At 33.8% G+C, this 245,131-nt stretch overlaps 28 protein-coding genes, 1 long non-coding RNA gene and 1 other non-coding gene across 43 annotated transcripts; 13 read left to right on the top strand and 17 right to left on the bottom strand.

Moving 5' to 3' along the window:
- Positions 1–1,816: 1,816 nt before the first annotated feature.
- Positions 1,817–3,167, bottom strand: LOC110631164 (probable carboxylesterase 6). Its single transcript, XM_021778898.2, has one exon. The coding sequence runs from the start codon at positions 3,047–3,049 to the stop codon at positions 2,021–2,023; it is 1,029 nt and encodes a 342-aa protein (XP_021634590.1). The 5' UTR covers positions 3,050–3,167; the 3' UTR covers positions 1,817–2,020.
- Positions 3,168–10,277: 7,110 nt separating this feature from the next.
- LOC110631213 (protein PLANT CADMIUM RESISTANCE 9) lies at positions 10,278–11,358 on the top strand. Its single transcript, XM_021778959.2, has 4 exons — positions 10,278–10,464; positions 10,559–10,630; positions 10,711–10,920; positions 11,109–11,358. Exons 1-4 carry the CDS (start codon positions 10,347–10,349, stop codon positions 11,183–11,185), a joined length of 477 nt encoding a protein of 158 aa, XP_021634651.1. The 5' UTR covers positions 10,278–10,346; the 3' UTR covers positions 11,186–11,358.
- A 149-nt stretch (positions 11,359–11,507) lies between these two features.
- On the top strand, positions 11,508–13,798 carry LOC110630898. The gene is made up of 2 exons (XM_021778539.2): positions 11,508–13,488; positions 13,611–13,798. The coding sequence occupies exons 1-2, from the start codon at positions 13,032–13,034 to the stop codon at positions 13,664–13,666; spliced, it is 513 nt and encodes a 170-aa protein (XP_021634231.1). The 5' UTR covers positions 11,508–13,031; the 3' UTR covers positions 13,667–13,798.
- Positions 13,799–15,803: 2,005 nt separating this feature from the next.
- Positions 15,804–16,521, top strand: LOC110631122. Its single transcript, XM_021778841.2, has 2 exons — positions 15,804–16,305; positions 16,387–16,521. Exons 1-2 carry the CDS (start codon positions 15,978–15,980, stop codon positions 16,422–16,424), a joined length of 366 nt encoding a protein of 121 aa, XP_021634533.1. The 5' UTR covers positions 15,804–15,977; the 3' UTR covers positions 16,425–16,521.
- LOC110631121 (transcription factor TGA2.3) lies at positions 16,444–21,659 on the bottom strand. Of its 2 annotated transcripts, XM_021778840.2 has the most exons (11): positions 21,038–21,659; positions 20,728–20,831; positions 20,523–20,599; positions 20,185–20,382; positions 19,678–19,755; positions 19,523–19,582; positions 19,020–19,097; positions 18,845–18,893; positions 17,621–17,892; positions 17,245–17,490; positions 16,444–17,130 (listed from the first exon to the last, which is right to left on the bottom strand). In XM_021778840.2, the coding sequence occupies exons 1-11, from the start codon at positions 21,097–21,099 to the stop codon at positions 16,984–16,986; spliced, it is 1,371 nt and encodes a 456-aa protein (XP_021634532.1). In that variant the 5' UTR covers positions 21,100–21,659; the 3' UTR covers positions 16,444–16,983. The 2 variants fall into 2 exon arrangements, with proteins under 2 accessions (XP_021634532.1, XP_043806059.1); XM_043950124.1 differs by lacking the exon at positions 21,038–21,659 and having other exon boundaries at positions 20,694–20,730.
- Positions 21,660–23,489: 1,830 nt separating this feature from the next.
- Positions 23,490–28,773, bottom strand: LOC110599968 (CTL-like protein DDB_G0274487). 3 transcript variants are annotated; one of them, XM_021736618.2, is made up of 8 exons: positions 28,654–28,773; positions 28,328–28,500; positions 27,349–27,809; positions 26,719–26,902; positions 26,353–26,577; positions 26,126–26,242; positions 24,399–24,635; positions 23,490–23,818 (listed from the first exon to the last, which is right to left on the bottom strand). In XM_021736618.2, the coding sequence occupies exons 2-8, from the start codon at positions 28,388–28,390 to the stop codon at positions 23,603–23,605; spliced, it is 1,503 nt and encodes a 500-aa protein (XP_021592310.1). In that variant the 5' UTR covers positions 28,391–28,500; positions 28,654–28,773; the 3' UTR covers positions 23,490–23,602. The 3 variants fall into 3 exon arrangements, with proteins under 3 accessions (XP_021592310.1, XP_021592309.1, XP_021592311.1); XM_021736617.2 differs by having other exon boundaries at positions 28,328–28,744; XM_021736619.2 differs by lacking the exon at positions 26,126–26,242 and having other exon boundaries at positions 28,328–28,743.
- Positions 28,774–36,457: 7,684 nt separating this feature from the next.
- LOC110600184 (GDT1-like protein 4) lies at positions 36,458–41,937 on the top strand. Of its 2 annotated transcripts, none has more exons than XR_002485657.2 (13): positions 36,458–36,782; positions 36,863–36,931; positions 38,596–38,655; positions 38,740–38,787; positions 39,631–39,719; positions 39,832–39,868; positions 39,943–39,990; positions 40,306–40,374; positions 40,447–40,491; positions 40,588–40,649; positions 40,760–40,832; positions 41,111–41,257; positions 41,371–41,654. XR_002485657.2 is itself a non-coding variant. In XM_021736971.2 (13 exons), exons 1-12 carry the CDS (start codon positions 36,765–36,767, stop codon positions 41,180–41,182), a joined length of 690 nt encoding a protein of 229 aa, XP_021592663.1. In that variant the 5' UTR covers positions 36,459–36,764; the 3' UTR covers positions 41,183–41,202; positions 41,631–41,937. The 2 variants fall into 2 exon arrangements, 1 of the variants encoding a protein (XP_021592663.1); XM_021736971.2 differs by having other exon boundaries at positions 36,459–36,782; positions 41,111–41,202; positions 41,631–41,937.
- Positions 41,938–42,894: 957 nt separating this feature from the next.
- LOC110630853 (ATP-dependent Clp protease adapter protein CLPS1, chloroplastic) lies at positions 42,895–45,168 on the bottom strand. Its single transcript, XM_021778479.2, has 3 exons — positions 44,958–45,168; positions 43,982–44,132; positions 42,895–43,368 (listed from the first exon to the last, which is right to left on the bottom strand). The coding sequence occupies exons 1-3, from the start codon at positions 45,019–45,021 to the stop codon at positions 43,107–43,109; spliced, it is 477 nt and encodes a 158-aa protein (XP_021634171.1). The 5' UTR covers positions 45,022–45,168; the 3' UTR covers positions 42,895–43,106.
- A 1,057-nt stretch (positions 45,169–46,225) lies between these two features.
- On the bottom strand, positions 46,226–49,121 carry LOC110600418 (lysine histidine transporter-like 6). Its single transcript, XM_021737278.2, has 8 exons — positions 48,927–49,121; positions 48,673–48,812; positions 48,178–48,561; positions 47,588–47,981; positions 47,251–47,356; positions 47,065–47,156; positions 46,902–46,970; positions 46,226–46,783 (listed from the first exon to the last, which is right to left on the bottom strand). Exons 1-8 carry the CDS (start codon positions 48,954–48,956, stop codon positions 46,685–46,687), a joined length of 1,314 nt encoding a protein of 437 aa, XP_021592970.1. The 5' UTR covers positions 48,957–49,121; the 3' UTR covers positions 46,226–46,684.
- Positions 49,122–50,855: 1,734 nt separating this feature from the next.
- Positions 50,856–73,699, bottom strand: LOC110600417 (mediator of RNA polymerase II transcription subunit 25). 2 transcript variants are annotated; one of them, XM_021737275.2, is made up of 15 exons: positions 73,308–73,695; positions 70,932–70,962; positions 70,118–70,181; positions 69,392–69,522; positions 68,708–68,917; positions 68,548–68,613; positions 61,754–61,964; positions 61,073–61,140; positions 60,132–60,965; positions 59,344–59,397; positions 58,859–58,887; positions 52,987–53,055; positions 52,798–52,882; positions 51,799–51,885; positions 50,856–51,612 (listed from the first exon to the last, which is right to left on the bottom strand). In XM_021737275.2, exons 1-15 carry the CDS (start codon positions 73,403–73,405, stop codon positions 51,139–51,141), a joined length of 2,511 nt encoding a protein of 836 aa, XP_021592967.1. In that variant the 5' UTR covers positions 73,406–73,695; the 3' UTR covers positions 50,856–51,138. The 2 variants fall into 2 exon arrangements, with proteins under 2 accessions (XP_021592967.1, XP_021592969.1); XM_021737277.2 differs by having other exon boundaries at positions 51,230–51,612; positions 51,799–51,878; positions 73,308–73,699.
- Positions 73,700–75,520: 1,821 nt separating this feature from the next.
- Positions 75,521–85,171, top strand: LOC110600350. The gene is made up of 8 exons (XM_021737189.2): positions 75,521–75,742; positions 75,825–75,918; positions 76,020–76,145; positions 76,390–76,548; positions 83,235–83,353; positions 83,459–83,650; positions 83,745–83,835; positions 84,892–85,171. Exons 1-8 carry the CDS (start codon positions 75,594–75,596, stop codon positions 84,970–84,972), a joined length of 1,011 nt encoding a protein of 336 aa, XP_021592881.1. The 5' UTR covers positions 75,521–75,593; the 3' UTR covers positions 84,973–85,171.
- A 4,108-nt stretch (positions 85,172–89,279) lies between these two features.
- On the bottom strand, positions 89,280–91,599 carry LOC110631001 (transcription factor HHO3). Its single transcript, XM_021778686.2, has 5 exons — positions 90,985–91,599; positions 90,594–90,889; positions 90,195–90,489; positions 90,042–90,118; positions 89,280–89,724 (listed from the first exon to the last, which is right to left on the bottom strand). The coding sequence occupies exons 1-5, from the start codon at positions 91,103–91,105 to the stop codon at positions 89,362–89,364; spliced, it is 1,152 nt and encodes a 383-aa protein (XP_021634378.1). The 5' UTR covers positions 91,106–91,599; the 3' UTR covers positions 89,280–89,361.
- A 6,494-nt stretch (positions 91,600–98,093) lies between these two features.
- Positions 98,094–99,689, top strand: LOC110631002 (zinc finger protein WIP6). Its single transcript, XM_021778687.2, has 2 exons — positions 98,094–98,542; positions 98,654–99,689. Exons 1-2 carry the CDS (start codon positions 98,165–98,167, stop codon positions 99,152–99,154), a joined length of 879 nt encoding a protein of 292 aa, XP_021634379.1. The 5' UTR covers positions 98,094–98,164; the 3' UTR covers positions 99,155–99,689.
- Positions 99,690–102,283: 2,594 nt separating this feature from the next.
- On the bottom strand, positions 102,284–103,686 carry LOC110600311 (allene oxide cyclase 3, chloroplastic). Its single transcript, XM_021737131.2, has 2 exons — positions 103,208–103,686; positions 102,284–103,124 (listed from the first exon to the last, which is right to left on the bottom strand). Exons 1-2 carry the CDS (start codon positions 103,548–103,550, stop codon positions 102,601–102,603), a joined length of 867 nt encoding a protein of 288 aa, XP_021592823.2. The 5' UTR covers positions 103,551–103,686; the 3' UTR covers positions 102,284–102,600.
- Positions 103,687–105,011: 1,325 nt separating this feature from the next.
- LOC110630643 (methionine aminopeptidase 1B, chloroplastic) lies at positions 105,012–114,024 on the bottom strand. The gene is made up of 10 exons (XM_021778155.2): positions 113,829–114,024; positions 113,678–113,759; positions 113,358–113,595; positions 112,808–112,969; positions 112,702–112,743; positions 111,758–111,829; positions 107,258–107,337; positions 106,534–106,631; positions 105,822–105,869; positions 105,012–105,245 (listed from the first exon to the last, which is right to left on the bottom strand). Exons 1-10 carry the CDS (start codon positions 113,968–113,970, stop codon positions 105,100–105,102), a joined length of 1,110 nt encoding a protein of 369 aa, XP_021633847.1. The 5' UTR covers positions 113,971–114,024; the 3' UTR covers positions 105,012–105,099.
- Positions 114,025–118,106: 4,082 nt separating this feature from the next.
- On the bottom strand, positions 118,107–119,531 carry LOC110600122 (AP2/ERF and B3 domain-containing transcription factor RAV1). The gene has a single exon (XM_021736871.2). The coding sequence runs from the start codon at positions 119,411–119,413 to the stop codon at positions 118,313–118,315; it is 1,101 nt and encodes a 366-aa protein (XP_021592563.1). The 5' UTR covers positions 119,414–119,531; the 3' UTR covers positions 118,107–118,312.
- Positions 119,532–128,653: 9,122 nt separating this feature from the next.
- LOC110600011 (receptor-like protein 4) lies at positions 128,654–137,927 on the bottom strand. 3 transcript variants are annotated; one of them, XM_021736679.2, is made up of 9 exons: positions 137,698–137,923; positions 136,572–137,615; positions 136,095–136,245; positions 135,812–135,883; positions 135,076–135,144; positions 134,593–134,661; positions 132,397–132,474; positions 130,997–131,202; positions 128,654–129,189 (listed from the first exon to the last, which is right to left on the bottom strand). In XM_021736679.2, exons 1-9 carry the CDS (start codon positions 137,759–137,761, stop codon positions 129,083–129,085), a joined length of 1,860 nt encoding a protein of 619 aa, XP_021592371.1. In that variant the 5' UTR covers positions 137,762–137,923; the 3' UTR covers positions 128,654–129,082. The 3 variants fall into 3 exon arrangements, with proteins under 3 accessions (XP_021592371.1, XP_043806387.1, XP_043806388.1); XM_043950452.1 differs by having other exon boundaries at positions 136,572–137,924; XM_043950453.1 differs by lacking the exons at positions 130,997–131,202; positions 132,397–132,474 and having other exon boundaries at positions 136,572–137,927.
- Positions 137,928–141,611: 3,684 nt separating this feature from the next.
- On the top strand, positions 141,612–143,772 carry LOC110600135 (probable galacturonosyltransferase-like 3). The gene has a single exon (XM_021736889.2). It carries the CDS (start codon positions 142,050–142,052, stop codon positions 143,115–143,117), a length of 1,068 nt encoding a protein of 355 aa, XP_021592581.1. The 5' UTR covers positions 141,612–142,049; the 3' UTR covers positions 143,118–143,772.
- A 1,166-nt stretch (positions 143,773–144,938) lies between these two features.
- LOC110600170 (serine/threonine-protein kinase STN7, chloroplastic) lies at positions 144,939–150,161 on the top strand. Its single transcript, XM_021736939.2, has 10 exons — positions 144,939–145,500; positions 145,576–145,662; positions 146,142–146,264; positions 146,421–146,519; positions 147,289–147,457; positions 147,549–147,642; positions 148,591–148,684; positions 148,778–148,834; positions 149,279–149,692; positions 149,783–150,161. The coding sequence occupies exons 1-10, from the start codon at positions 145,081–145,083 to the stop codon at positions 149,945–149,947; spliced, it is 1,722 nt and encodes a 573-aa protein (XP_021592631.1). The 5' UTR covers positions 144,939–145,080; the 3' UTR covers positions 149,948–150,161.
- Positions 150,162–153,548: 3,387 nt separating this feature from the next.
- LOC110631201 (small polypeptide DEVIL 4) lies at positions 153,549–154,019 on the top strand. The gene has a single exon (XM_021778943.2). It carries the CDS (start codon positions 153,678–153,680, stop codon positions 153,816–153,818), a length of 141 nt encoding a protein of 46 aa, XP_021634635.1. The 5' UTR covers positions 153,549–153,677; the 3' UTR covers positions 153,819–154,019.
- Positions 154,020–158,719: 4,700 nt separating this feature from the next.
- LOC110630749 (SUPPRESSOR OF GAMMA RESPONSE 1) lies at positions 158,720–164,132 on the bottom strand. Of its 3 annotated transcripts, none has more exons than XM_021778312.2 (6): positions 163,922–164,132; positions 162,159–162,291; positions 160,362–160,548; positions 159,774–160,279; positions 159,238–159,570; positions 158,720–159,134 (listed from the first exon to the last, which is right to left on the bottom strand). In XM_021778312.2, exons 1-6 carry the CDS (start codon positions 163,927–163,929, stop codon positions 159,078–159,080), a joined length of 1,224 nt encoding a protein of 407 aa, XP_021634004.1. In that variant the 5' UTR covers positions 163,930–164,132; the 3' UTR covers positions 158,720–159,077. The 3 variants fall into 3 exon arrangements, with proteins under 3 accessions (XP_021634004.1, XP_021634002.1, XP_021634003.1); XM_021778310.2 differs by having other exon boundaries at positions 159,238–159,645; positions 163,922–164,129; XM_021778311.2 differs by having other exon boundaries at positions 159,238–159,636; positions 163,922–164,127.
- Positions 164,133–169,058: 4,926 nt separating this feature from the next.
- LOC110630746 (leucoanthocyanidin reductase) lies at positions 169,059–171,145 on the top strand. Its single transcript, XM_021778305.2, has 5 exons — positions 169,059–169,462; positions 169,555–169,695; positions 169,800–170,037; positions 170,260–170,463; positions 170,542–171,145. The coding sequence occupies exons 1-5, from the start codon at positions 169,262–169,264 to the stop codon at positions 170,799–170,801; spliced, it is 1,044 nt and encodes a 347-aa protein (XP_021633997.1). The 5' UTR covers positions 169,059–169,261; the 3' UTR covers positions 170,802–171,145.
- Positions 171,146–171,755: 610 nt separating this feature from the next.
- LOC110631043 lies at positions 171,756–178,881 on the bottom strand. 5 transcript variants are annotated; one of them, XR_006348516.1, is made up of 14 exons: positions 178,534–178,881; positions 177,608–177,698; positions 177,388–177,472; positions 177,097–177,166; positions 175,591–175,660; positions 174,800–174,869; positions 174,079–174,124; positions 173,745–173,994; positions 173,425–173,630; positions 173,223–173,297; positions 172,714–172,774; positions 172,520–172,600; positions 172,343–172,405; positions 171,756–172,085 (listed from the first exon to the last, which is right to left on the bottom strand). XR_006348516.1 is itself a non-coding variant. In XM_021778746.2 (14 exons), exons 1-14 carry the CDS (start codon positions 178,671–178,673, stop codon positions 172,007–172,009), a joined length of 1,404 nt encoding a protein of 467 aa, XP_021634438.1. In that variant the 5' UTR covers positions 178,674–178,880; the 3' UTR covers positions 171,756–172,006. The 5 variants fall into 5 exon arrangements, 4 of the variants coding, with proteins under 4 accessions (XP_021634438.1, XP_043806444.1, XP_043806443.1 ...); XM_021778746.2 differs by having other exon boundaries at positions 172,343–172,422; positions 178,534–178,880; XM_043950509.1 differs by lacking the exon at positions 178,534–178,881 and adding an exon at positions 177,962–178,485 and having other exon boundaries at positions 172,343–172,422.
- Positions 178,882–188,173: 9,292 nt separating this feature from the next.
- TRNAI-AAU lies at positions 188,174–188,247 on the top strand. The gene has a single exon. It is a non-coding gene; the product is annotated as a tRNA-Ile (tRNA).
- A 727-nt stretch (positions 188,248–188,974) lies between these two features.
- LOC110631025 (transcription factor bHLH30) lies at positions 188,975–193,796 on the bottom strand. The gene is made up of 3 exons (XM_021778723.2): positions 192,638–193,796; positions 191,320–191,789; positions 188,975–189,161 (listed from the first exon to the last, which is right to left on the bottom strand). Exons 1-3 carry the CDS (start codon positions 193,220–193,222, stop codon positions 189,116–189,118), a joined length of 1,101 nt encoding a protein of 366 aa, XP_021634415.1. The 5' UTR covers positions 193,223–193,796; the 3' UTR covers positions 188,975–189,115.
- Positions 193,797–208,026: 14,230 nt separating this feature from the next.
- Positions 208,027–210,077, top strand: LOC110631234 (transcription factor TCP12). Its single transcript, XM_021778988.2, has one exon. The coding sequence runs from the start codon at positions 208,232–208,234 to the stop codon at positions 209,747–209,749; it is 1,518 nt and encodes a 505-aa protein (XP_021634680.1). The 5' UTR covers positions 208,027–208,231; the 3' UTR covers positions 209,750–210,077.
- A 7,781-nt stretch (positions 210,078–217,858) lies between these two features.
- LOC110631235 lies at positions 217,859–220,803 on the bottom strand. The gene is made up of 4 exons (XR_006348415.1): positions 220,437–220,803; positions 220,223–220,285; positions 219,668–220,023; positions 217,859–218,642 (listed from the first exon to the last, which is right to left on the bottom strand). It is a non-coding gene; the product is annotated as an uncharacterized LOC110631235 (long non-coding RNA).
- Positions 220,804–223,493: 2,690 nt separating this feature from the next.
- Positions 223,494–227,857, bottom strand: LOC110600395 (coiled-coil domain-containing protein 130). The gene is made up of 6 exons (XM_021737242.2): positions 227,722–227,857; positions 226,324–226,386; positions 226,144–226,223; positions 225,020–225,128; positions 224,358–224,517; positions 223,494–224,245 (listed from the first exon to the last, which is right to left on the bottom strand). The coding sequence occupies exons 1-6, from the start codon at positions 227,722–227,724 to the stop codon at positions 223,755–223,757; spliced, it is 906 nt and encodes a 301-aa protein (XP_021592934.1). The 5' UTR covers positions 227,725–227,857; the 3' UTR covers positions 223,494–223,754.
- Positions 227,858–230,785: 2,928 nt separating this feature from the next.
- Positions 230,786–231,347, top strand: LOC110600420 (CLAVATA3/ESR (CLE)-related protein 12). Its single transcript, XM_021737280.2, has one exon. The coding sequence runs from the start codon at positions 230,806–230,808 to the stop codon at positions 231,148–231,150; it is 345 nt and encodes a 114-aa protein (XP_021592972.1). The 5' UTR covers positions 230,786–230,805; the 3' UTR covers positions 231,151–231,347.
- A 3,518-nt stretch (positions 231,348–234,865) lies between these two features.
- Positions 234,866–241,011, bottom strand: LOC110600049. Its single transcript, XM_021736743.2, has 11 exons — positions 240,587–241,011; positions 240,409–240,492; positions 240,121–240,303; positions 239,766–239,854; positions 239,185–239,273; positions 238,974–239,077; positions 238,787–238,886; positions 238,583–238,658; positions 238,341–238,455; positions 236,813–237,344; positions 234,866–235,554 (listed from the first exon to the last, which is right to left on the bottom strand). Exons 1-11 carry the CDS (start codon positions 240,855–240,857, stop codon positions 235,461–235,463), a joined length of 1,737 nt encoding a protein of 578 aa, XP_021592435.1. The 5' UTR covers positions 240,858–241,011; the 3' UTR covers positions 234,866–235,460.
- Between the last annotated feature and the right edge of the window lie 4,120 nt (positions 241,012–245,131).

Genomic DNA, 245,131 nt, shown 5'->3' with positions numbered 1-245,131 from the left:
CATGCCATAACTCATAATTCTCTTTATAATAAATTTTCTTACTTGTAAATATAAATGATTATGCAAGAAATTGTGTAATTTGAATAACCTCATCCTCGGACCTTAATGGAGAAGTCTGATCCAATTGTTTTATTGCATTGCCTTGATATGGGAAGCATGCATAAATATGGACCTCCTTTTCTTTTCTTTTCTTTTTCGTTTATTATTATTTTTATTGTTATTATTAGTCATTGTAAATGTAAATATCGCACTTTTTTTTTTTTAAGAAGATGAAGCCTAAATTTATATGGGATTTACTAATAGTTGGATTTCGAACACTCTAGTATTTACTGAGCTTATGAGAGAAAATTATACTAGGTCTCATGACAACCCAGTACATCGGTCCACTTTTCCAGACGCAGTCAGGGTGGTAGGTTAACAGGTTTGACCTACCGCAATCAGGGTTCGAGAAGTCAAAATTCAGATTACTCGATTTGATGGATGAATAGCGCTATAGATTTTATGCATTCAAAACTAGGCCTATAAAGGCCCATTGAAAAAATTAAATAATCGTCTGATAATGAAAAAAAGGGCATCCATACGTACGGTTCTACATAACAATGACACGTCGTTAGAAAACAAAATGAAAGAGATATAAGAAAGAAAGGGTGAATTATAGGACTAAACTTACAAATTAATTATTAAAATAATTCTTATTATTTAATAAAATTTGATGTATAAGTATAATTATAAAGTTAGTAAAATATTACTTTTATTAATATATGTCAAAAAATAAAATAAAGAATAAAAAATTGATAATTATTAACTTTTAAATTTGGCTGTTTAAGACTTATATAAAAAATTTAGAATGATTACATGATCTCATTTTTATTTTAAAAAAAATTAATAATTGATTAAAATATTTTTTAGCACCTTGGCATAATCATTTTCTCTTTTTTTTTTTTTAATTTTTATAAGAGATAAACACTAATAATTGACTGAGAGTTAAATGTAGTGAAAATAACTGTAGAGAACGATAATTCTTCCTAAATTTTCTAAAATGAAAATTAAAGGGAAAAAAAAATTCTAAACCAATGTTTGAAATGAGACAAAGGGAGTAACACTGAGGTGTCTTTCATCTAATGTAAAAAATTAACACATTTTCACCCAAAAAAAACATTTCTTTAAATAAAATAAATAATTGCTAAAGTTGAAAAGCATGGAAGTGGAGGCATGCAATTGATGCAGTCAAGCACAGACTGTTTCTAGGAGTGCCATAAAAGTGGTTTTATAAGAAACAAGAAGACATGCAAAAAGGATGTTGCAGGCCAGGAGTGCCATGACATAGTTTTATAAGGGTGAGATTCTATAACCGTACAAAATAAATTCTTACAAAATTATGTAAGATTTTTAATTTTTTTAAAAATAAAAAATAATTAAATCGAATTCATGCAAAATTATAGATTTCAAATAAAGAGATAATGAGAAAGGTATTCTATTTGATTTGTTTACTAAATTAGGATACAAACCTTGTTTTTATTCCTTTTGTCCCAATAGATTTGATTGCTCTGTAGTTTTGGTATATAGTGTCATGGGTGTGCTTTTCCTTTGCCCCTGTTTTTCTTCTATCACTAATATTATTTGCTTATAAAATAAAATTAAAAAAAAAACACACATACAAAATTTTCCTTTAAGTCCAAATTAAACTAAAAACTTACATGTTCAATTAGTAACTACTTATCTGAAATTTAAATTTTGTCCTGTTTTATTCCCAATGGCAAAGTTCTTCTGTATTCATTCTACTTTCATGTTCCATTTCCTTACCAATTGAACTAAATAAATAAATAAAAGCTTTGCAAGAATATCTTTGTTATATGTGCACAGAAAAGAAAAATCATGAGCTGCTTTGAACATGCACTCACAATGGCCTGCACTGTGTACTTGAGGAATCTGTAAGCAGCCCTGCTTATAACTAGCTAGTTCTTTTAGTAATATACACAAATTAATAATTCCTGTGCGCGTGCGTGAGAGAGACAAGGAATCATCCACTAATAAAGGCCTGGATTTGAGCCAGCATTTCAAGTGTTCGAGTCTGCGAGACCTGAGACTTGCTCAGAACCTGAAATCCATGCCCTACATCTCTGTGAATCACTTGCTTTACTCTCTTTCTTCCTTTAGCCAAAGCTGCGGCAAACTCCATGCTCCTGTCTTTCAATATATCCATCTCTGCTATGCACACCATCGCCGGCAATTTCATCAGATCATCCATTTTCACAGACGACCCTTTTCCTAGAGGATTGCACCAGGGATGCTCACGATTAGCTCCACTTGGCAAAGCTAGTCTCCAATATGTATCCGAGGTTGCCAGGCTCAGTGCTGATCTAGATGACTGTAATGAATACTTCTCTGAGTTGGTTCGTGTCTCTCCCCCGAAAAATGGTTGGATCAAGATCATGCCTTTAAGATCTATTGGCTTTATCGCCGCCGCTCCTTTAGAACCCAGTCTAGCAATAACGTTGTAGGCTATGTTGGCACCAGCACTATCGCCGGCTACGAATACGTTGGAAAAATTACACTGGCTAGACAACCAGTCATTAGCTGAACTCAAAGCTTGTTGTTTTAACCATATCAGAGCCTTAATCCCATCATCAAAAGCTGCCGGCAGAGGATTTTCCGGGGCTAAACGATAGTTTACAGACATGATCAGGCAACCTGCGTTGACAGATAGCCTTGCTAGGAACTCATGATAGCAACTCCAAGCAGCTGAACCGACACAAAACCCGCCTCCATGGAAGTAAACAATTAATGGGAGCTTACCATCACATGTGGTCGGAACATAAAAACGTGCCCAAATGTTTGTGAACTTGTCGATGATTAGATCTTGTGAGATCACACCATACTCAGGAGCCAATGAGCTTGCAACAAATGGAACGATCTGAGGCCTTTCTGTATGCCCATCTTTGTACACTTTAATTAGCCCTTCGATTTCCTCTGTAATTACAGCTCCTCGATGGTGACAATCTTTGCCAATTTGCATGCTTAAACTCGGATCTAGTGAAATTGCCACCATTCTTCTCCTCCTCGTAGAACAGACAATGAAAATTAAGGAACCAAATGCTTGAAAACCTTTTGTGTTTGCTATTTGCTGGCTACTGCTTTGTCCAGCGATCACCTTGGCTTGAATATATATAGGCGAGGACTAGAAGATAATGCTAGCTTTTCTATCCTCAATTCTTGCCAAATGGGCAATTGGGAACTGGCCACATGTCTTCACGTGATGCAAGTGTGTGCTGGTGACCGGCTAGGTTCTCATTTCCCAAGCTCCTCGTTTTCAATTGAATTGACCAGTCATACTAAGAGATATAAAATTTAGAATCAAACGAATATAAATGGTTTAAATTTTTTTTCATTTATATATTTTTTTACCTACTAAAAATTTTAAATTTTATTTTTTTTATTTTTAATTTTTATTTTAAAAAAAATTACAGGGCACAACCGCATAAAAATTACAACAAAATCTATAATTTCGCTAAAGGATTTAACTATAGATCCACGAACAATATTCTTGAAATTTAATTTTATCACCAAATTTTGGCCAATCTTTTTCTTTAAAAAAAATTTAGTTAAAATTTAATAACACCTGAAACTTTCTAATGAAAAATTATTATTTTACTTTAAATTTTATTATTGTAAATATTTTCATCTTTGGATGTTTACCAGTATATTAACTGCTAACCAAAAAAAAAAAAAAAACTGCTTTGGTTAAGAATTTCACATCAGGAGTGAAATTATTGTCCGGTGGCTTTTCACATTGGTGGGTTGTTTCCAACATTTGGCCGGAGGAATGAATTGATATGTCTTAAAAAAAAACTATAGTTGACAAAAGCATGTTTCAACACAAAGAGAACATGATTATTTTAAGTAAGCCGACAACTTTTGACTTTGAATTAATATAATCAAATAAAAGAAAAAGCTGTAGGTACGCGGCAAGAATTAAGTATTCAAACCATAATTAACCCAAGCAATTAATGGTCATTACTATACCCACTATGCCAGTTTTTCACTCCAACACCATAAATTGTGAATTTACACAAACTCATCATGGTTGACTTTTATTTATTTATTTATTTATTAAAAAAGCAAAAAATCATCTCACCAATAAATTGAAAGTCAAAGATATCATTAATCTATATGGTTAGCATTATAAAAAAATCTCTTTACTTTTGTTAGTTGAAATTCGATCTGGGGTCATACTCACGACACCAGCCCATCATCTAGAGACCCTCAAGTCTCATCACATGCATCAAGTCCGGTCCACTCAGCCTGAAGATCGGACTCCCATCAATCTCCTCAGTCAGGCCGGCCCAGCCCTTTGGGCTCGATGAATAAGATCCTCTCTGGATTCAGCCCATATCATATCTTTCGGCCCAGCTCGAAACCAGAAAAAAATTCAGCTCGTTCGCCTTGTGGGACCATCCGCATGCGCGCCCAGGGAGAATCAGGGGCCGCTACGCATGGGGCAGCGATCTGATTTCCTCGTACGTCCATATCAACATGACAGGGACATGTGGCCAAATGACATGCATTCTGTTACACGTCACTAGCGGATAAAAGGAAATATATAAAAGGAGAAATACTCTCCTCCAAATTTAGACTTTTTTCAGTTTTACATAATTCTTGTAAAATCCTATTTTTTAGATTTCAGATCATCAAGTGCTTTTTTATTTAGCTAATAGTTTGACTTTAAACATTAGCAATAGAGTGAATTTAGAAATTAATAATGGAATATTTTTAAAAATCGAATGAAAGTGTTTTATTTTTTTAATAGATTTGATCGATGTAAATTTAAATGGGTTAGCGAAATAATTTTAGAAAAAGAAAAAAAAATCGGCTTTAAAAGCTTTGGCATGAGATTGTTGACGTTTTGAGGGACAAAGGCAGTGTAGTGGGGTCAAACCCATCTTATTCTTACATCTTCTCGGCACCTAACTTTAGGTTGCCTCCCAATAACATCTTTTCAAACCCACTTCTGTAGGACAAACTACCGAAACAAACACGAAAGTGGAGCATTCTGGTCTTCTCTTCCCACTAAAGAGAGAGGGGATCGATGTTGTCATTTGTGGACTTGGATTGGGCAACTCCATTGATAGCTTCTTTTTTTCAAGTTAAAAGCTTTTTGGGTATGGAGAGCTTCCCCTTCCCTGTTTTGAGGACTGCCATTGAATGTGCTAGCTAGCTTTTCTTCATTCCTCAATGGGACATCATGTTATCCTCTCGAAACCCATACATATGAATTACACTTTGTCTGGTCGTCTAAGTGTTTTGCTTGTCAAGTTTTTTAATCATTTACATTCATGCATGTAGTTTCATTTATATAGCTAAGTTCATGGCATGGATTATTCGACCCACTCACACTTAGCTAAACACTGATAAAAGATTGTATAATCAAATTAAAGGAATATGAATTTATATTTTTTTTATAAAAAAATATGTTATCCTCCACTTACACAATATATATTAATATGACTTGATACTTACCCTTAATTTTATCGGTTGATTATCCTTTATTGATTCTCGATAGTAATGTATTCCTGACATATTATCACCGTTTAAATAGATATTTGGTGGTGTAGCTCATTATTTTTCATATAATCAATATTTAGATAACTGAGTCAATAGATATTTAGTGGTATAAATCATTATTTTTCAGATAATCAGTATCTAAATAACTGAATTAATAGATATTTAGTGATATAAATCATCATTTTTCATATAACCAGTATCTAAACTATTCAATCGTGCCCATGTCTAGCCAAATCTGACCATCATCACTTAACTGGCCTCTGTTACTTCACGATTTCTAAAATGCTATTAAATACGAGATTTTTTACTTACTAATTAATATTTTTAAATTTTGATTCTTTAATAATATAAAAATAAATAAAGATAGATTCTATAATATTTAATTATAAACAACTAAAGACAGATTTTATAATATATAATTATAAACACTCAAAATATATTATCAATTTATTAATTTAAGTATTGAAGTTATTGTAATAAAATAGTAACATTTTAGGTAAAGTTAAAAAATCAGTTTATTAATTTAAGCGTTTAAAATTATTGACAATAAAATACTTTAGATAAAGTTAAAAAACATAATTCAAGACAATATCATAGAACCATGGCATAAATTAATAATGTTTTTTGCAAGACCAGGATTCTATTCCATGGACATGCATATATATTAAAAAAAAAAACTTATGATTAATTATTCTTAATTTTATCTTATATTTACATGTCTTACCCCATTGGATATGGTTTAGCCAATTGTTTGGGAAGTGCATGTTGTTGTTGTTGTTGGAGCTCGCAATGCCGGCATGGGTTTTGATATCATCTAAATATAAATGTAAAATAAGTTAATAGTAATGCTATTTTATTAGTTATTAAACTAATATGCATGTAGTATAAAAATCATGATTTGAAATTTTATCATTTTTATAATTAATAAAAAAGTAAAAAAAAAAAAAAAACTATTACAGAGTAATTACTTTGCTTTGATTTGCATATATAAAAGAATGGTATTAGGTGTGACTTTATTATTTCCTTCGTTTTATAAAATAAATTTATTTTTTTATTTACAATAGGCTATTTTTTATTTTTTGAGTTAATAATTTAAATATTTTATTAGTAGCTTCATATGTATTAAAAATAAAATACTTTAGTTTCACAAATAATTCAATAATAAATATTATAACGGAGCATATATTAAAAAATATACAGTATAAGTTTTATTATATCAATTAAATTAATTAAATTGTTCATGTGGAAAAATGGTGGTAGATATTGTTATAAAGCTTCCAAGTAGTAAACGCCCTTTATTCCTTCGAGCACTGTCGTATTCCAGATGACCAACACAACACGGAAGGAAAAAAAAAAATCAAATAGTAGATTGTAAGCATAACGTCATAAAATTAATGGACCACTTGGCATAAGATCAATGGAATAACATATCAAAATATAGAATAAAACATTCACTAGTTGTCCATGAAAATCCTTTCAATATTGTCCAATAAGGTTTTAATTAACAAGACAGCTCAAACAATACCTGACCGACTTGTAAATGAGATAAGCAGTTGGGGAGTGTTTTGGGAAGGCGTTGAGTTTGGAAAAAGTTTTCTTGGATCAACAAAATAGGTCGAGCTGGCTGGCCGAGATTGTGCTTTAGTCTGCTTTCCTTGCCCAATTTCTTTTTAGTTTTGTTTGTTGGGTTTGATTCCACCTGCGTTAGATTCTCTCTCCTCGTCTGATTGATGGTTTTGGGTTTCTTTTTTGTAGATGTTGGTCCTTTCAAGATGAAAGACTTGTGTTGATATATGATAAAAATTTCTTAGAGTGGGTTCAACGCCTTTACTCAATGGAAATTTTATTGCATGTATTGGTAGTGGTACTTATATAATAATGATAAGAAAGTTAAAAGAGTTCTCAATGCTGCATGTGGGACTTATTCCATTATCCAGATGAAAACTGATGTGATCTAATTTGAAGGGAATCAAATGAACTAATTCCTAGGGCAAATGTTTTCTGATGAAAACTGAAAAGGGCCATAGCTAACGGAGAATCAAATCAAGTGGTAAAACGGAGCGTGCGAAACTCTTTCCTTTTTCCAAAAAGAGCCCATGGAGACAAGATCACACACTATGGGCCTAAAATAAAAGAGCAGGCAGAATTAAATCGATCCAAATCAAAATTAATCCTTACAATTCAAACCCGACCGCTAAAAAACTCTCAGCCATGTCAAGCAACTCATCCTGCAAGCATGATGTCCTCAACTTTGTCTTACTCGAGCACGCTGCCAAAGCATGAATTTCATTTCTTCCTTCTCATATTATTCTTGAGCCTTTTTTAACAATGCAAAGTCCATTGCATTTTGCTAGGTCTACCGGACAAAAGAGAACAACAGGAAATGAGAACAAAGCAAAGTCCAACTAAAATAAGATATAATACCGCCTAAATCCATGCAAACTCAATCAATAAAAGACATCATATCAAAAGTCATGTATCCAATTCAGCACAAGTAATCGACTGAACTAAATGAAAAATCATAAAAAAATTATGCACCACTGTCCACAACGCTGGAGACTGGATATAAGCATACATCAAAATTAAGACGCCGTGAACGAACCAGCAACAAAGTACCAAATATTCACCAACATCCAAATTCCTAAGTCGAGCATAGCACAAGAAAAAGCAACACCCGAAGAAGACGGGAAAGAGCCCACGGCAACACTGGTTTGAGAGAGTTGAATCACCGGGTGTGACAATGACTTCTTGGAATTATGTCATCAATAACATGCAGATCCCATGGTTCTTACAATTCCAACAAACCCATCATCATTGGATCGAAAAAGAAATTCTCTCCCTTGCACAATCATCAATATGGAGACAAAGCTAAGTAAAAATAAAGCAAATTACCGGAACTCGACAACGAGAGACGAGGATAGAAACCATCTACAAGAAGCCAATCAAAATTATACAAGCAAAACTCTCTTTCTCGGCTCAAAGGCAGGGGAAGATACCAACAATATTACAAAACCACTAAAATACCAACAATATTACAAAACCACTAACGAAAAGGGGAAATTAAAACTAGCTAGAGACTAATCTCGTTTCCGATCCTTCCTTTCTTCACGCGATCACTTTGCTTTTCTCTCTTTCTTGTTATTATTGTTGAGCTTGGATTAATATGAAAATCAAATATAGTATTTTTGACGAAAAATAGAAGGAAAACAAAAATTTTGTGTCATTTTGGGAACTTTTTAGAAGCTTAAAGTAGTATGGAGATTGAAATAATATAGAATCCATTATAGCATACGAGGAATATTAATGTTTAAAACTGCTAATGCTTTGTGCAAATTGGCTTAAGTTATAGGAAATGCTACAAGGTATTTAGCTTCCATTTATTTGTGTGGAAGATATTTTTTGTGAATTTTTTAAAAAACAATTTATTTTTTTATTATTTAGTTATAATGTTAAAAGGTAAAGGCTATTAGCACTCCGAGACTTAGTCTGGTGGAAAGTGCATTTTTGTAATCTTGTGAGGTCTAAGATTCTATTCTCCAACCCCTATTTCAAAAAAAAAAAAAATAAAGGCTATTAATAAATTTATATATATTGAAATGAAGAAATTGAATTCTTTCTTTCGGAAAAGAAAGTGAATTTTATTAAAAATAACTTAATTATTTTTCTTAGGAAACTATATATTTTTATTGACCAATTTTTCTCAAAGTTTTAATTCTTTGAATTATTTAGTTGGTTCCTCTGAGATAGGATTTATATGTTTTAGTGATGGTTCATTTTCTAAAAAAAAAAAAATCAAATTCAAAATTTTGCCGTTGTTCTTTCTCTTTAATTAAGAAATTATAATGAAAAAAATGTTTTAAGAAACCTAACTGCTTAAGATAGTTAAATAATCTTATAATATTTAATGGTAATTTAAAAAAATTCAAAAATGAATTTCATTCCAACAACTAAATTAATATAAATTATGTAAAAGTATTTTTTTCAGATGCAAGGAAAATTTTGTTTTCTTACTTACTAATTGTAATTTGAAGTATGAAGTTTGAATAAAAAGATATATTTTAATGTCTTGTTTGATCGGTGTAATTCAATTAAAGAATTTAAAATTTTACGAAAAATTGATATTTTTTTTAAATTTTCCAAACAGTTAAAGAGTTTTTTTTTAATAAAGAAAAAAAAACTTATTTACGTAATTTCTAGCAAAATAATTTTTTAAAAAATAATATATTTAAATTAAATAAGACCTGAATTCTTCCAAAGTATAAAAATAATAAATAAAAGAATTGAGCATCTTCCTTTACTTGCATCTCATATTAATTAATTTTGGTTCAACTTGGACACGTCATGATTTGGAGCATATGAATTTTCCAAGTAGTTTCACATATACTATATATATAGAGAGATAACTTTGTAATAATTACAATTAAAGATGCAATTAGGATCCTTCATGTGTCATAGAATGAAAAAGCGAGGAAGTATCCGAGAAATTAAATATAAGATTCTGAAAGGATCATTTCAACCGTTTGAAAACCCATTTGGCTGCCAAGACAAAACAAACCATATATAGTTCATCAGCCATATCCTACATTTATCTAATTTTAGCCTTATCCAATATTTAATTAATTTTATGTGGTGAACCTTCCATGCAAGTTACATCATAGCTAATCCCATCCTTCACCGCTGTATTTTAGGATATCGCTTTAAGTCTGTGATTGTAGTAGTGCCTATAAGAACCCACATGCCATAACACCAAATTGTATCTTTAATCCATCAAGCAAGCAAGAATAATGAATCCAAGCAATACTCTTTCACAGCCTAAGACCGTCTCACCTCCCCTGGAGAAGAAGTTCCCTGAAGGGCAATGGACCTCTGGCCTATGTGATTGTTTTGACGATCCATCCAATTGTAATTGTTGCCGGAAAAACTTCAGCTCGTCTTTTTTTCTTTTTCTTGTTGCTTTTGATCACTTAGGCTTGATTAACTTTTGTTCTTTTTGAAGGTGTCATAACCTGCTGTTGTCCTTGTATCACCTTTGGGCAAACAGCCGAGATTATTGATAGAGGAAACACATGTATGCTTTGCTTATCTGATAAACTTTTCTGTGAATTAATACCCTGTACTGTACTCATTCTAAGTTGATTGCTTGAGCAGCATGTGGGATTGCGGGACTCCTGTACTATGTTACGGCTTCAGTTGGTTGCGGATGGCTATATGCATGTACTTACCGATCTAAACTGCGGGGACACTTTTCATTACCAGAAGCTCCTTGTGCCGATTGGTTGGTGCACTGTTGCTGTTGTGCTTGCTCTCTGTGTCAGGAGTATAGGGAACTCAAGACTCGGGGTGCTGATCCCTCCATCGGTAAGTATCACAATACACGTATAAACGGATTCAGACCTTGCCTAATTAGTTGCTTTTAATCATGATGCCTAGAAAATATATGATTAAGCCCAGGAGGCCAAGATGAAACCATCTTAGACTCTTAGTTTTATGATTCCTGCAAGTGTATCTAAGAACTCCTGACATGAATATCCGATGGTTCTTTGAAGGTTGGCAAGCAAACGTTGACAAGTGGAGCCAGGACAAACTCCAGCCCCCATTTGTTGCAGCAGGCATGGGACGTTAAAAGTTATGGTCTACGCTCAGAAATTCAAAAACCAACACTTTCTTAAATATTTTTAATATATGTTAAAAAAAAAAAAATCATTCATGTGTCTGTATGTTTATAATTGTGAGGATGCATATATGTAAATTAATTATTATGAAATCTTGTAATTCTTTCTTTTCGGGTTGGATTCATTTTGGTGTACCGTAAACCTCTTGCATGTATTAATATATACGTAGGTATAATATAAAAATGGTTAATCTAAACTTGGTTCATATATACAGTAAAAATTTTGAGCCTAACCAAATAATTCATATATGTAACAAAATAAAATAAAATATATAATTAGTTTATAATTATGATCACATTAAACAAATTAATGGTTTTCTTTACAAAATCCCAAGTGCTATAATTAGTTCTGCCATCCATCCATCCCAGCTACCTCTCACAATTTCGGATCCAGATGTATTTTATGTTATAGAAAAGAAAGGAGTTCACTCTAAAAAATTTTAGTCTAGACAAATTTAAAGAAAATTGATGAGACAAATGTGAAATTCATTTGTATGATTTGTGGAATTTCCAGCAGTATCTCGACTCTTTGACCGATAAGAATAAGCTGTAAAACAAAGAGAATACGTATCTTAAAAGTGTTTCTAATTATTGTTTATACATTATAAGGAGTTTGGTATCTGAGTTCCAGATAATCCATATCATATTAGCTAATAAATCCTGTGTTTTTAGAAATTTAAAAAGGCTCATTTCTCCTACCAAAATTAAACTCCACTAAGCTGATAGTAGCTCATAACACTAGAATTCAAAAGGCGCAATTGGATCCCTTCCTTTTAGTGCTACAACAATCTGAGTTGACCTCCTCGTGGTCATGATCCCTTCCTTTCTGTTGCAAAATGCTTTTTCTCTAGGTCAACCTTTTCTAGCTTTTTCATCTGGTTTTCACTCTAGGTAAGAGTTTGGAGACTACTTCTCCAATTGGATCTAAAAACTCAGCAACAATGTGAGCGGCCCTTGGTTACCATCAAATTAGAGTTTGATGATTGTGGGTCTCGGGCTCTTCTTTGGTTTTAGATAGATCGTAGGGCTAGATGTTCAGGACCACAGGCCTGTATGTTATTATTACTTAACTATCATGTAATGGGCTTTAGGCCTTTTTTTAAAAAATGTTTAATAATTTCCGCTCTGTTTTTGAGAAAGTAAAATCATGCTCTCTTATTCACGAGAGAGAATTAGTAGAAAGGAAGAATTGAACCTCAATACGATTCTGATACAGTTATTTCTAACTAAAACCTGTGATACCTTGTCTTGCACTCTTGCTCACATTAAGGAGACCAACTAACTGAGTAAATTATCTTTTTTGTATCAATTATCTATATCTGGTCAGACTATAAATGTGAATTTACGATTACCCATGAGCAAAAAAAAAGAGATATAATAGTTAATTAATAAAAACAACTGTCCAATGTAAATAAAGAAAAATCCAAATATTAATACAGTTAGGTGTTGCTAGATGGTCTGCAATTTTGACCCATCCAAATAGTGGCATAGTTTTATGATTTCAAGGTCCAACTACATAACTATTCTCTTCTCATAACTCAATAAGGCATCTGTTAGGTAGTCCAGCAGCTATTGATTCTGTTCGTTGAAGTTTACCCATTTTCACATCTGTTCGATCAAACTGAAAGCTACGTATTAGAGATGTTCATATCTGAGCTTCAAGCCACTCCAAAATAAAGTCCATTGGTTGGAACTGGGAAACCAACGATTAAAATTGTACTAAGTTACAAAAATTATAAGACTTGGACTCATAGTCAACAGAACATTCACCTACCCAGATGCGAAGAAGCTCTTTCTGATGACATTCTCCTTTATATATACATGCAACTTCCCATTTTTCATCAGATCAAATCAAGACATAACCAAGTTTCCGTTTGAAGATTTTCTCATGGAGTTCATCAACAATCAAGATCTTGAATACGATGGCCATGATGATGATGATGTATATTACATGGAAATCAGAAGACAGATTCTGCTTTTAACAGCAGACGAGGATGAAGAAGAGTTTCCCCACGCCAAGGTTTCAAACCCCGTTGCTGCTGCTGCCTCCAAACGAGTCTCGAGCAGATTAGAAAGATGTTCCTCTTGTGGAGTGAAACATGGAAGTAGTAATTCCTTCCCCTGGTGGGAGGTCCAGAATACTAATTCAGCACCTGCTTGGCTGGTAAACTTGTGGAGAAGAACTGGCAACGGAACTGGAGTGTTCATCCCTCAAAATCAAGCAGTACAATCCAGAAGAAGATATAGAACTTCAGGTACTTTCTTTAGCATTTTCTTTTATTTATTTAACTCGAATTCCATATCTCATAGATCTGAAAGCAAAACTGGTTAACATATTTTTTAGCGACTAATTAAAGATAATACTGGTAATTTGCAGGAAGGATGATGAACAATGAGAAGAGCAGGATGTACAGGGCCAGAAATCGATTATGAAAATAATGGATTGGTGGATAGTATATGCCAAACAAATTCTTGATATTAGTTGTATTGTTCTAGCTTAATTACATGGCTCTGTTCAGCTGAACATGATAAATGTTAGTATTGAAAAATGAAATTTATTATTAACCTAGCTTCCCATTTTAAATAATATTACTTTTATTAATTATAATGAGCATAAAAAATTAATATAACATTAATATGTTAAATAAAGTAATGGGTTGGTTAAATTATATATTTGCTTTTATTAAAAAATCTCATAATTATTTTGATGATATTATTATTCAAATAATAATAATTTTTAATCATGTAGTTCCAATATATCTCAAAGTTGAGAGAAGAGAATCCTTTTAACTCCCATACTGATAGTACCTATTTTACAGACTTGAGTACCATTCATGACATTTGACGAAATTTGGTGAGGCTAATACTTTAACAAATTAATACCCAGTGGCTGCTAATAGAGTGTTAAGCTCATTTCAAAATACTTCAATTGGTACACCTAGAATATAGATCAATTCCATTATTTTTTACTTAATTTTCCGTTCAGTTAAATTTTCAGCACTACCCTATAAATTCTATATTTATCTATACGAAAAAAAATCATGTAAGGAAGGAAATTTTTATTTATACAAATGGTATTTTAAATTTAGAACGAGTATCAAAATATTAATGATTTTTTTTATCAGAAATAAAACACATACTAAATTCAGAGACACAGTATTAGATTATTGTTAAAACTATGATAATTTTATTAAAAATACAATAGAATATAAAACACATTATAAAAAAATTAAACAATATAGAAATAAATAATTTTAATTCCAAATCTTAGTCAGCATTTAAATTAGAGATTTGGAGAAATAACAGTTTTATATCTGATGAATGTGAGATCCGAGAATGATTAGGATTTAGATACATGGAGGGTAATTTCTTAGAGTTCTAAGAGAAATGCTTGGGGTATTAAATGAGGGAAATATATAATAAAAAAAATGAGAGAAATAATGGAGTTGGATTATATCTTTCGGAAAGATTAAGATTTAATTTTGGAGTTGCCGTAAAATAAGTGATAATCTCAAAAGTTAGAAAACGATGCCCTTCTCGAGAGTGGCAGAGGGTACACATACTCACGCCTGTACACCTGCAAGATGTACTTTCAAGTGAAACAATCGTATTTTTGACAGATTTTTTGAACAACTTATTTAAAATAGATATTAAACTTATTTAATACTTAACCGATTAAAATCATATTTTTTCTAACACATACGCTACGGTAAAATTATTATAACATATACATTTAAAATTTTATATAAAAAAATAAAATTAGATATATCTTCGTGAACTTCAAATCAGAAAAGAGATTAGATTAATAAAGACTAAATTAACTTTAATTGAATGAATCACCTTTAATTTATTATAATTAATAGAATTTAAACTGAAAGTTTCCACGAATCAAACAGAACATATATGCTATCAACATTTGTTACTTTATATACCATGCTAAGTTGATAGGCCTATTAAATTGTTGCATTTGAAAATTTTAATGCGAAAAAAGTTATAATTATTGGGATTTGAATTTATTTACCAATGAATTAAGGTATTACTTAGTTGAAATATTTAATTCAATAAAATTCTAATAAATTATTATTTGATTATTTTAATAGAATCTTATATTAAGTTATTCACAATGGATTATTGATAAAGAGACAACAAAATAAGGATCATATTACATGCATAACACGAAATATATATAATAATAAAAGAAACGCCGTTAGGAGCATAGTTTGACGTATAATTTTGACCCAGATAATAACACGTGTCTGACGATTTAAGGCTTAACCATATGATTAAAGATTAATTAGTGGTTGATTGTGATGGTCAATCTCAATTATCACTCTGATTGAAGTTTTCATTATACCAAGCGATAGCAAACAAAAACAAAACAGGTTCTGTGAATTAAGAGGCCGTATACATAACTCAGCCAGCTGAATCCACATCCATTGGATTTAGATCTCCCGAATCCTAATTAAAGTCATTTTCATCCACTTGGTCTTGTGTTGAAAGCAATCGAGAACTAGACATTTGGTAACGTACAAAATCAGAGACATTTCCTGAAACTTCCGTATCCATTTGGAGACTTTTCACAGATGCAGGATTTGATTTTCTTCTGCAACCACCTGATGCTTTGACCTTTAAGTAAACATGCTTCTTTTTCTAGAGATCCATTCTCTATAAATCCTGCTTTATTTTCTCTTCTTAAACCACAAATTTTCAAATAAAGCCTCTTCTGGAATCTCCAACTCAAGCCATGAGCTTAGACCATTGTCTGGAATTTGAGGCTAATGACGACCAAGATGATTATTTCTATGCAGAACTAAGACAGCAGGTTTTGCTTCTGATTTCTGATGATAACGATGATCTAGCAGAAACCAGGTCTTCAAACTTCCCTGCAGATTGCAAACCAGGTTCAAACAGATTAACCGGAAGTTTTCCAGTAAAACTACGGCCTGAAAGCTACTTCGACTGGTGGGGGACGAGGGATGCCGATTCGGTACCGACTTGGCTTGTGAACTTGTGGAGAAATGGCAATGGAACCGGGGTGTTCATCCCTCAGTCTAGAAGAAGATGCGTGCGTGGTATGTTCTTTCATATGTTAAACAGAGAGCTTGTGTCTGTTTTTCTTGTTCATTCACTAATCATTTAAATGTAATTTGCAGGCAGAATGAACAAGGGTAGGAGACGAGCATACAAATAACTGGAGCTTCAGTAATTACAGACAGAAACCTTGAGAATATGTAAATATGCTCAGAGTTATACATCTGATGCAACTGTTTCAAATTACTCTTGCACTACATCGCAAGAAAGACTTGTAAATAATAAAACGGCAATGGAGATAAATGTACTTCAGGGACATTTGCACATTAACAGAAATGCTTTAACAATGATGCCTTGTCATAACAGAACTCCAGATTTTGAGAACAGCCAATAGCTTGGTCCCTGATAATAGACTGTAACACGTCAGATATATAGCTACTGCTAGGACATGAGATGCCTTTGATTAATTACATGTGTAAAGATTACTATCCCCAACTATCCTCAAGCTGCTGCTTAGCATAGTACTCCTCAAAGCAGTCATTTCTCATTTCTATCAGATGCCAAATTTCACCTTTGACAACTGGCAAATTAGAAGTAAAATGGGGCAATCTGAGAAGAGTTCTAATAAATCAAACTCATCTCCCGGATCTTGAATGCTTTCTCCGTACTTTCGGAGATTAAATAGCTTAATCTTTAACAAACCGGTGGCAATTAGCTTGTCAATCTCTAGGGCGTGCCAGCCATAAAGAGCTGAGTGCCCGGAGTCTCGAAGTGTAATCACTGATAACAAGAAGGGCTCGAGCAGCCTGACGTGTTGTCAAAATTCTATTCATTTGTTGCAGAGTTTGCTGCCTTAAAAGATCAGCCTAACAAGTGATGCAATACGAGTTGCGACATTACTAATCAATTCGTGATCATAAATGATGATGCCAATGACAATAATCTAAAGGAAAGAAAAAGAATGGTGATTGCTGTATTACTTGGTGAATGAAGTTCTCTAGTGTTGCAAGCTTGCCCATTGCAATTGCCATTTGTCCCATGTAATCAGCAACTTTTCCAGAACCAGCAGGGCCCAGAGAGGTAGATGAAACTGTTTCTACAAGTGATTGTTGCAGAGCCTCCATTCCTTGAGATAATGCATCTTCAGCTTGTTGGGAGGACTGCTGCAGATTGCATATGCCCATTAATTGTTGATCTGTCAAGGGTTCGAGGTGGTTCCCGAGTATCTAAATTATAACAAAGGAAATACTTTAAGCCAAGTCTGTTCATACAAAGCCAAGTCTGTTCAAACAAAATTAAACCGCTGCTAAATAAGTGTCGTAAACTCATAACAAAAACCTCAACCGGTCAAATTACCTTGAGAAGCTCGGAAGATCTGAATCCACCCAACCACATGAAACATCTCTCAGCAGGTGTCTTCCACATGCCTGAAAGCATGTGAAACACATCGGCCTTTGTGCCAATGCTCTTTAACCGGAATATTTCATCATAATGTGACATTACAGCATCAACAAGGACGTGTAATTCATTATCACCCATATGAGAATTGACAGCTGATCTTAGATCACTGATCAATCGTTGATGTTCCTCAAGCCAACGTGCATAGTCCATGTTAAATGCTACAGCCCCTAAGACATGATCAATCATAAAATCCAACATGATCATTATCTGTAATATGCTACAATATAATCTCCACAAACAAAACTATCTAAACTGCAAAATGGATTCGCAAATAATATAGGGCTGACAACAAAACCAATCTTAACCCCAACACAGACCAGCTAATATACAGAACATACAAGAATCACAATAGATGTTTGTATGGTCTAGAAATGATATTCACATAGTGAAGCCATTGCCTTGTTCACAAGGGCAGTTGGATTCCCATTGATTTATGTCCTTGATAAAGATTTTTCACCATTTCAGATAAACACATTATTTGATTAAGAGCCACATCCTGTCTTTCAGTAGCCTTCAACAGTCCTTGTGAAGTAATAAATAGTCTCTTGCCAAAGCATTTCGCATTAACCAACTTCAGGAATATTTTTGTCACAAAAGTTGATTCCCCCTCCCGCAACTATCAACCAGTCATGTGCATATAACTACCTTTAAGCTACAAGTGTTTACACTGTGCAATCTGATAATTCACTGCTTTAATGGGAGTTAAGAGATCAAGGTCATGAACCAAAGCCTAGTTCTTCAAAATCCTTCATCAGTTCCATCAAACCTACCTAAAAGAAATCTCACATCTCCCATAAACATTGCTTCTATCAAATATTATCCAAATGACTCACTGCTTTGCTCAGAAGCAGCAATATCAAATGCTATTAAAGCAAGAGAGAGAGAATCACATACAAACACCAGGTTATCACATTTTTACATGAATAATAACAAGAAAAAAAAAATCAGGCATAGGAAACATGAATTTTTATCAATTAATTTCCTACAACTAATTTCTGTCCAGCTAGCTAAGAACCTAAAGAATGAAAAATAGTGAAATCGACTCCTGCACAAGCCTTAGTCATGTTAAACACGGAACTGAAGCTAGTATTGTCTATAAAAACTCCAAAAATCCCTTACCATTGCCAGCCCCATGATCTCCTGAAAGTCCAGAGGCAACAAAAATTCCCTGCAACAATTGTGAAAGCCAGGGATAGAGGAGATTTTAGTCCACTATGCATTGAAGATAACTAGGCCACTTTCAACATATTTCACTAACATTTCTATTTCGCAAAAAGAGGGTTATTTCTTACACCTGCTGCCGAGCTCGTTGAAGCTCTTGCTCTAATTGTGCAAGCCTGTGTCGACTACTCTCAAGTTGCTGGACATAAGCCTATCCAAAACCAAAACCTATAAATAGTCCAATATTCTTCATTCATTAACTTAAGACATTAGGAAGATGATGATGCCAGTTAATTTAGGTGTAACAAATTATTTAGGCCATGCAGACAGCTTTATAAGTATTTCCCTAATCATGTCAAGCAACAACAAAATAACACATGCTAAAGGCTAAATGTTTCACACCGGCATGCATTGCAGATTATGAATATGTGCGAAAGGCTAGTTGATGAGCCAAACTGAGAATTACATCGCCTCATCATGTTTCAATGCTCCAAAGGTACCTCTAGGCTAGTCTAGTTGGATGATAGATGGCAAAATAAATAAAACTATATGGAAAATAGTACATCAAGACTTATAAACATTTGAAATTTTCAATTATCCATGTAAATAGACATGTAGCTAAAGGAGACAGAATACTTTCTTCCGAAGTCGACTCTTCCTTGCAGCCTCACGATTCTGAGCCAGCCTTCGGAGAGTCTGCACAAAGCAAACATGAATCAAACTTAAACTTGACTTTCAAGAACAAAACAATTCTGCTACAACTACTACTGAAGAAGCATCATATCAATAACCTTTTGATCACCAGCTTTTGCCTTGGATTTTTCCATGGAATCCACAACCATAACAGTACCATGCTGGACTCCGTGAAGCTACATATTCAATAAAAATCTTCAATCAGAAACTAGTATCAATATCTTAACCTTTTGGGGTTGGCGGTCAGCAAGCACTTGCAGTTGTTTAATAAGTAGAATAAGCCAAAAGTGTTAAACTTCGGTAGGATTTGGAATTTCAGCTTAACAGGCATCAGGCTTAAGCTAAATGGAATAGTTAATTTGCTGTCAATACTTTTAGCTTGGGTCCTCTTAAGTCAGGCTAAAAGCATATTATTCTACAAAATCTAGAACAAGTTTAAAATAAACTAGGACTCGAATAAGCAAATTTACAGTTTCTCAATTTCAAAGGTGACCCACCACCATTAAGCCAAAAAATATTCCCATACAAGAAAACAAACAAAAAAAAATAAAGCATATAAAAAAGAAACACAGCATATTTGCAGAGAAAGAGACGCCAAAAAATACCTGGTTTCTATCATCAGTATCAACATCTGTTGAAGTGTCAGTCTGTTGGCTGTTATCTGCCATCCCTGAGTCTCCCCAATTCTCAATACAATGCGCGTTTCCTAACGAAGAAGCTATCGTTGTCCCCTTGTGGTACATATATTGCCCTGTGTCCAAACACCCTGTTCCTGTCGTCGCTATCTCTGCAGACCCAATGCTCTACGGACAACAAAACAAACAGACGTAGCATTGACTAATCAACACCCACAAGTATGTTATGGTCACTCATCGTCGACGTAGAAGTATGAACAGAGAGAAACATAAACAAAGAAAAAGAAAAGGTTGGTGAGAATAGGTACCGTGTTCAGGACAGCATCGTATTGCAAGTTACTGGACAAAACAGCGACATTGCCCGATTTTAAACTGAACATGGAGCCTACAGAAACCATTCGAATACCATAAGTAGTTAGAGAAACTAAACTTCCCAGTAGTAAAAGGTTCCTAAACATAAATATATTAAAAACATATACATTTACACATCAAGAGAGAGAAAAGGACGAATACTTGGGCTTAAATCAACAGCATCATCGTGATGAAAAGCAGGAGCTGGTTGTTCAAGCTCACCAAGATCCGCAAAACGCGTCTGGTTTCGGCTACCATCTTCTCCTCTGTTCCCAAGCACCCAAAGAAAAATAGAGACAGGGAAATGAATTAAAAACTTCATTTTATCACTGAAAACGAAACTACTCATCACTTCCATAGCAACCACCGAGCACCAACAACAAGAACACGAAGCAGCGAGAGAGAGAGAGAGAGAGAGAGAGAGAGAAGCTCAGAAAGAGAAAGAAAAATCGCAAGAAAGGAAGAAACATACCGGAGAAAAAAGGAAGAGTGGCAGTACATTTCAGGGAGAGGAAAATGTTTGAAGCTTTGCATTTCAGTGATTAATGTTAGTTTGCTGAGGGCTAAAAAAGAGAGAGCGGGGTTTTTTGTAATGGGTAAGTGTGACGTTGGAGATGAAAGGAAGGAAGAGAAAAATCTTGTTGTGATCCTAGAGAAGAGGATAGCGTATCAGTACGGCTCCCTTATATTCATAGTTAAAAAAACAAGAAAAGCTTATCAGACTTTTCATTGTTGCGTTCTGAGTTGGGATTTTAGTTTCCCAACACTCCCACACTTTCCTAAATCCTCTTTCACTCTCTCGTCTCAATCGTCCCTGCCACTCTCCTCCTGGGATTTTTGATGTTCGGCAACCATTTTAAGGCAGTTGTTAACACGGAGTGTGGGGGCGAGTGGAGGTGTTGAGTTCAGTCCCCCAAGACATGAAGCTCTCTCTGTTGTATTTCTGTAGCAGCTCTTACTCCAGCTTTGGATGAATTGATTCTTTGTTTGTACATTCATATTCTGGTGTCTGAAGCTAAAGGCTAAAAGTGCTGATGCTTTCTCTCTCTAGAATTGTGTATTTTACACGTATTATCTCATTGCAGGAAAAAATAAAATTACCTGCAAAACAGCGTCCTGCTTCTTACTGATGTGATTGTGATGAGATACTGGTGAAATTTGTTCTTTTAAAAATATTTATTTATTTGCTATTCAATTTTAATATTATTATTATTTAATGGGTTATTATTTATTTTAAAAACTAATTAATTAACCTTTTATAAGGTATCCTGATTTATTTATTCGTATTTTATCAATTTTATCATTAACAATTATTAAAAAATCATTAAATTTATTGAAAATTAAAAAAAATAAAGTTAAATTGTTGTATTTTTCTTTCTCCATAAACTTTTTAATATTCCATTTTCTTTTATAAGTAATTTGAATTTCACATCTAATCAGTTATATCAAACATTTGTAACCTATAGACTATAAATTAAGAACTCAAGTTTACTATAGTTATATAATAAAAATATTAATTATATCAAATAAATAACAATAAATTATAAATTATAACTTGCAATAAATAAAAATTAACTATAAATTGAAATAAATTAAATTACAAATAACAAAATTAAACTAGAAACAGTCACTTCCTTGACAACAATTACAAATATGAAAAATTTTATCTTATAAAATCATATTTTAAATATTTTATTTTATTTTATTTTATCTCATCTCAAATAGAGTAATAATTTCATCAAATCCAACTTTTATCACTTTCCCTCCATACTAGAGTAGAGGGTATTAGAAATTCAAGGTAACTTATCAAACTTATCTTTAAAACCTCAAGTCCCATAGATCATAAATTCAATCGTAAGCTCAAACCTACTGAACATTATAATCTCAAGCCGTTGACCTTGGCCCTTCTATAGTTGGTAGAGAAGGTCAGAAGGATCATTGAAGAGTGAAAAATATAGGATTACAACCACAAGTTTATCTTAAGGAGATGTTTAATTTAATCCAATTGTAACATTTTATCCAAATTAGCACGTAGATTTTAATTTAAGATTAATTTAGATTAAAAATTAAAATTTAAAGTTAAATTTCTTCATTTATTTCAAAAATTAAAAAGCTAATTTTTTTTCTTATTTCTGACTAAATTGAACTTTTATGGAAGTTTTAGATTAATTTAAATTAAAAATAAAATACACTCAATTGAAATTTATAAGCAGGTGCAATACTGAAATTTAGTACGAGGCCGAATCACAATATATACGAAATATATATGAAAGGTGTTTTTCCAAGAAGAAAAAGCGGTTCTTTTTTTTTTCTCCTGTAAGAAGTTAAGCTTTTGTTATTGGCTGCTGTATTTAATAATATAAAAATATTTAGAAAGGGTACTTTTTTTATTGTTTTAACAGTTGTTTCTTTTTATGGTTGAGGGTGTGGGTTAAATAAAATAAGGGTAATGCTTAAAAGGAACTACTTAAGATCTTGTAGCTAAGCTAAGCTGCCCAAATATTAGGCTTTTGCTTTCGATTTTGGATTTGGAGCGGCGTGTCGCAGCAGCCTTACATTTATTTGTTTATTATTTTTTATATACCTGCCAAATAATTAATTTTAAATTGCTTTTCTGTTACGCATCTTATGTGGCAATCGTACAATTCAGTTGATGATGTGGCACATCTGCTTGGTCACCTCTACAGCCTGGAGTTAATTATCTAGGGGATGGGGAATGGGGGAGTTTTAATTTCTTCTGCATTTGGGCGGGGATGCTGATGTCACGTGCCCTTGTGGTTTACAATTGAGGCCTATCTTTCCCATCTGCGCATTTCTTTAAATTCACTCAACGAGAGTCCTAGTTTATTATCATCAGAGTTTGTATTGGATTTTAGTTGACGAGGGCATGCGAATTGAAACCAGTATGGAATAAATAGAGATAGTTGGATGAAGAATCATTTCTTGATCAATAAAATGCTTGAACAGTAAGTCTACATAACTCCAACATAAATACAAGATTGACTTACTTGGATCAATAAATCGAGTACAGTAAATATCAGACACTGACAGTTTCTTGTACGTGATTATCAAATCGACTGTGGGTCAATACTTCCCTCGCTCGGTCACTCCTATATTGTAGACGCTGGTGCAGAGTCTCAGACAACTGGTTGAAGAATTCAGCATCCCATCTGTGAATCAACAACGGGTCTTCCGCATAGCAGATATATATGGATGTAACAGCACTCTCAACCACAACCATGGCTACTCCAACCTGGAGCATATCCCTCATGTTAATTATCAATGTCCACATAGGTGCAAACAAGAAATAGAATCATGCCAGGGTGCAAGTCACATTCAAACCAATTATATGTTAATAAATGGCTGGCTACAGCAATGGAAGGATCATCAAAAACCTCTATCAAGCATCAACATGGAATAAGATGCAACTTATCCTTGAAAGAGAGTCTGATGAAGTGTGTTTGAAACGCAGGGTCTCTCATTCTGCTAAAATGTTCATGCAACTGAATGACAAACATTTGCTGTATAAACAAGATGCATGCTTCATTTTCCTTCCAGGATGAGTACTTCATAAAAAACATGGCTACCATCAGTTGCAAACGCAGGTTGGAGGTGATACTTGCTGTTTATATAAAACTGAAAAATGCAACTTGCTAGTTGCTACATTGAAACACAATTCCAGAAATTCAACATGTAAACAACCTAGAAAAGGAAACTGCATATCCTTTAAATTACGCCAGCAACAGATATATGGAATAGACCCTTCCAATTCACTATGGGATAACAGAGCAGTTAGCAAAAAAGATGAACAGCAGGCAAGAAATAGAACTTACCAAGACCATTCCCATCAACATTGCAGTGGATCCTATCATGGTTACACTGTCACTACTCCACTTGATATGAGTCCACACGCCTGAGCATGTTCCTGTGATTAGCCCACTCAGAAGTGTTCCCATCAGCAAAACAGCACCTGAACAATCGTATGCCACAATTGCTTCAACTCCAGTTGATTGAAATAATTCCCAGGCATCCCTTGCTGAATGGTTAAAACTTTTGCCATAAACAGCTATCTGAAGAAACAAATCGATTAAGCTATTGCCATTAATGTTGCAATAATTACCAGTTATTAATGTGAATTCAACTATTTATTAGCAAATAATAATAACAATAATCAAATTCCAAAATGAAAACACTTCTACTGAACTCTATCTTACCTACAATCCAAGGTGGAAACATAGTCAGCAGTTAAGGACAAGGAAATGGGATATAAATGAAGGAAACAGGATAGGATGTAAATTCCAATAGTCAGATGCCCCAGAAGGACTGGAGTACCATAAGTAAATGGAGAAATGTATCATGAGGCAAATCCATTGGAAACTCCAAAAAGTGATGTGTCCTACATCTCCAACTGGAATCCCCAATGGCACAACCCCAGCCTGCTTATTATCCTTCAGCACCTCAGCGAGTAGAAAGACCACTATTTTTGCAGTTTCTAGATTTTTTTTTTTTAATTTTTGTTTTTCTTGTTGCAAAACTTGGAAACTGGAACCATATCTGAAATCAGGACAATTTATATTAGCCATCCTTCAAGTTTGGAGGTTGTTACACTTCAGTCTTTCATCTTTAATTTGTTACCACAAAATCCCTCATCTTTAAAAATGTTACATAAAAATCCCTCAGGCAGTTTATTGTTCATTTCTGTAGCATAACTGATACAGGATGCCCCAATGTTAAAAAAAAAAATTAGAAAATAAAAAAGCCACATAAGATATTCATAATATTATCTCTCACACACCTTAGCACAAAGAGAGAAAGAGTGTAAGGAGAGAGAATGAATTACTATTTTATACAGTACTTTTGATTTTTTAAGTTATTATTTTTACACCATGACACTGCCTCTAAGGAATTTTTATGTAACACTTCTAAAGATGAGGGTTTTTATGTAACATTTTTAAATTAGAGGGACTTTTATGTAATATTTTTAAAGAAGAGGGTTTTTGTATAAAGAGATTTTATGGTAAGAACTTGAAGATAGAGGACTGACGTACAACAATCTCCAAAATTGAGAGATGCTACCAGGTTGCTTTTATGTTCTGCCCCAGAAGTCATTCTTGTACTATCTCCTCAATTAAGTTACTTTTCCTTTGCTCAGGTCAAAGAGTTTATCACTTTCCTAGAATATAAATTGGGCAGAGGAATAAACGTCAGAGATTTCATTGTGACAAAATCTTCAACCCCTGGAGCAGATAAAAGGCATTTCTCATATGAAAAACTATCACAACTTTTTAAAAGCCCTAAGATGATGAGTATTAAACAACACAAGTGCAATATATGTCAAAAAAAAATAGCATCTTAAGACAAATAGGAGCTTAATATTGTCTATTTGTGGAATAAGCTTATTAAAAAAAGGAGAATGTTTTAAGTTCTTGCAAGAATTTCTCTGTCCTGAAATTTTTTTCATTCTAGGGCTACACGGTAGTCATAGATGGCATCTTACCAAAATCTTATAGACTTTCATATTAAAAGTTTTTACAAGAGATAAAACTTTGACAGAGAATACCTGGACAAAGGCATATTTGTTAAAAAACCGGACAAGTGTCTCCACGAGATGAAACATAAAATCAACACAACAAAGCAAGCACTCGTTCCTGCCTATCTTTGACCGCAATCCCCTGATCTAAAATATACTTTGAGTTAAGAAGACGGACAGGGCAGGAAAAAAAGGGTAACAATAAGATACAAGCTAATAAACCAGTTAAATCAAAAGCAAACACAGGCAAAACCTACCTCCCACCGCAATGTCCTAATTGCAGCTGTGAACAATGATCCATAGCAAATGCTGCCAAAAGATGTTGTCACAGCATACCTTAGAGACTTCACCAATGGATTAGGAGGCATTGATGCTGCTTCTCGACCACCGTGAATAAGAACAAGGAACACCATCCCAGACACTATAACATGTACAGTGTTACAGAGAACAGCACCCGTCCAGAATAAGCTTACTGAGAGAACCTGCATATGCAATTAACAGCATAAAAAGTGTATCTAGCATCTACAAATTAGACTGTAGTTAAGGGATGTTCCAATAGAACTCAGTTGCAGTTCTCATCCAGGGACAGAAGATGGAATAAAGAGCAAAACTTGCCAGCTCACCACAAGAAGCCACCAGCGTCCACCTTCCTCCATGCTTGCTGCCACAACACCAGCTGCTCCAAAAGACCATATTCCCATCCATAAAAGCATAACTAGCATGAATGCATATGCAACTCTCATAACTTCAGGAAGACTCCATACCATCTTCACAGCTTTTTGCAGCACCAACATGGTAAATGGAAGTCTATGAAAGAACAGCAACTATCAGAGATGGAACTTACTATCCAAATTTCCAATTTGCAATTTATCTATGGCTTTGATTTGAGTGTAAAAAGGAGACTAGGGGAGGGAGAGATACATTAGGGTCAACAGTTGAACAAATAATCCTTGCAAGCAAGTAATAAATTACTTCAACTGTATAGAGAAAGGCTTCACTTTTTGACTCAAGACATAAGATATAACCTTTGAGAGTACAATAAATTGTGAAAGGTCACTTTCTCAATCAGATTTGGATAGAAAACTGAAATTAACATTGTACATTAGCACATTCCACAAACTACATTAAGGGGAATAAATAATAGTGACTTCATTAAGGAAAATAAATGTTAGTTTCCCCAAAGAAAGGGGGGGAAACCAACTTCAAATCCAGACCTAATACAGGAGATGTGATTTTCAAAAGAGTACTCGTACCTGTCTATGACAGATATGACATACAAAAACTGTAATGCAGCACCAATTGCAAATGCAACACCCCAGAAAAACTGCTCACACCAGAAACACAAAACACTGAGCACAGCAAGATAAGTCGTCAAAATATGAACTGAGATCTTCATCATCTGATTTGCACGAGAACCCAGCAGCAACAACCAAGTCCACCCCAGTACAGTTCCAACTCCACCAGCAAGAGCATACATTGGCCAATAATCCTCCGTCAAACCTCTATTATTTCCCGAAGAGCCAGTGGTGAACCTATCAATGTTAAACCTATCTGATTTCTCAAACCTATTGAGTCCAAGAACCGCAAGAGCAAGTCCTAATCCAATCAAATGAATCAAGAAGATCCCCAACCAGAAGACATCATGCCACCGCCGTGGTAAGTCAGGAGCCAATGTTTGACCACCGCTGCCACTTCTTTGATTCCGCCTTACATTCTAGTAGCGAGAAGAAAGAAAGATAGAAATCAGATAAGAGGATATCATCATCAAGAAAAGGAGGGAAAGTAATAAAGGCTTAACATCCAATTAAGTACAAATTCAAAAATTTGAATGTAAGCATGTGTTTCCTAGTTTGTGAAAATACATGTTTAGGGGCTCAGCCACGCCTCCTTTTTTTTTTTTCCTTTATTTTTTTAAGTCAACTATAATTCGATATTTTGGAAAATTAAGTGTGTTTAATTAAACTCTGAACCAGCACTAATCAAAAGATTACGAAATTAATTAATACAGGACTAGAAAGAACAATAAGATCGTAAACTTAATTAAACGATAAGTGAAATCACAGAACTCAACTCGTTGACTCGTGAATTTAGGAAGTGAACACAAACCATAAACTATCACAATCAATGAATTAACAAAAGCAACAGAAAGAAGAATAAGGAATTAATGTAACTAAACTGAGTAGAAAACGCCTTATACCAATCGAAACAAAATGAAATTAGATAAAAGAGGACCTGATCGATGGCGGCAACGGATGCGGAGTCAGAGTCGGAGGAGGAGGTCTGAGAATCGCTCATAGCGATAGCTTACTAGTGAAGGATTGGCGGATTGGCGGATTGATGGATCAAAGCATTCTTGATGGTGGTAAATTTAGCGCCACAGTTGAGCATATGAACTTCAACATCAACTATCGAGGGAGAATTTGTCAAAGTAAACAGAAAGAGAGAGAGGTAATGGTCAATGAAAGCTGTTAGGGTTTTTCTTCCAGAGAAACAATAATAAAATATTATGAGGAACGTTGCGAGAAAAGGAGGGGAAACTAAAAGTCTGAAAACTTAACTGCCAGAGAGAGAGAGACGTCTTGGAGTAAACTGAGATACGACGGTGTCTCGATTCACCAATGCTGTCGTGGGATGGGATGGGATGGGACGGGAGGAGAGATTTAATACTTTTGTTTTTCCTTTTCCCTTTAAAATTTAGTTTTATTCACGTGAGTTTGGCTTTTTTTAGAAAGTAAAAATAAAAATATAACGTGATTTTATTAACTTTTAATTTATAATTTATAATTTAATTTATATTAAAATATTATCTCATAATATAATTTTTACATAAAATTTTTATTTATATTTAAAAATTATAACGATTTATTAATAATATAATATTAATATAAATTAAATTATATATTTTTAAATAAAAAACTAATAAATCACACTATATTTTTTATATTTTAATTTTTTATATGATAATAATTATTTATGTAGCAGTAAACTCTACAAAATTATATCAATATTAATTGTGTCCTATACTTTGTGATGGAAAAACGAAGGCTTTGTGATAGTTCTCAAACCGAATTGTTGATTTAAGTGAACTATTTTCAAACTAAAGTCCTAGAAATTTAAAAATTAAGCTAATTATATTTTAAAATTATATTAATTTTAATTTAATTAATAATATTATGACAATTTTATTCAAGTTAGTCAGAGAAAGTAATGACATGGTTTTTTACATTTTTTTCGTTTGATATTGCTACCGTAATTTAAGATGGGAACTCATAAGCTATTACCATATGCAACTTATGGGAAAATAAATAGTAAAGCCGGCTGAGGAACAAGTGCATCACAGAGATTAGATTCTTGTGCTAAGCATTTTCTTAATTATTCTTCATCATTATCCACGTGGTCGTGATTAGCATGTTCAAAAAAAAAAAAAAAGCTTTCATGCAACCAATTGAAATGAAAATAAATCATTCGAAACGCCTGCCTTAAAATAATAGAGCCACCAGGCTGCAGAAATTTGGCTAGTGTGTCGGGAATAAATATTAAATTATTTAATTACAATATTTTAAATAAAATTAAGGATTTGTATAGCTAAGGTGAATATTCTTGTTCGATTACGTGGAATCACTGGGGGATGTTCCCCTGCAACTTGTTCTATTGCTTGTCCTTTCATAGAATTCCAATTGCGTTTGTTTAATTGTTTGGACGGGCGTGACGTGATCCTCTATGTCTCTGCTTTTAGATTTTGGTTGGGTGTTTTTTTTTTTTCTTTATCCAAGATTCGTTGGTTTGGACTAAATAAATCGTTCAAGCCCAACGAATATTCCCAAACTTTTTTTTTTCTTTTTCTCATTTGTAAAATAAAATAAAATGAAATGAAGATTTTGAATTATATTCTGTTTAATGTTGAGATTTGAAAAAATTAAAAAGTATTTATTTTAAATTTTTATTTTGCCTTTCATTTTGAGCCTAAATTTGGCTGGGTTAAACATGTGCGAAGTCAAAGGTCAGAGCAGAATTCCAAAGTTGGGTTTGGGATGCAAAGCCTAGATGGAATACACACTCCAATAGAACAAGCCCAATAAAGAAACCCCAATTTCATGTAAAACCAAAAGCATCCGAATCCAGGTCCAATACCCCAGTTTCCGACGAAAAAAAATAAGGTATCCAGCCACAACGCCTTAGCTTTTGTTCCCTGCCGAAGTAAAAATTGTCAAGGTCAAAATTCCCTTCGTCCGAGGCATATAAAGCTTGAATCTACTTGGTTAGGCATGATTCCTGGTGTTCTATCAAAATTCCTTGTGTTCGAAGCATAAAACTTGAATCATAACATAGGCATATGACCTTTGTCGCAAAACCCGTTTAGTGCACTGATATGACAATATTTATCAATCCCAAAATTGGACGGTCAATCCCTACTCCACATAGTTTATCATTTATAGCACGTCTTATGGTCATGTTAGTTCTATAATTATCCCTCTTATTGTCAATAATGAATTAAAAGTAACTCGCTATCAATACACAGTATTATTATACCAAAATAATAAAATATTTTTAAATTTGTGTTTATGAATTAATGAAGCAATAAGAGCACTAAAACTAGATCAGTAGGGTTGAAATTGTGTCGGAGTCGTATTCATAAAAAGAGAAACTCATATCATTAGCATGCGAGTAAGCTGAATCGCAATGCCAACAAGTTGGCAGCTCTAACAAGTAAACTCTCGTTATTATGTCTATAAATGAGTGCTACATTTTCAAACTGAGCCAAATTGAGGGTGATGGTTTTGGTGATAGAAATCACCCACAGTATGAGCCGTCTCCATATAATATTTTATAGAAATATGTACAATTCCACACTTAAATATGTCGAGAAACCATTATTGAGTTTCAATCAGATTAAACGGTTTTTTTATTGATATAGATACATTTAAACGAAAAAAGTAATAATATTAGAGAGATGAAATAAATACTTTTTATTTTGTTACAGTAAAAATATAAGACCGTTCATCTCGATTAAATTATCGCAAACTACACAAATCATCTAATTGTTTGGTCCCTGACAATATCCATACAGAATATCGATTGAAAAACCTTAAAATCGTTTCAAGAGTTTGACAAGGAAAGATGTTTTAAGTGATAGCTCTCTATCTTTTCAGTAAATTCTAAAGGCTCTCAAAATGATTTTTATCAAAAAACGCATACTCTCATAAAATGTCATTTTATATTAAAACTCTAAGATTTCGGTATAATAGTATTTATTTATTTATTTAACTAATTAAATAAATAAATTATAACTATTTAAAACTTTAATAAACAGGCCATATAAATTTAAAATAATTTTAATTAAGTCTCTACTTAATTAATTAGATCAAAATTATTATAATTTTATTCTAATTTCAATTTATATGCAATCAAGTCTTGATTTAACTTCTTATTTTATTTTTTTCATAAAATTCTTTATGTGTGTAATCTATTAGCTTTCAAATATATTGGTAACAAATATAATTAACTAATTAATTAATTTAAAAGTTAAGAATATTATCTAGAACATGTTAATACTATTCAAATATTTGGAATGTCAAAAGTGGTTTGACTTAACCTTTCAGTACATTATTTCTCAGAGCAATTAATATTTTTTCATCACAAATGTCCCGATTTAACATTTAATATATGAAACATGTCTATAATATTAAATCATATTACTTTTCATTTATTAGCCATTAACCTATTGAATGAAATTTCAAATCTTATTTGTTAATTTTATTCCACCTCGGACAAAAATTTTATGATCAATACTAGTAAAAAATAAATGAGATATTTTCTAATTTTACTTAGGGTGATAAATTATATTTCAATCATATAAATACTTTCATATTGTTTTTAATATATCTAATTCATCCCCACTTGTTACTCATAAATTAAGTAACGTGTAAGATAGATCAAAATATAAAAGTCCTATATAAGATTATTTATTGATTTCAAGTCAAAAAATTTATTATACAACCATCACTTGAGTAATCTATAAATATATATTATTTTTTATATGAATTTATCAGACAAGTCAGTTCAGTGCATTTATTTATAAAATAAGTAACTACATATTAGTTTTAAATATCTCACATCTCAACCTGTGAGATTAATTATTTCCTTTAAAATAAAATAATATAATATATATCAGTTTCAACGGTTTTAATCATTGTTAAATTATAATAAAAACATCAAATATGAACTTTTGGAGATATTACTTAAATGCAATAAGAACCTTACAATTATAAACACATCCTTACAATTATAAACACATTATAATTTAATTTATAATGTAATATAATCTTATGAACTTTGTATTTATTCGATATTCAATTAAATTAGCATTAAAGATAATTAACAACATTTACATAATGTATTTAAATATTTAAAATTCATAAAAATAATATTTAATTAGAACTAACACATTAATTATTGGGTATATTATTAGCAATAATTACATGGTGTTATAAGTAAGAAGCGGGTAGGAAGTAGAGGAAGCGGGCTCAAAGAACAAGTCCTGTGCCTTGTTGGTAGTAATCGGTGTAAGGTGCTCATAGATCCTACTTAACGTCACTGCCAGTGTCAATCACCATATAAACTGAAAATGGTGTTTTGCGGATTCTAACTCAAGAGAAATACTCACTACTTCCTCAACTAGTGCCAGATGTAATGGCTCTGAAGATCCTCAGCTTTGAACTCCATGTTATTATTAAAGGGTTCACAACCTGACATGGAAATACCACTGATGGCTAGATGTAAACAAATGGTGAGTGACCTAACTCGAGTTGAATCGGCTTGGGTCAAGCTCAAGGCCTGTGATTTGTAAACTTGTGAATCAAAGTTTTGGGATGCAACTCCATTGATAGCCAAGAGGAGGAAAAAGAGGACTTCTCTTAGTGGTGAAAACACGTTGGATTTGCTAAGACTGAAAAGGAAAAGGAAAAGGCACGAGCTTTAGGTGAGCATGGACCTCAAAAGGAAAATCTAAGAATTGAGATGGTTTTTTTCTTCTGACCTCTTTAGGCCATCTCCAACCTATGCACCATTTTTTGTACTATTTTGGTGCTTTATATTAAAATGGTGCAATATTTTCTCCAATCTTCTGCACCAATTTTAACACCAAAAAAAATATTCTATTTATATTCTTCTCTCCTTAATATTATATTATTTATTTTACTTTAATTTTATTTATATATTTCATTCAAAAAATTCATATAATTTTATATATTCACTCTAAATATTTATATATTTTATATTTCCATTCAATATTCAAATATTTAATTATTTTATAAATAAACAAAAAAATTTTCAATAATTATGAATATATTAATTTAAATTAAATTTTAATAATTATAAAAATATAAAATAAATTAAAAATATAATAAATTATGGGAGCAAAAAAAATTAAACTTAATTAAAAATATATATAAATTTTAAATTATATTATAATTTAAAAAAATAAAAAAAGATATAAATTTTAAATTATATTATAAATTAAAAAAAAAAAAGAATGGCGCTGCTACAGTGTCACGCCATATTTAGCATGACACTGTAGCGGTGCATCAAAATGGCCTTAGGTGGTCTATTTTTTAATTTAAATAAGTTTATAATCTTTATATCTTATCAATTTAAAATAACAACATTTTTTAAAGTGCAAAGTATATAATTAATGTGAATCAAACATAAGCAATCAAGCTTAGCATTTAAAAAAAAAAATACACACAAGCAATCAAGATTCGGGTCTGGATGCGGATATTTCCCAGGGAAAGCGTCAAGATGAAAAAAATTTGCAGAGGCATAAACGTTTTGAGAGTTGACAACTTGACATGTTATAAAAGGACAAGATAATAAAAGAATTCTGTGCAAGTGTGACGAAGACCTTCCTTCAAACGTAAGCACTCTTGCAACGGAAACTTTCAAACTCTTGCATTGGAAACTTTCAAACTTCCTGCATACGCAAATGCCTAATTTATTGTTGCTTGGTGAGATGTGTATTTCCAATGTCAATTTTCAAACAGTAATTAATTTAATCGTTCATTGCCTGTTGTCTTAGGGAAATGTTTATTTTGAATTATTATAATATATTATTATAATTAAAGGTTATTTTGATTATTCATTCCAAATAAAATTAAAATATTATTTATATTATATTTGCGGCCACAAAATAAAAATCATATAATAAGAATTAAATAAATGGAGAACACGATCCGTCACATAAAAAGAAAATTCGAACACATTTCATACTCAGACTGTCATTAATACTCTTCTTCTCTGGATAGTTCAAACCTTAACGCAGAGCTACCATTGTCAGACAAATTTCTATTTTGCCAGAAATCACAGAATCACCCTTTAATTAGTTGGCGATGTTCATTATTGAGCAGTTAATCATATCATCGCTAGATTTTTAATAATCTTACAATATAAAATGAAAACTAACCCAAAAATAAAGTTACGTTGTTTCTAATACTAATCAAACTCTAAAACATTCATTACATTTTTCTTTTTCAAAATACTAATTTGAATAGAGTGGCTGCTACTATCCTCTCTCATGTTTATTCTCACAAATTTTATTCAATTATAATATAATTTTATTTCAGTCATGTCATCAATTTAATTTAATTTCAGTAACATCAATTATTATCATTTAAACAAATATTTTATATGAATTCTAAAATTAATTTTAACTGAGGTAATTTTAACTAAGAATTTCAAATTGATGCAACTCTAAATTTAATTAGCTGGAAGTTAAATACAAGTCTAGTTAAGAATTTAAATTTACATGGATTCTAAGATTAATTTTTAGCTAAGGAGTTTCAATTTCACTGAATTCTAAATTTAATTTAACAATTAAAATATTATTATAAATAATATAAAAATTTAAGAGTAATTTAAGTAATTCCATTATTTTCACATTTATATATTTTGGATTTTAGGTAATTTTCTTTATATTTTTTTCTCATTTTGTTGTTAACTTGTCAATTTCTCATACTCAAGCATTTTCTAATCTATTATGGATTTGACAAAAAAATTATAATAGATTATCTTTCATTTTATATTTAATGTGTGTGCATACACTTCCTACAGATGTGATCATTTTTTTAATTTACTCATTATCATAAAGCTAAATGTTTATTTTGACATTCATATTTTTTACACTTGTTTTTTATAGGCATGTTGTACGTACTTTAAATATTTAATGTCTAAAAAAATAATCATAAACGTCACCTTTTTGAAAAAAAAAATATCCTTTTTTTTAATTTGATCAATTTTAACCTAAATTATTATTTTATAATATTTTTTCCAAGTAATTTTATAATAACTTTAACATATTTGATTACTTAAAATTAAAATATCCATATACAATCTGTAAACTATTTTAATATAAAAGCTAATATAAATTTTAGTATTTATTAATAATACAAGAAAAAATATCATGTGATATTATACTATAATAGACTAAAAAAAACTCATATGTTGGTACGTGAATAAATGATCATATGATAAAAATTTGATTAAATAATGTTAAGTATTATGGAAGGAAAAGAAGATCTAAACACTTAAGTCGATTTCAAATCGATTCATCAAGACTTGTCCTCTCGTTGATAAGAAATCTTGCCGATTAATTGATTAAAAATCTCGTGATTATAAATGTAAAAGAATATGTTAAATTGTAGTCATAAATGATATATTCTTATAGAATTTCGCTCTGTGTTGGAAATATGAGTCTTGACAAGCTGACATGAAATTACCCTGAAACATTCATAACTCATTTTCCTTTAATGAAATCGAATATCATCTTATCAAAATTTTAAAATGTCGTCATCTCATTGAATACTAACACATGATCTTTTTTAAATAATTATTATATAATAGCAATATCTAAAACATTCACCACCATTTATCATAGTGGAAATTAATGATATAATAGAGTAATTTAATAAAAATTAAAATTAAAAATTTATTTATTTATAATAATCTAAATTAGATATATATTAAAATAATACGAAACCTAAATGAATTATTTGTGACCCAACTTGAGGCCTCCTTGCCTCTCAAATTTGAAGATATATTATCCTGAAAAAATAACATATACTAATCTGAAAACGAATATTACCAATCAATAATAAATCAATTTTATGCATTATACATTAATTAAATATCAACTTTAATTATTTAAATAAAAAATATACGTAAATTCTATTCGAGAATAGTAATTAATGTAATAGCAATTAATTATTTTAATAAATAATTTTAAAATAATAATTAATAAAAGATTAAAATGAATAATTTTTTATAATCTATTTTCTCGCTCAGTGTTTAAATTTTTGCGGAACTGAGCCACAGACATATTAGTGGTTGCTGGGTGCGTGTTCCTATTCTCTCGGGGAATTGCGGCTCTCAAAAGCAGCTGGTTAGCGGAAACGCAAAGGCGCAAATCCAACTCCTAACCTTCGCCCGTTTTTAGCCTCAAATAATAATAATGATCCAAAAATTTGTGCGTGTTTCTTGTTAAGATTCGGAAACTTTAACGACTAGCCTCTTGTATTTGCTCTTTGAGGGGTCAATTCTCTGACACCCCTCTCTCCGCAAAATACAGCTTTCTTCTCTTTTCTCCGCCGTCAGCTCTGGTTTTCTTCCCTCGCCAAACATGAGTTCACTTGTGCAGGTAAATTGAGATTCTAGTCTGGATTTTAATTGCTTATTTACGATTTTGCACTTTCTCACTCTCCTTCTCTGGTGATTAAGGGGTTCACAAAGTCTCTTGCCATGACTGTGCTATCCGAGATCGGCGACAAGACCTTTTTTGCCGCAGCGGTTCGTATAAGAGTTCTTTTTTTTGTGCTTAAACTCATTGATTTGAAGTTGGATTTTTAGTTGATTGAATACTTGCTTCTCCATTTCCTTTTTTCGTTTGGAAAAAAAATCTCTTTTTTTTTTTTATTGCATTGGTTATCGGCAGAGCAATGGGGGAATCATGAATTGAGCTTTCAGAAAAAAGAAAACTATGTTAGATTTCATACTTATGCACATGATGCCAGCTTTATTTTCTAGTTAGCAGTGAATTAAGTGTCCAAGTTGAGTTTTCATGTGCTTATTACCATATGAAATTTCTTTTTTTGATGTCAATTCAATCAGTAAATTTGTTGCTTTTTTAAAATCACTTGATCCAGATGAGACGTGTTGGGCTTTCTGGATCTGTATTATAATATGAAAAGTGCAGTTTACACAAAAAGATTTAAATTTCCTAAGTTCCCTTTTTCACAGATTAGGACAGGGATCAATTCTTGTTTTATAGTTCAATAAATCCCTATGCTTTTCTCCAGTGTTGTGATTCTGTTCTCATACCACCAATACTCTTTATACTGGGTGTTGCCTTCTCCAGTTAGTACCTGCCTGTGTGCTATGGTCATGTTGAAAGGTTTTGTATAGTATAACTGCTATATCGTCAGCCTCTTTTTTGTTGTTGTCAATTTGGGCTTTTACCTTCCTCCGTGGGCTTTATGTCAAACAAGCATTAGAAGTAATTAACGTTCCACGCTTCTCCATTGCTCTTTCGCTCCCTTTCATCAATTAAACTCGTCAAACTCTAGCTTGTCAACTACTTTTTATTTTATTTTTGGCAGTTGTATTTATGCATTCAAGGTGGGTAAACCTCTTTTCTTGGCAATGATTTTAGACTGAGCTAACATGTCTCTCTATAAGCATCATTGTTGGGAGTTGCCTTTTGTTCTTCATATTATAGTCTCAAAATGCTAAATCTTTTTTTTATGGTAAATTATCCTGTATTATTGGGCACTCCAAAGATAATATCTTGGAATGATATAGTCCACTGGAAGGTAGGAAAGAAAAGTTAAAGGACTGGAGGTCAATTATCATGTATGTGGTCTTCACAATTCACATATAGTTAAACAACATGAGAAGAAAACTAAAAAGTACAATTGTATAATAGAAAAGGATATTTGATATTCATTTGAATGGTTCCAGTGCACCTTTTTTTTGGTAAGTAGGAATAATTAGTTGTTCACTAAGGTTTTACGATTCCTTTAGATGTCTATTTGGCATTATTGTTGTAATTGCTGTTGAGAAAAGAACCTACTTAATATGGCAGTTAAAGGATATTAAAAAATGTTTAAAGTTAAATTTGATATATTTTAGTAATGATAATCTTAAAACCACTAAACAATTTTCTTTCATTGGCATCTATAATTGTGTTTTTCCAACAAAAGCCATTTTAGACTTCTAACCTTAACCCCAAAGAGGGCCTTCATAGTTTCTATTTGCTGTTTAACCACTCTCTGTATTTATTTGCATGGTCATCTGAAAAGTTACAATTTGTAGCCAGATATTTTCACCCAATTTCTCATTAATAGGTTTTTCTGAAGTGTAAGAACTTGTACTACAGTTTTATTCTAAATGAGTAGTGTAACAATTATATCCTTTTTACATGTGCTTGTCTAACTTATGTTGCTTGTTTCAAGATCTTGGCAATGCGTCATCCGAGAAGACTTGTTTTGTCAGGTTGCCTAGCTGCCTTGATTGTAAGTTTTTTTGGGCATTTGTTTGAATTGAATCCCACATCTCTAACTGCCAAAATTTTAATGCAAGTCCTTTCTGTTCTACAGGTGATGACTATTCTTTCTGCTGTTGTTGGCTGGGCTGCTCCAAATCTGGTAAGCTGTCTCATCATGCTGACTTAAATTTGTTTATGCATGTATATTAATTTGGTGGTGCTTTTAGAGCAACCAAATATGGTAATTTGTGGATTAAGTACATCTCTGTTATGTGTTCTACAACTTGTTGTCATCTATTGCTTTAGGATTTAATTTCTTGAAATAATGAAAGATGAGATGATGTACAGCATTGGTATACAACTTTGCCCTTTCTGTGCTTCGGCATTCTAGGCTGCATGGCGATGCTAATTGCTAGTCCATATGCTGCCATCAATATTACTAGTGTACAACGATCTCTCCTTTCCTGCTTTCATCTGTTTCTCTGTACCAGTTAGTAGGTAATTATCAAGATAATGTGATCTACATAGAACCTTAGTTGTTCACTTAGTATTTAGATATTTGTACTGGTTAACTATATATATTAGGATCCTAAATCACTGGGTTATGATAGTCTGCTGAAATGTTGCTGAATGACATTTCTTAAAAGCTATTATGAAATGGAGCAAGGTTGGGAAAAGCCTGATTGAAGGCTGAAAGATTGTAGTTTTAGCGTTTTATTTGGATTTGCTTAAACTATATATTTATGTTATTTGTGAAATCAGAGATTATATGGTTATCCCATGATGAGATATTTTAAATACAGGTGGCCAAAGCCTAGGACTATGGCTTCTTTGCCCTTTACCCTTCATCTCTCGTGGTTATTAATCTTATAAATTGTTTATCCAGTTTCATGCTCGTACATAACCTTATGAATTTTGTGGTTCATTGAGTTTGGATTCCTAGGTCATTGTTACTTTCTTTTACATTTGTTAACTTAATTTGTGATAATGTTAAATGATGCAGCTCTCTCGCACATGGACTCATCACATAACAACTGTATTGTTTTTTGGATTTGGGTTATGGTCCTTGTGGGATGGATTTACTGACAAAGGGTATTGATTTCTTTTTTCCACTGTCATTATTTTTGGTTTACTATAATTTTGTACTCATCTTCGTACTTAAGAATATGTTTCTTTTAGATGTTAATTGTATTTTGCCCAACAGGGAGGCTGAAGAATTGGCTGAAGTTGAAGCAAAATTGGTTTGTTTATCCCTTGTAATGACTTGTAAATTTACGTGGAATCCTATCTTACTTTGCCTTTGTTTTGTCATTAGGATGCTGATTGGAAAGCTAATACTGGAATAACCAAAGAGGATGTTAAGGTAAAACAACAATGTTAACAATGCCTCCTTGCTTGTCTGATTCTGAAGAAATTTGTTTTTCCAATAAGAACTTTGTTTTGTTTTATTCCTTTATATTTCTGTTTTGGTCGTTGTGCTTGCAAAATATCTTTAATAGTAGATAAATTATTTTCAAAATTCAAGAAGATGTCTAGGTAATACATATGCATTTTTCTTTTGTAGGCAAGTTATCATCCATTTCATCCTAAAAAGTTGTTAAATTTTATGCCAGTAATTACACTGAACAAAGAGAATATGCATGCTTCTCATTTATAAAGTTACAAACTTTTCTTCCAGGCTGATGATGAATTGAAGAAGCAGAGACAACCATTTCTTGCACAATTCTTCTCACCTATATTCTTGAAGGTAAATATTATCTGCCAACTGTAAGATTAAATTCTGTAAAGGTGACAAATTTCATCTTGCCCCCTTATGCAGGCGTTTTCCATCACATTCTTTGGTGAATGGGGCGACAAGAGCCAGGTAAGGAGCCTGCACTGAACCATACCTATGAATATATATAACCACATTCTCTTTTATTTAATTCTTATCTTGCACAATGCATGACTGCAATTTCAGATAGCTACCATTGGTTTGGCTGCAGATGAGAACCCATTTGGTGTTGTTCTTGGTGGAATTGTGTAAGTTATAGTGTCAATTTCCCCCTTGTTTATTTAATTCATGCTATTTGCTTGGTGGTTTAGGTGACTTTCTGTGTTTATATTTATTGTGTTCCCTTGTGTTCTTTCAGAGGCCAAGCACTCTGTACCACTGCTGCTGTTGTTGGAGGAAAAAGCTTGGCATCTCAGATATCTGAGAAAATAGTAATTATAAATGCTTATCTTCTGTTTCTTTGACATTTTAAGATTGTGCTTTATATGTGAATATCTATGGGGCAGGGTGGTTTTGTTGCTCCATCCTTGTGCTTTTGAGAAATCAGGATGGTTGTAAGGTGTGGAAAACAAGTATGGGAAGGGGAGAGGGAGTGCTATATGCATGTTACTTGGGGAACAAAGAATAATGTTGAGTTGCCATCATTAGGTTGATATATTATTTTGTGGAGTATTTTATAACATCTAAAGACATTCTTTTTGTGCTGCAGGTAGCGCTGTCAGGTGGCATTCTTTTTATCATTTTTGGGATGCAGTCCTTACTTTTGACAGCGGAGTCATGAGGCTCCTGATATTGCTAATGGTTAGTAGTTCCAGAACATTCAAATACCACATCTTAGAAGTCACTGGCTATTAAGGTGGGAAGAAATGATAAAATACAGTATTTCTACTAATTTATGTATGATTACAAAACGAAAGTCCAATTGGATGTTCATAATCGGTCGAGGGTGAATGTCTTTTCATGATGCAGAATAGCACCTAAAGTTTCCATGCACAAGTACAATGCAATGGAAATCGCCAATATGGTTCTCCATTTGCATATTGGAGCAGAATATCTAAGAATTGATTTAGCAAACTGATACCATTGTTATTAAACTGGGAAGGGTTTCCTTGTTCATCATATAAGAGAACTCACTTGCCGCACACACATGGTCATGATGGTGGATGCTGGCTAGCATACTTTGTGCTCACCAAAACTGATGATTACGATTTGTGGTTGCATCTTTTCAGGGTTGAAAGCTGGTTAGGTGGATTGAAAAGATTTAGGGAACATTGAGAATACTGCCATTAGCCAAGTCTACAGCATTATATGATTATTTGAGAGCAATCGTACTATCAGAAACAAAACTGGTTCAAATAGCAAAGTAACATGTTTGATTGACAAGATCAAGCAGGGTGTTGTACTATTTGCATTTTTGGCAATGGCTATCCATTTGTTGTTTTCACAATCACATATACTCTATTTTATGTAAGCCATGTTTGATACTGAAATTTCTTACTCTGTGATACAATTTGAGGCAGTTAATTTGCTTCACAATGCCTTTCTCTCTTCCTTTCTTTCTTTCATTTTTTTTTCCTTAAAGCCTCCCTTCATACATTTTGTAGAAAAAAATTTAAATAAATTTTTGTAAGATCATAAAAAATTTTAACTTCTTTTGAAACAAAATTTTTTTAAGAATTGATTTCTTTTATATTAAATAAAAGAATTATTAAAAAAAATCAATTGAATTAAATTTTTATAAAAATTTTAATTTTAAATATAGGGTAATAATTTTTTTTTTTTAAAGAGTTTAACTTGTCACATAAACTAGTGTTGTTGCATATATGTACACATGAAGGGAAGGAATTTTATTTACCCTAAAACTTTAATTTGATATTCAAATAAATTTAAAATTAAATTTTTAGTTTACTTAATCTAAATCTTTTGATTTAAGAACATTTTAATTATTTTTTCCAAAATGAAATAAAATAATAATTATTTAATATAAAATATTAATTTTATATTATGATTTCAATTACAATAAGAATATGGAATAATTAATATTTATTATTGAATAATTTTATAATATTATTAAGCGCAAAACTATATAAAATACAATAAAATAAATTTTAATTTTCCAAATAAAAATTTATTAACAAATAGTTTTTTTAGTATGTAACAAATATGAATTAATATTTTATTATACAATTTAAAGTCATTATGTTTTTTCATTTAAATTTAGTTCGGTCTTAAATCAAAAGGCGAAGAAAGTGGGCTGAGATGCAAATAAATTTTTTTTGCACAAAATTCTATCGTATAAAAAGCAAAAAATATGTGTATATACTATGTAAAAGCAATATATATATATATATACACGAGACTGCTCCGTTAAATATTAGAAAAAACTCTGCTGAATATTAGACAAAGGTTGAAAAGAAAAATGGCGTAAATCCTTATAAAAGCAGCAGGAAATCCGACGCATAAATGTGTCTTGTAGAAAGAGAGAAAAAGAGAGACAACAATAAAGTATCACATTGTAATTTACTTAATGTGAGTTGAAGTCTCTTTTATTCAAAATGACGAACATCCCCTGGTTTACATTTGCTCATGGATGACCAAAGATTCATAGAAATACTGACACTGCTACCTTATATACACTATCTAATACTCTGATGACGACAATTTTTACCACGAACAATGAGGAGACTTCCATATTAGATCCACCTTCAGCACCCACCACTCGCAGGTTCTATTGAACTCAAAAGCCCATTACCCCTCAGTTGCATGCAATGCTCTTCAGCATCCGCCTGAGAACAAATAATCACCACTGACAAGCCATTGTAATGTGCTTCTTGCATTATGTTAACTGCATTATCAAGAGTCATTCCAGGGATAACCTTCATCAGCACTTGGACGACATATTCCCTTTTATTGTAGTTGTCGTTGTGCAGTATCACACGATAAGGTGGAGATGTTTTCCTTGATTTCCTTAAGGAAAGAATGAAGAACAATAATATTAATTAAACTTCCATATGTCATTTGCCATTGCATTTCGTACTATGAAGAAAGAAAATCAAATAGCTACAAAACAAGAAATAAACTATATGGTATCAGTGAGTTCAGTAGGTAAGTTTACTTCATGTCATCTCAAGTGGAAGAGTGAATTTTACTTGCACTTATAAGGGGGAGAGAACGTTATTTCACTAACCCAGTCATAAACTTGGTGGGGAGGGAAGACTTGAATATCATCATGAAGAAATAACAAGAAGTTAAGGGTGGCTATGGCTTTGCTTAATTGTTTTAACTTGAGATGACTGAAGACACAAATCACATGCAATGTAAACTTCCCAAATTAATTTTTTATCCTAAAGTTGACTTTCAAAACATAATTGCATGTCTCATTTTGGGTCATCAGATACCTAACTATTGTCACATCATATGTTCATTAGAGAATGCTAGCTCCTTAAAGCAGATCAGAGAGGATGGTTAGATTTATAACAATGTGAAGTACCTTTACAAAAGAGAGACACCTAGAGATGTTCTAATAATTGAAAACATATGTTAATCGTTAAGATAAGCCACAAAAATGTTGTGCTAATACCTCAAATCAAATTCAGATTCACGGCCAGGAGTGGTTTTCTCTATAACTGGCCTCTCCAATAATCCACCTCCTTTACCTGATCCTGTAGCTGATAAAGCCATGAGAATCCCTCGGTTGATCCATGGTCCTCTAGAAAGAAAATGTCTGTCTCCTGTGGCAAAAAAAGTAAGAAATTATAAACACAAACAAAATCATCCCAAAGTATATGTATGCTAGAATCTCCAGAGAATTGCTAACTAGTCTCTACAGATAATCATACAAAGTTGCAAACTAGGAACCAATCCAATGTACCCTCAAATCAGATACATTATCTAAAACATAAAGTGCCAAAAAAAGAAAAAAGAAAAAAAAATTCATTCAAAGTATAAGTTAAACAAGAAAAGAAAAAGAAAAAGAGATTCCATTCCATTAATATTGTACACAGGACAATTTGGAGAATATCACAACCAGTACAAAGGAAAGCCCACACATTTATTTATAATGGAATAAACCTTTGTTTGCAGCTTCAGCTTAAGATGTACATGGCTATTCTCCTAGATGTGTTGAAGCCAATATTCAACAGAGTAGTGGAGAAACGCATCAGTTGTCTCCTTTGTATCCCTAGAAAGCTAGATTAAGCTTCCTGCTTACAAATTATCAAATTTTTCCATAAACCCACCAATATCTTGAGAAATAAGAGAATCGAAAATGTCAAACAACTAATTAAGGATAGTAAATTACAGCAAAAAGTTCAACATCATCACTACAGCAAAAAGAAATAACAAATTACACCAATCAAAGCATTGAATCGGAAAATCTAGCAAAGGTGCTAAAACTGATTCATAAATCCAAGTCCAAGATTGGCGGTTATTAAGGATTAAAAACAATAGAAATCGAATTAGAGAGACATAGCAAACTAATTCAAGTAAAAGAAAGAAATAAAGAAGAAATTAAAGGGAAGAGGAGAATAATTAAATAAAAAAAAAAGAAAGAAAACCTGATTTAGGGCTAAAGACTTGATTAGGTGAGAGAGCTATTCTCCCACAAATCGCAGTCTCCATGACTCCCTCTGTTTCTCCTTCTCTGTCTCAAAATTGAGAAATCAATTCTATTATTTTTTTTTTTTAAATTTTAAATGCTTGTTTAATATTTCTTTTTCTTTTTCTTTTTCTGAAGTACAGAAAAAACTGGTGGTTGAGTGGGGGACTGGTGGTGATGGTGAAGACTGAAGTGAGTGAGCCTCAAAAAGACGTCGTTTTCAACTCCGCAAAAAAATATCTTAAACGGCGCGCTTCACTGGGTGGTGGTCTTCGAAACCTTCTTCCATGCCATTTTTTTCGAATTGCAAGTGCATTGCAAGGCTTAAAGTGAAAAAAAACAAAAAAAACACACACACAGGAAAGGGCCATGGATATAGTTTGTGCTGATAGGGCTCGTTTGCAAGGTTAAAGTGAGAAAAAAAAAAAAAGAATATACCGCCTTCTTATTATTCTTACGCGCTGATTTAATTTTTATCCGGCAGCGTTTGTACGGATAAAATTATGATATAACTGAATTTGTTCTCTATTGATCCATCACGTCCTTTTTTAATGAGGCCGAATCCTGATCTACCTGGTCTATCCACATATAATCTAGGTTGTGCAATAATAAATCAGTTTACACGGTAGATTCTAATAAGTTTTGAGTTAAATTTTTTTATAAAAATTTGATAATGATTCGAGTATTAAAAATTCAACAGTCATAAACAAACACTTTTCCACGTGGCAATCTCCTAATAAAAATAACATTCAACATGTAGAGAATCTGATCCTATTCTTCAATTCATCTTTAATTCATAAAATAATTTCACTAATTAGCATCCAAGTTATTAAATATTAATTTTATTCTCCACTAGTTAGCATTCAAGCTATTAAATATTTTCTTCTACTTCCTTCTTCACCCATTATGCATACTGGTCATCCCATGTGTCCATATTCATTTTTGAGCACCAATCTTTCTTTTTCATTTTTCCTCTTTTTTTGATGCTATACATTTAAAAATCTTTTTTAGTGGTTTTGATTGATTTAAACCTAATGCTAAGAGCATAATTAAGAAGCCTCCATTGCAACATTTGACCCTAATAAAGATAAGAATCTCTCAAAAAGTTGTCAATTATATATTTTGTCATTTCATAAAAATATTAATATAAGAATTTATAAACAGATAAAATATAATAAAAATCATATATTAATTTAAAATTTTAACTTTTTATTAATTAAACGTAACTTGTACAAACGAGAACTTTTTTCTCCAAGTTCTCCACAATCCAACAATTTTTTTTATTTTTATTTTTTCCCTATGTTAGTCACAACAAAAGATTTACAGCCTTTCACTTCCTTCCAAGTTTCAATACCTTTGCCATCTTTGCATCTTTTCTTTTCTTTTACAAAGGTAGACAGAGATGTGTACATGAACTAGAGACATGACATACAGCTTAATAAAACCATAGCACTATCTTTGCATCTATCTTTCTGTCTGGTGGGATTTGCACGTGATAAAACATCCTATAAATGGAGAACTGGGCTTAATTAAAGCAAGACGTTTCCTAGGTTGTAGAGGAAGAGATCAAAGAGTTTGCATTGAAATGGTTGATTAATTGCTTGCTTAATATAACAAAAGCATGACATAAGGATCATTAAGAAAATATAAAGAGTCTGGTAACTCGTTGACATCTTTTGTCATCATTTATGTGTAGAATCTATATGTGGAGGCGTCGATGACAATATTGCGGAACCCACCAATTGTTGATGCTAGCATTATGAACACCCCAATGAGTATGGAAGCCTGAATTTTTTTTCACAAAAAAAAAAAAAGAAAGAAAGAAAACAACAGTCAACATAAAAAAGGGGCAAATTAAATTTTTAATCGAAATGCATTATATTTGGTTAGCTTTTCAGATTACCCAGTTGATAAACCATTTGGCGCTGAACCTCTTAGGTTTCTTGATTGTCAGCCACATTATGCTAGGAAGCTGAATGTAATATTAATAGTCATCAACATAGTTTCACAATTAATTCATCCAACAATCTGATTAATACAAGGGTCAGAAGACAGCAGATGCTTACAAAATATGCAGTGGGAGCAAAACCAAATCCACCAAAGAAGCCAAGAAGATCTCCAAAAAATGGGAAGGAGACTCCAATGAGCAACGTAAATGCTGCAAAATTTGAAAGTTAAGAAATTATCTAGAAATAGCAACAGTCATTTAAGGGGTGCTTGCATGAATTTTTTGGAAAGCTTGGTAAACTCACCTACATAAGCAGATCGAGCTACAAGTCTAAGTGCAATTCCTGGTGGGAAGTTCAATTTTTTACTCATCATCCTCTCCAGCATTGCAAAAACAGGCATAGCATAGACCTAAAAGTTCTTTCAGTTGTTAAGCGCAGTAAAGGTGTAATTACGACTTAAAACCTGAAAATTCTTAAGTGAATCCGGTTCACTATAAATCCAAGTGATATTGAAATGGATTTCATTTGATTTCTCATGAATGATCCACTTATTTGTGCCTTGGAAATTGCTTGTTCCATGGTGGACCAAACCTAAGTGGAAACCCAATGAGTAAAGAAAAGGGTGATGATGTATATATACCTGGTAGCTGCCAATGACATGAACCACCACCATTAAATTAGCAGAGGCAATGAGCCAGGCAGGTCTTCTGAGTGCCATGAGCACATTATCCTCAACGTCTTGTCCAAAAGCCCAGTAGCCGATGAGGGCTACAGGGAAATAGCAAATTGCGTTGATGAAATAAGCACCCATTGCACCTTTCCACATGGGTATTCTTGAAGGCTTCTCAGGAGTTGATGGAATTGTAGCCTGGATTTCTAGCACAACTGCGTGCCCAGCAAATGCAAAAGAAATTTGACCCAAAGCATTGAACACACGAAAGATGGTGTCAGCTGCGGTGGTCTGTTTGTATGCATAGCTCACGTTATCAATCCGACCATGTCCCAAGCAACCTACCCAGGCTATGGTTGAATAGCTGCATTTCAAAAGGCCAGCGCAATAAGAACCTGTAGAGACTAATTATATATATATATATATTATGAATTTGATTTTTATAGTCCTCCTGTTTTCTTAAGTAAATGGTGAAGTACTGAAACAAATAGCCAGTCATGCTTTCACTCTGTGGGCAGAGACACACTATAGTCCAGTTCTTGTAGGTCAAGAACAAGTACCTAAGGGACATAATTGCTGCTGCTAATGAAACACCAGCCACAGAATTGAAATTAGGAAGCTGAGACAAGAAGAATTGGAGACCACCAAATATCAAAATCCAGTAAGATTGCCTGATTGGTGTGCAAGTGGCGCAGGCCATCTCCATGAACTTCTTTAGACATTTCCCTCCAGTGACCATGTACACAATATCACACCCAACTTCAACAATCAACTGCTGAGGCAGTACAATCCATGGCCCCAGTTTTGGCCCAAAAGCATATCTACCAAGGTCGATATAGCGATCAAAGCGAGTCCCAGGAACACATTCATGGAGCTGTATCATTTGCCACATTGTGTTCACGGTCATGCACCATGATAACGCTAGAATCATCGTTCCTGGACCCCTGAGAAAGGGAAAAAAAAAAAAAACATTTATAGTTTTTTTAAGTAGTGTCTTGTTTGGCGTATGCAGATATTCTTGGTTGAGTTGAGTTGCAGCTGCGGTAGATATTTACCAGCCTAAGTACGCCATCGCATACGGCAGACTGAGAACACCTGCACCTATCATAGCTGTGACAGTGTGGAAAGTTGAGTACCACCAGGTGGCTCGGCGGTCGGCATCGCCTTCCATCCATTTCTCGACGGATTGCTCTTCCTGTTTGAGTAGAGTTCAAAAATAGAGCAGAAGATGGCTTTACAAAATGTTGTAAGACAATATAATCTTGTGAATATCAATTAGGGAAACCCAGAATGCTGGTCATATTCTCACCTTGGTAGTAGAAGGAGAAGTTGAAACCATTTTGGGAAGCAAAGATAATGCAGTATTGACGAAGTTGAAGACCTCCCTCAATGTGGGAGTTCAATGATCAAAATGATGTATATGTAGTGGTCTTTGATGGCTCAAATTTTTCTGGAATAAAATATGAGAAATGGGAAATCTTTCACTACTTAAAAGAAATACAAAGAAAAATGGAGAATCTTTTCTCATATGTTTAAGTGACATTAGAGCCCACCACCTACAGCTAGCCAATTGGATCGTGCCGTTTAAAAATATTACACATTTAACTTCATAAGCTAGTAAAGCATGAAGAGATAAACTTACAACCAAATTGCATGAACGGTTGTGAATATGGCCTATGATTTAGAGAGTATTCATACCAATCCTACTTTAGCTTCCCTCTTATGAATAAAATCATACCTTCACAGGATTGCGGAATTTCCAATGAGGGGAAGTTTTGTTGGTAGGTGGCGATTTGGATCAAATCCTAAAATCATTATACTGATCGCATTTGCTTTATGAAGAGGCCATAGCTTCAAGTACAATGATTAAAGGAAGAGTGGCTAGCTAAGTGTCATTTTAATATTGGTGTTGGTGCGATCGTATTCTTCTCCTGTGATGAAGGGTTCCATAAGCTTTACTTCGGAGGCCGAAAGTTTACTTGAATACCCCCTTTAATTTTTCCTTCTCTAAGATTATAAAAATTCACACTAATCATCACTACTCATGCATCATTGTGACAATGTTGTTACAATTTACAACTGCAACTGGTGTGCAACCGGACAGAACCTCATGTGAAATCAGCGTCAATCTTTGTGGTCCAATCCTTCAAAAAATTCAGCTCTCATGTTTTCTGTTGGGTTGTGGAGGAGGAGAGAGTATGACCCAAGTGTTTACATGCTAAGTGAATAATCTAAAAAAACCTTAATACAAAAGACAGACATAAATAAAAATACAAAAATTCAACAGCACAAACTAAACCAGAAAATCAAATAACAGCAGCAAGGATGCAACAAAACCTCCAAAAAACCAGCTAGAGGACTACACCAAAGTTTCCTCAACACAAAGGATAAAACCAAACCAAAAAGGAACAACAAACTACTAAAATCGGAACTAAATCCAAGCATTCAAATTGCAGCAGCAAAAACAAGTTTAAGAAACAAAGATTTCATAACTAATCGGAGATGATTACAACCATGGAACATAGGCTCTTTTTTTCTCTTTTCTTTTCTTCCTCATTTTGCTAGAGCTCTCCAACTCTTTTCTCTTAGCTCTTTGCACTCTTTAAATTTCAGTATCAACTTTGCCCTTTTTTTGTAGGAAAAGGTTGCTTCCTTTTGTCAAGATAGCCCATAATTGCAATATGCACAGGCATAGCTACTTTCTTTTTTATACACAGTTTCACTAAAAATCTTGTTGGGTTATGCATATTTTACTGTTAAAAAAATATATATTACTAATCAATAGATTTAAGGCTTGGAAGAAAAAAAAAGCGGGAAGAAAACTTGTCAACAGGCAGCTATGAAAATTTCCTTAATTTTGCAGAAAGAGGACAGAGAGTGGAGTAATCAGTTTAATATCCACTTGCAAATTTAGTTCAAATGCTAAGCGTAGGAAATCAAATTTTAAGTTCAACTCCACCCAATCGAATTTTGAAGGTCACAGGTTCAACTCCTCCCAATCTTATTTCCCTCTTGATCGTGTCAACATTGCTAATGTACGATGGGAGGCTTGGAAGCCACCATGGGTTTTGCAGCTTTTGCCTCCCAAGTTTCCAAATTCATCAGTTCTTACAGCATAGCATAGCTAACTTTAAACATCCATCTCGGTAAAGAACATAGGTATAAAACCTTTCACGAGAAGCCCTTTGATTCAAGAAAAGTCCCATCTTTTAATCCCAATGATTACTGAGTCGCAATGTTAAATAAAAATGTTATAGACCATTTTATTTATGGTAAGCTAGAGACCACACAGCTCAACAATAGACGGACGCTGATCATGCACTGGGTGTCTGCTGGTATAAGTAGTGAGGCCAGATTCGATAATATCATTATTTTACATATTAATCATAAATAGATTTTAAACCCTGTTGATAAAATTACTAGTCCAAGTGACTCAACAGGTCAATATAATTGCTCCTTGTAGTTTTTCTTTTTCTTTAGTTGTTGCACTGATGCATTATATTCCTAATTAATTGTTCTTTTCAACTCATAAAGCCACCTCCAGGCATGTTTGTCGGCCCTTGTGATGAAACTGGTCCCTGAGAGACTAATTGTGACCGGCCCGGACCCTGAACATATGCTTGACCCATTCCTGTCCCAACCATTTGTTGCTGCTGTGGAAGTTGCTGCTGCAACTGCTGTTGCTGCTGCTGCAACTGGGGAAGCTGCTGTGGCTGTTGCTGTTGAAGCTGTTGTTGTTGCTGAAGCTGTGAGAGTTGTTGTTGTTGCTGCAACTGGGGATGCTGTTGCTGATGTTGCATCTGTGGGAGTTGCTGCTGCTGTTGCAGCTGTGGGAGTTGTTGCTGCTGTTGCAGCTGTGGAAGTTGTTGCTGTTGAAGCTGTGGAAGTTGTTGCTGTTGTAACTGTGGATGCTGCTGTGGTTGCATCTGCTGGTGATGCTGCTGTTGCATTTGTTGCTGCTGACTGGATATTTGAGGCTTAAAAACAACCATATCCTGCTTCCACATAAGATGTATGTAAATTAAAATGTCTTATTCACGACTACATATTCTGAAAGTTAATAAAGATGAAGCACACTAAAAAAATAATGCTGCCAATATAGGCTGCAAACTTCTGTAACTTGTGATTTTAAGAGATTTAAGCAATCCTGCAGATATGAAAGAAGGCACAGAAAATCTTACCCCAGGAAAGAGCATCCCTATCAAGCGGCAGGCTTTGTCCGAAACAGAAAGCAGTAACGTCTGTGATGGCAATTGGATGACTGCACACTTGGGAAATTAAGATTGACATTTAACATCAGAAAAGTCCATTAAATATAAAGTCCATGTATTCACACAAACTAGGAAACAAGGTTGAAACAACCAAAATTAAATAAAAGAGTCAAACTAATCAAGGGAACTAATTTCAGGAGGTTTTCTTTCTTATAACCTGGGCGGTTTCAAAAAGATCCTGGCCTTTGATTTATGTGCAACTTTGGAAGAAAGTTCGAAGAACAAATATATGCCATGACTTCAAGGGTGAGTTGCAAACTTGGAATTATTACTACAAATCGAAACAAGCCTCAAGGGAATTGATTGTGATAGGAAGGCAGCTGAACCTCAGGGCTGGGGAACATTAAATTCCAGAAGGGCCGCAACAGAAAGGAGGTTGATGGGATGGAGGGATGAAACAAGCATGCCCAGAGGGAGAGGAAAAGAGTATAAAGAGAGAAAAAGAGTGCAGGTTACTCTTTGTATGTTGAGCTAATTCTCTGTTTTAGAAGGGCAGGTTACTCTTTGTATGTTGAGCTATTCCCGAGGGCAATTTAGTTATCAGCACTGTTATTGGTTTCTGTTCATTTAATTAGTTCTCAGAGAGAAAGGAGGTTGTAATTCCATATTCATTCTATTGATACAAGATCATTTTCTATAATTCTTGTTACAGATCTATTTGATTTGATTCCTAGCATGTTGTTTAGAATCACTTTACCAGATTGCAATTCATAAAGGAAGTTGTGGCAACAGTTTATTTCTGAGGCTTGGCCAAAATTGCAAAGAGCATTGAAGTTTAGGATTTATGTGACTATTAACCTCAATTATTCCAATAATGAAAATAATAGCAGAAGTATAAGCAATAGTGTATTACAAATGCATGCTGATTCATAGCAGAGGTAAAAGGATCTAAGCATTCGGGCAACTCACAAGCTTCTTTTCTTGCAGTTGTCCAAGAAATCCATGCTGATTCATTGCCCGGAATACTAGAAAATCAGCCTTCCCAACATACTGCCTATATCAAATAAACGAACACAAGAAAGGATCAGACACATAGCAAATCTAGACAAATACAATTGAATACAAAAAATGCAGGACAGACAGCAATACAGCTATTACTTGTTATTCATGTGGTCCTGAGATATAAGCCGAACTATTTGCATTGTTGGTGGCCAGTTTGCTGCAAGCCTGAGAAGGGACCAGAGAACTTATCAACAGTTGAATATTTATTTCTTCCATATATACATGAGTTTGCATATTGTGCTGGCTTGCCACAAAGGAACTCAAAAAAAGTTAAACGAGCAATATACATGAGTTTGCATATTGTGCTGGCTTGCCACAAAGGAACTCAAAAAAAGTTAAACGAGCAATATACATGAGTTTGCATATTGTGCTGGCTTGCCACAAAGGAACTCAAAAAAAGTTAAACGAGTATGCAGGTGAAGGGATACAAAAACATAACCCAATAAGGAACGAACCTTGCTACTGTTTTCATTACTCGTTTAGAAGGAAGAAGAAAGGTAAGTTTGAAAGGATTCTGCACTTGAAACTTATGATTAAGATCATCCAAAATAAGTCAAGTGTTGCAGTTCTTTAGTTGGAATCATGTTTGCTAACAATTATTATTATAAAATGTGATGCGGAACCTAGGATCAACATGTGATCAAAAATCCCGTCACACAACTTGACAAATAACAAAGCATAGATATCTTCCAGAAGGATGTTTTACTACACCTCTCACCAACCAATGTGATTAGAAACATAGATAATTAAGCAAAAGTTGCTTTACCACACCCCTAACCAACTAATGTGATTAGAAATATAGATAATCAAGTGATTTTAGTTTCGAGAATGCCACACGAAATTCTTGATAAGTTATCTAGACATGGAGGAGATCCATATTAGAACGCCACAAGGTTAAACCTTAATAAGTTGCTAAATAATGGAGAAGAACCAAAATATGGTTCATAACATATCTTTATTCCTTGGCTAATTGTGGCGGCCACCTTAAGAGTGTTTTTATAGCCTTTCAAACCTTAATTCTATTGTAGGAAGGTATAATTACAATATAGGAAGGGTATCTAGTTAAATAGTCAAACCTGGATTACATTAAAAATCATTTTTCTAAATTATCTTGGAGAAATCTCCTTTCTAAATGAGCTGCACGAATTTGGTTTCTAATATAGGACAAATTAATTTAAAACAAATCCCACAAAATACTAAAATACCAAAATAACAAAATTGGCCTAAATGCAATTTAACCATATATGCATTATGCGATCTGAAATTGTATTGCGTGTTCACATGTATTGAAAAGAGTGTGGCTTGTTTCCTTATTCTCCCATACTTTCCAAATATAGTTCTCATCTCGTAAACCTTGAATTGAGGATAGTAACTTGATTTGTCATGATTTAGAGTTTCTCATTTTAAATCTTTGAAGCATCGTATTATTTCTTTACTCGTATCATTATCTCCTTATTCGAAAATATTCGTCCTCGAATCTTCAACCATAATGACAAGAAAAGAATTGACATATATAGAATCGACATACATAGAATCCTTTTTAAATTCAGTATGACATTTTGTGAATAAAACACTAAACTTTGACATATCTCTTCTTTTTTTTTTTCTTCTTTTTTTTGAAATCAGACAATTGAAATGATTTTTTTTCTTTACTCTTCTTTTTTTTTTATCTATCACTTTTTTTAAAAAATCTCACGCAACTGAAATAAAAAAAATTTTCTCTGTTTTTTTTTTTCTTTTTTTTAAGAGAAACTATAATATAAACCGAAATAAAAAATTAATAAGATAGAAAAAAATAAAAAAAAACTTACGAAATAAACAAATATAGATAAATAGGAATCTATCACCATGCTCTGATATCAACTGATGCGGAATCCAGGATCAACATGTAATAAAAAACCCCGTCACACAACTTGACAAAAAACAAGACAAGATATCTTTCAGAAGATTGCTCTTTTGTACCCCTAACCAACCAATGTGATTAGAAACATAATAATGGAGCGAAGGTTGCTCTACCACACCCCTAACCAACCAATATGATTAGAAACATAGATAATCAAGCGAAGATTGCTCTACCACACCCCTAACCAACCAATGTAATTAGAAACATAGATAATCAAGCGAATCCAGTTTCGAGAACGCCACAAAAAATTCTTGATAGGTTAACTAGGCATGGAGGAGATCCATATTAGAATGCTACAAGGTTAAACCTTAATAAGTTGCTAAATAATAGAAAAGAACCAAAATATTGTTCATAACATCATCTTTATTCCTTGGCTAATTGTGGCTGCCACCTTAAGGGTGTTTTTATAGCCTTCAAACTCTAATCCTATTGTAGGAAGGAGTAATTTACAATATAGGAAGGATATCTAGTCAAATAGTCAGACCTGAATTACATTAAAGATCATTTTCCTAAATTATCTTGGAGAAATCTCCTTCTGCACGAATTTGATTTCTAATATAGGCCAAATTAATTTAAAACAAATCCCACAAAATACTAAAATACCAAAATTGGCCTAAATGCAATTTGGCCATACATGCATTACGCGATCTGAAATTGTGTTATGCGTTCATATGTATTAAAGAGAGTATGGCTTGTTTCCTTATTCTCCCATACTTTCCAAATATAGTTCTCATCTCGTAAGCCTTGAATTGAGGATAGTAACTTGATTTGTCTTGATTTAGAGTTTTCCATTTTAAATTTTTGAAGCATCGCATTATTTTCTTGCTCGTATCAAAACGGCCAACATCAAGTTTATCCACCTAATGCAATACTGATCATATACACTTAAAACCAGGGGTGTGCAATTCCGATTCCGAGACGGTTCTTTGCAGGAACATGAACCGGAACAGAAAGTCGATTCCTTAAACTTTTTGAAACTAGAACCAAATTTCGATATGGTTCTAATACGATTTTATGTATTTACGATTCCGATTTGATTTCAGTATCGATTCTTATTTCTGTTTCCGTTTCGATACGATCTTCGATTTTTATAATAAAATTTAAACTTGAACGAAATAATTAAATACTTTTAATATAGTATTAATATTATTTACGTCAAATTAACAAGTGTTACATTTCAATTTCAAAATAATATCAAATATCTCACAATATCATATAATATTTCCATTTAAAATATATCAAGACACTAAATAACCAAATATATTATAGTTTTTATATTACAATTTTTAAACTAAGAAGAAGAAAAAGAAGAAAAAGAAGAAAAAAAAAACCTCAAAACTTTGTTGCAATGTTCCCACAAGAAATAAACTCCAACTAAATGAATTTTTATTATGTTGCAAATTTAGTTAGTTTCCTTTTTTTTATAGCAAAACTACATAATTTTAGATAAAACTATGTAATATCTAAAATTATGCAGTTTTAGCTAAATAATCTTTTTAAAATAGTCAAAATTATTTTAATTTATTTGTTTCTACTTTTATCAAATTATATTTTATTAATACATGAAGAATTTTGGAGAATTTTAAAATATTTTTGTATTTCGCTCTTGATCTTTATAAGTGACTTACACAATTATTTATATACAAAGAAACAGGAAGCAAATAATCAAAATAATTAGAGATAATTAAAAATCTTAATTTATGCCTAGGATTCGTAATCAAATCATATCACTAGAAATTAGCAGATAAGTAAACACTCCCCCTCAAGTTGATGCATAGATGTCACACATACCCAACTTGCAAATCAAATTATGGTAGATTATATTGTTAAACCCTTTAGTAAACACATCCTCAAGTTACCCACTAGAAGTCACATGAACTAAACTCAAAACACCGTCACTTAATTTTTCTTTAATGAAGTACCAATCAATTTCAATGTGTTTCATTCGGTCATATTGAACGGGATTTTGTATTATACTGATGGAAGTTTTGTTGTCACAACACAAAGTTATCTTCTCAACTCTTCCAATAATTTCTGTAACCATAAAAGTTCACACACCTTGGGCCATTACTCTGTATTTTGCTTCAGCACTTGACCAAACAACAACACTTTATTTTTTACTCCTCCAGATGACAAGGCTCCCTCCCACAACGGTATAGTAAGTTTGAATGGTTCACAGGAAGTTTGAGATCAATAATGATGAATACTTTATCTTTCCGACTCTCTTCAATCTAAATGTTGTTAACTCAGCTATATGAATCACTTTCTCCATTCTGGTCAATCTTAATGTCACATTCTAAATTCTTCCCACCTATTTCACCCCATGTTAGCTACATAGCTCCTATTGTCTTCACTCCTGTAACTTAGATGTCCCCAATATCTTGTGTGGTGCATCTCAGTGTTATTAAAGTGAGATATGAATTTAGGTGATGGTACCTTATAGCCTTAGGCGAGATGCGAATCTAAGGCGACAAATGCCCTATAGCCTCAAGCAAGAGATCTTTTTAAAGTGAGCCACCATACTTTATATATATAAAAAGTCAACTATATACATACTATATTATTTCCTTCCTAATTAGCGTGTATATATATATATATGTATATTCCTAATAAGTTAGCATAATTGCAGGGACATCCCTAATTAATTAGCCAAATTATGGGGATATAAATCTCTAATTAATTAGCATAATTATAGTTATATCCTCATAACAGTTGCTTCAAAAGAAAACATGGATTACAATTCGGTGTTTAAAAAGCAAGGGGGGGGGGGGGAGGCAGCGCCTTGCATCACCTTGTGCCTTGCCTGGCCTCTTGCAAGAGAGGCCTTGCCTCATCCAGGCATTGCCTCACCTCGTCGCACCTAGCACCTTGCCCAACACCTTTAATAACACTGCTACCAAGTACCAATCTACGTTGGATTCAACCAAATTATCTTTTTAGCTCCTCACACGACTCATCCTCAATGGGTGATGATTCCACCTTATTACAAATATAACCTTTTGTTGTATTTCCACATATCCATCTTAGCACACTCACCTCTGCCACATTAATTCACGGTCCTTTATCACCCAACTTTCATTGTGATATATTATAATCTAGACCAAATGTCAAATTATAAACTCATCCTTCAACTTCAAGGGGTATTATGATCGCATCACATGAGAGATCCATTGCACTAATTATTTATTATCAATCAGTTCAAATAATTGTAGGAGGTTCACCGCACAGTTGAATGGAGCATGGCATTAGGATCACAAACATTCAACTTAGCATCACAGCTTAAGCTACAGGAAAAAGATTGTAAATCTTCAATAATTCAAAACCTAAGAAAATAGTAAATTATCCTTCAATTAGGTTTGGTTAGCAGCTGACCAGAATTGTACCTTATTGACACCTAACAACTAGTAATGTTTATACACTATAAAGATTATATAAATAGTTCTCTATTGAATAATTGAAAACAGTAAAAACTAGTTTGATTTTGTTCAGCAAGTGGTTCAATTTTAGCAGCATTACCATGTAGAATATGCTCAGTTTCATTTTATCTCAGCCTTCAATTCAAGGTATTCTCAAACCTAAACATAGGGAAGGTCATGAGTCCCGGAGACAACACATCCATAAAACCTATATTACCTGGGCCCTTCACTTAACACTGAAGTAGTAGTGTCTGACACTTGGATATGGAAAAGGGTATGGACGCCGGATACTCCAAAATGTTGGAAATTATTCTGAAACATGAGTTGATGCCACCAACCCACTCTAAATGTTCCATGATAAAACTCACATCTCACCATCAAGTAATTTCATGTTAAATTTTCTGAAAACTAAACCTGTCTGTAAGTATGGTCTTCTCCACCATCATGAGAAAAATGAGTGGTTGCCAACTCACAGGAGCAAATAAGGCAAGTCAAGGATAACTTACTTTAATGCACATATTTCCCACTGAAAGACAACTAACGTATTGATCTCAATAATGAAAATAGAAAATGTAAAAGCAACTTCAAGAACAGAAATTTCCATACAGGTTGATTTTTAGTAGAAGTTATTTTATAATTCTAAACTTACGTCTCAGAAGCAGAAGCACTCCTGTAACCCTGTAACCAAAAAAAATATCAAGCGTAAGGTTCATGCATAGAAAAAATAAATGCTGAAGCACATAGAACAGTAATTGTTGAATCCCACATCGATTTGGAAAATGGGTAATGTGGTCTTATATGGGCCGTAGGGAGGAGGCCCCTCTCCTTGAGCTAACTTTTAAGGTGATATAGACCTAATCCAAATTTAATATAGTATCAGAGTCTCCCACCAATATTGGGCCTCCCATAAATATGTCCTCGGTAATGTACCCCATATATGGGCCATAGACATTCTTCCCTTGCTAATTTTTGGGTGTTCCCTTGAGCTAGTTTTTGAGCTAGTTTTTTTGGTGGGTTAGGCCTAACAGTAACAATGAAGAAGACATAAGACAGCATTATGCAATAATTATAAATATAATAACTAAAAAGGTATATTATGAATATTTATCAGCTTATCAGGTGTTTCAGACATACTTCCAATCTCGTGATAAAGACAGGCTGTCCTTGTCGCTGCCCAGACAAATTTCCCTGCATGCAATTACGGCGCTCAAAGGAATTATTTCACAAATAAAATACATGCAGTGAAGAAGAGCAACTAGTTTCAAAAAATTTTGACAGGAAGTTACAAACAAGTGCCTATAAGATACTGCTCAACACATTGTCAAACTGGCCCACTACATTTTCGGTCATTTTAGCCTTTACTAACCTAAGGGAGTTGCCAAGGCACTATTATCAAGGAAAAATATACTAAGAGGTTCTGATTTGGCAAATGAGGACTATAATCTATCAGAAATCACCAAATGCCTTTGTGATTTTGAGTGGAGGAGAAAAACTAAGGCTGTGTGGGGCATCAACTTGATGGAGGTTATTCTTAGAGAAGTATTGGCAATTTTCTCTCCCATTAGCTTCATGTGAAGTATTCTTGGTATTTTCAAAACAACACATGTCAGTGTTAACAGGAAGGCAGAAAGGATCATACTAATCTTAACCACTCGACTTGAAGCTCAGGACAGCTAAGTAGGTTGCTAGCAAATTATATTGTTAAAATGTGAGAGCATAAAAATTTGTTAGATACTGTATGACAAAGCATAAGTGAAAGATGCTAAGTAATATGCCTCACAGTCAATAGTCTAAGCAGCCTTTTCAAAAAATGGAAGAATACACACACCACCCTTGATTTGAGGAAAAGAGAAACTGGAATGCTGCCACCAGCAGTTGGAAAATTCATCGCAAATATTTAACAAAATTGCCTATCAACTTACCTCCCAGACTTTGACATACTTCGATTGTGCTGATTGCAAAGCACTTGTTGTCTGCTGTGACAATGGCATGTTAGCTGCTGAGTTGTTATTCACACCAAGAGACTGCATCCCACTTTGTGCTTGTTGAGGGATTCCTGGAGTTGGGATCATGGTGCTGCTCCCAGAAGAAACACCTGATGGACCAAGACCGCTCATCATATTTTGATTCATGCCAATTCCACTTTGCACCATTTGAGCTCCTGAAAGACTTCCTTGGCTCATGCCCGGTACTGATGGACCCATGCTAACACCTCCTTGAAGGTTACTGATTGGTTGTGAAATTCCAAGATTTGAGTTTCCGGATATGTTAGAAGTCGCAGAAGTAAAAGAACCAAGACCAGAGTTTGCTGCAACTTGTGTAGTTCCTGATCCCGCTATTGAAGTAATACCAGGTTGTCCAGATGAAAATACATTTTGAGCAGCAGGCACAGATGAAGCCATTCCACTGGATATCATATTTGACATATGCATGGCTACAGGAGTTTGAGTCACTGATTGAAGACCAATCGTAGTTCCCCCAGTTAGTGCAGCAGAGTTCATCACTTGGCGTGCTTGAGAAAGATTATTCAGTATACTAACATTTGCTGTACCAGGAGGCACAGGACGTACAGATTGTTGCATCCCACTGACACTCGGTTTTAAGTCTGGCACATTTTCACCGCTTGCAATCATCTCTTGAGTAGTTGTAGGAGGTGAAGATGTCTGCAAACTAGGAACTGGTTGAGAAGCAGGACGCACAGATGTAATATGTGGAAAAGCAGGTCCAGGTGCCATGGAAGTTACAGTGGTTGGTTCCTGTACACATAAGTTATAAATTTATAAGCGAGGCCATAATCATTACAGAAGCAGTAATTTTTCCCCAGATAAGACAAGAAATATAGAACAAAGGAAATTATACTTACAACTTTAACAGTTGCAGTGGGAACAGTTCCAACAGACATTGGTGGCCGGTTCATGATAGATCCATTCACTAAAATTTAAGAACAAGTTAGGCATCAACCAGGCAGAATATTAAAGAGAAATTGACAATGACAGTAATCTACTGAGCCTAAAAATATCGGCTATAACCTAAATGACTTGGAAAAATACTAGTTCCATGGTTTATATAGTCAACATTTCAATTTGCAATTTATAGATTAGCACTGACAGCCTATCATCTGCCAGGATAAGTTTCAGATGAAATCCCGTTCAATTTCTTTAATATTGCTGAAATTATGATAGGATGCTAGACAGTATTTCTTTCAACATCAACAACTCAACATTTAAAGGTTAACAAGTTAACATTTCAACATCCTCTGCGAATACAACAGCCAAAAATATGTCTCAAGTCACATAAAATATATAAAAAAAATATATATCTCCAGTAGCTAAATGCTCCACATAAGGCTACTGACTAAACAAAGGTCAATTTACAAGGGGTTAGACAAAGGTGCATGATGAAAATACTAATTAATGCAGTTGCTTTCCCATTTTTTCTTATACAAAATCAAAGGTAGTGGATATGTTTAGGAGAAAAAAGAACAAAAAAGCAAAGTGTCAATCGCAAATACTAGTTGAGAAGTAGATACAATTGCATAAACAACCTGATGGTATTGAAGATGGCGCTGGACCTGCAGCAGAAGCAACTGAAGCAACATCCAATTTTACAGGACTCTGATTAGAAGGTAGATTTGCAACTCCAGGACGACTTAAAGAAGCACGAGCCTCCATGAAATTCTCAGATATTAGAACGAGAAAATGAGGATTTTTAACATTGTCAACTGCTGGATCCGCTGCTCGGATGTTGCGCTTTCCCTGCATTGACAAAGTGATGCATCATTAGGATGCCTAGTCATCACTGAGCAGAACATCAGTAATTTCCATAAATTTCACAAATAATAAGTTCTATAACAGCATTATATGTGATACTGTTGACTTATTTAACTAATCCTAGCTGATTCTAGAGATTTGATTTGATCTGATTAGGATCCTTAATTATCTCTGTAATTATTATTTGATTATTTACTTCCTGTTTAGATATGATTCTCTATGTATAAATAGTCATGTAGACCAATTGTAAAGATTAAGAGTGAAATATAAAAATACTCAAAATTTTCCCAAAATTCTTCATGGTATCAGAGCCTTTTCCTGATTTTTTGGATCCAAATTCAATTTTTCATTTTTAGGGTTTCAAAACCCTAGATCTACCAATTTTGGTACTAACCCATCTAGGAGCCTCTTTTTCTCTCACCGCCGGCACCAGGAGAACCGCCGGACTGCCGCCGGCCGATCGACCAGCTCCGACGTCGGAAAAGCCTGCGCGTGAGGCTCACACGCCACCCCTTCCCGGCGCGTGACCCGTCGCTTCCCAGCGCGTGATCCATCGTCTGTCACTGTTTCGCAGCTCAGATCACTCCGGCGACGATTCCGACCATCTTTCCGGCTCTCCCGTGCTGTTACCCGGTCTTTTGGTGAATCAATTGGGCTTTCTTGTGTGTACAACCTTGGGTACCTCCTATTCTTTCACTGTTCATAAATCTTTACTATGGCAGAAGGGTTGAATAACGAATATGATCCAATTCGGGTCCAAGTGTTGGGAAGAAATCCTTTTCCTTCTCTAGAAGAGGCCCATGCCCATGTTCAACAAGAGGAAAGTCGTCGACATGCTATGCTCCATACTGCACCAGTTGAAAAGGCTGGGTTGACTACCAGTTTGAGCACACCACAGCCTCCTACTTCTGAGAAAGATCACTTACACTGTGACTATTGTGGGAAACCAAGGCATACCAAAGAGACTTGTTGGAAGTTAATGGTCGTCCCACTAGAGGTCGTGGAGGAAAACGAGGTACCTCTAGAAATCAAGCTAAGTTAGCAGAAACTGTGGAGGAGCCCTTTAAGGAGACAACAACGACTGAGTTCCTTTCCCCTAATGAACTTCAGAGTCTCAAGCGCCTCGTCTCATATTGACACCTCTTCATTCTCTGGTGCTACATCTAACTTTGTAAAGTCAGGTAATGCTTCCTCTTTTAATAATGTTCCATGGATTATCGATTCTGGTGCGAATAGACATATGACAGGCTCTTATAAAGGCTTTCTCAATTATTCTCCTTCTCTAACCAAAGATAGTGTCAGAATTGCTGATGGCTCTTTTACTCCCATATCCGGAACAGGTTCTGTTATTTGCACATCCAACATTAAATTATCATCTGTCCTTTATGTTCCCCACTTTCCTGTCAACCTTTTATCTGTCAGTGCTATCACCAATGCTCTTAACTGTAAAATTGAATTTTTTCCTGATCATTGTGTTATTCAGGATCTTCGCACAGGGAAGATGATTGGCAATGGTAGGTTGCATGATGGCTTATACATGTTGGAGGGTGATCCGGCTTCTTCGATATCTCAAGCCTGTTTTGGAGAAAATAAGGATGTCAATCAGGAAATAATACAGTGGCACCGGCGGTTAGGGCATCCATCATTTTTTGTTTTAGAAAAACTTTATCCTGATTTGTTTGCTAAAACCCAGTTTGGCTCTTTATGTTGTGATGCTTGTGAGTATGCTAAACACACTAGAACATCCTATCCTTTGAGTCATAATAAAAGTCAAATTCATTTTGCAACTATTCATTCTGATGTTTGGGGGCCTACTCAAACGGTCTTCTTATCTGGTAATCGATGGTTTGTCACCTTTATTGATTGTTGCACTCGAATGACTTGGGTCTATTTGATTAAAGCTAAAAGTGATGTCTTTTCTTATTTTCAATCCTTTCATAAGATGGTTTGTACTCAATTTGATACTAAGGTGAAAATTTTGAGAACTGACAATGGAAGAGAATACATGGATAGTAGCTTTTCTGCTTATTTGGAGAGTAATGGGATAATACACCAGACTAGTTGTCCTTATACTAGTGCTCAAAATGGCGTTGCTGAGAGGAAAAATAGACATCTATTGGAGGTAGCTCGATCTCTTATGTTCACCATGAATCTACCCAAAACATATTGGGGAGATGCAATTCTTACATCTGCTTATCTTATCAATAGAATGCCTCTCAAGACCCTTAATTTTATGAGTCCTTTGACGGCTCTACAAGGGAAGAATTCATACGTTGTTCCACCAAAAGTATTTGGGTGTGTTTGCTTTGTCCATACTAGGACGGCAGGAAAACTGGATCCCAAGGCCCTTAAATGTGTGTTTGTTGGGTATTCTCCAACACAGAAGCGATACAAGTGTTATCATCCTCCCTCTAGGAAATACTTCGTTAGTATGGATGTTACCTTCCGAGAAACTGAACCCTACTTCAGTACCACACACTCACCTCTTCAGGGGGAGAATAATGAGCAAGAAGAAGTGATCCCGAATTCTGTGATTCTGAATGATATGGTTCAACTAGAAAGTTTGAGTTCTAGTAGACAGGGGGAGATGTCCAATCAGGGAGAGAGAACTGGTCGTTTGGACAAGCCAGATTTGAGAAGGTATTCAAGGAGAGATAAGACAGAAGAAGCCATTATGCAGTCTACTCAGAGTCAAGAATCTTCTCCTGGTGAGTTACCCACAACTCTTTCTTCTGGTGAGTTACCCACAACTCTTGAATGTTTCAATGACTTAGATAAACCTATTGCACAAAGAAAAGGGGTCAGATCTTGCACTAAACACCCTATTTCTAACTTTGTTTCTTATGAATCTTTATCTCCTTCCTATAGAGCCTTTGCCTTGTCTATTTTCTCTGTGTTTATTCCACAGGATTGGAAGAAAGCTCTTGCAGATCCTAAATGGAAGAAAGCAATGATTGAAGAGATGAAAGCATTGGCTAAAAATGAGACTTGGGAGCTTGTCACTCTCCCACCTGAGAACAAACTCGTTGGCTGTAAATGGGTGTTCACAGTGAAACACAAAGCTGATGGCACAATTGAACGGTTTAAGGCCAGATTGGTTGCTAAAGGATTCACCCAAACCTATGGAGTGGATTACCAAGAGACATTTGCACCAGTTGCAAAAATGAACTCAATCAGAGTTTTGTTATCTTGCGCAGCCAACTTGGACTGGGACTTGCAACAGTTTGATGTGAAGAATGCTTTCCTCCATGGAGATTTAGAGGAAGAAGTGTTCATGGAAATTCCTCCTGGGTTCGCTGATGAGAAGACACAAGGAAAGGTGTGCAGGTTAAAAAAGGTTTTGTATGGGCTAAAACAATCTCTCAGAGCTTGGTTTGACAGGTTTAGCAGAGCCATGATGTCCTTTGGTTACCAACAAAGCAATGCTGATCACACTCTGTTTATCAAACATCATAAGGGTAAGATCACCCTTCTTATTGTGTATGTTGATGATATAGTGGTGACAGGTGATGACAAAGAGGAAATGGCTCAACTAAAGAGGTTGTTGGCCCAAGAATTTGAAATCAAAGATCTGGGAAAACTGCAATATTTTCTAGGTATCGAGGTGGCTAGATCAGAAAAAGGAATTTTCATCTCCCAAAGAAAGTACATTCTAGATCTTTTGGAAGAAACTGGTATGATGGGGTGTAAACCAGCAGAATCTCCCATTGAAAGTAATCACAAGCTGAAAGCAGGAACTGGTGAGTCCGTGGATATTGAAAGATATCAGAGATTGGTAGGAAGGTTGATTTATCTCTCACACACTCGACCGGATATAGCCTATGCTGTTAGCTTAGTCAGCCAATTCATGCATGACCCTCGTGAGACTCATATGCAAGCTGTACTTCGCATCTTGAGATATCTAAAGTCTGCGCCAGGGAAAGGGCTTCTTTACTCCAAACATGGTCATCTCCGAATTGAAACTTTTACAGATGCAGATTGGGCAGGATCTCTCGATGACAGGAGATCCACCTCTGGCTACTGCACAGTTGTGGGGGGAACCTTGTCACCTGGAGGAGCAAAAAACAAAGTGTTGTTGCTCGGTCAAGTGCGGAAGCAGAATACAGAGCAATGGCCCAAGGAGTATGTGAACTCTTATGGTTACAGAAGTTATTGGAAGAGTTGAAATTGTCCGAGAGAGACAAGATAACTTTGTATTGTGACAATAAAGCTGCTATAAGTATAACACAAAATCCAGTCCAACATGACCGAACCAAGCACATTGAAATTGATCGGCACTTCATTAAAGAAAAATTAACAGACGGTGTCTTGAGCCTAGTTCATGTGACTTCTACGGGGCAACTTGCGGATGTGTTTACTAAAGGGCTTAACAACAAGATCTACCATAATCTGATTTGCAAGTTGGGCACGTGTGACATCTTTGCACCAACTTGAGGGGGAGTGTTGACTTATTTAACTAATCCTAGCTGATTCTAGAGATTTGATTTGATCTGATTAGGATCCTTAATTATCTCTGTAATTATTATTTGATTATTTACTTCCTGTTTAGATATGATTCTCTGTGTATAAATAGTCATGTAGACCAATTGTAAAGATTAAGAGTGAAATATAAAAATACTCAAAATTTTCCCAAAATTCTTCAGATACTATAACAATGCTGGTTCCCTCTATTTTTATTATCCTTTTATATGCACCATTGTTTGAAAACAAATTTATGTTTTGGCCAGTGCTTTCATCTATGTGAGCATCCATTATCAAAATTCCACAAAGTTCAGAGTTGAATCCTCAAGTCTGCAATCAGTGGTCAAATGGAGGTTGACCAGGCTAAAAAAGTAAAAGAGTGAACAAAAGAGAAGTCCAATTGAAATGCTGACTACACTACAATACAAATTAAACACTCTGCTCTAGTGGTGCAAACAAGCTGTGCTGAGCTTTCAATAGCTCAAGCTTGAATAAAGCTTAAAGCTCAGCTTGTTAGATTTGTATGAAACCCAAGCTCAGCTCATCTTAGGTTCATGTATACAATAGACGAGCCAAGCTCAAATTCAATTTTGTTTATTGGATAGGCTTAGGCTCAAGATAAAATCATTTCATTGTTAGATCATAATCCAATATTAATCAGCATTTTATCATGCATCATGGACTGACTTTGGCTAAAACTTCAAAAAAATAAAAAATAAGCAGCTATCAAACAATGCAAAAATTTTATGGCTAAAAAACATAGAAAAATTCAACATGAAGCCGAAGATAAACAAGTTCTCTAACATAGAAATCTAGGCATCTATATTTTTTCTTCTCTCAATCATGGAGTAGGGCACAATGTAGAGGAGCACTGCATAAGCAACTGAAATCTGGAAGAAAGGAAACAAAGGGGCATGATATTGAGGAGGTTCAGGGGGTGATCATGAGAGAGGAAGCAGCCATAATGGAGGTCTGATGGCAAAAGGTGAAGGACGTCAGGGCCAAGAGATTTTTAGAGAGAGGGAAGGAGTACAATAAGAGTTATGAGACTAAATGAAGAAAAAAGGAGGGGGGTAGGGGGTGGGGTTGCAGCTGCACAAATGAAGAAAAGAATAAGTTTATATAGTTTTAGATTAGCTGTCTCCATCCCCAATGGACATAGTTTTTGTAAGATTTAGGACTAGCAACTCACCAAAAACAACATAGTCTTGATTTAGTTGGTAATTTATCATAGACAAAATGGTTCCAATTAGCTTTTTATGCAAAACTTAATTTCACCAAAAACTTGATTAAATTTATAACACTTTTTACTCACATATTAATAAGGCATGTATGTTTATTAGTTATAATGTCTAAGATTTCCATATATTTCAATTAATTTTGATTCATTGTATCGTGTTCTTAGTAACTCCCTCAGTCCATTTTTAGCCGTCACTTTTGAGAAGTCGTTTTGTCCAAAATTATCTATAACTTGAAGAAACTTAAGGAGTATTAATTTTTTTTTCAAATTTACCCCTATATCTACTAAATACAATAATTACTTTACAATATCCTAAAACATCTCTTATCAATTACCTTTTCCTTACTCTTAATTATCTCACTTTTCTATAGTTGCTTAATGGAAAGAATTATTCAGATGAAAGTAATTATGTGAGACAAAGGGCAATTTTGCCAAATAAAAAAGCACTTTGTTTCAATTAAGCTGATTTAATTGTTTTCTTAATCATCACACAAAAACCTTAAATGACAGATAAAAGTGAATGGAGAGAGTATAAAACTATTGCTTTATACACATAATATCTTAGTTCATTGATTTGTTCATATCTGATTTTATGTTTATTAGTTTTAATAAAATTGCATAACCCTTTTAGTTATATTTTATACTTTAATCAGACTAGAAACATGTAGGATTTATATACAAAAGTTAGTCTACAAGTATTGTGTTATTTAATTATATATTATTTTATTATCACAAAATATTATCCGCTTGCATTATAAATAAATTTTAAATTAAAAATATTTGTTGAGATACTCAAGGCTCAGCTCATTTACGGGCTGATCATCCAGAGAGAGGGAGAGAGAGAGAGAGAGAGATCAGCATTCTTACCGCAGTGTAGATAGCTCTAATTTTTGGCAGTTGTTTTGGACAAATAACAGACAGAGATACTGAGCACTGTAACAAACTGGGGGTCAGTGACCAAATGGTAATAGAGAAGACACGAGAAGTTAGCACTAGTACATTGCCAAAGAAAACAAGAGCAAACTACCTGGGGAAAAGATTTTGCAACAGTCTCTGCATCAGATAGACGACTTTCAGTTTGTGGATCAATATTTTCACTCTGCTCCAAATTTTGTATTTGTGGTCGATAGACTGGTGTCGGCAAGGGATGGGGGTTACTTGCCGCAATAAGAACACAATGCCTTTGTCCTTCTATATTTTGTTGAGCTTGGCTTCCATTTTGAGTACAAGGAAACATCTGAATGAAGTAAAAAGAGTAAACCTGAGAAATACCCCTTGCAATTGAAAAATAAAGTTATTGAAAGTATGTGTAATAGAACAATCACCAAAGAGGTCACAAGTCAAATCTATGAAAATAAGTTGTGAGGAGAGTGATTGAAATATGATGCATGCTTAGGGTAGAACAACAAATGCACCAACGCCGAAAAATGAGCATATATTAATTACAGTGAAAAAGGCTTTAGTAGCATTATATTCTTCAATTCTTGTATTCATAAAATGGGTAGAATTAAATTAAGCATTCCATTAAACTGACTCAAACTAGATTGGGAGTTGGGACTAATACTTAGTCGAGTTGAGCTTTTCCTCAAAAGAAAGCACAGAAATTCCAATAGCTGTCACCATTATAGGAAGACAAATGAATTTTTTCCTTTTGGAGGAATTAAAATGAGATAGGACTCGGAAGACAAAAATTTAGATAAACACCTCATACCATTAAAGCTTCAGAAAGACCTTCTGCAATTGCAGCATCGTTGAAGCCACCACCAGCAAAAGGAATAGCCGATAACCATTGTAAAAATATGTCAACATCTCTTGTCCAGCCACTTCGTTGCACTAAGCAAGCTTTACATGAAGGGGGAAAAGAGAGAGAGAGAGAATTACAATTTTGTACAGAATAAACAAAGCAAAGCAAATTCGAGAACTAAATTTCACATAACTATGCATACATGTAGAACAATTACAGGTCCAACATATTGCCATAACATTTAAAATTTCAAACTGAAGGAGATCATGGAATGCACATTCAAAATTATTGCAATTTATTTCGATGTGTAGGAAATATTTAAACTGTGCATCAACTAAAGAAAAGTACAACTTCAAGGAAGTTTGCTATAGAAACATCAAGTACATGCCATCATGTGCATAAGTTCTTTAGAACTTTGACATAAACTAAAAGACCAAAATTACAAAAATGGAACTAGTTTCACAACCTAATAGCAAATCAAAAAGGTAATCTTATTTCAACTCTCAAAGACCTAAAAAAACATTGTGCAGGCCAAACAAACAATTTCAAGTAAAGATTAAAACCGAATGCAAGCAGAAACTCAGCTTTATATTTTATTCCACAAATAAATACACAGTGGTAACATGCAATAATTCCATCAATCAAGATATAATTTTCAGAAGGTGAATCAAAAGGATTAAGAAAAAGACATACCACAATAAGATCCATGGGAATAAAACGTTACCAGTGAGAGCTCGGCATTAGAAGGTGAAGGTTTCTGTGTTTCATAGAAAGAAAAATAACACACATCACCATGTATGAACATTTACAAGGCAATAGTAACCAAAGCTTAGAAAGGAATTTACAACAATATCTAAACATTAATCCCAAATTAGTTACCGTCGGCTATATGGATTTGTTTTCTTTCTTTCTTTTTTCTTTTTTCCTTTTTTTGCCATTAGCTTGTTTGAGACTAATTCCACCTCAGTATTCAAAAATTGCAAATTTTTCAACACTGCTTCCCTCCACCTAATTTTAGGTCTCCCTCTTCCTCTCCTTACTCCTTCCATGACTAATTTATTTAGAAAGGAATTCACATAATGGGGAAATTTTGAAAAAAAAAAATCTATTCCATCCAAGTCACAGTCATAAGAGCACCAATAGAAAATGGAAGTTTAAAGGAACTGTTCCATCTAAGTAACTAAATAAAAAATAAACTATCCATGGAAATTTTGATTCCATGGAGCGTGCCTACCAGTTAAGACCACCAGTTCAAGCCAAACCTTGCTAAAACTCGGATGACGAAAAATAAGGAAAGCTGATATGTAGAGAGCCAAAAAAACACCCTTTTACCATCTTAGAGATAGAACCTAGTTTTAGAAAACTTGGAGATGCCAAACTATCCTTAAATCTATTATAGTAAGATCTGACCACTCAACTCATGTATCCTGTAGTGTTTGATTGAATTTAATACTTCAGGAACTGGATCAAGATCATTAAAACTCCACCAAAGTGCAAACAGAGTTACCTGCCCAGTCAAGTCACTACCACAAAAAGACCTGCACAAAGTGAACAAGGGTTATAATGTATATAGAACAAACATATGTGACCTGAACAGAAAGTAAATAATCATACACTGATACCATTTAATATTAATACTGTTGGCTTATTTAGTTGCTGATTGAAGGCTGATCTGTTTGCATAAATTAGGGGCTTAATTGTGGGAATTTATCTTGTAATTATTTTCTTTCTTTCCGAGTGCAATTCTTTATGTATAAATAGACATGTAAATTTTTATAAAGATTAAGAGAGAAATACACACTCAGAAATTCTCCAAATTCTAGAAATACAATTAATGCTCACAAAGAAGTCCTCAAGATGGTCACCATCCCCATTATGAACCTTATATTATATAATTATTGATGTTGCTGTAACCAACACATAAATATGAATTAAGTGGTGAACTTTTTAGGCACAAAATTAAGAACAGCAGGTGACAAAAACTCATCACCTGTGTGATCAAGTAAAGTGCCAGTCAAGATAAGTGTTTTGTTTAGTCTGCAGTTATCCAAAAGGAGAATAAGATGGTCTTTTGCCAAAAATGAAGGCCCAATAAGTCCTTATCTCTTGATTTCCGTGCGAGTTATATAAGCAAAGTTTAGACTCATCCTCACTCGTTCTGATAAAGTGAGGAGGCATGGGCAATTTGAATTTTGAGGAACATTTAGCATGTCCAGAATCTTTGGAGACATTTATTGGTAATAAATGGAAACCTCCTGGCAGTAGAAAAGAAACTAAAGTCCTTTTGAGTTGTAAATGAGTCTTTGGAATGAAAGAAATACACACATATTCAAAGATCAGGCTTTTTCTTTTAATCAGTTGTGGAACAAGGTGGTCTTATCCTGCTTCTATATAAGCACAATCTTCCAGGATTTTAAGGGGGTTTCTTGGAGAATTATCCAACTTGGTTGGAGGATGGACATTCCAAGAGAGACCTATAGTCTCAGCAGTGCATTGTGCTGATTACTGACTCGTAATTCTAGGGATCCTCTACTTCTCTTCCAGAATCTTTTAAGAACTTTTTTGTTTGGCTAAAGGCATCATTGGTCACCCGAGGCTGTAGCAATATTTTTTCTTTGGGTTAAGAAGACATTCTAAGTTCATGAATGAGGCTTAGTTGAGTAAGGACATAATAGAAAGATTAACCTTACGCAATGATCTACAGGAAAAAGGGAACTTTACTATTGGATCATTAGATCCCATGAGATGGATGGAACAGTTGCAATATGGATAACAAATCTATAATCTTTAAACAAACCGTACACAAAAGTTGTGGTGATATTATCATTATTTACACAAATGATTTACACAAGTTGGGGAACATGAAATAAGAGAGTCTCTTGATTTTCTTAGTGAGTCTTCATAATCCATGCACCATATTGTTGCCTTTTCATTACATTTATAACCTTTGCTCAACACCGTAACAAAGAAGCACCACTGTACTACAGACCATGCTAGACAATGTTTTGTGTTAAAAATACATTGATGATCTGCATTCGAGGATCATTTGTTCCAAACCATTGGTATTGTGTGATCACCAGAACTCATCCATCAAAAACAATGCAACCTCTTTTTCACCATTTTTATTATGTATTAGACATGTGCTCCCCTTGATTGCTCCATGTGTAGTTTTTTTTTTCCCCAAATTACTAGACTAAGGGCTAACTACAGTGTAAATTGCACTATTTTTATGCATCAGAGATGCTTAATGTATCTGACTGATGTCTATCGCTTTCACAGAAGAGATTTTTTTTCCATACATATAGTCCTCTATGACAACTTCATTGCCTCATCTCTTTTCCATCCTTTAAGAATTACAAACCCTTAAAACTCAATCTACTTTTTTATATATGTTTTAGTTTTCAGATAAAGCCTATCTACTTTAGTAGAAGCAGAAGAAAAAATGAGATCTCAGGAAACTGTGTCAAATAAATTCGAAGTTTGGATGCTTCAATTCTTTTACTGAACAGATAACATAAAAGAATCATATTTCATTTTGTATAAGAACTATTATACTGTACATTGAGTAGTGGTTCAGTAATCACATAGCCGTATAAACTAGGAAACTAATTATCTAATGCCATATTCACAATGAAGAAGTAAGATGTGCTAAAATTATACATATAGTTACAAGAAACTTTTTTTTTTGTTGTTGTTTATCAGAAGATAGAAACACGAAACTATTAATACCCAAGTGAGAGAACTCTAGATAACTCCACAATGAAACACCAAATGCCGAAAATCCATTGAAAAAAAAGGGAGAAAAGAAAGAAACCCTAATGGCACATAATGTAAATTAAAAGTCATTTTTATAACAATACAGCAAGCACGAATGAAAAAGTACCTGATCATCTTTTCAAGGTACTCCGAAAGGATGGTCTGCCAGAAGGGGCCCATGGCCGCGGAGCCTTCAACGGCCACTATAAGCTGCTTCTCCGCCATCGGGCAGCCTTAACAAAGGAGAAGATCAAAGATTTGCGTTCTCTCCCTGGATTGACTTGTTCTTAAGCTAATATAGCAAGTTATGTTCTGAAATAGAATTTAAGAAAAAAAAAAAATCAATTTCCTTTTCCTTTTAACGATTTTAATTCCTTGGTTTCCCACCAGCACCAGGATTTAAATAAGAATCACAAGTCGCTGGGCTCTAGTGTTTGGATTCCGGCGAAATTTGGGGCAAACTTTTGACGATGCGAGAGTAGAAAACGGTGCGTTTGGTGCTATGGTGTTTGGATTATGGTAAATTTTGGGGAAAGTTTTGACTGCTAAAGGCTTTGGTGCTCGGTTCACTTGTTAGACTAGAGGGTCCAAGTGTCCGGTTCAAATCTGAGTCTTGGTAAAAAACCTAACCAAAATAAATATAATTATTAATTTCATTTTATTCTTTAATGTTTCAAATCTGGTTCAATTTTTTCATTATTTTATTTTTTTTTCTTCAATTTTAAGTGAAATCTAATTCTTGAACAAATTTTATGGAGTTGCTTAGATGGAATGGTCGGTTCAATGTTAATTTTTTATAAGAATACTAACTAAAAGTCTGAAATTTGTACGCCTATTTTAATTTAAAAATAATTATATTTAAATAGAAATATAAACAGTAAAGAACCTACGAAAATTAAAATATTTAAATTTCAATTTAATTTATATTAAAATATTTAAACAACCGATTAAAAATTATTTCATTCTAAATTGAATTATTATTTATCCAAATAAAATTTTGTTTACTCTCATATATTTTAATTAATAATTTATAAAAAAAATAATTTTTATTTAAAAAAATTAATATTTTTAAAAAATATTTAAATTTTAATTTTTAAATAAAAATTTATAAAAAAATTTATAAATATTACTATAAAATATATATTTTTATATTAAATTAATTATTTATATAAATAAATTTAAGTAATAAATATTTATAAATAAAATCTAAACTTGTTGGAAGTATTATTTTTCAAACTCAAATCAATTTCAAACTCGATTATAACTATTTAAATTTAGAGGTGAACAGTATTTAATTTAAATCGAAAAAATTTAATTGAAAATCTATCGAATTTAAAAAATTTAATTATTTCGATTCAATTTAATTTTGATTTGAAAAAATTAAAAAAAATTAAACTGAATAGATTAGTTATAATAATATATTATTTTTAATAATATAGAAATTAAATTATAACAAAAATTAAAATATTTTAATTAAATTTTAGAATGTTAAAAATAAATAATAAAAAATAAAAAACTTATTAAAAAATAAATCAATCAAATCATATCAATTTAATTTAATTTTCATAAATACTAAAATTTTAATTTTTAATTTATTTAATTTAATTTCATCTGAATTAAATAATTAAATGTTTAGCTGTATCCAAATCCGTAAATGGAACGAATATTTAAAAATACTTAATTTGTTGCTATCTTCATGTATAAATTATGTTTTTTTTTAATATTTTAATTTTGATTTCGTTTAGTTTTTAATTGTTTGATTGTAATCTAAACTCTTGAAAATATTTCATGGTTATCATTTATGTAACATTCCAAAATTTAAATTTTATATATGTTAATTTGAAAATTTTTATTTGAATTTTGAGATTTTAACTTCCTTTCTTGTATTTCATAAAATTAAAGTATTTTATTTTCTTAAATAATTTAATAATTTTCATGGTATAAATACTTCGAAATCAACAAGAGTAAAAAATGGAATAAATTTAATACTTTTTATGAAAGGTTAAATAAATGAAATTTAATTTTTTTTTATTAATTAACTTTATGTATAGTGAATAATTTTTAAAATTATAAAAATAAATTTTATCATATTAAATATTTTATTATTAAAAATAAGTCTTATTTGGTAACAGAGAAAAATAAATGAAAATTCAATTAGATTTATTTTCGAGTAAAAATGGTGATAAATCTTTAATTAAACAGAATAAAAGATGATCAACAAACAAGTTCCTTAAATAAACAGAATTTAAAAATGGTTGGTAATCAGTTGACACGTGGCAGAATCAAAACCATCAGAGTAACTGATTTGGTAAACAGAACCAGTGAAGCACGAGAAAGACATGTTATCAAGTGGGGAAAAACAGAAATTTTACTAATTGGACATATTCTTCTCTTCTTGTTTCTGTGTCTGATCATGGCTCTTCACTGCAATTCTTTTCTATACAATCCTTGTAAAACCAGACTCTTATCTCCATTAAAGCCATTCTCACCAACCCATTTTTTCTCATCCTGTAACCGTCCAATCTGCATCAACACCAGCACATTAAAGCTGCCGAGAAACAGGTTTCTCTTTCGCTTTTTTTTTCCTCTCATAAATTCAATATTATATTGATACAAACATGTGAGTTTTAGCTCTTATTTGCAGGTTGGATAAAGTTGTTTCTGCAGTAGTTTCTGAAGAAAACGCAATTGGGTCGACTTCTGCTGGCACTGATGTGTTCAGACTCACTTACTTGGAGGTGGGGTTATGGGTTTCTTGATCTAGGCCTGAGATAAATTTGATTGATTTTCAGTTTGTGTTACCCTATTATTAATTTTCTTATTAATTTAATGCATTTAGGGGAATAGTTGGTTATGGGAGGTGGGTGGGGTAAATATTTTGGTTGACCCAATCTTGGTGGGTAACTTGGATTTTGGAATTCCCTGGCTATATGATGCTGCCAAGAAGGTCATAAAGAATTTCCAGGTACTTTTTCATTTTTGAATTGATATATTGATTGGTATTATAACAGTGATTTCCACAAATTTGATAATTATAGTGTAAATTTTGTAATGTAAATACACATTTGTCTTGAGGGGTGCAATTGGATCACCCCTCTCAAGCCTATTTTGGCAGGACAAATTAATTTTCTATAATGGCTTTTGAAATAATTTTTTCTGTTAGGTTTGTTATGGAGGTTATTGAAATTAGTAATACAATTTTGATGCAGCTCAGCAATCTTCCTAAACTTGATTGCTTATTGATAACTCAAAGCCTTGATGATCATTGCCACTTGAAGACCTTAAAGCCGCTTTCTGAAATATTGCCAAACCTTCGAGTCATTGCAACTCCGAATGCTAAACCTTTGCTGGATCCACTTTTCAACAACGTAAGTTCTTTGTTATTTTGGCTTCTGTCTGCTCTTTTGGGATGCATCATGCTTCTTTTAAAACATGGTCATAACATTCTCTGCATATATCAAGACAGATTAATAACGCTAGCATATCGGTTTTCAAAATCTTGATAGCAGATTTGGCTAATATTTAAACAAGTTGTAGCCTTCTCATTCATATGATTTTGCTTTGATATGGTTCTTCCCGTTAAGCATTTTTTGTCCTTTCTAAACACTTCATGCCCCATGACATTTCTTCATGAGAAGAAGCATGTTTACTTAGAGCACGGAGTACTTGCTTATTTGTTTTGATCCATGTCTACAAGGTTACACGATAATAAACTTACCTCTAGCGTAGGTACTAATGCTTTGTTATATTATTTTGTTTGACATGTATGATCATGATATTAATAATTTGCACAAGTGAGTCACTTTCAGAGTCCTGTTGATGAAAAGAAACTGAAGACTAACAAATACAACACATTGAAAAAAAATATTTGAAACTTCTTAATATCTCTGGTATGATTCAACCTGTAAAGGTTGTTATGGCACATGCACATCATCTATAACCTTTTGTACTATCGTTTCCTGCAATTTTTTATGATATGAAGAATAAGATATGCTTTCTGCTGCTGGAAACTGGATATTTTTGCTCCTATTGTAGTGCTTCACTTGTTTCACAGGACTTCTTAAACCATTTTTTCGCATCTTGGGCACAGCAATAGAGGCCAAATCATGAGGACATCTTAACTATACACTTTTTTCATCCAAAATTCAGTATGGATGAAGTCCACAGTATGTTGTTAGAACTGGTATCTTGCAAAGCCTTTTACAGCAGTGAACTAATGTTTAACACAATTCCTGGAAAATCATTGGAAGTTGTTGCAATTGTAGCTGAAAGATTAAAGATAATAAGGATGTTGTTAATTTTACATCAAAACCGATATCTTTTTCCCATGTTTTAGGTTATGTCCATTGCCTTTGAACATGATAATAGGAAAGGAAAATACTATTGAGCCTTCAATCAGTAAGCAATTTCCTACTCATTAACCCATTGGCTTGCAAAAAAGCAAATGAACCTGATAATAAGAAAGGTTATTGTAGTTTATTCTTATGAAAAGAAGCATCCATGATGCTTCTCTTTGGTTTGTTTTCATGTGCCTGCTTGTGTATTTCTGCCTATTTGTATGTGAAGATTTTTGGGAAAATTTTGAGTATTCTTGTATTTCACTCTTAATTTGTACAATATGTCTACATGGCTATTTATACACAAAGAATCATATCTAAACAGGAAGCAAATAATCAAATAATAATTACAGAGATAATTAAGGATCCTAATCAAATCAAATCAAATCTCTAGAATCAATTAGGATTAGCAAATAAGTCAACACTCCCCCTCAAGTTGGTGCAAAGATGTCACACATGCCCAACTTGCAAATCAGATTATGATAGATCTTGTTGTTAAGCCCTTTAGTAAACACATCCGCAAGTTGCTCAGTAGAAGTCACATGAACTAGGCTCAAGACACCGTCTGTTAATTTTTTTTTAATGAAGTGCCGATCAATTTCAATGTGCTTCGTTCGGTCATGTTGGACTGGGTTTTGTGCTATGCTTATAGCAGCTTTATTGTCACAATACAAGGTTATCTTGTCTCTCTCGAACAATCTCAACTCTTCCAATAACTTCTGCAACCATAAGAGTTCACACACTCCTTGGGCCATTGCTCTGTATTCTGCTTCCGCACTTGACCGAGCAACAACACTTTGTTTTTTACTCCTCCAAGTGACAAGGTTTCCCCCCACAACTGTGCAGTAGCCAGATGTGGATCTCCTGTCATCGAGAGATCCTGCCCAATCAGCATCTGTAAAAGTTTCAATTCGGAGATGACCATGTTTGGAATAAAGAAGCCCTTTCCCTGGCGCAGACTTTAGGTATCTCAAGATGCGAAGTACAGCTTGCATATGAGTCTCGCGAGGGTCATGCATGAATTGGCTGACTAAGCTAACAGCATAGGCTATATCCGGTCGAATGTGTGAGAGATAAATCAACCTTCCTACCAATCTCTGATATCTTCCAATATCCACGGACTCACCAGTTCCTGTTTTCAGCTTGTGATTACTTTCGATGGGAGATTCTGCTGGTTTACACCCCATCATACCAGTTTCTCCCAAAAGATCCAGAATGTACTTTCTTTGAGAGATGAAAATTCCTTTTTCTGATCTAGCCACCTCGATACCTAGAAAATATTGCAGTTTTCCCAGATCTTTGATTTCAAATTCCTGAGCTAACAACCTCTTTAGTTGAGCCATTTCCTCTTTGTCATCACCTGTCACCACTATATCATCAACATACACAATAAGAAGGGTGGTCTTACCCTTATGATGTTTGATAAACAGAGTGTGATCAGCATTGCTTTGTTGGTAACCGAAGGACATCATGGCTCTGCTAAACCTGTCAAACCAAGCTCTGGGAGATTGTTTTAGCCCATACAAAGCCTTTTTTAACTTGCACACCTTTCCTTGTGTCTTCTCATCAGCGAACCCAGGAGGAATTTCCATGAATACTTCTTCCTCTAAATCTCCATGGAGGAAAGCATTCTTCACATCAAACTGTTGCAAGTCCCAGTCCAAGTTGGCCGCGCAAGATAACAGAACTCTGATTGAATTCATTTTTGCAACTGGGGCAAATGTCTCTTGATAATCCACTCCATAGGTTTGGGTGAAACCTTTAGCAACCAATCTGGCCTTAAATCGTTCAATTGTACCATCAGCTTTGTGTTTCACTGTGAACACCCACTTACAGCCAACGAGTTTCTTTCCAGGTGGAAGAGTGACGAGCTCCCAGGTCTCATTTTTAGCCAATGCTTTCATCTCTTCAATCATTGCTTCCTTCCATTTAGGTTCTGCAAGAGCTTTCTTCCAATCCTGTGGAATAGACACAGAGGAAATAGACAAGGCAAAGGCTCTATAGGAAGGAGACAAGGATTCATAAGAAACAAAGTTAGAAATAGGATGTTTAGTACAAGATCTGACCCCTTTTCTTTGTGCAATCGGTTTATCTAAATCATTGAAGCATTCAAGAGTTGTGGATAACTCACCAGAAGAAGATTCTTGACTCTGAGTAGACTGCATAATGGCTTCTTCTGCCTTGTCTCTCCTTGAATACCTTCTCAAATCTGGCTTGTCCAAACGACCAATTCTTCCTCCCTGATTGGACATCTCCCCCTGTCGATTAGAACTCAAACTCTCTAGTTGAACCATATTATCCGGAATCACACAATTTTGGATCATCACCTCTTCTTGCTCATTATTCTCCCCCTGAAGAGGTGAGTGGGTGGTATTGAAGTAGGGTTCAGTTTCTCGAAAGGTAACATCCATACTGACTAAGTATTTTCTAGAGGGAGGGTGATAACACCTATATCCCTTCTGTGTCGGAGAATACCCAATAAACACACATTTAAGGGCCTTGGGGTCCAATTTCCCTGCCGTTCTAGTATGGACAAAACAAACACACCCAAATACTTTTGGTGGAACAACGTATGAATTCTTCCCTTGTAGAACTGCCAAAGGACTCATAAAGTCAAGGGTCTTGAGAGGCATTCTATTTATAAGGTAAGCAGATACAAGAACTGCATCTCCCCAATATGCTTTGGGTAGATTCATGGTGAACATAAGAGATCGAGCTACCTCCAATAGATGTCTATTTTTTCTCTCAGCAACGCCATTTTGAGCACTAGTATAAGGACAACTAGTCTGGTGTACTATCCCATTACTCTCCAAATAGGCAGAAAAGCTACTATCCATGTATTCTCTTCCATTGTCAGTTCTCAAAATTTTCACCTTAGTATCAAATTGAGTACAAATCATCTTATGAAAAGATTGAAAACAAGAAAAAACATCACTTTTAGCTTTAATCAGATAGACCCAAGTCATTCGAGTGCAACAATCAATAAAAGTGACAAACCATCGATTACCAGATAAGGAGACAGTTTGAGTAGGCTCCCAAACATCAGAATGAATAGTTGCAAAAGGAATTTGACTTTTATTATGACTCAAAGGATAGGATGTTCTAGTGTGTTTAGCATACTCACAAGCATCACAAAATAAAGAGCCAAAATGGGTTTTAGCAAACAAATCAGGATAAAGTTTTTCTAAGACAAAAAATGATGGATGTCCTAATCGCCGGTGCCATTGTATTATTTCCCGATTGACATCCTTATTTTCTCCAAAACAAGCTTGAGATATCGAAGAACCCGGATCACTCTCCAACATGTATAAGCCATCATGCAGCCTACCATTGCCAATCCTCTTCCCTGTGCAAAGATCCTGAATAACACAATGATCAGGAAAGAATTCAAGTTTACAGTTAAGGGCATTGGTGATAGCACTGACAGATAAAAGGTTGACAGGAAAGTGGGGAACATGAAGGACAGATGATAATTTAATGTTGGATGTGCAAATAACAGAACCTGTTCCGGATATTGGAGTAAAAGAGCCATCAGCAATTCTGACACTATCTTTGGTTAGAGAAGGAGAATAATTGAGAAAGCCTTTAGAAGAGCCTGTCATATGTCTATTCGCACCAGAATCGATAATCCATGGAACATTATTAAAAGAGGAAGCATTACCTGACTTTACAAAGTTAGATGTGGCACCAGAGGATGAAGAGGTGTCAATATGAGACAAGAGGCGCTTGAGACTCTGAAGTTCATTAGCGGAAAGAAACTCAGTCGTTGTTGTCTCCTTAAAAGGCTCCTCCACAGTTTCTGCTAAATTAGCTTGATTTCTAGAGGTACCTCGTTTTCCTCCACGACCTCTAGTGGGACGACCATGTAACTTCCAACAAGTCTCTTTGGTATGCCTCGGTTTCCCACAATAGTCACAGTGTAATTGATCTTTCTCAGAAGTAGGAGGCTGTGGTGTGCTCAAACTAGTAGTCAACCCAGCCTTTTCAACTGGTGCAGTATAGGGCATAGCATGTCGACGACTTTCCTCTTGTTGAACATGAGCGTGGGCCTCTTGTAGAGAAGGAAAAGGATTTCTTCCCAACACTTGGACTCGAATTGGATCATATTCATTATTCAACCCTGCAAGAAAATCATAGACCCGCTCCTTTTCAATCATTCTCTGAAATTTGACTATATCTCCAGTGCAGTCTGCCTGAAAGTCTTGATAGTAATCAAGTTCCTGCCATAAGCCACATAACTCAGAATAAAATTGGGAGATAGTCATTTCTCCTTGCTTAGTACCATGAATCTTATTCCGAATATCATAAATTTGGGCATCATTCCCAATCTTGGAATAAGTTAAGGACAAAGCTTTCCATATTTTTGCAGCAGTATCAATTAACAAATAGGACTTAGAGATATTAGGTTGCATCGAGTTCAGTAACCATGTCATAACAAGACAATTATTTGAGTCCCATTGAGGAAAATCTGGATCACGCTCATCAGGTTGCTTTTTATTACCAGTGACATAACCCTGCAGCCCTCTAGCCTTGATAAACAACAAACAAGACCTTGACCAAGCAAGATAGTTGGTTCCATCAAGTTTTATGGGACTAATTTGCAAGGAAGGATTATCAGAGTTAGGAATCGAGACCCTTTTAGCTTCTGCCATAGTAAAGATTTATGAATCCTGAAAGAATATGAGGTACCCAAGGTTGTACACACAAGAGAGCCCAATTGATTCACCAAAAAGACCGGGTAACAGCACGGGAAGGCCGGAAGATGGTCGGAATCGTCGCCGGAGTGATCGGAGCGGCGAAGCAGTGACAGACGGTGGGTCACGCGCCAGGAAGCGCCGGGTCATGCGCCGGGAAGAGGTGGCGCGTGAGCCTCACGCGCAAGCTTTTCCGGCGTCGGAGCAGGTCGGTCGGCCGGCGGCAGTCCGGCGGTTCTTCTGGTGCCGGCGGTGAGAGAGTGAAGGGCTCCTAAATGGGTTAGTACCAAAAAAGTAAATCTAGGGTTTTGAAACCCTAAAGAGGAAAAATTGAATTTGAACCCAAAAAATCAGGAACCAGGCTCTGATACCATGAAGATTTTTGGGAAAATTTTGAGTATTCTTGTATTTCACTCTTAATTTGTACAATATGTCTACATGGCTATTTATACACAAAGAATCATATCTAAACAGGAAGCAAATAATCAAATAATAATTACAGAGATAATTAAGGATCCTAATCAAATCAAATCAAATCTCTAGAATCAATTAGGATTAGCAAATAAGTCAACAGTATGTATAGTAGTGTTGGTATACAGCTGCATATATCTGTGCTGCTACTGCCATTTTTGTTGATCGACTCATTTTGCCTGGTTAACTTAAGCATATGAGCAGCTTGTTGCTCCGAATGCGTTTTAATATATTCTTCTTTATTGTTAGAAACTAGGTTTATATTGCACAAATGGCCTATTAGGGATTGAGGAGGCCAAAAGTGTGGTCTCCCAAACCAGAAATGGAGCTCGCTGCAACGGCCTCTTTGCTTGATCAGTGTTGAGGTTGATTGTAACTGTTCTGCACTGGGGATGGTATTCTGAATTTTTGTTTGTGGAGCTATTCTTGGTGTTCCAATTTAGATTAGAATGCAATGCTATAATTCAAATTAAGTTAACAACTCTATTCTCATGTATTGATAATTTAAGCATTTCCATATTCAAACCCAAACATAGTTTCAGATTCTCTCAGGTCACGTATTTAGAACCGGGTCAGAGCTCTGAAATTGAAGCTAGTGGTGATTCTAAAGTCAGAGTACAAGCTACTGCAGGGCCAGTTCTGGGTCCTCCTTGGCAGCGCCCTGAGAATGGGTATAACTTTTTTCAGTTGAAGTAGGTTTACATAGTAAAGAATGTGCAATAAATGTCTTAGTTTAGTGACATTAATATGGACTTTGTTCATGCTATTTGCTACAGATACCTTGTCAATTCTCCACAAGGCAACATGACCCTTTACTATGAACCCCATTGTGTATATAACAAGAATTTTCTTGAGAAGGAGCGTGCTGACATTGTTATTACACCTGTCATAAAGCAGCTTCTGCCAAAATTTACTTTGGTTTATGGACAAGAAGATGCTGTCAAACTTGCAAAGTTGCTGCATGCCAAGTACACAGCCTTACTATCTCTCTATCGTTATATGAACAATATGTAAGATTATCTATAATGTTTTTTCTTTTTACTGACTTCCCTCATTTCCTAGGTTCATTGTGCCAATGAAAAATGGAGACCTTGATAGCAAAGGATTTCTTGCTAGTATCATACAGGCAGAAGGAACAGTAGAATCATTCAAGGTTTGTTTTCTTTTTCATGAAAAGCCAATAATGAAGACAACAGTTCTCGCAGAAACTAAATCAGGAGTTGACTGAATGTGCCTAATGCAAATAACAATTAAATGGGAGATTGCATTAGTGTTGCTAGTTCAATTTCTTGCACAGATGAACAAACTGGGGGAAAAAAGTGCAATGGTGAACGTTAAGAATACTCCAGTTAAAATGTCATCTCAACAGTTGGGGGACTTAGTTTCACATCTCGTATTAGAATACTAATGTCACTAACTTTTAACAAGTGAAGTTAAAGACTATTAAATGGAAGGACGAAAACAGCACACAAGAGAAAGTTTGGGAAGGCTGGTGAATTTGAGAGATTGTGGCTGAATTCAACCATCACAAACTTTTTTTTATAGAATTTTGTATTGATACCTTGTAGAAAGTGCAAGTAATAATCGTGAATAAATTAATCCCTAAGGAGACATCCCAACTGTTAAAAATAGGATTCCAACTTCAAGGTTTTGCATTTGAATCACTGATATTTGGAGGGATTTTTAGGATAGACTGGATATTTAACTTAAAGAGTCAATAGGCCTCCCAAAAGAAATGCTTAATGCTAAGAAGAGCCAAAATGCACCTCAAAATTCTGAGTTGTAAACTAGTACAATTATCGATACGAGTATGCTGATGCTAGTTTGAGGTTCTTGCACTATATTTGTTTGGTGGGGGTTAAATTGTTCTATAATATTACATGATACTAGATTGGATTCTAGCAGACACTGCAGTTCAATTGATCTGGCTAATAGATTATCTTGTTTGATTTTGCTCTGCCTTGAATAGAAAAGGACATGGTTCAAGCAGTGCATAACAAGTTGAATGATAAAGATATAGTCTGGAATTGATTCTGGCCTTTTTTTCTTTTTCTTAATTTCTACCGACATAGTTTAATAAAAGAAACCATCAGACTTTTTTTCTGTAATAAACTACTGATTCAAAATGCCTTAGATCTTCTACTTTTGCTTTTGCCAACTTCTCTTTAATATATAACTGAAGAGGCACTGAAATTTTCGACTTATGCAGGAGCTCTTGGCAAAGGAGCTACCAGAGGCTCAGGTGCTAGAGCCTACACCTGGTGTGGCGCTAGAAGTTTCAGCACCTTGAACTTTTCTATAGCAAGCTATGTTCTCATGGTATCTCAATGAAAATAGAGCTTAATGAAATATGTAAATTCAGTTAGTTTTTATTTGCTTAGCTAACTGCTGAGTAGCAATAAAATAACTCGAGTATCATTCACGAGGTCAATAGAAAACTAGTGGAAAGGGTAATTTTAGAGTAAATTGTACTGGGACTTCTCTTTTGACCTCTGAATTATCCATATAAAATACATGGAATTATAGTGCATAATTAAAATAAATTAAATTTATTTATTTATTTAAAAATTATTATATTAAATGAAATTTAATAATAAAAACTGCTTAACTTAAATTATATGAGAAGGATAAATTTTATTTAACAATATTTTTGGAAGTAAACAATTTTTGTTGTTATTGATGATACTTTGGAAAATAAAATATTAAAATAATAAAAATGTTTAAATTATATAAATTTGAATTAAATAGTGTATTTTATATTGTATTGTGCTAAATTTAAAAAGTTATTTATAAATTGATGTGATCGAAAATGAGTTGAAAATGAATTGTCACTCTATAAAAAAAGAAATTAAGATGGATGACGTTTACAGAGTCATAAATTATCAAAGAGCTAAGTGTGAGTAGATTGTTTAAATTTAAAAATGATGTGTAAGAATATGTATTTTGAATTTTTTGTTCTATTATAACAAAAAAGGATTAATTAATAATTTTATAAGAAGATAGAATTAGTGATTTTATAGGAAGATATAACTAGTGATTCTTCTGAAAATTCAACTAGTATCGATTAGTGGATAAGAGATTTCGCAATTATAAACGTAATACGAATTTGCTATATAATATATTTTAATGGTAATTTAGATAGTACGAGAGGTTTAATTAAATATAAGAGAGCGAGTATTTTACCATTCTAAATATTGATCATCATAATAACTGAATCATTTTTTTTATACGTGATAATTGTATGATCGATTGTCATAGATTATTAAGATTTTATCATTTGAATCTGTCTTATGGGTAATAATATATGGCATATTTTAAACGTATATCATTTCCTATTACAAATAAAATTTATATTTTATTTATACTTAAATTTAAAATATATTAATAATTGTATTGGAATACATATGAGAAATTCTCCATTTGATTTTTTTTAAAATTTTTTTATCAAAGATAGCAAGTTGAGGAGTTCAAAAGATTCAAAAATCACAATTTAAAGCCCCAAGGCATCAAACTACGACAAAAAGAGTCTTAAGAGTCAAAAAAAAATACAGCCCAAACACCACTAAACCCTAAGACCCAGTAACCTGTTTGACTCAAACCTTAAACCGATTGCAAAAACAACAGATGCACCGACAGTAACTTCATCGCCATCGCTGATGAAAAGAAACGGTCTCATCTCCTAACAGTAGCTTGGACAGCCTTATAACACATATCTTTTTTTGTAATTTCAAAGGGCAATATTGCAGTGGAACTCATGTAAATTTATAATAATTAAAAACTATAATATAATAATTATACGTATTATAAAATTTCTTCTAAAACAATTTAAAAATAAACTATTTTAAGCTGAGACCTAAATTGTAAAACTATAAAATATAGTAAATTATGCACTTATATATTTAATCCGGTAATAAAATGCATTTAAATAAATTTAAGAGATTTTAGATTCTATGCTCTCAATATTTAGTCTCTCATTTTAAAAAAAAAATATAATAAATTATATGATAAATTATTCAATTTATTTGGATCAATATATATCGAATCAGAAGATATAATAAAATAAAAGTATAAAAAGATTATAAATTAAGAGCATATACTAAATTCAGCATCTATCTTTAACGAGCATTTCATGTAATAAATAGAATGATGATATTTGATCAAAGTGAGTGGACACAGGCAATTAGGGCAAGCCTTTTAATATTTGTATACATTTTTTAAAATGAAAATTGAAATCCCAAGATTAGTCGTTGATGAGAATGATTTTAATTATTCTGATTTTTGTTTGGGAATTGGAATATTCCTATTTCCAGTTGGATTTGAAGTGGCATTCCCACCTGATTAACCATTAATTGTCTTTATTCTCAATTTTAATTTTAATATAATATTAAGCAAAGGGCCATTTGGCCCTACTTACACTCAAGAGCCACTTCCTCTTCTTTCTCATCTACAAATACAAAATATTCATATGATAATATTTTTAATTATTAATATTAATATCATAAATCCAATTCTTTTTTTTTTATTATAAGGGTAAAAAGAGTGAGAAATCCAACTTGACTTTCTTAAACCAGAATATTTTCCATGTTTAACTCCATGTTCTGTGGATGCATGTCTTAATTAGTACCGTAAGGGAGTGCAGTATTGAGTTGAAACTGAAAAATTAGAACGAATCAATTTAATTTAATTTTTTATTTATTTCGGTTTAATTTAATTTTAATTTTAAAAGTTTTAATTATTTTGATTCGGTTTAATTTTAATAAAAAAATTAAAAAAACGAATCAAATCAATTAATGATAATAATATATTATTTTTAATAATATAAAAAATTAAATGATGTTAAGATTAAAATATTTTAATTAAATTTTAAAATATTAAAAATAAAGTATAAAAAATAAAAAATTTATTAAAAATTTAAATTAATCAAATTAAATCGAATCAAACCGATTCGATTCAATTTAATTTTTAATTAAAATTAATTTAATTTTTATAAATATTAAAATTTTAATTTTTAATTTATTCCGTCCAATTCAATTTTAAATCGAATCGATCCAGTATCGTCTACTGTATTATAGCATTAACAATGCTCAAAATTCTATAATTCCTCCAAAAACCACTAACTTAAAAAAAAAAAAAAATTGGAGGAAAGTTAAATGCATAAAACTAATAAATGGGGCTACATACCTAATGCACTAACTTTGATTGAATTAATTAAATAATTAGACGTGGAATCTTGGACAAGGTAAGATTCTAAGGGATATCAGAATATCTTTCTGCCTGAGTGCAGAAGATAATATAAATAAATCTCAGACAGAATATACTTGGACAATTCAATTTGTATTTTATGAAAATTACCCAATAACAGTAAGAGACCATTTTAAATATGCCCCTGTATTCTGGTATATTCGAAGGTGGACCCCGTTAAATATATACATACACAACGTTCACCACCATTTTTTTTTATTTTTGTTTTCGTTGTTGTCGTCGTCGTTTTATGCATATGAAAGATAAAAACCAGAGAAATGGGTTTGTCGTATTGTGTATTTGGGTTGCCACGTTTATGTATGTTTATTAGGACATTAATTGTCTTACTTAGATTCTTAAGCCACTGTCTTTAATTTAATTATTTAGGCAGAGACTAGATCACCGTCATGCAAGAATCCTGAAAAATCTACCTTCTCTCTCTTTTTTTTTTTATAATATCTAATTTTAAAATAAATCATTGATTTTTTTATTATTTATTAATGTTATAGTTATAAGAGGAAAAAAAACTATATTTATTATTTTAAGTATATTAATTATATTTTCTTAATTATCTTTGTGATATAAAGGAATATAACTTAATTTTAAATCAATATTTAATGCATTCTAATAAATATATTAAAGGAAAAAACATTTTTCTCAAAAAAAAAAAAAAAAAACTGGTTGGTTTGATTTTTTAAAATACTTGGGATAATAAATTACCCATAGTTGAAGGAGGTTTTATTGCAAAGTAAAAATCTTGGTTGCTCTCGTTGTTGGTCAATATTATGATTCTGCTCTTCTAAGACTAGCAACAATAACATTGTTGTTCATGCCTTCGCTTGGAAATCAAGAATTTCCAAGAAAATACTGGTGGAGTTAAGGTCAATGCTTGGAAATTAAGCAAGCTCTATGAATTCCAAGCAGAAAACCACTATGTCCAAAATAAAAATTAATTAATTAATTTACCATCTTCATCTTCTTTTGTATGTTTTTTCTCCATGACTACATATTCAAACTCTTTAATTCAGTCTTCGTACTCACAGCTTATCTCGACAATAATTAGTCAAATTTTGAGAGTCCCAAATTCAATACCACAATCCTCTATCCAAAAGAAAAAAAAAAAAACATCTTTAGTCTTTCTGAAAAAATGAAAAAGACAGTCTTTACCATTTCTTTGCTTTTACAATTTGCATTGTCCAATCAACTGTTTACTTCACAATTTCAGATTATTCTACGTGCTATTCATCTTTGAAAGCTGAAATACAAGGACCCATTTATTCACATTGGCAGACAGTCGCATTAATCCACTTAAAATTGCATTTCTTATTTATATTAAAAAAAAAAAAAAAGACTCTGTTTGAATGATATATAAACTCACATAGTTGGCTTTTTGATTATTTAGTTTACAAAATTTTACACCATTCTCATGTTCTGATAATCAAAACGAAGGGGAATTTGTGGTGGTATGTGTGGAGGAAGATGTAGCTGGGGAATTAGAACGAAAACCACCATCACTATGGCTGCCTCTTTCTTCTAATTGCATCTGCTCAGAATGTTTAAGTAGCTGCTTTTGTAGCTTTGGAGGGGCTGTGGACAGTGGTGCAGCCACTGGTGTATAGATTCCGTTGGCTGCAGCAGCAGCAGCTATGGTGGATGTTTCCCCTGATGCTGTTGTTGCTGCCACTGCTGCATATTCAGGTGGTTGCACCCAGATGCCTCCAACAACCACAAACTGTGGTGCTTGTGGATTGCTGTTATTGTGGATTGGTGGGCTTGGTCTTCTTGTATGCAAACGGTATTTCTGAAACAAACCAAACCAAATCAAAATTGGGATCAGATTCAATCCATGAAGAACAGAAATCTGTTATCTTGTACTGGTTTACCAAATGCTAAGCGAACAGTGGATAACCTTATCCAAGAAAACAATCACAAATCTACTTTGTCTACTTTCTAGGCTAATCAATTTTTGTCTTAACCTGCAACATTTCCCAATTTTTTCGAGACACAATCTTATCCTATCCCATTTTGAATTGCAGAAAACTTTTGGGAAATCAAGTACCCATTTAATTTTATAAGTTATTATCACAGATCATTAAAGATTGTTAACTTGTTACCAACCTGTAAATGGCTCTTCACTTCATCATTAGTCAGTCCATCCACCTTCATTAGCTCCCTTATTTGCTTTGGCGTTGCAACTGCATTTTATTCAATTAGAATTAATATCAAACATATCCAATGCAATACAATCAGTCCCATTTTAAAATCACTCACCATGTGGACCACCAAGCTGTTGAAGGGAATGCAAGAAGCGTCGATGCAACTCCGGTGACCAACACCGCCTTTGCTTTCTTTCACTTTGCCCGTCTTTCTCTTCTTTTCTAGTACTTCCACCACCAGTCCCTCCTGCTCCCGTCTCTGTTGTCGAACTGGTTGCCGAAGCCGGCACTGAGGAGGGGTTTTTGGCAGTAGTCTGAACATTCTTCCCTGTAGTTTTCTCCTTCTGAAATGGCTGAAATGCACCCCCATTCCTGTTCACCTCCGTCTCTACTGCCTTTCTAGACACATCCTGCAATAAATTAAAAGATAAAGAACAAAAATTTTCAATTGAATGTGCCCTCTTTATTTAATCTGTAAACAGACAGAAAACAAACAAAGCTTGTTGGTGGGTACCTCTTTGGGAGTTGGATCTGGGGATTGATTCCACAACTGGGCAGATCTAAGCCAATCAGATTTCTTCTTGTGATCACTACTGTTCTTGTCCTTGTTGGTGCTGCTGTTCTTGTTTCGCTTGTGTAAATATTGCTCTTCATTATCATTATCGGAAGAAGAGTTGGTCTTCTTGATGGGAATAAATTCCTCAAGCACCGGTTTAGTTCCTTCACTGGACGTCTGCTCTGAGCTCTCCGATTGCCCATGCAAGTAGTCCGTCGTCGTTCCCGATAACTCCCTCCGACATGCCTCAATCGCTGCACCGACCATAACAACCACGCAATAAAAAATCTATCTTTTTAAACATCTCATAAAACAGTAAAGAAAAAAAGAAGGAAAAAACATCACAAACCTTTCGTGATAAGCTCTAAACACAAAGGAAGCTCGCGTTTGAAGACCAGAATCTTACTCCTTTCTACCTCTAATGCCTCTACATATTCATGGCATCTCTGCATCTTCTCTGCATAATCCATTTCTTTTTATGTCTTCTTCCTCCGTTGTTTCTTAACTGCTAATGATGATGATGGTAATGAAGCAAATTATATGAAGCGGGTTCTTCAGATGGTGTAAACATAGATAGATCCGAAGCAACAAGAGGGAAATGGAAAGAATGAGAGAATATGAGATGAGAATATGGGATCCAAACAGAATCAGAAAACGGAATAAACTTAAGACAATCCAAACCAAACAATGCACAAACAAAAACAAAAAAGGAATTGCAAAGAAAATCTTTTTCTTCAACAACAAAGAAAAATTGAAACTTTATAAAACAGAAAAATTTCTTGCAAGATTAGAGTTTGGTGTGATGGGGAAAATGATCTGAGAGCGTAGTAAGAAGGAAGGAAGGCAGGCAGGAAGGAGAGAGAAGTATCAAAGTCGAGGCGTCGCATACAGGACGAATCTTTGATGTGTGGGTATATATTTTTTTTTTCTGGGAAGAAGAGAGAGAAAAGAGGGGGTTGAATATTCGAGGATGTGATTCGATTGACGTAAGCAGTTTTCCTCCATTATGTTCGTTGAGATAAGATCAGAGGAAGTTGTCATCCGCTTCCACTCCACGACCGGTAAAAGCCAGGTCATAATAAATTCAGTAAAACTGATAAATAAATAAATACTGTAATAAATCAAGAAATATTCCGAATGGATAAAAAAGTAGTTTTTTTTTTTACCCAAATTTCCATTGAGCTCATTGCCTGAAGTGTTGGCGACATAAATAATACTACGTGGAAGGTTTTTTCTTGTATTTATTTATAATATATTATAATTTTATTAAATAACATAAATATTTATTTATTTTTGATAAATATTACGTTACTATTTTAAATAGTTTTGGGAATATACCATAGCGATAGGGGGTAGGGGGAGGTTTGTCAAAGGGGGGTGAATCCTAAGATGGCGCGTATGAAGAAAAGAGCCACGCGGCGTATGATTAGATCTGGACATGCAAATTGAACACGCGATTATGTGCCCATACTAATGTGGCTTTTCACGCCTTCTAAGGGACAGGGCCAGGGCCACCTTCGCCCTCCAACTCTTAAGCTTAACCCCCAAGACTGCTCCCTCGTTTTACCGTTCGCTGAATTATTGTTTCCATCACTCGCTTTGCAGGCGCGTTGAAATTTTCCCGAGGAGATGAGACCCATTTGCATAGAAAATTATATTATAATTATATTTTATATTAAACTTTAACAAAAAAAATCTAAACATATATTATTTTTCATATTTATCTCTTAATTTTAAAATACCAAACAATAAAATTAATTTTTTTATATTTAATTTAATTTAATATCTATCTTAATTAAATTTTAATTTATATATCATACCACATAAAATTATTTTTTAAAAAATATATCAAATAAAAAAATTAAAATATTTATATTAATTCATATTTATATCTAAAATTTTAAATTTTAAATAATAAAATTAAAATTTTTTATTTTATCTCAATTATAACTAAAAAAAAATTAAATTGAATATAAAAATTATTAAAAAATTATAATATAATCTTTAAAATTTTATTTAATTAATAAAATAATTCTTAAAATACATATTTTTGTTTCAACAATATTTTTTTATTAATCATATTTTTTATTTTTATTTTATTTTTATACACATATTATAGTTTAATAAAAATTTAAAATATAAAAAGATTATAGTATAAAATATAAAATATTTTATTTTATTTAATATTATTAATATGAAATACAATTTTTAATTGGATTAACTAATAAATTAATATATATTATAAGTATAATTATTATATAAGTGAACAGAATAAAAATATTAAATATTTTAAATAATTTAATTAATATATTTAAATATTTATAAAAATTATAAAAGGGATGTTCTTACATAGTAAAATATGTATATTTAGTATTATTAATATAAAATGCAATTTTTATATATTAAAAATATATATATATAATTTATAATAGTGAGTATAAATTTTTAATAAAATATTTTAATATATAATATTTTATATAATGAAAATTTATTTATAATAGATACTCATTTAATATTATATATGATACAAAATTTTAATATAAAATTTAAATTAAAGAACTATGTATTTATCAATATAAAATTTTAGAAACTATATTATAATTTAACATTAACTTTTTCAAGATTTAATTTAATTTATTTAATTATAATTATGATAAATTAAATTATTGATATAAATATAAAAGGGATGTTTTTATTCAATATACCTTTATATTTTTATGAATATAAGGGTAAGCTGGGTTGTCTTTTGAAGGAGTCGTCCAATAAAAAGGTAGTGTTTCTTAGGGTTTTTTTTTTTTTTTCTCCCTTTGCTGGTTTGCTCGCCAGCTGTTGGGGGTGCAATGCACGTAATTATGGGTGTAAAATTAAATGATTCGAATTGATTGTCAGCTGTTTGAATTCAATTTCAAAAATACTGAATTTTGTCTTGCCTCTTATTTGAATAATTCAAGTAGCTTCATATGGTCAGAGCTTTATAACATAATAGGAAATATTGATAGAGTAATTTGGCTATTGAATACATAAATAATTTTTTCTATATATTTAATTTTTAAAATATACTCATGAGTTTAATCCCGTTACAAGGCTATGAGATTTCACATGCTTACAACCTTCAATATCTCAATCTTACTATTTTCTTTATGAGTTGGGTTTTTATAAGTTTTAGATGGATAGTTAATCTCCAAACACGAACCAGTTTTACTCAACAAATCTTTCCATATTCGATGAGATTTTATGGTTTCGCTACTACTTTTCTTGGAGAAGTTCATGTGAGCCCCCACCCGCCGCGCCGCGCCGTGCCAATCTTCGTCATTGCTTATCCGACGTCGTTTCAGTAGTTAGTCCACAAACATGCACAGTATATGACTTTCCATAACAAACTATTTGTATGTCATCACTTCCGTCACCTTTCTCACTTCCAAATATGCTTAGTGTCTAGTTCATGCAACTTTTTCCTTTTTCAATTTTTCTTTTCATTATTTATATATTGGATAAGGAAGTTAGGTATCACTATATAGTTAATTTTTATTAGAATTTATTTTTTTTTTTAAATTAGAAATAGCTAATATTGATAATATAGTCATTTTTCAGGATGGTGAAATCTGAATGAATCTAATATTATAAAAAAGGAGAAAATGCTTTGACTAATGTGGGTGCACAAATTCTTAGCTTGTCTTATGAGTAAAGATTTGTGAATAACCTAAAATGTGATTTTTGGCAAAAAAGGAAGGAAAATTCACATGGGTTTTGAGTGTTGATGAAAATAACATAGTGTGTATAATTGATGAGCACATGCAATTGAGATAAAAAAACCAAAATGAATCACAATTTCCACGCTCCAATGCCCAAAAGCTACCTAATTGTCAGCGCCACTTTTCTTCCTCTATTATGGAAGATGATTGTCTTCTCATGGCTGGTCCAACTCACATGCCAAGAAAAAAAAAGCTCTACCACCCACCAGCCAACTTCAAGTAAGTGGGGTTTAATTTCTATGAAGCTTTTCAGCTTTTTCAAGTTCTCCAGCGTAAGTCTCCAGGCCTTTTGGCCCATTTCTTGCTAGTCCCAAGAAAAGGCCCATGAATCTATTGTTGACTTGCTTAGTTTTGTCAATTTTATCGGCGTAGTCGAGTGGATTGTAGTTGTTGGGTTTTGGCTCTGTGGAGATTAGAGGGGCTGTTACAACTAGTGAATGGCAATTCTACAGTTTTCAGGACAATTGTCAAGTGGAAGTCAACTACTAATTAAGACTATAAAAGGGAAAAGCAGGCCACGCCGTCCAATGGCTACTGTGTTGAAAATGAGTTGTGGGGCATCAAAGGTTAAGGTATCTGGGGAAGGAAGGCTCGATAAATGGTCAAAATGCTTTGTTCTATTTTGCAACAGTTCTTGTTTTCCAGTTATGGGACATCTGCTTATCGAGGCTACATCTCTGCTCCCCAAAAATCTCATGTCACCAAGCCGTGACAGGCCTTTTTTGGCTTTCTTCCTTTTTTAGCTTAGAGTTTCGTTTTCTTAGCCATATGTGTCGACATATCATTCAATATAACTATTATATATGGTGGAGAATTTATATAAAATTGTTCGTAATCCATTATTATAAAATTCTACTATAAATCTTATTCTGTTTTCTTAGCCAAATGTTATTTATATATGGATGTGTTAGAGTTGCTTATCCAGAACTTGATAAGGTAATTACTGACGAAGATTGTGCTTGAGGATGAAAAAGAAACTGTGCATGTAGAATCGAGTCAAAAATTTTAGCATTGACTGATGGGAAAAAAAAAATAAAGAAAGAAAGAAAAAGCAAGGGATATAGACGGTTGAACTTGCAGTGGCACAGTGTGAAGTACAGTCTGATGACAAATCAAGAGAGCGTCCATGAAGGCTCATAAGGGCTTTCTTACCTTTTCCACGGTTTCCTTTCTCATACAACACCAAGAAATGACAATTTTTACCACCTTCATCTCACAAATTTTATCTATATTGTTATTGTATATAATAATAATAATAATATATTTATTTTTTTATAATAAATAAAAATTATTATTAAAATTATAATACTATTAAATATAAGACAAGTGCTTTATTAAATATATTGATATATAATAAAAAAAAATTATTTCAACATTTTTAAGTTATTGAAATATAGGCAAAATTTCACATAGGGTGTTATAGTAATCATATTTAAAACCTAGGACATTATAATTGGTTATTTATTGGACAACGGAGCGGGAGGTTGACGTTACAGATTGATGGGATGGTTTGTGTAAATGTTTCAGAAAACTTTTTGATCATTTTGTGCTACGTCTAATCAAAATCAAAATCTGACCCACCACCAATTTGTTTTTTTTTTTTTTATAATTAGTTAATTAATTAATTAGTATGTGTATCCCATTCACTGTTGCAACTGTTTCTTGGTTGCTGTTAATATTTGCATAGAAATAGATTGTCTCATTCTTTTCTTCTCACTTTCCTCTCTTCAATTGAAACTACTTTTTGATAACTACGGAACTTTTTACATCTGGACTCTTGAAAAAAAATTCTAATCTAAGACTCATCAGATCCCAATCAAGTGGATCCATTTCAGACTGTAAATTTCAGTCCGATAACACAAATCGGACCGGATAAACTATATGTGTGGATTTATCCGAAAAAAGTCTAATCCAATGATGTGATAAAAAATAAAAAAGTAGACCAAATCATCTCGCAGCCCTATCCGTATGCGCATCGAAAAAATTAAATGATCGTCTAATGTGGAAAATAGTCCTGACACATCCATACATACAAATCTCAGTGATAGAGACAGTTAATACTGTAACAGAGAAACAGTTGACATCACTAGCAGATAAAAAAAAGAGGGATAAAGGGGAGAAATGTCATTTTCTCCATTTAAACTTACACAACTACCGTAAATTATATTTTCTGAATTTTAGATTCTCAATATTAATTTATAAATATTCTGAATTAAAAAAAATATTTCTACGGGAAAATAATAGAAAAAAAAAACATTCTGACTTCAAAAAGAAAAAAAAAACATTCCTAGGGGAAAATAATAGTTTCATTTAATAAATAATCCATGTTGCATAATGAAAGACTAAAAGTAATATAATATGAAAAATAACACAAATAATGTGTTAATCAATTTAGTTATTGAAAATAATTAATTATTTCAAAACTTTAAATTAAATAGTGGTTATTTTATATCTTTTTATGAATATAAATCACTTCTTGAATATTACTATATATTTAATAAAATATTTTTTAGCTACTTTAATTTGTTACTTTTATAGCTTCAAATATTTTTTAATTTAATAAATTAAAAAATTTCATTATTTGGGTTAATAGGCTTTTTAATAATATTCAAAGTTATACTTTTTTCATTTATTATTATTTTTTTACTTAGAAACCATAAATTTCGAAGGGGATTTTTTTTTTTAACGATATTCAAAGGGGACTATATTCTTCTCTAGTCTTTTCCTATTAATGAATCTCATTGCATGGACATGTGTGTGTGTGGGCGAGATAACTTAGTAGCTTTACGAACAGTGAAAATCTTGCCTTTTCATGGCTGTGTTACCTCTACGTCTCCATCAATCCATCTTTAAATAACAAAAGTAAAGCAAAGAGCATAAAGAGAGAAAGAGAGGTCAAGCCTTCAGTTCTACAGTTAGCATTGCTCCATGTCTACGCACTGAGAAACTCTCCCCTCTCTCTCTCTGTATCGCACTTTTGCCTGTGTTAAACTGTTAATGGGGGACGGGGGGGCAGAAGTGAGACCTAAAAGACAAGGCAGAGAGCGGAAGAAGGAAAGGATTAGGAGCTCGGGAATCGAGCATTTGGAGTGCAAGTTATGATCTATTAATAAGAGAAGAGAGTGAATATTAGTGTTAATGTTGGTACTCTGTTCTATGCATCTTTCAATCTTTTATTTTCTCCCACCTCTTCTCCTTCTGCCGGTTCTTTGTCTCCTCCTTTCCCAAACACGCCAAAACAAACATGTCCACTTCCACCATTCCACGTCCTTCCTTTTTCCCTCACATCCAAACAATCCCTTTAATCATTTCCCTTAACAACAAATCCCGAATCAATTTGTTATAGATTTGCTTTTAAGAGATTGACAAATTGGAAACCCACTTTTGAATCTATTAAATGGGTATTTTTTAAAAACTCAGTTCTAAATAAATTTTAATTAATCTCAATAATTAAAGACATAGTCTTTTAATATCAAATTAAAATAGTTATTATACTATTTTAAAAATATCTGTTTATTTTACAGTCATAAATGTACTGAACCTAAAAATAAAAAAATATATATTCACATGGTCAGCTAAGTCTGCGTGTGTGTGTGTTTTTTTTTTTTTTTTTTTTTATAATTTATATAAAAAAATGAATTATTATGCTATTAAATACACCAAACATAAGGTAATTTCACTACTTATTTGGCTTTTTCGTCCCCACTTCATCTTCTGCACCAGAAATCCAAAGCTCCAAAATCCTTTCTTTCAAATCTCTCTCATAGAATCATCATAATGCAAACTCCCTCCTTCACCTGCATATCCTCTAGTGAAAGTGTGTGTATAGAAGCTGATGACCAAGAAGTCGACGAAGATTCCCTCTTTCTTTCCCTTGGACCTCCTGGCCAAAACATCACCAGATACCCCAACTCTCGCCCTTCTCTCAACAATAAGCAGAAAATTGACGAAAACCCTACCACTCAAAGTGGTGTAACTGTAGCTCTTCATATCGGTCCTCCCACCATTGGAGCTAGCGCTAGCAACCCTAATCACATTGGTTCGCTCGTTGAAGGCCAGTACTGGATTCCTTCCCCTGCACAAATCCTTGTCGGTCCGACACAGTTCTCTTGTGCTGTCTGCAACAAAACATTTAATAGATACAACAATATGCAGGTTTCAACACTAGTGGTTAATTGCATGATTTTATTTTCCCTTAATTATACACTTCCTTTATTGAAAATTTTGCTTGTTTTATTGTTTCTACTTGCATGGATCGATGTTTAGATGCATATGTGGGGGCATGGATCACAATATCGAAAAGGTCCTGAATCTTTAAGAGGAACAAAACAAGGTTCTTCAATGCTAAGACTGCCTTGTTATTGCTGTGCTGAGGGGTGCAAGAACAATATTGATCACCCAAGATCAAGGCCATTGAAAGACTTCAGGACCCTGCAGACACATTACAAGAGAAAGCACGGAGCAAAGCCTTTTGAATGCAGAAAATGTGGAAAACCCTTTGCAGTCAGAGGAGATTGGAGGACACATGAGAAGAACTGTGGTAAGCTTTGGTTTTGCATTTGTGGGTCTGATTTTAAGCACAAGAGGTCCCTTAAGGACCATGTGCGTGCATTCGGAGATGGTCATGCTCCACATACAGTGGAAATATGTGAAAACGAAGAAGAAGGAGGAGAAGATGATGATGATGATGATGATGAGGACGAGGAAGAAAATAACAATGCAGATCAAGGAGATAATAGAGGTGGTCATGGTCCACTTTTCTTTTAACAAAGTATGTCTATATGTAGAAGTTTAAGTAGTGATTGTGATTAAGAATTGGCAGTGACTATTTTTGTGTTATCTGTGTGTGAGAGACAAGGGAGAGAGAGGAAGAGGACAAACAGTATAGTGAAAGCCAAGGTTCTATATATGCATTTAATGTTGGAAGTGCTAGTTCGATTAGCTAATTAAAGAAGGCTTTTGTTTCGTTTTGTTTTGTTTAACCAAATATTTTTTTTGCAATAAATATTACAGAGAGATGAATGATCATTACTATGGAAGGTGGTCAAGCAAGTAAATTCAGTGGTGACTGCAGATAAGAGCAGACATGAAGACATGTACAGTAGAGTCACAGATTCTACTGTTCACAGCTATGAAATTGGCATAGATATCGCGTACTCTCTTTCTCTTTCGCTGTCACAAATATATTCATATTTCAGAGAGAGAGAGGTCAGTCTTTCTGAGCTTCGACTAGCACTACTAACACTTTGATCGAGCCTCTTTTGTCAGTAGAGAGAGGAGAGGGACCACTGATATTTTTACTGCTTTTGGGGTTTCACCCAAAGAGCTTCCTTTTTTCCTTTTCAGAACAACTACAAACAGATACTACGATACAATTTCAGGCCCTCTGATTCCTGCCACTTTTAACCCTAATAATGTGCCAATGCATGCATTCCCCTACCATTAGCTTATCAGCTAACCCCACCATCATCTTCATCAGCCTTTCTTTCTTTGGCTTTGGCTTTCTTATCTCTTCCCTTTATTTTTTTTTTCTTTTGTAAATCTCTCTGCTGCCATGCATGCATGGATTCTGCAACCCACTAACTATACTATCAGCCTTTCTAATTATATTATTAAATTCCTCACCTCTTAAGTTAATATGATATATATTTATTTACAATGGAAGCTGGTGATTAGATGCTTTTGATTCAAGTTAATAATTTTGGTTCTTTAATATCAATATATAAAAATTTCCTAAACTTTCTGGAATCACAAAACCATTATGAAGGTCTGATCTATTGATCCTTTCCCTCCTCGATTGTGTTCTTAATTTTAGCTCGGCGAGTATCAAAGTAGGGTTTTGTCGCATCAGCATCACTTCCATTAGGTTGCTGATGCTGTATATTTCTTGATTTGAGCTTTTCCAAGACCTTCAGCTGGAGCCTACGGGGATTTTGACATCTAGCTCTTCGTATACTGAGAGGATCTTGATCTGGTTTCCAAGTTTAGTTGACTTGAACAGCTTTTATGGTAATTTAATTTCTAATATTGCTTTTTTTTTTTTGTGTAGATATTTTATTTGTAGCAGTATATTTCATCACAGAATAACACAATAAAAGATAAAATTTTAAATGTAAAATTGGAAAATTAACCACCACCATAAAACCTTAATATCATGTCCCATCTAAAAAAGCTGAAAAATTATTTAATTATGAGTTTTATTTTTTCAAACTAAATTATGCTAAATGAAGTGAATATGATACATGACGTTCTTAATTGGAGAAAAAAAAAATTGGGCAAACCATTATTTTATATATATATAATTTTTAAAATGGAGATTGGGATCGGAAGAATAGAATCTGAAATCTCTTAGATTTATTTAAACGCATTAAGTATGTGAATGCCTAGTGATTTTATATTTAAAAGTTAATGTAAATAATTTGAAAATAAACCTGTTGTAATTAGCATTAATAGCCCAAAAATATTAAATCTTAAGGGCATAAAAATTTAAACAACTTAAAGTTTGTTAATTTTTTTAAAAAAATTTAAATACTTTAAACTATTTATTTGGTATGATTTATTTTCATAAAAAAAATTTTAAATAAATTATTGCAAATTATATAAAATTTTAATTTATTTTAAAATGAAAAAGTTTATATTAAAAGTATTTAAATTTTTTTATTTAAAATAAAAAATTAATAAAAAAGAAATAATTGAATTGAATTTTATGAAATTCTTAATTTGAAAGGGGGAGTAAAAGAAAAATTCATACATATGAATTGGCCAAATATAATATCTTCATAAGTATGCCAATATAATATGAAATCCAAAAATCTTATTTATGAAAAAAGTGAATTAAAATGTGTTTGTTTTCAAAAAGAATACTAGTGTTTATGATACTATTAAAAGAGAATAATTCTCAATGAATATTTTGATAAAAATTATAAGAATCAAAATTAAATATAAAATATTAAAGAGATCAAACAATAACTTTTTTTTTAAAAAAAAAGATAAAATTGTAATGATGAAAATTTTAAGGATTGAATAGTAATTTCCTTAAAATTAGGTCAAATTCATAAATAAAAATTGAACTTTAAAATTTTAGCCTTTGTCTACCACCGGCTACTCATAGCTAGAAATAAGGTGAAAGTATTAATCTTTACTCCAACTAGTGAAATAATCTAGTATTATAATTAAAGCTTATGGGTCAATTGGATTCAGTAATTTTTCACCAAAACAAATTCCATAGAAGAAATTATAAAATACATTGGTGATATCAGCTAGAATTTCATAATTGGTATGACAACGTGTATTGAAAAAGGTAGAAAAGTGAGTTCTTAGCAAAGTATATGAAATATGATATTTTGTCCTCTACTGTTCTCAACAGTACAATGTATAGTTACCATCTAATAGGAAATTGAGTATTTCAAATTTTCAGATTGGCTTGTATGCATGGTGAAGGTACTGAATTATCATACTAAAACTCAAGGGTTCCTGATCAGAATGGTTTCATATCCCAAGTAAATAAAAGGCAAAGACAGAAGATACATATATAGATAATAATCATAAACTACCTTTACCAAGTATGCACTAACACAGCCTTACTGCTTCACAAACCGCAGGGAGTTTCATGCATCCAATTCAAGGATTCCAACCTGTGACCCCATCCATGGCCCAATGCTATTTTGTTGGCTTCTATTCATCTTCTAGCTAAAAAGCAACCCCTAGCTAATCTTCCAAATATTTGAACTTCAAGCTTCTCCTGACAAATGTTCCTCAACGCAAATTGCTATTGCTGCTGCTGCTGCCTATTGTGCATGTCATATTTGTTTCCTTAATAATGAAAAGCTTAATTAATTTTTCTGAAAAATTATTACCTGCATGACCATTCAAGCCCAATCCAAAACAATCAGTTCAATATATTGGCCCATGTTCATCCCATTTCATTCACATGGGCTGGTCAATATTTTGCATTAGAAGAAACGTAATCCGACAATGAATATAATGTTTGTAAATTTCGAGTTGGAGCAACTCTCTTCATTGTAATAAAATAAAATTATTCCATTTCGTTTTCACGTTAGCTAGGTTATTATTCTATCGTTGCTTATTTATTATTCTATAAGAAATTAAATATTATTTTGAATTAGAAACAACTTATGTCGGAAAAAAAAAAAACATAATAATGTTTTGCTAGCTAGAGTGTAGCTGATCAGGATCGCGAACAAGAGCATCCATCAATTGGTGAAGTGAAGAACAGTCCCAGACGGCAGAGTGGCCTTGGCAGCCGGAGCAGGTTCAACGTTAGGAGAAGGGATCACAGGCTTTCCCAAAAGCTCACAAGGCAAATCAGGTATCCCCTTCAAATAGAAAGTATAAAAAAGCTTGAAAGGAAAAACTATTTGCTTCAGCTTCACTTGTCCGTACACTCCTTCAAAAATTCCAGACCCACCGGTCACCGCCAGATATGTATCCTCATACGTCAGATACGCTCCTTGAACTGATATGTGCCCGTATTCTCCGAAGTAGAAGCTGTATGTAGCCTCGTATCTGTCGCCTTTTTTTTCTGGTACGTGCTGGATGAGCACGCAGAGGCCAGCAGTTATGCCTAATCTTTTCTTGAGGTCTCCAGTGTAAAGCTTGTTGGTGAAGGGCACCAGGTCCCCCAGAGATAGTTCTTGTTTTTTACTCAGTTTTAGGACTGCTGGGCTGTCCTTGTCTCGTTCGTTTATTTCATAGACGTTGAGTTCTTGAACTTTGGCTGAAGAAAAAGAAAAGCACATAAGTCACTTATCAAATTCAATGGTTAGTAAATATAATAAGAAATAAGGTATAGATAATTACTGGGTTCTCGAGATTCTGATGAGGACTTAGGTTTCTTGAAGAAGGAGAAGGAGGCTTTAGTGCCAATGCTCCAGGAGCTTTTTCTTGATGAAAAATGGTGATGAGATGTGGAGAGTTTCAACTTTTGGATTGAGAAGTCTTGTGAACGAGCGAAACCCAGTTGTGTTTGTGGCTGAAAAAAGGAGGAGTTGGATTTTAGGTTAGAGAATTTGAGAGAAGAAATTGGCTTGAGAGAGGTTGCAGTGGCCATTGATGATGGGTGAGGTAAAAGCTTGATATAAGATTGAAAATGCAAGAAGCCAGCTGTTGGAGATTGCGATGCAAACGAATAAATGGTAAACATATATATAGATACAAGATTACGCTTGGTTGTTCGAAGCAATTTCTTGACCAACTTTTAGGTTATACCTTGAAAAGTAGAGACAAAGAATGGGGAGTTAGAATTGTCGGCACTTCAGGTTCCTGAGAATTTTCTTTGCCCATCAGACCAAATTAGGCTAAACTACCTATTTAATTAATGGAAGTTAGTTCTTTAAAAAAAATAATAATAATAAGGCAAGAGAAGGAAATTTATTGGTTAAATACATTACGGATTAACACGTTGTGAACATGATGTCGACATTAATTTATAATGACTGATTAAAATTAATAGGTTTTTGTTCGAAATAGTAATCAAATAAAATATATTTTGGCTAATTGTAAATTTTATTTTATACAATTGAAATTTAAACTCGAGGTTTAATAGCTTAAGATAATTCTAGTATTAATAATAAAAACTCATGAAGAAAATCTAATGTTTTTATCAATATTTGATAATAAAAAAAAATATTAAAGAAAATAATGATGTTAATTATTTGTTAGTTGAAAAAGGCATGACCTCTCAACACATCCGATGTCATGCAATAAATTTTTGTAGTGTTCAAATTTATTACTTAAGGTTGATTTGTTCCTCATGCTTTACTATCATTGTAATTGCATGATAAAATAATTATTCCATTAAAAACTATGTTTCTTTTTAATATTTTTGATATTTTACAGAGATGGAAATTGTTAGGATGTAACCTTTACAATTGCAAATTTGTTAGTACAACCTACCATCGGGAAACAAAATGAATTGAACCAATAGAATTAGGTTTTTTTTTCCTCATTTTGACTTGAAAATCTTTGGTTTGATTGAATTTAGAACGTTGAATAAATTTGTCAATTGTTTAAATTAAATAGACTGAATAATGTGGATAGCTGAACTAGTCGTGAAACCGGTGTTACAATTAGACCTTGGCCATCAAGGTTTACAAAGTAGACCGGGGGTAGGAAACTTTTTCCTCTTTTACCGGTGAGCTTGAGAGATTTTTGGTGTTAATTTTCAAGTTTCTGGTCATCTTCTTCCTAATAAACATTTGCTACTGAGTTAACTTCCCAGAAATGGGTCTAGAGAAACCACACCAGACTCAAACGTTGGAGAAAACTCGTGTGTACCCGAAAGCTGTCTTGGTGGAATGCACTGCAGAGCATATGATTAGAATATGAAACTAAGTTGGCCACGTGCTGGATTAATAAACTATAATGCCTTAATTCATATCATTAAAATAATTGTAGCAACGCAGACCACGCGGATAAAGCAATGTCTGTCCTCAATTAATTAAGCACAATATTGACATGACCTGTATCGTCTCTTTACTCGAAGCTTCTTAGATCTAATATACACAACCACCTTAAAGCGGACCAAAGCAAAGTCGTTTACCAATCTTAATTATTGTCTTTTTGGTAAGGAATCTGAATAATTTAAGAATTACAGGAAGCCATATGAATGGAAATGAATTTGCACCTTTACCAAAATTGTGTAACGTGGAGAAGATTTTGAGCCAAAAACAAAATATAGTGACTAATATTAATCAACATTTTGTCAAAATTTCTGCACCAGTTTTGGTAATTAAAATGGTATGCTCAAACTGTGCAGCAGGGCTGCCATCAGCTGTCAAAGTTGTCCAGTTGTCAGGCCACGTTACACACTTAATACCTCCCATCGTAAGAATTGGCTCTGCAACAAGATATTTAAAACAAATTGTTATAATTCAGTACAAGAGACCAACCAAATAAATTTACAGCACCAACTTAAATCACTTGTTTTCTCCCCAAATTATGATATGCTTCCCAATCAGAAAGGAACGCAGAATGACCTTTAAAGGCTGTGCTTAGACTTGTCAAACAACTAGCGAGTAGATTTAAGTTGAACACTTCAAAGGAATGGACTACCCCTAACTACACAACCTTATCCACGTACATCCCTCTTCAAAAATAAAAAATAAAAAATAACAATAAAAAGAAAGAAATTAAAAAAAGACCAGTAATAAATGAATCCTCTGTTACAGCATTTCCGGATCATAAATGCTAAATGTAGTGTGTAATTTCATCTTCAGTTGCAAAATACCAATATTGAATTTTTTATGTCCTCTGCTTATTCTTTTATCCATAAGTAACAAGAGTAGAGGTAGGAGATAACCAATTTATTCCAGTGTATAGCAAATTACATGTCATGTGATGTCGAAGTAAATACATAGAAGTTGGTAATCCTAAAAATCAAAATGCTCGAAGAAGAAGAAAGATATAAACTCACCAATTGTAAATGTTTGACCTTCAACCATTGTACCAGGCATTTCATTCCCTAGCAGACGATTAGCGAACAATATAGAGGAGTTTTAGAATGACGATCAATTACATATGAACATCCACTAGCATATCAAAACAACTATCAGCAAGCATAAGTAGGAAGATATGCAGACAGAAAAATAGCTCCATCCATAATTTAATAATAGATGTATTCCAAATCATCTCTTTCACTTTATATTTGGAGGCTCTTTCAATTTGTTTCAAGAATTTTAATCTGATACAACTTAAATAGGAAATCCTAATTAGCAGATGGCAATTGTTCAGTAAATGAAAGTATCCAGATTAGAGAAACACACACACACACACACAGAGAGAGAGAGAGAAGAGAGTTTGGAGCTTTAATATGGCTTAACAATAAGGAACAGCAAATGCAAAAAAGCATTACTGCACTTACGTAGGTGATTTTGAGGCTTGGTTGAATTGATTCTAGTTCATATTTTGACTTTGACAAAAAGAAATATTTTAAATAGCTGAAAAGAGGAGGGCAGCAAAGTGCTTTCATTTCAGTAACTAAGAGGATTTCCCTCAGCATGGTCAAAGAATAGTGCAGTTATACACATTGAAACGCATACAAGAATTCCTAAATATTGAGTAAAGCCACAGAGAACAAAATACGTAAAATTGATATTACCAAATATTAGTATATGGAGATTACTTACGATGATGCAATATTATTGGTTCAGAATGAAACACGGTCCCTACACCATGTCCAACAAAACGGTCCACCACACCATAACCATATTTTTCAGCATGCTCACTGAGACAATAACCAAATATAACATTTAACACAAGTGAAAATACTGAAATTTTGTGAAATCATCAAGCCAAGTAGCTTTAAGGTACAAAATGCAACACATGACATTTATCTAGGAAAAAACATGAAAAGCAACAGTTGAATCCCATCCTCTAAAACAGATACTTCCTCTTCAAGAGTGAATTTATTGGCATATCATTCCTGATTTCAATATATATATATATAGATATAAGGCTCTCTAGAAAATCAGTTAGCTTTACCAAGTAAAGATCAAAAGCAACAATCCACAGTGCCAATGAATTGTAATGTAATTCTAGCTTTACAGCATATAAGTAAATGAAGTATTTAAGCCCTGATCATACTCATCAGTTTACTTCATAATTCATGTCAGTTATCCAATTACAGAAAAGAATCTCCCCTTGAACTATGATAGTTTTGTTAGATATTGGACTCTCGCACATCTCATAAACCTCATGGGGAATGGAAACTTCAGCTATAATGAGTTGCCAGCTTAAATGAATTTGCCTTATCTTGGAAAAGAGAGGATAATATTCTGACATAATTCCTTAGCTAAAGTAAAAATCCCTTCTTCCTAATCCAAGTCATCATGAGGAAAAGAGAAGCCATACCTAATCCTCTTTCCAATTTTTTTGAAACTGGCACCATCCTTGCAAACAGCTATTCCTTTCTCCATGCACTCTTCAGTCACCTGCCACAAGGGGTAACGACAAGGCCAGAAATTTATATAAGAATTCCATTAAATACAGAACCAAAGCTTGACAATTATTATATTATCTCTAAGGAGTGAGGGGGAATACATAATAGATAAATACCAAATTTTGGAAGGGGAAAAAAAAGAACCATTCACTTACCCACTTCTAACATGTTTACAAGATTATCAAATAGGTATAAGCAAGAAGATGACAAATAGAAAAAATAATTAATTGCTATTGTTTCTCATATGTTATAAGTTATAGAAAGTAAATATGTTAATATAGGAAGTAAATATTGATAGATGGGTCAGTTGCTTAATCCTAGGGATTGTATAATCATAGACTTGATTTTCCTTCCTATTTAGATACCCTCTCTCATGTATAAATAGATTGTAATCTCTATTGTGAAATACAACAAATATTATCCTTCTACATGGTATCAGAGCCTTTCTCGTAGAGATTTAATTTTTCTCTCCCGTCAAAGTTTTTTTTTAAGAAAAAAAAAAAAAAAAAAAAAAAATTTTTTGGAGACTTAGGGCTCTGTTTATTTGAGTTACCCATAACGGGTAATATTTGGATCTCACCATCGCTGGAGTCGCCACATCGTTCCCTTGTCAGATCTGAGGTTTATTTGCCGTTCGGGTTTTGGGGGAGGTGTTTTTATCGGTACTGTTCATCGACTGTTCACGGGTACTGTTCATCGGTACTGTTCACGAGTACTGTTCATCGACACTGTTCACGAGTACTGTTCACCGGTACTGTTCACGTGGTACTGTTCACGCCGGGTACTGTTTTCTGATTCTGTGTTTCTTTTGTTGCTGTCGTTTTGGGTTTGTTGTCATGGTTGAAGTGAAAACCACCACCGTAACTGATGTGATTCCTATGATGACTAAAATCACGGAACACAAATTGAATGGATCTTCCAATCAAGGAATTTTGATATCTGCAGATGAGTATGCACAATTCGTCCAATACCAGGCATCTCTAAAATCCTCTAATTCCTCCTCTATCACTGCAATTGCCGAGTCAGGTAACTCTACTACATGTCTTGTATCTTCATCCTCAAAATGAGTTATTGATTCTGGTGTTACCGATCATATGTCAGGTAATTCTACCCTTTTGTCCAATCTTGAGTCTCGTACATCGCCTTCTTATGTTACTCTTGCTGATGGCACTAAATCTTCTGTCATTGGTTCTGGTCATGTCAACTTAACCCCTTCTCTTTCTGTATCCTCTGTGTTATGTCTCCCTAAGTTCGCATTTAATTTGCTTTCCGTTAGCAAACTCACTCGTGCATTGAATTGTTGTGTCTCATTTTTTCCTGATCACTGTGTTTTTCAAGATCTTTCGACGAAGCAGATTATTGGTAGAGGGAGTGAGTCAGAGGGTCTTTACGTCTTGGATCAGCAACTACCTCGATCTCCTCGATCTCTGGTATGCTCCACGCGTTTAACACCTTTTGATGTTCATTGTCGTTTGGGGCATCCTTCTCTCTCAGTTTTAAAGAAGTTATATCCACAGTTTCATTCTTTGTCTACTCTAGATTGTGAATCTTGTCAATTTGCCAAACATCATCGTTTACCTACACTGCCTCGAGTCAATAAACGGGCTTCGTCCCCCTTTGAGTTAGTACATTCAGATGTTTGGGGTCCTTGTCCTGTTGTGTCTAAGTCTGGCTTTAAGTATTTTGTTACTTTTGTCGATGATTTCTCTCGTACTACTTGGTTATTTTTAATGAAGAGTCGTTCAGAATTATTTTCTGTTTTTTGTGCATTTTATGCTGAAATCCAAACCCAATTCAATACTTCCATCCGTATATTGCAAAGTGATAATGCTAAAGAGTATCTCTCTGGGGAATTTCAATCTTATTTGTTACAAAAAGGGATTCTTCATCAGTCATCTTGTGTTGCCACTCCTTCACAAAATGGAGTTGCTGAAAGAAAAAATCGACATCTTCTTGAAGTAGCCAGAGCTCTCTTATTCCAAATGAAGGTACCTAAATGTTTTTGGGCTGATGCTGTATCCACTGCTTGTTTTTTGATCAATCGCATGCCTTCCTCCATCCTTCATGGTGATATCCCTTATAACATTTTGTTTCCCACTAAATCTTTGTTTCCTATTGAGCCACGTATGTTTGGTTGTACATGTTTTGTTCGTGATGTTCGTCCACAGGTTACTAAATTGGATCCTAAATCACTCAAATGTGTCTTCCTTGGCTACTCTCGACGTCAGAAAGGGTATCGTTGTTTTTCTCCTGATCTGAATCGGTATCTTGTGTCTGCGGATGTAACATTCTTTGAGTCCACTCCATTTTTTCCGCCATCATCTGTTTATAACACCGAGGGGGAGGAAGATGACCTCTTGTTATACACTGTTCGCTCTTTGTCTCCTCAGACTACTCCTACACCTTTCGCTCATGTGCCAGGTCGCCCTCCCATCTTTCATGTGTATTCCAGACGCTTAGAGGACTCTGACTCCGTTCCGCTACCTGCTTCTTTGTCGACAGATCCTGCTCCCACTGATCCTTCACCGTCTGATTTGGATTTGCCCATTGCTCTTCGCAAAGGTAAACGTACTTGCACTTATCCTATTTCATCTTGTGTCTCTTATGATCAATTATCCTCCTCTTCTCGTTGTTTTGTCACTGCTTTAGATTCTATTTCAATTCCCAAAACTGTTATTGAGGCTTTGTCCCATCCTGGTTGGCGTGCTGCAATGGAAGAGGAAATGATGGCCCTTGACACTAATGGTACTTGGGAGTTGATGTCCTTGCCCCCAGGAAAGCGGGCTATTGGGTGCAAATGGGTGTTTGCAGTAAAAGTAAACCCTGATGGATCTATTGCTCGCCTCAAGGCCCGTTTAGTGGCCAAAGGTTATGCACAAACTTATGGAGTTGACTATTCTGATACATTCTCTCCAGTTGCCAAGCTCGCATCTGTCCGATTGTTTATTTCCTTGGCGGCTACTCATGATTGGCCCTTGCATCAACTGGATATTAAAAATGCTTTTCTTAATGGTAATCTTCAGGAGGAGGTTTATATTGAGTAACCACCTGGTTTTGTTGCTCAGGGGGAGTCAGGTAAGGTTTGTAGACTTCGAAAATCCCTTTATGGCTTGAAACAGAGTCCTCGAGCATGGTTTGGCAGGTTTAGTGAGGTGGTCCAACAGTTTGGAATGAAGATGAGTAAGTGTGATCACTCAGTGTTTTATAGAAATTCTGATAGTGGAGTAATTCTGCTTGTAGTATATGTGGATGATATCGTTATTACAGGAAGTGACATTGCTGGCATCACATCCTTAAAAGAATTTCTTAAAACACAGTTTCATACAAAAAATTTGGGTTCCTTGAAATATTTCTTGGGAATTGAAGTTATGCGGTGTAAGAAAGGCATCTTCTTATCTCAAAGAAAATATGTTCTTGATTTGTTGGCAGAAACAGGAAAATTGGGTGCTAAGCCTTGTAGTACCCCAATGACCCCTAACCTTCAACTTACCACAGAAGACAGTGAGCCATTTGCAGATCCTGGAAGGTACAGAAGATTAGTTGGTAAGCTGAATTATTTGACTGTGACTCGTCCTGATATTGCATATTCAGTGAGTGTGGTAAGTCAGTTTATGTCCTCTCCTACTGTTGCCCAGTGGGATGCTCTGGGACAGATTCTTTGTTACCTTAAAGGGGCCCCAGGGCGAGGCCTATTCTATGGTAACCATGGACACTCAAATATTGAATGCTTTTCTGATGCTGATTGGGCAGGCTCGAAAGTTGATAGGAGGTCAACTACTGGGTATTGTGTTTTTGTGGGAGGTAACTTGGTCTCATGGAAAAGTAAGAAGCAAAATGTGGTCTCCCGTTCTAGTGCTGAATCTGAATATCGAGCCATGGCACAAGCCGTTTGTGAAATCTTATGGGTACGTCAACTGTTGGAAGAAGTTGGGTTTTCAAATTCGGTGCCTGCTAAGTTGTGGTGTGATAATCAAGCAGCTATCCACATTGCCTCCAATCCAGTATTTCACGAGAGGACCAAACACATCGAGATTGATTGTCATTTTGTTCGTGAAAAGGTTCAACAAAAGATAATATCAACAGAACATATCCGAACTGGAGAACAATTAGGAGATATTTTCACTAAAGCTCTAAATGGGACTCGAGTCGATTATATATGTAACAAGTTGGGCATGATTAACATTTATGATCCAACTTGAGGGGGAGTGTTATAAGTTATAGAAAGTAAATATGTTAATATAGGAAGTAAATATTGATAGATGGGTCAGTTGCTTAATCCTAGGGATTGTATAATCATAGACTTGATTTTCCTTCCTATTTAGATACCCTCTCTCATGTATAAATAGATTGTAATCTCTATTGTGAAATACAACAAATATTATCCTTCTACATCATACAAGCAAAACCCTTACCTTCACAAGACGCTCAAGAGCATCACTAACATTCCCGCAGAGAAACGTCTTTGATGTGTCACCATGATATCCCTAACAGGCAAAGAGAACACACGGCAGATGGACAAATCAGCTCTACATTCTTCACATTAACGACACATTAAAACAGATCAATAACCTATTCAAGTTATTAGTTGTGTTTGTCATATGATAGCTGCACTTTATTCAATTGAGCTCAATTAATGTTTTATCCCAAACTAATTGGGAATCATTTTCCTCCTTTATGTCTGTATATAAGCAAAAAGAAAATATGCAGTAAAAATCAATAAAAGTATAAATAATATAAATTATCCATGATTTGATAGTAAAGAAAATCCTGAATAAAATTTAAATCATATTTCTTTGAAATACTAGTTCTCTACTTCTCTTATATAATTCATCTAAGATAGTTCAAAGCAATAGGGCGCGATGTTAAAAGTACCACTATAGACCCTTTTGGCCTTAAAATAGCTCTTGATAATAATTTGATGTTGACTAATGCTGCTAATGATTCTCTGTTGTACTACAGTGATGTTACCAACATGTGTCCACAAACACTCCATTGTAAAATGTTCACAGCATGTGTTAATTTGTCTCCTAGAAAACTCTAAAAGCCAAACACCAAGTTATTGCAGTTAAAAAATAAATGAATTGATAAGTGTACAGCTAAAGGATAAAGGATATACTCTACACTGTACCATTAAATTCTCAACAGTTAAGTAAGTACAGCATAAATGGGATCAGAAATTTTTTTTTTTTTAAAAAAAAGAATAATAACAACAATAATGGAAGAAGATTAACTGATGATGTCTGAGACTGTCAACACTTTGTATTTTACAGGTGTAGAATATTTTTGTCAGGAAACTAATGAACCATATATATGAATGAGCTAAAACTAAAGTCATTGATAGAGATTAGCAACATACATTTAAGTAGACTGTCACATCAATGTTTATTATGTCACCATCCTGCACAGAAGACAATTGTTAGCGACCATGTGCATATATGTCATACAAACAGCAACAGACAGACCTGTAGCTGACGCGAATCAGGTATTCCATGACACATGCACTCATTAACAGATGTGCATACACTCTTGGGAAATCCTCCATATCCAAGAGGAGAAGGATAAGCACCAGCCTCAATGATCATCTGGTGTACTGCTTTGTCGATCTCATTCGTTGTCACTGATGGCTAACAGCATAGAGAAGCAAGTGAATGCAATCTCAGAAACTATAATCTTAATGTCAGCAAGAATAAACAGATGCAAAATATAAATAGTACAATGTTAAAAACCAGGACATACAAGATAAGATACTCCCTCAAAAGTAATTTAAGCATTTGTGATAGCACACCTAAGAAACCCCTACTATATGCATTAGTTATACAATTCCTGATGGGAGCTAGTGGTATACTAATTTACGCATTGAATTATTGAATGAACATAAAAGAGTTACCATTGCTGAACAAAAAAAGATTTTCAAAAACGCACGCCAGACCTCAACGTACAATGATACAAATCCAAATCACCACCAAATATGAAAAGACGAAAAATGAAATGAAATGCGACTAAAATTCGTACCCTAACCAATTTCCCTGCAAATTCCAAGACGCGAGCTGCAAGCTCACAAGCAGCTCTCATTCGAGCAATACCTTCAGAGTCATGAAATTGATGCTCTTTGGAAAGCTCTGGTAAGACATCTGAACCAACATAAGGTGGCTTGGGAATATGATCAGGCACAGGAAGACGGGGCGACACCCTTCCACGCCTCAAAGGCGGTCTTTTTCGAAACTTGACCTTACTTTGAAGCTCTCGTTGCCTGTTTTACGATCAAATCTACCATAAAAACCACCATTTTCAACTTCCAAACAAAAATACAATTAATCAAACAACTAACGTACCTCCTGATTCTCATTGCCTCTTCTAAACCGGAAATCCTCTTTGAGAACACGACGAGTGTCCTTCGTCCATCCGATTGTTTACCTAAATTTGAGCAAATAATTGTGAGTACAAACCATAGTTTGACTTCAAATTCAGCGAACTTTTACTTACCACTTCGAGTGGGACAAAAGGTAATCGGGGCTCCCATGAAAAGAGTTGATTTCGACCATGAAGATGAAGAAGACGGCTCACTATGAGGAGAAGGTGAGAGTTTAACAGAAGCAGTACCAGAGAGTGAAGCAGAGAAAACCATCGCTCTGTCTGTATCGCGCGCAATGCAGCTGAAGAATTGAAGATAACAGAAGAAGAGTGGACTTCCGATTTTTGTTCGAATGATGGGCGACATGGTAACAGTGGGTTGCCCTTTCGGCCCGGACTTCTCTAGATGGGCCAAATTCAAGCCCAATATGGGAGGCTCTTGAGCCTAAGCTAATTTAATTTCTAAATTTAGATCATACTGATTTTTTTTTATTGCAAATTTCTACTTTTAAAAGGATTAATATATTCTGATTCAAATATATATGAATAATATATTTATATTTTTATATAAAATGATTATTTTATTTTCTTTTTCCATGTGAAATTGAGCTTGTAATTTTAATATCCATGAATTTTCTTCCCCTCGGCAATAAATGCTCAATTGGATTTTCAAAACAGTGAGCTGCTGAATAAAAAGCAAAGGAAGAGAATGGGTCCATAAGGGTTTTTTTTAAATAATATATTTAAATTTTATTTTAACACTCAAAAATCGATAATACTAATTAAAAAAAGTGACATAAATTATACTATTTCATCATTTAGAGGTTTAAAAGGCATTAATTGAGAAGATGATTAACATCAGGCCTTCCACTTCCACTTAATAAATGCATCAAAATTTATATATTTTGCCTGATTAAATATGAAAATTTATATAATTTTGATTTATATATTATTTATTTATTGAATAATAATTTTCCATAATTAATTGGGTAAGCATTGGCCCATGAGGACAGTATCTCAACATCTTGAAGCTGCTCCCAAGTCAAATTATATGTATATTGTTGTATAAATAAATGGATAAATGTCAAATTACTATTTTGACTGCTTTTCTCTTAAAGGAACAAATTTAGTGAGTAATTCATAAATTTAAATAAGGGTTTAATTTTATTTTTTCAGTCTAATTTTACTTAATTCATAAAAATAATTGAATGATTAATTTCTAATTATTATGGAATCTATGTATATTAATTTATTAAATCGCTGAGGTAAACCTATGAGTGCATGATACATATAATTAAAACTATATAAACTAAATGATATAGATATTTAAGACATGTTAATGGAATTATAAAAATTAAATAATTTATTTTATAAAATATAAAAATATTTTAATTCAATAATTTTAAAATAAAATAAATTAATAATTTTTTTAAAAAAATTTAGAAATTGAATGATAATTTTTTTATTTATCTAAAATTAATAAAAATTACAAAAATACCCTTATAAAAATTTCAAAAAATTCAGAAGTCCTGTACCTTTCGCCCATATTTGGGTCGGTTCCTGAGCAAATCAGAGACAAATCTTTAAGAGACCAAATAAAGTTACTTAAATAAAATTATATACAAAAAGAAAAATCAAGTCAATGTTAATTGAGAGACAATATTCCAAACCCATGTGTAAGCCAAATGACTTAGAAAAAAAAAATAAATTCAACTCCATTAATAAATAAACATAAGGAAAAAAGAAAAGTAAGAGAAGAATATTAATGGAGCCAATGGGGCATGTGAGAGAGCCTCCCAATTGGTTATGCAAGTCAATTACGTGACAAATGAACAGAAATGTTTATTCCATTTCTCTAATAATTTTAATACCCAATTGCACATTAAAATAAAATTTAAAATTAAAATTCTTGTAAAAAACCATAGACAACGAAACATAGCAAGAAAATGCCTACAGATGAAAAATCTATTTAAGAAAATAGAATAGGTAGGATCAAATCTTTGAAGTCTATAAGAAAATGTCAATGATCTTGTTTAATGTGAATTTTCATGACATGGTAGAGTGATATTTCCTCTGAAAATTCCATATTTGACTATGAATATTTGTTTGAAAAAATTATCTCATTTGATTGACAATTTTTTTATAATTAGATTAGCAATGTCAAAGTCGTCACCTTGTCCAATTGCATGTTAGAATATAAGGTTTAATTACAATCTACGTAGCATAATTAATTTGTGGGATGTAATCATTATATTATGCAAAAATCCATTATAAATGTTGGAATTTTTTTAGTATAAGATTTTTATTCGAAATTAATGTGATATGTTCATGGGAAGGAAGGAAGGAAGGAAGGAAGGAAGTGGGAGCCGTGCATTCCCTACCCTTTTGAATTATTATATATATGGCCATGAATAATATTTATTTGATTTTAGTTATTGGCCCCTCATAATAATTTATTTTGTTTTATTATAATGTAAATATATATTGGAATTCTTTATTTTCATTTTTTATATTCAATAAATTTGTATAGTATTGGTATTATAACAAAAATTAGAAGTTTAATTATATATGTTATTATGGCATTTTTTAAGTAAAATAAAATTTTTACCCACATAGTACTTTTATATTTATTGAGCCACCTTACATATTTTAATTTATATGATTTTTTTTGTTTTAACTGAATGTATTTGGTTTTTTTGAATGTTGAACATTCGCTTTATATATGTATAGTTATATATATGTATATAATATAGTCGAAAAATAAAATTATACTCTAATTTATTAGATTTATAAAAAAAATGTGAGGTGGGGATAGTGCATATAACAACCACTCTAATACTCAAGTCAATACACTGGAGAAAAGAGTGAGTGTAATAAATTATTTAGAGTTTTTCTGTAAGATAAGAGCGTATATTTATTTTTATGATTTTTTTTATACTATAAGAAAATAAATATAAATATAAAATTTTTTATAATTTAACGAAGATGTGATTGTCTATTTTGATAAGAAATATTACTAGTTAATAAATAAGTGATTCTGCAATTATAAATAAAATAAAAATAGTTGGATAATATCTAATAACAATAATTTTATACCAAAACTCAACCTATTAAGAGGGAAGTGAGTTTTGATCATAAACCGAGTATTTAAAATTTAAAATTTTTTTTCGGATAGGATCGCTTTAACCATTTATCAAAATTTTACCTTGTGAATCTAATATATTATAATAGCTTATAATTTATTTTTGAGCGATCTTTATAGTACATCATCAGTGTGTATAATAAAAATGATTTTAAAAATAATTTTACATATATTCTTAATCCTCAAAAAGTTAAAAAAGCAAAATAACTTTTTGTTAAAAAAACATAAAAAGTATACATTTCTCCAAGAATATATATACTTACAGCTAGAAGAAAGGTGTGATTTTGAACCCTAAAAAGGAGATAAATAAGAACATATATTGAAATTCCATTAAAGGATTAGCCTATAAAAAATTATTATAGAGGCACATTTTAGCAAAAATTCGTTGTCATAGTTTCCATTCAATTGGAATAAAAAAAAAGGAAAGACATGGTAGATTACCAATCCTCCCTATGAAATAATTCATTTTGTAAAAAATATAATTTTATTTTTTTTAAATGAAAATTTTATAAATAAAAAATAAATTATTTTATTATAAATAAAAAATTTTAAAAATAAATTTAAATTGAATTCTTATAAAATTTTTAATTTTAAATAAGAAGTAATAAAAAAATGTCCTACACCAAGTCATTAATAGCTAGAAAAAAAGAATATCCTGCAATGCATTAATCCCCCACAATTTTGAATAGATGAAGAGGACGAGGAAGAGCAAGAAGAACGGCTCGTCGCCAAGACTTTAAGCGTGGTAGGATCAGTAATACCACAATTTTGCCATTCTTAGCATCCAGCTTTTCTTTCTCCAGAATTTCACAGTGATTTACTTTTATAGTAAATGCACACTCATTTACTTTTTTGCCAAAATTTATCCTTCTTTTAATAAGTTCTGCTCATAATTTAATTGATGTCTTTTTAAACACCTTTCTCGCTGAGTTGATTTCCGAACTAGGCCTCAAATTAGATATGGCCACATCAATTGACCAATCAGTTGCACCTATTTGAGATAACTATGAATAATATTTTCGCTGGATTTGGCTTTGCCCACGCCCACTTGCCAGCTTGTACTTATTTGACCATAACCCAGCAGTGACCTCTAAAATCATTTGAACGAGGAAAGCTCAATTTCACCTAGTAGTGCTGCTGTGCCAATCTCCATCGCATACATCTAGTTAATTATTACTTCCATTCTAGGATGGCACATGGTTTTAAGAGATGCAATCAAGCATACAAACATGAAAATATCAAAATGTGAAACTGGTTCGAAGAGCCCATGAACAGAACAATTTGACGGATATATATATTTTTTCCCTTTAAATTTGTTGCAGCCTAATTTTTTAAGCTTTTTTCCCTTGTAATATACAGTTCATCTTTTGCAACTGGCTTCTAACACCACCTGTCTGGCCCCTTTCTCATCCTCCTCCTCCTAAACCCCATTCACAAAAATGCCAAAAAAAAAAAAAAAGAAAATTACAAAATGTTACAAAGCACCGATTATCCTCTGTTTCTTAATACAATTTAACGATAACAGCTCCATTTCCCTCATTCTCTTCCCATTACATCCACCAGCGCCTTCTGCCACACCACTGCCGCCGGGCGCCTTAAAAATGTTGACCCCAAACAATCTCACCATCTGAACAGGTTGGACCGAGCAAACCACTGGGTTCGACCCATTTCTTGCTTTCCAATCTATGTACAGCTGCTTATCCGGTCCGGTCGACCTCTGAAAACTCACAATGTCACCTGCTTTCAGGTTCTTCTCTTTGACAAACCGGCTCCATCCTTTTGTCAATACGTAGCTCTGGCTACTGTTCCAATAAGAGTAGCGAAATCTCCATACTTTGCCTGAAATGTCCTCAAAATTTAGCAGCACCCCTTTTGTGCTATTGTTTCCGCTCTGTAAAGGGAAGTGTTTCTCTGCGTGTTGTTTAGGAATCACCAGGCGATTGAGTTTCCCAACGTCGCTCGGCGTCACCGCTTTCTCGAAAAGCTGTTCACGCGCTTTCAGGACGCGGTCAGACCCTGAGAGAGCAACATTATTGGCGCCTGGGTTTCGATTCTGTTTTCCTAGCCCATCAATTTTATAGTTTCGCTTGCTTTGCTCGAGCTCATCGTCGTATGTGTGTTTTCTCAGCATATCAACGATTTCAGCTTTGGAATGGGAGTTCAAAAAAGCGGCTTCGATATCATCCGCCTCGGTTTCAGCACCCTGAGGCTTGAAGTTAGTGATGGCATCGCGGCCACGGAACCTCTGAGCAGCGATATCGTAAGCTCTGGCAGCCTCATCTTCCTCATTGAATGTACCAAGCCAGACACGCTGATGCTTCTCGTAAATCTGCGCGCCCCAGCGGCCGTTGGGTTGGGGAACGACACCTTTGTATTTAGAGGAAGGGAGTTTACGGGACTCAGCTTCTACGCCGGATTCAGAATCAAGAATCACACTTGAGCCGCTGCCAACGCGGCCAAGAGGAGACTCAGGAGATTTAGTTGGCGGAGGAAAGGAAGAGACAGCGGACGTCGGAGAAATGGATATGGATAAAGTCTCACTGGTAGTACTCTCATCCGTGCAGCTTCCGTCCATATTCTGCTTATCTTAAATTCTCTCCTCGCTGCTGTTGCGCAGTTGTAATTTGGAAAAAGGAGAAGGGGGAGGTGTTTTCTTTTTTTGCTACTTGAATTGGATTGCGTTTGAGGAAGTGAGACCAAATATATATATAGGAGAAAGAGAGAGATGGGCCGTAGACAGATGGGAAGATGAGGACTATGCGAAGTTAATGATGAAATAAATAATTATATAATAAACAGAAATGGTATGTGGTATTTTGTTTGGGTGGTAACAAATAAAATAATGTGTTATGGGGACGTGGATGTGGTGGGTCAACCCGAAGAGGAAGAGGAGGGATGTGTTAAGTAACTAGGAAGATTCATGGAGGTGGGGACGGCGAAGAAGGGCTGAGGAGGGTCATGTCACAGTGTGCGTGAGTTGTGGGCTGTGTATGTGGAGTGGGACCCTTAACCAAACAAGTTGATGGGGTTCACATGACTGTGGACCGTGTTTTAGTTAAGTTCATCCCCCCTGAGTTTTGCTGCTACTTCTGACCAGTGACCACCAGCATGGCCTCATCTCTCTCTCTCAACACAAACCCAAACTCAACTGTTAATGAAGTATTTTAATATTATTTTGATTTTTCACATGGAATTTATATGAATCTTATCATCAAAATCTACTCTATTATTTGCTGTTGCGTTTATTACTCCAATTAGGATCCAGATAAACATTGAAGAGATATATATGGTAGGTGTTTTACTACCTTTAGACATGGGTAGTGGGACCTTACATGGAAAGCTGATTAATTTGAGGTAAGGCCAACAGCATGGATAGACATCAATGAGAAATCCTCATCCAACTAGGAAAATTCCCATATACAATCTCACACCTGGCCTCTTTTCATTCGTTCACCTCTTTCTCTCCCCCTCTCCCAAAGTTTGTCTTTTTGGCTAAATTCACCTTGGTTCATTCGAAATCGAACCAATACTAAACTCAAACCATCCTCTATCATTTTTTTCCAAACAGCATTTCACATTTTTTCTACTGTCTTAATATTATTTATTTATTTAATAGATGTTCTCTTGTTTATTTAGTTTTATTATTTCACAGTCATAGACAAATGGTTCATGCACTAAACATATGCCTCAGTATTAGACCTCTGGATAAAAATCCAAGGGTGTTGGGATTGGTTTCTCAGATTTTGAATCGATTTGTACAATTTTATTTTGGGGGCAGAGAATCTAATTAGCATTTTGGTTTGTAAGTGTACAAATACAATGGAGGAGAAGAGCAAAAACAAAAGATAATGCAAGTGATATTATAAATTAGTAGGTGAATTTGTACGGATGAGTCCTCGGTCTTTGAAGGGCCCACGTGGCATTTTGTTTTTAAAGGGAAAAACCCGGGTGCTCCTCAATCGGTGGTCTACTCTTTACCGTCTCTTTTCTTTCTTTGCAAATTGCAAATTGCAAATTGCAATTCCCCTGTGGGTTTTTGGTTTATTGCTTCGTACGTGGGTCCCTTTCAGAGATTCCGCCTAATTTTTTTTTTTATATTCTTTTCTTACTAATACTAACTATAAAAAAAAGTAGTAATATTCTAATTTTACGTGTGGAACATAAATATGCTCTGTTCATCGTTAATTATGTATAATTTTTTTAAAATTAAAAAAAAAGTAGGAAAAACACAGTTTTTGTACCTTTCGGCCTTCAACTACAATATGCGATTCAGAAAAAAAAAAAAAAAAAAAAGGTAGACGTACGGCGTTCGCGTACAGTGATACGGAAGAGCTGTCTTTCTGTTATACTGCCATTCCTTACAAGTGGGAACATGCGACACTGAGAGAAATTAGGCATTATTGCCATTAACACCAAATTTATAATTTTTTATAATTCAAAAAAAGATTCCTCCTTATAATAAAATGATCTTATTCATAGAGAATGTGGTATTTTCCCCACCAGAAATAGGCAAGCTTGTTTCCAATACTAATTCATAATTTGCTTTGATTCGTGATATGAGTTTACGTAAAGGATAAATTCAATTAAAACATTATTTTATAATCCCGATACAGTAAATTACATTTGTGTTTTTGAAATTACTTATCCAGATTGATTTTGTTTATTGACGTATGTGAGATCCTAGATTATCAGCATTCCACAAATAAGATAAGCTGCCTTAGCCTTATTCAAAGTGGAACTACTTGCCAACATGCTGATGTATAATATATAAAGTGAAATTATTTATGCAAAATCTATCATCTTTACCTTTTTATATTTATCTATATTATCTTTTTTTTATACCACTTGCTTTATTCCACTAACAGTTCCTTCATTGCGTATCATTAATTAAAAATAATTACTTCATTTAACTTAAAATAATAATATAATTATATTGCATAGTGATTGGTCAATTCTAAACTTGTCCATATTTTCTTTCTCTTAGCTATAGGTTATCTGGCGGGCATGCCTGTCATTTTCACTTGGATAAGCTTAGCATGCATTCCAATTCTTATTTTCTGCTTTAGAACACAAATAATTAATAATTTTACTAATTAATTGCCCAACTTACATAAGCCACATTTTTCACTTTTTCCACAAAATAACTCATAATTATAAGATATTGCTTATTACTTTCTTATTATGCGTCACATTCTTATCCTAAAACTACAAAATCAAGACTACTTAGATTATCTCTAATAATAATATTAATTAAATAAATGCTAATGAAGATAATTAATTAAAATTAATGAGATAATGTAAGCTATCCAAATTTAATGAGTTAGTGCTTTGCACCGCCTCAAAAGCAAAAGCATGTTTTTACTTATCTGCTTTGTGAGGTATTTAGTAATTGAGTATTATTATAATAAATACGTAGACGTGGTCATTTGCATGAGTTCCGTTTCCCACTCTCTAGGATAGGGCACTCAGTTGGAGATGACTTAACATGTGACTTAAAAATTGGGCATGCCACGTCAAATCCATAAGGACATGCCATGTCACATTTAACATAATAAAAAATTAAAATCAAATGCATGTTTATGTTTTATATCCTAAATTGATTCATTCATTAATTAATTATATCTCTTAAATGTCCGACTATTCTGTATTCATCTCAATTTTTTTTTTATTGTAATGCTTTAAATCCACACTGACCTGAATTTTTCATCTTTTCTTATATTTCTCACAATCTTCTTCCCATTTTATTTTTCTATTTCTCCCTATCCATCCGAAATTTAGCATTTTTTATGAAATCAAAATATTAAATATTATCGTAAAAATTGTTGCCAAACAGTACTTTTATTGCAAAGAAGAGCTCCACACGATCCGACAAGGACAAAATGTATAGTGAACTTATTGTCGGCAAGGATAAAAGGAGGAATAGCAACTGTGTCACAATTATGGAGTTGAGTTTTGTGAGGTGATTTTTGAGTTTTCTACCGATGAAAATGCATGAAATGCAGATGTTCTGGCTTTGGCTTTGACTAGAAATAAAGAAGAAAGGTGGTGACATGAATGATTGAGAATAGTAAAAGAGAGATGATGATAAGGTGAAGATTAGGATAAATATGGTAGTGGTTAATAAGGGGTTGAGTAAATTTTGATTTTAACCGAAAAATAGAAAAATGAAATTGAAATTTATTAATATATTAAAAAACAAAAATTTAAGGTTGTAATGCAATTTCAACAAAAATTCATAGATTCATAAATTAAATCGAAAAAAAAGTAGTAGGCTTATGCATTTGCCCTAATTAAAAAAAATTAGTGGAAAGATTCACACGCTTGTGACGAAATTGGAATCTTTAATTTCGGTGTTGATTAGGAGATTTGGGATTATATAAATAAATTAAAACACAAATAAGATTTAAAGGCATTTATTTAAGATCTTAAGATAAAGTATGACAAATTAAACAAGAGTACGAACTTGACTTTAAGAAGATCTTTCAGAATTTTTATGACCCCACCACCGCCATCCAATATTTCTTCAGCTATTTAAGCCCTTTGATTTGTTGCAGAAAATAAGGATTTATCTCACTTTGTTTTTTTTTTGTTAGTGTTTAATTTTTTTGACTTGCAATTTGACTATTTTTCTTAAAATAAAATTATAATAGAAAAAATAATTTAATAAATTGTTAGTTATCTCCTTTTAATTTACTCATTTAAATAACTTGTTTGAGATATATTTATTTCCACGTTGGATATAGGCTAGTGGGTCAATAGTCCCAAAACTAATCCCATGATCTCATATGCTAATCCACCTTTATGATCCCATCAATCATCAAATCACCTCCTTAATCTTCCAAATATTTATTAAATATATTTAATTTTAATATTAAATTTTGACCATACAAATTTTAAGCAAAATAAAATAATTTTTTAAAACAATTTTGAATAAAAATAGATAATTAAATGTGATGTACCTGATTGAAAAGTTGAATGAAGTAATGGGGCATTTTGGAAGTATATGTCAAAAACAACACGCGTAATCAACTTCTTGGCTCTTTTTTGTTTGTTTCTTTATCCTCCAACTGGTTTCTTCAAACGTTCACACTCAATCACACGTCCACATAATGATTCCTTTTTTAAAAAAAAAAAAAAAATTGAAATAAAAATTCGTTAATTATTAAAAGCTAGTGACAAATCAAACCGGACGAGTTAGCTAATGAAATCATTGACTGTTGCTCTATCTTCTACCGACGTGGACAGTGCCTCTTCCATTTGGGTCAAAGCCACGTGACTAAATCAACTCCTACTAATTTTTCTTTTTATTTGATTATTGTTTTCTTCCAGCCTAATAATTAACCATCATAACAAATTAATTCTAATAATATTTATTCAATAAGTAAATAAATAAATAAAAATAAATTTCATTATATTTTGAATATAACTATAAATAAAAATATAAATTAGGTGGATAATAAAGCAAGAAAGAGTGCCCAACATGGTTTTTCTATGGATATGTCCAACAGAAATGAAAAGAAAAAATATGGATATAAATAAAATATTATTAATTCTAGAAGAGAGCATATGGAAATGGAATGGAAAGATTCCATTCTACTACTTTGAGTAAAACCAAACAACTACTTACAACCAGTGGGGCCCAAAAACCAAGTAAACCCAAAAATAACAGAGTAAACATAGCAGCTAAGGTAGGCTGGAAAGGAGGGGTCTAGAAGTTGCTTTTGCTGACCTTGACCACACTAAACCTAAACCAATCCATCTGATCACTTCACTCCCATTGGTCATCCCCATGGGACCCATCAACTCCTGCATCCCACATAACTGATATTCTTTCAAACAATTTCTCACTTACAAACCTAACTTTCTAAGCATAGTTTAAAAGTTGTCTTAGCAATTGAATGTTTAAATTTTGAATATAAATTAATTAATAAAATATTTACTAATTCATATGCGATTCAATAATCTTAAAAATTTAAAATTTGATGAATTTCAAACAAAGAAGGGAAGGGAATTATTGGGTATTGGCAAGTCATGTTGGATTGCTTGCAGGATAAAATGATAATACTTCCGTTTTAGGATATTTATTGTTTAAAATTTATTTAAATTAAAGAAAAACTAATTAATTTTAAAAAAATATAATAATATATCTAAAATACTTTTTATACAAAAATACTTTCTTATTTATTAATATTAAATAATCTAAAATTTAGTATATATATATATATATATATAAAATAATTATTAGGAGAGAGATAATAACAGATGAGTGGAGTTATTAATTTAACCACATGCACAAAATGGAGAGGGTGATGTTAAGCAAATCACCGCCATCTCCTATAATGGGTCCCAATAATTGCATTTTAATACGAGTGGAAAAATTCAAACTCACTCACTCATAGGGGTTAGCTCAGTTAGAATCGAAATAATTATATTGAATTGATTTGATTTAATAATTTAATTCAATTTTAAAATAAAATAGATTCAGTTGAATTTTAATTTTTAAAAATTTTAAATTGATCGACTTGATTTAATTTTAAAAATAAAATAGTTGGATTGAATTCAACGATTGAATTTTACTATAAACGCTGCGTTTTATTATAAATTTATATTCTACCACTTTCTGCATACAGAGTCAGTTAGGCCATGTTGCCACCTACCTCCCTCTCACTCTCAGTCGAAGCATCTTAACGGTCGTGACGACTTCTCACTTCACCAATCATCAGCGGTCGTTCTCTCTTCTCCGTTCTCGTTCAGCCACTCATCCATCCAGTTGTCAATCCTGTAGCCACCCACCCAAATGTCAAAGTCAGAGTCTTCTCTCCATCCCTCGCGTCTCTCTCTCACGGCTATCGCTCGTGGCTCGCGTCTTTCTCTCACGGCTGTCGCTCGCATTTCTCTCTCACGGTCCTCGCTTGTATCTCTCTCTCACGATCACGACCGTCGCTCGTATCTCTCTCACGATTGCGGTCTCTTCATCTTCAACGCTATCTCATATCTCAGCTCAGTCTTTAACTCTTTTTCATTTTTTCTCTGTCGCATAATTTGATCTCTCATCGAATCATTATCGTCCTCAGTGTTAGTCACGACTCGCCTCTGCTATCTGATCATCTCGGTGAGTAGATTTTCTAATCCCATTATTTTATATTTATTAATTAGTGATAAACTTGATTTTTATAATATTAAATATGGTATATGAATGATTGATTCTTATAAAAGCAAACATCCATAGAATAAATAGAAGGAAGAGGCCGGTAAATCCATAAAAACCTAAAAATCAATTTTAAATCGAACTGAACTGAATTAATTCAGTTCGATTCTATGGATGTACACCTACTCGGTCACTCACTCACCCTGGAATTCATTATGTTGCCGACATGCCACCCATAACCTCATGTCACAAAATAAAATAAAGTAATTAGACCAGTTGATTTGTAGTTGGGTAGCAAAAATACCTAAGATTTGTTATTATTATTATTCATTTATTTCTGGTATCGCAGGTAAGCATTTGTCCTTCTCAAGCAAATAGCCTTCCATCTCTTATTGCCACTACCAACTTAATTTTTAATATATTATTATTAAATTAATATTTATACAAAATTAGTTAATAGATACATATATAAAAACCAGAGGCTGATGGATTTGGAGGTCAACCAAGTCCAGGGATTGCTGAATTGGAGGTAAAGTAATGACATGGCAGTTTGAAATTGGGAGATGAGGGATAAGTCAACAAATCAGACGTGGCTTACATATTTTAAATTTTCAACTAAATGATAAATGGAGATGTGATGGAAGTATGTGAATCTCAAGAAAACCACTAGCCACTGGGCGGTGACTGCTGCTGCTTGATTTTCCACATCATTTGGGCCCAACCCTTTTTTATTTCAATATTTCTAATAATTATAATAATAGTTTTATCTAAATATGACATTAATAAGTTTCAATAATAATTTAAACTTTTCCTTATAACTTAGAAACTTAAAAATCTCAAGTTGATGTCTTGAAAAGGAAGGTTTACCAAATAATTTAAGGAAAGATTGTCCGAGTTGGACGTGTTTGCGTGTAATTGTATTAGTAGGAGTAAAAATTAGTGAATCCAAACTGGGTTTTGGCGATGGCTTTTAAGTGACGTGGAAAGTTAAGGATCGATTACCCATGCCAATGAGCAATTCTATTTAAAATTAAACTTATTTATTTAATTGGGCAATATTTTTTTAAAAAAAAAGAGTTTCATCCGACGGAACCTAATTTGTGCATTAAAATTTAAATTTATGAAATTTTAGTAAATGAGTGTAGAAACACCGTCTGTGTTGGGAACAGTTGAATAATTTGAAGGCATTCATCTAGAAACATTTGCTTTTTTTTTTTTTTTGAAAAATTGTAAGAAAATGAAATTGTAAAGAAGAAGCAGTCAAGGAAAAAAGGAGCGTGAAGGAAGGGGAGAAGCAGCAGCACACTGACATTATATGCTACAAAAATAATTTAGGTTGTAAAAATTCAAAGTCAGAGTTTGGAATTTTTGACATTTTGATGTGAAAACAATCAGAGATTCCTTTTCATAATCTTCAACAGCACAATTCCTACAGTCTTTAATGAAGATATTATTATGACCACTTGATGCTTTTTAATAATGTCTGGTTTCGTTAGATTCACAACACTTGTCAACTCCAGTTATCTCATTCTCAACTCCAGTTAATTTTATCGATCTATTTATTTATTTATTATCGTTGATATTTTTTCATTCAAACAAACCATTCAATTATTAAAATAGGACATAATATATGAGACAAATAAAATTTTAAACTTTAAAAAAATAAATGAAAAGGATGCTTCTAAAATTCAAATTAATGTGTTCCAGTTCACAAGGCTTTCATCAGCTATTATGCATATATAATGTGTCACAGTATAATGGATATCTGTTGTATTACAAAGCAAATTGATTAGCTATTTTTGATGAACAGAAGTTTTTTTTATGGACTTATTGTTTTAATCATAGTTTAATCACACTATAATAACACTTCATTGTGAGTATTTTGTTATCACAGAGAAAATATATGAATTGATAGTAATGCTTATTTAATCTATTTTTAAAATCTGGGTCAATTCTTTTTAAGAATTTAGAGGTTTATGAATTAGACCTCTTAAGTTATAATATATGTAACAAGTAATATTTTAATATTATTAGATATAAAAGTATTCAATATCTGATAATGGACCAAACTGACTAGAGAGAAAAGTTATTTTGTAATAGAGTCAAAGATAAAACTTGTAGGAAATTAGTCTTTATTCCTACCACAAAAAAGAGAAAAATAATAAAATAAACATATAATATATAATAATAATAAAAACAAGAGAGTACACATCGGGGAAAAATACAGCACAAAGCATACAATGGGTTTGAGTAATATTATGAGAAGTAGACAAAATCCAACCACTATTAAAATGTGACTAGACGAAGCCCCACATCCATCAATGGAGTTGCTCATCTCAGTTTTGGAACTTCAAGGAGTTGCCAATACCCAGATAGATTTTCCACATTCAAGAATCATAGGACACGTGTTTTGATGAGTAGTGCTCATTTCTGGAAGTAAATCCTATATTCTATTCACCCTTCAAATTATTTAATGTCAAATATGTACTGATATTGAATACATGATCAAGCATAAACATAGGCAATTATTGAGTTTTCCAGTTGTAGAGGAAGAAAATCATCAAACATTTCCCATGAATAATACTGTAAATAGTTTTATGAAACGAGGTTGCAGATAGTACAGAAAATACTAAATGTAGAACAGAAAATCTACAGGTGAACAAATGATTGGAAGGTGTGTTTGGACATAAATATAATCGGCCAAAACATAACATCGAATAATGAAACTGGGACCAAACAAATGCCCCTTTTTCATAGAGTGAGGGTAAATTCAGAGAATATATTCAGAAAATGCAGCAAAATGGATATGATACATCAGGAAGGCTTATCCTGTTTCTTTGTCAGCGAGAATAAAAATGAGATACATTGAATTTTTGTATAGACAGTGTGACTTGTGAAGACCCCATCTCTGTTTTTGATTTGCCAAAAAGATTCCAAATTCATTAACACTCTTATCCTTGTGAAGCACTAATGCAGCTCACTTCCTATATATGCATGTTGTATTTGATAACATTAAGTGTCCCCTCTATGTGCGGCTATGCCCACTCGGTGCAATGAAGCCTATCAATATCAGTACTGTACTTTGAAAGAGCACTGTTATTGAGGACCATAAGGTGATGACAATCCTTTTGCGTGTTGGCTCTCCATTTCAAGAAGCATCAAGGACTTCTGCCTCTGGTATCTGTTTCTCTTTGCGGCCATTGCTGATCAAAATACAATTATAAAAACTTAGGTTGCAATTTCATGCAGATTTGCACATAATTAATGGTATGACTCATGGTTGTATCTTAAAAGGATACTCAAACAAGTACAAAGAAGATTGAGACAAGTACAGAAACCTATGATGATGTAAACTGCAATATCGGAACAGGTGCAAGTGATAATAATAATCAAGCATAATGTAGTGAAGGTTTTTGAAATGCAATTGATTTATTTATTTGTTTGTTTCACAAAAAATATGAGACAACATTTCATGTAAAAACAGTTTTTGAAAAAGAAAAATATTTTGTGGACCTGTTTGGCATTGAGATTCACGGTTCAAAAAGTGCTTATTTGAAAATTTTTATATAGTAACTTTTGATATATTAAAATATATAACACAATAAACAAAGAAAATTTTATATACTTCTAAGATATAAAAGTACAATAAAATAAATTATTCACATAATTAGTTATTCACGACACAATTTGACCTAGAGGATAAACATTAACTTTGCTTTGCAATTATCACATGGGAGTCGTTATTAATTATTTCAATTTCAGATAATTATTTCAATTTCAGATAATTTTAATACAGGCACACAAGATTATTCAAAGTTGGTGTGCAATGCAATTAGCAACTAATGCTAAAAGCATTAGACAAACCCGGGCTCCAATCCCTCCCAAGCCTTAAAATTTTTTTAAGCAAATCCATCCTTTTAAACCTGACCAGATTTCTGATTTTGAAAGAAAGAGGATTTTATAATTGAATCAGACCAATAAGTCTGGTTCCTGGTTAGGCCAGAGCACTCCTGTTCTAATAACAATGCATTACTAACAACAATAACGAGACTATAAGTAAGGGAAGTTCAAGTTCTAGCTAGATTTGGAAAGGAGCTACAAGGGTGGCACATGGAAACAATTTCTATATGATGAGAAGAATGGCTGATGAAGACAACAGATAATGAACAAGACAAACAATTTCTTGATATTTGATCTGGAAGAAGACTCCAAGTATATTCTAATGTCAGAAAGTGTTCCGTCTGGAACTACAGGAGCACAAAAGGACTGAACTTAAGCAGCAAATGCTTTCACAAAGTATTTGTGGTGAGAGCACTATTTCTGTAACTTGTTAATTGTAGGCATAAACAAATGTAAGATATGTGACAGCTACTTCCACCATCTACCAATAAACTAGCAAAGCCCAAATGCTAAACCGTTGAGGCATGACATTACTGTTGGAAGATGTGTTAATGACTATATACCACTGGAGTATTCAATATAATTATATTCCCACTACTTATTAACCTCTTGACTTTCCATAGCACAGTTTGTATTAACCAGTTCCCTTTCCATAGCACAGCTTGTATTAACCAGTTGCTTTTATGTATCATAGCCTGTTTAAGGCTATTCTTCGGTTGCCAACCCTAATTTTCAAGATTTTGTGTTGTTGCCAGAGTTGTTTTTAGATCCATACACAAAGGATTCATTATTACGCCTATGCCTGACCGTTTCTTCAAATAATCTCGCCTTCAGGTAATGAATGCAGGGACTCTAGCATATCTGGTATATGAGGAATGCAAAATTCTAAAGGAATAATTGCAATAATGTCTGACTAAACATGTATCCTTGAATTCAAAACTACATCTCATACAAGGATGTGCATTGGGTACTTCACTTCAAAAATAAAATTTAAATGAGGTAACATTGCAGATGAAACAGCACGCCAGCAGATATCACGAAATGCAATGTGGTAAGAAATTAAAACCACAGACAAGAGATGGACTTGAACTTCTCTGGAATCATACTTACACATTAAATCATGAGGGGGAGCAAAATCATAATCATTTCTACTCCTCTTGATGTATATGTATACCACCAACAGAAGCAGAGAGACGACAACAAGACATGATAGGGCTATCCCAACTTTACCACCAGTGGACAAATGTCCATTTTCCCAAAACAATGAGCATTGTGGCAAAGAGGGACCACCACACAAAGCTTTGTTACCTGAAAGGCTGCAAGAGAAATGTAAATTCCATTAGGTAATAATAACAAATGAGTAAATTCTTGAAATCATTTATGCAGAAACGAGCTAATAGTTCAGCAAGTGCATTATATAATTATTTATCTGAATTTTTTGATGCAACAATTTTTGGTAGACATAGTATATAGTTCTAGAGAAGGGAAATGATAGTCCCAAATGCGGCTCTTTGGTGGTTTTGAAATGAAAATAAGTATATTAATATTTGGAGATAGAAGAGGCTTTGGATGACAGAGATAATATGAGATTTTGGTATTATAAGAAAGAATAGTGGAATATGGAAACAAAAATATCACCCATAAGATTAAGCAACATGTTTATAGTGGAAAAATATGATGAAGTCCTACGTGATAGCAAAATACCAGCTAGGATGAAAGTGAAGTTCTAAGAAGACTCTAATTAACTAGCTATGATGTATGGCAAAGCTAAGGATAGCAAGATGAACACATGCATTGCAACTAATATATGCATTGTAACTAGCATATGCACCATTAGAAAGTATAACATACTAAGATTGCAGGAAAGTGAAGGGTAAAATAGTGAAAATGATCTATACTGTCAACACTCTTAACTAATTTGGGATTAACTGCTTAGTTAAGTTGAATAGAGTAGTATTGCATGTGCTCTTATGCACATGACAATAGTGACTCAAAATTTTCAATAGGTCTCTACAGCATTAAACTTACTCCACCAGTTCTTTTTGATACACCACAAGTTGTCTAGTATACTTGGATAAAACTTTAAGCAATGGCTTCGATAAAATTTTCCAAACCACTAGTTTAAATTGATAACTTGGATAAAACAATTAGACAATTATACTTCTACAATTTGTTAGACTGATTTATAGCATCTTAGCAGAGAAAGCAATATGCTTATCAATTGCAAAAGAAAAAGGGTAAAAGATACAAGTTATTATTAAATTTGCAAATGCAATCCAGTTGTTACACAAACTCTCAGCCAACTAACTTTTCTTATTCTTAGAAGAACTCAAGAAACTTGATCATATAAATCCTCAAGGGCATACTTCAATATAATACACCAATAGAAGAAGAGGTTACAGACAATGGCTAAAATGCAGTAAGGTATATGTCCAAGATTTTATGTCTAAAAGTTCTTCAAAGCAAACTAAACAAAGACTTATGAATTATGATAGCTATAAACGACTTACTCAATAGTTCCACCATGCACACCAATTGAATAGAGCCCCTCTTGGACTGGCCCTTCCAGTAAGTTATTATTCAATAACCTGAAAAAAAGATAATGTGATAAAGATATTTCCGTGGAAAAGCCAATAGCAGTCACTTAAAAAAATATATAAAAGATAAAAAAAAAAAAAGCCAAAAAGCATTGTTTGGAAAACAATTAGGCATCCAATGCAAATAATCATTAATAAATTGGGTCCTTACTGTGCATATCTGGTGTACTTGGGTAGTGCACCCTTGATGTTATCTTCAACCAATTTAATATTAGTAAAGGATTACAGTTATCAATATGCAAAATGGAAAAAAAAAAATCAGTTCCTTATTAGAAAAAGGTGACAATTTAAGCAAGGGAAAGTTATCCAATGAGACTCATAGAATAAGTCCAATAGTTTATGGTTTCTTTGTGGAAGATTGATATGTTTTTAGTATGGAATCAACAGTCAGCATTCCTTTTATTACTTGAAAAGTTTCAATTCAGTATGCTCATGCATCCATGGCTGCTACTTAAAACTTTGATATAAGCATTTTCTTGCAATTTTAGCCCATTGTACCTGCAAACAACATGTCTAAACCAGCCTGCAGACAACTAACACGAAACTAATGCAGCAAAAACAATGTTGGTATGCAATGACTATGAATATGATTAAAGAAACAGCAAGAAGAAATGTTGCTTGATATCACAAGGTGTTCTGAGAGCTTGTCTCAGTAACATCACCACCTGAATAGATGGAAAGAGCATGCCTCCATTTGATAATAATTAACAAGCAAAGGGATCAAAATGACCCTCATTCTATCCATGTTTTCTAATACCTGCATCCCATCCAAGCATAAAATTTATGGTCTTTTATGCCGATTGCACACAGTCCCTTCAGTTTACGTTTACCAAACACTAAAGGAATGAGAATAAAGGCTTGATTATGTCCAAGGCCTTACACTTGGATGATAATAAAGTATATTTTTTGATGATAATATAGTATATTTTCAGTCTACCTACAGACAACTAACATGAAAATATATTTTACAATAAGATAAATCGAAATGTTTCTCTCTCCAAGAACACTCATTTCAAAAAATGCAGTGTAGAACAGAAATTTGCAAATACAACCAGGTGCTTATATGCAATATATCTAAGCAATGATTTAAAGAAGTGGTTACTAGTTAAAAAACACACCACAAAATATTTATTGTTTCATTCAACGTTAGTTTAAAAAACTTCAAAACATATAACTTGACTTTTCTTGATATAATGGGCCAGGCCTAATTCCAGGCTAAAGGGCACTTTATGTGAGGAAGATTGCCCAGGTTAAATGAGAAGCACTTGGACTACTTACCCAGCCAGTATGGGATCTTATCACACCTCTCTCATGCCCAAGGCTAAACATTTGGAGCGTCAACTTTGCAGAACTGGACATCTGCAAGTGGACTGCCCAACATTGAAACTGGTGTTGGCTGTAATACTATGTTGATATACTGGATTGAGCCCAACTCCAACCCAAAAGGCACTTTACGGGGAAAGGCTTGCGAAAATCATATGAGAAATACTTTCCCTACTTTCCCAGCAAATGTGGGATCTTAACAATTTTATGTATTTAATTTTTAAATTAGTTTCATTCAACTTGTGGAGTATAGCTTATGTAGGCTGAGGTTCCTTTATTTCAAATGTAAATTTTAAGCATCATAAAACATTGTTCAAACCCAAAATATTTGCAGTCATTTTACAAATTTCGAAAAATTATAAACTATGAATAATATTTTACAGATTCCCACAAAAAAAGGAAAGAATCTTTTGCCATATATTTAGATATACAGATCAACCAAATCTATCCTATGTATAGAAATAGATAAATCTTTGACACCTAATGCACTTTTATCAAACAAATTTGTTGATATACTTGTATAAGAGTTTGAATCACATAAAATCCATGGAAGGAACTTAGATCAAAGGAAACTAGTAAGAAGTCCATTCAATTCTTATCTGACATGGTAAACAACCACAAGCATAAAGGTTCTCTCTGCAAATTAATGAAATGCTTACATGGGGGGCATAAAAGGTGGAATGGACTTAAATTCTCTTAGTGACTCCAATATTTGTCTATAAGAAAACCAACATTCTAAATCTATACATCAAACAAGATTATGATATTTAAAGCAACACAACTTACACAAGCTGCAGACTTGAAGATGCTAGACTTTCCGGAATAGGTCCAGAGAATTGGTTGTTTGATAAATCCCTACAGAAGTACCAAAAAACAGTGACTAATAACATTGTGGAACTACAGCACAAGTGGTTATATATTGCAAGATCAGAAAGCTTTACACAAATCAGATTAGAGGTCCTTCATGGGGGAAACTAAGATGATTATGCAACAGGATAAAATGAAAGATCTTCAACCACGAAGAAGAGATTGCCAATAAAAATTTTATACAGTTTAATGAATCCAATCCTTGTCCCTCTCAAACCAGGAAAAGATAGTAAAAGCACTAGTAATGAAATCCCACACCCCCCTCCCAAACAAAACATTGTCCCTCTCCCACACATGCACCCATCCATATCCTGTGAGAGATGTCTTTTTAAAGCATGTTATGAGATGGAATACATAACATATTAAACAATTAAATCAGGGCATCAATTCCATAATACTTACAGGGACACAAGTGATTTATGACCTAGTCCTGATGGAAGAGTTCCTACCAAGGAATTAGAACTCAAATTCCTGCAAATTTAAAAAAAAAAAATGTTCTTTTACAGTTATGCTAATGTATAACAGGAAAACAAAAGTACGGAATTACAAGAAACTAAAAAGGCAAAGACACTGTTGCAATAATAACCTGTGTGCAATACAACAGGTGGACCATACACAGAAAATTTACAAATGTAAAATGTAAACTAAATGCCAGAACACACAGAACAACTATGCAGGCTCAATTGCAGTTTTGAATGTAGACATTTATAAATAAAATGGTGCAACAAATAACTTAAGGACAACAGAAGCAGAGACAAGTGAATTCATAATTTGATCAATAAACCCTGGCCTATTTGCATTAGCAATAGGCACATTAATTGTCTTAGGATAGAAGTCCTATTATTTATGATGATTTTTCTTTTTATTGAAATTGGTTGTTAAATGATTAAAATCAGTTTGCAATGGCACAAGGCATGTATTTAAGTCAAGGGCCCAACAGAGACAAATCCCATAATAAGTTCCTGAAATTCCAGGAGAAGACATGGTTGTCAACAGCTTAAATTCCATATATGCCCCAACCTACAAATGAATGGAAACGAAGGATACATGCCATGAATCCAACCGCAACAATTACTGCATTCTCTAACACAAAACAAGAAATGTGCAATGCATAAAAGAAATGTCAGTTGATACTTACAGGCTTACCAAGTTTGACAATAGACTAATCTGATCACTTATATAGCCTTTCAAGCCTTGGCTTCCGAGATCTCTGCAAAGATAAATAAGAAAATAAAATAGGGTGTAAGTCTCTTCTAAAAGATTTCTGCACGAAACCAATATAGAGAATGCCTACAAGAAAGATACTTGAAAAACATATATTTCTGATGAATGGTCACCAATATTTTTCTACAATTGGATACATTTAGAAAGCAATACAAGAATAGCAGTTCTAAGCATAGAAAGGAAGAGACAGTGTTTACATTTGTGATATAACAAGGGCAGTTCCATCTTTGCTGGAATGGCAGGTAACGCCTTCCCAAGCATCCCAGTTAGTAGGAGCACAAGGATCACCATTCCAACCCATTCTATCAGGAACAAGAAGTGACTCTTTCAATGCTCTCATAGCAACAACTGCAGAAGCATTAGTTAGTGAATACTTCAACTTTTAAACAAAGCATTAGAAACATTATTAACCTTAATTTTTGCACATTTCTCAATGAGAAATATAAAAGAATGTAGTTCCTCAATTTTCCAATATGTTAAACAAGTTATTAAAGGCTGATTATTAATTAATTTCTCAAAAAAACGACTCTTTTTTTCTTTCATGCAATTGCTGAGACCAAAATAATGCTGAAATATCTAAAGGCAAGTGATTATTTTGAACCCAAATAAGATCAATGCACATACATACATAAGTGACAAAGATAAGTAATTTCACTATCTGTGATTCTGCATACCTTGCTCAGGAGCTGTGGAGATATCATTCGGAACCAGAGCATAATTCTCGATTCCACTAATCAGTGGCGCCCCCACTAACGGCACTAGCTTCACGGTCAACGGAGTATTGCTTAGATTATGCACCGTATACTGTAAGCTATAGGCCGCGAAGCTCCCAACCTGCGCATAAATATCAACTCTACTGACGTTCTCGTCATTCACCAACACATCAAAAACTCTCTTCCCCTTCTTATTTATGGTAGAATCAATCTCAGCGAAGTGAAACCACAGCAAGTAATCCAATTTCGCATCCACCGCCAGTTCATACTCCAAAATTCCGTTTCCCGTAACCGCCGTCTGGTAAAGCTTCATTGGGAAGTAATTAGGGGCCTGATCGGTGCCAGTTATTTTTTCTAGGGTGGAGAAGGAATTGAATTTGCTGGAGGCAGTTGGGGATCGGAATTCGGAATCCGACTGCCATGAGCGGCCGAACTTGTCAGTGTCATTGCTGAACCCTGGTCCCCATTGGTCGGAGCCGCAGGATAAACGGCCGTAGTTGACCAGGATGAAATTGTCGCCGATTTTGGAAGATTCATACGACAGCGGATCTACTTGACGAATTTCGAGAGTGCCGATCGCGGGAGGATCAGTGGCAATGCTGTAAAAACAGATATCCGCCTCTCTATCTTTAACAAACGCGAATAGATCAGAGTAAGCACCGTCACGAGCGAGACTCTCAGGCCAGGGGGAGCGCCAAGAGAAGACGAGAGTACCTTCAACGGAAACGTCGAAGCTCGGAGAGTGAGACTTACCATCGTAGTTGTCATACACAGTAAAAGTACGGATATAGTAACGGCCATTGGGGAGGGGGAGAATGTAGCAATTCTTCTTGCCAGAGGAAAGAGGGAAGAAGCGGAGAGTCTTCTCTTGGGGGAAATGGAAGTGGAGAGGCTCAGAGACGACAGAAGTGAGGCCGCCGGTGAAGAAGCGGTCAGAGAGCCAGGTGGTGTTGAAGGGGTCGGTGGAGTTAGTGGAGCCGCCGCAGTCTATAAAGTAAGAAGTATCTGCAGCGAGAGAAAAGCAAATGTAGTTAGCAAAGACCGTTAAACAGTTAGTTAAAATAGTTAAACGGAGGAACAGTAATACCATTGAGGAAGGAAAAAGCAGAAGGAAGAAGGAGGAGGAGGATAGAGAGGAAGAATAGAGACATGTTTGATGATGGAACAGCAGAGGAAAGGATCGAATGAACGTGTGAGATTTATAGTGAAGTTTCTAGTAAAAATCCAATTTTCACTTTAGTTGACAAAGAGGAGAAGAATCATGGTGGAAGCGAGATTAGCGGGAGATGATTGTTGATTGGATTGGGATTCTATGCGAGAACCACTGAGGCAAGGGAACTATTTCTTTTTTTTTTAAAAAACAAAAATTAACAGACAAAAAGAGCTGTAAATTTAGCTGCAGTGAACCCCACTCGGGTTTCTATAAAACTTATATAACATTTATCATATAATTAATAATAAATTATTGTATATATATACAGCAATTTTCCTGACTGACTACTGAGACACACATGCAATGTAGTAATCATAATCATCCACTACTTCAACTAAGCATACCGTATGAAATCATAATGAATTACTAAATAAATATATCTCACACATGATTATTTAAAAATAAATAATTAAATGCTTATAATATAATACAAATAAAAAATAAAATAATTACATTTTCCTTGCAATGAAATTACTTTCAGTGTTCTTTTGGTCATTTTCACAATGAAAAAGGTTTCAACTTGTTTTGTTGTGCCGGAGGATCTTATGAGAAAAACTAATGATGATAGAAGGGAAATGAAAAGTGTTTGTAAAATCAGCAATTGAAGACAAGAGGGAAAAAAATAAATAGAAAAGGGAGAGGTTGGAAGCAGTTGGTGAATAATTTGGTTTAGGTATATAATTGAATGCAAAAGGTTTTCTCTGACTCATATATATGATTTCTATCTAACAAACTCATACATCACAGGCAGCAGTGTGGCATTGAAAATCTTCAGAAAAAAAATGAAATAACCCATATGATTGATAACTAATCCTTTAAAATAATATTGGTGGTAGGTTCTTACTCGTGACACGCAGACGTTAACTGTGTATTTATTTGGTTTGATTGAGTGCAGTGTGCGAGAGGGAATAATAGTAGCAGGTCAATTTCATCACATTATTTAAAATTTTAAGTTGAACTAACCATTAACAAACCATTATTCTAATTTCTAAGTACTTCAATTTTAGACTTCCTAATAAAAAAAATCGTTAAATACTAAAAACTTGTGTGCAATTTTAAGGAGTATGAATACTTTTTAATTATTTAATGAAAACTGTTTTTCATTTATTAAAATTCAAAATTTATTAGTCAAATATTGAATTTCAAGGAACTTCGATTTTTCTTTTTTCTTTTTTTTAAAATACTTTTAAACTAAATCATTCTCAGATCGAATAACTAGATTTGGCCCGTCCCAAAAAAAGTTGTAGCCCTAATAGGGTAACATTTTTAGTGTGTGTAGCTGCGTTGTATGTAGAAAGTTGGGGGTAGGAGTAGACGAGGGCAACTCTAAAATGGTCAAAACCAGCCACAAGAAAATAGAAATTGCTGCCCTCACCACCACCATTTCATGTGCCACACTTTGGGGCGTAACATGTGTTGCCGAGACTAGGCACTTTGGGATTCAACACATATACATTGAAATTTTTCTAACTATTCTCTAAAATTTTATTCCTTCTCTCCACAAATATAGCCTAATTTAAAATTATTAGATTCAAATGTTAAATGTAATTGAAAATAAATAACTGTTACTGTTAATTGATATTGAGTGTTTCATAAAGCTATTTTAGTCACCATGTTTGATTTTTGGATTCGTTCAGCATAAATTTGATACAAATGAATTGTAAATTATTTAGTAAAAATTATCAGATGGGTATGTAGGATATGTGTGGCCCAAGTAAATCAGGGGAATGTGACATGTGCTGCAATTTGGAAGATTCCGAGAGAGAGAATTCAGGTGTGTGGACAAAACATGATTTAAGATCCCAACTGACACAGGGAAATTTCACAATCCATCTCCCTATTTGGAGTGAAGTCCATACAAATTTCATGGTCCACTTTGCATTGAAATGAAATTTACTTGAAGGATCCATTGATTCAGTTGTTCAACTGTCTTACCGACTGGTTATTTTCTTAATTATTGTCTCCTGTTCTTAAAAAAAATTACTTTCACTCAATTTTTTTTAAATATAACTTGTTTTTTATAATATTCCCTATCAAAAATCTTTATCAAATTTTTCGATATATAAAAAATTTTCCTTTTCCCTTTTTCATGGATGACGATTTGCGTTAATTGAAAAATCAATTATGAAAAAGAATAGGTTGTTGTTCCAATTAAAAATTTTAAAAATATTCCAAATCGTCACTTATAATTTCTATATGGTGAGAAAATTTTTCATATAATCTAATACATTTTATTTTTTATAAAAATAAAAACTCTTAGTTATCGTATAAAATTTTTTTATAATTTTTTATATTTTGATAATTGTTTATCAGTTAATTGATAAGAATTGGGAGGAGATATTTCGTTAATATAGAAAAGTCATATGTCTGTTTCTGTGATTGGTTTTTTTTTCAAATTTTATTGATTCAATTGTTTCAAAAGCTAATGTTCAATGGAGGTTTATTAGTTATTATAAATTTTCAGAATCGCAATGACGACGTCAGTCTTGAAATCTTATTCGAGTTTTATCTCGTATAAACTCTTTTCCGTGATTTTATTCGGGATACTTTAATGATTTATACTTGAGAGATAAAAAAAAATGAGGAGTATTTTTACCAAATTATCTTATGCATGGGAGTTTAGACAGACACTTGAGTAGCGTTTTTGCCAAATTATCTTATATAGAAGTTTGATTTTGAATAATTGTAAATTTTTGTTAGACTCTAAAACTAATATTTCTAATAAATGAACTCGTTATAATACTACTCTAACGGTTTATATTTTGGTTAAAAATCTATTAGATATAATTGTCTCTCTATTTAAAATAATATCTCTTTTTATTTGATAAAATTTTATTAATATAATTATTAATTTTACTTAAAAAAAACTTATTTTTTATAATGAGTTGTACCGTTAAAAATTAAGATACTAACTAGAATATAGTTTTTGAGTTTTAACAAAATCAGTAATATGCTTTTTTTAATAATAAACAATATAATATATGATTTTCAATTTATTAACAAAATAGTATTTATGTTAAATTTTTCATTTTTTAACTTTTGATGGGAGAAGTTAACTTAAATCAAAATGATTAAATTGTTAAGAAAGGTAGTAGATTATTAAACTATTAATATCTAAGAAAGGTCGTAGATTATAAAAAATTAATTAATTTTTATAATGTTTAACAAATAATTATTAAAATAATTATCACTAATAAAATAATTAATCGCTATTAAAATAATTTATATTTCCGAACAAGACATTCCTTTCAAGTTTCAACTATGAACGATTGGGGATAAAACTTTCTGTCAAAGCAAATGGCTCTGAACGGTGAAAGGGAATCTCAAGCCGGTGTGATTTATTTTCCTTTATGATTTTAAATACTTACTACTTTTTTTTTATTTATTTATAAAAAAGATGATTAAGACTGCAAGAGTAATAACTTATAATTACTTTATGATTTTTTTCTCAGCCAATGACACGCAAATACTTGTAATACAAATATTTTAGGACTACAAGAGTAATAATTTATAATTATTTCAGATGATTATGGAAATATTTTGATTTTGGTTGAATGAAAAGGTCTCATGACGTGGGTATCGGTCTTCGGCTTAGCATTTGCTAGATTAAAGATAAAAGTTATGGTATTTTATGATATAGTCTTTGAAATTTTATAAAAATTATAATTTAATTTTTATTTTTAATAAAAAATTAATTTAATAATTTTTATTTTGTTAATAAATGTTTTTAATGAGACTTATCATTATTTAACCATAAAATTTAAGAAGTTGACTCTATTTTTGAAGGGATTGAATAATTAAATATTATTTCTTTTATAAATTATAAATAGTAAATACTATTGGATACAGCTTATATGAGATCACGGGTTGTCACAAACGATTTACTCCCACTCCATAAATCTGGACCGTTCAATAAATATCTCGTCACATCTCATGTGGATATTACTACAATGAAACAATGAAATAATCTCGCTGCAGCACGGCAGAGTAGTGGGGCAACACAAGAACATACTGTGGAATCACCACCACACAATTACATTCCCTTAGCTCCCTCGATCATCGCAAACAAAATAACGCGTCTTTGCCAGCCTGGCTCATCGACATATTCTCTCTCTCTCAAAAAATAAACTAATCCCCAAATTATTTCCAATTTAATATTCGGCTCCTCTTATATCCTGCTCTCGTACTGCCCGGAACACTGACACACGCACACACTCGGCCTCCCTATGCCTCCCAAATTCCGGCCACTCTTCTTCACCATTCTTCTTCTCGCTACCTCTGCCACCATTTCCGTACACAGTTTATCAAATGCGCTGTCGTTTGAGCACCTCCCGTTGTTTCGAGAAGCGCCGGCGTTTAGAAACGGCCGGGAATGTGCCCCGGCCACCTGGTCGTCCACCGTCAACGGTCAGTCCTACAGTGACCCTTCTTCGATTATCCACATTGCCATGACTCTCGATTCCACCTACCTTCGGGGCTCCGTGGCAGGCGTCTTATCCGTGTTGCAGCATGCTGCTTGCCCCGAGAACATCGTCTTCCACTTCATCGCTACGCACCGCCGGGCAGAGCTCCGCCGCACGATCACTGTGACATTTCCCTACCTCAACTTCCACCTCTATCACTTCAACGCCGATTTAGTGAAAGGAAAGATCTCTTCCTCCATACGCCGGGCTCTGGATCAACCGTTGAATTATGCGAGATTTTACCTCGCAGATCTGTTACCCGCGAGTGTGCAGAGGATTATATACTTCGATTCTGATCTAATCGTGGTCGATGACGTGGCTAAATTATGGAACATCAATTTGGGAGCTCACGTTCTGGGTGCCCCAGAGTATTGTCACGCTAACTTCACCAATTACTTCAATTCGCGATTTTGGTCGAACCCGGCGTATGCGTCCTCGTTTAAAGGGAGGAAGCCTTGCTATTTTAACACAGGGGTGATGGTAATAGACCTGTTGAAGTGGAGAGATGGGAAATACACACAGAAACTGGAATACTGGATGAGGATACAAAAGAAGTATAGAATCTATGAATTGGGTTCTTTGCCACCATTCTTGCTTGTGTTGGCTGGGAATGTGGAAGGCGTCGAGCATAGATGGAACCAACATGGGCTCGGTGGCGATAATCTTCACGGTTTGTGTAGAGCTCTACATCCTGGTCCTGCTAGCTTGCTCCATTGGAGCGGGAAGGGTAAACCTTGGCTTAGAATTGACTCCAAAAGACCGTGTCCCTTGGATTTACTTTGGGCTCCTTACGATCTTTATCGTCATTCTTTACTCTTCTCTGATAGTTGAAGCAGAAGAAGCTAGCTTGTTGCAGGTGGGTATTTCTCGATCCATTGAAGAGGTGAAAAAGGAATAACAAGGATAATAGTGGAAATGTAAAAAAGTGTAGATATCTGGTATTGATGAAGAGACATGGGTGATAGACTCATGGAGGCGGATGGACCGAGGGAGCGAGCCACGGAGAGTGCGTGGTGAACGGCTGTGATTCATCGTAAAAGGGTGGGTAGAGAAGACGATAAAGGAAGAAGATTAATAAAGGAATCGGTAGTGTGGTAAGGCGAGTAACGCGTGATTGGCTGCATGGTAAAAATCCTTTTTTTATTTTTTCATCTCTAAAACAAAAAGATGGTAGTAGTTGAAGTTGGGGGTGCGTTTTCATTTGATCCCATGGAAATCGCTTTCAAGTGGTTCTTTTCTTTTGCTTTTATAAATAGTAGAAAAAGTGATGCTGATCATGGACACTTTTTTTTTTTTTTTTTTTTTTTTCATTTATTTGAATTGTGGGTTGTTTTGACTGTTGGAATTTAGTGTGTTACTGTGGTTTTAGAATCTCACCCTGGTTTCATTATTGATTTTTCCCCCCTGCCTGTGATATGTGAATATTATACATAATCTAGTGATCCATATTCGTTGAGCCCATGTTTTCCAAGGCTGATTTCCTTCAACTTCATTTTCTAAAAACTGATGCAATTTTAGCTCTAATTCATTGTAAAAGTTCAATACTCTCGGTTCTCTTTGCTATCTCTTTTTTATTTTCTGCCTTCTGGGATTAATGACCCAAAAATCCTAAAATTGTATAGATGCATTTAATTATAAAAGAAATGAATTTAACTTGTGTATGAGTATTCATAGTGACATGGCAATCAATTAAAAATATTTGGAATTTCACTTAGTTTATATTTTACTAAAATTTTAATTATATAAATCATAAAAGTAAGAAAAAAGGATTTAATTTAAAAATATAGATTCAAATTATTGAAATTCAGGGAAATTATTTTTAAGAGTTTTAAGCTAACTTTATATACAAGTTAGCTTAAAACTATTAAATTAACCCATAACGGATAGATGGATAAGAGAGTGGAAGTAAGAGAAATAATGGCCACCATATGTTTCATAATTCAATATTCCTTATGATAGTTATAGCAGCTTTTACATTGGAGGCGGAAGTCAAACTGGTATCATTAGCGTTTCAGAGAAGGGGGACGAGCTGTGCGATTGTCATCAACCGATTTTCACCAATACAAACCAGGCAACGTGGAGCCGGACTTCGGCTATAAAGGCCTGGACTTTGGCCATAATTTAAAAAAAATGAAAACTTTTCCTAATTGTATTTTGCTTTTCTAAATAAAGAAATGAATGACATAGAAATATAAATAAAATTATATTTCCTTATTTTCTTTCTCTCTTCAACCTCTCTTTTTACGTTTCTTCCTTTCCAAACAAAAAAGATGATTTTTTCCTTTTATATGCTCTTCACGGGCTTTATTTTCCAGAGATATCATCTTTATAAGAAAATGTAAATTTGTGCTATCAATTGGGCTAATGTTGTCTTCATGCTTATTGGGTAATTAAAAAACGTGCCACCCATATCAGTTTCTCCAATAGTAAGACAGCCCAAGCCCATTGGGGGTGCCCAGCTGCTGCTGGAAATTTGATCTGGTTCAAGTCAGCTCTTTTACATTCCCTTGTTGGAAGAAAAAGAACGTCTCGAAGCCCAATGCAATTTCATTACTTGTATCTAACCTGTAACTTGTGGTGCTTGTTCCTCTTCAATTTCCTTCCACAAAAACATACCCGTAATGACTGTCACTATAAAACCACCCTGAAAAAAATCTCAGACAAAACATATCAGAGATAAAGATAAATAAATAAAGAAGAGTGGCGGTCTAAATTTGAAGCAGATTCTAACTGAAACCAAAGCAGTGTCTTGTACTTCTCCCCCTCAAACTGCTACTTCTTTCTGTGCTGTGACATGGCCACCGTTGCTCCAGGTGGAGCTGCTATTCTCCCAATCAAACTCCACTCCCACAGACCAAGACCCTCTTCTCCATTTCTTGGAAAGAAGCTTAGCCCCAGATATTCTCCTAGAAGCATAATCTCAGCTCACAGAGCACTTTCAGTTGTTGCATCAGGAGGGGAATTTTTCGATTCATTTCACAACTTCTTCTTGGGTGTTGGGGTTGGCTTACCATGCACTGTGATGGAGTGTGGTGATATTATATACAGAAGCACTCTGCCCAAATCTAATGGTTTGACCATTACAGCTCCCGGTGTTGCTTTGGCTCTGGCTGCTGTATCTTATCTTTGGGCTACTCCTGGTGTGGCTCCTGGCTTCTTTGACATGTTTTTTCTCGCTTTTGTTGAGAGGGTTATTAGACCCTCTTTGAGGAAGGTCAGTGAATCCTTTATTATTTTACTATTTGTGAGTCTTGATTTTATGATTAAAGGGTTTGGTTTGTGGCGACAGGATGACATTGTTTTGGGGAAGAAGTTGGGTGAGGGAGCCTTTGGTGTCGTTTATAGAGTTTCATCGTCTAAGAAGCCTTCTTCCAAGGTATCAAAAGTGTTTGATGAATCTCATTTAGAATCTAATTCTATGCTTTTCCTATTTGATTCTGACTCTACTTGAATTGGTTATGCTTATAATAATTGATCACTAATTGTCTCACTGTTCTCTCACAACTCATCATGCGGTTTGATCCTCTTGAAATTAGGCAAAAGCCTAACACGGCAACAGTTAAAATTCTGTAGTACAAAATTGAAATGTGATATATCAGAATGATAAATTTCTGCCTTCAAATGCTCGTGAATATTCATTTCCATGGGAAGACCAAAGATCCCAATTTATTGATATTATGCCAAATTTATTGATTCATGAGATTTATAGTGAAAAAAACTTCTTAATTCAGTTTCTTTTTTGGGTTTTCATGATAATAACTTATGAGTTGTGGATGTGTATTTCAACTTCCATTTTACAGTTGTGACTAGAAGTAATGAACAAAACATGTTACTGGGTTCCCACCTATTTTGTAGAGGGAAGGTGACTTAGTCTTGAAAAAGGCAACTGAATATGGGGCAGTGGAAATTTGGATGAACGAGCGTGTTCGAAGGGCTTGTGCAAGCAGCTGTGCTGATTTTGTGTATGGATTCCTTGAGGTGTTGATATATTATGACTACTACTACTATTACTACTATATAATTAAGGGTATTATTATCTCAAGAGGTTAAGAAATTTACTCTGATATTTTTTACCATTTCACATTTTGATTTGTTACCTGCTGACTTGCTTTGTTATCACAAAACTTCTTTCAGAGGTCATCAAATAAAGGAGGTGAATATTGGCTTATATGGCGTTTTGAAGGAGAGGCCACACTTTATGATTTGATGCAGAGTAAAGAGTTCCCTTACAATGTTGGTACCTTCTTTCGGTTGTTTTTCTTTCCTATATTTTTATGTCATTGCTTCTTAGATAGTTGTGTCATGCATTAGAACAACAGTGGTTTCTCCAAGCTTACGATGCTAGGTTTGAGAACTTGATAATTGCAATTGTGAAGCCATCCATCTATCCTTTTTGATATGATTTGATGCAGAGTATAGAGTTCCCCTACAATGCTGGTATCTTCTCTTAGTTGCTTTCCTATATTTTTATGTCATTGCTTCTTAGAATAAATATTGTTATGCATTGGAACAGTAGTAGTTTCTCGAAGCTTACGATGCCAAGTCTGAGAACTCAATAAGTGCAATTGTGATATCCATACTTTTTTCCTTTTTAATAAGCATCTGCATTCCCAGTTTCTTAATTTGATGGGCAAAGTACGTAATAGAATAGATTGGTAAATGAATTTGTGTGTATTCTCTATTGAACAAGGGTGTTTATATACAGATTACAAGGCCTTGTTAAGGAAACTAATCTTTCTCCTCAAAATCCTCTATCAATCAATTAGCCTTATGATTTTGCAATCTATTTAATTAATGTAGATTATATTCACACTATAACAACATTAGCACTTACTGCTACTATGGATCATTTGAAATTATTGCCTTTCTGCTTTTTGCCTGATTTTTTGAATTCCATGAGTTTCATATTGAGCTGATTCCACTTAAGTGCTTAATTATTTTTTAATCTGCATTTAGTTCAATTCGTAAAGCCAGATTTAGTTATGGTTACATATATTGTCAGGTAGAGGCACTGATTCTCAGAGAGGTTCAAGACTTGCCTAGGGGGTTGGAAAGGGAAAACAGAATCATTCAAACTATTATGAGACAGCTTTTATTTGCATTGGATGGTCTTCATTCAACTGGGATAGTGCACAGGGACATTAAGCCGCAGAATATTATTTTTTCTGAAGGTAATTTTACCAAGATCATTAGTAAATTTAAAGGGATCAAATTCAATAATCTCAGGTCAATTATTTTGTGTATGCATGTAAATTGGATCAGGGTCTCGGGCATTCAAGATCATTGATCTTGGGGCTGCTGCAGATCTGCGAGTGGGAATCAACTATATCCCAAATGAGTTTCTTTTGGACCCAAGGTACTGTGTTTTCCATCATGGACACAAGCAACTAGTTGAAGTCTCAGGAAATAAAAGCGTTGTCCATCTTTTGAGCTGCACCTGACATCAGTAATTCACTTCCTTAACAATGATCTTTACAACTTAATAAGGTCAAATGTCTGTTTGCCATTTTCCATGGTGTGCATAGTCTAATCAATCATAGGTTTTTGTCACCTTATGCAAGCACTACTTTTTAAGTTCTTACCTCTAATCGTCTTCATTTGCTTCCCTTACATGATATTGATTGTACTTCAATGGATGGAGAAGAATCCAAGTTCTAAATGGCAAAGTGTAGTTGGCTAGGGTTTTTTGGTTTCTTGGCTCCTCTGTTGCTAAGGAGGTAATTTAAGAAAAATAAGTTTACACAGTATGTATGGGATAACCAAACATCCTTTTGTTTTTTCTCAGTAAACAGAAATGCATTTTTGCTGATTGCCGTTGGTACAACTAACAAATTAGAAAATGTTGTTACAGGTCTATGTCTACTTACAGAAGGAAATAGTGTATGAAATAATGTATCAGGTTTAGTTTATAGTTTATTTCCGAGAAAGGTGAAGTCTTGGCAGCATGTAGGCTTTTGGTAATTGGGTGTGCTTCAAAGGTTTAGGCAAATGTAAGCCTTATTGTAGAAAAGCATTAGCTGCAGTTCAGATTCTGTTCTGAAGTTCTGAGACTCCTAGTCGAGAATTGCACCTTAGTTTCCTGTCCTACCAGTTAGAAGTAAACCCTATTAGCTGTACACATTGAACAAGGCACGTTAATTTTACCTTTTTGTTTGTTGTGCATATCCAAACCAAAGGTTGATGCACAGCATCAAGTCTCTGAAGTGAATTTTTTTTGGTGCTCTAATTTTTTTCCCTAATATTTCTAGCTATCTCCTCCTCAATCATATGGAATTTACAACATTTTTGGTGCTTTTGTTTTCAGGTATGCAGCGCCAGAGCAATACATCATGAGCACTCAAACTCCATCTGCACCTTCGCCTCCAGTGGCAACTATACTTTCTCCAGTGCTGTGGCAGGTACAGATACTCTCCTAATTTAGTTATCATGAACATAGCATCATTTCTAAGGGAATTAATTTGGTTCCTGCTGTTGCTTGTGGTATTTAACAGATGAATTTGCCAGATAGATTTGATATTTATAGTGCTGGGCTGATTTTCCTGCAAATGGTGAGTAACAGAAAGTGCTGAATTACTTTGTTTACATGTATTACTCTTGAATACATCTGGTGCCATGCATCCATGCTTGTTAACGAACTTCATACAATTTCATATAAACATTTCAATAATGATAGAAATTGGTCAATCAGCTCAAATCCTTCCATGGCAATGGGGAATCATGTTTTTCAGCTGCTATAACTTGATAGCACAGAAGCACACTAAATCCATATCACCATATTATAAATAATGGTACCACAACCGTTGTAACCAATGAGGCCTCATGAAATGCAGTGAACATTTTGACTCTCAGATGATAGCAAACACTTTGAAAAATTAAACCTTGCATCCAGCATAAGTTGAATACTAGCTCACACGAGTTTCATCTATTATACTAATCATGATGAACTTCATTTATTTAGCCCTGTTCAATTTGTAACAATTTTCTTCTTGCAGGCCTTTCCAGGATTACGCACTGACAGTGGCCTCATACAGTTTAATCGTCAGTTAAAAAGGTGTGATTATGACTTAGCTGCATGGAGAAAAAGTGTGGAACCACGAGCTGGCCCTGAACTTCGAAGGGGGTTTGAGTTATTGGATTTAGATGGGGGGATAGGATGGGAGCTTCTAACATCAATGGTTCGATACAAAGCACGACAAAGAATAAGTGCAAAAGCTGCTTTAGCTCATCCCTACTTTGATCAAGAAGGACTTTTAGCTTTGTCTTTCATGCAGAAGCTCAGGCTGCAACTCTTTCGAGCAACACAACAGGATTATGGGGAAGCTGCCAACTGGACTATTCAGCTAATGGCAAAATCTGGAACAGAGAAGGAGGGTGGCTTCACTGAGGCTCAGCTTCAAGATCTTCGAGTCTGTTCTTCTACTACACTGAAAAACACTGTTTTTCACACTCAGTTGTTGACTGGATAACCTTTGACCATTTCTGTTATTATTGATCAGGAAAAGGAGGAACCCAGACAGAAAGCAAGTGCTCAAAGGAATGTTCTAGCGTCCGCACTTCGTCTTCAGAGGAAGATAATAAGAACATTGAATGAGAGCATGGATGAGCTTAGCAGACGCAGGAAGAGCGTATGGTGGAGTAGATGGATCCCAAGAGAGGAATGAGAATTATATTGTATGTATATAATATTTCTTCAGCCTTCTTTTGTGTAAATTTTGTTCATGCCTCCATTATTATAATTATCTTGGTTGTATATAAAGAAATTGGCTGGAAACATACCTGGAATCCATTGACTGCACGTGTGGTTTCATGACCTTTTTTATAATTTTATAGAAAGGAATTGAATGAAGTGAAACTGTTAGGAAGGATTCTAATGAAGTTTCTCATCGTAACACTTTGCATGAGTTCATTCATGCTACTTTCCTTGATGCTTTTGAAAGGCAGTTTCATAGTATTTTCCTGAAAACATTATATTTGATTATTTCCTATATAAGAATTCTTTTGATAAAAAACATTTCTGTGAATGAACAATGAGTATTCATCGAATCCATGGGATAAGATGATGATATAGAAGAAACTGGATGTGTAGCAGATGACTCAAAATCCCATTTGTCTCTGTATCAATGAGTGAGTTTTTATTTCTATATTATTTTTAGTAGCACCTCAGCATGGCCACCAAATTCTTTCATTTCCCCAGCAAAAGCCTGCCAAAAAATCTTTAAGAATGAGACTCCACATTCCATTGGGAGGCATATCTATGCATGTCTCTTCTGAAATCAGAGAGGCACAACCAAATATAATTTGCATCCATTGCCTGCCTGCCTGCCCAAAAAGATATCTTGCATGTGGTTGCAACATGTGAAAAATACATCTCACACATCATTCACCTTATAAGCAATAAATAAATAATAATAATAAAAACAGTAAGCTAGAGTTGTGGGTTAAAAACCACTATAGAATCTTAGAATCAACACAAAATTTTCCACTTTTGATCCATAGTATTTCTAATTATGAACTTAATCATGGCATTATTATGCAGCACATTGGCTGGCTAATACTAGACAGGTAATTGAAATTGGATTATCTCTCTGTAACATGCATAATATCTACTATTCTATGATGGCCAGCAATGACTTTGCTGGCTCATTAGTCAACTAAGCAACGTTTGTTAAACCCATGTTAATATATGTTCGTACAGAATTAATCTAGTAATTAACTTTATAATACGCGGATGAAGAGTTCTTACATGCTTCCTATTAACTAAAATTCAATAATTTCACATTAAAATCAATTCTCTTTTTAAATTTACGTGCATGCTACGTTATGGGCATTCGAATTATTGAAGAAGTAAGCTAAGCTAAACAACGCATGTGATCTGTACAGAGAGAAAATTTGCCTAATAAAACTGAATTTTTAGTGAAAAAAGAGACTCTGATCTACCCTAAATTAGCAAATAATTAATAAAATTAAGGTGTTAAAGTATGTCACAACTCAAGCAAAGCAATTGCAAATCACGAGAACTTCACGTGCAACTCTGACCTTCTTGTTCAGCACAACAAGGCTGTGATTTTTTAAAAGGTATACACACACTACACAGTACAGCAGAAACTTCAAACAAGACCTACACCACTTTGATTATAGAGCTTTTCTTAGATTAATATAATCATTAATTGTTTCCATTTTAGTTGAACTTCCAAGGCTTTGGGTGGCTAAAACTCATATATATAACTTCTTTTTAGGGAAAAATAGCTATCAAATATGATAATCTCAGTTCACTTTAATTAATGTTAAATTCTCCCATATGAACTTTATCATAAAAATACTAATTAACATGATATTAAGGCATAATATATATACTGGTTGGAACTGGTAGACAGAGAGATCTCAAGGATAGAACATGGCAGTATAATCTATGATTCAAATCATGGAAAGAATACTGTTAAGCTCAAGCACTACATATAGCATCTTAATATCTTGTCCAGCTTTTTTAAAAAAAAAGGGTTTTTTTTTTTTACTGATGGGGCTCCTAAACCGATATTGACAGCTTAAAATTGTTGAAAGAGAGATTAGAATATTGATTAGTGGAATTAGGGTTAATGGAAGTTGGTGTCCTTTGTGAAATGGGAGGAACACGAGACCAAAGCAAGTAGTGCATTGCTTTTTGGTTAAGTATAATTTTAATATTATATACAAATTAATTAATCTATCGTTAAGTTGGGTTTTGAGCTGTTGCATTAAATTTATTCAGATTGATAATGTAAAAATATTGTGGAATCTTGGTCATCGGCTTTGAAATTTCACTTTCCTTGACTAAGTACCAACTTTTTTGTTCTTCTTCTGTTGCATAGGTAATTTAAAGGATTCTTGTGGAGATTTTGCATGTCTCTTTTGATTTAGTTTAACTTATTCCGATTGCAAAATGGAATCAAGTGATTTAGATAGGCAGATGCTGATTATGGGAAATATTTTCAAGAGCAAGGTAGGTCTTTCAAGTAATTATTAAGAAGTGGGTTAAATGCCAGATGAGAATTGGATTCAAATTCCCAGCAAATCTCAAGAGTTAAAACGTCGGTGGGATCTTATTCTCATCGGTTGCCAACTTCACATTGCACATATCATGATTTCAATTCTCTTTCAAAATAAATATACATGAAACCTTATGCCTGCAAATTATGCAAGAAATGTCTAAACTAACGTTTGGATAACCAAATTCAAAAGACAAAAATAAATTTATTATTTATTATAGCATTAATTGATTGTGACAACAGCACTCTTGGCATTTGGTGGCCACGTCCCTACATGATAATTATGGTATTAATTAAAATTAGGGATCAAATGAATGATTAAGATGATGAGCTCATACATAACAATAAACATGCAAAAGTTAGTTAATCTATATGCATTCTTACGTAGGATTCAACCGACCAGATAGTATTTTTTGTATCGTACTTTACCCTACTACATATGGGGGAAAATGGTAAAGACTCACTAGTGACCTCAGGCATCTAATCCTGTAATGGCTGTTTAGGTGGATCCAACAAATATCAAACAAAAGCACAAAAGAAAGAGAAGGGAGGATGATTCTTCATCTATCATCACCAACCAAAAATTCACATCATCTAAAGATTGAAAGGTTGGCCATAAAAACTAAAGAATTTTGTCATCTTATTGAAGTAATGGCCGACCCGTTGTGCTGGCGGGTGATTATTGATGCATTGCCTGCAAGAATTGGGATATAGATGACGAGAGGGTTAGCAAGAAATGCAGCTTGTTTCTTCCTGATTCTTTTCTCCAGGATAATGATTCCCTGTGAACCAAATTCATTCACTTCTCTTCATTAGAATTACTTTCCTGGGTAATTAAATACACATCTATCTTTCTTTTACTATGAAAACATACCATCAACTTCAAAACCTTTTCCATTTCTTTTTGTTGTTGTAATTTGGTAATTACAACAAAGTCTGCCATATATAATTGTATTGCTACACTTTTCACTATTTAATTAATAATCTAAATAGGTCAAATTAATTCCACTGTCGCTCCATGGAAAAGCATAGATGGAGAGACAAATGTAAAACGTTACCCAAAAATTAATGAATTTTTGCACAGCCTAGGGGTATGGTACCCAAGTGGGAAAGTGGACCCAGAAGGCATTGTCTGGTGGGTTAAGGGACACTGCACGCCCTTTCATGCCCCATCGTTGGCTCTTTACTAGACCAACGTCAGCCATGGACCACTCTCTCCTTCCTATATAACACCCTCTTCTCTTCCTCCATTCTCATTCCATTTCAAACCCAACTCTCCATTAATTACAAGTACACCAAAAACCCACCTAAAAGAAATCTCCACTTGAAAAAAAGAAAAAGAAAAAAAGCAGCAGTTTGATCAGTGAAGATGAAGATGAGCAGTACTTCCATGGGAGGCTCAAAGAGAAGGATTTCTAGCAGAGGTCTCGGAGCTGCTCTTAGAGAGCAAAGAGCTAGGCTTTATATTATAAGGAGATGTGTGGTTATGCTCCTCTGTTGGCATGACTAGCTAGCCGGCCGTGGAAGAAGATACGCCATTTCTCTTCTTCCTTTTTCTCGGTGGAGTAGTCAGTAGTGTAAATATCGGCGGCAGGATTATCCATAATGTTATCGGAGCTATATTCTCAACAAATTTTGTTATGTTTCCCTTATAATTTGTATACACATCGGATATTATTAATTAAATTAATTAATTAGAACTACTTCTATAGATTTTCTTTGTTGAATTGCTGTACTGATTAATTCTTCTTTCTTTTCATATATTTTTTCCATGGTGAACAAGGCTACTGTTCTGATTCTGATAATATATTCTTCTCTTTTTTTTTTCCTCCTAATTATTAAGCCATCATTTTGGACCAGAACATCCACCACAAGCAGGCTGTCAGTGTCTTCTTTGAATGTTTTACCTGAATCATTTCAGGCTTCAGAGACACACACAGGTTCATATATAACATACCAAAAGAGGTTCAGAAATGGAGCTGATATGATAAAATTTCAAGCCAAAATTAGACTATGACCCAGAAGTTGTACTGTTCTCTACTTCCTTTTTTACCATGATATAGATGTAAACAGCTGTGTCAGATTCAAGCAGTTCATGTTAGAATCACAAACATATGCATAAACTTGACAGTTTCAACAAACTCCATGCCCCTCAATTACGAAGCCTTTCTCCTGAATATTTTTCCTTCCTTTTTCTTTTTCAAGTAAGTGCCTAAGCCTAGTAATTGACATGAAACTAAGCTATTAACTTAGCTACTTGTGTACATTTAACTACTTGATTGGTATTACTTTTTCATGTGAGAAGAAGTTTTAAGACTAAAGTCATAACAACATAGTGTAATTTTCATGGGTTTGTCCTCAATCTGTGCTATTCAACATGTAATTAATTATTAAAAAAAAATTATATTCATGAGATAATTTTAGGTATATATATTATAAGTAGGTAGGTGTAGTCTAATAAAGTAAGAAAAGGGCCAAAATAAAGGGCGCAAACTGGGATAGAGTCAGCAGTATTAGTCCTATACACTGACCCTTATGATCATAACGTAGGGCCATTAATCATTTGAAGTATGGTGTTTAGCTTTGATGATTTTTAATACAAATTTATATATTTATACTATTTAATCTTCAAAGTATTTGCTTTTTTTAATCCCCACCTTCCACATCAAAAGAGAGAGTCCAAAAAGTGGCTTAATTGATAACGTTTAATGTTGCATCTGACTTTGCTTGTGGCCAAAAGTTGAATCTAAAGTTTCAATTTCCTTATTTTGATTCCTTTGTCTGTTATAATTTAGCAGTTTCTGATGATAACCCTTGATTTATCCTACAAATTTAAGTACTTTAATAAACTTAGATTATATAATTCTAAGCTGCATTAGAGTCTGTTCACTGGTCCACATCTTAATCTTGCTTTGATTTTGTTGTCTACAACCAAACAACATTAGATTGAATTATTAAATGGTTTCAGTTCTAACTAAACATATTGGATTTCAAACTAAGCATGCATATTCCAAACACAGGCTCTGCCCTTTTGGATCATCTTTTAGCTGTTGGCAGAGGCATTGTGGTCAAAACTCGGTGACTCACCTTTGTGGGGCTGATCGAATTATTGGGTTACAACCCATATTCACGTGCGCCACGTGTACGGTGAAAAGATGACGCTGCATGTCTTTTAATAGTATCCCCTTTTGTTTCTTCTTGCACGCAAGAGAGGAGAAAGAAAGAAAGAAAAGAAAGAAAAGAAAGAAAGAAAGAAGTGACTTTTTGTTTGTTGTTTACTTCTTTTGTATGCAGGTCTTGGATTTGCTCAATATTCTCAGTTCTACATAAGCCTGCACTTCTGCATATATTAGATGTACGTGTGTGTGTCAGAAAAAAATACAGAAGAAAAAAAAATATAAACTTTGGAATGCTTGGTTTTCTTCATGAACGACGTCAATTTTCAAGCATGTTACAAAATTATTTGATGTCTGGATTAGAAGATTAATTCCAACATGGATGGAACTTGATCAGTTGTTTCTGTGATGGGTAGCCATTAATGAATGATGTCTGTAACTTGATATGAAGGGAAGAAGTAATTAGGAAGAGAAGAGGAAGATTAGGTGAAGTTGCAGAGGTGGGGCAGTTAATGTCAGCTGAATTTGGCAAATCTAAAATTCTGCTGTCGGCCACATAGGAAGGGTGGCACATTTCAGTGTGTGTAGTCCTAAGTCCAAAGGGCGAGAGAAAGAGAGAGATGGAGAAGAAGGTGATTGGTCAAAATAGCAGCTTTTAAGAAGCCCACGTGCGCCTCCTATTCCGAAACCCCACCACCACCATACATGTCTGATTCTTTTTCCATCAACCCTAAATAATAATTAATATCCTCATGGGAGAGAAGAGGAGAGGAGAGGGGACCCCTTTATTTCTTCTTCTTCCTCCTCCTCTCTCTCAATTATTGTATTCTCTTGAATATGAAACGTTTCTGCTTTCTTCCTATCTCATCCACATCTTATCCATCTAAGCTTTCCAATTTGAAAACTACAAATCAATTAGCAATTTGTATATTTATTTTTTTATACATTATTTCTATTTCTTTTAAAATAATTATTTTTTAAATTAAAAAACTATATTATTTCATTGCAAATAAAGTGGACTAACAAAAAATAAAGTAATTAAATTAAAATTTTGTAATATTTTTGATAAAAAATTTCAATCGGATTCAAACCCAAAACTTTTTTGTTGAATTTGGTTTATATAATTTTCTTTTTCAATACTGGGAGGTGTGAGATTTGAATTTTTCTTCGGCAGCAATTATACAGGAAATAAAATTCAAGATTACAGAAATTTGATTCATATACCATTTGATATAAATTAATTAAATATTATGAAATTCATGAAAATTTAGACTACAAGTCGTTTTCGGCACACAGCAATTCATTCTATTCAATTGTTCGTTGACCTATACCTAATACTAACTAAGTAGTTAGTCTATTTTTTAAATTCCTTTGTCAATTTTTATTTAGTGGTGGAAGAATAGGGTTTATGCAAATAGCTTTTCTGCCGTTGGATTGAACATCCCATTCCCAATAAAAAGGACGCTAAACGATAAAATAAACGAACAGTGAAAAGTAACTTCTTTAAAAAAAAAATTAATACAAGAATATATTTCCAAAGAAATTCAGCACTATACAAAGTACTTTATAATATAATTAAAATTTTATTTTAATAAATTCTACTAAAATATTTAATCATATTAATCACAATTTATTAGGTTATACTAAACATATTATTATTGATTTATAGATAATTGGTTGTGAGCAAGAACAAAGCACACGTTTCCTCGTGAAATTTTTAAAAAACCACACATTATAGATAAGGTTTCTAACATGAAAATGATAAGTTGTATTTGGTAATGGAAAGACGCAACCTTCACATTTCAACTGCAGACAAGAAGCATTCAAAGGACGACCAGTCGTTTGCTAGCAGGGGTCTGATGTAATTGCTGTCTGTTCCTGTTTCTAATTTTTTAAATATAATTAAGAAGGTTGGTTCCTTGTTTGCTTTTCTGAGGGAGATTGCTTCATATATACCAGTATTTCAAATTATTAGATATAATTTAATTCAATTATTATGAGTAGATATAGACAGTTGCTGTTGGGTATTTAATTATATATATAATCACAATATTCGAAGCTATTATAAATGTTCTGCATCAATTGTTTGAAATGGTCTTCTATTGAAATTTATAGTCTTTTGGTTAGAGCCAAACTATCCAGGGTGTTGAGGACCTATCTGTCTGTTCTTTAATTGCAACAATGCCTTTATACAGGAGAAAGACACAAGGGACAAATTAAAAAAAGAAAAAAGAAAAGTTGGAGGAAGAAAAAGGGAAGGGGGAGGAGGGGTTCTAAATCTAGGCATTGAATTCTTTTAGACACACCAATTACCTAGTCCTGAATAGCTTTGCCTTGGAAATTTTTTGTCAGGCTTTGTTTCGAACACCAACAAGTCACTCAAGTCCCCACTTAAACAGCTAAGGTTACTTCCCAACAAAATGCTGCCATGGTGCCAGCCAAGCTGAGTTACTAGACGTTCCTGCTTTCCCCACAACCAATCATGCTGTTCAAGTACAGAGCACCCAACGAAAACTTGGGACCTGTTTCAAAGCAAAATGGGGCTTGGCCTCCATTTTCTTCTACAATCTTTGATGCTCCACAAGCTCTTGAATGTTGGTTCTTAGTGCCCCAACTCTCTCTGTCCCCCTCCCCCCCCTAAATTGACTCATCCATTTATGCCTTGGTGTTGACACTCCATGGATTCTTCTAATAATTTGTTGGTCCACACGGTATTCTTACTTTACAAGTAATGGAGATTAAAAGATAAAAAAACACTATATATTGTCCAACTAGCTACCACCCAAATGCCTTATCAGATTGCTCATCAAGACCCAGACGGTATAATTTTGCTGATGTTGTTCGAATCCATGGGCCGAAATGTTCTTCAATTTGTTCGAATCCATGCACCCAAATGGTTCGTAGGTTTTGAAGCCTTAGCCCAAAAGATAATGTTGAAACTTTAGAGTTTAGACAATGCTTGGGAGGAGTGCAAGTAAAGCATGGAAGATTATACTACATAATAATCCAATATCTTTAATTTTAAACTTTATTATTAATGATTCATTTGACAATTCCTTTTGTAAAAAAAATATAAAATCATGCATAATTTAAATCCTTTTAAACAGAACTGATCAAAGATCAAAATTGATAATATATATATATATATCAATCATAAAATAGGGAGTAAAGCATCTGATTGCAAACAAATATAATTCGAGTAATGTCTAATCAGAATATGACGATTAAGCTCCTTCCTAGATTTAGAAATGCCACAAACAAAAATGCAAGATGATCCTGTCAACTAGAGACATTAGCAAGACTGAAACAACCAAAATCATCCATAGGATACTACTGGTGCATCGATGTTTAAGTTTCTTATGCACCTGAAATCCATTAGAAATATGCAGTGGAACCATTAACAAAATCAGTGAGGAGACTCCTGAATTTTTGTTTCTAAGTCTCAGGACAGAAATAGACCATAACTTTGATTACATAAGCATAATTACACCTTAGGTTGTTAGAACCCTAAACCTTCACCATCATGATTTACAGATCAACTTATCCAGCAAAACAATAGGGTTTAAACTGAACCCGTGAAGTATATCAAAAATAGACATGCACACATTGATGTTTTCTGTTATGCTATGGGGATGAAGATACCCAAACTATTCTTAATCTATCACCTTACCCCCACCCCATGCAAGAAAGCTTTCCTGTGATCCAAATTCCTGCAAATGCATCGAGTCAATTATCATTATTGAAGATAAAGAAGCAAAAACAGACAATGTCTAATGCAGAAATCAAAACCAAAAGGTGGAGTAAACGACATACAAGCTGACTCAGTCTGAACTCTGGAGGTGTATCAAGTTCTATGTTAGCTGGATCAAGGACCAGATTTTGGCACTCCTCAAGATCCTTCTTTAAATGCTCTGGCCCTAACTGGGCATAATCAGAAAGGCAGGGCTTCTCATTGGCTCTTTCATTTCCATTTCCATACCTGTTAGGAGATTGGCTTTGAAGGAGCTCATCACACAAAGATAGCCCTTCCACTAGCTGTTGTGAATCCAACAGACCCTGCAACTCGCTGTCCCAACAATTTGGTACTTCCTCGATGTCATTATCACTATTATCCACCGTTTCTTTGGAAAGATTTTCCATCTTGAACTGGGCATCATTATTGGGGTATTCAGATTCAGGTTCTGTCTGAACTTCTACATGCTTAGGAGAATACTGGACAAACTACACAAATAATTATCTCCCTTTTTTTGCAATAATTCTTATCAAAATATAAATTTATATAAAAGAATACAACTATATCTTTGGGCATCTAGGGTGGAAATAAAAGAGAATCAGTGGAGGCTTTTTACCTGAGTACAGGGGTGTATGCAATCATTAATATCAGTAGACTCTTCTCCCAAATAAAAATCTGGAATTCGCCTTTCCGTGCGAGGAGGTACAGGTGTCACAGACTTGGGAGTTACTGGATCTGCTTTTGCAATCATAATATCAATATTTTCGAGTGAATCATCTTCAACTTTGTCAACCTTGTTAGTCTGTTGCTGCTGATAAAATATTTTTGAAACCACATATTCCCCTTCTCTCTCATCCTCACCTGTTCCCAGGTGATATTGATGCATCACCCAATTAGTTTTCTCTGCTTTGCCACCCTTAACTGCAGTCATATAAAGAACCATAATTTTCTTGCAGCCCCTCTGGACTCCATCCAATATCACTGGTTTAGTCCTGCCAGTTTTGTGCCAGTGGACATCACCAAAATCATCACCCTGAATTTTGCGACGCTTTCGAGTCCCTGTATTATAAGCCTTGATTGCTCTATGAAAAAAGTGAGATACACTTCCATCTTGCCTAACACCTAAAATAACAAATTTTTATTAATATCAATTAAAGATGATTAGCTATAAATTATCAGATCCAGTTGAACACTTGACTCTTACTTGGTAGATTCTGAGGATGGGCATAACAGATTCCATCATCCTTGTTAACCGTAGGAATAAATTCATCAACAAAAGGGTGGGGTTTTAAACCTTCCCCACCAACTTTTGCAAGTAAATGCCAAATAATTTCTTGATCAGTTGGATCAAATTTCACCCCTCTGGGTAATCCAGGCCACTTTTGGGTAGCCTACATACAGGAAGGTTTTTAAATACTTAGTGATGCTATAATGATGTTTCAAAACAAGGTTCTGTTTGTTTCATGGAGAATACTTTCCAAGGAAATACTTTTCATCGTTTTTGACATTTGGGATACTCAAAAAAATTGGTCAATGGAAAAAAATTTTCCTAGTCAAAAGGAATTTTAAGGAAAATGACTTGGTCTTTTCAAAATAAAGTCATTTTCTAAAGTTTAATAATCTTACACCATTAAACTTTCTATGCATAAATTTAGGATCAAAACATAGTTTGAATTAACGAGAAGGGATAAATCATCATAATTTTTAGTGTCAGAGTCCATAATTGCATAAAATTATTCTTCAAGGACCATATTGCAAATACATATGAAGGCTCAGGTAAACATTTAAATCTATGCCACTTTAAGAAGGTGTGAAATTAACAACAAAAAACTTGATATGCATCTTTTAGAAGCACACAGGATGAAGTGCAATACATATCATGTACTAAGCTGGTGGCATCTAGAATCCTTATACAACATAACTTTATGGGAGTTAGCTTCCTCTGTATCAAGCTACTTCCATGCTGTCATGTGTGCCTAGTGAAATGGAATACCTATCTATTGGCCTAAAAAAAAATACAGTAAATTATTATTAAGTTGCAATAGAATGTAATTGAATGAAGCATGCGATAGAACAATGAATAAGAAGATCATGTCATTGTAGTTCACTGTGCAACATTATGTTCTACCAAAATAGCAAACTTATTAACAAAGTATGTTCTTTGAAATACTAAGATAGCATTTAGTTTATGAATTATACCTTTTGGAATTGCTCTATAAGAAGTGTGATGCCTAGGCATATGATTCCCAATCAGTGTTGTTAGAATTGTATGATTCACGATATGAATTGCTAAATTCATATCAAATTATTAGTCTAATGGAACAAATCAATAGGTGAACCGTGCGTAGCCAAGAACTGGACAAGAGTCATGTGAATCAAAGGAATCGTGAGAATCATTAGGAATTAACCTATTCATAAGTACAAGGGCAGCAAATGCTCCATATGAAGAGAGAGAGAGAGAGAGAGAGAAGAAGAAGAAGAAGAGAAGGGGAAATGACAAAAAACTCGAGAGAAGGATGACAAAAGGAAATGACAAAAAACTCGAGAAGAGGATGACAAATTAATGAAAGAGGAATTGGGAAATGGCTAAAGATAGTTTTTATTTTATTTTTATCAGATAGTTGTGGCCAACATGCAGGATAAATGCCAAAAGGGCAACAAGAAGTTTATATATCCTTTCAAATTTATAATGCTACAGGCAGTGCTTATGCTGTGCATCACCCAAATGCAGTAAATCATCAATTTGATATTGAGATGAACATTTCTCACCTAGCAATATTTTAGTAAGTTCTCAATTATTAATAATAGAGTCATCAACATACACTTCCTAGTCATAATACTTGTACTAATACCAGAAAGAATAGAACTCAGATCTGAAGCTGATTTCGCAAAGAATTGGCTGGCATAACTGTAGCATCAAAAGAAGCTCCAACCCCTAGATAAATGAATCAAATATATGTAAACAATAAGTGAAATAGAACAGATATATAGGAGAGGTTACGTCGCTGTTGTCAATAACATGTTGGCACTTTGGACAAGCTTTTGATGGATTGCTCTCCCATATCACCCTTTCAGGATTAGATGCACTCTTGATTTTGGTTGCAAATCTATGACCATCCACTATCCATGATGGCCTACAAAATTATACAACAAAATCAGCAATCTATGGGAAAAATAGAAGAGAAAACAGCTGAAGCACCAAATACATGATCCATATACTCAGATATTCAAAACCTATGACCATCTAAGATAGTTAATTTTAGGAACCAAACTTAATTTGCGGTTCTGTCTAAGAATACAGGGGCTAGAGGTGATTTTTTCTGGCCCCAGTACAGTTCTATCTAAGAATTAATAACAGAACCAAATCTTCAATTCCTTCTTTTAGGAACCAAACTTAAGTTCCAGAGTTTCAATTCTAGTTTTGCTTCTATTTTGTTTGCAGTTTTGGTTTCAATTATAAAGTTTTTAATTAAAAGGTACATAAAATACTCAATTAGCAAGTGTACTATATGAATAACGTGTATTTAGCCATATAATCAAGGACTATAAGATAGAAAAACAAATATGATATTGAATTATATAGTTTAGAGACAAAGTTAGATTATTTGTTATACACATTAGAATCTTAATTATATATTAAAATATATAATTTTATTATATCTAAAGGACATTTGTATAAAAAAATTTTCTTCAGTTGAGTTCTAGTCCGGTATGATTTTGGTTTGGTTTTAATTTCTTCTTGATTAAATACCACAACTCAAATCAAAATTGAGTGAAAACAACAAGCATAAGTTCAGTTTTGTTCTTACAATAAGTCTTTTGGTTCCACTACAGTACAATATGGTCCCTCAATTTGATTCAGAACCCTTACGAACTATGTACAAAGGGCAATGGCCACTAACAAAGCTCATACACGAGTTCCATTGAGTATGAACTGAAACTACTATACTTCAAATGTATTTAAATTCTTAAATGAAAAGGCAAAGGATATTATAAAGTAATGGTAACCATGTAGAAATATTTGTTTCTTGCACCACTGACTCTAACCACATTCACACTCTTTTTATCCAAAGTTATGAGTTTGATTTTTTACATTCAATTATTAAAGTTGCCTTAAACTCATGACTAGAGCTTATAACATTTCGAGCATTCTCAATACAACAGAGGCAAGCGGGCATAATCTGTTCTGATTTTGGAATTTCCAAAATACAACTCTTCCTAACATCTAACCTCCTTCAATGAGAATGGAAACCCAATTAACATGATACCCATTGCACAACAAACAGTCAACTAAACAGCGTAATAGTCACTACATACCAAAAAGTCAAAGTGCTTCTTGCGCAGATACCCCAACCAGAATCGTTCAACATTAAAGGGTAGTTCTCTCCTAGGTTAAGTTAAAAGAGTTAAGGCAGCCTCAAATGCTGTAATATTCAGTCCTTGGAACCTAGCTAGCAAAAACTAGTACCTTTCTCCATGTCACATATTTAGCAGCTACCCTTTCCAGAAATTACCTAATCATCACTATATATATATATATAAGTTATTAACAACAGCAGTTGCATGCTTCAATACCCAAATCATCTTTCAAGCCAATAACAGCTCAACATCAAAGAGTAACAAGAAAATACCATTGTGTCATTACTTATTAGACTAACAGAAACCCAACTGAGCAATTAGGATCAACAATGCCAGGGGTTCCAAGTTGTTCTCTATATGGTCCACTAAGAACGAGAAAAAGGAAAGAATTAGAGAGATTCTTACCCAGCCATTAGTGAATAACAGAAGCGATTATTGATGAAGAATAGAAGATTCAAAATCGCTTATAATTATATTTCCTTTCCTCTGCTTGGCCTCTTGGACTCCCAACTCCCAAGGATATTCGTCAGTGAAATGGGCATTGACCGCTTAGTTAACCATTCTGGTTTCTCTCTTTCCTTTAGAATAATTAATTGTTATTTGCGATAATGGAATTTTATTTGAAATTTGAATTCTTAAGCGTTGACTGGTGAGCGAGATGAGAAAAAGGAAAATGAGAAAATGAAAATAAAATAAAAATTACTAATATTGTTTTTGAGAAATTTAATTTTTAATATCTGAAATTTAATGTAATTGACACTTCTTTTTCTCTATTTTGACAATCCAACACTTAAGTCTCTCGTTTTATCTTCCATTCTATCTTCCATTCAAAGTGAAGAAATTAAGTGTTGGGTCGTCAAAATAGAATTATAGAATTATTATTATTAATTATGTTAAATTTCAGAAATTAAAAAATAATTTTTCCTTTTTTTTTATTCTCAAATAAAATAATCATAATAGTAAAAGGACCAGTTTTTTTCACATTAGCTGTAAAAAATGATTCAGTGTGACTCAGTCCTACATGAACACTTTTTGGGTTATTTGAGAATAACGGTCAATTATGCAGTTTACCGATGGGACAAAGGCAACTTCGAGTCAATTTAGGCTGGTCTCCTGGGCTTCCTAGGATGGAGTTTGACTTGATTTTTGATAAGATGAATTGAAGAGTTTGGACGATGTTTTTCTTCTCCGAAGTTGTAAGTATTTTACTTTTTGTAATTTAATTAAATTATTTTTAAAAAAATTAATGTATTTAAATCAAATAAAATCTCAATTTCACATTAAACAAAATTAAGGTTATACATATATAAAGTTATATATAAGTATTTAAAAATATTTATTAGTCAATTTTATTTATGTATAATTACTATATTAGACATTGTACTATAAAATTTATTTATAAAATTAATTAATTTTAATCTAGTCCACTTTTACTAATCTAAAAATTTGTTATTTATAGTCACATGGTGTTTGGGTTTGGGCCTATTTTGGGCACATCAACTAACCCAGCGAATGTCAAAAGTTGTTAAATTTTGTGGAATTTGGAAGTGAGCTCTACATTAATGGGGTTACATTTTCTCTAAATTACAATTAATTTACTCAGCAAATTTTTATTTTATATTAATGATTAAGATATCAAAAATAAGAAATTGTTAGCGTCTGTGAATAATTTTAGAAATTAAAATCATTTTAGGTTAATTTATTTATTTTTAGTTTAATTAAGGGGCTTAAAATTAAAGTTAATATATTAATTTAAAAATTTTATATTCAACAACCCGATGTTTCATCTCCTTATATTAAAAAAAATACTAATTTAGATTTAATTTATATAGACCCAAAATATATAATAAAATTCATCAAATTAATTAAATCTTAAAAATTATATAATTTACCCAAAAGCTAAGAAAGTACGATATAATGGTATTTGAATTAGGCACTTTTTATGTTATTATGCGCTGATTTGGTTTAAAATTGAATCGAATTAAATAAATTAGAAATTGAAATTTTAATATTTATAAAAGTCGAACTAAATTGATTTTGATTAGAAATTAAATTGAATCGAACTGATCTAATTCAGTTCGATTTGATTTGATTTGATCAATTTAAATTTTTAATAATTTTTTTTATTTTTTATTAAAATTTAATTAAAATATTTTAATTTTAATATGATGTAATTTTTATATTATTAAAAATAATATATTATTATCATCAATCGGTTTAATTTAATTTTTTTTATCAAAATTAAATCGAATTTAAATAACTAAAATTTTTAAAATTAAAAATTAAATTGAATTGAAATATATAAAAAGTCAAACTAAAATTTTAAATTAATTCATTTTGATCAATTTTTTAATTTAAATCGAATATTGTTGATTCCTACTATAATCATACATTACTTTCCCACCACCATATGAAAGTAAAATGGTTGGTCATCCTTCAACGCAATTTCTTCTCAGTACACTAACGTCTAACATTAACACTAACACGTTTCAGTTTTAACCTATTTTTTAAAATAAAGTAACGAATTGAGTTTATATATAAAATTGAAATAATTTTATTCACGCAACTTAATGACTAATTTTGGCAAGAGAATCATCCATCCAAGCTTCCCTCCACCACCTAATCCCATGATTAAGGATTTTAATTATTTTGAATCATGATGACGAGTAAGCCACCTTTGAATTTCCAATATTCTAACCCAACTGAAAGCCTTGATTTCACGTGGCATCCAACAAGTTGGTTGTTTTACTCGGCAAGTGTTTGACTATCATTCGCATTTAATGTAGTTACGTTTGGAAAACCTGCAAAAATTAAAAAGGATATATACCTAACCTCATCTTCTCTTGCTCGAGGTCGGATTCCGACATGGAGTCTCTTGATTTCCTTTCTTGGTGGTTTCCTTGCAAGACTTTTCAAAGCCGTCAGCATACCATAATAATTCGGTTTATTATAGATTCAAAAAATAAAACAGAAAGTTTTATGTGACTTTTTAATAAAAGAATTTATTTATTTATATTTTAAATTTCAATTTCCATTTCAAAAAAATTATAATGGACTGAATTGAAATAATTTAAATTATAATGGACTGAATTTAAATAATTTTTTAATTTTAAAATATTGAAAATTTTATTTATTTTATAATTATTTTCAAGAGGAAATCATGTTCACATAATTTTTATTGTAAACAAGCTTTTTGCAAATAATTTCTCTTTTTTACTATCTATAATGATGACTGTCGGATTTTTTACATTTAAAAGCAAGGTTAGGCTCTAAAAAAAAAATAGATCCAAAACCTATCATACCCTTTTCAAGGTGAACCAGGCTCGCGTTGCGTGTCTCAATCCGGTCGGAAAAATTAGGTCAGACAGATCTCACATGCAAGTCCATCTGAAGGAAATAATTCTATTAATTTAATCACTATTCAGAAAAATGATCATAATTAAATTGAATAAGATGATTGACTATTTAGGGGATAATGAAAATTAAATTGAATAAGATGATTGGTGGCTAGAATAGTGTGAAAAATTATAATAAGATGATTGGCGGTGGAATCTTCGTTGGAATTCAGAATTTTTTGAATATCGGAGCCTTCTAGAAGGGTAAAATTTTATATATTTTTATGGTTATGTGTATGTAATAGATTAGTAGTAGACATGAAACGATATGTAATGTAATGTAAGGTCTTGTGTAGTAATGTAATGAGGATTAGTATTGTGCTTAACCCTAATGTATGATTAATCCTTTTTAATACATGCTCTTTATGAAATGTTTTAATGATGATATATGTTGAACCAAGTTTAATGTATGTAATGTGGACCCAACTAGAGTATTTGATGATGGCTCTAGTATGGGGATTTTATGTTTACAGTTATGATGCATGCACAGTTCAAGTTTGGTGTATGAAAAGTTTAAAATTTTTATGAAAATGTATGATTATGTATGGGTTTTACCAGGTATGACAGAATGTATAGTAGACTTGCTACGGGTCTCGACGACCTTAAGTTAATCTGGATCCTAGCACCGGTAGCGGTCCGATTTCGGGTCGTTATAATATATTTGTATTATTTTTTATTATAATATAAACCTTTAAAATTTCAAATAAAGTGACTTAATACTTACATTATAAATGTAATTTTAGTTAATTTTTTAAAATAAAGTTAAAGATAAATAATTCAATTATTAATTCATACTTTTAGTAATGATATATTTTATTTTGTAGCAATAATTATAAATATTTTATAATAAATATGATATTTAATTTAATATAATAACAAATATAAATTTTTTAAAAATAATATATTTATTATAAAATATTCATAATTTTTTGTGTAAAATAAAATTATCTATTATTGAAATTGGAGTCGTATATTTAATAGTTAGATTGTTATCACTTTTAGAATTAAATATATCAATTAACTATAATTAAATATATATTAATATTATTTTCATATGTATAATTAATTTATATTTAAAAAATAATAAAATATTACACGTACCATATTATTTGAAATTTTTATATTTTTTAATTACTTAAGATTTGGTGAGATAAGGAAATAAAAATACGTGGACAAAGGTTTGATTTGAACAATTCACCAAATTGGGTGGTTGAGAGTTAATAGAATTAAACTTTTGGTTTGTGGATATTGAGATTTGGAGAAAGCTCTGTGTGTAGTGAATCAATGGGACCGAAAATTTGTGGCTTAATGTGATTGGTCCAAAAGTATTTATAAACTTATCATATTGGGATGTAACATTTTATTAGATTGGATGGTAAAATCTTGTGAAAAATATATTAGGTAACTCATTAATAATGAATATATAATAAATACTTTGCTGTTTGACTCACTCATATTTTATTTATCACATAAATCGTGCCTGTTAATCTTACAGGCATGTAATCACTGACTCTAATAAAATCTCATATGCTTTGAAAAGGTATGCTAATTGATTCCGAACTTAACTTGCTAGTTTCGAATATTGATAAGGTCAATATTGATGAAATCTAATTTTCATATTTGATGGATTGAATTTTCTACTATCCACTTAGATTGGATGACATAGTGTAAGAAATTTTTTTATATTTTATATATAAGTATCACCATCTTAATCGATTTTGTTGGTTCTATGTTATTAATTTTAATTTTTAAAAGTTAATAAATTATATTTAAATTTAAATATTTAGATAGTTTTATATAAAATTTAAATGTTTAAATTAAAATATTAACATAAATTTTGGAGTTTTTGGATTGGCGTTATAAGAAACGGTTGTTATAATATTAACGCCCAAACACAATTAAGGTTATCAAATTCAAATGTAACCTTGCCTTCAATTAATTAAAGTTTCTCCCAGTTAGCTGGACTGATGACATTAAGTTATGGGAACATTCAGCAGGAGTTTCCTTCCTGCATAAGTTCTAGCTATCAGTCAAGCTTCAAGGAGAAACTCACCTAAAAGTCATTGTAACAGTAGATATTGGTGTCTGGTTTTTGGTGTGACACAAACATATGTATAAACAAATAAGATAGAGCATTCGTCTGTTGAAGGGTAGCTTAACTGAAACATCTTCAATTTTCCCTTCACATATCAACGAATTCTCAGCAACTTTCTCTTTATATAACTTGTTTCCCGTAATATCGTTCTCCCACCTTTTCAACAATCCTCAGTCTCTTGCTCAAAACAGAAGCAAGTAGGCTCTTTCGTTCGGTTCGAGAGACGTAAAAAACATACTTTCTTCAACCAGCAACATGACTGTTCCTGCAGCCTCTCCCACAGTGAAGAGTCGAGTTCTCATTGCTGGAGCAACTGGTTTTATCGGTCATTTTGTAGCTGATGCCTGCCTAGACTCCGGCCGACCTACTTATGTTCTTGTCCGGTCCATTCCTAAATGCCCATCTGCGGCTAAAGTTCTCAGATCTCTTGAGGAGAAAGGAGCCATTGTCTTGCATGTATGTCTTGATCCTACTCGTTAATGGCCACTCATAGATTTTGTTTCTTGGTTTTGTAATCTGGGTTTTCGGTTTTTGGTTTCTGATTTCAGGGGTTGATAAATGAAAAGGAAAAAATGGAGGAGATACTTAAAGAGCATAAGATTGATGTGGTAATATCAGCTGTAGGTGGTGAAAGCATATTGGACCAGCTTTCTCTACTCCAGGCTATTAAAGCCGTAGGAACCATTAAGGTAATTAACTTTGATAATAATAATAAAGAATAAAAAACAAAACTTACTAAATTCGATTAATAATGGACTTCACCTGATGAGTAAATATGTGCGTGCTTCTGCAGAGATTTTTGCCTTCAGAATTTGGGCACGACGTCGATAGGGCTGATCCAGTGGAGCCAGGTCTTCGAATGTATGATGAGAAACGCAAGATTAGACGCTTTATTGAGGAGTACGGTATACCGTACACTTACATTTGTTGCAATTCTATTGCTTCTTGGCCCTACTTTGACAACTGTCACCCTTCGGATGTACGTCCTCCGCTTGATAAGCTCCAAATCTACGGTGATGGTAACACCAAAGGTAAGAGAGTTCATATTGCCCGTCACCTTTATTCAATGGATTGACAAATGCGTGTGTCGAGTCGCTCGGCTGTCCAGATTCAACTCCAATTTCCAACTACCAAAAAAGACAAAAACCAAAAAAAATAATTAATGTCTTGAGTGGCTCTTATCTCACCTTACAATTAGACTTTTTCTTACTGCTTTTTAATTTAAAATATCTTTCATATGTACTCTGTTGCAGCATACTTCGTTGCTGGGACAGACATTGGGAAATTTACAATGCAAGCTGTTGATGATGTTAGAACTCTGAACAAGTCTCTTCATTTCCGACCATCCTGCAATTTTTACAACATGAACGAGCTTGCAGCTTTATGGGAAAAGAAAATTGGAAAGACACTCCCTCGAGCTACAGTCACAGAAGAAGATTTACTTGCTGTAGCTGCAGGTTCTACTCTAATTTCTCTCTTCTTTTTCTCTACTACTCTAGCAAGCTCTTCATTTCTTCTGAATCTTTTCCTCGCAGAGAATCGCATACCCGAAAGTATTGTTGCATCATTCACCCATGATATTTTCATCAAAGGTTGCCAAGTTAACTTTTCAGTTGATGGTCCTAATGATGTTGAAGTGAGCACGTTGTATCCTGATGAAGCTTTTCGGACATTGGATGAATGCTTTGAGGACTTTGTTCATGGATTAAATGAGAAGCATTTAAGCCCTATTGATGAAAATACTCCTCCAAATCCAATGGTTGAATCACTCATAGTAACAGCAACCTGTGCCTAGTCCTATGGGAAGTCTGCTGTTTTTGCTATAATTCAATTGGATTGCCAATGATTTATCAGGAAATATGATTTATTTGCTATTTGTCGTGGCAGAGAAACTAGATCTTCAAATAAACTTGGGATAAGTAGATTGTGGCCAGTACCCTATTTGTTAATTGTTGTGTTTCAAGATTGAATCCTCTGTTAAATAGTTGGGTTAGATTCTGATGAGAATTAAAAACAGGGGAAAATATCCATGTTTTTTCCTTAAATCTAAGTTAATGAATTTTCTATATGAAAAGACATTAAGAGGATTGTTGTCATGATGTAATGTTTTATTTATTAATAAAAAGCTACTTTCTTTTATATTATTTTCTTTTACCTGCGTATATGATTACCATTATGACAGTACCTACTTTGTCCTTAAATGGAGCAGATGTTCCCCACTGTCCATGGATTGAGCCCTTGGCTGCTTTCTTTCACAGTAGTCATACTCTTACTAATTTAAGCTAATCAGACCCACTAGCTATCCATGGATTGAGCCCTTGGCTGCTTTCTTTCACAGTAGTCATACTCGTACTAATTTAAGCTAATCAGACCCCACTATCCATGGATTGAGCCCTTGGCTGCTTTCTCTCACGGTAGTCATATTCGTAATAATTTAAACCGACAACATTGTGTGAACGAGATCATTCAATTTTTTAATAAATTACACTTTTAATATCTAAATTTTAAATCAATCCCTCGCTGCCTCCAGACGCATGTGACGCTGCCGGAATAAGGTGCAAGTTTTGTTTTTGGTGGTGCTATTGTTTCTTTTTTACTATGATTCTCATAATTTAATGAGATTAGAGAGTGGCTTGTCTGTGCTTTTTCTTGATTTGAACATAAAAGGTGTTTTAGTTATTTCACCATTAGACAATTTTTGAACCGGAATGACTGCCAATTAATGGGGTTAGTAGTAGTAGAAGAAGAATAGATGGACAAATTATATTTTACTTGAAAGTTCTGTTGTTGAAACGTCAATATCCTACAGGAATTTTGCACATGACGATTGAACCTCAGCATTAATGACAACTTCACAACTGAAATTTTTGCACAACTGAAAGTGGCAGCAATGTGCTACCAACCCTTCCCCCCCAATTGCCACCTTCTCTTTGCATGCTTCATCTAAAACCCGGAGCAGCAAGGAAGCTTTCAGGCGCCATCTTGTGGAATATAGTGGAGCTACACATCATATACAGCTAATCTTTCTTCAATCGCCACACGGCAGATCGGGCACTTTTTACACTTCTCACAGCAAGTACTGAATAGAGAAAGTATTAGCCAAGTTTAATATGGAAATAGAAAGAAAAAGAAAAAGAAACTGTAGTCTGGGAAAATTTTATCTTCCCTTGACCACCTTGCTCTGCCTATGAGCAGAGGGCATTCACAAATTTTCGTCCATTCATGCATAAAGACAGGTTTATTCAAGGGAACAGAAAAGTTCACAACCTTGTTATAAAGCACTAGCATATGTAACAACAGAAAGAATATTTGCGGGAAAAGGGCAGATCCACATACCTGCAAAGGACATGGTGCCTGCATGGAAGCAGGACTACGTTAATTTGTTCCTCAAAGCAAACTCTGCAGAGTATTTTTTCCTGATAGATTCATCAAGTCGGTGAATGGTGACACCAAATCAAAAGGTTTAAAAAGAACATTACAGACAAGAAGGCATCTTTTATCTTGCACTCGTACATTTTGAAGTCTTTCACACTCCTGCTGGCTAATTTTTGAGATTTCTGTTTGCTCGCCTAAAGCAGCTTGCAGTCTCCAAATCTATTAGGGAAAGATATTATATTTTAAATTTTCTCTAGCTTCATAAAGGGACCATGTGAAGTAATGGAAAAATAGCTAAACTATGGAGAGAAGTGAGAACAATGCAAATAAACCTCCTCAACAAGTTCAGATTTGGGCATCCTCTTCACAGTGTCCGGTGAGAATGTGTTGTACCTGAATAACAAGGATAAAAGGAGATCATAAGGAATACAAAGGTAATCTTTAGTTATTTTGTGTATGCGTGTATATATTACAAAAAGAGACTTGAAGAATTGAAGATTTACTAAAAATCCAATTGTGTGCAATCAACCACGATGGCAAACGCATACAAATAATGCAAGTCACAAGACTCTTTGATACAGAATTTAATATGGCAATATCAATGCATCATTTTCATGACCAATATATGGACAAGTTGGGTGGGGGTGGTGCGATGAGACTGATCTTGCAAATTCACATATTAGCTCATTGCCTACAGATTTCTGTACTACAATGTATGTGTGTCTACAAGTGATACGATCAACGTGTATGTGACTATGTGTATAGTCCTGGTGATTTACTTGCTAATGCACAGATCCCCTCATTGAGCACAGACAGATGATCACTTTAATACAAAACATACCCTGAACTTCCACCATAATATAGTCTAGCTTGCTCCTCTCTACTTCCTTCATCAATCGACCACCAACCCAGGAACCTGTCAACAAGAATGAACCATAAGCAATGATTTGCTAGACTCGTAGCATTTCTATCCTAGCTGGTGCAGATTCAGAAGAGACTACCTAAAGAAAAATGAAGTTTTAAATTACCAAAGAAAACATTACTTTGTTCCATGGTGCAAAAATCCAAGAAAATCACGAGCTTTTGACACAATGGCTAAGTATGTGCTGGAACCAGCTCCACCGTGTAGTAAGATAACAATTTTCTCCAACAATCTATATGCAGCAAACAAAGTCCCAGCTCCTTGCACCGTGAGAAGTGGAGCAAAGAGAACTGCAAATGGGATATTTTTAGCACCAGGTGGCGTACCCTGACATTGGACAAAGAAAGTATGCTTCTAATGTGAGTTGAACTTGAAGAAGAACTTCAATATATATATATATATATATATATATATATATAATCACTTTTTACCTAAACCTACCTCTAAGTGCATAAAAAGCATGATCTGGAAACCAATAAAAGGAATTTTCATAAAATGTCCACCAATGTCCTGCAGGTTGCACATTCTGCTATTCTGATTTTGGTCTTCATCTGAAGAAACTACCAAGCCTCTGTTCCAGTCAATATATGTGATAGTCATTGAAGAACCAGACCCTCCAATATGTGAATCCCTATGAATTGCAGGATTATACCATTTCGTACAAACTAGAAAGGCAAAGCACTCTGCAATTCTGTAAATGAAGACATCACCATTCAGCAAATGCAGATGCAGAAAAAATCCAACATCAGTACTGAGGGATGCTGTAAAATCATACCCGTAATTTATAAACAAGTCCCACCATCCAAGAGCTACCACGTCACCTGCATATATAAAAATGTTACTATACTGTAATTATGGTGCTATATATGTGGAGAAACTTTAAAATGTATGCAGACACACTTATGAGCTACACTAGCATATTATTTAAAGGAAAATCTTTATTAAAAGAAAAAAAAATCACGTGATCCAGCAGATTGATACTGACAGAATTGTGTGTTAATTTTGTCAATCAAGTCCACTGTGATCAATCATCAATATTGTCAGCATATTGAAAAGGTCTATACCACTTTTAGATATGGTTCCTATGGCATCTATTTGGCACTTTTAAATATTAGTGTATTGACCACCACCAGTCTTTGGCTGCCACCAGCTCTTGGCAAAAAAGCATAATTTACTATCTGCTATATAATTTTCTCAATTATTCAACCAATAAAGTAAAGCGAAAAGGTTTAGTGGGATATTTTTATACAGTTTAACAGGACACTACCTTCTTTGTATGCATCTCTCAAAAACTATACTTTCTCTAATTACTCCAGGATTCTCTCAATGGTTTCATGGTTGAGGATGGAAAACAAATCAGAGACAACAACCTCAAGTCCAAATTTTCAGCAACATCTATGCCTTCAATCTCAAGCAAGTAAAATAGAATTAAATTATGCAAATTGAGAACATTTGCAACTAATAGGAATGTGACTAGAATACGGTAAAAAGCTTACCACATAGCTTCAGTAGAGTGAATATTGTTGCAGCAATGAAGAAGACCATAGATATTGCAACCCAGAAGTGCTAAAAAGCAAAGATAAGAAATCTGGTATAAATATTCTTTGGAAAGGTAAGTCACATATCCAAAATGGGCTCTAAACATTTCTCTTCATAACTATCATAAAATTTTGAACAGGTTAACATTTAGAATATTGTTTCCCTCTCTTTTCAAACTAGCAATTGAGGGAAGAAAAACAAGAGAGGGAGAGTATAACCACAAGTTTGCTCCTCCTTTGGTTGGTTCATTTATTCAATCAAGAAATCCAGATGCTATACATAGTAACTTTTAGCTTATCATACCCCAGAACAACAATATCACTATATTTCAGAAGATGCCTTATCTAATAGACCAGTTGCTAGTAGCTTGACCTTGGCATTAGGCATGGCAGAATAATTAGAATAAAAGATCTAATCTAGACATTTGATATTCTGGCAAGTGACAGTCAGTTGAAAGCTAAAAAATTCATAGAAGCTCAAAAATTGAATACTGACTTTTGAGTACGAATATGAGATTGAAATACAAGCATGAGTTATGGTAACGGGTAATCATACTCCATTCAACAACCTTTTTATGGAGTAGCTTAAAAAGAAAAAGGAGAAGCAGCCCTGCTACACAGGATTTGTCCATAAAATCCAAAACCAAAAAGAAATAAAAAAAATTCCATAACAAACAATTGTAGTATCCACTATTCTAGCAAATATTTCTTAGAACATTCTCTAATTCTACAAAGATATCTAAACTTACAGGAAGAGTCTCCCATATTGCTTCATCACTCATGCTTTCTTCATCTCCAGGCATTAAAGCTCTACACATCCTATAATAATTAAGAACATTAGAAAATTGCTTAATAAGATATGGAAATGCTTTGCTAAACCAAATGACGCAGCAGTATGATTTGACCCATGCATGGAACCTTCCAAGCAGATAAGTTTAGATTCTTTCACCACAGCTATACTAGCACAGTTCAAAGTCTAAACACTACATTGAATCATGAAAGATAAGTTTAGATTCTTTCAGTTTTGGGTATTCATAATTATGTCATGCAAACATCTTGAACAGCCAGAACGCCATTAAAGCATTTATAACTAATTGAATCATGAAAGATATTAGGCCATGAAAGTTGGAACCAGTGTTGTCAAAAAATGAATGGAGTGCTGAAGGTAACAAGACTCTTTGTTGCTTGAGGTGATAGTGGCACTTTTTAACCAAAAATAAGTAACCAAGGCATAAATCAATAAGAATCATCATACAAGAATTACTTTTGAAAATTAAGTTCCACATCATCATATTTGCATCTCAATCGCCAAAAGAACATAAATTCATCACTAAAAGTGAAAAGGACCAAGTATGAAATTAAAATGACTAATATATTAATGTTTCTAGCATGAAATTCCCAAAATGCATTAATTGATTCTTATTCTTCTCCTTCGCCTCTAGGTCTTCCTTTTCCCACTTTCATTACATTTTGCCCTGATAGAAGCTAAAGGAAGGAAACATCCTGTCTTTTACTTCTTATGATTGAAATCTCACGCTTTGCAACATTTTCCTCTTAAGCCCAAGACTTAGAAGTGAATAATAGGTTAGCCTCCACTAGCATGGTAAGGAACCCATCCTTGCAGGCTCATGCACACATTAAACACTCTCCCATGACAGTACCAAGTAAATTAGTATACCCTATTTCTACAAAATAATAACTGCACAGTTTCCAACCTCATCAAATTGGACAGTGCTAGTAATGCACCAATTTGCATAATAGTGCAAGGATACATGCAAAAAGATATAAACAAAGCCCACCATGCCATTATAGCCTGACATATGGCATTATATATCCTATTCCTACACTTTAGAAACACACAAAAAAGTCAAGCTAAACCCAACAATAGCACATTAATTTTAACTATCCTTGAAAATATTACATACTTGGTGGAATAGCATACCCCAATCTCTACATTTATTAATCCACGCACCTCCCCTACGTGCATTTCATTTATGCTTAACTTTCATCTATGCTTATACCCATACTCTCTGCATATTAGACAAAGTGATGTAACCAATTTATATACAATCACCATGAACCAAAAATAAAGTGTAAATGAACAACCTCCAGAGCAAAGACATAACTACTCAAATTCAAAAGAACCGTCACCACATAGGGGTCAACATTATTGTATTTATGCATTAGAAATTGACTGCATAAGTGCCTAGTGGGTAAAGAAAAGAAAGGTTAATGGTAATTGATAAAAGAGATACCTTATATTATCAATCAAGATTGCTATTTCAAAGATCAGCAATGGCAGGAAAACAATCTTCAAGTCGACAACTGCAAATTAAACAATCCAATGAACAAAATAAGTTGACAGTGTCTGAATATGTTTCAAGTATTTTTACCTTGAACACTGATGGGGAGAAATGCCCACTGACAATAATAGGAAACAGGATAGCTAATCTAAATTATTTCCATTAGGGATAATTTGCATACTCGAATACATAAAGGAAATAAATGACAAACCAGTAAATAAAATTTGGAAGGATGCCATGTACCATAATTTCTCTCAAGACGTATGCAAAGGAGAAGTTCAAAAGCAACAAGCAATGGAGTTGCCACTACAGCATGAGATGGTGCCCACTGTCCATGTGAAAGAAGGTTTCCTTCCATTACTATAATTTATTCAAGAACAATATTTGGTTTCCTTGAGAATAAAAGATAAATTGTCACATGAGAAAGTGACAACTGAAATAAATTGGGGAGAATATTTCATACATGGCGATCATTGGGCATTGATGGAGCAGGTAAGGAAAACCGGTAACGTGCAACCACCGCATGAAATAGCCACAGAGGCGCAAAAATGATCCTGCATGATCAAAATAATTCTCCAAACTATTAGTTTCCATTCACTTGAGACAAGGGTATTCTCAACCTTCTATATGATTACAACAGAAAATATTTTACAAGAAGATGCTACATTTTCTTGTTTGTCACGCAGCTAGCCACAAAGACATTGGTAGTAAAATAATTTTTGAGAAAAAGGGAGGTGAAAAATTCTAGTTACTTTCCTATTCTGCAGCAAATTAAAGTTTCACGTCATATATATATATATATAGTCGACAGTTGTACCAGCATCCACGAGGTCTTTGAAGGGTTGGAGAGCACCAGCATCCACGAGGTCTTTGAAGGGTTGGAGAGCTAAATTTTTAAATGAGAGGACGGTTTCCATGGTAATGGAATCATGAGTATATTGTTTCCAACAAACCAACGTAAAATAATGATCCTTGTCTTCAAAGTAACAAAAATAATAAAAACTAATAGTAGAAATAACTACAATTCAGAAAGCAGAACTGTCTCACAATGAATAATTGTAATCAAGCGTACGTTATCTGAAGAGAGAAACAAAGAAAATCCCTTAAGATTTTAAGCGACACCAACAAATTTTTTACTCTCAATCAATGCAAGTGTTTGTTTCAAATCGCTCTCCAACCGAAAGCTCCTTCTATAAAGTGATTTTAAACATAATATTTGAAATATCAAGAAATAGGTCTTTAAGAATTCTCACAAAATGCCATAGAACAGAACAAAGTTTATAACTTTCTCCATTAAAATAATGGGAAAAGAAAACCAATTCAGTTTCTCAGCAAACAATAAAAAATAGGAAAAGAGAAAGAAATAACCAAGCAAGAAAATAAACATACCACCACGAGTAAGACACTGCACGGTCGAGTTTGAAAGCAAGCAAAAGCGTGAATGAGAAAAGCAGGCTATGGGCTACAAGGGACAGCAAAGAGTTGGCCACTCTCCTCCAGCTCATTGTCACTCTTCTTTGAACCAACATGGTCGGGAAAATTCCAACTGAAGAGAATTAGAGTTCCCCTTCCCTCTTTTTCCTCTGTAGCTTTGAATTCACAAGAAATGATTGCTTAGAAAGTAATTGCAGAGCGAAAATCAAACGGAAATTACGAGGAGAGTGACATCAGAAATGAGACATTCGTTTGTCTTTATGACTTCGCTTTCACGCTAAAGCAAATTCAGGGCACCCTGTTTATGCCTCTTAAGTGAGGGCAACTTTTCGTGGACGAAATAGGACATAATTAGTGGGTTCAATTACATATCTATAAACAGGTTTACAGGGTTATTATTAGAGAAAATTAGGGGTAGTTTTGTCATTAAATTATGAAGTGAAACCGAAGCCGTTGGTGAAAATTGTCCGCTTGCTGCGTTGCAAGATTATAATGTAAGCTGTTTTTGGTAATTATTACCCATTTGATTAATCTGATTTTTTCCTTCCTTAGAAAAAGAGTTTATTTTTAGCTAAATGGTAAGAAAAATTAATGAAATATCGAGTTATTCGGCCATTGTTCACTCTTGAATTAAAGGATTTTTTTTAAAATAAAAAAAATATATTATTGATACAGCTAAGTCAAAAATTAAAAACATTTAAAATTGTAACTTCCCATGATTATACATATTTAAATAAGTTGTTCAAATTATTTTTTTAGAAAAAAATAAAATAAGCACAAGAAACATTGAATTTGAAGACCATAGTATATTATTCGGGCACGAAATTATTGTGGAAGCACGTTTCGTGGACAATATTTATGTCGTTTATTCTATGGAAATGCCCCAACTTAAATCAGTTGAGTTAGAGAGTCGAGTCACGTTTAAGAAATTCACTTATTTTTATTTTAAATTTATATTAAATTTGATTTAATAATTTAAAAATAATAATAAAAAATGTTTAATACAGTCAATTTAATAAAATACAACAAAAGTTCACTCTGATTGAGTGGCGAAGGGACGGGAAGCCAATGAGCTATCCCTTTGGGGCCCAAAAAAAAGCTGCAAATTAAAGAGCTGGTCTGTACTTTGTAATCAAGCATCTCATAAATATCTGTTTCCACCTCCATATCAAAACAGTGCACGCAAATCACAACTTATCAAACAGAACAGACAATATCATGCTTGACCATGAATCTGATATAATGTCTTAATGAAAGAAATTTTGAAAAAAGTTATGGAATGACTCTAAAACTTGATGTAAGTAAGGCGTATGAGTGTGTAGAATAGACCTTCCTTAATTATATGATGCAGAAGTTTAGATTTTATGAAAAATGAATTGCTTGGATTATGCAATGTGCTTCCACAATTATTATGTCAGATCAAATCAATGGATATAGATGTGGTTACTTTTTCCCTTCAATAGGATTTAGACAAGAGAACCATTATCCTCATACCTCTTTCTAATTTTGTGCTGAAGGTATCTCCCACATTATAAAATTATCTAGTTTGCAAGGCATCAAAGTAGCTAGACATGGTCCGATCTGTTTTGCATTTACTATTTGTTGACGATTCCATTCTCTTCCCTAAAACTTTAGAAATAGAGACTAAGTTCATTCGAGAGTTGTTGTATAAGTACTTAAGGATTAGTGGTAAGAACATCAGTTATGAGAAATCTTCATTGATCTTTAGTCTGAATACGCCGACTCCTTGTAAATAAAGAATTGGTTCCATTTTGGATGTCCAAAGGATAGATGTGTATGACAAATTTTGGAGCTATTTTCCTTTATTCTGAAATCCAAAAGAGAGGCTTTTTATTATATCAAGAAAAGAATTTCAATTAAATGTGCTTGTTGGAAAGAAAAATTATTGTCAAAAGGTGGCAAGTAGGTTCTTATCAAAGCTATTACCTCGTCGATACCTATCTACGTTATGTCATGTTTTCAATTTCCAAACTCTCTTTGTAACCAGATCAATGTACAATATCCAATTTTTGGTGGGGACAAAAAGCTGATGAGAAGATGATTCATTAGATTGCTTGGTCAAAGATGTGTGAAGCAAAGGAATTGGGTGGCTTGGGCTTTAAGGATATGGAATGTTTTAATAAAGCCCTTCTTGCAAAGCAAAGTTGGCATATACTCTCCCAACCACAATCTCTCCTAGCTCGTGTACTAAAAAGCAAATATTTTCCTCACAACTCTTTCCTTCAAGCTAATCAAGGAAGTTGAGCATCCTCAGGGTGGCAAAGCGTCATTTGGGGACGAGAGCTCTTAATTCATGGAATACGCTGGCATGTAAAAGATGATCGAGCTATAATGTGCAAAGAAGATAAGTAGGTATCTGGGATTTTCTCCCAAATTTCTACTGCTAAATATGATCATTAATCGAACATTGTTTGGATTTCTTAGCTAGTTTGCTCTGCTTCTAATTTATGGAATATCTCGGTTCTTAAAGATAACTTTGATCAAGACACCATTGCGCATATTTTGGCTATTCTTATCCATCTCTTTCAATTTGAGGATAAATTGATTTGGCATTTCAAAAGACATAGTCATTATTCAGTTAAATTTGGATATAAATTGGCACGTTCAATCCAAGCTAGAGCCTCTTCATCCATGAAAGGTAACCCAGTTTGATGTCTATGAGACAAAACTCTCTTTTTGAAAGAATTTTTGAAAAGTATCTCTACTCAATAAAATTAAGATTTTTCTTTGACTTCTCTTTCTCGAAAGACTCCCTTATAATAAACTCCTATATTAAAAAGTCAAAGGTATTCAACCTCTTTGTTCTTTCTTTGGTAAAAAAAAATCACTTCTGCATCTCTTTTTTCATTGTCCGGGGGCTATAGCAGTGTGGCTTCACTCCCCTATGAGGCTATGATCCTCAATGTTGATAAATGTTTCTATGATGGATGTATGGAAAGAGATCACAATTCCTTTGTTCCAACACTCTCAGAAAACCTCGTTAATCCAGCAGGCTAGTTTTATACTATGGCGTATGTGAAAATGTAGCAATGCCTCGATTTTTAAGCGATAAATGTAATACCCGGTTAGACTCCAGTATCGAAATTCCTACCGTCCGGTGGAATTCCGAGCATCGGAGACCTCTAGAAGGGTAAAATCATGTTTTTATAAAATGTTTTAATGTATTTTATGGTTTTAATCAAGTAAGAAATGAGTTTTTGCATGAAAATAGTCTTGGAGGAAAACGAAGGTTCGGCCGCCGAACCTCAAGTTCGGCCGCCGAACATGCAGGCGTTTCGGGTGTGCCTTAAGCCCCCGAAAGCATAAGTGAGGGAAACCAAGTTCGGCCGCCGAACCTTATGTTCGGCCGCAAAACATGGCATGCATGCGGGGGCACGTTCGGCCCCCGAATGTGGCCTGGCCAGCCACCTATAAAAGGGTCCCTTAGCCGAAAACGGGCGAGCTTTTCTCCCCATTTTCGGCCAAGGTGAGCTCTCCGTCATCCCCCACCGATTTCGAGTTTCTTCCTTCCATTCTTCATGATTTTTCACAAGTTTTCACTTTGTTTTGAAGATTTTCGAGTATAAAGCAAGTTTTGGAGTTTTGAGGTTTAAGAAACTCAATCCCTCCCATCTCCGAGCTAGGGTCGTTTTCCTCTCGATATTCAAGAGGTAAGGGTCGATCTTGAGCTCACTACATATTTTAAACAAGTTTTAAGTCAACCCATGGGGTAGAAATGTATGTATAAGTTAGATAAGCATTTTTAGGTTTTATGTGTTTTATGGAGTGTAGGTTGCTGTGATGCTTGTGATGTGTTGTAGTTGGGGTTTAAGGTTTGAAGCCCCTAGGAGCTTGTATGCTTGAGTATGCATGTTGTAGAATAGGAAAATGCATGTTTGGAAGGTTTGAGAGGCATTTGAGGTTGAGGAGCTGAAGTTTCTGCCCTTTGGCAGAAACCAGGTTCGGCAGCCGAAGGACTTTCGGCCGCCGAACCTGCCTGGGAGGCCAGCCTTTCGGCTGCCGAAGCCTGCCCCCGAAAAGAGACTTTCGTCTCTGGAGAGCATTTTCGGCCGCCGAAAGTGTCGCCGCATGCATGAGTTTCGTCTCTGTCTGGGAGTTTCGGCCGCCGAAGGTGCCGCAGAACCTGCCTGACTTTCGACTCTAGAGGGACTTTCGGCCGCCGAACCTGCCGCCGAAAGTGCCCTGTTCAGCCTTCCTTTGCATGCTTTCCATGGATATTTTGAGGTATTATAAGGGGGTTTTTGGGGGATATTTTAGAGTCATGTTTTAGTATGTTTGGTCCCTCATTTGAGTCCACCTGTGTAGGTCCGGACCCGAGGAACCAAGGACCCCAGCAGTGAGTCAGCTGCTTCAGAGTCTTGTCAGAGCTAGCCAAAGGTGAGTGAAACTAAACTTAATGTTTTAAATTGAGAAATTAAATGAAAGTTTTAGCATGATTCACGCGTCATGAATGCCATGAGATATATTAGGGTGTTGCATTAGAATTCACGAATATGTTGCATTGCATAATATATATTGTTGATGTGGATGAATGTTGAATGATCCATTAGCCCTCATATGTTATGGCACGATGATATGATATGGAAGTCCAGGCGTGCCTGCACTACGCCCCTGGCACTATGTAAGAGAAAGACCGGGTGTGGCTTGCACTACGCCGCCGACACAGTTGGTTATGTATGATATGTTATGTATAAGAGAAAGACCAGGTGTGGCCTGCACTACGCCCCTAGCATGATTGGAATATGTAGAGGGCTAAATGGTGACAAGTTCATCCTCGATGTGATTTGCTTGTGCTGTGACGCATTCCATGTTATCATATGTTTTAAATACTATGTTTTATTTTCCCGCTCACTGGGCTCTTGTAGCTCACCCCTTTTCCCTTATCCCACAGGGTTGCAGGTACAGGGTAGACCAGGAGGTCGGCAGGAGTAAAGTCTGATTTCATGTAATTGTAATACCCGGCTAGACTCCGGTATCGGAATTCCTACCGTCCGGTGGAATTTCGGATGTCGGAGATCTCTAGATGGGTAAAACCATGTTTTTATGAAATGTTTTAATGCTTTTGATGATTTTAAGTAAAAAGGAAATGAGTTTTTGAATAAAAACAACCTTGGAGGAAAACCCAGGTTCGACCGCCGAACCTCAAGTTCGGCCGCCGAACATGCAGGCATTTCGGGTGTGCCTTAGGCCCCCGAAGGCATAGGTTGAGGAAAGTCCAGGTTCGGCCGCCGAACCTTAAGTTCGGCCGCCGAACATGGCATGCATGCGGAGGCACATTCGGCCCCCGAACGTGGCCTGGACAACCACTATAAAAGGGTCCCTTAGCCGAAAACGGGCGAGCTTTTCCCCATTTTCGGCTAAGGTGAGCTCTCCGCCGTTCCTCACCGATCTTTGATGTTTTTCATCTAGATCATTCAAGTTTTTCATTTGTTTTAACTTTGTTTTGAAGATTTGAGCTTTTGAGCAAAGTTTTGGAGCTTTGAGGTTCAAGAACTCAAATCTCTCCCAACTCCAAGTTTGGTCGCCTCTACTCTCGATCTTCAAGAGGTAAGAGTCGATCTCTAGCTTATGTTATGTTTTAAGTAAGTTTTATGAAGTTCTTGGGGGTAGAATGCATGTTTAGGTTATAGTTATGTTTATGGGTATAAATGTATGTTCATGAACAATGTGGCTTGTAATGTGTGTTTGATGTGTTGTAGTTGGGGTTTAAGGTAGTTTGAGACCCCTAGGAGCTTGTATGCATGTTTTGGTTGAGCTAAATGCATGATGGTTTGAGTTTGGAGGCATTTGTGCATGTTTGAACCAAGTTTCTGCCCTTTAGGAGAAACCAGGTTCGGCAGCCGAAGGGACTTTCGGCCGCCGAACCCTCTTGTGGAGGCAGCCTTCGGTTGCCGAAGCTTGCCCCTGAAAGGAGACTTTCGTCTCTGTCTGGGAGTTTCGGCCGCCGAAAGTGCCGCCGAACATGCATAAGTTTCGCCTCTGTCTGGGAGTTTCGGCCGCCGAAGGTGCCGCTGAACCTGCCTGACTTTCGGCTCTGGAGGGACTTTCAGCCGCCGAACCTGCCGCCGAAAGTGCCCTGTCCAGCCTTCCTTTGCATGTTCTTGCATGGATGTTTTGAGATGTTTGGGGGATGTTTTTAGAGTTATGTTCTAGTATGTTGGTCCCTCGTTTGAGTCCACCTGTGTAGGTTCGGACCCGAGGAACCGAGGACCTCAGCAGTGAGTCAGCTGCTTCAGTCAGTGTCAGAGCTAGCCAGAGGTGAGTGGAATGACTCTTATGTTTTTAAATAAATAAATAAATCAGTTTTGAGCATGTTCATGCACCACGGATGCCATGTGATATTTTAGGATGCTTGCATTAGAAATCACGAATATGTTGCATTGCATAATATGTTGTTGATGTGGATGAATGTTGAATGATCCATTAGCCCTCATATGTTATGATGTGATGATATGGTATGGAAGTCCAGGTGTGGCCTGCACTACGCCCCTGGCACTATGTAAGAGAAAGACCGGACGTGGCCTGCACTACGCCCCCGGCACTATGGATTATGTATGTTATGTTATGTTATGTATAAGAGAAAGACCAGATGTGGCCTGCACTACGCCCCTGGCATGATTGGATTATGTAGAGGGCTAAATGGTGACAAGTTCATCCTTGATATGATTAGTTGTGATGTGATGCATTTCATGTTATCATATGTTTTAAATGCTTTACTATTCTGCTCACTGGGCTCTAGTAGCTCACCCCTCTCCCAATTTCCCCAGGTTTGCAGGTACGGGTTAGACAGAGAAGTCAAGAAGAGTAATGAAGTCATATGTATGTAATAGTTAGAATGTGGACATGACAGATTGTATAATGATGTATAGATATGTAATGTAACGATATTGAGGTTAAAAGTGTGCTTGACCATAGTATAATGTAATCCCTTTTTCAAACATGATCTTAATGTTATTGATGTTCATGTTTAGCCAACTCAACACTTGTTATGCCCCATTGGGGGCATTGATGAGATCCCACAGAGGGGTCAAGTTTATGATTATGTATATGTTCAGTGCATGCACAGGTTGAGTTTGGTGTATGATAGAATGTATGAAAGAAAAGTTTTAAATTTTTATGTATAATTGTTGATCATGTATGGGATTAAACAGGTTTAGGTTGCATGTCAGGCTTGCTACGGGTCCCGGCGGCCTTAAACCGATCTGGATCCTAGCGCCGGTAGCGGTCTGATTTTCGGGTCGTTACAGTAATAGTTAGAAAGTGTGGACATGATGAAATTGTAATGTAATGTCATATGTAATAATGATATTGAGGATTAGAGGTTGTGCTTGACCCTATGTGTATGGTACCCCTTTTAATGCATGGTCACTATTATTATTGATGAGATGAGTAATCAAGCTTAATGTAAGTTATTGATACCCCATTGGAGCATGTGATGAGGACTCCAGTGTGAGGTTTATGGTTGTATTAGTGTGCATGCACAGGTTAAGCTTGATTTGTGAAAGAAAAAGTTTACATGTTTATGTTTTTGTATGATCATGTATGGGACTTGACAGGTTCATAGGTTATATGTCAGGCTTGCTACGGGTCCCGGCGGCCTTAAACCGATCTGGATCCTAGCGCCGGTAGCGGTCCGATTTTCGGGTCGTTACAATAAAATTTCACCTTTTTGGAGGTAATCGAGGCAGCTTTAAGGCATTTCTTTGATTTCACAATAGTAAGTGATAAAGAAGAGCAACTTGTTCCTCAATTGATAGCTTAACAGTTGTGCTGGCAACCCCACCAATTGATCATATCAAGCGAAATAGAGGAGTTATAGCAATTGTTTGCAGAGATCACAGTGAAAGGGCTTTGGATTGGTGTCGTAGTCTTAAACTTGCTATCTCATATCTTTTGGTCCTTGAAAGTTTAGCATGCAGAGACGCTTTACTTTTTGCTAAGTTTAGAGGTTTCTCACAGATTTGTGTTTGGGGAAATTCCTCCATTGTCATCGACACTTGCAAGGATAGTCCGGCTCCCTTAGTCATTAGTGATACGGTCTCAAATTCTCTCACTTTGCCTCAATCCTTTACATTTGTTTGTTTTAATTTTGTTAAAAAACATTATAACCAAACTACTCATTTCTTGGTTAAGTTGTTCTTAGCTGATGTCTTTTCAAATGTAATGCATCTGCTTAATTGGAGTTTATAATTTTCTATTAAAAAAAAACCCTTATCAAACAGAACTTATTTTAACAATCTGACTGAAACACAATCACTCCCATGATACAATCCATAACCAAATCAGATAAATTTCTATAAAATCATCTGAAATTTTAATTTTTTAAAAGTTAAAATTTTTTAAATTAAAAAATTAATTTTTTTAAATCAAAAGATGAAACTCAATCTAAGTTAAAATTATAGCAATTTAAATAAAACTTTTTGATGGTATATAAGTCTATACACACATCCACAATCAATGTGAAATCTCGAAGAACCAGCTCATGAAACATGTTTTCAAAAGGATCTCAATTCAAGACTCATATTACATCACACACACACAATAATTCTATCCTCAATTGAATTTTTTTTTAATTTTAAATAAGAGAATTGATAATCAATTCAATAAATTATTGCTAGATTCTTGATTTTATATTGATAATTAATTTTTTTATTAATAAATTGATTCATTGTACTTATAAACTTAATTCGATAACAATTATTTTCAGTGTAGTTAACTTATGAAAACTTAGTTTATATACACTAATTAGTACTCATAAGATATTTAGGACTTATAAATATTTAAAATTTTAAATAATTATATATGTAATTAAAATGTTTATAAATGACTTATAAATAATTGAAGTATTTAATAATAAATAGTTTATAAATTGAAATTATTATAAAATTAAATAAAATATGTAATAAAATTTTAAAATTAAATAAGAGTAATATAGTAATTTATTTGATCAAAATAATTTAATAATTTAGTACTTAAAAGCATCAATCAATGATTAGGAGAATTTAGAAAAAAAAAACTGAAAAAGAAGAGCCAATCAATAATGGTATATAAATAATAAATAAACTCGGAATTGAAAAACATTAATATTTGAAGATGCTTATGATCATCAATGATTAGGATTTATAAATGATTAAGGAATCCTAATTAAGTTATTCCGCAAAATAATACTATAAGAATGTGAATTAGAAGAAAAGGTGTGCACCATGGAGAAAGAAATCTTCCGAAGAAGCTATCCAAATTCGACTTTGAGGAATTTGATGGCGTCAAGCAACCTGCATTCTATTTCCTTTCATAACTCAGCTTTTTAATTATTCATACTAACAAACTACTCTACTCCAATTATGTGACCTCTTTTTTGTCCAAATAGCAATCATCATAAGTTAAAAACCATTACAAGGGGATGCATCAAAATAATAAGAGCAAAGCCCACAAAGAATGAAGACCTAAAGGATTGAGGAAGAATCACTAGACAGAGTTTGTTTAACTAGAACATGAGATGCCTTGTTCCTCATCTTGTTCACATGAGAGAAGGTGGCTTTGCTAGACATTTAATAAGAGTTGGACCATACAGTAAGGCCTATTAGCTCAGTTGGTTAGAGCGTCGTGCTAATAACGCGAAGGTCGCAGGTTCGAGACCTGCATGGGCCAACTTCTCTTTTTTCGTTTTGGGCTCAATTTTGGACCCAAATTGCAATTAAAGATTGATTTACGGGCAAGGCCCAAGCATAGTTCAACACGAAATCCTAAAAGAATATCATTGAACTATTGGGCCTCATGGGTTATTATGTCGATCCAAAAAAATAAAATATTTTTTACTTTTTAAAATAATGTAAATGTTTGATGATATTAAAGCATACATGTAAATAAAGGCAATGAAGGTGAAGTTACCTAACTTAGGGCACTGAATTAAAAAAAGAAAAAAAATCCAACTTATAGTGGTGTATTAGTCAGCCGTGCATTGTTATGCATTAACTAAAATTACACATTTATATAGACAACAGTGTTGTATATTTCAAGGAAATATATATATATATAATATTATTATAAATCCCAAGTGGCAACTATTTATTGGTGATCGTAAAATACTCATACGAATCAATCCTAATCAGTGTTTTTCTCATAGCAACTAATTATTTTAGTTATTGTTACCCATGAATTTTATTTTAGTTGTTGAAATTAATTATTTTTTTAAATAATAATTAATTATATTAATGAGTGAATAATATTCTCCAGATATTGGAATTTAGATGGTGACAAGCAAGCCTCTAGCTTATTCCTATCGTTTATACGTGCACTTGCTCTTGTAGAAAAAAATATATTAGCACTCACATATATAAGTGCACATATGACTTAATAATATTCATCTAAAATATATTACATGTTCGCAATTTCTTATTAGATTTTAAGTAATGACATGTCCATAATTAGAATGCCAGACTCAGTTTCTTATAATACTCACCTCTTATCATCTATAACTTGAAGACTCGTCTTTTTCTAGACAAAGTCTAGATCTCTTCTATTTTTCGGTGTTGACGTTCGTAACACTGCAACTGCCATAATTCCTACAAATGTGAGATCTCATATTTGTTAGTCAATACATTTTGAATTTTCAATATAATAACTAACTTCTTGCGGTATAAAACAATAAAAATACATATTTTAAAGTAAAATAACTCTTATCCAACCAAACTATTTTGTAATTTTCACATAATTCTCCCTTCCTAACTATTTATTGAGTAGATCTTTGGAATAATTACCCGATAAAGACCAACTGCCTCATACTTTTTTTTTTTTTGAAATAGGGGTGGGGAGTCGAACCTTTGACCTCACAAGGCTACAAGGATGCACTTTCCACCAAGCTAAGTTTCGGAGTGCTGCCTCATACTGTTTTTATTATTTACAGATTACGAACTTATATTAAGAATTTTTTTTACCCCATTAGTGTCGTTCACAAAATTGTTAGATGTTAAATGCAAACTCCAAGCTCCCTTTCATAACAAAACTTCAACCCTCCATTAATTGTATTCCATTCAATTGGACACTTTTTTTACAAAATATTTTTATTTAAAATAAAAGAATTTATTTTTTTCTTAAAATAAATTATAAATAATTTTATAAAAATTTATTTAACTTTTTTTTTACAAAAATCATTTATGCCAAATAAATGAGACATAAAAGAAATATATATGTTGCAAAATGTATATATGAGACATGACAGATTATCAATTTCTATTTGATAAGATTTTGTATAAGGGATAAAAAGTTCATAGGCTATCAAAATATTTCCGACTTCAATTTTTTTTAATAAGTCTTATGCTTTATATTAAATATTTTAAAAGCCCAAAAATAAATCTTAAAAACTTTCAAAACTTTATGTTACTTACATTCATTCATATGAATTTATCAAAACAAAATAAATTTAATTACTTAGCTTTAATTTTCATTAAGGCTTTTATTACTTAATTCACAAATTTTTTGAACATAATACAACCAAATTATAAATTATAAAAGCTTGAATTCATGAATGGATTTTACAACCATCAAATTAAACATGCATGTAAATCTATAAATTAGTCGTATATACTTCAATCAACTCTCTATATAAATACATATAAATTTATACAAAATTAATTAAAATATATATAATAAATCTAAAAAATTTAGATACAGATATTTAATATAAAAATTATATAAATTCGAGTTCTCTATATATATATTTTTAAAATAGAAATTAAAAATTAAAAATTAAAAAAATAAAATTTAAAATCTCTCAAATTTATTCAAATACACTGGTCACCCAACTAAAAAAATTCAGCTTTAAGTAGTTTTTCTCTTCCTTATAAACATTCTTTGAATTAAAAGAGAATGGACATTAGCAGATAGTAATATGATGACTTATAAAAAAAAAGGGAGGAAATCAGAGAGACAGGAGAGAAAAAGTCAAAACACAAAATTATGACTATGTACATTCCCTAGATATAATAATATCACAAGTCTATCAGAAACTCTTGTGATTCACGAAACATGCATAGCTCATTAGGGTTTTCGCACCCTTTCGTTTTTTGATTTTGGTTTTAAACAAGGGATTCCTGATAATTAAGACTGCTGATCAGTGGACCAACATTGTACTGATAATTAAGAAGGAGAAGATGGGAGAGATGGTGGTAGTTGGGAGTGGGGACGTGGCAAGACACGTGACAACAACAACAACATCGTCACCACACTGATCCGTATGATGATCCATAAATTCCATTCGAATGACGAGAGAAAGACAGTGATGAGAGAGTGTAGTTTGGATTGGCTTTAATGGGAAAAATCTTTTTCGTGGGAAGATAAACCTTATATCAAAACCTAACATAGAAAATTAGGACAGTGGACTACTTGCTCTTCTGATGTCTGCGCTTTCTTTCTTGTCTGCTAGTGCAATGCAAGGCCCTCTCATCTTCTCTCTGGTTAGATTAACTTGTGCACAAACAAACCAAGAAATACCAACCACAATCTCTATCTCGCTCTCCAAATTTCTTATATTTTGGAGTGATGTAAGTTACACAAAAGACACCATCATTACCTGTCTCTGTTCACTGGCGAAAAATTACACAAAGACACACCAAAAAGGACACAGCCACAAGCAAAGTGAAAAAGAAAAGGAGGAGAATACCCAGAAACAAATGCCAGAAGAGGAAGAAGAATGAGGTACTCTAATTAGAAAATTATAGGGACCTGTGTTGTTGATCAAGGATATTGATATTGGTTCTTTGCCTCTTGGTGCTCCCTGAGGAAGACTCATCACCGCCAGTCTTCTCCATAACTGCTTTCAATGCTTCTTGGATTGAACTTATAGAATATTGTGCCTCCTCATGTTGCTGCTGCTCATTGCTGTTACTTGAAGAATCTTCTTCTCCAGTAATGAATAAAACATTTTTGACTCGTCCACCAAGAGTTGTAATCTCAGCTTTTAGTGTTCTCAAGCGTAATGCTTTCAAGGTCTTTATTAGGTCAGGCAAAAGATCAGACCTGTCTTCGCAGCAAATTGAAGCTTTGATCACAAATTTACCATCTTCATCGGATGTATCAACTGTTAGCTCATCAATTTCGGTCGGTACGGGACTTGTTTCGGCTATCAAAGAAGTCTGGCGTTTTAGCTCTTTAACGTGTTGGATGACCTCTGCTAGTAATGAAGCTTTATCCGTCTACACAACAGGCAAAAGTCCAAACAAGAGGACAAAATCAATGCCATGTTAAAGTTGATATCCATATGTACTATGAGTTATCGAACTAAACAAGAAACAAAATAAGGAACGTAGATTCACAAGAAATGACCCAAATGGAATTTTCTTTCTAATTATAAATATATAGTATAAAGAAAGCTTTTGATGTGTGAAAAGAATAGATGAGATAAGAAGTTTATAGTCTACTTAAATAATTCAGCCATGAAAGTAGCTAGGTTCCTAATGGCATGAAGTTGTAAAGGAGGATTAGGGCATGGCCATATGACTGACAAGAATGCTAGTTTTGTCTGACTTTATATCTTTTTTCCATTATCTCTAATTAGTTTGACTGATGTCCGGCAAGAAATTTCCGTGGAAGCTTTTCAACTGCTCTTTGGTTCCTCTTTATCATATCATCTAAGCGACATTAACGCTTATTCCTTTTAGTTTTTTTGCTCCTCGGAACTACCACAAGTTCCAGAGAAGGAATAAACCAAAAGCAAAAACAATATTAGTATTAAAAAGATGAAAACAAAAAGAGAGAAACGTGACTGCCTTTCAAATCTAAAGGGTAGGTTTCAATGAAATGAAATCAGAACAGCCATCTAACTAGAATCTTTAGCAAGATCGACAGAGATCTTTCGAATGAAAAAAGAAAGGGGCTCGTTCTAATGCAAAACAAAAAGATATGACACCTAAAACATTAATATATGCACATGCATGTTTGTAAACATGGCGAGTAGAGAGGGTTGATATTTAATTTCAACAATTTCATAATTTTGTAGGTAATTGTCAAAAAATTTTGGATGACTTTTGCGGTTCTTAATTACCTTGGTTGTGCTGGGGAGTAAGCTGCGTAGCTTAGCAAGATGATTGTTGATTCTTTCTCTTCTCCTCCGCTCGGCCTCACTATGACTCTTCGAAGCAGCAAGAGCCTTAGCATCCATGATTTCTTGAGCAGTCATCTTCCCCAGTTCAGCTTGCAACCCAAAAGCGGCTGAACCGGGCTGAACCACCGGTCCAAGAGTCTCAGATATGATTCTGAGATGATCACTTGATGGACCATCATAAGCAAACTGCAGGGGAGGAGCTCGTCTGTTGAAGAGATTTCCATATGATGATGGTACTGGAGGGATAAGAAACGGGTCTTGTTCACGAACCGGGTTAGAAACGAAATGGGTAGGGTTGAAGGAGTGGACTGGAGCGAGAGGCCATGGTAAGATTGGTGAAACTTCAGGGAAAATCAATCCGGTTCCTCTAGCTCCTCCATAGATGTCATTGCTTTGCTGCTGCTGCTGCTGCTGCTGCTGTTGCATTTGTAGGTGGTGTTGAAGAAGTAATTGTTCTTGGTAGCCTTGGAAGTTATGGATAGTTTGAGAACACTCTCCTTGATCTTCTTCCTTGAATCCACGCATCTCCCTCTTCCTCCCAGGACAAAAACTTGCGACTAAAATTCTATAACTTAGAAGGTGTTTCCATATTGATCTCTTTTTGATATGAAAAGCAGAATCGGGAGAGAAAAAAAAAAGGGATATGGAAACTGGATTATACTTATAGGCGGAGAGAAGAATAGAAAGGGAATATAAGGAAGGAGACAGAGCTTCAGTTTGATATGTTGTTGAGGACTTTTTAGTGCTCTTTATCTCTTGTGGGTAGTGGAGGTGATGAGAGAAAAGGGTTGGGTTTCTCTCTTGCGATCTCTTTCAACTGGGTAGGTTTTTTCTTCTGCCACACAGCCTTTGTGGGTGAAGACCCTTTTTATCCTGTGCTTCAACTAATCCTTTTTTTTCTTCTTCTTCTTCTTTTGTTTGGCGCTATGTTGGTGTATCTTTTTGGTTTCCTTTTGTCGTTGATGTGGAACTCCTCCTCTTGCTCTATTTCTCTCTCTCCCCACTCCGAATATATAGATAGAGAGAGAGAGGCTGTAAGAGTACAAGTCTTCTTTCCTTTCTTCTTACGGCATTCTCTATATATCCCTGTAGCTATCAGGAGAGTGTGGGGGTCAATATCTTTTTGTTTATTCTGAATATATATATATAGAAATACCATTATTTTGTTGCTTTATGATTAGTTCAAACTGTATAATTACACTCTGTGAGTGCAGTTGGAGAGAGAAAAGAAATGGGAAACACAAAAACAAACACAGTGAACACACAACACACAGATTGTCGACCGACCAAAGACCCAAAAAGGCTGATAGTATCATCATGATAAAAGGCTTAGCTAAAAAACTCTTTTATTATTTGCTTCTAATTCTTTGTTTTTTTTAATAGCCTTTCTCTTCATCCTCTTCTTTTTCTTCCATGCTCTTGGTCTTGGCTATTAGCTCGCCACCCTTTCTGTTTCCCCAATACCAAATAATCATTGTGTCTTGGAACACACTCCATCTCTCTCTAGCTAGGTTTCAGTTACATGTGTATTAATTCATGGGTAGCTAAATGCTCATGCCTCGCTCTTTCTTTTTTGGAATATTATTTTTTTATGGAGCTTTTCAGTTTGGGTAGGTGTTGGAGAATATTTTGATAGTGAATGAATGGGGTGGTGGCCCTATTTTATATATAATCTTCCCTTTTCTTTTCCAACATATTGCGAAGTTGGTATATGCTTCAATATTTTCATCACTTTGTGTACAAAAATGACTTTTTCTTCCTCTTCCTATACAGTAGTGGGGCATTTGCTTTTTTTCTTTTTTTCTTTTTTTTTTCTTCTTAGTAATTCTAAATAAGAATATGTGTATATCAGTAGTGCTTCCACAGTCCCCACCTTACTGTCTTGTATCACCAAATTGTATTTATATATTTCAGTTCTAAAATATCTTATTAATTTAAGTATATTTCAATAAAGGAATTTAAATTTAATTATTTTATTTAGTCTATCCAATTTTGCTATGTTGGAAACCTGATATTCATGTAAAAAAACTGTTATAATATCATCTACCTACCTATGTGGGTTAGTATTTAATGAAACAAAATCATTTTTTATTATATATTTATCTTTATCTAGTTTTTGAGTGATGTCTTCACTGTCCAACAATCTCTATCTCTTGAATTAATGTATTGTTTAATTTTAATTGTACAGAAAATTAATTAATTAATTAATTAAATTAACATATCACTTCCGTTTATAATTAATGTTCTGAAATTTAAAAAATAAAATTTAGTGTGAGTGTAAACTTAATAGGAAAAAATCAAGTTTTTCTCCTTTATTTTTTTTTTATCCTAATGACATATAACTATTATCTTGTTATACTGTTATAGTGTCGCCCATTCCTGTCACTCAAACCTATATATATATTGACTTAGTAACATACTCATTTTCGTTATGGTCATTTAACTTTTCCGGTGTGCATGTTGATAGGACTATGAGATAGCAGGGCACCTATTTCCTATTACGTCACCGAACTAAGCTCTCATCTAGTAAACCCGAATAGGGGATCAGTCCGATCTGCTTTAATCATAAGCTGGATGGTACAATATGAGACCGATCTGCTCATAGAAGTGAGTCTATATTCTTTTATAAAGTTCAAATTCAACCCGAAATCAGAACTCCAATAGTCATATTATAACTTTTATTTATTATTTTAATAAAATTAAAAAAAAATAAAGAAGGAAAATGTTAAACGTATAATGAAATAGAGAGTTATGAAATATTTTAAATGTATTTATATTTATAAAATTTTAATAGTTTTAAAGTATAAAGTATGAAATTTTAATATATTAGGGAAATTATTCCCACTAGTTGTGTTACAAATTTCAGTTTTGCTCTCATCTGTTTTGAATTTTAGAAGACTTAACTTCTGAGAACATAGTCAGTTTATTATTTATTAATTTAATATATACTAATATTCACAACAAATAAAATTTAATTAGTTAATAATAATTAAATAATCAATTTATATGGAATTATATATTATGGGTTTACTTGAATTTGATTTAAATAAAAATTATGTAATGATTATTTATTTTAAAAATGTTAAATAATGTCTTAAATGAAATAATAACACGTGTTGCAAAGATGTCTGATATGTGGCACGGTAACCCAGAGGAACCGAATAGAACTTTTATCTGTTCCAGCGGGACCATGACCTCTAGTAATTTGGTGCCGTCCGCCCACTGGCTAATTGCCGGTTCTTTGTTTGGCCCGAAGAGGTTCCCTAATCCTTTCCAAATTCTAACCATAATATCTTATGAACAAATATAATTACCCATTTGAATGTGAAATTTAACATCTTAAAATTTCTTTTTTCTCCCCATTCTTAATTAAGACTAATAATATGGATTAAACCCACTAAAATTTATGTGTGAAGTGCTTAATAACATAAAAATCAATCAAATATTTTCATGATTTGATGAAAACAGTAAGAAAACTTAAGAAGGTTAGGGTCTCACCTCAGAAAGTGAAAGAAAACGACAATACTTATCCTTTCAACCGATTGAGAGCCTTTTATAGGTGACTGACCAGACCACCTTCGGCGGCCACACGTGAAACTGAAAGCTATGCATGTTCGTCGGCCGAATGTCACCTTCGGCGGCCGAACCTGGCTTTTCTGCCTTGATTCTTTTCTTGCAAAAACTCTTTTCATTTTAGTTTAAAAACAGTAAACCATATTACATTACTTTAGAAAAACATAAATCTTACTCTTCTAGAGAATTCCAATATCCTGAATTTCACCGAACAACAGAAATTCCTATGCCAATTATTTAATAAAAAGGAAAAAAAAACGAAATTCTTTGATTTAAAGACATGTCATTGGAACCTTTTTTCATATGGTGTTTTTTATATGCTATATATATATTGTGGTCACACGCATGGCTGGTTTGGTCCCCATTCTTTACATACTTTTCAACTTTTAGAACTCTTTTCTTTTAGAATAATAAGATTTTTAATTTTAGAATATAATATTCAAACATTTGATGATAGCAGCACTAGCACTACCATTAGCATTGGCCACGAGAAGCTCTCTGCTTGATGTGGGGTTATGATGACATCAATCCCACTCTGTCATGACGTTTTATTTCCATTAAAATTTCTTGCCCTAGCGTAGAGAAGCAATAATTTAACATTTGTATGATAATTTTTTTTTCTTATTTGCCTCTGATGAGTTGAGTGGTGTTTGAATTCTTTCAAATTTTTAGCACCAAAATCAACATGTTTCTATTCGTCTCTTACCATATCATGCCATTTGCTACCAACTTTTCTAGCTGAGCCTTTTTTTTCTTAAATAATAATAATAATGAAATTTTATTTTATATATTATATATAATTAGTTTTATTAGAATTCGAATTTGAAACATTAATTTTACCTTATTTTTTGGCTGCTATAAAAAGAATTAAATTCAAAACGAAGGAGAGCAACAAAAAATATATAAAAAAAAGTTGGTGAAAATTAAACTATTGTTTCTGCATGCATGCGCCTGAGCCAAGATCAAGAACTTTTTTTTTTGGCTATAGTCGTAAAGAGAAATTGAGTTGTTATATACGTCAAACCTAGCTTTCTCACAACTTTTCACGTACAAAAGTTAAAATTGATGAAAGCTGGATCATCCTTGTCCTCCATGTTTCCCTCATGGAAGGCCTTTGAAATTTCTTTCATAGCTCAGAAAATTAACTCATCAAATATTTTGTATGTTAGGATATGTTTGAAATTTTGTTTTGAAATTCAGTCTGAAACTTGATAAAAAAAAAAAAAAAGACTTGATATGTTAGGATTCAATAAAGACGGGATTTTTTTCACTTAGATTTATCAAAGGATTTTAAAATTCATGACAAATGATCATTAGCATTGATAAAATGAATTTTTTTTATAAAAAATTACCAATAAATTATAAAATTCGTTAGTAATTTATTAACTTTTTATTTAATATCATTTATTTTGTAAAAAAAAACTCAAATTAATTTTATAAAACCTTTAAAATTTTAATTTTAATTTTTAAATAATTATTAGAAAAAATATTAATTAATTAAATTTATTTTTTACAAACTTTTTTAAAATTTTAAACAGAAAGGGTTAGTGATTTTAAAATTCATTGCTAAATTTGCGTATTTTCATAGTCCACAAAGTATCAACTGATTTCAAAATCTATTAATATATTTAATAGATGAATTTTATATAATCAATTAGTTAATTACTGAGGAATTATCGATTGATTTCACAATCCATTAGGAAAACTAGCACCAATGTTTTTATTATTTTATATTACATAAATTATAAATATAAAATATAATTATTTATAAATTCAAATTAGAAAGCGATTAATAAAATTAAGTTATATTTTTTTATTATTTTATACTATAAAAATTCTAAATATAAAAATATTTGTTAACATAATTATTTAAATATAAAACCAATAATTACTTAAAAACAAAAATTCAAATGTGGGGACTATTTTTTAATAAAACGTAGAGACTAATTGAATTATTTCAAATTCAAATTGAGTGAATGAAATTCAGACAATAAAGATTAATTGTTGATATGTTTATATATATATATATATTCAAAGTCCTGTAGAAGATATATTTCCAAAAGTGTCAAATTTTCAGGTAGGACTTCTGAAAGTTGAAACCGATTCAACTACAACCCAAATGTTGAACTGCTTGACGGCACATTCTGAAAGATGAGAATTTTCTTTCTGGAGAATATTTCTGAATTTAGCGAGAAAATTTAATTCAACTGAAATTGGAATTGAAATTTCAATTTGCTGAAAAAGAAAGAATTACGTACAATTAATAATAAGAAAAAAAAGTGGGAATGTGTAAGCTTTGGTGGCATAATGCAGGCATGCCAATGGTATATCAAATCTTTAAACCCTAAAAGCTATCCAGCAAACACTTGTGAATAATTATATGCTTGTTCTAGTTACTTTCTTTATACTCTAACTGGTGTGGCTTTCTTTTTTTAGCTCTCTCTCGAACTTAATTAATATAATTTCCAGCACAGCAAACTTCTAGGAACTACACGCATAGGCAGTACTCATGGCCTCCACTATGGGACTTCAAAAGATAATGGAGTACATAGTACATTACATCTTCCTCTCATTGGCCATGGCAGCTGGGAGTCATCACCCATATCCATTGAAGCCATTCAACGACTTCTTTATCTGCTTAAATGGCACGCGTTTTACAAAAGAATTCACTCTTGATCATTATGAACTAGTCATTCAAATAGTTGAATATTGAAAGAGGAATTAAAAGAAATGGCATTTTCCCAGTTGAAGACACTGATGAGTTGCATATTCCAAAGGTAAATAGCAGCATAAGCAAGAGTGATAGAGCAGGAGTTAGGGAAAAAAAAGCAGCTTAGGATCCAAAAAGTAATAACAAAATCTGTGTAGTACAGTGATGAAAAGTACAGATGCATGTAAGTTTATGTCTGTACAATTGTGTATATATATCTCACAAAAGCCTATTGATGAGGGAGAGGTTATTTGAATAGAAAACACAACCTGGAAGTGACTAAAAGCCTGGTTGCTGCTTTCAAACTTCTCTTCGACAAAAGTCCAGTGTTTTCAACCCTAGCTAAAGCTTGCCAAGATAATTAATTAATTAGCCTAATTACAAAATAATTAGCCTAATTACAAAATAATTACTACGTAAGACAGTGGAAATGATAGTTTGATGTTCATGTCAACGGTCAGAATTATCCAACAGTTACGGCTTTAAACCAAGAAGATCTCTCAATGGGACCGAACAGAATCTAAAAACAAGCTTTTGCCCGAAATCCCAAAAGATTTTTTTGGCGGAAAACTAATATAAATGGTTGGAGCTTAAGGTGTCCTAATCATGGATGAACACGAATTTTTGTGTGTCTGGTTAGAGATGGGTCTTTTTTGTAGAGTCAAAAATGGCACACCAAGTGTCCCAGGCTTGTAAGAAATGTGTCCTCAAAGTGGGACAGGTAGCGCAGTTGTGCATCAGATTATATATACACTCTTACCTCAACAACACAACCACGTCTCTTTCCATTATAAGTACAAAAAGAAATGCTCTCGTTATCATTTTCACGAAGCCGAAAGCTTACTTCCACTACCCTTGTCTTCAACCCAAAAAAATCAATATCACTAGTGATAAGCCATAAATACTCTCCCACGTCCCTGCAGGTCTGCAAGAAAAAAAAAAGAACAACAAAGAGTGATCCTGTTTGAATTTAGATTTGTTATTCCGAATACAATTCTTCTTTTTTAACTATGCTTGAGTCGCACAATCTCTTCTAAGTCCAACGTCATTGAGCTTCAAGGGACTTTTCAGTATTTTAGGATTAACTTGTTTCCAATTTTCAAAATTTAATAAACTATATATATGTCACAACTCCATTATTGGAAGGCTCCATGAGCATGATTCAAAACAGCCAACATGTGAGATAACCCTATGATGGAGCGACAAAAAAACCATATGATGGAAAAAAAAAAAGTTCAATTGGGTAATCTAAATTAATTAAAATCGGAATTAGTACGCAATTTTTTTTTTCGTTTGATTATTATTGAATGAGTTTTAATTGGTGATTAATTGACAAATCATTTCATTATCATCATCCCTATTTAACTTGTAATTTAACAAAAAATATATACTTTTTTGGCACATCAAGTTGGACCCATTAATTTCAGCATGTCTCTCCATACTTATATTTATATATTTTTGTGTTTAACAGTAAATAAGCATGCATGATTATCGATTTCCAAAAAAAAAATAAAAAAAAGAGAAAAGCATGCATGATTACCTTTTAGTAAAAGGTATATGTTCTTGATGTGTCTACTGGAAAAATGTTTCTAGCTAGAAATATTCAAAAACTTTCTACCAATTTTTATATATATGATGATTGTTATTATATAGACACAGTCCCCATTAACCAAGAACCTCTTGCAGTTCATAATATTGTTTAACAATAAATCAACAATCATCATTTAAAAAATAAACAGCATTGAAATGAATGAGAAAAATCCTACCTTTTTTCTTAAATGAAAATGGAAGATAATGAAGCTGCTTCTCTGTCATCTCTTCACAGAATAATCCCTTTTTTTTTTTTTTTTCCAGCAGTCTTAGCGTAGAATTAATGGTTCCTCCCCACCCAGGAGGAAAGAAAAACAATGCAATAATTGTTCTTTAATACTTAAAACTCAAGCAATTGCAAATGAAGATAGCCTGAGAGAATCATCATCATCATCAATACTCAATACTATAATAACAGTAATTAATAGGGACTTTCCAAGCCTGCTGTAAGCATATGATTGAGCAGTAACTGTAGGTCTTTTCTCTTCAGAATTGTCTCCTTTTAATTCCACTTACATGAAATAAATTATTATTACCCATTACTTTCACAAATATATTTTCTAGATCAAATTGATTTTTTTTTTTTCCTCTTAATTTTGGTCCCATTCAAATGAGACTGGGCTAGCTCAGGTGCTTTAGAAGTTGGCAGTGTTGAGGCCTTGTAAAAGCTTAAGGTAGCTCAACTAAATGCGGTCTTAAGGGCTTTGTTCTTTTTTCCACATGCAATTTTGGGCCTTCAAAAATCAAAGAATTAATTTGACAAGACGCATAACCATTCTTAACCCAAAAATTTCAGTTTCATCGATGGAAAAACCTTGAGCGGATTTTGAAGGGAAGGGCTAATGATGATTAGACCATCTACAGCAAAGCATACAAGCATATACATAAATCCTCAAAACAAGAGCCTAAGGACCTACATCTCTTACCCAAGCAAGTAGAGTTGAGGGGGAAGAGGCTGATGAAAAAACCAAGGCTGGGATGATAAAAACAAAAACTCCCATGACATGAAAAGAACCTTAGCATCACCAAGTCCAAAACAAGAAAATCACACATTCATAACTCCAATAAGTAGGAAAAGAGGCAGCAGACAAAAGTTATTGTAGAACTCAAGAATGTCCCTAAACCGAAAGCCTTATAATGTTATTTCAGCCTATTAAAATTTAATTCTACGTGAGTTCCGGTCCAATTCATCCTGTTAGGTCTAGTCTGTCGGGCCAACCTTTTGGTTCGGAACGAAATAATGCACCAACCCAATCCAATTAGCTGCAACCTGTGTTCAGAGTATGAGACGAGTTTTAGACAAATCCTAAATTATAATTGGAACTTATTCAACATAAAAATATAAAATAATAATAATAATTAAAAATTAATTAAATATATTAAACCACAAATTAGTTGGTGACAGTAGAAGATTGTGTGAATTAAAAAAAAAAAAAAGGAAATCTAGCCTGAGGGTGACACATTCCACCACAAATTGTGTGGTCGGCGGCCGTCTACGTCATAGATATATTGAGTCTTGCTGGATTACCATCATAACTAGCCTAGGGCCCAAGTGGGAGGAGCTATAGAACAAATTGAGTATGTAATAATTGGGGGATAAATGTTTCATTCTCATTTTCATTTTCTTTACAATCACTAATTATTTCTAGAAAATAAAAACAAAAATACAATCACTACCACCTCTCCCTATGTTTTCTAGAGAGAATTCTCTCTGTCCCTTTTTTTTGGCCGACACTAGAGACATTTTTTTATTATTATTGCGGACTCAATTTCTCCTATCCAAATTGTTTCCTCATTGGAGAGTGGATTGTTCCTACTCATCACCAAATGGAGTATATATATTTATTTTTGTTAGTTTTTCTTAACATATTTGAGGATATCTAGGAGGGTTTTATTTAATCTATCTTTTAATGTTTTAGATCTAGTTTTTCTTTTTTAGTTTGCGCACTGATATATCATACTTCACTTGGTTTTCTTCCATTGCCTGTTGCATGTTGGGTCAAGGATATATGAAGGCATGCTCATTCTCTCTACCCAAATATGATAAGTACTTAGTTGTGATGACTCACTCGAATAGCCGAGTAATCCGTTATGCATGATGGTGGTGCTTATTGAAAAATAAAAGGAAATTTTAATATTATGTTCAATTTAAAATAAAAAATAGATATGTAAAATCAAATAAAAATAAATTTAGAAAATAGAGTATCACGATTCTGTAATAACAATATCAAATATCCAGCAATAAAATTAAAAATTAAAAATAAAAGAGGAAATAAATATCAAATTTCAAAATATGAGTAATAATAATATATATATATATATATATATATATATATATATATTTATCTTTTTAAAACTCTTTTATAGAAAATACACTTTTCTCTCTTATTTTTTTTTTATATTTTTATAACATAATATTTTTTTTCTATAGACAAAAAAAAAGTTTTATAGGCAAAAAAAAAAAAAAAAAGTTTTACAAGATTTGACAAATCTATACTTAGGTATAGTTATATTTATTGTCTTAAATACAAAGATTTCTTTCTATGTAATTTTTCACCAAATACATCCAATCAAATAATCATTGCAACAAACTCTTCATTAAAATTTTTGCTCTGAATTCTAAAATTTTTCTTTAAATGCAACCAAATATTCACCGGTCTTAAAAAATTAAAAAAGAGAGTATATATATATCTAAATACTTAAATTAAATATTTAGAATTAAAACTAAATATCTAAAAATCAGTACAATATAGAGAAAAAAACATAACGATCTCAGGTGATTTTCGCTACTTCTCTTCAAACAACAAATTATAAAAGGAATTGGCTAAGAGCCTTTCAACAACGAGGTTGTAAATTCAATAGTTTATGAATATATATCGGTCCCTTTAACAAAGATTTCTATAGTTTATATATATATCGGTCTCTTTCACAAATATTTTTACAGTTTATAGATATGTCAATTCATTCAATAAATTTTTTCTGTAGTTTATGGATATGGCGGTCTTTTCAGCAAATTTTTCCTTCAGTTTATAAATATACCGGTCCATTCAACAAAAATTTTTTGCAATTCATGAACATGTCACTCCTTTCAACAAAAATTTTACACTTTAGAGACATGTCAACTGAAACACAATTTAAAGATATAGAAATCTGAAATACAGTTTAAAGACAATGGAGGCTTGAAATAAATTTTAGATCAATTTATAGACATGTGAGTCTCTTCAAACAAATATTTTACAATTTATGGACTTATCAGTCCCTCACAAATTTGGAAAACCTTCTAAATAAAGATATAAAAACCCAAGTTCTTATAGCTTGTTCGAATATGAAAATGGAGAAAAATTGAGGAAAACAACCATCTTGATAGAAAAATTAACATTTCAACAAAATACAATCACAAAAACTTTGGAAAAAGGCTACTTAAAGGCTCTGATATCACTGTTGAAGAATAAAAGTAAACTCTAATACCATATTCAATTTAAAACAGAAAATAGATATTTAAAAATAAATAGAAATAAACCCAAAAAATAAAATATCATGATTCTGTATAAAAATATCAAATGTTTAGTAACAAAAATAAAATCAAATGCTGAAAGTTCAACTTTAACTAACACATAATAAAATATTCAAAATATTATAATAAAATGAGGAAAAGAAGAAGAGAAAATAAATATCAAATTTCAATGAAGAAAAAATAAAATACTACAAAGGATTTTTTTTTCTTAGTTATCTTTCCAAACTCTTTTATAAAAAATACATTCCTCTCTTTTATTTTTTTTTTTTTTTACATTTTTACTGCATAATATTTTTTTTATATAGGCAAAGGAGAACTTTACAAAATTTGATAAGTCTATACTTAAGTATGTTTATATCTCTTATCTTATGCATAAAGATTCCTTTTTATTTAATTTTTCATTAAACACATTTAATCAAAAAAATTCGTTCCAACAAAATATTTCAACAGCCAACGGTGCTACTGAGAAACATCAACTATGCTGGCCGTTTTTTCCGCACCATCCTTTTAGATCCTTCTCGCTTGTGTTGATTGTCCCGAAACTATGGTTCTTTTCTTCTATGGTTGCTATATCTTGGGTGATAGCGTACTGCTCTTCGTTGTTTGGTCTTAGACCTCATATTATAAAGACACCAGGTCCCTTTCGTCGCTCGTTTGAGATCTGGTAGGCGCGACACTTGGGAGGAAGTTGCTCTTCTCTTATTTCAGTAATAGTTAGAGTTAGATTCCGGACCAGATTGCTTATTAGGCCTGTAGACTAAGTTTGCTAGCCTTTTCTTTGGGCTATAGTTTTGAATTTGTGTTTTGTATATGTATCTATTATACTGGGCCTTTGGCTTTTTTTTTTTTTAATGCAAAGCCAATATCTATCTTTTCGAACAAAAAAGTAATAGTGTTTAATTCAATTTAATTATGCATTTAAATTTTATTGCAAATGAATTTGTAATTTAATATACTGAAATTTTATTGTAACACGTTAAAGAAATTTCAATATTTTCTAATTGATAAGGATATATATATATATTGAAACAATCCGATTTAAAAGCGTCCAAATAACTTTTGAATCCAATTTCTCATAATTCAAAATGATTATTTAATTGTTTCGTTCTAACTATTATATAGAATTTAAAATTGCATTCCTCCGATGTGGGACAGAATCTCAAGGAGTGAGCTGAGTTTTACCCTCTTCTCTGTTAGATTTGCGACGTTCTATTTGCAACTGAATTGAATACAATTGTTAAATTAGAATCAAATTTTTGGATATTGTAGTTCGTTAGTACTTTGGCGGCTCCATCTCATCTCATATGGGTAACTCTTTTTTTACAGACCCATTAGCTCTGCACAATTTATCTGATCCGCTCTAATACCAATTGAAACAGTTCAGTCCAAACTAATCTAAATAACTTCTAAACTCACTTTTCACTTGACCTAAAATAATTAATTTAAATTATTTAATAGTTTGGTGTTAGCTATTATATAAAATTCGAAATTGTCATATTCCGATATGAAATAGAGTCATGCTAGCTATAATATAGAATTTGGAATTGTCATCATATAAAATTTGGAATTGTCATATTCCGTGGATCCGGTCAGGAGCCGACTTTTACATACATGCACCCATTCCCTCCCGTAGTTCCATCTTACATATATGCACCCGTTATGGAGTCTTTCAATGTGCTTTGACGAAATTCCGGTTCTTTGAGCACATTTATCCTTTTCTTTTTCTTTTTCCTTTTTCTCATTGATTGTGTCATTGAAAGCGAACCATGCAATTCCCAATTTTGTCACTATCATGTGGTGCTTGTAATAATAATACAACCAGATGAAGAGGAGAGATTTTTTTGATTAACTTGGAGCTTGTATGGGTTTGACTAGGGTTTATCACAATTTAAGAACATCTGGAGATATAATAATACTGTCACTAAATTAAAGCTCATTGATTGGGTGCAATTAAAGTAGATGAATTTTTTAATATATTTACCAATAAATAATGGAATAGAAGAGAGGAAGTTAAAAGTAGAAGGTATAATGAGCAAGTCAGGAGTGTACTACGGACTCAGCTTGACAAATACTGTAACTAGGGAGAAAGAGAGGAAAATTTTCAGCTCTTTTCTGGGAGCTGTTTCAGGAACGAGAGAAAATGACTGCATGGGAGAAAATAAAGGAAGAACATTTGCAGGGAGCTGTAAAAAGGGCTTGCTTGTATACTGAATAATTGCCATATATTTTCCCTTCAGTTTTGGACCAAATTACAGCAACTAAAAAGAAGAGATTTTTTTTTTTTTTTTTTTACCAAATTGTCATATATTTTCCCTTTAGTTTTTTACCAAAATTTACATGATGCAGATCCCCCATTTTTTATTGTTTCTGGTCAGCGATTAGGCTGCACACTTAATTTGGTTCCAAATACGTAGTAACATCTAGAAAGCTAACTTTTGCCCACCACAAAAAAGGTCAAAAAGTGTGTGTATATATAAAAAATACCGTAAAGGAAATATGCTTTACAATGCAGAAGTGCTTGTGGAAGGAGCTCAAGGGGGCATGAAATATAAAGCATCTGTGGTATTTAGTCTCCCAGTCAAAGAAACATTCGTCCATGTATGAAGATAAAAATCAAGTCTGGCTCAATTTTAGATGCCTCTCTTTCTCTCTGCTAGCTGCTGCTGCTGCTTCCCACTCATATCATTATTTGTCCTTCTTTTTTTCGTAGTCCACATAGCTATAGCTCCCTAGAGGTGGCCATATCTACTGCTCAGTGCTCACTGCACCCAAGTCCTAATCTCTCTCTCTCTCTCTCTCTCTGATCATTTCAAAAAGAAAACAAGAGAATAAGTATGGTTGCTATCAAGAAACACCTGTACCCACGTGAAGGGTCACCATTCTTTCTTTTCTCTTTTTTCTTTTTGGCCAAAGAAGAGTCACCATTATGCAATTCAGCAGGATCTGCGCAAGTTATATATAGGGGTTAGTGCTTCAATTTCTTGCGTGTGTGTGTATATATATATATTTAACTTCCAGTGTTCTTGGTAAAATATTACTTAAACCTTCATACACCATGTTTAAAAGGAAGTTTTAGGAGGTAAACTAATTATTTTTAAAGTATTTATCATGTTTGCAAGGAACGTTTTGTTAGGAAGATTAGGTTTTTAATAGATAACTAAATAATTAAAGTTTTTTTTTAAAAGATAAGCTCTTTAAATTTTTTAAAAAATAAATAAATCTATAAATGTTTTTATAGATCCACAAGTTTCTTTCTTATAAAAATTGACATTTTAAATTTTAAAATAAATTAAATAATCTCTTTCAATTTTATTTTTTTTTCACGTTTTATCACATTTGTTTATAAATAACCTTTTTTAACAATATTTGTCTGCCTGCATTTATATTAGAGAATTTTCACTTTCTTCTAAAAAATTTACCTCTATTTTTTTCCAAGTCTAGAGTTGGAGATGTAGTTATTGAATGATATGTACTACTTTTTAAAAACTATTACTGATGTAGAAGAAAAAGATCACGATAATAATGGCAGTGAAGCAAAATTAGTTTTTGACTAAATATATAATCTAAGTCAAATGTCATCAAATTATAATCAAGTTGGTGATGATGAACCTGTAAAGTAATTTCTTAAACAATTCCGTAAATAAACATAGTATGTTTTTAAAAACTTGAAGATGAGAATAATTTATTTGATCTATTTAAAAATTTTAAAGATTTATTTAGTAAAAAAACTTTACATATTAGGTCAAATTTTAATAGATAAATAAAATTTTCGTCAGGATTGATAAATTAAAATTTTATTTATTTTGTAAAAATAACTCATAAGATTTTCCAAGAAAATAACTTATATCCAATGTTCTTAATTACATTAATATGTACGAATATATTTGCTCAATCAACCATTACTTTGCGACTTTTGCCATTTTTTTCCCTTTCCCTTCATTAAACAAGCTGCACCAATTCTTTTCTAATTAAGGATGATGGTGAAGAAGGAGAAGATGAAGCTTTTGTCTTTAATAAATGGTACCCACTTCTTGTCTCAATTTCTATATACTTTTTTACCTGCTTTAGTTTGAGAACACAACGCTCGCAGGCCCCAAGTAGGAGATACCTCCTTCAAAGCAACAGTACTAAAGCTATCTTGTGAACCATGTATTCTTCAAGCAATTTCGATCCTTTTCAATACGTTCAAAATCCGACAACCATAGCAAGCTCCTTCGCAAACGCTCAAAGCCCTAGTTCCATGCAAGAGGCCGACCATTCTTCATCTTCTTTGCACTTTCCTTTACCCTTTCTTGATCAACGTGATTTGCTTCTAAGTGACGTCTTTACTCAGCATCACCCTCAACAACAACAGATACTGGTGTCTAGTGCTAATTTGGCAGCAGAGTCGACTCGGGAGATGAACCCTGCTGTTTCAAAGAAGGCAACAAGAAGCAATAACAAGAAACAGAGGAGCAATATGAATGGTACAAAACAGCCGATTTCTCGAAAGAGAACTGGGAAAAAGGACCGCCATAGCAAGATCCATACCGCTCAAGGGCCGAGAGATCGGAGAATGAGGTTATCCGTTCAAATTGCTAGAAAGTTCTTTAATCTCCAAGACATGTTAGGCTTTGACAAAGCAAGCAAAACCATCGACTGGCTGTTCACAAAATCAAAGGCCGCAATCAAGGAACTCATAGACAGTCTCCCTAGTGCGAAGAGAAATGGTAGTAGTGGTGGTGACCAGACTGTTTCTTCTACTTCAGAGAGTGAAATTATGCTACCAGGGATAACGATGACGCCCGATAATGGAGACAAGAGAGAGATGGTAGTAGAAGGTGAACCATTTGTAAGTAATCCTAGACAAAGGCTCAAAAAAACAAATAAACCAGTCCTTAATTCTCTTGCTCGGGAGTCTAGGGACAAGGCGAGAGCAAGAGCAAGGGAGAGAACAAAAGAGAAACAGAAGATCAAAGGCCTTGTCAAGTCCAAACATTTTTCTCAAGCAAACCCTAACAAATTGGAGCAGTTAGGTTCTGCTAGCTCCCTCGAAAATGGTGAAAGCTTGGGTTTTGGAAGCCAAGAAATGGAGTCTTCTTCAAAGATGGTTCGTGAAGAAGAAGAAGAAGAACCTGCAACTTACTTGCTTCAACATCAAATGAATTCTGTAAGAATCGTTGACAAATTTCTGGGGCTTACAAGCGCACCACAATCTTGCTCAAGTTTTTATCTTTCTGGCAACTTTGTGGTTCCAAGTGTTGGTGGGGCTGATTTCGAGGATGAGTTTTCAGGGTTTCCTGGAAATTGGGACATCAGCAATGGAAGAGAACTCCAGAACATACATTGTGCAATGCCAAACATGAAGCTATCAACGGGTAATGTCCATGTTCAAAACCCTCGTGCAATTTTCATGACCACCTCAGATGCACGAAAACAGAATTCTAGTTCAAATTTCAGTGCCATCTCAAATGTTCAAGAACAGAACCTTAGTTCAGCTTTCATGCCCTTTTTAAACTCCCATGAAGAAAACCCTTGTTCAGTTTTCATCTCAGATTCCAATGAACAAAACCCTAGTCCAAGTCCTATGACCGCCATGGACAATGCAGGTTTGCGTTCTCACTTAACAAAAGATCAATTCTCCTGCAATTCTAATGCTGCCAATAAGTTCGGCAGCTTATATTGAAGTGCCCAAACTCTCTCTCATATATGTGTTTGATCAAACCAAGAAGAAGAAGAAGAAGAAGAAGAAAGACATTTTTCTCTTGTCTAGTATTCCTCTGCAGTACTTGCCTGTTACCTTTTAACATTGCCTTTGCTAAATGTGGAACTCATAGAAAATAAGTATTTGCTCGCCTTTCCTACAAAGATTTATCAGAATTTCTTCAGAATGGGAGCATGTTGTGTTGGTCTTTATTCATGGATCTGTTATTGTTTTGACAATTCTCTCATTTCTTTAGAAATCATGCATGATCTTTCTCCGAGTGATTTAGTTAACTGCCTCTATATATAGCTCTGCAAGATTAAGGTCAAGATAGCAAAGTTGGCTTTGAGGTTAAGAAAAATAAAGATGGAATTCTGCTTATGGAAACACCAGTTCAAAATCAAATTTGCAACTTATGTGCCCGAACTTAGAATCTGATAACCGCTGGATTTCTTAACCCCGAACCAGGGCCTCGACCATAGCCAAAAGCCCATCAAGCAGAGGCCCACACACGTGAGACAAGCCGGACCCATATGCCTTCAAAGACCGGGATCCCCAAGATCTCCCGGATAAAATAAAGAAGACCGGGATCCCCAAGATCTCCCGGATAAAATAAAGAAGACCGGGATCCCCAAGATCTCCCGGGCAAATAAAAAACGACCGGGATCCCCAAGATCTCCCGGATAACCAAACAAAGACCGGGATCCCCAAGATCTCCCGGATAAAATAAAGAAGACCGGGATCCCCAAGATCTCCCGGGCAAATAAAAAACGACCGGGATCCCCAAGATCTCCCGGATAAAATAAAGAAGACCGGGATCCCCTAGAAACTCCCGGGAAAAAAGCGAAAGGCCGCCGGTGGGGCCCCAAGATCACCCCGGAGCAAAAAACAGACAGGATCTCGTAAGATCTCCTGAAAACAAAAATGGTCGGTGAAGGACTTAAGAGCCTCCCCGAAAAAAGAAACTTTCCCATATCATATGCAGGGACAAATTCGTAAAACTCAAGATCCGATCTAAAAAAAAAAAAAAAAAAAAAAAAAAAAAAAAAACTCGGGGCATAACAGTGTCGACCTCGCAGTAGTTACGGTTCCGACCTCACAAAAGAGGAGAGCCCGAAAAAATACCAAGTAAAGGTTCCGACCTCGAGGAAAAGCTCGGGGCACCCCAGCAAGTAAACGACGACCTCAAAATAGAGGCTAAGTAGAAATAAGGAACCACGAGTTACCAGTAAAAAACATGTTCCAGGGGGCACGATGGCAAAAGGGTGCCGAACTCAAAATGCATGCTAATGATTAAAAGTTTAGCCGAGGCAGAAGGACGGGCTTCCAGCTCGGATAAACATATATCCTTAAAAACCCAAAGGCATGAGGGCCAACGAAAAAACCAAAATTCTCTTCATATAGAGACTAAACCGTCTAAGGCATAAATAAAGAAGAAAAAAGTTACATCCAAAGCCCAAGTCAGTTTTCCAAAGATCTTGATCACACTATTAGCTAAAAGCTAAAAGTCAATACAGCACTTATAAAAACACATTACAGGGCATATGAAAAATTAACAAAACATTACAATTCACCTCTCAGGCGAAGTAGGAGGATAGATAGTCCTTAAAGGACTTACATCAGTTAAAACTCCCTCGCCCACATTATCCCTATTTGCAGTGACATCTGCAGGAAGCTCAGCATCCCTTGGATCAGAGCTCTCAACGTTAGCAGCAGAAGCAATCTCTGACCCAAGGTCGGGGTCCTCCTCCTCAGCAACAGGGTCGTCATCCTTCGACCCAAGGACTTCCACGTCCTCTTCTTCCAGCTCGGATTCATCCGAGGAAGACACAGTTGCCCGGCCACCAACACGGCAATCTCCCCGGGGCATAGGGAAATCATCCTCTCCATACATTACCGGCTCGCCATCTGAATCTACCTCCCGCTTGCGAAGCTCTGACAACGGGATATCAGGAGCCTGCCTAGCCTCTCTTAAACCACGATTATAGCCGGATGAGTAAAAATGAAGGGCTTTATTAACAATAGCCCTCTTCATTTCATCAGAAGCTAAATATTTAGCAAGATGCGCTTCACAGGCCTCAGCTACAAACTCCTTAAACTCAGAAGAGTCCCTGTAGTCCTGAACAGCCAACTCACCGGCCTGAATGATCTTCTCCTTCAGCTCATCAGACTCCTGATACTCCGCTATGCATTGCTCACATACCAGCTGAGCTTTGCATTCCAAAGCCCTGACTTCCTGGTTAAGTTGATCATGACGAAGTTTGAATTCTTCAGCCGAAGAAGCCAGATCTCTGATACGGTCAGAACTTGCACTCAACTCCTGCTCGAGGACCTGCACCCGAGCTAGGGCTGCCTCTTTCTGAGTTTTCTCCTCCTTCATATGAGCTTGAAGTCCATCAAAATCTGCCTTTAAGGCATCATACTGGCGCTGGACCTCCGCTTTTTGGCCCAAAGCCTCATTCCTCTCCTGAAGGGCATTCGCCATAGAGGACAGTTGCTCCGAAACTCCTTTGCAGCGAGCCTCCAAGGCAGTTGCCCTCTCATCCGACTCTTGGAGAACTTTGCGAGTCCGAGACAGCTCATTTTCTAAAGACGAGGTATGCTTCGCTGTCTCAGCTGTTTCCTCCTCAGCCTTTTTAAGGGCCTCCAATGAAGAGTTCAATTCCGCCTGGAGGGTCTGGATTTGTTCTCGAGCAGCAGCCAGACTCCCTCTTACATCATTAGTTGCAGATATGTTCTCCTCCTGACGCGCCTCCTCAATCCGGCGGTCTACAGACTCCCGGAAGGAACGATCACGGATATCCACCTCCGTGACAAGACCCGTCATCTAGCACAGGAGAACAACAGTCAAGCAAACAAAACAGAACAAACTGAAAAGACAGGAAAAAATGACTTACCATCAGTAACATCTCCCTGATTGTGTTCCCGAGCTCTTCACGAGAACGAGATCGGAATGACACCTGTTCCTCAGTAGAACTGGCTAAGAGACCAGTCAGGGCGAGAAGACGGGGATCCGAAGCTTGTGTAACCCCGCCGAACATCTGCATTCTGAGAAGGTCAGCAACAGCACTGGCTGGAGACTCAAAGGTAATGTCCGACGCTTTCAAAGCGTTGCCAGAGGAAGGCAACGGAAGCTCGGCAACAGCACTTTTTCCTTTCCCAATGGGAGGAAGAGCCGGGGCAGACCCTGTAGTAACCCTGGATTTCTTCCTAGCTGGCGATGGGACAGACGTTCTAGCAGGAGCTGGGCGCTTTTCCCCGGTCTTTGCTGAAACGCCCTCAGAACCCTCAGGTTCAGCCCTCACAGGGGCAGGGGCATCTTGGGTAAGATCCTCTGGAGTTCGGTCCTCTATAAGGACAATCTCCAACCCCGTCCCGGAGGCCTCCTTGTTTTTACCCCCAGATACCTTCTCAGGAGAGTGGGCAGTACCCCGCTCCACCTGCTCGACAGCAGAAGTCTGCTCCGTAATAACCAAGGAAGCCTCTCTCACGGCCTCTGAGGAGGCTGGAGCAGACCTAGACCCTTCAGCAGACTCCAAAGTCGAGCTCTGTCCGCCACGGCCAGATGGCCTGGATGACTTGGAGCTGCGAGAGCTCGGCTTTGCAACTTGAGAGGGAACTTTGGCTGGAGATCGGCTAACCTTCTTGGAGGAAGTAGCTTGAACCACTTCCATAGCAGCTTCAGATACTGAACGACCAGCTGAAAAGGCGTCATAGATTGCATGAATATTGTCCCGAGATAGGACAAAGTTCTTGGGAAACTTGATCTCGTCCATTTTTACTTCCGAAGCTGCAAAAATGCGAAATCATGAAAGTTAGCATACATCCCGATATTACAAGCAAAGTAGAAACCACATAACTGGACAGAGTGCTATACCCATGGACCGGACGTCCCTACGATTGGACACGTATAAACACTTCTCGACGTCATACTTCCTATCAACGGAAGTCAGTCGAAGCAACCCTACTTGTTCAACAATACTCAAGTTGGGCAGGTCGTTGGAGCCCGGATCAATCTCTCCCCAACGTAGGTCTACCTCCCACGACCGGTCAGTCCCTAATTTTAGCTCGGCTACGAGGAAATTCTCTACCCACCCCTTTATGGAATCCTTGTAGCCCGTAAGAAGAGATAATCCCCTACGAGGGGAAAAATAGTAGAAGTTCTGGACCGCCTTTACAAGGCGGAAGAAGGTCACAAACAGACAGGCCGTAGGTGCAAAACCCCAACCCAGGCAAACAGACTCGAAACAAGACATGAACAAAATGGAGTTTGGGGATAACATTCGAGGAGTTACCCCAAAATAATCAAAAACCTCAACAAAGAAAGGAGTAAAAGGCAAGGGTAGGCCAAACTCTTTCTGCTTCAAGAAAAATACTATGCTACGATACTCTTGAGGATCCACCAAACCCGGAGGAGGAGGATAAGGCAGAACTATCCTCTCATTTGGGTGAGGGGCTCGAATCAGATACAAAGGAGTATCCAAAAACCTCCGAGAAAGGTATTTAGTTATGTTGGCGGGCGTAATGTGGGACTCAAGGTTACCAACATCAGGGAGTTCTGAAATCGCCATAGAAGAACAAGGAAGCGTACCTGAGAATGAAATAAGGTAAAAACGCAGAAGGAATGGCAGGAAGACAGAGAGCAGAAAGGAGTTGTTTTCCTCAGCAGACAGAAGGAATTCGAAATGACAGCCAAATAATGAAACAGCACTCTAATCTGTACAGTTTTGTCTTGGAGCGGCGCGATCATTGATTACCCTCGAAATTTACCCTCCCGACGGTTGGCTAACCGGTGGGAAGGTAAAGGGGGCAAAAAGAGGGGAAAAAGGATGACCGCTGGGCTTCTCTGCACACAACAGGGGCCAAGTCCATCACAATGGCCCAGCGCTCAAGGGCCCACGCGCCGCATAAGAAGCCCAACTCGTCAGTCAAAGTAACTTAGCCCACAAAGATTTACCTCTTTATCAATAAAGGGGATAAAAGGGGCAAATTGTGAAGAGACTCAACAGTACAAGCGAACAGGAGCACAATCCAGGTCAGACTTGCTTATTATTTAGAAAATTATAAGTTCTGACGCGATTGTTATTAAAATAAATACTGAGAGACCGGGGCGCTAAGGACACCTCGGAGTCATACAGAGCTAAAGGCTCAGAGTTCAACTTAAAAGCAGAGCTCACAGCTCGGTATTCTAGCTCGAAAAAAGAAAATCGAAAGCAGAAGCTCACGACTAAGTATTTTGGCTCGAACAAATAGGGCTCGCAGATCGGTCGGTACAGTTCGGAAAGCGTAACTTGAGACCTCGGTCAACCAAAGAAGCACAAAGCTCCAGATAAGCCGAGCTCATAGACCGGATAATACAGCTCGGAAGAGCTAACCGACCTCCCAGTCAGTTATATCTTAAGGTCGAGCTCGTAGGTCGGACAGCATATCTCGGGGGAGCAAGTCGACCTCCCAATAAGTTGGGTCAGTCCGGAGCTCGGATTGTCGACTAAAAGCGGGAGTTCCCAAGTATTATTTTAGCTCGGAAGAAATAAAGTTCAGTTAGTTAGACCTACAAAGAAGACAGTACCAGTACTTCATCCAAAACAAAGAAAGAAACAGGTTCAAGTATGAACGAAAAATAGGAATTTCATTAAAAGAAAAGTACATTACAGAATGGAAGACTATCCTTTAAGAATCTACATATCCGGACCTACATTACAGAATGGAAGACTATTCTTAATGGATTTACATATCCGGGTACTTTGTCATCTACGATTACATCACCTTAACCGACCTCAGCACTCAAGTCTTCAGTCCGGAGGATACTCCAGCTCGATATGTGAGTTCGGCAGAAAAGCCAGGATCTGTCTCAACACTATAGGGAAACTCCTGACGTTGATTCACGGAAAACATTTCACCCATAGGTCGGCATTCGGTTGCCCAAATGCGATGCAGAAGGCGCGGTGGACCTTGGTTCCGCATAATACTGGTACTTCCCACCAAGGCCACGCAGGATATAGGTATTGAACATTTTTCACTGTTCCATCATAGATAGACATTCTGAAGGGCAATGGAACAAGTGAATGTTGCAAACCTACACCCGAATGTGAGGCTTGATACAACCACGCACATTCAGGGAAATCAACGAAACATTCTGAAGAGCAATGGAACAAGTTAGAACCCTCAACGTCTTGAAACATATATGGAGCCAGCACCCTCTCAGGAGCCCGAACAAAAAGCAGAGGAGGAGGCCGGCCAGTCGACCTGGGTGAAACCGTTTCAGCAACTTGCCGAACAGTCTCACCCAGCGACTGTCCTAGCAGCAGAACCTCCAAAGCCTCGTTCAGACCCCCTGAAGGTAACCTTAAATCTTTAAAATTTTCGAACTGACCCATTTTTATCTCAGGCACTGCAAAAAGTTCAAAAACAGGTACAAGTCAGAACAAATCCTTATCAGAGAAAAAAAATAACACGAAGACCCAGGATTACCTCCAGCCACTTAAAGAAGGCGTCAAATGGATCCTCCACAGATGAAACAGAACGATCTCGCCGAAAGAAGGGAGCAGACAGAAAATTGCAACGAGGGCAACCCTTATACCAACAGAAAGTTTGAAAACGAAGAAAAACTGGCGTTGATATATACTCGAAGTCTGAGGCCTAGGCACAAAATAGAGTTATACTAGACTCTAAGCTAGCCAGGCCAGACGTCCCTCGGAAAGGAAAGAAAGGACAAGCCCAGATAATGATGACAGAAAAGCAAAAACCGCGAAGAACAGAAAGAATAGAGAAAAGCCAGAAATGGAAAAGGCAGATGAGACTCAAAGACTGCGCAACGCCAGAAAGGTGAAAGGATTTTATGGAGGCATCTGAACACAAACAGACGCGGTATTAATGGTTTTTGATATTCACCCCCTCGACAGTCGGAGCAATAACTGCCGAGAAGGTGAAGGGGCAATTGATAACCGCTGGATTTCTTAACCCCGAACCAGGGCCTCGACCATAGCCAAAAGCCCATCAAGCAGAGGCCCACACACGTGAGACAAGCCGGACCCATATGCCTTCAAAGGCCGGGCTCACCCATCTCCTCCATTCAGGCCGGCCCAACCCGCGCCAAGCAAGCCCTCTCCTCTTGGGCTCAGCATCTGGTCCGACTCTCAGCCCAGCCCAGTGTCCAGACCCAACTCAGACAGCCTGGCAGATCCGTACGGATGTACGCATGGGGAGAATCAGAGGCCGTTACGCATGGAGCAGGCGGCTGATACCCTCGTACACCCAAATCTGCATGCCAGAGACGCGTGTCTCCATCACGGAGAGGCCTTTACACGTCACCATGAGCAAAGCAGAAAAGATAAAAGGGGAGCACCGTCCCCAGACAAACCAAGTTTTGAGAGGAGTCTGAGAAAGTTGTATTAACCATTGTTTTGTAATACGAAACCCTTGTAAAACCCTATTCCATTGGATCTCAGATCATCAGAATCCATTTGGAAAAGTGAAAAAAAAAAAATCACGAAGATCAACATTTGATGTCAGATTTAAAGATCATATCTTTTCAAATATCCATCTATCCAAAGAACAATAATTCACTTCATAAATACTATACAGAGGAAAAGAAGATTCAACCATCCACGCAATTCAGAGCAGTTTCATATCATACGAATTTCATGTTAAAATTCTAGCGTTTAGAGCAGTCAATTCATTCACTCACTCACATATAAAAGGAGTTTGATGACGAGTTGGTTTCAGAATCTCTCCCACGTCGTTGGAAGAACTTGCGAAGAGGCAGTAACGGGTAGCAGCCAATTGTTTCAGGTAGGGATTTCCTAAGATCTCATTTTAGATACTGATAATAAATTCCAGCCATTTTAGGAAGCTGTCATTACTTGCAGAACTAATATAATGAAGAAATGATAACTTATGATCGAAACATCCCATCAAATCTTTCTCTTGAATTGCAAACATAAACATATTCCTGCTTATCAAATATCATAATCTGTATTCATTTATACTATTTTACCTTTTTTGATGTCACATATGAAGAGTTAATATTTGCCGATGTGGATGTAAATGAGATTCATAAAAAAATGGAGGGTTTAAATGTGATGGATTTTAATAACTTTTTGGCCCCTATTATTTCAATCTTAATATATAGTCTTACCCAAATACTCGAATATCATGGGTGGTTCTCTTAAATGCAAAACCCATAAAGGAAATATTCGAAATTCTGTAATTACTTCCAAATTTCATAAAATACATAAAATATTTTCTTGAAAGATACTTTCCGATAACAAACAAGGTTAATTCAAGTAAACATCATTGGATCTAAAAGTTTACAAACCACAAGTAACCTTGTATTATTTTGTATTTTCACATATATATATCAGATTGCAGTTGCCAACCTTGCACCTGCTAGCAGATAGCATCCACACCATATAAAAATACTACCTTTGGCCGTTCCTGTATCTTTCGTTTGTTGAACACATTGTCCCAAAGGCAGTCACCCTGTACGAGAGATGATGGAACAAGAATCTCCATGATCGTGTTCCAAAATCTCCTCATCAGAGGCTTAAACTCAACTTAATCATATGTTTGCCCTGAGAGGCTCTAAAAAACTATAATTTACAAGGGCAAAGAGCTATTGTTTATCATCAACTACTCTTCATAACCAGCAAAGTTAAAAGACAACAAAAAAATCACGGCACATAGACAGGCAACGTTGATGTAATCAAAGTAGAGTTAGGCGTACACATATGTACTTACAAGAGCGAGTGACGATGAGTTAATTTCAGTTGATTAAGCCGTAATTTTTGGTGGAGAGAAACCCCTGAAGCGGCAACCATCTTATCTCCATAAGGCTTTTCAAGTTGTTTTCTTTGAGCACTGCACGACATGTTGCCTGCAAAATGGAAAGCTGCAGGTAATAATATATATGCAACACCTGTATAAAGAAGATGGCTGTAATTAAAGTACACAGCTAAGACACAAGGTAGGAGAAGCAGGCAATGATCTAGGACCTTCTTTGAAAATAAATGTATGTTAATGAATAAAAGTTACTAAGCTAATTATTAATTTAATAATCAAATTTTATCTAATAAAATTATCAAGTACTTAAACTTCAAGTATACTGAAGTGTTTATATTTTTCATAAACGTCTTTAATTTGTGTTGATTTATATTTTTAAAGGCCCAGTGACTTTTCTTTTTTTTTAAAAAAAAAAAATTATAAAAATAACAAATTAAGCAATAATTAATACAATAAATTTGAACCATAGAATTTATATTATAAAAATTCCTTATTAAACAGGATAATACATTAATTGGGATATTCATAATCTTATAATAGAACCAGTCTTGGGAGCCCTTGCTAAGGTAGTGATGAACCAATTTTCCACTTATATATGTTATTTTCTTATAAGCAAAATATTATTAAATAAAAATATTAATTATCTTTTAATTCATTGATATTAAAATCGTAGAGATATTAAACTCAGTGGAAGCGAATTACATCAAATAAATAAACAAAATAAAGAAAACTTAGCCTATGATTCTTAATCTAAAACCAATTTGGTTTTACTCCCCTGTAAAAAGATCCAGCAAAATTAACAAGTCTAGAACCATGAGTTTATTGCACTAACTAGCTAAAGCAATGTCTTACATTGGTTTGATCTCTTCTCAATGTGAAAATCTCATACTTGCATATTTTCAACAAATTCTCATTGTTTTAGACTCACCAGGAAGATTTGCTTTCTTTTGCACGTCTACCATTGTTTTAACATATGAATGGTTTGTTAATGATGAAACCACAAATAGAACGTTAATTTAATATACAAGACAGAAGATTTGACTCTGGTCTGACTAGATTATTAACGTTAAAAGTAACAGAGGTGTAGGAGGTAGCAGAGTTCTGCACGTACGTACTAACCTATTTATCAAAAGCCAACAACTTTACTTGTCTCTCGATCTGCAGTGTTTTTATACTTTTTAAATTGACTAGCAGGTGTTAGTTAACCAAGAAATAATAGAAAAAGGGTGAAGAATGCCGTCTCTAAATTAAATGATTGAAGGAGTACTTACTCTAAACTCAAATTTTAGTTAGAAAACATGACCAGGAGACTTGCCTAAAAAAGCTTGATTAATCAATCAAAGGTAATTACTCCTTTATTAGCTAGCGAGTGTGCATTTAATTGGCCGGGGTGTGGCGCCGGACGACTGTGGAGGAGACTGGTGGAATATATGATATAGCCTCCAACGTACAATTTCAAGAATCACTGATAGATGCTGCAACTCACAACATTAAATTTTCCGTTTTGGAACAGTTTGTTAGTCAGTCTTGCGTGTATGTGAAGATATCATGAAATGAACAGTAGAGATATGGGCCAAATATAAACACAGCTTGCAGTTTTGGAGCTAACATATATATATATCCAGGAAAAACACTGTGATCAAGAACCCCACGCACACAGAAAGGTGAAGAAACCTGAATCTGAATTTGTTGCATGCCAGTTTTGAAGAACATGAAGAACACCCAGCAATGCTATAACTGTTAAATAAACATAATTAAAAATAAAAAAAAAAGAGAGAGAGAGACAATGCTATAATTATAAATGAACAAAAGGAAACAAAGACAAACAAGAAAGAGACCGATGAGAAGAAGTATATATGAAGAAGCAGCAAAAGTTGAAGCGACAAACCCGGAAAAGAAGGAAAAAAACTCGCTGCAACGGTAATAAACACCAGTTTTTGGGAAAGAGAGAGATGCAGAGAAAAAAAAAAAGGATAGCAAAAAGAAGCTCCCCTCTTCTGTCTGAAACCCTCAACCCAGAAGGAGGAGGAGGAGGCATAGTACTGTTATATTAGATTGGTGGATGGGTAGCAGAGAGTAGAGATGGTACAAGTAGCAGTAAACAATTAATTAACTACCGACAACACAAGTCTCTCTTTAGATCTTCGACAATTGGATATGGGATTAGTTAATTGGATTTGCTTGTCGTGGCTCAGTTGCGTGATCTTGTTGCAGTGTTAGGTGCTCACTGACTCTACAGAATCGATCTATTGCCTGCCCAGTAGCCCCTGTACGGTACTCTCTCTCTCTCTCTCTATATATATATAACTGTATAATACTGTTAAAATAATTAGATTCAATGTCTTCCTTTACATAGAAATTGAATATGATCATTGGTCCGCTTCTCAACTTATCAGGAAAGAAGATAGATTAAGATATTATTACTGTAGATGTTTCTGGGAAAAGAAAAAAAAAAGGACATTTTAAATTCTATTAATGGTAGAGTAATAAAAACTAATAATGAAGTTTTTAAAAACTAACAGAGACTATTATTTAAAATTGGTGTAACGGGTTTATCAGGGTTAGAATTAATGGGTTTTTTGAATATTATTAATAATTTTTTTCTTAAGAAAAAACTAATGAAGTTAGATTTTGCATTTTTAATCAGTATCTTCTTAAATATATATATTTTTTTAACGTTTGAATTTTTCACAGAGGCGTGTGGATAGGAATATAGAAGGATAGGGTTAAATGGGAGAAGAGGGTACGGCGTCTATGCGAGAAAAGTCCAAATATTGACATTAGGAGACGTAGCCGTAAATAAACAAAGCCATTAATGATGACTAGTGTCTGGTTGTTGGATCATTGGCTAGCTCTGCATTTTTCTTTTTCTTTTTTAAAAATGCCGTGACTGTCAAGAGTAGAGCCGAAATTTGAGCCTCTTTTTGAATATTTGTGTTAGGGTTTGGTCTGAACTATCAGGAGATGTGTCGTCTCTTGGCTGAAACGAATTTTTGTCTGTGTTTGCTGCATCCATTTAATCCAATCTTTCTTTTGTCATTATTTATACGGCTTGGTTAGAATATCTGAATGGAAAAATTATCAATTTTTTAATAGATTTCAGTATTTTATTAGTAAAAAAATAAGTCAACATATACATATTTTTTTCAAACTGCTATTTAGAGCTTATTTAAAGTAATGAAACTAATTGGATAGTTGATACTCTACAGAGCAAGAAACTATGAGGAAGGATGACTGGCATGGATGTGATTGGGTATTCTGTTTAATTTATGCTAGCTGTTCTTTAGACTCTGACTTTGATTATTATCTTTGTTGTTGGGTTCTTTGCCGTTGTTGTGGTTTCTGGATTTTTTTTTTTTTTTTTTTGTCTTGTTTGTGTTTTGATTATATCATTAGGTTTTTTAGGTTTTTTTTACTTAGCATGCAAGAGTTTAAATTTAAAAGTTTTTATTTGTACATGTAAACTAAGTGACGTGTCATGTTAAATTTTTTTCTCAATACATATAAATAAAAATATTCCTTTATTAAAAAGAAAGGTTTATTTAAATGAAGGTTTAGTTAACAATTAGTAAATTTCCATTAAGGTGTTTGGATAGGGTGAAAGCTTTAAAGATAAGGTAAAGAAAACCATACCCTACTCTAATAATATTTTTTCAAAATAAAATAATTATTTTAAAAAATCATACCTTACCTTCAAAAATTCCCATCCAAATATAGAATAAGAAACTTTATAGACTTAATTAGAATTTGCTAATGGGATACTAGAATAGTTTACATCATGAAATATCAATTGTTAATCCACTATTATAATTTGAATTACTTAATTAAAGAGCTATCTCAAAGTAAGATGCAAAAATATCCCACAAAAAGGAGAAAATAAAACCCTAGAAAGGACAGAAGACTTAGAGAAATCAAATCTATTCTCTTAATAGATTTGATGTTTAGTTGAAAGAAATACAAGAAAAATAGAAATTAAAATCTCTTCTCATTTATTTGGTCTTCCGAATTTGAAGTATATCTGCATTTATTACTTTAATTTTTGAGGATTTACATTTTTTTAAAGTTGTGTTACTTTACTGATCAGAAAAAAGGACAAGTTTTTCTTTCTCGTTTCATAATCATCAAAGATAACAATGGAGAAAACAGGGATAAAAAATCACTACTGGTTGTAAATCATTACTCACCATTTGGACAATTCAGAGTAATGAGGCATCAACTTGATTTGCACCTTCATATCAACATAATAGTTCAAATATTTAGTTTTCATAGAATTTATTTTGAATTTTTATCTAATAATAAATTTTAATATTGAAAGAAGATCTCACACCTTTAATTTGTGTTACATTTCCGTTCAATGGAATGAATGAAAACTGAGGCGAACAGCAAGTTAGATAATTAGCAAATCAAAGATTATAACAGGAAAAATCAGATATCTGATCAATTGTATTACGTAAAAAGGACAGTTCAATCATTGAATTGCTAGAATTTGATTAGAAAATAACACCAAATTTCAGTTAACATTTAGGATAAAGTCCATACGGTATATGGCAACTACTTGCAAAATTAGTTATGTATGGCACCGCAAGAAAGCTTAAATTCCGCGATTAAAGAAAAAAAAATCGTAAGAGCAGTTTATAGAGGTGGTGCTCATGTAATAATTAGGAAGTATTCCTATATTCTTTTCGAGCATTGAATTTACCACAAAATAACTCGACCTCAAATTTCTTCGAAATACACGGATTAAATACTCGGTGATTCCAATCTTTCTCCTCTTAAATATTTCTTGGAATTCAGATTCTCTCTACCATCTACCATTTGATATCATAGCTTTCATGGCGAAGAGAAAATGACGCCTCTTAGAAAGAGGAATTATATTTGCAAAACATAGCTAAGAAGGAAAATAAAGAGTATGGACAATTTTAGAAGAGCCAAGCCAAAATCAAAATGTCGTGAAAATTGCCATTCTATTTCATTTCCCTGTTGGACATCACAAACTGCATATAACACCGAAAAGCTTGCTATAGCCTTTGTCGGCAACATAGACACAAGAGCCAGCAGAAAAGGAGAATAAAACAGTAGACTCTCTATGTACATGATCGAATGCCATCTAGCGCAGGCAAAGATCAGGGTGGAAAGATTTCACACAAATATATTAAATCCAATCACATAAAACTCGTAGCTAAATATGTCGAATTTATTCAATTCTTCACTTGTGCTGTTTCTTACACTGCGACCATGAAGATGGCTTAAATCCACCTGTCAGCATGTTAGATACTGCAGCCGCACTGATTTTCCTTCTCTTGGCTTCTAGCTCCAAACGCTTCTTATTGGAAAAGGAGGCCCCATAAGATTCTGGAAAGATTGAAGTTGCATGAATTAATGCTCGCTTATCCTTTCTATTTTTGTCAAACTTTGAAGAGAACTTCACATTTGCTGCGGCAGCAGAATCTTCTTTTGTAGTTGGAAGCAGCCGTATGCCAAGTCCCATTTTCCTTGAAGCAACCTCTTCTTCAGCAACTCTTTTCTTCTGACTTCTAAGTCGGGATCGAAGAGCCTTGTTAAGAGCATAGTCATCGGAATGTCTGGCATCAGATACTCGTTGAAGCCGAACTAGTACTGGCTCAGCTTCTTTCTTCTTCTGCAGATCCTCTTCCTGATGCTCAAGACGATAAAATGGATCCGCTAGCTTACCCCTTTCTGGTATACCAAAATTTTAATCAAAATGTTTCTTCAAGAAAATAAAAAATAACACTGGTGATCAAAAGAGGAAACAAGCATGGCACTTGATTTCACAAGGGTGAATACAAACCTTCATCTGCAGGAAGTGCAAATGTCTCTGCATCCTCAACATCAAAATCCTCAGTCTTCCGTTGTGCCCCACTAATAATCACATATTCACAATTTTTTGGATCTGTCTGAATAACAATTTCATGTTTGCAGCATGCAGATTTCATGGTGAAGCTCCATATCTGAAAGAAGCAAGAAGACATAACAAATTTAGGTTAATCATTTAAAATAGAAAAAAGGAATGCTTTAGCATTAATAAGTTCCAAACAAAATTAAAAACATGAGGTTTCCAATTGGCTAGGAGGCAACGCTTTTAGCAGGTGAGCTTTCTGATGAATCAAACCATATAGAAAAAAACAAGTAGTTGGGGTTGCTGCAGGTGTGTTAACTCGTATGTCCTTGAGCATGCAAGTACATAGTTTCCACTTCAAAGCAGCATTACAATTTATCCCATTTTAAGCAGAAAAAAGTTAGTATTATAACTCGTATGTCCTTGAGCATGCAAGTACATAGTTTCCACTTCAAAGCAGCATTACAATTTATCCCATTTTAAGCAGAAAAAAGTTGGTATTATCCTTCAACTATGCATGTGCAGAAGCATCATTGGATATTCCCCCTTCACATACTTCTAGCTTTCTATCCTTAAAGTGTTGGCAACATATGTTAATCAGTTGTTTAAGATACCTTTGTTGAATAATAGTTCCCCACTTGCTTTTTCTCTGCGTTGAACCGAACACCCTTTGCAATCATGGAATTGCAACCACCACACCATATATTGAATGGCATCTCGAACCTGTAAGCAAGAAAATAACATCAGACTGGCATTGCAGTTGGCAGTAAGGAAAGAAACCTAGACATTTATTTACTCATTTAATTCAAGTAACAACTGTGATATATCACTTATAGATTAGTTTAACTAATAGCTTTCCTTTATATGCTTTGTTACGCACTTAGATGATCTATTGACTTAGCAATATATATATATATATATATATATATATATATATATATATAAATAAACAGATAAGGAGGAGCTCTCATTTGCATTTTTCAAGCCACCATTATATTACCTCGCTCTCAAGGATAAATATATTTTTCTGAGTTTTGAAATAAATAATATATTTACATGAAACAATATCAAATTCTCATTAGCTTCATTTCTTTCAAGCAAAATTTACCATTTCAAATCATCATAATTTTGATAACTTCACCACTTATTGTAATTGTTCAGGAAATTTGATAAACAGTTGTAATGAACATCATCAATATAGAGGATCTTCTTATTAAATGGATATAACAAACTGAACAATTACTTAGTTACTAAGTTTTCAAGGATGCATTATTATGGCCGGAGAGCAACCATCACTATTTCATCCATCATTCACATTTTTCTTTCTTATCTTTTTAAAAATTTTCCGATTAATATACATCTTAGTTAACATATACTTATTATCTATGGTAAACGGTAATGCTCATTCAAAGTTTCACATTTAGGAAATTAATCCCTTTCATGGCGATTTTTATCTACCCCTTCATTTCTAATAGAAATCAATAGTAATAGTAGCAGTTTAAGAGGGATGCATGTCTTCACTGAAACAAAAATTTAGTGAAAATTTACACTTAAGAACTCCCACAAGGCATGATTCTAAAATCAACACTCCTAGAATAAGGGGTCTATGGTTGCCTGTGCAAATATTAAAAACCTAAGCCTTCATGAGGTAGCCAAATACCATTACCAGATTTGGTAGAAAATTTGAAGACAAACCAAAACTCATCATCCTTTTAATACAATGCAAGTGATCTGATACCTGATTATCAAAATGCCCTGGTTTATCTTTTTTGCTCTCTCCCTGAGAGCATGCTGACCATGAAACTTGTTCAAGGAACCCTGAAAAGAAAATGAAGATTGAGATTCCGCTTTCCCCAAAGACACCAAATCAAAATAAATGATTTCACAATATGAAACTGTAAATTTTACGAGATCATACCTGTTCTGGAGTCCATTCTGGGGGGTAGTAGAAATTATCAGCTCTTGCTGCTGCCAATGAAGACTGCAACAAGTCCAGACAAAATGAGTTAGAAACTTAAATAAATTCATGCAAACAAACAAGTTCGTTCTTAGCTGCTGCAATACAAGGAATGACCTGTGTCAAATACTCAAACATGTGAAATTAGCTCCTAAACCAAATTTTAAGTCAACATGATTTTAAATTTTTTTTTTAAATCACTGCCACTTCCAACGCATAAGTGCTATACACTAAATTAGTATTTAATCATCGAGCATAAAGGAGTCAGTTGAATGCAATATTTTTCTGGAAACATTAAAATTAATGAAGAAAATTTCATCTAATAATGAAAGAACAATCTAATTTTTTTATGGACTAAATTAGATCGTTCTTACATTATTGAATGAAAATTTCTTCATTAATTTTAATGTTTCCAAAAAAATATTGCGTTCAATTGACTCCTTCATGCTCGATGATAAAATATCTTTCTTACTATAACAAAATTTTCTTCAAATAATCATATCGAGATAGGCAATTATAACATTGAATATTTTTAAGGTTTTTTTTAAGAGCCCTTGAGACTCAAAAGAAATGTGAGATAGGTGAAGCTGTCCTATGCACTAAAACAGCCACCATTATTTTGTATAACCAAATAAAGCAGCTGTCACATTGTCCCATATTCAGAGAAAGCGTATGAAAAATGAAAGGAGCAACCCCGATTCCGCAATTCACATCATTCTTACACTAGCATAAAAAAATAAATAAATAATGCATTTGGATACTAAAATATTGATACTCGGCGCAAAGATATATTCTTAGCTAAAAGCTGCTTCAACAAACATGTTATCTTATATCAATAATATGCAAACTAGCATCATGACTCCTACTAATTCCATAAAAGCGTTGTAAGACTTGACCTGCTTCTATAACTAAAATACCATAAACATAAAACAATTAGAAGGCCTAGTCATTCAAAGGGATGTTTTTCGACCTTTCCGCCACAAATTTAAGAAAATTAAAACTAAAAGCTTACGCATATGAATCCGATAAATTAAAAAGAAAAAAAAGGGAGAATAAACAGAACGTAAAGTGCAAACATTAATTGAGCGAGGGGGAGAGAGAGACCTAAAATAACCTGTCTAAAAAATTCAATCCCACGACTGGAGAATCAATTTCATATAAAATCATGTAAATTTAATCATCTATGCTAAAGTTTGATATACAGAAACAAAAACCCTAAAACAAAAAGATGCGTAACAGACCATGATAATATAACACAACTCCCTAATTGCGATACAGAACAGAACGAGTAATCAAAAATATAAAAAAGAAACCCTAATTTCAATTATTGGAGAGAGAGAGAGAAAGAAATCTGCGTACCATTTTGTATGCTTCTCGTGGGAATCAGAAACTAATTTTGGGGGAGGTTCCGATCTCTATCCTTCTGGTATGATTTTTGGTAATGCGAAGGTCCCCCCTCCTTTTCTATAGTGCGTGATTAAACACTGCCGTTTTAGTGACCTTTTAGGCCTGGTCGGTGCACGTTAAACGCCGTCGTTTCGGAGGACAGAAAAGTAAAAAGAATCTACTCGATTATATTCCCAAATAATTCACATCCAAATTTAACTCTCAATGGAATTAGGAATAATATAGAAACATAAACCTAAAAGCTTTAACTTTTCTTATTTTTAATGAGAAAAAATTGTAATTTAAATCATAAGCATATTATATAAGTAAAATATAACTAAATAAAGAAAAATATAAGTTTCTTTTAGAATAAGAAAAAATTGTAATTTTTTATATATTAGGCCATAAATTTTATATTTTTAAAGAAATTATAAATTAATATTAATTATTTATCTATATAAAATATTTGGAAGAATGAATGTCCAATAATAAAATTTAAATTCTACTCAAACCCATTATAAATATTAATTTTTAAATTTAATATTTTGAATTTTTTAATATGTATTATTTTTTATTAAGAATATATTATTTGGCATATGTAATAATTAATTAATATGGTTAAAAAGTACAGTAAGTTAATATGTCAAAAACATTGATTTAATGGGTTTATTGTTTGTAGTTTCACAAGCTAAAACTTACCATCCTCACCATCCCTTTGCTCATTTCCTAATTTCAAAACTGAATTGATGCTTCACAACTTTTTCAAGATGTTAATGAATGTTTGGTTTCACCATAATTTTTAATATTTATTTTTATTTTTAATAAAAAAATTAAGAATGTTATAATCTAGTAAATGAACTTATATATAATTTTAGAAAAAATAAAATCGTTCTCTCTAATATATTATTGGTAAATTAAATTTAATTCTTAAAATATAATACAATTTATAGTTTTTTCTTCCATTTTTTTATATGTAGTCACTAAAATTTTATTTTATTAATAAAATAGTTGCATTATACAATTCATCCTATATTTTACAAATTTATCCTCAAATATTTTAATTATAAATTACAAGATTTTATATTTTTTTATAAATTAATTTCTCAGTTTTATTAAATTTAAATATCTTATATTTGAATAAAAAAAGAAATAAGAAAATAAAATTAAATAAAAAATTTGGATGCAGTATGCTTCCAATTCAAGATCAAATAATTACCCCATATCTGCTCCAACTTTTTTCATCTCCATTGATTTAATTTTATAATTTAATTAGGATAAAAATGAATTATCGTTTCTTGTTTTAATTTTCATTTTATTATTATTTAAATATTAGATATTGAAATTCAATAAACCTGGGGATTACTTACTATGAATATAAAGACTTGTTTAATAATGATAATAAAATAATAATAATAATAATAATAATAATAATAATAATAGTAATAATAATAATAAATTTTAGTGATTAATTATTAAAATATTGGGATGAATTATAATTAAAAAATATAAAAAAGTGTGTAGAATAAATGGGTAGGAATATAATTGAATCGAGCAGAACTCAATTTTAGTAAGTTAAGACTCAATTAAAAAATAAATTTAAAAGTTTGAATTCAACTCGAACTTCACTTATAAGGTCGAATTCGATTCATAAAATAAATGTTAAACTTAAACTCGGTTTAAATTCGATTCGTAATAAATTCGTTAACTCAAATTTCACTCAAAAAATTTAAATTTGAGCTCTTAAATTTGACTTGACTATATTATAAACATATTCAATATAATTTTAATTCATTTAAATTATAAATAAATTTAAAATAAAAATAAAATTTAAATTATAAGATTATTAAGAGATTTTTAAATTAAATTATTTTATTTAATTAAAATATTTTAAACTCAAAACTAATAAAAAAAAATATAAAAGAGTTTTCTTTTTTAAAAAAGGAACAATCTTTCATATATTTTCAATTTCTCGATATGAGATATCGAGATTAGGGTTAGCGAACGAGTATGTTCACGAATATGCTCACAAACCTGCTCACGAATTTATTCACGAGTTTGTTCGCGAGCGTGTTCACTAGTCAGTTCGTAACCTTATTCATAAATTTGAAAACGAGCTGCACTCGCAAGTCTAAACGAGTAAAATACTGGTAAGTTCAAACTCGACTCATTTATTAAACGAACTTAAAAAATGAGTTTGAATTCGACTCATTTAGAAAATGAGTCGAATCCGATCAAATTTTTATCGAGTTGTATTTCAAATAGTTCATGAACAGTTTGATTCGTTTACTCTCGAGATCTTGCTATTTTAAAAATTAAATTAGAATTTTTTATCAGCAGTATTAACTATGTTTGGAAAAAAACCCTATTTTACTAACATCGTAAAACTACGTAATCCCTTTTAGTTTAACCGTAATAAAGCGAGGGATCTGAAATATAAATAGTACCATTGATTATGAAGTTGCACTCATTGTGTATTGGAACACCACTCGCAAAGGTTTTATTTCCATGCATGCTAGTGTAGCACTGCATGTCCAATTGAATCAATCAAGAGTTAACACTCTTTTTTCTAGGAGAAATTAAAAATTTTATTTGAAATTAATTAATAATTATATATTTCATCTGATCTGACTTGATTCAATAACTAAAAATATATTATACATTTGAAAATCTCAAATTCAAAATTTCAGACTCTCAAACCTTATTTATAAATAATTTAAGGGATTAATTAATAAAAACAAAACATAATCAAAGAAAGTATAATTCCAGGTTTGACAAAATGAGCCTTTTTTTTTCCTTGATTCCAAAGGAACTCTCATTGGAAAAGTGTCTACCCCATCTCTCTTTCTGTTTCAGCAATGAATCAGATTGAAAAGGTGGCAGCAAATCTCACATGAAAGCCCATCCCAAATAAATAACATTAGATTGAAGCTGTTAAAACTTCAAACAATTTCCCTCAACTAATAGCTACTAAAAAATTTTCTACCGTTTAGAGCTCCTCTTCATTTTCTTGCTCCATGCTTCCTCTTCTTCTAACCCTTCTTCTCCTACTCTTCCACCATGGCCTTCAAAATCTCTCACCCCCTAATTTCTATTCTTCTCTGCCTTTCTCTCCTCTTGTTACTGTTTCATGAGCTCTATAATTTCAATACCAACAACAAACAGATCATCAACACAAGTGCCTATTATTCCTCCACCCCCCATCGCCACCCATTGTTCAATAGAAAAGTTCTCGCTGCGAAATTTGACTTCACTCCATTTCAAAAGAAGCGTCAGCAGCGCCATCGCCATGGCAAACCTTCACCGTCGGACAAACAAGACGTAGATCGAAGTGAGATTGATCCACGTTATGGCGTCGAAAAGCGACTCGTCCCTACTGGTCCGAACCCATTACACCATCGATGATCGATACTTGCTTCGTACACTTGATCGATGATATCTATGATTACTACTCAGATGAATGAGAAAAAAAGTCGTGGTTAGTGAGAGCTTTCATTACTCGCATGATGTTTCATACATGTTTTTTTTTTTTTTTTATAAATTCTATATTCATAAAATTATATGGATCATAACTAATTGTAATGATATTACGAGTTTGATCTTCTGCATGTATTAATTATTGAAGATTTTTTTCAGAAATTAATTAAAAATTGGGTAAAAGTTAACTAATTAATAAAGTGCATTATTATTAGAATGAGGAAAGTGAAAACTAATGATTATTTATTTTATGATTAAGAAGTTTGAAGGAAAACAAGAGTAGCTGTGACGGCACGACAGTGAAATATATCGAAAGAAGATATTTGTAAGCTAGAAAAGTGGGAGTTGGTAATTAGTTAAAGAGTTGTGCTTTCATTCAAAGATTAAGAAATTGCTGTGTCTGTGTGAACTTCAAGTGAAGGATTTGGTGCTACAATTCCCATATTTGCCAACTACTTGCCAGAGTCTTAATTAATTACAGTTTTAAAAGCAAGTTGACATGATAAAGGATCGTATTTATGGCAATTCCTTTGAAAAGGACATTGAGAAAATATAATTTTTCTTTAAATGGTCAGTGATCAAAAAGTTCACAAGGCTAATTTAGATATATAATTTATCAACTATAAAAATGAATCTGCATGCCAAAAAGATTTGAATCATTTTGAAACGTCAACACTTCTTTACAAGAAGAACATAAGACAATTGAATTATAATTTTCTTTTCTTAAAAAATCAAATCGATTTATTAAAATATAAAGTGGAGTTTGTAATTTATTTATAGGATCTTGAGTAACACAGGGAGTGACACGTGTGTACAAATAGCATTAGCTACAGATATATGGGTTTAAGAGAGGGAACCAAATCCCATCCGTACAAAAAACCATTCAGCATTAAAAGGACCAACTCCACCCTGCTAGAGTTTCGGGAGCATGCTCGCTTTATTACAAGTCTCTCAATTATTCATAATTTTTTTAATCTATATATATACATTTAAAAAAAAAATTCTAGACGTTGTAAAAAATTAATGGATAATTGCATCATTATGCAATCTTTGTTTAATTATTCCTGTATGTTGGGAAGAAAATAAGAGAATTTCCATTTTATGAGGATTGAAAAGAAATTTTGCATTTTTTTAACCTTAATTTATTTTTTATTTTTCAAATAAGCATTAGGCAATCATAAACTCATCAGGATGCCCTCTATAGAAGATTTTCCGAGTTCGAGAGTTAGCCAATTCCAGTTCTCATATGTTCAATCAATTGTATATATATACATGTAAGGTGAAATTAATTATGGAAGAAGAAATTCTAAGGAAGGCTAATTCTTGTAAGTTACTATTTGCTAGCTTGTTTATTCAAGAAAGCTTTGATAACATTATGAGTTTGTTTGTTTTTTTTTTTTAATAATCGGCTCTTCTCAGGAGTTCAAATTCTAAATTTTATAATTTTAAAAAAGATTTTAGTATTAATAAGTTAAAACTCATTAATAATAACGTTATGAATTTTTAAAACAATAAAACAAAATAAACTCAGTACATTGAATGAAAATTGCCTTATAAACAATAATCATATCAAGCATTTAAATGAAGGAAGCTCAACTAAACGGAAACAAATCTATAACATCAATCATCGATTTGAGAATTGATTGCTTTTCTACCCAATCAAATAGACATTAGCAAGTTGTGAATGTGCATGATAGTTCCATGTAATAACTTATTACCAAAACTTGTGAATGTGCACAGAGCATCTAGAAACTAAACTTATCAATCTAGCTAAGTTACGAGTTCATCATAGTTTGTGTTTCTTTGTAAGGCAAGGCATGGCAACTTCAAGAGAAGGTTGCTTGGAGGTCTATAATTGCTGAAACTATAGATTTCTTTTATTTAATTTTTTAAATTAATTTTTAGTTAAATATAGCTAGATAAGTGGTCATATTCTTCTCAATTAGCTAGACTTTGTACATAAAGAAATGACAAATTTGTAGGATGATGGGCTAGGGAGCAACGACATGCAAAAACCCTATTGATTCTTGACCACTCACCAACTCCAAAACTACACTTCAAGTCTCCATACAACAATTTGATAAAGGATTGGCCGACTAATATTAATATTTTAATTACTAGAAAACGCAGCAATAATGCAATTTCTAACTCTAGGAATTTTGTGTATTGATGGCTACAAAAAGCAGATTTCAGATGAAAGGACAGCAAGCTTACAGGTACATTGATCTCCTCTAATGTCAACCAAGTAGTTATTTTGATTAATTAATTAATCAATTATGTATAAATGAATTTGCTTGTATATAATAGTATTTAGGTAATAATGTGTTGAAGAAATCGTCAATGTGTAATGATTTAAGCTGCCCAGCTAATGAGAAGAACATTGAAAACACTACACCTAAGTTTCAATTTTAATCAACATTTTAATTTTTTATTTGTGTCCACCACAAGACATGATCCTTGTTTACAATTTTAAATCATGTATGTAGCCTTATCCATTTAATTTTATCTATACCCAGAAAATTCCTTCTTTTTTTTTTTTAATTTTTAATGTATTAGTCAATGCTGCAATAATCATAAGAACTAGTGCAGCAAGAAAGCCTGATGCTCTTGTATCAACGCAACTTTAGTTAATCTAGGAGTATTAGAATATATTAGGTAAATTAATCATATGAACAATCGAAGTGACAGTGATGAAAAATTCCTTTAAAGCATCTAAACAGATTCTAAAATTTGAAGACACCCGAGTTTTATAAAAGCTAACGTACATCCCTAAAGCCATTGCAAGTTTGAAGAAACTAGTGGGATAAAGTTAATCTCTGGGAAATAAACACAAACTTCTCGTGCCCTGCTACCATTAACACCAGCTTTACTATGGACTTTGCAACGTCATTAGGCCTAATCTTAAATCAACAATGTTTGAATATGATCCTAAAACAAAAGCTCTCTATTTGGTTCTGATACTACGTGTTCCATGTTCTTACTTGCTAACTGCACAGATGAAAGTTTGATCTGGCGGTAGGAAAGAAGTTATATGAACCACTTATCGACCCCAAGTAGAACCAGAACCTAAGCCCTCCTTAGGAAGGCTGTCATATATACTAAATCTACATAATCGCAATGCAATTCTTTCTTTTTTCTAATGAGAAAATATTTAAAATATTGCTGGAGAAAAGAGATGGCCGAAGGATCTGCAAATGCAATGGCATTAATCTCTTTTCAAGGCTTATGTATGCAATAGAATTTAATTAATAAAAAGTCGTAATATCCTTTTTTTTCAAAAAAAAAAAAAGCAAAATTTTGGAAGATAATTGAAATTATAATGACTTGTTAAATTTATTTTTTTAAAAAGAAAAAAAAAAGAAAAATAAAAGAGTAAGACCCGAGCCGAAACTAAACAGTGGGTTAGACCGGCAATTTCCAAATTGATTAAAGGCTAAAATTCCCATAACTCGATCCAGTTTGCAGTTTAAACAAAATTCCATCCCAACTTTTGACCGGACCAATTTTAATCTAATCTTTGTCACAAATCAAACCGGAACCCAGTTTAACGTAAGCCATTGGACGGAAAGGACTGTAAATTCAGATAACCTCTCCCTTTCAAGCATTTTCAAAAATACCTAAAAGTATCGAATTTGGATTCTGATAAAACCGCAAGGAAAAAAAATCCATTAACTCTCACAAAAACTTAATTCAATCCATGTTCTTTTGTTTTCCTTTTTTTGGAATTTGCATTCATTCTTCATTCAAAAGCACATGGCAATACTGGATGTGCTCTTCAATTCATTCATTGAACTTCAATTCATTCATTGAAGCGACAACGACGGGACTGCTGTCAGTCGCAAGTACACCATCAGCGAAGGGCCTTAAGCAATTGAAATTGAATGAGAACAGCTTGCAGTTCCCATTCATTCATGAACACATTGCAATATTGCATATACCTTTCAGTGAGCTCAATGCAATTGCATGTACAAAATCATTGAAGCCACTGGAAAGAAACCCGCAATGGAATCCATCATACTGAAAGCAGTAGTACACCTACTACTTCAGCCCTAACTGGTGTAAGCCTCCATCATTTCTCTTGCAGACTTCATTAATCCAGAACTAACAACAGCATGATAAACAATTGCAAAAGACTAAAATCACCCACCCATAGCATATTATCATTCAAGGTTTCTTATATAGCCCTCCAAGAAAAATTTCAGGTAATTATCTGAATCTTCACTAGGGAATTATTCTTTTCAACCTTGGTTGTCCCACTTCCACCTTTGTCCTACCTCCTCAAGAACTTTTGCGCGAGCTTGGCTTTTCCTAGCTTCATCCTCCACCCAAGATCTGCATGCATGGCTTCCAATAATTAGAATTATGTACCAACAAATCAAAAGTTTACCTCATAAAATAGCATGTAAACAGTTAAGCAGCGCAGGTTATATCTAAACTCGACAAAAACTAATGATTCACCATCCTGGAAGACAATAAAATTTTGGCTAAACTATGTGCACAAAACAGAAAAACAGATGATGACTTTCAATATTAACTCAATTAGATTCATGAACTTCACATTATGTTTGATTCATATTTAAGAGTAGATATTGAGAAGCATTCTTGCATATATGCAAAACAATAGCTAACTCCGAATCCCTAGCCTATAAATATGTCCAGCACTTTAAGATCACAATGTAACCTTGCTTGCAAACTTTACAGTTTAAGTAAAAGGAGAAATCAACAAAAGCATTTATTTAGAACAAGCAATGAGAAGATACTTCAATGAACATAGTGCAAGCTGCAAGAGGAAACAAGCATTTACTAAAATAGCAACAAGAAAAAATTGCTAGAAATAATAATGATGATGATGATAATAATAATAATAATAATAATAATTTTAAAAGCAACAAAAATACTACTTTTCTTTTTCCTTTTCCTTTTCTCTTGTGAAACAAAATTCATAAACTAAGTATTCGTTGTTGTTGATATATTTGTTCACAATCAAATCAAAAAGCTAGAGGAAAAGGGACTTTTCAATAAGTAGAAAGTGAAAGGATGAACCAAACAAAGGCAGAATGCATAAGGTAAAGATAAAGAACTTTAACAAGTTTCCTAGCCTTCCACCATTACCGCTTATTAACATAAACAACCATGAAAAGAGAGCACATGTCCCATTCGTCACAGGTACCATAACTTTTAAATCTATCAGAAACAGAACTTCAAATGAACAATCAAATCAATTAGTGACACAATGATGCTGACAAATGATGTTCACAAATCCACTAGTAGGATTAGTCGTATTCTATATAAACAAGTATCCAGCAATAATAAGGCCTTTTTGGCATGTTTGATAGAGCTGCACTTGAGAAAAATACTTTTTCTGATACACAAGTTAAAGAGTAACAAAAATTGATTTTAAAATAAATTTGACATAAAAGAATACCCAAATAACAAAACAGCTTTTTCCAGATTGCTTTTATCAATAGTACCTAAAATGGAGGTTTTTCTGAAAAGCATTTCTTGACCCCCTGAAGCTCAATGCCAAATGGATAGTAAATGAAGCTTGCAAATGAATATGATGATGTTGATTTATACATAGTCATTTTACCTTAGAATTCGAAGAGCTTCTATTTCAGCTTCCAGTACTGATTTTTTATCAACAATCTCTTCCTGCTTGATCTGTAATTCACTTAGCAATTCTTGTAGACTACACTGTTCAGCTACATACATAGACCTCTCAGATTTAAGCCTTCCTGACATCTCATCAACCTCTTCCTTCAGACCAAGAAGCAGTTGCCTCTGACACTCCATGGCTGCCTTCTCCTTCAAATGCTCAGCCAAAGCTTTCTCCTGAACAGTTTTCTCATATTCCAGGTCTTGTAATGCAGCAATATAAAGTTTCTGAACCTCAAATCCACGGGTTCTTTCTTCATTCATCTTCTCATTCCAAAATCTCACTATATCTCCTTTGTCAAGCAACTCAGACCTTATTTCCTCTATTGCAACTTGTCTTGAAGAATGCTCAGCTTCCAATCTTAATATTTCATCATAAATTGCTTCTGTCATCCTGCCACTTGTCAATGCCACTGCTGCTTGGGCTTTTGTCAAAGGTTTATTAGGTTGAAACCGCCTACTCTGTCCTGTACAAAGATAAACATCGGACCACCTTCATGGATTTACAAGCATAAAAAATTGTGTACCTGAAATTGCTCAACTCACCTATTAATAGAATACCATAAGCCTATTAAAACTTAAAAGAGTGATAGATGAATGTGTATAATTTTCATTTTAATCCTTTTACGGGTTTAATTTTCCATGTGTATAAGAAAAGGGACCAAGAGGAAAGCAGCAGAGATGACCTTTACAGCATGAAGAAATAAGGTCCTGGGCCATTATTTTTTGGATTGTGAGAGTGAATGAGAAGGATTGATGAGAAGAAAGAGGGGAAGGGAAGGAAGGGCAGGAAAACCAAGAGCCAGAAAAAAAAAATCAATGGAAAATTGACATAGTGAAGAAGAATAGAGAAAGCGAGAGAGAGAATACTCGGATGTATACAGAGAGACCCTAACCAGCAATAGCTTGTCCTTCCCCCTAATGCATACCATCTATGATTTCTCATCTAGTGATGGATTCTTTTTTGTTGCTTAATTTAATTTAATGTGAATGCAAAAATGTTAAAACTCAGATACATAGTCAAATCAACACTAGAGATCTCTAGATGAAATAACATTTAACAAAAGAAAAGAAAAGCAAAATGCATGAAAAGAACATTAGTGAGGCACAACTAGTGAACCTGGCAAGCTTTTTTGGGCTGCGGCACTAGAACTGGTGCCTCAACCATGCTTTTATAACCATTTTCTTGCATAAAAAGAGCTATAGTTCCCATATCTCTGATCCATGGACACATGGGAATTTCTTACTTCCACTAATGAATAGATGCAAGTCATGAGTACCGCAGAGATTCATCCATATGGTCAAATATACATTCAGATCTGTGTTTGTGCTTTAGTTTTAGCACATCATACAATGCATTTATCACTCATGTTACATGCAGCAATTGCTTCAAAAAGGACAGCTTTGATTTTGAAGTGAAAAGATTAAGGAAAGGAAGAAGGAAACAAATGAGTAGACAATACCAAAAACTTTTCTGATTATGCTCTTGTCTCCAGCCAACACATCGGCAAGGAGTTCAGGTGATGCATCTGGACTGATCTCCTTCACATCCATATAATCTACTTTCATTCTTGACATCTGAACTGCATACAAGTCAGGTTTTAAAAGCTATGAAAGCCAAGTGAACATTCTGTTGATTTTTTATTTTTTCCTTTTTAATCAATATAACAAGCTTATTAATCAATGTATTCAAGATATATTTTACCTGTTCTGTAATTCCTGGTGTGAACCTATACTCCAACTGAGCTTTCCAGTTGATTAAATCCTGCCGAGAAATAAACCTACAGCACTACATATGTTTTACTGAATGAAAAGTACACGTTCTTCAAAATTATAAAATAAAGAATTCAATGGAAACTTCAAATGCTGGGGAAAAAACAGAGAGTAGAATGTAAATATTTTAACATACCTCTCAGGGTAAAAGCAGAAGCTTACATCGCCATTTGAACTCTCAGAACAGCAATCAGTCCCCAGAATCTTGCTAGGTATGATGCCAGCTTCTGCAAGAGCTATTTTGCAAACCCAGAAATAAATATTGAAGGCACTTATGACAGTGAAAACCTCATATTAGCTAAAAAATCAATATTAAGCTTTACCTTGGATGGAATCAAAATCAGAATGTTCAACACCCACATCATCAAATGCAGCAACTACAGAACCAGAAAATAGCATAGGTGGAACAATTCTATGCTTTGGATTCCTACAAACCAACAACAAACTGCTGAGCTTGAAAGTGCAAAAGCATGCATACTTCCTAACATATTTTAGTTTTATAATATTTCATCATGTGCATAGACCACTTACTACCTTTCCAATAATGAATTTAGACGGACCAACCATCTTGCATATTCCCTTCTAGTGCACAGGTCCTCAGCCCTCACATCATCTTCAATGATCTGTACACCTTAATTAAAGTTGAGATGTTCATGCCAAGAAATGGACTACTAGCTTCATTCACATTCATATGCAATTTCACAGCTAGCTTGTGAAAAGGTAGAAAGGGATGGAGGGGGAAGGGGGTCAACAAAGTTGCAGAATTTTGAGGTTAAACAAATACTAATCATTGATTATCGGATCAAAAAATAATCACAATTGTAATCAAGCACAAGTAGATCAAGGGTTCTTTAGGACCAAATGTATCTATCTAGACCGCAGACAATAACAGTTAATTCTAAAAGATCATATGCTGATATGAATACTGCTATTTGCATTTGCATAGTTCTATCCACTCTTTCAACTGGCCAGGAACTTGAATTTTAGCAACATCACGTCTATTCAGGTATTGTAAGTGCAAAGATACAAAGCTACAAAGATCACAATAAACTCTGTATAATCATTACAAAGTGTATCTGCAAATTAAATACACAGTGTAGATTCTAAAAATTAACCTTAAGTTTCTTCAGAACTGATAGAGCTTCAAGCTGACAAGAATCTACTGGAACTGATAATTTAACTCGTTGAAGCCTCTGTTCAGACACTGAATTACAAGAAAAACAAAAATATTCAAGAAACAGAAACAAAAAGTTCCAAAGAGATTTGATTAACATCCACCAATTGTGATGCAGATTAGGGGGAAAAAAAAAAGAATGAAAAGAATAAAGAGGCAGCTCTCAACTTCAATTTAATACACTTCCATTACGATCCATAAGAATTAATTCATCAAACAAATTTGCTACTTCACATCAATTTAAATAAAGAGAGAGCCACCAAAACACTCGAGAAATATAATCTAATCAAGCTTACCTGAAGTTATAGTTTCCCCATTTTCTTCAGGCATAAATCCTGACTTTCCCTCAGACACAACTGCATTTTCATCAGAATCGCCAACAATCAAGTCCTTAGCTACAAATTTATCCTCTTTGTTATCAATTGGACTTATCGTCCCACGCAAAGAGGGCAAGGGATAATGAAAATGCAACTTAAACCCTGTAAAAGTGCAAAACCAACGCATTCCTCCAATTAGAATGCACTGAATCATTACACAAAAAAATAAATTAGAAAAAAAAAAAAAAGAAACACTTCCTCCATTACCTTGTCTAGATAACGAGAAGTAGGCAATGGCAGCGAACAGAGCAGCCACGCAAGTCCCACCACCAATCAGAATTGTAGAAAAGCCTGCACTCCGCAAACTAAAATCAGAACATCATTAAAAGAAGAAAAGAAAATTAAAAATTGAACTAGTGATGGAGTTATAAAACAGAGGCAAAACCTTTCTTCTCATATCTACGAGGAGGAGCTTCAACAATAGCCCAACCGTTAAAGCCGTCATCGTTGGAGGATGGGCCAGGAGAGAACCAAGAGAAGTGGAGATCCTTTTGGGCAAGGGAAGCAGAGAGACGGAGAATTCTAGGTTTGTTGGATCTGAAAAATGAGCAAGGAGAAGAGAAGAAGGAGAGATTACGGCATCGAAGAAGGGGGGGAGTGGACACAGTGCGAAGGAAGAGAGAAGAAGAAGAAGGTGAAGTAGCAGAAGAGCGCATTTTCAGGGCGTTTGTTGAAAAAGATCAAAATCTGAACATTGGAGAGTGGAGCCTAGAGCGCGGAAGAGGAAGAGTGAATAGTCGAAATTGAGGGGTATGTGATAGCTTTGTTTTTGGTGAAAGACGATTTCTCGCTTTGTTGACAACTATAGCCTTGCCCTTGGCCCTTGCCAATTTATTCTCTCTGCCGGCTTTGTTTTTTAATTATTATTTAGTTTTTATATTAAAAAAATTCATTATTTCATTTTTTTTAATTTTAAAAAATATATTAAAACTCATAATATTTTATTATATATATTTTTTTAAAAAAAATATTTTATAATTTTATTATTGCATTAAAAAAAACAAGGTATAATAATATATCAAACTCACGGCTAATGAGAAATGGGTATCCATTGCTAACAAATGGATAAAGATATTCGCAGGCTTATAGTTAAAATAATATTTGGTATTAACAATTTCACTTAAAATATATTTATAATTACTAATAATTAAATTAAAAAAATAATCTAATGGTAAATTTTTATAATGAATTAATTGTTTGAATAATTGAAAAGGCATCCAGTTTAATCAAAATTCGCCGTAAACCTTCACTTTTTATAAAACTTAAAATTTCAATAATATTTATAATTTCTACATTTTTTTCTGAAAAAATATGAATAATGTAACAGCCCGGAAACCGAACTGCAACCGGCACTAGGATCCAGATCGACTTAAGGTCGCCGGGACCCGTAGTAAGCCTGCTATACTGTCTGTGTACCTGTGACATCCCATACATGATCATATATTTTCTGGCAAACATTAAAACTGTTCTTTCCTCCCAGGGCTTAACCTGTGCATGCACTATTTCTGATCTCTCTACTCATAGTGTTAAGCCTGGTTTTCTCATAGACATCATCAATAAAGGATACATACATATATAAACTGACCATGTATCTACAACACGGGATTACAACTCTTTTAAGTCAAGCACACTATATATTATCTCTTTACATGTACATGTCCACACTAGCTATTACATAACTCTTCTTCTTGCACACCCTGCTGGACTCTGAATCTGCAAACCTGGGGGATAGGGGAGAGGGGTGAGCTATACAAGCCCAATGAGCAGAACTATAGAAACCATAAGTTGAAAAACATGATCTCATGGAATGCACTACAGCACATCATCTCAGGGATAGACATGACCACCAACAATCTCACTGAAAGGATGCCTGGCCTAGCCAAGTCTAACAACCTCAATCTGCCTGGCCCGGCCAGGTCTTACACTCTGCCTGCCTGGCCCAGCTAGGTCTTACTATCTCTGCTGCCTGATCTAGTCAGGTCTTACCTACAGATGGCTGCCTGGCCCGGCCAGGTCTTATAACAGAGTTTGAGCTATTGGAGTTAGGGGTGAGCAGTATTCGGTTCAAACCGAAAAAACCGACCGAACCGAACCGATTTGAAAATTTGGTTCGGTTTTTTATATATTTCGGTTCGGTTCGGTTTTTAATTTCAAAATTTTCGGTTATTTCGGTTCGGTTCGGTTTTGATCAGAAAAAAACCGAAAAAAATCGAACCGAATCGATTAGTAATAATAATATATTTTTTTAATAATATATAGAAATTAAATCATATTAAAATTAAAATATTTTAATTAAATTTTAAAATATTAAAAATAAAGTGTAAAAAATAAAAAATTATTAAAAATCGAAACCGATCAAACCGAACCGAACCGAATCAGACCGGTTCGGTTCGATTCGGTTTTTGACCAAAATCGGTTCGGTTCGGTTTTCATAAACACTCAAATTTCGGTTTTCGATTTATTCGGTTCGGTTCGGTTTTGAACCGAACCGACCGAATGCTCACCCCTAATTGGAGTCGCCTTGGTCTATCCACAGCCTCATACACATCGTATATGCAATGCGTCAACTTCGTGCAACTAATGCAAACACCCTACTATACTCGTATGATGCATGACATATGCTCAAAATAGTTTAGTGCTGAAAAGAGAAGTTCCACTCACCTCTGGCTGACTCTGTACTAACTCTGCAGGTTCTGAAGCAGTGCTCACTGCTGCTCTCTGGAGTTCCTCTGGTCCGTACCTACACAGGTGGACTCAAATGAGGGACCAAACTAACTCAAGAACATCTCCAAGAAACTCCCCTAAAACCCTCTAAACAATCCCCAAACAATCACATAAAACATGCAAAAGAAAGCTGGACATGGCACTTTCGGCGGCAGGTTCGGCGGCCGAAACCCCTCTCCAGAGACGAAACTCATGCATGTTCGGCGGCACCTTCGGCAGCCGAAAGTCTCGTCCAGAGACGAAACTCAACCTTCGGCGGCACTTTCGGCGGCCGAACCTTGCCTCCAGAGACGAAAGTCCCAAGTTTCGGGGGCAAGCTTTGGCAGCCGAAACTGCCTCCACAAGGGGTTCGGCGGCTGAACCTTCCTTCGGCGGCCGAACCTGGTTTTGCCCGTTGGGCAGAACCCTGCTTTGTTTCATGCAAACCTTTCCCAAAACTTACCCAACATACATATCAACTACTCCCAACTAGCACATACCATAAAACATGCACAAAGAGGTCCAAACCTAGCCTACAACCTCTAACCAACACATCAAACAACACTTAACATGCTTGAACATACACATCTCCCAAAAACCTCACCTAAACCTAATCATGCATACTACCCATCAAACTTTCATAAAACCTTTAAAAATCATCAAAGAAGTTCAGGATCCACCCTTACCTCCTTAAGAACTTGAGGATGAGTGATCCTAACGTGGAGATATGGAGAAAACCTCTGCCAAAGCTCCAAACTTCCAAACTTGCTATTTTTGCTCAAAACCTTCAAAACACACCAAAACTCTTAAAACTCTTGAAAGATTTGGTGAAAAATATGAAAAACATGAAAGTCAACTTGGGAGAGGCTGGAACTCACCTCTGGCTGCAAGTGGAGGAGAAATATCCTCCTTCCACCGACCTTTGGCCTTTAAATAGGTGGCTGGCCAGACCACCTTCGGCAGCCGAACGTGAATCCGAAACCATACAATGTTCGGCGGCCGAACCTTTGCATTTCTCCCTTATTGCTTTTTTTTCAAAACTTATTTCCTTTAACACTTTAAACCATTCAAAATTCTTAAAACACTCATGAAAACATAGGTCTTACCCTTCTCGAGGGTTTCGACACCCGAGATTCCACCAGACGACAGGAATTCCGAGGCCGGACTCGAGCCGGGTATTACAAATAACATCATATTTTAGCCGCTATAAACTCCTCATATAAGTTATGTACAACAGCACTTAAACCCACAAAATATAAACTCGAGCCGGTATATACATTCACATTAACCTTCATCCATTGTTTTAATAACCGTTGCTATGAACGCAGGTGGTTTGAATTTGGTACAATTTATAGGAACCACGAGACCATGTGAAACAGTTGAGAAGGAGGTTTTCCTTTATGTTTCCACGTAATAAAGTTTCTATTAGTTTACAATATCCAACGAACTATGAAAATTAATTTATATTTATTAACGGAGAGATTAAAACGAATACAGTTAAAAATCAATTTTTTAATGAATTAACATCTGAATACTATCATCTTATATCATTTTGCACTCAAACTTTTTAAATAAAAAAATTGAATCAAATCATATATTATAATTTCACTCTTATGCTGATAAACCGAACATATATTATAGATTTGCATCTGACATTATTGAAATACGTCGTAACAAAGCAGCACATTCGAAAGTTGCCTCTAAACAAAAGATAACAATCCCACTAAGCAAGCCAACCCAAGTCTTAAACCATTGACAACTAAGGATTCTGGTGATCGTTTTGATACATTTCTATTGGTTTGCAAGAATGTCAATTTTTCTAATAGGCCTGTTTCTGCTGTTGCCACTGACAATGCGTACGTGTAGAGTCCAAGAAATATGTGCCATGGCAATACCGTTATCCTCACTGCTCGCATTTAAAATCAACCAAATCAATTTAAGAAAAATACTATTATTTAGTTTTTGTGCTGGGAGAAAAATTTATTAATTAATTTTTTAATTTTAAAAATATATTAATTAATTACTTAATTTTTAAAAATTTATTAATTATTCCACTAAATCATGAATATTTTAAACTTTTAATAATGTTTAACGATTAAAATTAAAATATAAATTAATTAATAAATTTTTTAAATAGTAAATTTTCTTAAATCTGGCAACAATAAGCAATAATTATAATCCAAGGGCTGTACCTTCTCCACTAATGAGAATGACGAACCTGTAAAAT

This window comes from Manihot esculenta, chromosome 14 (genome assembly GCF_001659605.2).
Source record: "Manihot esculenta cultivar AM560-2 chromosome 14, M.esculenta_v8, whole genome shotgun sequence".
Classification (NCBI taxonomy): Eukaryota; Viridiplantae; Streptophyta; class Magnoliopsida; order Malpighiales; family Euphorbiaceae; genus Manihot; species Manihot esculenta.
The sequence above is the reverse complement of the archived record's forward strand: the minus strand, read 5'-3'. Positions and strand labels throughout refer to the sequence as shown.

Bases quoted from the DNA above. Each gene is read 5' to 3' on its own strand.
- LOC110631164 (XM_021778898.2), bottom strand. From the start codon at position 3,049: ATGGTGGCAATTTCACTAGATCCGAGTTTAAGCATGCAAATTGGCAAA.
- LOC110631213 (XM_021778959.2), top strand. From the start codon at position 10,347: ATGAATCCAAGCAATACTCTTTCACAGCCTAAGACCGTCTCACCTCCC. The intron at 10,631-10,710 runs GTATGCTTTGCT...TTGCTTGAGCAG, and splicing joins TATTGATAGAGGAAACACAT to CATGTGGGATTGCGGGACTC. The intron at 10,921-11,108 runs GTAAGTATCACA...GGTTCTTTGAAG, and splicing joins GGGTGCTGATCCCTCCATCG to GTTGGCAAGCAAACGTTGAC.
- LOC110630898 (XM_021778539.2), top strand. From the start codon at position 13,032: ATGACATTCTCCTTTATATATACATGCAACTTCCCATTTTTCATCAGA. The intron at 13,489-13,610 runs GTACTTTCTTTA...GGTAATTTGCAG, and splicing joins AAGAAGATATAGAACTTCAG to GAAGGATGATGAACAATGAG.
- LOC110631122 (XM_021778841.2), top strand. From the start codon at position 15,978: ATGAGCTTAGACCATTGTCTGGAATTTGAGGCTAATGACGACCAAGAT. The intron at 16,306-16,386 runs GTATGTTCTTTC...TGTAATTTGCAG, and splicing joins TAGAAGAAGATGCGTGCGTG to GCAGAATGAACAAGGGTAGG.
- LOC110631121 (XM_021778840.2), bottom strand. From the start codon at position 21,099: ATGCAAAGCTTCAAACATTTTCCTCTCCCTGAAATGTACTGCCACTCT. The intron at 20,600-20,727 runs GTATTCGTCCTT...TGGTTTCTGTAG, and splicing joins TGCTGTTGATTTAAGCCCAA to GCTCCATGTTCAGTTTAAAA. The intron at 17,893-18,844 runs GTAAGGGATTTT...ATCATGTCTTAG, and splicing joins AGATCATGGGGCTGGCAATG to GGGCTGTAGCATTTAACATG.
- LOC110599968 (XM_021736618.2), bottom strand. From the start codon at position 28,390: ATGAGCGATTCTCAGACCTCCTCCTCCGACTCTGACTCCGCATCCGTT. The intron at 27,810-28,327 runs GTCCTCTTTTAT...TCTCGCTACTAG, and splicing joins CCGTTGCCGCCATCGATCAG to AATGTAAGGCGGAATCAAAG. The intron at 26,578-26,718 runs GTGAGCTGGCAA...TTGCATATGCAG, and splicing joins GACGCTGGTGGCTTCTTGTG to GTTCTCTCAGTAAGCTTATT.
- LOC110600184 (XM_021736971.2), top strand. The intron at 38,656-38,739 runs GTAAGTTTTTTT...TCTGTTCTACAG, and splicing joins GTTGCCTAGCTGCCTTGATT to GTGATGACTATTCTTTCTGC. The intron at 39,869-39,942 runs GTTTGTTTATCC...TTTTGTCATTAG, and splicing joins CTGAAGTTGAAGCAAAATTG to GATGCTGATTGGAAAGCTAA.
- LOC110630853 (XM_021778479.2), bottom strand. From the start codon at position 45,021: ATGGAGACTGCGATTTGTGGGAGAATAGCTCTCTCACCTAATCAAGTC. The intron at 44,133-44,957 runs GTTTTCTTTCTT...TTTTTGCCACAG, and splicing joins AGTCTTTAGCCCTAAATCAG to GAGACAGACATTTTCTTTCT. The intron at 43,369-43,981 runs GTATTAGCACAA...TCTTTCCTTAAG, and splicing joins GAATCTGAATTTGATTTGAG to GAAATCAAGGAAAACATCTC.
- LOC110600418 (XM_021737278.2), bottom strand. From the start codon at position 48,956: ATGGTTTCAACTTCTCCTTCTACTACCAAG. The intron at 48,813-48,926 runs GTGAGAATATGA...CTACTCAAACAG, and splicing joins CTTCTCCTTCTACTACCAAG to GAAGAGCAATCCGTCGAGAA. The intron at 46,784-46,901 runs GTAATCTGAAAA...AAAAAAATTCAG, and splicing joins CCAAATGGTTTATCAACTGG to GCTTCCATACTCATTGGGGT.
- LOC110600417 (XM_021737275.2), bottom strand. From the start codon at position 73,405: ATGGCGGAGAAGCAGCTTATAGTGGCCGTTGAAGGCTCCGCGGCCATG. The intron at 68,918-69,391 runs GTATGAGGTGTT...TACTTCATTCAG, and splicing joins GTCTTTCTGAAGCTTTAATG to ATGTTTCCTTGTACTCAAAA. The intron at 51,613-51,798 runs GTAAGATTTTCT...ATGTGGAAGCAG, and splicing joins TAGGGATGCTCTTTCCTGGG to GATATGGTTGTTTTTAAGCC.
- LOC110600350 (XM_021737189.2), top strand. From the start codon at position 75,594: ATGGCTCTTCACTGCAATTCTTTTCTATACAATCCTTGTAAAACCAGA. The intron at 75,919-76,019 runs GTGGGGTTATGG...TAATGCATTTAG, and splicing joins TCAGACTCACTTACTTGGAG to GGGAATAGTTGGTTATGGGA. The intron at 83,836-84,891 runs GTTTGTTTTCTT...CGACTTATGCAG, and splicing joins GAACAGTAGAATCATTCAAG to GAGCTCTTGGCAAAGGAGCT.
- LOC110631001 (XM_021778686.2), bottom strand. From the start codon at position 91,105: ATGGATTATGCAGAGAAGATGCAGAGATGCCATGAATATGTAGAGGCA. The intron at 90,890-90,984 runs GTTTGTGATGTT...TGGTCGGTGCAG, and splicing joins TTTAGAGCTTATCACGAAAG to CGATTGAGGCATGTCGGAGG. The intron at 89,725-90,041 runs GTTGGTAACAAG...GGTTTGTTTCAG, and splicing joins AAGTGAAGAGCCATTTACAG to AAATACCGTTTGCATACAAG.
- LOC110631002 (XM_021778687.2), top strand. From the start codon at position 98,165: ATGCAAACTCCCTCCTTCACCTGCATATCCTCTAGTGAAAGTGTGTGT. The intron at 98,543-98,653 runs GTTTCAACACTA...ATCGATGTTTAG, and splicing joins ATAGATACAACAATATGCAG to ATGCATATGTGGGGGCATGG.
- LOC110600311 (XM_021737131.2), bottom strand. From the start codon at position 103,550: ATGTTTACCATTTATTCGTTTGCATCGCAATCTCCAACAGCTGGCTTC. The intron at 103,125-103,207 runs GTAATTATCTAT...CTTTTTCTTCAG, and splicing joins ATCAGAATCTCGAGAACCCA to CCAAAGTTCAAGAACTCAAC.
- LOC110630643 (XM_021778155.2), bottom strand. From the start codon at position 113,970: ATGGTTTTCTCTGCTTCACTCTCTGGTACTGCTTCTGTTAAACTCTCA. The intron at 113,760-113,828 runs GTAAGTAAAAGT...GCTCAAATTTAG, and splicing joins CTTTTGTCCCACTCGAAGTG to GTAAACAATCGGATGGACGA. The intron at 106,632-107,257 runs GTATGGCTTCTC...TTATTGTCTCAG, and splicing joins AAAATTGGAAAGAGGATTAG to TGAGCATGCTGAAAAATATG.
- LOC110600122 (XM_021736871.2), bottom strand. From the start codon at position 119,413: ATGGACGGAAGCTGCACGGATGAGAGTACTACCAGTGAGACTTTATCC.
- LOC110600011 (XM_043950452.1), bottom strand. From the start codon at position 137,700: ATGGTATTACTGTTCCTCCGTTTAACTATTTTAACTAACTGTTTAACG. The intron at 132,475-134,592 runs GTAAGTTGTGTT...TCTTTTTTTCAG, and splicing joins TCTTCAAGTCTGCAGCTTGT to GTTATTGAATAATAACTTAC. The intron at 129,190-130,996 runs GTAAGTATGATT...TATTTTGATCAG, and splicing joins TCCCCCTCATGATTTAATGT to CAATGGCCGCAAAGAGAAAC.
- LOC110600135 (XM_021736889.2), top strand. From the start codon at position 142,050: ATGCCTCCCAAATTCCGGCCACTCTTCTTCACCATTCTTCTTCTCGCT.
- LOC110600170 (XM_021736939.2), top strand. From the start codon at position 145,081: ATGGCCACCGTTGCTCCAGGTGGAGCTGCTATTCTCCCAATCAAACTC. The intron at 145,501-145,575 runs GTCAGTGAATCC...TTGTGGCGACAG, and splicing joins TTAGACCCTCTTTGAGGAAG to GATGACATTGTTTTGGGGAA. The intron at 146,520-147,288 runs GTTGGTACCTTC...ATATATTGTCAG, and splicing joins GTAAAGAGTTCCCTTACAAT to GTAGAGGCACTGATTCTCAG.
- LOC110631201 (XM_021778943.2), top strand. From the start codon at position 153,678: ATGAAGATGAGCAGTACTTCCATGGGAGGCTCAAAGAGAAGGATTTCT.
- LOC110630749 (XM_021778310.2), bottom strand. The intron at 160,549-162,158 runs GTAACCTCTCCT...TCCTGTATGTAG, and splicing joins ATGTTATTGACAACAGCGAC to GCTACCCAAAAGTGGCCTGG. The intron at 159,135-159,237 runs GTATGTCGTTTA...ATGCATTTGCAG, and splicing joins AGTTCAGACTGAGTCAGCTT to GAATTTGGATCACAGGAAAG.
- LOC110630746 (XM_021778305.2), top strand. From the start codon at position 169,262: ATGACTGTTCCTGCAGCCTCTCCCACAGTGAAGAGTCGAGTTCTCATT. The intron at 169,463-169,554 runs GTATGTCTTGAT...TTCTGATTTCAG, and splicing joins AAGGAGCCATTGTCTTGCAT to GGGTTGATAAATGAAAAGGA. The intron at 169,696-169,799 runs GTAATTAACTTT...GTGCTTCTGCAG, and splicing joins AAGCCGTAGGAACCATTAAG to AGATTTTTGCCTTCAGAATT.
- LOC110631043 (XM_021778746.2), bottom strand. From the start codon at position 178,673: ATGTTGGTTCAAAGAAGAGTGACAATGAGCTGGAGGAGAGTGGCCAAC. The intron at 173,298-173,424 runs GTAATGTTTTCT...TCTTGTTGACAG, and splicing joins TTTTTGCACCATGGAACAAA to GTTCCTGGGTTGGTGGTCGA. The intron at 172,086-172,342 runs GTATGTGGATCT...TTCTCTATTCAG, and splicing joins AGGCACCATGTCCTTTGCAG to TACTTGCTGTGAGAAGTGTA.
- LOC110631025 (XM_021778723.2), bottom strand. From the start codon at position 193,222: ATGCGTGGATTCAAGGAAGAAGATCAAGGAGAGTGTTCTCAAACTATC. The intron at 191,790-192,637 runs GTAATTAAGAAC...CCTGTTGTGTAG, and splicing joins TACTCCCCAGCACAACCAAG to ACGGATAAAGCTTCATTACT. The intron at 189,162-191,319 runs GTCCCTATAATT...TCACATTTGTAG, and splicing joins ATCCTTGATCAACAACACAG to GAATTATGGCAGTTGCAGTG.
- LOC110631234 (XM_021778988.2), top strand. From the start codon at position 208,232: ATGTATTCTTCAAGCAATTTCGATCCTTTTCAATACGTTCAAAATCCG.
- LOC110600395 (XM_021737242.2), bottom strand. The intron at 226,224-226,323 runs GTATGATCTCGT...TTTTCTTTTCAG, and splicing joins CAGAATGGACTCCAGAACAG to GGTTCCTTGAACAAGTTTCA. The intron at 224,246-224,357 runs GTTTGTATTCAC...TTGGTATACCAG, and splicing joins TGCACTTCCTGCAGATGAAG to AAAGGGGTAAGCTAGCGGAT.
- LOC110600420 (XM_021737280.2), top strand. From the start codon at position 230,806: ATGGCCTTCAAAATCTCTCACCCCCTAATTTCTATTCTTCTCTGCCTT.
- LOC110600049 (XM_021736743.2), bottom strand. From the start codon at position 240,857: ATGCGCTCTTCTGCTACTTCACCTTCTTCTTCTTCTCTCTTCCTTCGC. The intron at 239,078-239,184 runs GTAGTAAGTGGT...GTTGGTTTGTAG, and splicing joins CTAAATTCATTATTGGAAAG to GAATCCAAAGCATAGAATTG. The intron at 235,555-236,812 runs GTAAAATGACTA...CCATGCATGCAG, and splicing joins GAAGCTCTTCGAATTCTAAG to ATCTTGGGTGGAGGATGAAG.